Below are 288,358 nucleotides of genomic sequence, written 5' to 3'. Positions count from 1 at the left end.
TAGACAGCTTGAATGCCAGAAGAAAGAGCACATAAACTGACATTAGTCTCCTGACCAGTACCTCCCCTTTGCTTGTGCCCAGGTTGCTGTTTGAAGCATAAATCAGATCACATAGCTCCACTGTTGAAAGCCCTTCCAAGGCTTCCTGTCAGATGAGGACTCTTCGCCGTGACTTTTTATAAACGCCTGTGCTGGTTGGCCTCTTTCTACCTCTCCACTGCCATTTCTTGCCTCCCACCTCCTGGTTCATGACTCTCTAGCCACACTCGCCTCCTTCCTACCCTTTGAACACTTCAGACCTCAGGAACTTTGCACTTGCCATTCTCTTTGCCTAGAAGACCTCCCCCCAGGAGGTCATCTCACATTTTGTTACTTCTCGTTGTCATTCAGGTCTCAACTCACATGTCACCTCCTCTCTGACCACCATGTCTAATTTAGCCATCCCTATCTCTAACATTGCCTATCTCTTTGCACAGTATTCTCCACAACACTTACCTTTCCCCCAAAATTATCTTATTCATTTATTTGTATACCTAGGACTATGCCTGGTACATAGCTGTTGCTTGGTAAAGTTTTGTTTAATAAATGAATGAAGGAAATAATTAGTGAGAAATGTTTTTAATGTCTATAGGCATATTTTTAAAAAATAGTGTAAATTTTGCATCCCACTTCAAAATATTTACGTTAGCTTACTACCGTGTTTCCCCAGAAATAAGACCTAGGCAGACCATCAGCTCTAATGTGCCTTTTGGAGCAAAAGTTAATATAAGACCGAGTCTTATTTTAATATAAGACCAAGTATAATATAATAATATAATATAATATAATATAATATAATATAATGCCAGGTCTTATATTAATTTTTGCTCCAAAAGACACATTCAAGCTGATTGTCTGGCTAGGTCTTATTTTCAGGGAAACATGGTATAACACTATGGTTTAAATTTCCTATAGAATGAAATCACTTAATGTATGGCAAATTGAGTAAATTCATTGTTTAAAACAAATGAAAAAGTTCATTATTGAATAAATGAATGAATGAATAAAAGGTGCTGCTCCAGGAAAATGTACTCTTTTTATCCTGTGGCATCTGTACCTTCTGGCACGAGGCTGAGTCCACAGACCGAAGGAAAACACAATCCTGTGAACTTGAAGAGAACGTGCTGCTCTGTCAGTTTTTTTTCCTCCTTATGGAGATGGAAAAATTTCCCAAGCCACAGATTGTTCTTCAAAGCCAAAAGAAGCAAGACATTCAGGTCGCTTTCCTCTTGGGATTTCACACGTCTCTGTGAGTTCAGAGAGCTGAGAGCTGGGGTCCTGCTCATTGTCATCACCAGGCCACATTTCCCACAGAACAGGGAAGCTTCTTCCATCCCTGCAAGAGTATTTCATGGTCATCCCTCCCTCCCTTCCTGGTTTAGCAGGTTTGAAGGGGACCCCTTAATGGTCGCCGCCCCTTTGGGTTTATCATCCCCTGCACTAAACGAGCCATTTTTTAAAAATCATTTTCAAACAAATTACACCTTGTAGGCTTATTACACCCTTTGCCCAACATCCTTTGGGAGTGTGCTCAAGAAACATCTATGCAGATTGCTCGCGTAATGTTAAATAGAATCAGACAAGGAAAATGCTGAAAAAAAGTCACAGCTCGTGTCCTCAGCCAACTAGATATGTCCCCTATCCTTTTAGTTAAATGCAGTCTTCTTCAATTTATAACTTCTGGTTTATAGATTTTTAAAGCTTCTTGGGAGATCATTTTCCACGGGTCCCTTGCATTTCCATGTATCTTGTGGGCAGAGGCAATGATAGTCTTTGTTCTGGATGAGTTTTCAAGGATGTTCGTATAGCAAACAACCTGAATAGAGAGAAAAAGTGTCTCCCTCTGAGACACAAAACAAATTTGTTTCCTGATCAGTATGATGATGTCCCTCCCTACCCAAGGCGGAGATCGGGCATGTTTGCCATCAGCCCCCTCATAAGATTGGGGGCTTCCTGAAGCACAGAGCTCCTGAGCTGTGACAAAGGCCCACTGCATGCCTACCACCAACCCAGCTGTTCGCATCGCTTCTGAACTTGGGCGACAGGGTAACTGATGTGACTATGACACTCTTGCTTCTTGCTGTGCCATGAGTAATAAAGTCTTTTGTCTCTGACCCAACAATCCTGTCTTCTGCCAGCTTCCATGAAACTGTGGCCGCTAGCTTATTAGCTGGCAAGCAGGGTAAACTCTCAAAGCCTTTTTGACACTCCTCTGGCCTGTACCCTGCAACTCAACGGTCAGTATGTATCACTAGCGTGCATTATACAGTATGCTGTACTAAGTTTTAAGTAAATGTGTCTTGTCTCCTCAGGGGCAGGCAGGTTGCACACGCCACATTATCTAATAAATCTGCAGCCCATGGCAAGTGCCCGTAACTTGTTGCTGGCAGTTCCTCTTTGGAAACTCTGAACTGGGGGTGTGCCTCCATTCTGTCCACAGGGCCACCCCTGAATGCTCTCTCCATAGTGCTGGTGGTGGGTCTCCACGTTTAACCTTAGGCCATTTCCTCTATTACCTGGGCCATTCCCCACCATCCGGCGAGCCAGATGGTGCCAGGAAGGACGACAACAGGGAGCTGTTACCAGGAGCAGCCCCAGATGAATCCACGGGGAGGCTAGGGCGTGAGTCAGTGAGGTGAACGCTCAGACATGATGTGCTGGAGGGAAAACATCCAACCCCAGCGCCCCAGAAAGGGCTCAGTGTCCAGATGTCTGGGAGTCCACTCTGCCTGGGGAATACAAGCTCCTTGTCCCGGGCATTGAGAATAGGAGACCTGCTATCCAGGCCAAGTCTGGATCATTCCAGGCTCTCCCCAGCAGGAAACACAGGGCTGCAGTGAAACAGAAATGAACCAACACAAGGAAACCACCACACCCATCTCCGAGTCAGTATTTGGCAGCCGCTTGTTCCCCGTTCCCTGTGTTACACTCCATGATGCTGAGAGGTAGTGATCATGCTTTTATATAAAATACCAAACCAAACAACAAAACACCTCAACCTGATGCCAAAGGTAAGTCATGCAAACAGGGAGAACTAGGCTGACAAAGGATGGGCCTTGGGTCTGGAGCTAGAAGTTACTGAGCATGGCTCTTGGTTCTGCGACCAGAGGGGGCCCCATGTCCTCACCTATAGAAAGGGGGGGTCATAACAGTGACACTGGTCACTGCGTGTGTGAGAGCACTCAGACAACTGGGGTGCAGAAGCGGGCATACTGCAGGGGGCTCTGGGGAAGCAGAGGGCAGGAGCGTTACCCCTAAGGGGGCTGCCAGGGGACACTACTGAGGTCACTTCCTGAAAATCCTTCCCCCCAAATGACAGCTGTGCTTCCTGGCTCCGAGTCACCCTAATATTAACAGTAAAAGCCATGATTTAGTAGGCATGGATCATGAGTCAGACACTCTACACATATATGATATTATTTCTAATCTTAAATCATTATGACATTAATAAATATGTACAATTCTGAACTATTCTAATGTTTCAAATGAAGAAACTGGTTCTTAAGAAACTTGCAGTGCACGGCCAAGGTCATACCCTGACCTTAGAGGTGAGAGTCACACACGTATGTGTCTGAAGGTGACAGTGATGGCAGCTGGAGCAAGGGTGCCTTGGTGGGAGGACATGAGTCGTCTCCTTGGCACATGCACACCTAACAGCACCACAGTTCAGTAGAACGACTAGTCCTTTTCCGTACGTGTCTGTTTAATCCTCACCACTGACCTGCATGATGGTTTCATTATTCACACCTCCCAATAGACAACACGGTGGCTCATGCAGACAGAGTCTGCAGGCAGATGCGGAGGGCAGACGACAGCTCTGCCCGGGTGGGGACGCTGATGTTGCCAGGTGCTGAACGGCACTCTTGCTCCTCAGGGACTCCTCGTACGTGGGACTGTGGATGGCAGTGTGGTGGCCAGGGTCCCGGGAACAACTGGCCTTGTCCCTGTGGCCTAGCAATGGCGCTGTCTGGTGGAATGTGTCCTTGGGTCGGGCCTGGCCCGGCTGTGCCTCTCTCCCTGAACTTGGACCTGGCCGGTGGAGAAGGTGGCCCGTTGTTTGGGTCCCTCCTCATAGCACTCTTGGCAGTGGCAGTGGTCTCCCCCTCAGCGCCCAGACGGCTCCCAGGCCATGTTGTCTAGTCTTCCATTCCAGGAGCAGCCCAGAGGCAGAGAAGCCAACCAGCCTCCAGGCACCGAACACAAGTCAGGTGGAGCTGCCCTGGTCTGATGGATGTGGGCCTTCTCTGCTGGGTGTCTTTGAAACACTTCTGTTAGGAGCCAGCTGGGGGCAAAGGGTTTATGAGATGCAGTCTTTCTCCAAGTGGTGCCTCTGTTTTGCTGCAGAAAGTTAAGCCGCAGACCTAGAATAACATGAACTCTGAACGTCAGATCTTCCCTGTGGCTGGGTGTCCACGAGCAAGCCGGCAGGTTCCTGGGCACTGTTGGGGGCTCCCTCCTTCTTCACCCTGCCCTGAGAAGTGCAAAATGAGCCAATCACCTCGTAGGCCACGGGTTATGTCATGGGGCCCAGTAGGATACTTGCCCTCCGTGTAAAAGGAGCCTTCCAGAAGGGTGTGGCATCTCAGGCTCCAGACAGGAATGCATTGGATCCATTTCACGGGGCAGCTCTAAGTGATTGGTAGTGTCTGCTGGAGCGCTGAGGTCGCGAGGTCACCCCAGGATGGGGATAAATTAGTCTTATCTACAGTGGGCAGAGAAGGAAGGTGGGGTGGTCCAGGGCTGCTTGGTGGCCTACTCTCTGCACTGGCTAAGCTGCAGGCCTACTGGTGTGTGACAGAGACCCCAAAGTGCAGTGGCTTAAACAAGGAGAAGTGAATGGCTGCCTCTCAGAACAGCCCAAGCTGGTGTGATATCTGCTCTGCAGAGGTCCCTGGAGCCCAGTCATCACCAGCAATGCCACCATGCCTTCCCCCGGCCTTGCTCTTGACTTTATGGTCCAGGAGCACCACTGGGGGCTCACCGCCAGGTCCGTGCCCCCTGGGCCCATGCCAGGCACACCTCGTAAGCTATATGATGCCTTTGGTGGCAGGATGTGTCTCTGTAAAAACCTGAGGAGAGATGATAAGTTGGCATGAATAGTGTCAGAAAGACTTTGTTTAGTATTTAGTCGGAACCCCGCCCGGATGAAAGGTTTCATGACGTGAATCAGAATGTTTTCTGGTGCCTCAGGAAGCAGAGGAGTAAACGGCGGAACAGCAGCTGTGGATAAAATGCATTTTAATGCACTTTAGTTTCGCCCATCTGGGTCTGGAGACTGAATAGAGAGGAAACTCTCCTTATCTGGGATGCAAAAGTGTAACTGCAAAGTTCAGTCAGCCAGAATCTCAGTCTGTATTCTGCTCTCGATTTTCATAATTAAAAGGTAATGGAGAGGACAGGTGGTAGCTCACGGGCCTCACGTTAAATTCTGGGTGTGCAAATTGCTACCTGTTTGGACAAATGGGAAGTACTTTCTTTTAGCTCATATTCCCTGTAGATCTGGGAGAGAATTCAATGAAATGCAAGTGCCTGGTCTCACTTAGTGTAAAGTAAGTGTTCAACTAACAGCCACTGTTGTTTCAACAAAGGAAACCTCTGGGCTCGAGCTTTTATACTCTCTGCACATTCAGCAGCCTGCAGGGGAGTTCTGGGTCTCTAAAGAGAGATCCAAGAGCCTGTGGTAAATACTTTCTGACTCAAAGAAAACTGTACTCATGTTTAGTAATTTTGTAATCTGTATTTATTTTCATCATTTAAAAACTATCAGATTCACAAATAAGCACATACAAAGATGTCCAACATCAGTCAACATTTAGGGAAATGCAAATTAAAACCACAGTGAGCTATCACAACACACCTCTCAGAATGGCTAAAATAAAAAATAGTGATAACACCAAGTGCTGACAAAGATGCAGAGAAACTGGAACACTTATAATTGCTGGTGGGAGTATGAAATGGCACAGCCATCCTGGAAAACACCTTGGCAGTTTCTCTTAAAATTTAAAATGGACTCACCATATGACCCAGCAATTGCACTCTTGGGCATTTCTCTCAGAAAAATGAAAACTTATGTAACAAATAACTTATGCACATAAATGTTTGTGGCAGCTGTATTCATAATAGCTGAAAACTGGAAACTACCCATGTGTCTTTCAATGGGGGTGACTAAACTAACCATGGTTCAGCCATATCATGGAATACTATGCAGCAATCAAAAGGAAGAAGCTATTGGTACATGCAACGACCTGGGTGAATCTCAAGGGAATTATGCTGAGTGAAAACAGCCAATCTCAAATGTTACATATTGCCTGAGTCCGTTTATATAACATTCTTGAACTAACAAAGCTAACACAGATAGAGAACAGATTACTGGTTGGCGGGGATTAGAGATAGAAGGGGAAGGGAACTGATACAGAGGGGCGACACGCAGGAGCCTTGTGGTGATTGAATAGGTCTTTATTTTGATTGTGGTAGTGGTTGCATTAAGCTACACATGTGGGAGAATTACAGAGAATGACACACACACACACACACACACACACACACACACACACAAGTGCATGCATAGCTGGTAAAATCTGAATAAACACTGTGGATTGGACCATTGTCAATTCCTGCTTTTATCCTGTACTGTAGGTGTGCAAGAGGTTAACTTTGGGGGAGGCTGGTGGGGGAGGTATGTGGGACTTCCTTGTACATTTTTTTCAATTTCCTGTGAATCTCTGATTATTTCAAAATAAGTAAAAAGACATCTTGTGGGGTCACAAAGCAAGGAAGTGCTCTAACAAGTACATTGATGGAAGCATCTCAAAGGGACACCCAAGCCAACAGGAAGAGACCAGAGCGAGAACAATCCGAATAACAAAATAGCGTCAGATTATGACCCGAAGTATAAAATAAATATCCTTGAGATAATATTAATATAAATAAATGACTAAAAAATAAATGGAGAAGAAGAGACAAATCTCTCTTGCAGGAGAACTCTAATTTATGCAGATATAATACTTCACCCTGAAGGAGTTGGAGCTTAATTCTCCACTCTTTCTAAGTGTGGACTTTGCATAGTGATGTCCTTCCAAAGACGAAAATACGGAAAGGGAGAAAAAGAGTAACTTTGCAGGGGAGAAAAATGACCGACATTACCTCAGCCAGACAATCAAGGTCAATATAAATAAATCATGTCTGTGATGTGATGAGAATGCCACTTTACCTCTGTGTTCTTCATCCCCCAAACTCATAACTCCAGCCTAATCATGAGAAAAATCACAGATTCCAGCTGAGGGACACCTTACCAAATACTGACCAACACTCCAAATCTGTAAAGGAAACAAGGCAAAGTCTGAGGAACTGTCACAGCCGAGAGGGGCCTAGGGAGACCTGACAACTACATGTCATGTGGGAGTCTGGAACAGAAAAAGGCATTAGGTAAAAATTAAGGAAGTCTTAATGAATTATGAACTTTAGTTAATAATAATGTGTCTGCGTTGGTGCATTAATTACAACAGGTGTTCCACACCAATGCAAGATGTTAGAAATAGGGAAACCTGGTCCGGGGATAGGGGAATTCTCTGTACTAGCTTCTCAATTTTTTTGTAAATCTAAAACTGTTCTAAATCGGTAGTCACGAAATAGTCATGGAGATGTGAAGTGTAGTATGGGAAATATAATCGATAATGTTGTAAAAAAAATAAAATACAGCTGTTCTATAAAAATAAAGTCTATGACCAAATAAAAAGAAATTTGGGACTTGATATATACCATTTTTGAGCAACTCCTTGAAGCAGGCACTTTCATAAGGACTTTCTGGTTAAAACTATCCTGACCGTGGTTATGTTATTATTAACCGCATTTCATGGAATGAGACCCTGAAACTCAGCAAGGTTAGTTTTCCAGGGTCCCCCAATTGGGACGTGGCTGAGCTGGAATGTGTTCTCAGGTTTTCTGACTTTGATGCCCTGGCTCTTCCCATTATGCCACCCAAGAACCTGTGCGAAAGGTGGTTGTTCAGTTACGGTGGTGAGACCAGGTAACCAGAGCTCTCCCTTCCTGCGCCATCCATCCCTTTGTCCTCCCTGTAGGACTCAGCATAGTTGCCTGAGCCTTCCAGATACAAGTTCTAATTTTTACAACCACTCAGGATTGTAGGAATTGTCTGCTCTATGTCAGGGTGGAGAGACCAAGACTCAGAGAGGTAAAGTAACCTGCTCGAGGTCACTCAGCCGGCTGGTGTGTTTGCATTCCTCCAGTCAGTCCTGTGCCAGGACCCCAGCCCTTGATCTGGTTCAGCGTGCCAAGGACATTCGCAGGGGACGGCCACATCTCTCCCCTCCCCATTTGCTGGCCTGAGCGGGCATGCCACTTTCCCTAATAGCGTGTCTATCCACAGCCCACAGCACACAGGAGAAGGAAGCAACCACGTCTAAGTCAGGCGCTTCGGCAGAGAAGGGAAAGGTCGGGAGGGGAGCCAAGGCCAAACACATTTCAGAAGAACTGGTCTCTTTCTGCCACCAGCTCTTTCCTCTTGCACTATTTCTGCAGCTGGCACGTACAGACGCCCAGTGTGCGAACTTCAAATCTTTTCTGCACCGTCAGATCAAACCTGGAAGCCGACAGATGAAAGTGCTCTTTGAAGATCCAATGTCAGGCTGAAGAGGAGAGGCAGGGTCTCAGCTCACCAGGCGTGGGTCCTCTTCGCCAGAACCTCTGTAGCCAGACGTGTCCCCAGGCAAACGAGGAGCTTTGGGGCCCACTCCCTGCTGCGCTCGCTGGGCCCCATGTCTGTGAGCACACTTTGAAAAGCATGCTGCTCTCCAAAGATGAAAGCTGATGTCAACCATTTGTTTGAATGGCACTGAGTCCCAGGCAGGAGAGAGGACAGCTGGGGCTCTAAGGAGAAATGGGCAAAACCCACTCTGAGCAACGTAGACGGAGTGTTCAGGTCAGTGCCCCAGGTGACTGCAGCGACGCCACAGAGCAGGCCCGTGGTGGGCATCTTCTTCCCCTCTGGTCAGGTGGGCTCCGGAAGCTCTTACACTCATTGGATGGTGGTTGGGTTTGTACCACATTAGTGATGGGCACGAGGAAACTGCTCAAATGTGTACGTGAGGCCTCGCAGAGATGTAATTTTCTTTTGTACAAGGTGGCAAATGAACTTTGCACACTAAATTAAATACTCTTATTGTCCTGTGAGGCCACTTCCTGTGTTTGGTGACCATGTTCAAGGCACAGAGGACAATTCCCAGCTGCTGATGTGACAGCCTCAGAGATGTTTGAAAGCTGTTTCTTTCTTGTGCACTGACTCAGGGCCCCAGACTGCGTTTAAAATGTCTCCAGCTGAGCCCTCCCCCTCCCCCTAAACATGGAGGTCCATCCTCCACTTATTGTCACACGTCTGCAGGTATAAAACAGGACCGAGTCCCTCTCGGTATTAGAAAGGTCGCCTTGGCATGGTTTAGGAGGAGGGAGTACCCAGGTAGTAAATAAGGTCTTTCATCACAGATAATGAATAATGAATGTTATTCAGTGTGAAAATGATGGCAATTCTTCACTTGTCAGTTGAAAAGGGCACAGAAAAGAGGGCTTTAAAAATAGCGACAGTGCTCAGTGTGTGATGAGGACACTTGGCAGCCTGAGGGCCACTGCCTGGCAGGGAGGCGGTGGGGTGAACCGGCTGGGCACCTCAGAGATGCTCGGGAGCCCCTCGGTCAGGAGCACCTGGGGCTGGGCCTGAAGGAACAGGCGGGTGTTCTCCTTGGGACCATGATCTTGGGACGAGGGCTTGCTGTCTGACTTCTCTTTGGAACCTCAGCTTGCAGCGCATTTTCATTCACTCCCGCCCCGCCGATGCTCTTCCAGCCGCTGTCTCTCTCTGCACATAGGCGCTGTGTTCATTTCCATCTTTACCGCCTCTCTACCTTAGACAAAGCCAGCTCACAGGGCAGGGGCTGTTACTCTTACTTGCCACTGTTACCCAGGGACTGGAGTGGTAGCCAGTGCCTCGTAATTGCTCACTAATTATTGACTAATCTGGTCCTTCACATTAGTTTTATGAAAACAAAGGTGCAAATTAAAAAAGTAAAGTGTATTCGATCAATGCTCAGGTTCCTGGTTGGCAGCTGAAAGGACAGAATCAAAATTTCTACTTTAGTAGAATTTCAGTTATTCCCTTTTACTCATGCTCTTGCTTTCCACCCCTGATGGACAGCTGCCTGCCAACCCCTGCAAACTTCAGGGGGTCTGGACTTTCTCACAGGCCAATATTCCCTCCTTTGAAAGTGCCCTTGAGCTGCACGGGGAGAACTGAGGTGGCTGGGAGAAAGCCAGACCCTAAACTTCTGACCCTGAAACCTCCACGACCAGTCTAACCCTTCTTTCTAGATTCTGCTTTCAGAGAGGAAAAGAAAGTGATTCTCTTGTGTCACAGCAATCACTATGTTGGTAGTGTATCTGGTTGCTGTGATAGGTTAGAACATTTACAAATTCTTGAGAGGGTATTTGTGACTAGGTCCCAAATATTCAGCTCAAATCAAGACCCTGGAGGAGAACCAAGAATATGTGTCAGAGGTCCCAACCCTGCTCCCTGAAAGGCTCTGCTTCCTTCCTGAGTTACCCACCTCAGAGTCTTCTCAGAGCCTTCCAGGGGGGTTCAGTAGGTCTCAGGGGAGTCCTCTCTCCAACAGGAAGCATCACCACCAGGCCTACCTGGCTGAGGGAGGGGTGGACCGAAGGGCTCCCGGAGCAAAGCCCAGGTCAGAAGTTCCCAGTCTAAGAACTGCAATGTGGTTTACTTCGGGGAGGAGAGGTCTGCGACTGTGCAAGCTCACATCAGCCATTCCAAGACAAAAATCAACACCTCTTGACGGGGTTAGTAACTGTGACTTCTGCAAATTAAACCAAATTTGTGTTTCCTGTATCTCAGTCTTGTTTCATGAAGGGGCATGGAAGCACAGATGCCCGCTCCCTCTGCTGTGTGCCAGTCGCAACACCCCCGTCCCCCCCAGGGCTCACTCAAGCACAGTTATGAAATGGACTCAGGCTCTTAACCTCCACTGGAGTTTTTCGTCTCCTCCAGCACACTACCCATTTGTGTTCAGGGCCAACAAGTTTTCAGAGAAAACAATTTCCTCCTTGCAGCCACAAACATTGACCTGTAACAGACTAGTAACAAACACGACAATGTCTGGAAAAAAAAGTAAAACAGCCACATTTCCATCTTCACTATTGTCCTACCAGGGCGCCAGGGATTCTCTCCTCAACCACTGAGGACAGCCAGAGCACGTCCATCATAAACTGGCTTTGTGTAGCGACTAGCACCACACAGGCAAAGATGGGAACCAAAAACAAAACAAACAAACAAAAACCACCCAAAACTGATGAGTAAAAGGCTGACGGTTTTCAAATAATCTTCCTAAATTTCTTTTAAAAATTGAAGTACGATCTGCTTACTTCTCCCAGTGGCTCCTTTATTGCTTTCTCAGGGTTGCAACCTGAATTTAGACAAAAGAAAAATTGCAGCTTGGGGCTCTGTGTCCTTCCTTGAGGTAACTGGTGAGTGATGATAAATTGATGTATTAAATGAACCCATCAGAGCAGTGATGCTGAGATGTAATATTGTTAAAATGGTAATATTCTCCAAAATGATCTAGTAGAGTCAAAGTCCCAGCTGGGTTTTCTTGCAGAAATTGACAAGCTAATCCTAAAATTCATACGGGACCCTGAATAGCTGAAATAGTCGTGAAAGGAAGAACAAAGTTGGCTGACTTATACTTTCTGATTTCAAAACTTACTATAAAGCGGTAGTGATCAAGACTGTGTTGAACTGGCACAAGGCTATCAGTGGACCAGAGACAAGAGTCCAGAAATAAACCCTTACATTTATGGCCCATTTATTTTCGACAAAGATGTCAGGCCAATTTATTTGGGAGAAAGAATAGTCTTTTCCACAAGTAGTGCTGAAACAACATGCAAAAGAAGGAAGTTGGACCCTTACCGCACACCATACACAAAAATGAACTCACAACTGATTATAGACCTAAATATTAGAGATAAAACTATAAAACTTTTAGAAGATAGCACAAGACCAAGTCTTAATGACCCTGGGCTAGGCAATAGTTTCTTAAATATGACACCAAAGGGGCAAGCAACACAAGAAGAGGTAGAGAAACTGGACTTCCTCAACATTAAAAACATTTACACTTCAAACTATACCATCAAAAAAGTGAAAACACAACTAACAGACTAGGAGAAAATATTTGCAAGTCGTCTATCTGCGAAGGGACTTGTATCCAGAATAGGTAAAGAATGCCTACAACTCTATAACAAGAAGATTAATTTGAGTCTTTGAAGTCACGTGCCACTTTAAAAATGAGCAGAGGACATAAACAGACATTTCTCCAAAGAAGAAATGTGAAGGCCATTACGCCCATGAAACGATGACTAATATTGTTCATTATGGAAACTCTAATCAGAACCACAATAACATGCCGCTCCACACCCACTAGGATGGCTAGAATCAAGAAGAAACAATGACAAGGATGTGGGGAAAAGGGAACCCTCCTACGTTGCCGGCGGGAATGTGAAAGGGTGCAGCCACTTTCAAAAACAGCAGTTCCTCAACATGGTAAACAGTTACCCTGTGATGTCATTATGAGAATTTCTCATCTATCGAACTATTTTAAAATTACATCTTAGTAAGACTAAAGCTCATGTCCTTTTAGTATGCATTTTCAGAAACCATCTTTTCAAAGTGTCATTTTGGTATATTGTACATAATCTAACCGCAGTAAAAGGCGGGCTGATTGAGATGCTGATTTCCTGTCATTCCATTAATTAATTAATTCAGTAGGCTCAGTTCACTTGTCAAAAATTGACAAAGAGTAACTCCTAATAAAGATTGTTTTTTCTTATGCATCATCTTTCAAGAGGCTAAAAGTATGGATCTTGAGGTTGAAAGTTTTCTCTCAATTCCTGTGTTGAAATATTTTTCAACATATATTGAAAAATATTTTTCCTGCTTCATGCAATGCTGATGTTTACCCATCTCGGTGGCTTTCCTCATTCCTGCTGCCATCTCAGTTATCTGGTCAACAGGGACATGTAAGACTTCGGAATGCTGCAAGTTAAACTTCAGGACGATTATTATAACACAGTCGTCCTTTAGCTTAGCTGTTAGCAACCCAAGCATGTGCTCTCCGCACTGACTTATTATAAGTCCCAGAGCCTCCTGATGTTCCTCCAGGGATGTGTGAAGTTTTTTGCATTCTTACTGCAATTCTCTAGCTGATCTTTTGCTGTGTCTGGGCCAGTATCTTGAGTCTTCATGCGCTCTGGAGTTTCTTTCTAATACTGCTTCATCACTCCCACAACTCGTGGGAGCGTGGTTTGCTCATAAAGAGATTTTGCTGCTTTGTCATGGTCCCTTGATCTTTCTAAAAGAGTTTCAGCATAAGCAGGGGTTTTTGCTTTGCACAGCTCACATTCTGGCCTCCATTCTTTGCAGCTGAAATGGTTGGAGGCCAGCATGATCTCCTTCACCCACGATGGGGCAAGGACAGGCAGCAGCATCCTCCCCGTGAGGGCAAAGGAAGGTGCTTTCATGGGACTTGGCTACCCAACCCCCTCCGCTGAATCCCATCACCGTTGTTCTTTCCCCTCCTGTTAGCCCAGCTTACTTGTGCGCAGGGCCATGCCTGATATGTGCTCTCTTTTCAAATTTAGGGTTAAATGATTCCCCAGTGAAACATGAAATGAAATGCTAATCCCTAACTGAAAACAGGCAAACAGGGTGTATGAATCTTCCCTGAAGCAGCTCTGTCTCTGCTTTTACTTTGGCGTAGGCCTGCTTTTCTACTGCACGGCATGGAAGATGGACACACCCCACCGTTTACCAGCTTGGATACCGTGGCTGTGATGAGGGAGTATTTATGGAATACCCCAAATTAGGCAATGTCCCTCAGGCAGAACTTCTGAGCAGCCCTCCATCTTTGGGGCTTCCCTCTCGGGCAACAAGGGCCCCAGGTGAAGACTAGACAGGATGCCAGCGGCCCCACGCTCCCCAATCTCAGGTGGAAGTCTCTGGAAGGCTTTCAGCATTTCTGACATTGCTTCAGAGATGGGGCTGCTTTGAGCTGTGGAGTGTAAAATACTACGTGACAGGCTTGAGCCATGTATACATCAGTTAGCAATGTGTGAGGACGTACCTAATGGCATATCCTCCCCGCGAGGCTCTGCACACACACACACATTTAGACTGGAGCCCTAGGAATTGATTTTCCTCACTCAGGCTCCCATTAAACTGTAAATATTGTCACACCGATGCCAATAGGGTGGATTACAGTGCTCTTAAGAAAACCAAATATATTAAGCCTTCACCCCCAGTCCTTAAATCAGCATGTCTCAGTGTGGAGCCATAGATCGCCTTCCTCACGTAATTACTTGGGCAGTTGGTTAATTTGTTAGACACACCTTCTAGAGGCTCCACCTCAGACTTACTGCCTTCAAATCTTTAGGCACAGAAGTGGGGAGTTTGCATTTCAAACAAACTTACTTTGCACAGGGGTTTAAGACCAGGAAGTGCTGGACAGAAGTCTGATTCCACCATTCTAACCCCTGGGGAATTCAACTCTCCCTTTGTTTCTAAGGGTATGTGACAGTGAAAGAATGATTGATGAATGTAATCTCCCCATACTAAATAAGGAAATGAAGTAATTGTTCAGTTTTGTCCACCACAGGGCTGCTTTAAGATGTCCGTGGGCCATTTTAATAGCATTCAGTTCACAAAATCTGATTCATGTTTTAAGAACCCACAGATTGCCTCATTTAAGGTACTCCTTCCTTGCACCGCCATGGTCTACCTTTCACTTCCCTCTCTCAGCCCCCTGCCAGTCTATGAGCTCTGTAATTACCTCCCTCCTCTAAGCCAGCCCTTCTCACCCTCGGTTGCATGTCAGAACCACCAGAAGAGCTTTGAAAATACCAACACCCAGGTGACAATCCAGACCAACTGCTTATGAATTTCTGGGTGTGGGACCCAAGTACCAATATATTTTTTTAAAAAAGATTTTTATTGGGGAAGGGGAGCAGGACTTTATTGGGGAACAGTGTGTACTTCCAGGACTTTTTTTTCCCCAAGCCAAGTTGTTGTCCTTTCAGTCTTAGTTGTGGAGGGTGCAGCTCAGCTCCAGGTCCAGTTGCCGTTGTTAGTTGCAGGGGGCGCTGCCCACCATCCCTTGGGGGACTCGAGGAATCGAACTGGCAACCTTGTGGTTGAGAGCCCCCTGGCCCATGTGGGAATCGAACTGGCAGCCTTCGGAGTTAGGAGCACGGAGCTCTAACCGCCTGAGCCACCGGGCCGGCCCCCCAAGTACCAATATTTTTAAAGCTGTCAGATGAAAAATGTGCAGCTGAAGTTGAAGCCATGGATCTGAGGGGACACCTCACTCATGTCTGATAGCCTCCCAGCCCATCCACCTCTGGAGCTGCGCTTGTGCCTCCACGTCCTCCCCACCCGTTGGAATGCACTGTTCCAGGACTCCATCCAGCCCTGGGCTCCATCACCCCAAAATAGGCATTGTCCCACTGCCACCTTGCAGACAGACTCTCCACCGCCAGTAAAGTCGTGCCATTTGGCTCTTGGCTGGGTCAGCCTGTTCCGTTCCCCAGCCCACATAGACTCAAGCTTCCAGCTCGCTGCCTGGGCTGCCTGCCCTCCCTCACTCAGCCACGCTTTCTGCCCCGAGTCACACAGCTCCCCCCATCAGAATCACACTTTAAAACCCACCATGTCCTCATGTCCATGAACCATTTCAGTCACTTAAGGGTTAGGTGAGTTGGTGGCTCAGCTGACATTCTGTGTTAACAGTTAAGAAACCTGTGTGCATTCCGCCCAGATCCTCTGAAAACTGGCCATGTCCAGGGGCCCAGAGAAGCAAAAGAGCGGTTTTAGCTCCCTGGGGAGGCGGAGCTGGCAAGAGCCCTGCTAAGGACCAAGGATCAGCCAAGTCGGCAAAGAAACAGCGCCAAGCAAATTCACTCATCAGGGAACATACTGAGCACCTGCAGTGCACGTGAAGCCCAGGTTATTGGGGATACAAAAGGGCAGGGGGGTAAAAACAGATTATATTCCGGTCCTCAGAGCTTCCCTTTGGATAAGGAGGGCCCTCAGGGAAGCAGTCAGATGGATACATGTAAGATGCAAAGAGGATGTGATGTGGCAGAACTCAGCATAGTGAGATTTGGTAGAGACTGGGGAAGGTTGATAGGTAAATACAGTATGTGCAGCTAACTAGGTGGGGGGCTGAACAGCAGGTAGGCTGGAGGGTTCCAGGCAGAGGGGACAACTGTGCAAAGAATGCAGGGGAGGAGGTAGCACGCTGTGGTCTAAGGCTGGCAGGACCAGGCAGAGCTTCATAACCACGTCCCCAGAGCAACGGGAAGACGCACGTGCTCCCAGCAGATCTGCACTCTATTTCCTTGTTTATTTTTTAAATTTATTTTTAAATTATAGTTGACATGCAGTATTATAGTAGTTTCATGTGTACAACACAGTGATGAATTATTTAGATGCCTTGTGAAGTGATCACCACAATAAGTCTAGTACCAATCTGTCACTGTACATAGTTATGATATTATCGACTCTGTTTCCTATGCTGTACATTATGTCCCTGTGACTTATTTTATAACTGGGCTTTGTACTTCTTCCTCCCCTTCTTCTCTTTGCCCACCCCATCCCTCCTGTCTGGTTACCAGGCGTTTGTTCTCTACAAGCACACCTGCTGGAAAGGGCGGGTGGCCATGGACTGGAAACATGACAGTGGTTGAGAAAGGACCACCACGGGAGCACGTGGGCGGGGCAGAGGGGGATGAGGGGCAGGGACAGCAGGCCCCCCAAGCCCCTTTCCTGCTCCAGCCAGGCTGCCTCGGGGCACTTTCTGGGCTTCAGCTGGCTTATCTAGAAGCGAGGGTGGGCAGCTCCAAGCCCACCTCTCCATGGAGCCTTCTAGACCTCACTTCCCCCGAGCTGCTCCTGCTGGGATCCCCGAGCCCTGGGCTGTGACACTCCGCCAGAGCAGTGCTCGCCTGGTCCTAGCTCGTGTTCCGAGTAGCCTCATGTGTATATCTTGACTCCTCGAAGCTTTTGCTGTGGGCCTGCCAGCCTTGTTCTTGGCACTTTACAGACAGGAAGCTGAGATCAGCTAACCAGGAAGTGACCAAGTCCCTTCCACAGGCTGCAAAGCCAGGTCGTGTCCGGCTCCCATGCCCGCAGTCTAGCTGCTTCTCTCTATACATTAACACGTGCTGCTCACATGCCCCTCACATCTTGTCCCTTCTTCATGGGGACTGCCCGTCTACACGCCTCGCACGGCTCCCCATGATAAGCTCCAGGCATCAGGCACCACGGCTGCTGTGTTCCCACTGTTTATTCCAGGCTGGCACAGTGCCTGGCCAGAGCTGGCCTCCTGTGCCTTTGGAGAAGCCACAATGGTGTTCAGGGATTTTATTTTCTGAGATGGTGTCTCCTGTCAGAAGTACTGTAGGAACCCAAGGGGACCGTGGAGAGTTACTTCATCCACAGAAGACTGCTCCCTCCTGCTAGGGCAGAGTTCTGGACCCTTGTAACCAAGCACCCAATTTCTTCTGGTGTCTTCAATTCTCAAACCTGCTGGACCCGAATTTCTTTTGTCTCCCATCATGGCTCGTTGTAGGTGGAAGAATATGTTTCTGACTTTTCACCAAAATGATCTTTTAAATGCATTTCTAAGAAACCCTAGTTTCCAGCTCAGCTGACCTACTTCTGCCATCTTAGCATTTCATCTCAGGGCTCCTCAGGCAGAAAAGCTGTGGTCTGTCTTTCTTTCTTTCTCTTCATCTTCCCTCCTTCCCTCCCACCCTCTCTTCTTTTCCTTCCTTCCTTCCTTCCTTCCTTCCTTCCTTCCTTCCTTCCTTCCTTCCTTCTTTCCTTCCTTCCTTCCTTCCTTCCCAAAGTAGGCCATAAATATACTTAAAATAATTAAACGTGCAGGAGGGCATGAACAAGATAAAATGTGTATATCTCTGTCCTTACAATTCCGTCTCTGGACTCATTCTTGGGAAGCTGTGAGCCTTTCTTCCTCTTTCTTTTTTTAAAGCTGTTATGGGTGATTCCTTACAACCCTGTTTCTTATCTTTCTGAGCGGATTGTCCATAGACTGATAAGTAGTATCTGTGGACAATTCTGCTCTGAAAGACAGAGAAGCTCGCCTCCTACTGCCTCTCACCTCCCTCCCCCTCCTTTCCTTTCCAGATTTTTGTTATAGTATTATTTTTATTTCTTCTAAAAGTCACCTTTATGGCTTTAAATAGTTTGCATAAACCCCACTTTCATGATTCATTCACCTTGGGTTGTATCTATGGACGTCCAGTCTTAGAGCTGTAGTGTACATCGGTTACACCAATTTTACCTTGTCTGGGCTTGTAAACTTGACATCCAGTTTTGAGATGTCTAAATATGAAAGACTAAATATGTCTTTCCTACTTTACTTTTAAGTTGATTTTAAATGTTAAAATTGCACAAATAGATCTATACTATCAAAACTATTAAAAAAAATCATTGCATAAATGAGAGCATTATTGAATCTCTAGAGAAGAAAATAAATTTTTTCACCATCAAGATCTTGCTTCTGAAAGGAGAATTATTCAAGATTCAAGTTAGAATGCTTTTCTTTTATCCATATCTAACTCAGTGACTATTGCTTTTTTCCCTCATACCATTTTCCTTCTTTTGTTCCTTTTTCTGTTTTGCTAGTATGCATCCAGGAGCTTTGTTTGTATAAAGTTTGTGAAAATGCACACTTTTTCTGAATCTTTGTATACCCCCAAATGTCTTTCTTTTACTCTCGTTTGCTTGATATTTCTTTTGGCTTTTTACTTTTTTCTTGGTAACTATTGAGGCATGATTTGCTTACAGTAAAAGAACACAAATCTTAAGTGTATGGCAGGATGAATGTTTTTATGTAACCAGCACCCATATTGAGATACAGAACATTTCCATCACCCAGAAATTTCCTTTGGGGGTTAGAGCTACCGCCTCAGCAACTCGGGCAACTACAGTGGTTCTCTCACCACAGTTTAGCTTTGCCTGCTTTAGAACTTCATATGAGTTAAATCACCCCATTTCTACTCCATATTTGCCTTCTTTCATTCAACATATTAACAATAAGATTATTTATGTTGTTGTGTATATCTGTAGTTTGTGCTTTTAAGATCGCTGTGTAGTAAGTAGTTTATCCAGTCTCTTGTTGACAGACATTTGAGTTGTTTCCAAGATTTGGCTATTAGAAACAAGTCTGCTATGAACATTTTTGTAAATGGCTTTTTCTGTGACCATCTCTTGGTACACTATATATGTAGTACATACATGACGGCTGAGCCATTCACACTCCTTGTAGTCAATCTACTTCATCAACACTTGTTATTGTCAGTCCTTGCAATTTTCATCATCCTAGTGAGTATCTCACTGTGGGTTTAATTTGCATTTCTCTGATAAGTAATGATGCTGAATACCTATTGATATGTCTATTGGCCATTCAGGTATCCTTTGATTGATCATTTGGGAGATACAATTCCAGGTTCGAAATAACTTTCAGCCCATTGAATCAATTGCTTTGTTGCCATTGATGAGATGACTGTGGACAATTTTATTCTTGTTCTCACGTGAGCCACTGCTTTCATCCCTCTGGGAGTTTTCCAACCATCTCTCCATTGTTGCAGTCCTGTAGTTTTACCAGGATGAGGGTAGGGTTTTTTTGGTGTTTTTTCCATTAAAATTGCTGGCTTCTCAGGGTCCTTTCAATGTGAAAATTCCTGTATTTCTTCAGCGAAGGACATGTACTTCTTTGAGTTATTTACTTCTTTCCTCACCTCCATTTTCTTTAGACAGATATTAGGTTACCTGGATTTTTCCTCTACCTCTTTTAATTTTTCTCTCATTTTTTCTGCCTTAAGTCCTGGGAGACTTTCTTGACTTTATGTGTGACACAATCATCAAGTCAAAGGAACTTTTGTCTTCCAAGAGACCCTTAGAGCATTTGTTCCTTGTGGGACAAATGACCATGGGATTAAAAAGACTCATCACGCCCCACTTCCTTATTGTAGATGAGCAAAATGAACAATGACATTTAGACAAAGGGGTGAGCTACTTAGTGAAGGCCATCCAGTGTGAGGAGCAGAGTCAGGGCCAGATCACCCAATTGATTTCCCTTCACACCCTGAGGAATGACCCCAGAGGGGAGACAAATTAAGGGGGCCCTTCATGGTCTCACTAGGTCATGACCTATTTTGTATAGAAACTCTCTCCCAGCAGCTGGGGCCTCCGCTGTCTCCCTCTTCCCATGTCACCCTGGAGCACGTACCTGTTCCATATGCTCTAACACCTACATGAATTAACAGGCACATAAGGTGTTGTCTTATTCATAAACATTTGTGCCTTCTCTTCCCAGTGAAGCTCCTTGCAGGCAGGGACTCTCACATTCTCTTCTGGTTCCTCCATAGCATTGCACTGACTCCACTAAGGGAGTGCCAGATATATCTGGGACTCTCTGGGCTCCTGCAGGTGGGAACATATTTTATTCACCTCTGAAATACCAGCTAGCCCAGCAGAATGCCTGGGGCATAATGTGCACTCTATATATCTTTATTGATAGAGATAATTTTCCGTCAGTCTGAACTAGAAGATCATATACACACCGTTTTTCTTATTGGCTTTGGGGTTAGGAAGATCCTTCTCTTATTATCTCTGAATCTTCAAACAACTCACATAACTGTCTGACCCTCATACGAAGTAGGTCATTTCCATGGGACCTGGGGTGAGGAGAGTGGTAGGGAGAGATTCCTACTGTATATGGTTTTTGCGAGCATAAAATGAGTTCGAGATCTAGAATATCTGTCAATTGTAGGTCATAACAAAAAAAGCCCTGTTGCCTTCCCTTTCCTCCTTTCTTATCCACAGGAGCCATTAGCCATCAGCCCAGTTACTTTCTCCCTCAGCCCTTTGCACGTGGGTCATAAGGAAAGGCTTTGCAATCAATTAAATGGAAATGTCTTTAGTGATCAATCTACAGGGCTTTGTTGAAGGACAGGTTGTTAAAATTTAGAACCTTTCATTTTCTTCTTAATGAGCTATCTGGGACTGGAGGGAGTGATAAATATAGCCTTCCTCACACGTTTGAATCAACTAACTATGGAAAGATTTTTAGAAACTCACTCTAATTAAGCATTTACACAGGCTGTACTCAATTTTCATTCAGGCCTTTCTCTTTCTAATAAGCTACAACTTTCATTTCAGCAGGGTAGATGGCTTCAGGGACCCCATCATTCTATTTGAAAGCAGAAGCCGGTCTCTGCTCCACTCAGGACCGCGTGTTCACCCCCTGCCCCATGTCAAGAACCAGTACTGGCCTGTCCTCTGGCAAGCTTGGCCACCTAACCTGTCCACTCCCTGCCAGGGGACCCAAGGAGCCTGAAAGGAAACCCAGAAATGCAGGCCAGGGGTGCACAACCACCCATTTATATTTCTAACAAGAGCAGGAGCCCTGTTCATTGTAACTTTTGACGGAGGCTGGAGGGAGGTGGGAACGGGTGGTGACCAGGCCTTTTGTTTTTAATTCCTTCAGTTAAAATGCAGGTGAAAATTTCTACAATGACACATGGAGATTCAGTCAAGAAAGATTTTCAGAGCATCAGCAGAAATCCCTGTCACCTCACTCACATTCTCTACAGTGAATGTTTCAAGCTTCCTCAGCTTGCCTCCTGCCCTCCACCCTTTCTTCTTCCTTCCCCACCCCCAGCTGACGTCCTCACCTCCTGGTTCATGAAGAAGACAGTGTGGACTCTCAAAGCTTTCATCCCCAAGTCGAGGCAGCCTTCTTCCCTTTCTCCCCCTTCCAGAGGGGACATGGATTTTCTCCCTCGAAGGCTGGTTTCCCTTCCTGGCTCTGGTTTCCGGGCCCTTATGTTTTCTCAAGGACCTGGGGTCTTGCTTGTCACTGTCCCCCTCTTTGTTTTCCTCCCACTACATGTCAGTATCACCCAGATCTCCCTCCGGCCACCAGCCTCGCCCTGAGCCTGCCCTACCCAGGCAAACTTCTCAAAGGAAATGTCAACAGGCCCCCCAGCCCCTGTGTTCCAACTGCCCTCTGCTCAGTTCTAAGAGGTGACTTTACCGACAGCTTGAATAACATGATCAAATTCATAGCTAACTGGCTTACAGGCATTTAAAACTGAATCAGTTAAGATCTTTTGCTATCTCAAATTAGAATGCATTTTTAAATTAATTAAGTAATTAATTAATTTTTTTCTGCCTGTCTTTCCTTCAAGATGAACCTGAGCTCCATCACAATTGTTTCTGAGAGGTGATAAGTGGTACCCTCTTTTCCGAAGATAGAATTTTCCTACCACCACTTTCACCCAGGAATATATTTCTTAACTATTTCAAGTGTCCAAAGAGAACACTTCTGTGCAAAAGCTTGGAATTCTCATTTTGTTCCTTGAGTGAGAAAAGATTAGAGGGAACCCGGGACTCCTTGAACTTCCGGGACATGCAGCTCTCCAGGAATGGGGGCCCCGTTAAAACAGGCCCTTTATTAAAATCAGTCAGTTGCAGTGGAGTGTATTCGAGGGAAATGAGGGCAAGGGTTGAGAAAAAGAGAAAGAAGGATTTACAGGATTTGGGACAGGCATTCTCGGGCAGTGGTAGGCGCCACACATCAGAGCTATCCGTGAGTGTGATTTTCCAGGAGTCCTCCCTGCCTGAATTTTAACGTCAGAGGAGCCAGAGGAAACCATCCGTTCAAACCAACTGCCCATCTTTGTGGTTTCACCTGTGCATACTGGATTTGGAGGCTCTTATTTCCGCATCTCCATGACAACAGAGGATTAAAGAGATTCACTCAGTCAGAATTCTGGGCTGACAAGTGCCAGGCAAACATTTCATTTCTGTTTTTCTCACGCGTGGTGGGCAGTGTTGATTTCTGGGCCAAGAGCTGGATTTTGTTGTGAGCTGGAAGCAATGACAATTACATTAGACGAAAGTCACAGCCCATTACCCTGGGGAGAGCAGAGGGGCCCTCCTGGGAAGCTAAAGATCCAGAAAGCCCCTCTGTGTTGCCAGGCATAGCTCTCTGTGGGGGTGGAGGGGAGCTAATAGGGGAGAGAAACTCAGATCCATAAAGACAAATTTGCCCTCTAGGACCTCAGGGGGCGTCAGCCTGCTGACACCCCATGCACCCACATGCGCCCTCATCCTTTCCCTTTCTGCTCACCTCCCCCTGCAAAAGGGTGCCCTTCAAAACCCATCTTTCTTTTTGATATGCAGAGGTGAATCATTGCAAATAATGTCACCGAATGTTTTCTCCTGGGAGACGAAAGCTCTGAGCCCTGATTTTATGCACATGGAGTCACTGTGAGTCACATTTCAAAATGTTTCTGAGTAAGTCTAATTTCCTCAAGATAAAACAATAAAATCAAAATTTTATAGTGGGAAGAAGCCCATCGTTAAGGCCACCAAATGTTCCCAGGATCCAGGAAACTTGTCACTCGGTCCCCTAACCTCTGGCTACATCATGCCAGGAGAATAATTCCTTAGATGTCCCCTTTTTGTGAAAGAATACCACTTTTCCACCTAGTGCAGGTGGAACTGTGATTGCTGGACTGGAATTCACTTGCCAGAGGGTAGCTAATTCCACAGGCTTAGAATTAGGTCATTGGGAGAGCCGCAGAGTGATTTATGTAAAGGAACACAGAGCAATGTGCAGAAAGATGACAATACCTTTTCCCAAATTTCCTGAAATTGCACCTTTGATTTTGGCCCCTCCCACTGCGTAGAATACAATGTGTTTGTTTCTCCGCATGTGGCAAAACCTTCACCCATTTGGTTCACCGTGGGAGATGTGAACAATTAAAAATTTTCTCCAGAGTTCAGATGCTTTATGATCTCCCATTTTATGGATGAAAAAAGAGGCAAAAGTAAATCATCCAAGGCCACATAGCTAGAAAGTGGTAGAACCAGGCTTGTGAACTCAAGCAACTTGACCCCAGAGACAGTCTTTCCACCACTGCCGCATGTAGACACTGTACTTGGCCATTATAAATGCTCAAGCCTACTAGGAGGTGATCCCACAAAACTGAATAAAACTAAGGGAGCAATCATCATTGTGGCTTTTTTTGTTGTTTTTTTTAGTATTTTTAAAAACTGAAAAATAGAGGAAGTAATCCACAATCCCTACCATTCTAACAAAATATATAGTATTTTATTTCTGCATATATTTTATATAATTATATTTATGTTCTGTAACTTTCTATGTTCTGATTTTAAATATGATACAAGTATCACTAGCATTTCTTTGTATTGTCTTTGTCATAATATCATTCCAAATGTGCTATAGTTTTATTACAGATCCTTCTCTTTTTGGAACTTTTTGTTGCTCCCAATTTTATGCTGTTTGAAATAATTTGGGACTAAATACCTTGACACCTATAGCTGTTTCTTCTTTTAAATTTTTTCCTCTTGTGTAAATTTCCAGAGATAAAATTATTGGAACAAAAGTTAAATAACTTATGGCATTTGAGACTTCCTGCCGATTGAATTTCAAATGGATGGTATAATTTTATATTCTGTGATATTTTCACTATATCCTCTCAAGCATTGAGTGTCAACAAATATTTTCTTTCTCTTTTATATACAAAAATGTGAGGCTGGTTTCATTTCAATTAATTTTATTTCTGGTAAGTGGAATATGGAGGGGGGCTGTGATTCCGGCACCCGAGGGTCGGCGGCACTGGACCCCACTGACACACTCCCACACTCACCTGGAAAGGGAAGCTATCTATGCTCCACCCTGTTCATGCTGCCAACGCACACACAACAGCTCAGACGCATGGCAGCAGGCTCTGAGCACTCAGCAGATGCTGTGGGAAGAAAGAAGGAGCAGGAGGAAATGCAAGAGCACAAGAGCTGACTTTTCTTTCCTTAGGCTAAAGTCTTGCTCCTAGTAATGCAGCGGTAGCTATGCAAATAACTCTAGCCTCCGTGAATTTCTTAATCCTCTGTAACTGCTGTCTCTCAGTCTAAGAAAAATCTCTTTCAAGTTATTAGGGCTTGATTATATCTTTTGTTCTATTAAAAAACCCGCACAATTTTGTTCTAATTATAAATGTAATTGACATGCCAATTGTAGAAAATCTGTAAAACAGAAAAGTTTAAAAAAGGGAACAAAAGTAACTCATAATCCTACCACCTCAAAAAATCACTCTTTGATGTAATCCTTGTACTTTATTAGTATAAATGTGAAACAAAATTGCTATCGTACTAGTTGTATTCAATTTCGTAGCCTGATATGTTTTCATTCAGTGTTATGTTATGAGTATTCTAACTGGTGTTAGGTATTTTTCAAAAATAATTTTTAATGTTTATATAAATTATAGAACTATAATATGTAAACTATAATTTCAATTTTATAGTATTTAGATAATATCATCTAGGTATATCACCATTTATTTTATGATTTTCTTAATGTTGGCCATCTAGATTGTCTCCAGATTTTCACTGTTATAAATAAAACAGCAGTGAACATTCACGTCTATTTATGTATGAAAGTTTAATTCAAGTAGCAAGATAAGCAAATGTATTTTTAAGGATTTTATTTCCACAGTGAGGGAGTTGGGAGGCCTGGGTTCTGGTCCCACTTTGCCATTGTGTGACCCCAGCAAATAACATTGCACATCACCGAACCTCAGTTTCCTCATATATGAAAGGAGGGGTCTAAATAAATGATCTTCCCAGGTCCTTTCGATGCTAACATGTTATAAGTCTAAGTGAAAGCCACAACTCTCTCTGTACGAACACTATACATCCTCATAGCTTATGGAATTTTCATTATTTTTGCCTCCACACATGCCAAGTGATAAAACAGATGGGAACATTCAGAGATGATAATGGAAGAACGACTCCTCCAGATCTTTACATGTGGAACATCTAAGCTGTGCTCAGTAGCAAGCACATTACAGTTAGGTTGCTGCTAGCAACTAAGAGGAGAAAACAATAATTAAATAATTAAGCAAGCAGAATCACACGAGACGAGACACAGTCTGCACCATCCACGGAATACAAGCACCAGATACACAGAATATAGGGTAGGAGAGGGGGACATTTTTTGTGGCGAGTTTGAAATAGAAAATTTAAATTTCCCAGCTAAAAGTCTCTCTACATTCAAGGGTGACTAAAGATAATACAGGGCAAAGGAAAATGAGAACTACAGTAATTGAGGCTGCCAGGGGTCCCCTGAGGTCTAGTGCAAAGGCTGTTAGTAAACCTAGTTATTGTCAACACTCTCCAAAACTCTGCCACTGAGCTGCCCCCACTGGGTCACTGGTGGTTTATTCCACAAAGCCCAGAGAAAAGATCTAAGTGTCAATAATATTTTCTTCTTAATTATGGAAAGATTTAAATATAAGCAAAGAATGAAATAGTTCTATGTTCCCTTTCAATAACAGCACTTGCCCCAGCTCTGGTTCTGCTAGCTGACAATCACCTTGGAGTTTTCCCTAGGCTCATAAGAAGCAAAGGGGGTAGGGGATTCAGTAGTCACAGTGTCCTAGAGCCAAAGATGCCACCTCCCAAGGCCCCTCTCATCTAATCTAATGGAATAATCCATCCAAGGGAGGGAGGGGCCCTGTCACCCCACACCCCAGGCAGTTCATGCAAGTAGTGTAATTCAAAGCCTGGAGTCAATGGGTTGGCAGTGCACCAGGGACCAGGGGTCTGCCTTCTCTGGGCAAAGCTCAGAAGGACGACGTTAAAAAAAAAAGGACTGTACGTTATTCTTGTAGCATTGGGAAGACTGTCATTTCTTCTATTCTAAAACATTTTTGGGGCTATCAGAGTAAAAGGTGAGAGAGAGAGAGGCTGAGTTTGAGGAGGCATCTCCTCCTCTCTCTGTGACTTTTATTTCCCATTCTGAAGTCATAGTGCATATTTGCCAAATGCCTTAGTCCATTAAAATGATAACCACTGTCTGATGAAAATTGAGTTTTAAATAATTTGACCCTTTCTCATTAAAGACACAGTTGATTTGACCCAGAGAATTTCTCTTGTAGAAAAAGATTTCTGCCTAACATGATATTCCATAATAGGTTTGCTTTGGAGAGTCCCGGCTTTTAAGGTGAAATTGGGCAGCCCCCAGGGCTGACCCACAGGTCTTGAGCCAACGCTAGAGGGCGCCGTTTCCCCGGAGTTCCAGGAGCAAGGCCTGCGTAGGTGGGCGATTTCCGCTTCTCTCCCGACCCAGAGTTTGGTCTTGCGTAGGACATGGCTTTGTAGGAAAATGTTTTCAAGCTCAGCTAGGCAGGGAGCTGAGCATCCCCCAGACGAAAATAGAAGGTCAGAGCTGTTGGTGTCTTCCCACACACCTATGGATCCTAAGGAAGAACTAGAAGCCTGCACAGCTGTCAGTCATCTCCATGGCAAACGCAGGCCCACGGGTTAAAGAGGGAGCTGCGTGCCTAATGGCACCGGTGCAGAAGGAAACTGCATAATCAGGATATACTCATCTCAGTAACAAAACAGGCTCAGGGGTCAGAAACCACAGGTGTGATTTGTTTTTCTTCATCTCGGGCTACGTATGCTCCCTTCCACCTACCTGCCTGCAGAAGGCCTTCTGCTGTCCGCTTGAGAAGGTAAGGGAAGAGCTAAGAGGATTTGCTGATGGATTGAATATGGAGTTTGAGAGTAAGAAAAATCCAAGAATGAATGTAAGGTTCTGGGCCAGAGCAACTGGATGAATGGTGTACCACTTACTGAGATGGGAAACCACAGAGGAAGAAGCTTTGGGGGGAAAATCAAGAGCCACTATTGGGCACGATACGTTCGGGAAGCCTATTAGATGGTGCGGTAGGCAGCATAACGGCCCCCTACATATGTCTATGTCTTAATCTCTAGAACCCATGAATATGTTATGTTACGTGGCAAGGAGGAATTAAGGTTTCTAATCAGTTGACCTTAAAATAAAATTATCCTGGATTATATTGTAGGGCCCAGTGTAATCACAGGGGTCCCTAAATGTGGAGGAAAGAGGCCAACAGTCAGTGTCAGAGTGATGTGAGTTGAGAAAGATGGACCAACCATTGATAGTTTTGAGGATGGAAGGGGCCACAAGCCAAGGAATTCAGACAGCCTCTTGAAGCTGGAAAGGTCAAGAAACAGATTCTCCCCTGGAGCCTCCAGCAAAGAATGCAGCCCGCTGACACGCTTTTAGCCCAGTGAGACCCATTTTGGATTTTTGACCTCCACAACTGTAAAACAGTAAGTTTGTGTTGCTTTAAGCCACTTAGTTTGTGGTAATTTGTTACGGCAGCCATAGGAGATGAATACAGGTGGCCACATAATATATTGCTCAAACTGGCACATTTTTGAATGAAAGAAGTGCTATCAATACTTAAGCAGGACAACAATCATAAATAAGAACTATTCTGAGAAATCTGGGACGTGGGTCGTCCTTCCCTCTGTCACGAGTGGAGATGTCAAGGAGGCAACTTCCTCTGTGTCTTTTCTTTTGGAGACAGGTGGGGGCTAGAGAGTTAGATTAGAGAGGTGCCCTCTGTAGATTTAAAGCCATGGAATCGAATGCAATCACAAGAGAGTGAATGTAGATGGAGAAGGGAGAAAATCCAAAGAAGAGCCTACCTTTAGAGGTTTGGAGGAAGGGGAAGAACCAGTAGAGGAGACTAAGAAGGCCTACCTAGTGAGACAGAAAAAAAAAGAACAAATACACCCAAGTGAAGCAAGTGTTTCAAGGTGTCAGGACTGACTGATGGCATCAAATGAGGGGGTGAGAGATCAAGATAAAAACAGGAGTGAAAATCAATCATTGGATTTGCAATGTGGAGACCATCCATGATCTTACTTTAAAAAAAAAAAGTTATAGTTGACATGCAACATTATTTTATATTAGTTTATATTCGTTTCAGGTGTACAGCATAGTGGTCAGACATCATCCATATACTTTATGAAGTGATCCCCCTATGAGTCTAGTACCCACCTGGCACCACACATAGTTATTACAATATTATTAACTCTATTTCCTGTGCTGTACTTTACATCATTGTGACGATTTTGCAACGATCAATTTGTACCTCTTCATCCTTTCACCTTTTCACACATCTCCCCAACACCCCTCCCACCTGGCAACCATCAAAATGTTCTCTGTATCTATGAGTTTGTTTCTGTTTTGTTTATTCATTTATTTTGGTGTTTTAGATTCCACATATAAGTGAAATCATATGGTATTTGCCTTTTTCTGTTTGATTTACTTCACTTAGCATAATATCCTCTAGGTCCATCCATGTTGTCACAAATAATAAGATTTCATTGTGTTTTATGGCCAAGTAGTATTCCATTGTATATATGTGCCACCTCTTCTTCATCCAATTGTCTGTTGATGAGCACTTAGGTGGCTTTCATATCTTAGCTCTTGTAAATAACACTGCAATGAACATAGGGGTGCATATATCTTTGTGAATTAGTGTTTTGGATTTCTTCAGATAAATATCCAGAAGTGGAATTGCTGGGTCATAAGGTAGTTCTATTTTTAATATTTTGAGAAACTTACATATTATTTTCTATAGTGGCTGCACAAATTTGCAATCTTACTAACAGTGCACAAGGGTTCCCTTTTCTCCGCATCCTCACTAGCACTTGTTGTTTGTTGATTTATTGATGACAACCATCCTGACAGGTGTGAGGTAGTATCTCATTTTGATTTTAATTTGCATTTCTCTGATGATTAGACATTGAGCATCTTTTCATATGTCTATTGTCCATCTGTATGTCCTCTTTGAAGAAATGTCTATTCAGGGCCTCTGCCTATATTTTAACTATTGTTTAGTTTTCTGGTTTTGAGTTGTATGAGTTTTTATAAATTATGGATATTAACCTCTGGAGAATATGTTCTCCTGTTCAGTACAATGTCTTTTCGTTTTGTTGATAATTTTCTTTGCTGTGCAAGAACTTTTTAGTTTGATGCAGTCCCATTTTTTTTTCCTTTTGTTTCTCTTGCCCAAGGAGAAGATCAGAAAATATATCACTAAGAGCAATGTCAGAGAGTTTACTGCCTACGTTTTCTTCTAGGAGTTTTATAGTTTTGGATCTTACATTTAAGTCTTCAATCCATTTTGAGTTGGTTTTTGTAAGAAGGTGGTCTGGTTTCATGTTTTTGCATGCATTTGTCCAGTTTTCCCAACAGCATTTATTGAATAGATTGTCTTTACCCCATGGTATATTCTTGCCTCGTTTGTCATAGATTAACTGACCATATAGGTGTGGGTTTAATTCTGGGTGCTCTATTCTGTTCCATCTATCTGTTTTTAGGTCACTGCCATGCTGTTTTGATTACTATAACCTTGTAGAATAGTTTGATATCAAGTAGCAGGATACCTCCAACTTTATTCTTCTTTTTCAAGATTGCTATGGATATTCAGGGTCTTTTGTAGTTCTATATTTAAATTTTAGGATTATTTGTTCTAATTCTGTGAAAAATGTCATTGGTATTTTGATAGGGGTTGCATTGAATCTATGGATTTCATTTTTTAGTATGGACATTTTAACTATGTTAATTCTTGCTATCCATGAGCATCGTATATGCTTCCATTTAGTTGTATATTCTTCAATTTATTTCTTCAATGTCTTTTAATTTTCCAAGTACAGGTCTTTATTCCTAGGTATTTTATTTGTTTTGAATGCAATTGTAAATGGGATTTTTTTTCTTAATTTCTCTTTCTGATAGTTTGTTATTAGTTTATAAAAATGCAAGCACATTTTGAATATTAATTTGGTATCCTGCTACTTTACTCAATTTATTTATCAGTCATAATTGGTGTTTGATTGAATCTTTAGGGTTCTCTCTATATAGTATCGTGTCATCAGCAAATAATGACAGTTTTACTTGTTTTCTTTCCCCCAGTTTTGGTGCCTTTTATTTCTTTTTCTTGTCTGATTGCTGTGACTAGGACTTCTAATACTATGTTGAATAAAATTGGTGAAAGTTCATCCATGATCTTAAAAGACTGATATTAGTAAAGTGGTGGGGCAGCAGCCTGATAAGAATGGGTCAGATAGAGAATGGAGACAGAGAATAGAGAGCAGAGAAATGGGGCAGTAGCTACAGGAGGATCTAAGCTTGGTGAGGGTGCATTTTAAAAGATTGGAAATATTAGAGCACCTTTGTGTGCACAGGAAATGATTCAGGAAAAGGAAAATATTCAACTCAGAGAGAATGTAACTGCAAAGTCCTTGAATAGATGAGAGGAGATGGCTCCCGGAGCTTAAGTGAAGGATTGGGCTTTAGTAGTTATGTGGATGAATCTCCCACTGAGAAAAAGGAAGGATGCAAAGACATTTATATTGGTAACATTTTTTGGGGGGATAAGGAAGTTCTTTTCAATTTTTTAGTGAAAGAAGAAGTAAGGTCATCAGCTGAGAGTGATGGAGGAAGAAGAGGAGAAATGGTTTCGAAATGTTGAGACAATTTGAGAAAAAGGAAGAATAGCATCCCAGAGAGTAGGAGAAGGACTTGAATCTCATCAAATTATCTATCAATGACTTGATAAACTGCCAACAACAAACACCCATAGGAAATCAGGTATGCAAGGTATGAAACAAAGGACATAAATTCTAGTTTGTTTTGGGCAAAGAACAGATATTTTAAGAAGGACATAAAAACAAAGACAAACTATTAGCACTTAACAGTAGCTGAGAATGTCACTTCAGTTGCTCCATATCTGCCTAGCTGACATTGCCAGCCTGTGTGAATGTGTTAGTTCAAGTTGGCACTTGCCCACACAATCTTTACTTTCCATCAGGGGTTCACTAGTTCATCTTATTCTGGTTCTGGCTTTTTTCTTTTTTACACGAATGATTTGGATATAACAGCAAAATTTTATTTTCCTGGGGAGTGGCTATGCCATTGCCTCTCTCTATGTCTCTGTCTCTTTCTCTTTCTCATATCCTATATCTTATATACTCTCTCTTCTTACCATGATATATCCTGTAACCTCTATGATATTTAACTTTATGTGTCTACTTGGCTGGGCCATGATGTTCCGATATTTGGTCAGGCATTGTTCTGGATGTTTCATTTTTCAGATGAGATAAACATTTAAATTGGAAACTTTGAATAAAACAGATTACAGTCCATAACGTGGTAGGTCTCGCCCAGTCAGTTGAAGGCCATAATAGAACAAAAGACTGACCATCCCCAAGCAAGAAAGAATTCTACTAGCGGACTCTTTAGATTTAAACTGTAACTCTTGCCTGAGTCTTCAGCTTGGCAACTTACCTTGAAGATTCTGGACTCACCAAGCCTCCACAATCACCTGAAACAATTCATTACAACCAATATCTGTCTGTCTGTCTCTTTCTCTCTCCTATCATCTATATCTTATGTCCTCTCTCTTCTCCCCACAACATATCCCTTAACCTGTTTCTGCTTTGCCAGAGAGTTTGGACATAAAGTCGTCTGCGTGCTACCCAGCTATACTATTTCAGCACCATGGACAGCAGTCCCACTATTTTTTTTCTCTCCACTGCATCCCTACAGGAACATTTTGGTCATATTCAGCCCGTGTTACTATGTGCCAGGCAATGTGATAGATGTTCAAATAATAACCAGTCCTTGTCCTCAGGGAGACTTAAAATACATAGGGATAAATAGGCTACAAACACAAGTACAGTATAGAGAACTAGAGTGTATACCTATAGGATACTATGAAGTACTCAGGACGGAAGGGTCCTAATTTAGTCTTTTGATGAGAGATGGTATAAGGAAAAACTTCCTGGAATAAGAGACATGTAAGTTGAAATCTTAAGGTATTAGTTGGCCAGGGTACGGGGGGAGGGGTAGAGAGCTTTAGGCAGAGGCAACAGCACATGTCAAAGCCCAAAGACAAGAGAGCATATGTCAGCTGAAGAAATGCAGTTAATACTGTACAGCTACCGTGTGAGATGAGTTAGTCGCCAGGAAGGAAGGAAGAGAGGCCCTATGCTGTGTGATAGATTCAGGCATGTGTATAGTGCTAGGGAAACCCAGCTGAGAGAATAATTACGTTTCATGGGGTGAGGATGGAGTGACAGAAAGCTACAGGGAGGTGGTAACATTTAAATTTGTCCTTGTTGATATGTAGGAGTTTTCTGAATCTCCAGTATGGGTAAGGAGAGGAGAAAAGAACAGAGAACATTTTGGCTACAGCTATGCTGGCCAATATAATTATCTGCTCACCACATGTGACTGTTGAAATTTAAGTTGAAATATTTCATTAACATTAAGTAACATTAGAAATTCAGTTCCTCAGTCATACTGGTCACATTTCAAATGGTCAATACCCACATATGTCTAGTGGCTACCATACTGGACAGTGTACATGTAGGACACTTCTATCATTGCACAAAGTCCTATTGGACAGTGTTGGGTTGGAGGGAACAGCACATGCAAAGGCTCAGAAGCCTTTGGTGTGTTCAGGAAATATTGACCAGTCGGGGCTGGAAATATTGACCAGTCATAGCAAAAGGTAAGTGAATGGAAGTGGCTGGAGAGGACACTAGAGAGATTAGCTGGATCTGGGTGGGAAAAGGCAGTTTAAGTCATGCTAAAGGAGAGTGGGCTTATCCATTTTGGCACTGGGGAGCTGATGGGAGCCATGAGCAGATCTAGGTTTGTAAAGTTAATTCAAATATCAGTTACAAGGTCTGAAAGGAACGGGGCGCAAGCAGAAAGCAGGGAGAATTAGCCAATTGGCTTTTGCCAAATTAATTTTGATAAACAACACTTTTTATCATGTCACCTTACGTTTGCCAGTTTCCATTATTCCCAATTAAATTCAGTCTTCTCTGTCTGGTTTGGAAGGTCCTTACTTTGTTGGACATTACTATCCAACACATTAGCTCAACCCCCAGGATGACATAGTTTCACTCTCTCCCTCTCGTGAAAATTAATCCCCATCACCATTCTTTGCAGTCCCCGAGTGGACTGAAAACTCCTTGAGAACAGAACTATGTCTTACAGTAGGTAAACCCAGGGGAGAGGCTAATGTGCCCCATAGGATAGTTAGTATTCATAGCTGGGATGGCCCTTCCAGGCTGTGGTTCTCACGGGTCACATATAAGAGTCTGCATAGAGTGAACTAGTAAAATGCTCATTTATTGACTGGTCGTGAAGGTGCTATCTAGTAAGATAGCAATTCTCCCATTGGTCCCTGCCTCACTTGGTCTATCAGCCAAGGTCCTAGAAAGAAACAGAACTTTCCTGAAATATGTAACTAGAGAGAAATTAATAAAAGAGCTATTTATATAGGTGTGGGCATGATTAAGGGAATCCACAAAGGTTGCTGAGTGCTCCAGAGATGGGCAGTATAGAGAAGCCATTACTACCTCAGGTCTAAAGGGAAAAGAGGAAGAAATAGTGTTGCCAGAGCCAGGTGAGAACTGGAGAGAGGGAAGGAAGATCTCTTGGCAAGAACTGGAGAGAAAGAAGGAATAAACGGCCACATCAAAGCACTGGAGCATGAAGGAAGCAAGGAAGAAAAATATCCTTCTCTCTCTCTCAACTCTCACTCTCCATTCTCTTGCCAGTGCCTCCCGTTGGCTGGATGTAATCGAAAGCCAGAGGGCAAGGGAGACAAGTGATACAGACCCTAGGATCTGGGTGGAAACAGACATAAAACAACCATCACAATGAAGATTATGATTGGCTGCATTGACAGACAACCGGGACAATCATGGCTCACACAATGTAGAAGGGTGTCTCATGTAAATGAAGTCCAGGGTTGATAATCGGCGACCCAGTCTTTTTCTATCTAGCTACACACCCCCCTTTCCTCAGCCTATTAACTCATGGTCCAAGATGGCTGCTTGAGCACCAGATGTCATGCTGGCATTCCAACATGCAGGAAGATGAAAGAAAAGGGAAGAAGAAGGGCACACTTTCTTACTTTAGGGACACGTATTTGAAGTCATGCATGACACTTCTGTTTACATTTAATTGGTCAGAATTTAGTCATATGAGCACACCTAACGCCAAAGGGGGCTGGAAATGGGATATCAATGCCAAGAAGTTTGTGTCCAGCTAAAAATGAAGGGTTCTCTTCCTAAGTGAAAGGGGGAGATGGGATACTGCTGGACATCTGGCTTTTGGTTACAATCTCAGAGGAAAAATCCTGTCACCTGCTAGAGAAATTCCAAGATTGAGCCAGAGCCTTCTCAGTTTTCAATAACAAGCAGCGTGAACACATCTGTCATAGTGACAATGTGTATCATGACATGCCACGTGTCCTTTCACTACACGATAGTCTCTGACATGCCAACTTCTAAGGGAAAATCAGTGTTGCTGTGTAAGGACAATGCACATTCGAGGAAGAAATGCCAGTTACAGACATTTTCTGTGGAGATTTAAAGACTGGTTCCTGGAAAATATGCCATCTATAGGTATTATGTAGCCGATATGTCTGGTTTGATGCAGAAGCAACAGATTATATTTTCAGAGTTGAGGGATAAATCTACACTTAACAAGATAAGCTGAAATGTGATTCACTAATTCTTGGAGAAAAGACCCCAGTGGCCACAGTTACAGCGCACATGCCGACTGGCTGGGCTCCAGAGCCCTTCCTTGGGGGCACTCTTCTCCTTCTCGGGCACCCAAGCATGTCCCCAGCATGTGCAGCCTGCTCCGGCCCTCACAGGGGGCTGTCCCGTGAGGCGTGATGGCGGGGGCTGCCTCAGCTCACCTGTGAGCGCCCCCACCTCCTTCAGCTTAGGACAGCCCCAGCCTCCCCGCCACCCCGGGCTGCTGCCAAGGTGTTCAGGCAGATGTCTGTCTACTCCTACTTCCAGCAGTCTTTGGAGGTTTCGGTCAGCCTGTTCGGAGAAAGAAGGAAAGAAGTATCAGCCTTTCAATCATTCATTCAACCAACTTTCCAGAAACTGCTACTTTGTGACTCCGGTAGGCATATAGGGGACACAGAGAAATAAAATGTGGGGCTTGCAGTCTAGTTAGCATGGGCAGGGGTTTCACACGTGGGGTTACATCATCCATGGCAGCAATGCACAGGACGTCACGAGACTGCCGTGTCCGTGAATAGCAGAGGCTGTCAGTCCCAGAGGCCCGTGGATGGACGGAGTTGCTGTGAGTTGGAGGACCACAGACAAGGTAACCACTGGGTGGGGCCCTGGCACAGGGGTAGGAGTGGGCTTATCCAGAAGATTAGAGCTCAGTTTGAGCTCAGGGACAGCTAGGAGAGCAGTCTAGCTGGGAAGAAGGGTTGTGTCGCATGGTTCTGACAGGCAGGCAGGCTTGTGGAGGGTCTTGGCTGCCAGGCTGAGGAGGGAGGCATTCACAGAGGTTTCTGAGTGGAGGAAACGCATTTCGAAAACTGTGTTTGGAAATTGCTGTCTAGCAGTGGGTAGAATGAATGAATTATATAAGGAAGGAGCCGGCCCACGCATTTGAGGACGTACACAATTTTCTGAGTCAGACTGCAGTCATCCAGTTGACTATTTGGCTCGTGACCTCCAAAAATAGCCCCCAAAGGTGAATGACACCCTTTCACTCAGCAGATGTGTGCGGGGTGCTGCTACTCGGCAGGTACTGGGCTTCAGGGACTCAGTGACCTGCACAGGCCCCGCCCCTGCCCTCTGCTGGGAGGCCGTCCTTCACCCCAGCCCGAGCCCGAGGCCCCACTGGGAGTGGGGGTATGAGGCTGAGCTGGGAGGGTGTAGGAAGGAAGCACATTCTGGGGAGAGATTTATAGTCACAAATCAACCCCAAATGGTGCTCAGCAAAGCTGCAGTCAGGCTCTGAGCAGGAGCGAGATTCTGTGCTGGAGGGAGTGAGATGGGACAGCAGACCAGGGAGGAGGCTGGGGTACGGAGGCAGAGCTGGATTGTGTGTAGGAAGGCTGTTTGCGAGGAGGGGTGATAGAGGGGGCAGTGGGCCCAGCTCCTGGAAATGTGGAGATGTAGCTGGCTCGAGAGAAGTGGGAAATCCTGCCGCAGCCTAGAAGGTTGGATGCTCTCAGCATCCTTCACTCTTGAGCTTGAATCCTTCTGTAGCCCACACAGCCCGTGCTGTTACCTGTTCCATGCACACCACCCACACACTGCCTCGGTCCCTAGCTCACGCTCACCCTCCCTTCTCTCTTGTGAGCAAGCCTCCTTTCCTGGAGCATCCTCCCCGCCCCTGAGGACCATGCTGCAGCCTGGCGGGGGGTTTAGTTTGTGTCTGGAACACGGGCAGCAGCCGCTCTTTCAGGCAGAGGCTAAGGTGATATTTAAGCTTGTGATGGCTTACAGGGACAAGGGACAAAGGATGAAGAAGGGACAAACCCTCTTCAAACTGGCAGGTTAGGGATCAGGACCGTTTCTGCAGCCAAAGAAACCATTGATCTGTATGAGTAGTGAAACCACCAGTTGTTTGGTTTTTAAAAATACAGTTTTTCAATAGACAGACAAATCAGTCAATATCTCAAGCCCTGACACCTGTGAAGACGTAGCCTGCACACCCCTGGCAGCACAGTGGCCCCAAAGGGCTCTGCCATGGGTGCAGACAGCTCATGGAAACCTCCCTCCAGCTCAGTGGCTTCAAACAGAAGCCATGGTGGGCGGGGAGCGGGGGCTGAACTCGCCTCCACCCTGCAGGGGCCTCCCATCACCTCTGGACAGAGGTCAGTTGTTTCAGTTCTATTGCTTTTTATGTATTGTCATCGTTTTGGAAGTGAGGAGGCCACACTGAACTACCTAAGTGCAGACTTTCTTCAGGGTCACGTAATTCCAACCACCTGGAAAGGGACAGGGAAATGAAGTTCCATTTATTTCCCGTTGGAAAGTAAGAAATGATGCGAGCAGCGGGGCATCACGCACCATGCAGCCAGCGCAGGCACTCTCCTTTGCAGTGTGTTTGCCTTTTCCGGCAGCATCCTCATTCGGTGGCACTGAGCCACGGTCCCTGCCCCCAGAGGCCCTGTGACCCCAGGTCAGCAGCAGTGACAGAGACTCAGGAAGGGGAACACCAGCAAGATCCAGGCGTGTGTGTGAGTTGCAGTCACCTGGGGTGCTGATGGAGCGTGCCCACTTCTCATCGGTGCTGGCCCCAGGATTTTGGTGGCATGCTGGCTCCACCTACAGTGCCCAGCTCAGGGGACACGAGGCTGGGGTCTGGGAGCCATTGCAGGAGAAAGAGGCCTGCCAAGGACGGGCCAGTCCCCTCTGCCACCTCCCTGGGTCACACGGGGCCAGACTGCAGCCCCGAGGTTCCTTCCTGTCCTAGGAAGTAGAACTTCGGCCTCAGGCTAGCAGAGCTGTCTTCCACACTAAGTGTCCTTTTTCCCCACAGATAGTTGAGAGATGACTGTCAGTAGAAAGTAAAACTCACTTTATATGCATGAAAAGTGAGAAGAAGCAGAAGCTAGGAACCCATGAGCATTTCCTATCAAAAGTCTTAGAATGATGGTATTATAGAGCTGGAAGAAATTTTGAAAAATTATCTGATCCAACACCCTCATTCTACAGATAAAAACCCAGGTCCGGAGGAATTTGTCCATGGCCCCACAACTCGAACGTGGCAGAGCCAGAAGCCAAGCCTCGTTCTGATTCCGAGTTTTGTTCTCTTACGCTAGGCTGGAGTAAATAAACACTGGAAATTTGCCCTTTTATTTGAACAAGGATCTGGTGGGTAGAATAATCCATAAATGTATACATAGTAGTCAAAATTTAAGCCAGTCACTTAATCAATATTTCTTGGCAATATTCTGTGCCAGGCACTAAGCCTGTCTGTGCTACATTCTCAGTGCATAGGATTCTGCTGTCTGTTTTCTGCATTAGAAAGGCTGCTTAAGGAGCAGCTGTGAGGGGCCTGGGGAGACCCCTGGAATACGTTGTCCTTGGAGCTCCTTTCAGATGGGGTGAGACAGGACAAGACCTGCAAGCTCTCTGCCTTCAGGTTCCTCACCTGTAAAGTGGGGTCAACCCACTTACCTCAGGGGCCACTGCCAGAAAACAAGATCGGGTATAGGGCCTGTCTTGATAAGAGTCTAAGACCAAATAGACAATGAGATGTTACTATTTAGGGATCAGGTTCAAAAAGGGATCCAGATAAAAGAGCTTTCCAAGACTTGAAATTAGAAGTGATTACAAATAAATCCCTTAATTTTGAGGAAAGTAGCCTATGTCCTTTTCCAAGATACCCACAGAATCTATGTATTTTTTTTAAGATGAAAAACTATTGGTTTTTCATTAATCAAAATAAAGACAAAACGTTTTATTTTATTATTATGTTTTCAAATTAAATTTATCGGAGTGACAATGGTTTGCAAAATTACACAGGTTTCAAGTGTCCAATTTGTCCAATTCTATAATACTTCATGTATATATCACATTGTGTACTCACCACCCAGAGTTAGTTCTTCTTCCATCACCATGTATTTGACCCCCTTTAACAATGCGGTTTTTCAGTGAGGCGGACCAACCAGTCTATATGTCAAGCCTTGACACTTGTGAAGACATAACCTGCCATTCCCTCTCCCCCATTACCCTTTGGTAACCACTAAACTGTTGTCTGTATCTATGAGTTTTTGTTTCTTTGTCTTGTTCCTTTGTTGCTTTCAGTTTTATATCCCACATAGGAGTGAAATGACATGGTTCTTGGCTTTTTCTGTTTGACTTATTTCACTTGGCACAATAATCTCAAGATGTAGCCTAGCAATAGTGCAAATGGCACTATTTCATCTTTTCTTATGGCAGAATAGTATTCCATTGTGTGTATATACCACATCTTCTTTATCCAATCATCTGTCCAAGGGCACTTTGGTTGTTTCCATGTCTTGGCTGCTGTAAATAATGCTGCAATGTACATCGGAGTATATATGTATATATATATATTTACAGGTGAATGTTTTAAGATTTTTTTGGGTACATACCCAGGAGAGGGATTGCTGGGTCATATGGTAATTCTATTCTTAACTTTTTGAGGAACCTCCACACTGTTTTCCATAGTGGCTGCACCAATTTACATTCCCACCAACAGTGTATGAGGGTTCCTTTTTCTCCCCAGCCTCTCCAACACTAAGATAAAATATTTTAAAGGCATTGTTTTAGACTTCTAGGGCTGCCATAACAAAGCACAACAGACTGGGTGGCTCAAACTACAAAAGTTTATTTCTCACAGTTCTGGATGTTGGAAATCTAAAACCAGATGTCAGTAGGTTTGGTTTCTCCTGAGGCCTCTCTGTTTGGCTTGTGGATGGCGGTTTTCTCCCTGGGTCATTGCATGGTCTTTTCTCAGCGTGTGTCTGTGCCTGAATGTCCTCCTCTTATCAGGACACCAATCAGATTGGATTACGACCCACCCACGTGACCTCCTCTTTACTCCGTTACCTCTCTAAAGACCTTTTCCCCAAATACAGTCGCTTTCTGAGGCATTTGAATTTTGGAAGGGGACACAATTCAGCTCATAACAGGTATTAAATGAAGAGGCAAAAAGTAAAAAGTCACATGACTTGGAGCACTGGAACCGTTGTTGCACACCCTTCCTGAGAAGCCTGTTCTGCGAGCGACGAGTGAACCAGCCTCAGCATTAAGGACTGGATTCTTCTCGTTTGAGATGATTTTTTTGTTGTTGTTGTTACTTGTGAAATGGTTATGCATTCTGGGGTGACACTGACCCAAAGAAAGGCCACATGACAGGAAGGACGTGAGGAGCTAAGCGTTGGGCGTCCTCGCTGTGGGCACTGGAGTCGCAGAGAGCCCAGGAGGACGTGAGGACAGTGAGCCACATCTTCAGTGAGTGAAGGCATCTGAGGAGATGTCAGGTGACCGTGATGGGGGCAGGGATGGCCGGAGGCCTGGCGCGGAAGGTGCAGAGCCGGCCACACACTAGCATGCTGAGCTGAAGCACCCTTCCCCAGAGGGAGCCATGTGCGCGGAGAACGGCGTGGAGGATACCTTCCGTGGCAGAGTGAGAAGGAGTGGGATTTTGTTGGCTGTGGCCCAGGTGTTGGGAAGGTGGGGAGGAACGGTGTGGAGACCCTGGGAAGCTGAGGACCCAATGAGGTAGCACCAGCTTCCATCTTTTAAGGGCCTACTGTGGGCCAGGCCCAGTGTAGCCATTTTCTATACCACATCTCAGAGCCCCTCTGTGGGGAAGTTATTATCCCGATTCACATCTCAGTAAACTGAGAGACAGGGAAGTGAAGTAAAGAGGTAAGGAGAACGTACATGAAAATGCTTTGCAAATTCATACAGCACTGCGTAAATGTTAGGTATTCTTTTTCCTACTAACTGGCTTCCATAAAACAACCTCCAATACAGCCCAATGTCGCACATACTTGAGTTGACTGCCCATTAAACAATAAGAAGAGAAACAGAAAAGCCCAGAGGCCAGCAGGTGCCTGTGTTGGTTTACTAGTTTCAGGACGTCAGGACCAAGGCCTCTGCAATTCTCTTGGCCTTTCCCTCATGGTCATTGGAGGTTGCTTCATCTCCAGTAATCAAGTTCTTTTTCTAGGAAGGAAGAAGGAAGGAGTGCCTAGGACATACCTGCAGCTGAGCCCACCTCTCTTATGAGTCTTTTGCAGAAGCTCTGACAGCCCTGCTTATGTCTCATTGGCCAGTTTTTGTCACTTGACCATCCCTCTCTGCAAGGGAGACTGGGAAATGTTGTTCTTCAGCTAGGTACCTTCCTTCTGCAATCCAATCAGAGGATATTGGATGTTTTATAAGCAATGAACAACCTTTGCCTCTCAGACACATAATATTATCGGTTGTAAGACATATTGCTGAGGAAACTTTGTTTACTCTCCCCTTGGGTCTTTAGCTGTAAAACAGGGAGTAAAGTGTTTGATTAGTATTGACTGATTTACTGCTGTCGTTCTTGAAAAAAATGCTTCACACATTTGATACCCAAAAAGCTTTTTCTTGGACTAATCTATCAGTTCTTTAAGTCAATAAGAAAAACCACTGCTCTAAAGAAATGTAGAGTAAGCGAGTATGACTTCCCTTATCTCGCTCAACCAAGTTTGAAAATGGGAAAGGGAATATTTTCCTTTTATGGTGAAATAGCATGCTGCCAGAAGAAGTTTAATTACAGAATGATAAAATTAGACCGTTAGAATTAGATGGTCGGATGAATTATAATTAGTCTGAGGCGCTGGCTATAGAATGTCAAGTAGAACGCCTGAGAACAGCACTTGGTCCTGGAATAATGGAACCTCTAAAAATGGTGAAATGGAATTTCGGGCTGTAGCTCCATCATCATCTCTCCTTTTCAGTGCCCTGAGCAATCATGACTACTATCACAGCCTAATGAAATGGCGTTTTATCCGACGCAGAACTGCAGGTGAAAAAGGACTTCACTACGTGCTTTACCTCTGGCAAAGGACTTTAAGCCTGAAAATTCCCCTATCCATTGTGTACGGAGAGTGGACGTGGGGGATGATGCCAGGGAATAGAGGACATTTTTCCTTAAGCAAAGGATGACTCCTGTAACCCGCTACCTCTGACAGGTGTCTGTCACCTGTTGTCTGCCACCTGTTGTCTTTCACAGACTCTCTAGGATGAATTGCTTTGTTTCAGTCACATAATCATATAGAAGATCTAATTGGATCTGGGAGAATGCAATCATACCAAGAGGTCCCAAAGACTCTTTATAAACCTGAAACATTGTTGTGGGCCAAGTCTTCCCAGGGGACAATCAAGAGTCTACTTGGGGGATGATTTCCACGTGTGTGTGTGTGTGGGTGTGTGTGTGTGTGTTGGCAGGAGGAAAGTAGGAATTCTTGCCGTCTATCTTGGTATCTTTGAGAGCTAGAGATGGGCTAGAATTGTGACAAATGTCCACCACTAATTTGTAAGGGTCATCCAGCCTGAAGAACGACTAGAGTTTAAAGTTGTAGGAGTCTCAAATGACTAGTCCAACCCCTTCATTTTCCACGTAAGAGAACAGACACCCATGTATCCCACCAGTGGCTGGTGTCACTAGAGGAGGAAACCACAGCCTGGGAAAAGGTGAAAGTGCCTAACCTGGGGTCGGGAAGGGCGCTCTTGCCCCCCAGGGCTGGGCCTGCAGGACTGTTGAGGGATTAATGACAAGGCTGGTAAAACAAATGAACACCACCAACAACAATAACATTCTTCTAGCCTATTTGAAAAACTGATTACATTTGATTCAATGAGGATTCTAGTCAGTGAATAAACAGAGGACAGTGTTCTAGGCTAACTCTGCAAAGCACACAATACCAGGGAGCATTTGGAAAACAGTCTGTGCCTCAGGAGGTTGGAACAGGATGGGGTGGCGGGAGCGGAAGGGACATTCCAGCAGACAGGGCTCAAGGGGTCAGTTGAGGCCAGATCAATACACACTTGTTGAATTTCCTGCAAATTCTCATTGTTGAGATTCAGAGATGATTTTTGGAAGGGATTCAGTCTTTAATTTCCTCCATTTTGATTTTTTATTTACTACTTAAGGAATCCACTCATTCAACAAATCTTTGTTGGCTGTATTCAGCATAGACATGCATAATAATAGATGGTGCGCCTTTTTTTGAGAGCTTATTATAAGTCAGGTGCTGTGCTGGGTGCTTTCTTAATTCTTACGCGGCCCTATGACACAGGTACCATTAGAATCATCATTGTACGGATGAGGAAACGACCCCAAACAGTTAGATATCTTGCCCAAAGTCACACAGCCAAGAAGTGGTGGAACCAGAATACAAATGCAGAAGATACAGCCCTCCCTTCCTCTTCTCCATTTCCTGGGGCCAGAAGTCTCCCCATTCTTCCTGGTTCCTCTCACTCTACCCCTCACCTCTTACTTTCTTTAGGAATTTTTAAAAAAAAATCACCAAACACCACCCTGTCCAATTACCATATAAAAGTGTCAGTTGTAAAAGAGTAGGAAGCTAAAGTGCCACCTAGGAAACCCTGAGTATTCAGAGAAAAATGCCCCAGAATGGAAGGAGTAACAACAATGGAGACACAACACGCTGTGTTCATGGAAAGCCCCTGCTTTATCCTGTGTCCCTTCATGCAATCCTCTCTACCCCGCCGGTGGGGTATTCTACCCACTGCAGGTGGAGAAATGTTAAGTGACTTTTCCAAGTTCACACAAGTGACAGGCCCAGCCTGTCCCTGCCCGGGGAAGGTCTCAAGGGCCAGCTGGGACACAGCCTGGCTGGATCAGGACCAAGGACAGAGTTTCCTGCAGAGAAAATCGAAGCTTTAACCTCTTAAGGCAGGTGGCAGCTAGTCCCAGAACAGAGAAGAAAAACCAAACCCTGCTGTTTGCCAAAGAGACTGCTTTGCATTTTAAGCCTTTAAGGAAAACTCTATTTCATTCTTGAGTTCAGAGAAATGGTGAGATATAAAATTTCTGTATTTCTTAGAAGTTAACAAAAAACTGTATGGACTATTCCATGATTTTCTTGTTCCATACCTACTTTCAGTGTTTTTCAATAATTTTTTATCAGCGCTTCCCATAGAACCAAGCTTCACTAATCAGCTGCTGGTGCCCTGTGACTAAAACAGAGATTTAATTCCCTCTTTCTTTTGGAGTCAAGAAATCCTTTCTGCTTCTTCTCCAGGCAGGCTTGTCAACAGGCCTTTCTTCCCACTAGTACTTCTCTAGTACACAGAGAAGCTTCCCTGTTTCCTCTTGGTGAAAGCACACCGTAATCACAGCAAAAAGACGGAATCTATTTTGGGACCACGCATTAGGAAGAACTAAATGAGCAAATGAATGACGGACGTCATTCCCAGAGTAGAGGGCAGCCTGCCAAAAATGGAAGACAGAAAACACATCTCTGATAGATTCTATCACGCGGATATAATTCTTTATGTATCATCTCACTTTACTCCTCCATCGGAAAAAGTGAACAAACATAAATGATCTTTTCTGTGGGCACAGTTGGCAGATAAACACAGACTCAGCTGCAAAAACCTGATGACACAGGAGCTGCTCTCCATGAATTTTCTTTGAGCAATGAAGATAAACGACAAAGGGCAATGGGGACCGGGTTGTTTCACTGTGTTCGCTGCTCGGCGGATGGGTTGTCGTAATCAGTGGAGCAGACCTCAGTTCCGGTCTTTCTCTGAAATCCATGACCCAGTACCATTGGGAGCTGGATCATAAAGCACGCTATGCTTAGAGGCGGAAGAAGCTTGCAATTAAAAGCAAGGCCATCCAAGGCACTGTAATAAGTTATCCATCTGGAGGGAATTGAGAGCAACTTGCTTAAAGGAGAAAAGCAGACCGCTGGAGATTGGATTCAGTTCAAAGCCAGCTGACATGCGTTTGTCAGCAAAGGACAGAACTACTCAAAACAGGGGAAAATGTGCTTCAACCTGGAGCCTCTCCTAACCTGGAGCTAGTGCCTCACTGATGCAAGGCCTCGGGGTTGCCTTGCCTTGTTGCGAAAGGTGTGCTCGGACAATCAATGAGCAGGGGCAAACCAGTCACCCCACCAGCCACACCAAGGTGACCAGCAGATCATGCCAAACACCTTTCTCTACTTTTCCCCTCAAGTTACCTTGCTCAGGGCAAGTCTCAGGTGGGTTTCTGGGGGCTTCTGGGCTCCCTCCATCCTCTCCTCCACTTATCCCCTTAGCCACTTAGCCTGTTGCTGGACGCCCTCTGCCCCCTCCTCCCCTCCCAGGGCCCTAACCCCATCCTCGGGGGCTGCAGTGGATGCCCTCAGTTCTGGCGGAGACTTTGCTCAGTCCTTCCAGATTCTTCAGCATCGGGTCTCTCTATGGCGAATGGGCCTTTCTCATTCCCCACTGGGGTCTTCAGGCCCCAGGAGCATGACACTCTGTGCCGGAGAACCTAAGCCACCAGACAAACACCACACATGAAGCACCATGATTGGACTGGGTAGGATGGCAGGTTTGAGTTGTCAGGGTAGCAGGTTCATACAAAGCAGGGATGCCCGGGAAGAGGAAGCCCTTGTGCAGAAGGGGCTGTGGGCGGGAGGGCAGCACAGGGAGCCCCTTGACTTACTGAGCACCAGAGACAGCAGGTTGCTACAGTGGCCCCCAGGGCAGCCAGCACTGCTCTCGGCCTGCTGAGACTGCGGCAGGCTAGGCCAAGGTGCTGGGCCAAGTAGTCACAGCCTGCAGGGGACACAGACACAGACACCCCGGCGTGTCAGAAGAACAATCAGCAGTGCAGGGAGAGATGGATCAGCAGCTACAAGGGGTCTGTGCTCACTCAGAAGGGCTTTGTGGGGAGATGCTCCTGCAAGGAGAGCCTCTTTAACCGCGCTGCAGACGGACTCACCAGGAGAGCCTGCCAAATCCAGACGCCTGCACAAGGAGACCCAGAAGCCTGAGGATTTGGCTGTGGCAAGCCTCCCGTCTCCAGACACTGAATTGGGGTTGTAACAGAGAGAGGGAAATTGCCTTAATGCTCCGTAGTAGCTGCTGTTTCCAAAGCTGGAACGCTGACATCGTCAGCTACCTAGGAGCTGTGTGCTGTTCTTCGGGCCACGAGACCTTAATTGACAAACATTAGAATTGGAATAATATGCCAGTGCTCTTGATCTGTACCTGAAAATCAGAAATTCACTTCTGGAAATCTCCTAAGTGGACGCTGTCTGTACACACTGATTTATTTCAGAAGACAGCACATCTGCAAAGCACTGTCTCAGTGCTTGACGGGGGCGGTGCTGCGTCTCCTGGGGCATAGTCGCTGCTAGGTCATGGGGATGCACTTTGAGGAAACCCAGGGCTGGGGCGTGGGGGGTCTTTAGAACCTGCAGCTTCAACTGAAAAACACTGGGGCCTCCTCCCACGCCCCTCCCAGCCCAGACCCTTCTCAACACTCCAGCCCCACCCCCGCCCTCTTTTACAGCTTTTCTCCAGCGAACTATTTCCAATTTTAATTTTGTTTCCTCAGCAATTCCTGATGGATGTTATCTATTATTACCCTTAAACAAGAACAAGCTGCACTCTCCAGGGTTGGCAGCTCAAAGGAATTTTTAAAAAAGAAAACCAAAAAGGAGAAAGAAATGCCCCTCTCATGTTTCTGAAAGAGTCATTCTTTCCCGGGAACCGGGAAGGACTCCGCCCTCCTCTATGCAGCTGGACTCCGTTTTGTTATTAGGTGAGTGGCAGTTCATCAGTGCCTGCTGCTCCAGCCATAGCCTGATCGCTTGGCAATTACCTGATGAATTGTTATTTCTGGGACACAAGCCAACTATGTCCCTGTAGGAGAATCTGGGCCCAGGAAAAGCAGCAACAAAAAAGTAAACAATGTTAGATGGATGAGATGATATGCTAGAGGAAGTTTCCCCATCAGTAAGAATTTACTAAGCATTTAGGACAGGTAGAAAGCTCCCTACGTGTCCAGATGAAAATACCACTCTCTCCTTAAAAGAAAAGACACCATTGTTTCAGGGGCAAATTCTGGATGTTTTCCAGAATGTGCTCCATGAAGCACTAGTTTTATGAAGAGCTCAACTAAAACAGCAAAAAAACCTTTCTGTGTTCACATAAATTATGCAAACATTGAATACTTGATACCTTCTCTAGGACACTCATAGTCCACTTTAACCTCTGAGTTATCTGCAAGTGTGTTGTTTAATGTCTAGATATTAAGAGTTTCCCTACATGTCACATTGTGCTGATTTCCAATTGAATCCCGTTGTAAGAATTTACTAAGCATTTAGGACAGGTAGAAAGCTCCCTATGTGTCCAGATGAAAATACCACTCTCTCCTTAAAAGAAAAGACACCATTGTTTCAGGGGCAAATTCCCCTTTGTGTGATGTCAGGTTTCTTTTACATCTATTGGAATTTGTGTTATGGTCACTATACTATGTGTATTTGAAAAGAATGTTTATCCTGCAGTCGTCAGAGGATGCACACTGAAAATGTTAATGAGGTCAAGGTGATGAGTAGTGTTTAGGTATTCTATGTCATTACGGATTTTTTGGGGTCCAGTTCTGTCAATTGCTGAGATCATTTTAGAATGGTTTCTCTCTCTAATTTTGTCCATTTTGCTTCATGTATCTTGAGTCTCTGTTCTCAGTTGCGTACACCCTTAAATTGTTCTGTCTTCCTGATGAAATTTTCATTTCATCCTTATGGCATGCCCATATTTATCTCTGGTAATACTCTTTGGTTTGAAGTCTATTTTACATGATATTAAAATAGCCCTTCTTGCCTGTTTGCATGGTGTAGCTTTTATTTTCAACCTTTTTGGGCCTTTATATTTAAAGTGTGTGTCTTGTAGGCAGAAAATAGTAGAGTCTTGCTTTTTTAACCCACTCTGTTAATTTATCTTTTTTAACTGCAGAGTTTAGACCATTACTTTTTAGTCTGATTATTAATATGATTAGATTTAGGTCTACTATTTTAGCATTTGATTTCTTTTTGTCTCTCTTTCTTTTTTGTCCCCTCTTCATCTTTTGCTGCCTTTTTTGGGTTATTTGAATACTTTTCATATTGCATTTTAATTTATTTGTTCAGTTGTTTTGTTTGTTCTTTAGTGGTTGCTCTAGGTATTAAAAATATATATATCTACCTTTCAAAGTCTACTTAGAGTTAATATTGAAACAAATTAGAAACCTTGCAAGCTTTAATCTTCCTACACTGATCTTTATATTGTGTTGTCATATGTATTATTTCTGTACACGTTGTAAACTACAAAGATATTTTTATAATTTTTGCTTTCAACGGTCACACATCTATTACGGAATGCAAGAGGGGGAAATGGTCTTTTATCTTGGCCATTTTTGTTGCTCTTCTTTCATTCCAAGACCCAACTTTCTCTTTGTTGTCATTTTTGGAACAGCCAGAGAACCTCCTTCAACATTTCTTTTAGAGTATGTCTTCTGCTAGTGAATTTTTCTTAGCTTTTCTTCATCTGAGAATCTTTGGTTTTTTTGCCTTGATTCCGATGGATATTTTTGCTGGATTCAGAATGCTGAGTTGACAGTTCTTTTCTTTCATGTATCTTGAAGGTGTTATTCCATTAGTTTCCATGGTTTTTGAAGAGAGATGTACGATTATTTGAATTATTGTTCCCTATGCATAATGTATCATTTTTCTGTAGCTGCCTTCAAAATCTTTTCTTTATCTTTGGGTTTTAGCAGTTTGATTATGATGTGTCTAGGCATTTTAAGATAATTTATCTTGTTTAGGGTTCCATGAGCTTCTTAAATCTGTAAATTTATGTCTTTGTGACCAAATTTGGGAAATTTATGGCCATAAGTTTTTCAAATGTTTTTTGTTTCAATCATTCTTTTCCCTCTTTCTTGGACGTCAATGAAATGTATGTGAGCACTTTCGATATCGTCCCACAGAACCCTGAGTGTTCATTTATCTTCAGTTTTGTCTGTCTTCTTATTAGATAAGATTTCATTGACTCTTCCATTGAACCCCCAGTGAATTTTTCTATTTCACATATTAAATATTTCAATTATCCACTTGATTCCTTTTTATAGTTTCTATTTTCCTGATGAGAACGCCTATATTTTTATTTATTTCAAATCTGTATATATATATATTTTCACCTCATGGAGCATAGTTTTAATGCTGTTTGAAGTCTTTGTCTGATAATCCCAACGTCTGGGTCATCCTGGCTTTGGCATCTGTTGGTTGTCTTTTCCCTTGAGAATTCATCACATTTTCCTGGTTCTTTGTATATCGAGAAATTTTGGATTGTGTCCTGAACATGGTGAATGTTATGTCAAACACACTCTTGAGTCCTATTGTAATACTGCAGAGGATGGCAGTGGTTTTATTTTAGTTCTGTCTCACCTTCTGTCTGTCTTGTGCATGTGTATCACTCAGGGGTAATGCTGAGACTTGGGAAGGTTTGTATACAGAATTGGGAGACCCCCTCTTTCTGGCCGTCTCCATTCTGGGTGTCCCCCTCACTCTCCAGTCCTCAGGAGATATCTATTCTTAGTTTTCTGACCATAGAGATGTGATTTCTTTTGGAGTTTCAGCTACTTATGGGACCACGCTGCCACGTTCCTTAGTGACTAGAAGCCATTCTCAGAGCAACACCATGAGAGGGAGGGAGAGATGGAAGCTCACCTTGTGTGGTCCCTTCTCAAAGTTTTGAGTCCCCTCAACAATCCACCTGCTTTTATATACTTTCTGGAGTCAGATTCCTCAGGTATTATTATTATTATTTTGCATGGTTTCCATTCAGAATTTTGAGTTGTAATCTGTTGGGAGAGGCAGTTGTGTGCAGTCTGTGGACTTCCGCTCGGCTCTATAAGAATGGGCCTTGGGCCGGGAACATTGCCTTACTGAGAGATAAAGAGCCCTCACAGCCTAGGCTGGGCTCGTCTCCTTGTGAGGGGATACCGTTCCCGGTTTCAGACTCTATGTATGCTCCTCTGGTCTGCTTAAGTGCATGTGTCAATGGCCCTCAGGTACACCCCGGATTTCTGTATTTCAGAACCCACAGAGGAGGGGTTGCGTCCTTTCATTGCAGCACAAAGTGGGCTTCAGGAAATCACACTGCCCACAGCAGCTGTGGAATGGGTCCACTGGCCACGGGGGACCAATGCATTACAAGGGGCCGGATCTCATGCACTCTCTCTCCTCTTGGTATAAGGTAACACTGCACCATTGAGCCTGAGGTACACGTTCTCTATTTTCAGTCATCTCAAATCGTGCACTCGTTTCTTCCGTGAAAGGCACTTATGTTAACCCCAGCCACTCTTGTTATATTCTATCCGCAGCACAGCCTGGCCACCCGGTGAATGGTTAAACACAATCAGATGACAGAGTGGGCTCCGGTGGGTTTATGTTGCTTTTGTGAAACTGAAACCTCACAGAGCACTTTAGAATATGAAAGGCTCTGAAAAGTCATGACTGTTATCTTGGCAGAATACCACCTTTTCCAAGTTTACATATGTGAGTTTAAAACTTTCCCACATGTTTATTTATAGTAAATATTCAATACAGATGCCCTTCACTAACAATAGGCCTACGTACTGATAAACCATCCTAAGTTGAAAATATCGTTTAAATTGAAAATGCATTTACTATACCTCACCTACTGAACGTCATAGCCTCGCCTACCTTAAACGTGCTCAGGACACTTACATTAGCTGGCAGTTGGGCCATTATCTCGATTTTCATCTGAATATCATGCGTTCCTCTTCTTCTCACCAGAAGCAGGAGACATGGATGGATGTCTTGTAGACATGCTGGGATGGGAAAACAAAATACACAATATCCAAAGCACCCTGGCAACACAGGACACTGGGGTATTGGTTGTTGACCCTGGGGAGCGTGCGGCTGACTGGCAGCCGAGGCTCGATGTCACTGCCCGGTGTCACCAGAGAGTGTGGTACCAAACATGGCGGGTCTTGGAAATGATCGAAATTCAAAACTCAAAGTACGAAAGTTTCTGCTGAATGCGTATTGCTTTTGCATCATCATAAAGTCAAAAAATCATAAGTTGAACCATTCTAAGTGGAGTACCGTGTGTACAGATGTGTTGAATTTAATTTTTTTTAATTAAAGTTTATTGGGCTGACAATTGTTAGCAAAGTTACATAGGTTTCAGCTGTACAATTCTGTAATACATCATCTCTGTATCATATTGTGTGCTCACCACCCAGAGTCAGTTCTCCTTCCATCACCATGTATTTGATCCCCTTTACCCGCATCTACCACCCTCCTCCCCCTTGAATTGAATTTTACGAATTCATTGCTTTTAGGACCGTATCTTAAAATAAATAGAGACGGATATCTTAAACCAATAGCCAACAAAGAGAGAAGCATTCTCTTTTCCCTTCATATTCGTGCCCTGGCTCATAACACGGGAATATCCCCAACACTTCTTGGCTCCATGGGGAAGAATTAGGGCCCAAGTTTTTGTTTGTTTGTTTCCCTCTCACTCCCCATGCTCTCTTCCCCATGAGCGAATGGTGAACATCTGTCATTTTTTGGTCTCTGTTTTCCAAATGATGGTTTATAACAATCATTTGGTGAATATAACTGCCTATTCTTGGGCCCATGGCTTGGCTCTCTGAGTCTTACTTATCCGGCTCCATGGGATGGGAGGCAGGCTGCAGTTGTCCATGGCGGGCTGAGTGTAGGCCGACCCCACCCCCTCGGCATGCACGTCTCAGGCCTTCACTGCAAGGGAGAGGGAAGATAGAAAGAGAATCCATTCCAGTGGCAGGGTGCAAACTGCATTATCCAATATATCCCAATTCAACAGCAATTAAATGAATATTGTATGTTAATTTCATCTGGGATCTCTGTCTAGCTCTCCGTTAGCTTGAACTCTGGGGGTGGGGTTAGGCTCACACAGAACCCCCAACAGCCAAAATCATTTCTTTGTGTGAAATCTTGGAGGTTGTGGAAAAGGCAATGAAACAGAGAAGTATACTACAATGTCGTGTCCCGCGTGACACGAGTTGTGAGGAGCGAGGAGGGCGGCTCAGGGTTAAGAAAAGACAGTGGCCATGAATAGAGTTTAAGCAGGGATCCCCAATCTCAAGGACTGGAAGCCCCGAATTGGGCCTCGTATCAGCTTTTATTAGTTAGGTGGGGAAGTAAAGGAGATAAAGCTTGTCAATCTCAAGATCTGTGACTCCCATACACCATAATAGGAAACCGATTTAAGTCAATCACCCTTGCCTGCAGGCAGCTGGACCGTAAGTCTCAACTTCCCCAAGGGACAAAACCTATATGCATATGAATAGATGGAGAGCACCTCATTGAATCACTTCCCTTGCAAGTTTTGGGAAGGAATGCAGCCACAGAGGCTGAGGCTTTCCTTAGCCTGAGGAAGGTGGGGGGCTGTGCCCACCTCTGTGAACCCCGTGGGTTCTCCTGTTGGTCCCCATGTGACTGCGCGTGGCTTGAGTTGTTCCTTCCGTGAGGAATCTTACTCGTCATTGACTGTCCAGTCATCTTTCTGGGACCACACAGGGAGGCATAAGGTGCAAACACAAAGGTTTAGCAAAGTCCCTGAAAGGATCCATCTTACAGACTCTCCTTTCTTTGGGGGCAGGTAGAAGGAGACAGATGGTTAGGCTGTTGCGTGGCCACACTACAATCATCATAAAAATGACAGTTATTGCTGGTGTTAATGTCTCCCTCACTACCCACCAGATACTGTTGCTGTGTCCCAGGACACACCTGTAAGGAAACAACCTCACCCTCACTCTGCTCGGAGGAAATGGGCCCTGCGTGGTCATGTGACTAGGGAGGCTCAGAGCTGGGTCTTGAACTCAGGACTCAGGACTCAAAATCTTAGGCTCTGTCCACTGAGGTCCCCTCCTAGCACCTCTATTATTTAACTTCAGCTCCTCAGAGCTGCATATTATTAAACAAAATAATAGGTATACATATTAGAAAAGCAGAGGAAAAATATTTGTGGACAATTTAGCTGCATGATAGAAAATTCAAGACAATCAGGTGAAAAATGGTGAGAATTTTTTTTTTATCACGAGGGACAAAAAAAATCCTTTTTTTCCTTTCACCACGAGGGACAAAATGACAAGAAGTAATGGGTGTTACAAGGCTTTTCTGAATTTGCCCAGGTACTCTCAAGAATAAAAACATGTTCATCATAATCCTAACGAGTTTAACTCATATCCTCAGAGAATCATTCAACTTCCATCTCTTTAGGGAAGCATGCAGTCTTATATAAAGAGATGAACAATAAAAGATGCCAATTTACTCTTTTTTTTTTTTTATGAAGAAGGAAGAGCATCAGCATTTCATCTCAGATATCTACATTCAAGGTCTGGGTTTGTTGTATCACGTGTAATGTTCAGGAGATAATAAGAGGTGAGTAAATTATATTGCTGGAATCATATTTCATTGAACAAATCTCAGTCAGGGAAGAAAAGGATCATTTCTAGGACCCTTTGGTTCACATTTTGGAGATTGGCAGCCAGTTGCGTAAGTTATGATTCCAGCAGAATAGAGGGGAGATGCTGCTATTTATTTGTAAATGCTGGGTTTTCATTTCAGTCGATATTACCTCATTATGTTTGTGGCTCCATAAAGCAAGCCCAGGACATCAGGGTCAGACAAAATCTGACCACAGGAAAGAATGGGAAGAGAATGGTGGTGGGAGGTGGCTCTTTAGCTTGTCGAGCTCCCAGGGTTTTCATCATTTAGTCTTATCAGTACTAGTTTTCCATAGTGAGTCATCTGTATGGGTTTTTATTCCCATAAAAATTGGCAATTGAGGTCAGACTCTGAGTTCATGAAAGTTCATGGACACCACCCTGATATAGTCACCGCTTTTCCAGTGAAACTGGAAAAACAAAATCAAGCTGCACCAAAGCTCGTGGGAAGCTCAGGAATGGATGCTGCGTACTCTGGCTTGAAGTCTGTCTTGAAGTGAGATTTTGGGGGCTCTCTGCTGACCATTTTCTATGTGGAATGAGACCAGTAAGCTTTTCTGAGCCATGGATTTTCCATTTCAGAAGAGGGCTATAACCATCATCTTAGCAAATCATTTAACCCCAGGTGCTCCTTATTTTGCCTCTGAAAGCATAAAGTGCTCGCATGACACTAGGCCTGAAACCCAGTAGAACAGCCATCTGAGTGTTTGCTCTGTTCCGTCCAAAAGAACGCAAGGTTCCTTAGTAAACTGAGCTTAAAAGCATCTCAGTCTTCTCTAATGCTTTTCATTTAATCATTCGTTCATTTATTCCAGAAACATATACAGAGTGACAGCCCTGGGGACACAGAGGTGACAAGCAGATTGCTTGGGGTCCATGGTCCAGTGGGAGAGAGGGTCGAGCCAAGAGGTAAGGAGCCGGCAACATGCCAAGTGCTGCAACAAAAGGGAGCGGAAAATTCTGAGCACACGGCAGAGGGCCCCTCATCTCCTGGGAGAATCAGCTGGGCCTTCCAGTGATGCCTTCAGCAGGAGTGTCCCAGACAAAGAACAAAACCTCAGCAGGGGCTGATGTCTCAGAGGCCTCTCCATGTGCTTGCCCTTTCAGAAGCCTGGGACCTGCAACAAGCACTGGCACAGGAGACTCCTCCATGAATTCCACCCCTTGCCCCCATCCCTGCCTGGGCCACAAGCCCTCCCCGGTCCTACTCCCTTCCGTGGCTCCCTGACACTTGACTGTTATTCTCTGTTTATGCTTCTCCCTCTCCACCTAAACTATAAGCCCCTGAGGGTTTTGGACCCCAACTTGGCACAGTGTTGACATACAGAAAGCATCTAAGACATTTTTGCAGAACTACTCATTGAAGTGATAATAATATGTTAATAGTAGTATAAAATATTATATTAACATATCATTATTTCATTTTATATACCGGGGGAGCCAAAAAATGTATCTAAGTGGACACTTTGGTCAACGTTGCTCAAGCAGTAGTTCGCCGTAATCAGAAGTGTCTGGACGCTGATGGGAACCACTTTGAGCACCTCTTGTCATTGCAGAAGTCAAACGTGACTTGTATTCATCTTTTGTTATCGGTATATATTGAGTATTACAATTTCAATAGTTTTTTCCTTTCTTAAAATGTGTATACATTTTTTTGGCACCCTGTGTATTATAAACCATGTGTTATTTAATTAATGTATTAATAGGCTATTAGTACACTGCATTGTTATGATTATTATTCAGAGATCAGAGTCCTGAGAACTCTTACAAACCTTCACGCCTCCATCACATTCCTTGGCTTTGTAAGTAGAAGTTAACTCCTTTTCATCTCTTTTCTCTTTTGTTGGAACGTGTATTCACTTCCATCAGGAGAGGATGAGAAATGCCACCGGCTTTCTCGGACAACCACCAGCTACAGGGGAAGAGTGGATGGTGCCATCCCCCCAGAAAACCCACCCCCTCCGCCTGGAAGGGCCTGGGCTGACTCTCATCTTCCGGGATCTCCTGGTCGCCTCAGGGTCCCTGGGTCCAAGGAGGAGCACATTCATGAGAATGGTCGTTCTTAAGATGGGCTGACAGCTGTTTGCCTTCACCCCAAGGGTGTGTCACAGCTTGTCCCCTGTTTTGCTTTGTCAATATGGGAGACATCCAACACCTGCCATTTGCATAATGTGGGTGCTTTTGCAGCTTAGCGTTCTCTATTTCTACAAATGAATGCTTTTATGAGAAAACTGAAATGTCAGAAAAACAGAGACAACCTACTTTAAGGTTGCTGCTGCCTCCCAGCAAGGGTGTTTAAAAATAATTCCCAATCTGCCGTGTGCTCACAACTCTCAGCTCAATGGCAGGCCTAGTGCCAGCCGGGAAGGCAGCGTGGAAGGTTCCAGGCTGTGTGTGTATGACTGAGAAGGTGAGGGATGCTATTCTCAGCAGCAGTGCTGACATCTGGTTGTGTACCACCCTGTCCATCTCTGCCTAAGGACAAAGGGTCAGCCCTCTGATAGATGGTTCTAGTGTCTGTTTCCAGCTACAGTGAAATGGCTGTAGATCCAACTTGAAAATGTTCTGTAGGAAAGAAAACTGCGGGGCTGAGGTCACAGGGCCAGGATGGGTGTGACTGGCAGACACGGGTGGATCCCTCAGTGAGTACTGGAGCCATTACCTCCACAATCTGCGCCAGCAGCGCTGACAGGAGCTTAGATTTTGGCAATCGAATCTTAGAGATGGACTTTTCCAGTAATTTCCAAGCGGGACTCCACAAATCCCTAGCGGTGCTGGGCAGAGCTTCAGGCCTTCATTGATGCTGGTGGCTTGTGTCTGTTACTCCAAGTATAGACTTCCCCAAGGATTGCTGCATTTCACATGAGAGCACATTCGTAAATAGAGGAAGGGACTTCTGCTGTGGGCTCCCCACAAGCCAACAGGCAGGGGCGGATCTTTAAGGCCCCAGGGTTCGGCACCCTTGGAGCCTCCATTTGGACAGGGGGCCGCATGCATGTGGCCAGAGACCTGGGCAGCACTGTCTGTGCTACTCGTCTCAGGAGAGCTGGTGGACGACAGCAGTGGCAAATCAGATCTCTGTTTCCTGAGAGTTCCCTGAAAGACACCAGGGGATGAGGGCTGGAGTGTCACCATGCAGGGACAGCTAGTGCCTCATTTCCATCTCTTTCTGAGGGGCCAGTCTAAGGCCTAATGATGCGACCAGTGTCTCTCCAACCAGGCCCTCTAACCAGGAGCTCCTCCTCCTGCTAATGGTAACATACACAGAATGTGGGTCTCATTGCAACCGGGACCGTACCAAGGTACCCATATCTACATGCAAAAGAGGAGGAAAAACCTGCGGAGGTTTAGAGTTATAGGAGCAATTAAATCCTTAAAAGGTTAGGAATCTAATGTTTTCTTTCACTTACTATGCATCTACTATGTGCCAGGGACCATGCTAAGTGACTCAAGTACATATCTCACTTAATCTTGCCCTCGAGAGGTAGGTATCCCTATCCCCATTTTAGAGATGAGAAAACTAAGGCTCGAAAAGTTTAGGATCTTGCCCCAATCTAGGTTTTAACCTAGACCTTCCTGACTTCAAAATCTGTCCTCTTAATCTTGGAGTTTCCAGGGCAATGGACAAAATACAAAGCAGGTCACATGTGCTCTTAGCGGCCTCCCCACAGGCCTGTTCCGTGTGACATCCTCTTTCCCCTGGTGGTGATCACTGTTCTTCACACCCCTCCAATGCACATGTGTACACATGCACACACCCTCCATTATCTCAATGCCAAGGTCAACAGCCAGCCAACCACCAGTCATGCGAATGAAGTCATCCTGGACCAACGCCCCTGGCCGTCTGACCTCCAGCTAACCAAAGAGGCATGAAAGAGCCCAGCCAAGTTCGGCAAAGGTTGGCCCAGATTGGCAGAACCGCCCGGCTGACTCGCAAACTCAGGGACAATAATAAATGTTTCTATGTTTTAAGCCACTGAGTTTTGGGGAGGTTTGTTTTGCAGCAATAGCTAACTGGTACAGCTACGTACACAGCAAGTGTAGCCTATTCCACAGACATTGTACAAAACTTATTTCCTCGAATATTGGAAAAAATATTCTATTGGATATTGGGGAAAAAAGTGTGATCTCAGTTGTACCAAAACCAGGCATAAACTGGATTTGTAAGTGATCTTTTTACTGCCTAGTAAAACATAACTTGGATTTTGTGACAGCCAGAGTCATATTTTATATAATTTAGATCTTTTTAACTTGCATTTTACTTTTTAAAGAGAAAAAGAAACAAATCAAGAGTCAATCTGATGTGGCTGGCAACATAGACGCTCACTAAAAATTGATTTTACTTTCCAAGTAGTTGTTTTAAAATGTCAGGGTCAACTTTTAAAAAGGGGTTTCTTGAAAGTCCAGGTTACATTCTAGGAAAGCGTTTGCCCCCAGTTATGTGGAGAAAGCAACGTTTTGCTTTTTAATGAGGTGCAGTGAGTCAGGGCTCAGCTCTGCTGGATGAGTCTTGAAAATGTCATTTCCTACGAGGAACCATGCAGGATGAAATGCAACCATGCTGTCACATGTAATGTTTCGTTCCTGCTTTCAGCGACCAATCCCAGGTCCACTGCTGGCTCTGAGGATGGCCTCTGCCGCATAACTTCCATTTTCAACTTAAAAACGTTGTTCAAAATGTAATGATTGGTCACAAAAAATCAGGGGTTGTCCAGGGAGCAGTTTCAACCAAAACTAGAATCATGCTATGGTCTGAATATTTGTGTCTCCACCCACCCTCTGTCCCCCAAATATATGCTGAAATCCTGACGCCCAGTGTGGTGGCATGGGGGCCTTTGGGAGGAGATGAGGTCATGATGGTGGAGCCCTCATGAGTGGGATTCGTGCCCTAATAAAAGAGGTTCCAGAGACATTCCCGGCCTCTTCTACCATAGGAGGACACAGTGAGAGGCATTGGCCAATGAACCAGAAAGAGGGTCCTCACCAGAATACAACCATGCTGGCAACTTGATCCGGGACTTCCAGACTCCAGAACTGCGAGAAATAGATTTCTGTTGTTTATAAGCCACCCCATCTGTGGTATTCCGTTAGCGCAGCCTGACAGACGGAGACAGCTGGTTTAGTCAGGTTGCAGGCTGTTAAAGAGTTTCTAAGGGGAAAGTCACTGTGGAAAGAAAAACAAGCTGTTGGTCAGAAGTGAACACTCTCTACCCAGACATTTTGTCATATTTCCTTAGAATGAGTTCATTAATAAACTGGTACAGACATAGACAAAGTCTCCTGTGTATTTGTCCCTGATCTGGTCCACTCCCCTGAGGTAATCACTAGCCGTCAAAGCATAAAGATGTTACTAGAGATTTTGGTCGACATCGCCGCTAAAATCCTGACATACTATGGCTATAGCTATAATAACAGCAAAGTAAAAATGAATTTGGATAACATTCGAAGTGAACCCAAATTCATTCTTAATTATTCACCATACTGCATCACAAATTGTATATCCTGTATATAATACGTACTGTATTATACATTATAGCATATCTTATTACATATTTATTCTGTGCTGGACACTGTGCAAAACACTTTTCACATTTTCACTCAATTCTCACAATGACTCTTTGAGATACATGTTTTTTTCCTGGTCTACAGACAATAAAACCTAGCTTCAAAGAGTTATTCATGGAAAGAGAACCAAAAAGATTCACGTGTACCCTGTGCCATCTGACTTTAAAGCCTGTGCATTCGATGTCACTTAGCTCTGCACCCTTGTCTAGATTTTTAAATAAAGCTCAGTATTAGACTAACTGGCATATAGTTTTAAAACATGTTCTTTTAAAAATTGGAACAAGAATCTTTGCTATTTTAAATTCCTAACGTGTAGCATTCCTCCCCTTTGTCATGATTTCAGAGAGAGTGGCTCTTTGATCCAATCTAGGAGCTTTAACCAAAACAAACGGAAAACTTGCTCGTGCTGAAATGTCACCTGGGATCCATGTAGCTCTGGGCCCCTCCTCCCTGCCTGTCTCCTGCACCCGCAGAGCCTCTCTCTGCTTCTGCCCATCTTGTTTCCATACGTATGTCTCCTGGTACCCTGCACACCCCTGAGGGTAGCTATCACCTTCTCCAGGGTTTGAGAAGACGCACGATCATTCATGTTTTTAAGCCTGACGAATGAGTAGACATTGGCTTACCTGAAGCAGACAGATAAGCTGAAGAAGAACCACTGAGTGTAATGGTATTCTAAAAGTAGCGTTAAAAAAAAGCTCTGTCTTGAGTTTTGGGAAACAGGGTTCTAGCCTTGACTCTGCCACTAAGCAGCTTTGGGTAAGTCCAGCCTCGGTTTCCTCATCTATAAAAGATGTGCTTAGAAAATTGTAAATAATCCTTCTAGCTCCACTATTCTATGATTCTTAGTACTGGCACCCTATCTTGTTTTAGAGACTACTGTGGTTTGGGAACAATGCTGAGACTGTGGGGCTTCCGTTAGAATCCTGCTTGATGGAGTGAGTCAGGGAGACCGAGGGTGGAAGTGTGACATAAACATGGTGTCCGTGCACCCCCGAGCACCAGGCCAAAACCCCATCCTATGCCTATTGTCCTGGCCAACTCTGAACAGTGCCCCATTCACTCTCAGTGTGCCCAGGCTTGGGCAATAAGCTATATGGTCGCCCCAGACATAAAGCTATAAAGACTAGGGTGAGGGTGTGACGTCAGCCTTCTGTGCCAGCTGTGTTCAGAGAGGCATAAACAACTCCAAGTCATGGGCTAGACACTGAAGCTTCTAGAACTCTTGTCAAAAGCTCTTTGGGGGCGGGAAGTTTTGTGCACATGCAAAAGTCTGAAGGGTATCTGGGGAGAAGCACATATCTAGGCCTGCGAGGGATGCTGGGATGAACCGGAAGTCCTCATCCTTGAGGAGCTCAAGCCAAACACAAGGTAATAATAAAAATATCAGGAGCGTGAAAACAACCAGAGAAAACTTAAAAGTGCCACACAGGAGGTGCAGCAGACAAGCAAGGGCTCCTCACGGAGCAGTGATGAGGTCAGAGAGTAGATACAGGTGTCTGAGAGCTTCGAGCAGACTGCCTGGAGGCGGCAGCATCATGCAAGCAGCCCAGCCCAGTTTGGTGCTGACTTGCACTGCTTGCAGCTGGCAGCAGTTCCCTTGCAGGAGCCTAGGCCAGGGACCCTGCTTAACATTGCGGCCCCTCCCTGCAGCAGAATTCGGGAACCTCAGGCCCTTGGTGCAGAGCTCAGGGGACACAGGGCAGGAGGGTGGGGCATCCGGCCAGCTGGGAGTGGAGACACAGAGAGGGTGGGGAAACGGGTTGGAGAGACTCATTTTCCTTATGGTGAAATTGCTCCCAGACACTGTGTGTGGAGCACTCACCTGCACCAGGTGTTAGCATGTAACTAGCTCTTAGCTGCACTCACGTGCACAAATTTCATTTTTTCTCCATTTAACTTGAGCACAGACCTCACCATCCCCTGCCCACATTCCATCCACATATAACAGAGTAGTAGGAAAAGTTTGCTAAAGATTTCTTAGGACAGGCAGAGAAGGGAGTTACCTCAAGTGTCCTAAAACAAGCCACATAAAAATGCCCCCAAAGGCGTGCCCATCCCCTGGAGAACCTTCTGGGCTGCACCCGACCAGGCAAGCAGGGGGTGGGGGTAGTGAAGGGAGGTCTTGGGCTCTCTCCCAGCCAGACGGCCTATCTCCCCCACCCAAAAATATGTCTTGAGTATGATGTGACAAGACACTCCACGGAATAGCCGGGCTTCCGGTTAGCGAGACCCACTCTCTTCAGAAGGCAGTTTCCTTGGCTGGTGTTTTGAGGTTTCACACCTGACCACAATGTGTTTCTTCTGCACAAGTTCAGTGCGTTCTTTCCAAAAAGAATTTTGGTGAATATGATTTTCTCCATTTTTCCCGTGGGTCACCAGAGGCTCAGGGAGATTAAATACTTTCCCCAAGGGTTTACCAATCCAAATCGAAATCGGATTTGAGCTGAGGCCTGGTGTACACACACTGGGTTCTTATCATTCTACTTCCTGCTCACATCCGAAGGAAATGCAGATCCCGCGCTGGCCCAGGGGCCACTGGTCTCTGCAGTCACCCACGGCAATGGCAGATTTATTCTATGTCCTCCTGTGAAAGGGTCTAGAGGTGATGTGCCAAATCCATATCAGCAACGCATTTCTTGATCTCCGTTGAGCTCACAAGACCCTCCAAAGTGTTCCATTGTCCCCAGGCAGTCATGATAGCCTCACGGACTGATGGAATGAGGTAATATAGCATAGGCCTGTGTCCACATCCTCCAGTGCTCCTGTCGGCATCGAAAGCACATTCTAGCATTAAAGAGATTCAGGTACAAAGTGAGGACGTGGAAAGGCTTCTGCTGTCCAACCCAAGCTTTGACTCAGCCTTGGGAAAGCAAAGCTCAGGTCAGACACTGCCATGAGAGGAGCGGCGCTGGCTACATGCTTCCTGTGTTCTGTGTCACTTCCTCCAGGGCCTGTCAGGATTCCGCCAGATGTCCAGATTTCATGGCTCTGTCCAGGAGGCAATCCCAGACCCGCCACCCGCCCTCAGTAGGATCTTCTATCAGTGGGAATGACGTTATTATTGGCTTGACCACCAGACTTATGTTAATGAGAGCCAGTTCCTTTTCCAGACTAGAGCCCGGATGCAAAGGTCCTGGTCCTGTGTCTGGCCTTTTATCTGTGCCTCCCTGTTTGCTGGTCTGCAAAGGCTTGACTTTAAAACTGTTACTGTGTTTTAGTTTCTTCAGGACTAGTTGCGATAACGCCATCGCCACAATAAGCATAGGAGGAAATAATACATGCGAGGTGAAAGAAAAGACTCACCTTCCTCTGGGGTCATTTGTGGGTCTGAGCAAGCCCTCCTCCCTGGCACAAAGGTGACGCCGACCCTGCCTTCGTAACTACCCACAGCCTTGGACAAGAGGCAAAGGGCGGGATGTCTCCCAAGGACAGCAGGTGCCCCAGAGCCCGTTTCCCGAGTGCTGGGGCACCCTCAAAGTGACAGAGGTTTGCTTTGCCACCACCCCAGGGGGGAGACAGGGGCGGGGGAGCCCTGAGAATGATGAAGGAATGTACTTCATGCACCTCACGTCTCGGAACATTTATACCCACGACATTACTTCATGAGTCCCGGAAGGCCAGTGGCCTTGACTGAGACCCTGCACGTGCAACTGGATGAAAATACTTACTTGCTTATTTCTTTACTATCAAGATCTGAGCCTGAGCTCCCTTGTGTGGTGGAGGAGTTAGTCTCAGGGGAAAAAGATGAAAATAAACAAATAAATTAAATTAAAAATTAAATCAAAAGGCTCACGGGTTTCTGGACTTTTATAGGCATACAACAAGGAATATCATGAGAATTTTGCCCCAGTGGACAACAGGCAGACTCAGAGGTCAGAAGCACGGGTGTGAGGTCAGGCCCCCCACCTGCGGACCCCCTAGAAGCAGCCACAGCCATAGTTCCTGAGGCTGGAAGTTCGGATGGAGCCTTTAAAGGAACCTGGATACATGATGGATCTCTCAGAAGAGTAATTGAATCAGGCAGTGGGGAATATAGTTAGTAAATCAACCCTACAGCTCTGATTATTTTTATACCAAGCTAATTTAAAATGCTCTATTTCTATAGGAATCAGTGAGATTTCCACCCATCTGCGGCTCCAGCTTCTTATTTTTTTTTTCTCTCAGCCTGTTTAAAATTTTTTTATTTTTTTTTATAGTACCAACTAAAATCTCGGGAGCCACATTTACACCCCAGCTGCCTCGGGCAGCCATTTCTCATACACTGCAGCACAAGCTTATTTCTCTGAGGACATTCGTCACGATTATTATTTTTAAACATAAGCTTCAATGATGCTGTCGCCCTTCTCTGAATTTCCATTCATTTGCATACTGCCTCTTCCTAATAAAAATTGCACGTTTCATCTCACATAAAACCACAGGGGTTACTTGCAGAAGGGAGGCAGAGAGGAGGAAGGCCCCTGGAGGGGGTATGGAGAAGATGGAGGTTGGGTTACCAGGAGCAGGACGCTGGCCCACCCAGTCCTTCCTCCAGGCGGCTTTCATCGTGGAAGCATCTCTCTTTGATGAGAATAATATTTCCTTGTATGTCGCCTACCCTGATGCTTTGGATCACATCTGCCTTCTCCATGAGACTAAAAGCCCCAGGAAGCCAGGTTGTCCATCCGTCTTCACCTCCAGTCCTTTTCAGTGCCTGCCGCATCTCTAGCTGACGCTCAGTATATATTCCCTTCCCTTCAGGAGCAGGTGACTCCTCCTGCTGCCCAGGGGACTGCAAGCTTGTTGATGATTTTCAAGCAAATTTAAAAAGCATTATTAAAGTCTCTTTTGTGCAAGCCACTGTGCTGGGCACTTTGAGATTACGTTTCATTTCTTGTTCTTACTGATTGTGCTATTGGCTAAGTGATTCTGTAAATCTTGAATGGAAACTTGCTAAGAGAGAGGATCTGATGTGATGAGCTTGGCCTGGTGGCAAGTCCTGGGTTTAGAGCATGGAAATCTATGCCCACGGACACCCGTTGCCCAGGCGGGTTTGCTGACAAGAGTCCAGACGGCCCAGGACTGCCCCTTACATTTCTGGGGCCCTAATAGGAGTTGAAACAAAGGCCCACTTACATTTTCATTGTTTTGATTAGTAATTAAATCTTCATATGGTAGGGATAGGAAGCTTCAGAGATCTTATTTGACCTGTTCAAATTATTGACTTCATTGGAATAGTTTTCCTTCTTATTTCTATTGTTTCGATCAGCAATTGAATCTTCATTAAATAAAGAATTGGTTGCATCCTGTCTGTACGTGTTATGTGGGCCACGCTCATTAGAGGTCCGCTAAATTTCATTGTTTCTAGTTTCAAAAAATTTAAGCGGGCTGTCTCTTTGAAGACTTTCTATTAGTTTCATCATTTTTTTATTTTTTGAGCTCTATTTTTGCATTTCCTATACCTTTCACAATCTCAACTACACTCATGCTCAATGGCTCAAAGGATTGAATACATAAATACATACATATCAAATTGCATTTAAAGTGTATAATTTTTTGAATATATTTCCATCAAAAACGTAAATTAAAATTCATTTGTGTTTTCAAAACACTTGTTATCCTCCTAAAATTTACAAAATCATTTATGAAATTTTAAAAGTATGTAAGTAGGTTACTATTCATGAATATCAAGTATAAGTCAAAATTATTTAAATAAAACTGCCATTTTTATTCATATTTTTGAAAAAGTCATTAAATCATGAAATATTTTTATAAAAATAGAGCCATTTACAGTGCTAGCATTCGGCGTCCTTCTTGTCAGGGTTGACGCTTAGTGTCTTTGTCTGCACATGCTAAGTGTCCACCTACTCGTACACACACTGGAGAGCTCGACAGCGCAAAATTTCCCCAGCTTCTACTGTGAACCCCACACCAGGTAGCGTGTGCTCCGGAGCCAGGACTGGGAACCTGAGGAGAAGCAAGGAAATGGGCAGCAGGCAAGAATCGACTGCGTTTTTGCTAAGAGGAATGATTTGACAACTTCATTAAGTTGTCTTTCTCTTATCTAGAAGCTTCCAGACTCAAGCCCTCTTTGTACTCTGAAGTGTCTGTCTCTGGTGCACCATGCAGGTCCTGCAAATCTGCACAGTGTTTGAGCCACGGGGCAAGAGAGTGGAGAAGTGTGTCCGTGGGGCCTGTGTGGTGGTAGAGCTGGGGGAGCGCTGGGGCCTGTGTGACAGAGGGGCTTGTGTTCTGCAAGGCATTGATTTTCTGTATGTTGGTGACTTGCAGCATGGGTCCCGTGGCAGGAGCCCCCTAAAGCAGTACTGTATGGGCCTGCCCCACAGAAACATGGAGGGCAGGGTCCTTGCTCCCGCATGCTCGACTGAGGGAGCTTTCCGAGTCTGGGCAACCATCGCCTGCAGTACTTACTGTAAACCCGAGACCCTTTGCACGTGTGTGGGTGGCAGGCAAGTTCTGCCATGCTACTAGAGGCCCAGGGAAGGCCTCTCAGAAACGGCAGTGCCCTGAAATCCGAGCTGTCCCCCGACTGAGGGAAGACCAAGCAGCACCTGAGTGGGCAATGGCAGGGCTGTGAGCCCGAGATGTGTTTCCGAGGGATGCAGAGATTATCCATGGAACCCCGGGGAAGGTGGTGGTTAAAGGAACTTACACTTGCCCTGTTTGACTTGAGTGCTCGGTGGCCAGCACTCTAAAACCCGTCTTTAATTGGGTGTGTCATTTATTCACTTACCTGCTGATTACCTTCCTGGCTCCATCTCTCCAGACACCTCTCAGCCTGGGGAGAGGATGGAGCAGGGGGATATCCGTGTGCCCGGGACTCTCGCCTGCCTGTGGAGTTGCTCTGGGGAGACCCTGAGCTTGGCCATGCCTGTGCTCACGGCCCCAGGCACAGCGATGCTCAACAATGAATGTCGCCAGAACACATGACTGACAGCATGGGCATCTCGCCTTTTGGGTCAGCAAACACTTGCGGATTCTGGAAAATCTACCCCATCCAGTTCATTCCTCCTGCATTAATGATGGTGATTGTTTGCCCTTTACAGAGAACCTACTGTGTGCCGGCGGGGCCGGGGGTTGCCCTCAGCAAAACCTCGCAAGTGAGGCACTACTGTCTCCTATCTTACAGAGGAAGAAATGCAGGTCCCGGAACGATCAGGAATGGTGTCGGTCCCAGCTGCTCAGTGTAGACCCCGGAGTGGAGGCCAGACTCCATGGCTCTGAAGCCGTATTGGCCTCCCTCCCCTTTCCAGTTTTGTCTTGTGCCGGTTAAATCATGTCCTGCCTTTGGGACTTCTGGTCTTCAAAGGAAGCCCCAGCCCAGTGGACACACTGCCTGCACATCCCTCAGGTCCTGGGGTACCCGCTCTGCCCACAGCACCTCTCTGGTCCTGACGTCAAACTCTCACTCACCTCTGCTTAGTTGGGACCCCATCCACTGGGGAGATCGAGATCTCAGCGTCCTGACTTTGTGCTGCGGCTGTGGCACGATCCCACCGCAGACTCCAATGCACATGTCCTTGGCCTGCTCTCCAGGGCTCTCCACTCCTCTTTCTGCACCAGCCACTCAAAGGGACCCTTCACTGCTGGCCCGTGACAGCGCCCAGATAAATCCCTCTTTCTTTTCCTCTCTCTCCCTTCCTCAGCTTTGCTCCCCACACTTCTTAGGCAAAGTTGCTCTTCCACAAGCCACACTTTGAATGAAAAGCCAAAAAATAAACAGGAAATCCAAAATGTATATATATATATATATATATATATATATATATATATATATATATATATATTTAGACCGGTTCTCCTGGATAGCCACAGCTTCCTAGGGTCTTAGGGTAACAAACCAGAGTCAAACTGTTTCACTCAAGGAATCTTGGGAAAAAATCTTAGCATAGTGTCCACCGTATATACCCCACACCCCCACTGGTTTAGTTAGTGCAGGCTGCTATAACATGATACCACGGACTGGGTGGCTCAAACAACAATTTATTTCTCACAGTTCTGCAAGCTGGGAAGTCCAAAGTCAAAGCACCTGTAGATCCAGTGTCTGGTGAGAGCCGGCTTCCTGGTCTGCAGATGGCTGCTTTCTTGCCGTGTCCTCACGTGGTAGAGAAAGAAAGCACCACTTTCCTGTCTCTTTTTCTAAAGGCACTAATCCCATCATGAGGGCCCCACCCTCATGGCCTAATCACCCCCTAAAAGTCCCCCTTCCTAACACCGTCACGTTGGGGTTAGGACTTCAACATGTGAATTTGAGGGGAAGCAGACATTCACCCCATGGCTCCCACACACTGTGCTTGTGTTGCTTACCTAAGTTACATCCTTGCAACCAGCCTTAAGCAAAGATTTCATGCTCTCCTAAAGCAGTCCTAAGACTGCATTACACAAACGTGTGGCTGTTCAAAGCCAGTTCCCTACAGGAGAGGACCTTGAGCTTGGGGGGAGAATGAAGGAGGTGGCACGTGCAAAAGTCTTCTGTTGTGGTTCCTCTGATTTTGTTTGAATATTAGGTTTGCTTTGGATAAAAGGAGGTCTAGGTAGCATCCAGCTCCTGCATCCTTAACTTGCTAGCACTTGGAGCTCACAAGCTAAGCACCTAAATGCAGACAGAAGCAGACGGTGTTGCAAGCACTTTGTACACACAGGCAGCCTTTGCACGCTGTCTGACTTTTGAATTATCACGGCGCGCTGGGGTTCAGCAGACAGGAGACTATTTGTGGATTTGCAAGTTAGGAAGTGTGTGTCTGTTCAAGCAGGAAGAGTCCTGACTCCAAATTGACGTCTTCCAGGCTATCTCTGTGTCCGACATCTAATTTCTAGGACCTACAGCCAAACAGTGGGGAAATTGTCATCCTTGGCCCTGTTGAGATGCCCCCATTCGTCCTCTGCCTCTCGGTCCAGATGCAACACCCTTGCTCACACCCGAGCCACGTTAGCTGTGTGCCGGCAGGGGCAAACTCACCTGCACAGTGGAGGCTGACGAGTAGTCCAGTTTGGAACACATCTCAAAGCAGATTTTTGAAACTTAAATTAAAATGCAAAAGCTAGTTTTACTAAATTGCGAACAAAACACTAAGTCCAAATCAAACTAAGTTTTTTTTTAAAAAACGTCTTAATCTTTTCAATTCAATGAAAATATTTAAAAAGTTATTTCTATTTAATCTCTATTCAGTTGGCAAATCAACATGTTTCATTCCAAGGGACAGAAGCGTTAACACCAGCAGGTAGAATCTATTACCTGTAATAGTTTAGGACTGGTTATTAGCGCAGGTTATGAGACAGGTTATTAGACCAGCTGGATCTTCTGTTTCTTCCTGCTGATCACACACCTTATCTGTGGGGACAGAGTCCCAGAGAGCAGTTTCCAGGCTCTCGACCTCCCGTGGAAAGGTGCTGGCTCGGGTAGTAGATGGCCATCAGCTGTGGCTAGGTGGCCGTCAGCTGTAACCAGTTAGCCATTGGCCACGAATATAACTACTGTGGGTAAACTAACAGGCACGGATTGCAGTTAGCACGGTGGGTTGCAGTTAGCAAGTGAGGTTGGTTGGCAGAGGAGTGGACGGCAGGTTGGAGATCGTGTGGTTTCTGCTTCCTGTGTCTCCAACCCGGCCGCCAGCGAGAATATGGTGGTGTGACTCCCCTGTCTATGGCTCCGTGGGTGTTCCTTTTTGGCCTCACCATGTCCTGTGTTCTTGTGCGGGGAGTGGGAGCTGAGACAACGCATGACGCTATCCTTTCTGCTCCACTTTAAGCCCACAGGGCTACGACTGCATTGGCAGGGCTCCTTGTCCTCCAGTGGCCTGCTGGAGTTGGCTGATGGAGGCAGGGGTGGGAGAGGGGGCCCCGACGGGCAGTGGCTGCACTCTTCTACCAAAGGCCAGTTCTCCTCCCGCTATAGCGCTGAGGTTCTGTGACCTCCTCCTCTGCTTGTCCTGTCAGCCTTAGCAGGTGGTGGCTTCCTGCCGTCTTAGTCCCAGGGCAGGTGGTTAGTCCTCCCTTGTTAGAATCTCTTGACCATTTACACCTTTGTGAAAAAGCTCCTGTATTTCTCTGGTTTACTGAACTATCTGTTTCCTGCTGGAACCCTGACACAGGCAGGAAAAGCCTAGTGAGAGCTTCAGTGTAAATTATTTTAACATCACCTGCCAGTAGAGCCTATAGCTCCCCTGCCAGGTAGATTTATTCATTCAGCAAACACTTACTGAGTGCTACTGTATGCCATCCACTGTGTGCGGTGACTTCAAGCAACTTAGAGATTAGAGTGGACATCAGCTCAGTCTTGAGCTGGGTGCGTAGGCCTTCCTGGAAGAAGAAACGTGTTAATGATTAAGAGACTGAAAGATGAATAAAAGACACCAGAAAAGAAGACAAGGGTGTTCTAAGCATGGGGAACAGAATGTGCAAAGGCCCGGAGACCCCATGGAACTTGTAGGATGGAGGAACTGAGTTTCTTCAGCATAGTTGTCAGCAAGTCGAGCTGGTAGGATATGAGAGACCAGACTCAGCAGGTACTGTAAACCATGGGAGAAATGTGACCGTACACGGAAGGCAACTAACAGTCATGGAGGGCTTTAAGACCAGGTGGGTGAGCTTGGATTTTGCATCCTCACTGCTGAGGGGACGAGCAGATGGGCAGAAGGGAGAGGAGGCAGGGAGATGAGTTAGGAGAACCTTGACAGAGCTAAGGTACTCAGATCTCAGACAGTGGCGGTGGGGTTGATAGAAGTGTATGGATTCAAACGGTATTTGGGAAGTAGACACACCTGCCCTTCGCAGCCTCCCAGGTTTCATGGCCTTGCTCTCACACAGGTCGGCTGGTCCCTGACCCTGAGCTGCTCACTTGACGGTTCCTGGTGCCTCTGCTTCCCCGTTTCTGTCCCCGTCTTTGGCCAGTCCCATCCTGGGTCCCCAGGCCCACCCTACCAGTGTCCCAGGGGGCACCATTTTCTAGCTCTGGCTCCTCAAAACTCCTATGGACAGATGCAAGCCCAGGAAATGTTTTTATAAAACCCACTGTGTGCTGGGGTTGGGCTAGAGTCTTTCGTGTGCTATCTTGTCTAGTCCTCATCAAACTTCTAGAAATTTTTAATTACTTTTCCCATTGTGCCAACCAGAACCAAACGCTTGCACAAAGTGGCATAGTCGCAGAGTGATGGCAGGCAGGAGACAGGTATATTTGGCTTTAAAATCTATTCTTTTCCCGACGAAAATGCACTGTATTAAATTTAACTCTTTTTCGGAGACTATATTATATAAATATCTGCAAATTAATGATTGTCAATTCGAGTAACCTTGAGTAGAAGTGCTCTCTGTCTTGGATCTCAAGTGAGACATGAATTTGCTACCAGCTGCCATCAGCAGAGGCAATGTCTCAATAATGGAGACATTTCTTTAAATGTAAAGCCATGATCCATAGTCCCCTCTCTGTGGGGACCCGCCCCCACTACTTTTTTCCTATCAGCCCATTACTGTTTGTTTCAAAACCAACAGAAGGTCACAACTTTCGTTCTGCAGTTTTAGCACCCCGCTGATGGTTTCACCGCTTTTTAGCTTTCTGTCTAGCTCAAGACCAACGTGTGGTTAGAAAAGTAATGTAACTGTTTTTAAACTCTGTAAACACATTGGTATTTAACCATAAAACTGTGAGCTCTTGGCGGGGGCAGGGGAGGGCAGCGACAGTATGCGTGGCTCCCAGCACACAGCACGGGCTCAGGAAACGCAGGGTCAGGGACACTGAGCTGCAGGCACACGTCGAGATCCCCCGCACACTCAGGTTTCAGGAGCACTGCCCTGGACCCTTGGCTACCTCTCCCGCCTCTCACTGTGCCCTGCAGCCTGTGCCTGGGGGAGCCGTCCCCCAAGGCCTTCTGAAGTTTCCTGATTCCTGAACCACCTACCCGGACGCATTCAACTCACGCCCCACCTTTGGGCTCACAAATTGTTCTCCTCAGAGGTGGACTTTGACATGGGCTGAATGGTTCCCCAACCTGCTATGTTGAATTCCTAGTCCCCTGAATGGGATCTTACGTATTTGGGAATAAGGTCGTTACAGATGTTATTATTTAAGATGAGGCTGTACCGGAGTAGGGGGGGCCCCTAATCCAATGTGACCAGTGTCTTAATGAAAAGGGAAATTTGGACACAGGGACAGACACACACACACGTATGTGTGTATGGAGAATGCCATGTAAAGATGGAGTAATGCTGCCACCAGCCATGGAACTACCAGAAGCCGGGAGAGAAGCCTGGAGCAGACCTTTCCCTGTTGCTTTTAGAGGGAACACAGCCCTGTGGACACCTTGATCTCGGACTTCCTACCTATAGTCTGTGAGACAATAAATTTCTGTTGTTTAAGCCAGCCAGTCGGTGGCACTTGGTCACGGCAGCCTAGCAGACTAACAGGGTCTTGTAACTGACCTTGGTCTTTGCTTTCCTCTTTGTTCATGACTCCAGCCTTGCTTCTGGCTCCTCTGCCTCTGGTGGTTCTGGGGGATCGGCTGCATACCTGGCTGGGCTCCTGTATGGGCCACATGGGCCCCTTGAGCAGGAGACATAGATGCACAGAGATCTGAGTCCAGGGCTGCATTCCCGTTTGCACATCCTGGCTGGGCTCAGAGGTTCTCTCAGAGGTGACCTAGGCAGGGCGAGGAGCGCTCTTGGGTGGGGACTGAGGGCCCCACTCCCTGGTGCTCCACTGCTTGGGAGCCGCTGGCTTGAATAATGGGGATACCAGGGGGTGAAGAACCTGGGGGAAAACAACTGGATCTCAATATAAGCCTCCATCTTTTTCCCTAATGACAGCGACCAGGGAGGGTGTGGTGTTCACACCTCTCCTTCTTTCTCTGATCTACATTGGATTGTCCTGGACAGGGCAGGTGCCGGGGGAGACTCACGGCTTTCCCACTGGTCACTCGGAGGCCCTGACAGGTCCACCCGGGACTGATGGTGTCCACCCTAAGGCTGGGAGGATGACTTCCGCAGGGATGGAGAGCAGACAGGATTAAAACATCCAGTGTCCCAGGCTTCCGAAGGAGACAGCCCTGGGTCCACTTAGTAAAGGGAGCGTCTCACACTCCTCTGGGCTCTGATTTTGCTGTTGTTGACTCCAAAACTACAGTGCTGTGTTTGCCCTTCACCCCACACTGCCCTCTCGGAGATAAACTTGAGACCTAGCTGCAGGTGTTTATGAATCCTTGATGGAAGACCCCGGACGATGCCCGAGCAGTCATCCTCCAGACGGGCATTACAGGGCTGGACAGAGGGAGAAGGAACAGGCTATGCTGCGCCCGGCCTTGTCGGGAAATCCTTCTTCTACAGGTAAGAATTGCTGGAGAAGAGGACACCAAAGCCAGGCTCATACTGACTCACATTCCTTCGGTCTCTCCAGAGGCTCCTGACACCGCACGTCCAGGGTTCCAGCAGGACAGTGCTGAGGGCACCTGTCCGCCCGCCCAACTAATGGACATGAAAGGCTTGTGCACTTGCCTCTTTGTGAGGACCTACCTGAGAATAGCACACCTCAAGTTCATCTCCAGAAAGAGAAAACAAAACCTCAGGAAGGTGCTGAAGCAACTTTTGAAACAGAGGATAAGAATGTAGATAAAGTTAAAATTCGCCTCAGAAGCGCACAGCTGTCCTGAAGTGGGCCATCGGGCAGGAAAGCATAAGCAGGTGCCTGTGTGTCCTGACCCCCCAGAGTATGCCCAGAGTTCTCCTGCACAAAGCGCCTCTGTCCTCAGGAAGCTTCTAAGGTGGCTGAGAAGAAAGGCGGGCACAGAGCGAAGCCAGAAGGGCCATAAGAAGCCAAGGGAAGGCAAGAATTAGAACCAATCTTCCGTTTGGGCTGGAGCTGGGAAGGTACAGCAGGGTAGAAAGAAGGTGACTCCCAAAGGAACCCAGCCTCTAGAGCCCACGAGCTCCAGGAATAGGGACAAACAGCCAGCGGTCACCTGGGTATGGAGGTGAAAAGGACTCGAACCTGGGAACCAGCCAGACTTGCATGTGTGTTGTATGAACCTGGGCAGGTTACGTTGCCTCACTAAGCCTCAAATTGCTCTTCTAATTTGCTCTTCTAAAAGCAGTAAAAGTCAGGATAGTAGCTACCTTGGAGGAGGGTGGTTATAATACTGCAGACAAAAATCATACGTGATATGAAGAAGACCTAGAACCTAAGGAGACCTGCGTCAAGAACACCTATTAATGAGAGACGCAAACTCTGCTTATTTGCCAAAGAAAATATGAGAGTGGTCTAGGTCTGGATGTAACTTCCCACGCTCTCCTGTGCTTCCTTTTTTCTTTTTCTTAAATTAAACTTCATTGGGGTGACAATTGTTAGTAAAGTTTCATAGATTTCAGGGGTACAATTCTGTAATACATCATCTAAGTATCACATTGTGTGTTCACCGTCCAGAGTCAGTTCTCCTTCCGTCACCATATATTTAATCCCCTTTACTCTGTGCTTTCTAGAATGTGGCTTCAAGCATCCAGATGATGACTAGCTTCCAGATCGCAGGGAGCAGGGTTTTCTGGGACTGACGGCTTGTATCTCACACCACAGGATAAGTTATCACAGAGGGAGGGAGTGATGAATGACCGTACTCCCACCTGATTATTATGTAAAGTGAAATTTAGAAAGAGTTTGGAATCAGATAAAGCAGAGAAATTGACAAAGAAAATTGATTAGGTCCTGAAATGCTTAACCCAGCTGACACAGAGCTGGTTCCCTGCAAAGCTTCATTTATCAACAAGGAGGTAGCCAGGCTGAGCCACCTGGATTTGCCCAACCAGGTGACAGAACTTGCTGGAAGGAAGTCAAGGGACATATTCCTTTTCCTTACCAGAACCATGATAGAAATGACAAAATACTGCATATATTTGTTAAGAAATGGAAAACCCACAACTTTAAGTATTTTCTTAGTTCTACTTTTAAATATATACCCATTCATTTATTAATAGGGTACCATAAGCAAACATTCTAGTTTGTGAGTAATAAAGTTAATTACCCATTATGGCTCCTGACCTGAAATTGGTGACAGCTCTTTTGTTGAAAAGTGACATTCCATAAGATGCCAAGTATGAAAGCGGAACAAATGGTAAACAGGTTTTCTCCCTGTTCCAACGCATCACTATTATAGAAGGAATTGCGGAGTGTGATACTGGATTTACATCCAACACTGAACATTTAACATGTCAGTTATGTCTGTCCCACTATTAGTGGGTTGTTTTCCTCTCAAAATTATGCTTTATTTTGACATTTGTAAAGCTTGCAAATATAGACACAAAAATAGATAGGCAGCAGTCCTAAATCAAGAAATACAGCGCCATTTGGAATATAATCCACACTGACAGAGATGCTGGAGACGCCAGACCCCTTTGGCCATGGGCCGGTCGTGGCTCCATCAAGGACCAGCTTTGAGATTGTGGGGGAGTCATAACCACTCTGACCCTCAGTAAAGTCTCACCTGTAAATGGGAATAACAATAGTAATAATTATCTATTATAACATGTTGTCTACGGCGTATGATAAACCTCTTACCATGTGTGGTTAGAAAAACCAGACGCCATCTAAGGAGACAGCTCACCAGGGCCTCGCTCAGGCCCTGACAGGACATGGTTTGGCTTCAGTTTCAGGTTCAGTGTTTTTGGGACAATTCTCATCAACCAAGCTCAGGACAAACTGTAAGGAAGACCCTTGTGAGACAGGTTAGCTAGCATGTCCCTAGGTAGACAGGGAGGTCCCTGGTGGAATAAACAAAGACAGCCATATCCTAAAACTCCAGGTTTTGAAATCACTCTTTCGCTCCAGCACATAATGTAACAAGGCCTTGAGGTGAATCACAAAATTCCTCCTGGCCTGACAGATGGAGCAGATCTGATAGATAAGAGTGGGTTACTTTGCTAATCCCTCCAGGATGGGCAAGCAGAACAAACCTGGTAGACGAATTTCATTAGAAGGCGCCAGTTCCCTTCTTCAAACAAGTTCCCTTCTTCAAACAGCTCCCCTTCCCCAAACAGACAAGGGAAGGTATAAAAGTCAGAGCTTTTGCTTCAGTCAGGGGGCACCCCCCATTCAGGACCCACTCCTGCTCGGGAGCTCTGACCCTTTGCTTTCAATAAACTATGCTCTTTTTAAATCTCTTTGCCTCTCCTGGGTCTGTGTTTCCATTCTTTGGTCTCATGAGACACGATCCCGGCACTCACTCACTCTCTCCAAAGTCCCCTACTTCGTTTGGGGAAGCACAGAGACATATTCCTACTTCACTTGGGGGCTCGTCCGGGATTGAAGGAGAGGTAAATATTATCTGTGATTTCTACTTGCCCACCTTATGGGCCTTCATAATTTTTGTCTCTTTCTCTTGTCATACAAATAGTGGGCCTCCGTCAGCCACTTAAATATGAATAACGCTGGCCACCACTCTTAAGCCTCAGAGGTAAGCTCTTTGCGGAAGGGCTGGGGTCACTCCTAGCAGACAAGAAGAAGAACACGAGGAGGCCAGGATCCAGGAGAGGAGTCGGAGAAAGACCCTCTCTTCAGGATGCTGATGAAACTGGAGTTGGGGTTGACATTGGAAAGTTAATCCAAGGGAAGGCAGCGGTGGAGATGGAATGGACGGCTGCATTTGGCTTTTCTTTTCACTTACGTCTAGTCCGTCCAAGGTCTTCATCGTTTGCCTGAGGTACTGAAGCACAGAGCTAATTTTTGCCTTTGATTTCAGAAACTTACCCTAATATTCTACTTACCTACTTCCTGGAACAGTCTTTATTGTTATTATTTGTTTTTTGTTTTTTTGAAGTGTCCAGTTTTATGTGTGTTTTAAATTTTAAAATTGTCTCAAAATTATGTTGTGGGAGAGCAAGACAGCAAGATGTCAGGGACCAACAGCTAAACGTTCCTTTGATGGTTTTTAGAGGTGCTCTGCTGCCGTGTAGGATTTGGTAAAGAAGCTACACTGACCTCTTCTACGGGTGTTAGTAGACTGTATTTTAATTAGTTCATGTATCCAGCTAATGACTCTACTAAAATGTGTATTAAGCATCTACTCTGCCAGCACCATACTGGGTGTGAGGGACGCAAAGATGAACATAACATCATTCACATCCTGTGAGAGCGGAGTGTCTTGATCGATGCTTCTCAAAGTGTAATCCCCTGACCAGCATCACCTGGAAACCTATTAAAAATGTAAATTCTTGGGCCCCAGCCTAGACTTACTGAATCAGACACTCTGGGGGTTGGAGAGGAGGGTGGCAGTCATCTGTGTTTTAACAGACCCTTTAGGTGATTCTAATGTGTGCTAATTTTTTACTGGATGCTGTGCATTGGGTTTATAAATTTTCTGCTTACATCGTATTCCTTTGTACTTTGTTGGGGTTTGCTGTGGGGTGCAGTTTAATCCTTTCAAGGATTCCATCCTTCCTTGCTCCTGTGTTATATTAGATCTAGGGTTAATTTGGCCCCACAGAGGCAATATCCTCTCACGTCTCTCCTGGTACCACATGTATTAGGAGGTCTTTCCACCCTGAGTGATGGGAACACAAACTATTTCCAGTCCTGTGTGGTTGCCATCGATTTTCCCGCCGACTTCTTCACGGTGGTTCTTCTCCTGGCCAGGCAGTTTCCTTGCACACACACACACAGATCAGTCCCTACTGAACCCCCCACAGGACCCTTTTGCAGGCTTCTGGAGCATGCTCTCTCTCTCTAAAACTTGTTTTTCTCTGGTATCTCCCCCTGGAAATTCTAGCCAGTTTGGCCTCTCTAAACACTGACTCTGGCTACTCCAGTCAGCCAAACTGCCAAGTTCTATCTGGACTGCCCCTCTCTGAACACCAGCCTGGGAACTCTCTACCAGTAGAAAACTGAGGCAATTGTACGGCTCATTTATTTCCCTCCTCTCCGAGCCCTGTGCTGCCTGCTGTCCAATGAATGAGAACTCTTATATCGTGTGCTTTGCCCAGTTTGCTATGTATTACGGCTGGGGGAGATAATGTGACTCTGTCACGGGCAGCTGACCTGGAGGTCTCCCTGTCCTAATGCACGTGGGACTTTTAAGGACTGTGCACTGTAGTGTATCCAGAGTCTGAGAGAGAAAAATTAGATAACGACACGAGACCCTAGAGTACAAACACAAAGTTTTATGCCCTCTTTCTCTTGCTGGGGGTCCTCACTGTCTGTCATTGGTTGTGGGCTGCTGTCTTGACATAAGGGCAACAAGGAGATTATGGGCGATTTGAACTGTGCACTGGGTCGGATGCATGCTGCATTTGTAAGTATTATTACTATGAATTGGGCTGGAGATATCACATCATATTGTTTCCCCAGATGTATCAGGGGGTGCACACAGTGTCCTGGGAGTCTGCTGGGTAATTGGCTGTCTGTCTCTATGAGGTTTTTCTTGTGATGCTAGAAAAGTCACAGCTACTGGTTTGCTTACCATTTTCTGTGTGGGTACAGAGTGAAGTACGTGGGAGGGAATCTTGGAGAGGAAACGAAGGTGAGGCTTGATCATGAAAGGCCTGAATAAGAAGCCAGAGTTCCAGCTTCTCCCACATGGGTATTGGGAAGCCACCAAGGGGGACAGGCACTGAGAGGTATGTGAGCTGCTGCGCATTTAGAAACATGTTTGCAGCAGCTATTAGTGTAGCAAAAATAAGTACCAGATTTATATGCAATTCTCTAAAATCAAATATTCAACGGTGTCATTAATATGAACTCGGAGTGAACTATTTGCTCTGTACTTGATAAATGGGCTTTAAGTCTGATCGACTGAAGGAGGAAGAAAAGGAGAACAAAGGGTAAAGAGATGAGCTTACAAACACACAGCTCTTAGCAGGAGTAAGTCTGATCCTCAGCCACAAACTGGGTGAGAAGCTATGGATTCACAAACCTGTCAGCGGGATGAAAATGAGCAAACATGAGCAGAAAGTACCTTTTGGCTGATAGGGTAGCAACGCCCCCCAGAAATAGGTTAAAGGGCAGGTTAGCAAGGCAGGCAGGCTCAGTGGGGCTGCACTAAATGTAATGAGATGAAAAAAAAATTGCTTTCTAGAACCTCCTTCATGCACTAGATATAGTCAAAAGGAGTGTTTCTGATAAATCACTTTAGGGGGCTAAGACCCCCAAAAGGTATGGCCCCCACATCCTGAGATGTTTGGGAGGCTTCCTGGTGAGGAGGAAGGTCTGGTTTCCTGCAGAGGTTTTGTGCTCAGCAATGTCTGCTGGTGATTCTCTGCAAGGTGACACTGCCTCCCTGGGGACCTTAGGGGACATGAGACTAGGGGGTGCTACCAGCAGTTAGGGGACAGTGGCCAGGGATGCTGGGATACCTGCAATGTGCAGGAAAGTTGGCACGATGCAGAATTGTTCCACCCAAACGCTGACGGTAATGAAGGGACTCGGACCCTGACTAGCAGTGGTCTTTGCCTTTCTCTCTCCCAAATAAAGGGTGAACGTGTATTTAAAGGTGATTGACTGGAAAGAATGATGGATCATCCTGCCCAGGTATGCTAAATGATTGCCTGGCCTAGGGCTTCCACACCTCTTGGTCTTGCCCTCATTATCCCAGAATGGCTTACTATGGGAGATTCAATAGCCCCTTGGAGCTTAGTGTTGGGGGTGGAGGGGTTCTAGTCTTGCTTGGAGCCAGGGGAGAAAAGAATGTTCTTTCAGCCTGTGGATTTAGAGTACTGTAGCATGTGTCTTTCCCCTAGTCTGGAGTAAAATTCAAGATCACAATAAGAGTATAAATGGTACACTCCAGCTTCTCCCCTCACCCTTGCCACTTTTTTTTTCCTCAGGGGAGGTCCCTGCTGTGGCTGTGCTGAGGCCCCTGATGCTACATATGGGCCAAACAGCCGACGAGAGCCCCTCCAAGGTCATGGAAAGCCATCTCCCATCATAGCCAAAGCTGCTACTTCCAGCTCCTGCTGGCGCTCCAGTCCTTGGTCAGCGCCAGGCTGCCCACTAAGCTTCCACCGTGAGCCTGAAACGTCTGATAGTGCAAACGCTGCTGCATAGAATGTTCTGGAGTCTTCAGTGCATCACATCAGACTGGGATCTTTGCCAGGTCAGGGAGACTCCTCCTCTCTGTGTTGGTAACCCCCATTCACCATGATTTGGGGAACGGCTGTTCTTTTTGGTTTTTCCCACACCCCTTCCCCCGGGCTCAGAGTGGGACAAGGCCCTGGGGCCAGGCAGGAAGACACAGTGGGGCTGGGACCCGGCTGTGCTCCCCACAGCTTACCAGCTATCATCATCCTTGTGCCCAGAACCTCTTCCCTCGAGTTGACTCTCTCCCAGGGGGAGCCTTGTCCTGTCACACACAGAGGCACCTGGCAGCCTGTGCTGTAAATGGCCACACAAGCCCAGACGTGCCTGAGACTCCTGGTAAACACCGGCCGTGTCAGGCCCGACCCCTCGTCTCCCAGCTAAGGAGGGATTGGATGGTACTTAATGGCATTCTCCCTGGGACTGCAATTGTTCTGAGATAGGAAAGGAGACTGTTAGGGAGAGGTAATACCTTCGAGGCCTTGGAGTGGGCATCTGTTTCTCCCTCCTGGCCTGGAGTTGTCACTGTGACTGACCTGGAGCCTTCAGGCGCCCACAGAATGATCCTGTGTGGGACAGTGAGTGGAGGCCTCAGGCCCAGTTGAATGGAAACTACTTCTGACTGTGAAAGTCTTAAGGGTCTCTTCAGGGGTGGGGCACGGGGGCAAACAACTTTAATTGGAACCAAAGTCTGTACTCTAAAATAATGTGAATTGTTCGTACCATTATTTGGGGCCATCATGTGGGAAAAGCTACGACTGAAATTCACCAGGCCAAAACCTTGACTCCTGTTCATGCCCGGCTTCTCCATCCACAGCCCACGCTGTAACATGCCTACAAGGCCTTGTATCCCACTTCGCTGACCAAGAGAGCGAAACGATTCATTGAGGCCGGCTGAGCCACAGTCTTTAGAAAGTTTACGTCATATCCAAATGTGCTCCAGCCTTAGGGCAGGTTGGGTAGCCTCTGTCTGCCTCAGTTGAGAATAAAAATAGTACCTACCGGTACCTCATAAATTGTGAGAATTAAGGGAGTTTTAATGTAAAAAGCACTTACAGTGCATTGTAAATGCTCAATAAATTTCAGTTTCCGTCTCTCTGATCCTCAGCTATCTCTGTGGCTAAAGAAATAGGCGTGGTCTACACTGGATTCCTTATTTTGTATCTTTAGGTGCTCCAGTGGCCAGATACCTGTCCTAGGATGTCTGCTTCTGGATTCTGAGCTCTGATTACTAAACTGTAGTATTTGCTCATATAGGTGTTTACAGGTTAGTCTCAAACCTCTGGCCCCAGAGCAATAGCCTGGCTTTATCCTGTCCTGTATCTCAGAGAGCTGTATTCCCAGGAATGGTGAAATGGGAGGGATCCTGAACCTGTTCATCTGACAGTCAACAAATAGTTATTAAGTCCTTACCGCATGCCAGGTATTCTTTTAGGTCCTGGGAACTTGGCAGTCGCTAAGACACAGGCCCTGCCCTCACTCAACCTTCAGTCTAATGGGGGATAGAAGTAAGTAAGGATAGTGTGTTGAACCCACAGGGTGCTGGGAGCTTAGAGGAGTAGCACCTCACTTAGGCTTAGAGGGTGTGAGAAGTCTTCTGGAAGGAAGTACAGTCTAAGCTGAAAAGTCAAGGATGAACTGAGCTTATTTAGGCAGGGGGCTACGAGAGAGGGTGTTCCAGGTAGGAGGAACAGGCGGGAGCAAAGGCCTAGAATATGGCTCATTTAGGGAACCGGAAGTTAACAGAGGAATCCTGGCGATTGCCTATGTGCCCTACCAAATATCCGCTCTATGAATCTGTAAATGCAGATCCTTTCCTCTGGGTCTCTGAGTAACAAGTTGATAAACAAAACTCAATTGAAACTCTTTTAAAGAACCATCCAGAAAACAATCACAGACATTTCTCAACAAAATGGACCAAACTGAGTTGAGATAAACCCTTTCAATAAATACACATATTTTTACAGAGACAGAGCATGTATCTTCTGAAGCGTCTATGTGTTTCTATCTTGAAGTAGCCAGACTTTAGGCAAGACTGGAGCTGAGCTGATGGGAGCAGGAAGTGCTGGTGGTGGGAGTAGGGAGGAGGCCACCAGGCAGAGGGTGCAGGAGAGTGAGTCAGACAGATGGCTAATAGACATAGGAAAAGATGCTCAACCTCACTAATCATAGAGAAAAGCAAATGAAAACCACAATGAGACACCACCTCACTCCTGTCAGAATGGCTACCATCAATAAATTAACAAACAACAAGTGTTGGTGAAGGTGTGGAGAAAAGGGAACCCTCGTGCACTGTTGGTGGGATTGCAAATTGGTACAGCCACTATGGAAAACACTATGGAGGTTACTCAAAATATTAAAAATAGAACTACCTTATGACCCAGCAATTCCACTCCTGGAAATCGAAGAGAAATCCAAAACACTAATTCAAAAAAATATATGCACCCCTATGTTTATTACAGCACTGTTCACAATAGCTAAGATATGGAAACAACTAAAATGCCCATCAATAGACAACTGGATAAAGGAATTGTGGTACATTTATATGATGGAATATTACTCTGCTATAAAAAAGAATGAAATTTTACCATTTGCAGCAACATGGATGGACTTAAAGAATGTTACGCTAAGTGAAATAAGTCAGACTAAGAAAGATAAATACCGTATGATCTCACTTATGTGTAGAATCTAAAGAACAGAATCAATGAGCAAGCAAAACAGAAATAGACTAAGAGAGACAGATAAAAAGACTGATGGTTGCTAGATGGGAGGGGGTGGGGATGGGGGAGAAGGTGAAGGGATTAGAAAGTACAAATTGGTCATCACAAAATAGTCACGGGGATGTGAAATACAGTATGGGGGACATAGTCATAATGTTGTAAAGACTACGTAGGGTGCCAGATGGGTACTGGACTTACCAGGGGGATCACTTCATAGATTGTGTAGATGCCTGATACCTGAAGCTGAAGTAGAATAGTATTGAATGTCAACTATAATTAAATGTGTGTGTGTGTGTGTGTGTGTGTGTGTAGTCACAGGATGTAAAGTACAGCATATGGAATATAGTCAATGTAACCGCTACATGTGATGTCAGAAGGGTAATAGACTGGGGTGGGGTTATCACTTTGTGAGGGGTATAAATGTCTAATCATTATGTTGTTTTGTAAACCTGAAGCTAATATAAAAAACTAAAAGTTAAAACAATAAAAAAAAATTAAAAAAATAAAATAAAATACAGCAGGAAAAAAAAAAGAGCCGGTGCACGATCATCACCTGCCCAGGACTGTGCAAAACCACCCCGCCTGCCAAACAGGGCAGGCAAGCTTCCTGACCCGTTATCACAAACCCTTTTGAGCCACTGCACTCAATTACACAGCAGAGGCCGAGAGGTTAATATAAACACATGGATTGCTGAACAGTTAATGAAATCACAAGAAAAGAATTCAATGATCACAATCAATTATTAATGTAAAATTTGATTTGATCATGGAGAATAATGCCACTGTGTTCATATCTTTCTAGGTGATGTATTGCTCTCTCCACCCAACAAGCATTTATTGATTACTTCCTATGGCTGCACGCAAGATGCCGAACACTGGGGATATAAAGATGACTAAGACGCGCTCCTCCACCTCAGTGGATAAGGCAGAACCCACCACCATCAGCTTGGGAAGAAAGAATACCTTTTAGCCATGTTTTCTGTTTTCTTTCCTTCTGATAGCCTATTTTCTCTGTGTTCCTTTTTGTATCAGTCATTTGCCTAGAAATCCTCTCTCATTGTCATACAATTTTATAGCCCGCCAGGTCCTTAGAGATCAGATAGCCCTTTTGTTTTCAGATTGTTTGGATCCTAAAGTTTCTTGGCCTATAGGCCATCTGTTGATAAATGCAATGGTTCTATGCCGTTCAGGCATTGAGGATATGGCAGTGAGCCAAAAATGGAGGTTCAAATGCTCGCTGTGGTCCCTGCCCACGGGGTGGTTAGCATCTGAGGGGAAGGGCATTAATGAAATCATATTGCAAATGTAATCTTATGTCTGTGAAACTTGCATGAAGAAGGGGTATGTCTCCCATGAGAGGGTTGAGTAAATATGGAGACTGATCCAGACAGAAAGTTCTGGAAAGCCTGCGGTAGGGAAGTGAGGGTTGACAAAAGACCTGAAGAACAAATGCGCATTATTAGATTGGGGTGGGGGAGGCATTCACACAGAGGGCTGGTGTGTGGCAATGACTCAAGATGGGAGAGATTTGGGTCTTTTCAAGAGAAAGGGAGAAAGAAAGTAAGGGGATGGAGTTCAGAGAGCTCGGATGTGGAGTGAAATGAAGCCGCTTTTGCAGGATTTGCAAACCCATTCTACCTGCCAAAACTGAGGGCATGGGACCTTTATACTCAGAGCAATGGGAAGCCATTGAAGAGGGTTTTAATGATCACATTTGAAGTTGAAAAGCTCTCTCTTGCTGCAGTGTGGAGAATGGACTGCAGGGCACTGCTGTTGGTGTCAGGCCTAGCATGGCAGCACCCGATTTTGCTGAGTGTCAGAGGAGCATAATTTGACAAGGCACAGAGAGCCCTTTCCGGACCATGCCCCACTTGGTGCGGACCCTGCCTCACAGGACCCCGCATACCTGTGAGGTTTGTAAGGTGGGCTGATCCCAGGGAGGCAGCCAGCGAACACCTATCTTCCTAAAGCTTTTGCCCCAGCAGGAGCTGTGCCTGTGGAGTCGGAGGGCGCACCATGAGGTATGAGACAGACACAAAGTGCAGAGAACATCTGCCTGAAAAACAAATGCTCTGGACAGCCAGCCTTTGGTTGCCTGCCTAGGCTGTGGACTCCTGCTGCCTTCACCTTTGACGTTCCTGGTTCCTCAGCCTACGTGACCCCTGAAGCATACCCTGTGCCCTCCCTATCCTGTACAACTCCCTGACTCTCTGGGGCTCTGCTTTTGGTCCTGGCTCCTGATCCAGCCCTGCTAGCACCCTGACCCCGGGCAACTCTGAGCAGGGGGTGTGACCGGGCAGCAGGGACAGCTCAGCACAGGTGACAGAGAGTGCAGCCAGGTATAACGGCTTCCAGACCCTCCTCAGTGACATTCCCACCCCACCCGTCTTCAGACTCATGTCCCACCTCCCTCAAGCTCTGCTCCTTGCTCTATTAGACTAAACTTCACATAGTTTTTAAGCAAGTCATGTTTCCACACCTCCGTGCTTTGATGTAAGCTATTCCGTTTGCTGCAAAGTCCTGCCCCTCCATTTTCACTTTCTCACACTTTGGTTCTTCCAGGAAATGTTTCTTCTCTTACTCCCAATGCTGGTTGAGTGCACCTATTGTGAATCCCCACAATACCTGTGCTTATCTCTGTTATCACATTTATTACATTCTGGTGTAATTGTGGACATCTCTCACTACATTGAACGCTTGCAAAATGCATTCTCTGTGCCTGGCACTTAACAAGGGTTCAAAAATCTTCTTGAATGAATGAACAAATGATCAACATCTGCAGACAACACACACACACGCACACACGCGTGTGCGGTGCTGCTGGGAGGACCGCAATTTTCTCCTGCTGGCCACACACAGAACTCGTAGGCCAGTTCCGTTTTGCTAACCTAAAATAAAAAGGCCTTTCAAAGTGAGGGACAACAGGCATTTATTAAGATCAATAAGAATAGCTCCTCGAGAAGCATTGATTCTGGCAGAAGCCCAAGTAGTGTTCCAACTAGGACACAAAGGCAAGGGGTATTTATGAGGAAGGGAAGGGGAACAATTACATCTCCAGAAGGAACGCGTTTCTATGGGTGCAGATAAACTAGCATAGTGATGTTAATGCTAAACAATGTCTTTAATTTTTCAGTCCAGGAGTCATAATAACTGCTTTCTTGTTATTTTTGCCAAGAGTTCTTTTGCAAGGCATAAGGGTGCTAGGCCCAGTGCAGAGGTCCTTTGGCCCGGTTCTGACATTCCGAAGACCTGAGGCATAAGACGTGCAAGGTGGTCGCTCTGGGATGGCAGCCCCAGCTCCGGCTCCAGCTCTCTTGCAAAGTGGCTCCATTTATACTATTGTTTACAGTCTCCTTTATCATTCACTACGTTCAACACTCTTGCTCAGAGCTCAGTTCCACAGGGAAATAATGCACATGTGAAGCCTTTTCATCCAGAAAGCAAGTGCAGAAGTGTGTCTAATTATCACTAGGTTATTCATTTCCCAAAGAGAGAACCAGACAGATAAAACAGCACGCCGGAAGCAGTCAGAATGCCTCCTTGACTGCCATTTTGGTCTTTATTTTTCTGTCACATTTTTCTTCACCTTTTGAGGATGCTGAACAGACCCACAACTCCTTATTCAAAACCTTTGGGGCCAAATGTGTTTCAGATTTCAGAGAGTTCCAGATTTCAGGAAGGTAGTAGTGTGCAAACACCGTGTTTTATGTAACAGTCCCAGGGCCTGGGACGGTGCCTCATAATTAAGCTCATTAGCATTTCGGTAGCTCAGGGTATGGACCCTAAGTGCATTGTTTTATGTTGGGTTTTTCCATCAAATGAGAAAGACAAAGAAACCTCTTTTTTTTTTTTTTTTGACATTGGCATTGTGGATAATGGATTATGGGTCTGTATTCCTAATTTTTTGATTCACCCCATAAAAATTAATTATCACACCTTCTTCCTTCTTCCCGCTTATGTCTTCCTTCCTTTGTTTCTGCTAGTGGTCTGATGTTGGAGCTTTTTACTTGTCCTTCCTCAATCTTATCTTTCTTAAATATCTCAGGTAAAACTGTCAAACTAGTTTTTACTTTCAAATCCTGTAGCTGCAACCCCCTTTGTGCACAGAGGGAAGTGGACGAGGCTTGGATTTTAGGCTTCTGATTACAGGTTTTTGTCTTTCACAGCTTTGTAGGCTCCACAACCTGGCCACTGACAAAAAAATATAGGACCTCCAGTGTTCGATGAGCTTACACTAAAAAGGACATTTCAGGCAGTGAGCAACTCCCTCATCCCTCATTCATTGGTTAATCAGTGAGGATTATCAAATGGTTCCTAAGCAACCGTTCTCACAAGACTCGGAGAGAACCGCTTTCCGCCTGTCTGAAGCAGCTCGGAGTTATACACGACTGTTCATGCCAGGATATAAAATCTTCAAAGCACAGTCCAGCAGAATGTAATCAGATGTTCCAAACAGGAATATGAAATTGTTTTACCCACCGGCAAATGCTGGTTTTACATCTCTCGGGTGGCCTCAGTTGTGGGCCGTGGCTCCACGTCTCATACAATTCACTTAAGAAATACTAATTTTATTTGTGCAACCAAGTAAGCAGCATTATTCACAGTAGCCAAAATGTGGAAGCCACCCAAGTGTCCATTGACGGATAAACAAAAAGTGGTCTATACAAGCAATGAGATATCATTCAGCCTTAAAAAGGAAGGCAATTCTGACACATGCTACAACATGGATGAACCTTGAGGACACGATGCTAAATGAAACAAGCCAGTCACATAAAGAGACAAATGCTGTGTGATTTCCTTTATATGCGATATCTAGAGCAGTCAAATCCACAGAGATGAAGAATAGCCTGGTGGTTGCCAGGGGCTGGGTAGAGGGGGAAACGGGGTGTTGCTATTTAGTAGGTACAGGGCCTGGGAAATTTCAGTTTCGTAAGATGAAAAGATTCTAGAGACCTGTTGCACAACAGTGAGAATGTTCTTAGTACCACTGAATGGTGTGCTTGACAAGGGTTTAGATGGTCAATTTTGTTATGTGGATTTTACCAAAACTGACAATAAAAACTTTTAAAAAGCTACTAAAAAAAGGGAAGAAAAAATCTGACACATGTTACAATATGGACAAACCTTGAGGACGTTATGATGTTGAGTGAAATAAGCCAGACACACAAGAACAAATACTGCGTGATTCCACTTACGTGAGGTCCCTAGAGGAATCAGGTTCACAGAGACAGGAAGTAGAAGGGTGGGGGCTAGGGCTGGGTGGGTGGGGGGAGCTCGTGTTTAATGGGTGTGGGGCTTCTGTTTGGGAAGATGAAGAGGTTTTGGAAATGGATGTTGGTGACAGTTACACCACAGTGTGAATGTGCAGAATGCCGCTGAACTGTACCCTTAGCAATTATTTAAATGGTGCATTTTGTGTTATGTATTTTACCACAATTAAAAAAGAACTGCTAATGCAAAGATAACAGTGAGAATATACTTACTCCCACTGAATTGTACTCTTGTTTTGTAGAAATGTTTTGTGCTTCAGGTACTGACCTGAGCGTGAAACGATAGAACAAGGAAGGCCCTGACATAGAGAAAATGGAACTGATTGTCTCCACGAAGAAAATCTTCCATATGGTCTTGTACAATTTGCTTGTGTGTGTGAACATTTTGAATTTACGGCAGTAATGACTTTGAGAAAGGGGAACCAAGTGACTCTCAGCTTGAAGAAAACTAGGCCGCAGTGTCATTTATAGAAACAGGTGCAACTGGTTTTATTTGGAATTTTTTCTCAACTACCTTCATGATAAATAAAAGCAGGCACCATGTCAAATGAACCAGGGAACTTTGCTCACGGCTGTTGGCAAATTGCTGAGTTCCGTGAAGATGACTTTTACCTCAGATGCCCGTAGCCTGACGTCCTGGCTCTATCGACACAGCTGGCTCCGGCCTCTGTGTCTACTCTGTGATCAAACTGAGGAGCAATTCTTCACAATGTACACGATTATTTTCCAGGTGGATCTCCACGGACTCAAATGCCATTGTCGCATCTTGGTCACACATAGAATCACCTGGGAGACTTTTAAAAACCCCAGTGCCCAGCCCGTATTGCCAGCCCAACAAAATCACAATCGGTGAGGCTGAAACCCGCGATGTCGACCTCTGTTTGAAAGTAACTCTATAATCCTCTATACGATATCTCTCTGCAAGAGTAATAAAAACTATATGTGTTTTCTTCTTAAAAATATATCCTCTATTTTCTGTCCTCTCTTGTGCTTCTTGCCTTAAAAATCCCACCAGTAATCCTGTGAGAGTTTCGTATCTTCACTCATATCCTACCTCACTGCTCAAAATAATTGGTTGAATTATAATCTAATAATTAGTTTCCAGTGAACAAATATTTATCAGGCATCTACTATTCTAGACACTGAAGAACACTTGCTCACTGTTGGTGAGCAAGACAACTGGCCAGCCCTCCTGGCCAGCCTTCTAGAAGAGGCAGACAGATCCCCTTTGGGGCCAGACACTCATCCTTCCAGCTGGAGGGACCACTGGCCCAGGATGCATAGCTGAGCCCCTCTGGAGGAGCTGCCTCGCCCAGATGCAACCCCAGCCAGTGACAGGTCCAAGTCTTCTTGCCTTGATTTGGGGCCATCCCAAGCCATCCCAGAACTCCCCATGGGATTGGCAGAGGCTTCTCGAAACCTCAATTCCTCTCCCTCTGCCCAGCCCTGCTTTCCTTGACCCAACCTGTCCCAGTGACGTTGCTGCACACAAACCTTCATTTTAGACAGTTTCCTGGGGAACTTGCCCCAAGTCTGCGATGGATACGAAGGTGACAAGTGTGAGATGACGAGGTGGAGAGGTTGAAGATGCGTGTTGGCGGCAGAGCTATAGGACCTGCTGATAGAGTAAATGTGAAATGTGAGGGAAAGCAAGGAATTGAGGATGCCTTCTAGATTTAGGGCCTGGAGAACTGGGTGGGCGATGCTGTCTGCTGAGATTCTGTGGGGAGAAACACTGGCCACAGAAATCGTGGTGTGATCCAAAACGAGGGCTTCCAAACACAGTTTGGAAATTATTCAACACTCCCCTAATAATAGCTATTATTTTTTTGTGGTCTAAGCTCCTCATCTACATTAGATACCTTGTTTCATGTTCACAGCAGCCTGCAGGGCAGGTGTTATTTTCCTACTCCTGGAATCCCTCAGACACTCATGTTGTACCATTCTCTTCTCCACTTCCGGTCAGCAGTCTGCACTGACCTTCTCGCCCTTTTGTGCACACACAAAACACCCTGTAACCACAGGCTCTTTGCACGTGCTGTCCTCCACCTGGCGTGTTCTTCCTTACCACCACCACCTCCACTCTTCTGGCTGTACCTTCTTCAGGTATCACCTCAAAAATCATCTCCTCAAAGTGGCTTCTCTAGTGCTCCCAGTGTAAATCAGGTTAGGTTCTCCTGCTCTGACAGTACCCTAAATACTCCTTTATCGATTAATTCTGTAGTATTCTTTTACTGAAGAACCCTATGACAGTTAATATTTCTTTTTTGATTAACCCTATATTTCTTTGGTGATTTGCTACCATTATAATTAAACAACCATTTCTGAGATGAAGGTGATGAAGCTCTTCCCTGCTGGGTTTTAAGCTCCATGAGAACAGGCACCTCTGGCGCCTAGCTCAGCGCCTGGCACACTGAGGCTCTCAAGAAGTGTTTGTTGAATGAATGATGGAAACATTGAGGCTGAATGAGATTACAGAACTTCCCAACATAACTAGTTAGTTTGTTGTAGAGCTGGGCTGTGAACCCAGGTCTGTTTGACTCCTAAGATCAAAACACATCATAACTTGCTGACCAAAGTTGGGGGAGCTGCTCAATCACATCTGGACAATCACATCTGGACTAAGCCAATATACACCAGAGCTTAAGAATGCTTCCCCAGACTAGATTACAGTTACATACATTTTAACCCTCACGGTAAATCTTTCTAAAAGGGTTAGTTAGTCCATTCCCTGCAATAATAAACACTATTTGCTAAACAAAGTAATTTTTTGAGTGATGCTAGAACCTCATGGGGACCCAAGGTGACAATCCCATGCTATAATGGGGAGATGGAGAAAACCAGGCACGCAGAAGAGAACTTCAGAGCTTAGAATGAATCCTGCTTCGTCCTCGCACTCAGCTGATGATTGGGAGCGGGGCAATTCACCTGTGGGGACCTGTGTGTCTGCATCTGCAAAGACGGGATGGACCACATCAGTGTTTGTCCCCTTATTCTGACCACACCCGACAGCCAAGCAGGTTGCTACTCAGTGTTCATATACACATATATGTATGTTTATATAGAATCGAAACAAAGGTTTGATGAAAAATCCTCTTTTGTGAGGCATTCTTTTATTGTATTGTCCATTTTATTTTCTAAGAAACTGCTCACTGGTCTTATGACCTGCTAATGGATGCCAAGGGCAATTAGAAAATGACCACGCCCACCCCAGGTTTGTCGTTCCCAACAAAGCACTGGCTGCGTTGCAATAAACCTTTAGCATGCACTGGGATACATCTGTTGTTCTGAAAATTCAACGTCACATCATCTTTGTTATTTGCCTCATTCTTGTTAAAGTTCAGCGGCGGGGGGAAAAAACCACTTTCTGCTTAAGAGAGAATTCTGGAATGGTGGTAAATCTGGTTGACTGAGGTTAATTTAAAACTCCCCCTCCGCCTGAGTTCCCACAGGATTTACATCAAGGGGAGTAAGAGCTTGGTCCTCAGTGATACACAATCAAGGCCGAAGGCTGGGCAGTGAAGAGAACAGAGGGGAGTCCTTTTCTCAGGTCCTTGTCACCACAGCTGTAACTTAAAGGGGTTGAGGTGGTAGCAGCCACGGTCCCTTCCTGTTGTAGAGTTCCATGTCTACCACCCTTAGGTTTGCAGATCCCCGAGACTGGTATTGTTAAAGAGTTGGGAACCTCATTGGCGTCAACGGAGACAGGTGAGAATGTTGTACTCACCCAGTGGGACCGCCTGACCCCTTTAAGCCCACCCTGTCAGCACAGGTGGGTAGCTCAGAGACCAGGTGACCCACAGAAAGACAACGTGGACCTTACCTTTGAGACCTCCAAGCAGTGGCCTGATAACAACAGCCTACTAACTCGTTTTCCTTATATCCTGGGGGCCTAAACAAGCTTCATGGTGCTGGGATTGGAAAACCCAGGCCCACAGGGGGCGGCACAGCTGCTGTGATTCATCTTCCAACCTGGAACAGTGTGGCCGCCTTTGTGGATCAGAAAATTAAGACTCAGAGAAAAGGACAAGACCTAGCTCACCCTCAAGTTAGGGACCACGCTGGGACTTGAATCTCGGTCTCTGGGCTCCCAGTCGAATCCTCTACTGCTTATCACTTGTGCCTGAATAACAGGAGACTCTCAGGACTGATAACCGCATCTTACTACTAGCACTTCATGAGCACCTACTGGTGCCACGCCTTGTTCCAAGTGCCTCACGTGCATTAATTATTTCATCTCAAACCACCACCCCTGTGAAACTGGTACCATTTTAACCTGTTTCCCAGCTAAGGAGACTCAGGGTGGCAGGTGGGGTGTTTCCACTTCCTCCAGGCCCAGGGGTACCTTCAAAGTCCAAATTAGGGAGCAAAGCCAAATGCATCTTATTGAACAAAACCAAGATGGCCTTCACCCAGTCTCCTCTGAGTCATGGATAAATACATTAGAGAAGGAAATGAATTCAATTGAGCTAATTCAAATTTCATGCCATTTAATTTTAATAGGAAGACTATTAGCCCACAAATAACACTTTTAAATAGTTGGAATATGAATATGTGCAATTTGATGTTGAACTGGAGATATTATTTCAACATCATTTAATCTGACTCATCTCAGGGGAAACGAAGGAGGCATTTTAGTGGCCATAGAAATAGTTGGCTGAAATTCTAATAAATCTGGGAGCGAATGAATAAAACCTTGTCCCACAACTGACGACCAGCGCGTAAGCATCCCCGAGGCATCCGGGGACTCAGCCCAAGGCAGGTGTGTGCCCCCTTCCCTTTTCCATCATTAGTGTCCGCAGGAGCCAGGCTCAGAGCAAGTGTGATGCCGGTCACAGCACAGCTTGCTGCCCTGTAACTGCTGCTCCGTCCTCTTTCTCCCTCACTGCGCCGTCCACCCATGAGTGCAGGGCCTGGTGTCGGGAGCCTCTAGCCCAGTGCGTTTGGGTGAATTGTAACTGCTGTTGGTCAGTTCTGCCAAGTGCAGACCTTTGCCCTCACGCACGTTCGCCCACCTAAGGCTTCAGCAGCCTGCAGGTCCATGAGGACCAAACCCCACTCGCTCAGCAACCATCATAAAATAAGCCACCCACATGCACGTCGAACTTTCACCAACCCTAGAGCAGCACTTCCTGATAAATCCTGGGAAATATTCAAGGACATTCTAAGGGGGCCAAGCAACGGTTCCCTGGCTAAGAAAGTTTGAGAAGCCCTGGGTTAAATTCAGTGACGTGATTCTTTATGGAAAGACTTCTTGGAGCCTTTAACAGACTGCTGTGATAAGTGCTGTGATATTCCTGGAAGGACATCCTGGAAGCTTTTCTGTCTTGGTTTGGGTTCCCCCAGAACACTTTGACTCTGAGACAAAGATTTAGCATAAGTAATTTATTTTGGATGTGATCCCAGGAAACACTGGTAGGCATAGAGAAGTGAGACAGGAAAGAGAAGACAGGGGATAAGTACGTTTTTAAAAGCAAGTTACCTGTTATGGACCGAATGCGTGTATTCCCTCAAAATTTATATTTTGAAGCCCTAACCCCCCAGAGTGGCTGTATTTGAACACAGCCTTTGCAGAAGGAATTAAGGTTAACTGAACGCATAAGAATGGGCCCTGCTCTGACTGATTACTGTCCTTATAAGAAGAAACACCAGGGACTTGTAAGGACTTAGTAAGCAGGTAGCCATCTGCAAGACAAGAAGAGGATTCTCACCAGAAACTGAACTCTGCCAGAATCTTGATCTTGGACTTTTAGCCTCCGGAACTGAGAAAATAAATTTCTATTGTTTCAGCCACCTGGTCAGCCGGAGCTGACTAAGACATTTCACTGTGAGTAACGAGTAAGAGGAAAACACACCAGGGGCTTGTTTAACCACAAGGAAACAAACTGGAGGGCTTGACTTGGAAATCTCCAAACAATAATAGAATATGCCGGAGAGCTTGGCATACCTGGAACTGAGTGGGCAGCCCAACCAGGCCAATTTCCATGTCATCAGAGCAATTTACATGTCAAGTGGGCTCAGTGGCTTCTTCAATCTGAAAAGATTACGCCAATTTGTTAGTCCAGTTAACTGTGATCTAAAAAGGACGGTGGGAGCTGGGGTATTTATACACAAATGCCCATGAGTCACTGGCCGACAGCTGCTCCAGTGGCATACAGTTTCTGGCACTTCCAACCTGCAGTACATGTGGCAGAGTAGGCTCTACACCAGAGAAAGTCCTCGGGCAAGAGATGCATGTGCTGCTTGCTGGAAGCTGCCTGGTGTAGCCAGAGGGTCGTGGGGGCAAACCCTAGGCATGGACAGTACATAGTACACTTCTCAAGCGTGTCTTAGCCGCTGACAGAACAGCAACGTTCCTTCCACCAGTTTAGAAAACTCTGTTCTAGACCAATTTCAGACCCTCCAGAAGAACTCGGCTTCCTGTCAGAATTCTGTCCGTCTGCTCCCACTTGGTCGTATTCATCTGCAAGGGCTGTCATCACAAAGTACCCCAGATTGGGTGGCTGAAACAACAGAAAAGTATTTTTCTTACAATCCTGGAGGCTGTACATCTAAGATCAATTCAGCAGCAGAGTTGGGTCCTTCTAAGCCCCTTCCCTTGCCTTCACTTGTCTGCCTTCTTTCCGTTTGTGTCTGGGTCCTCATCTCCTTTCCCTCTACGCATGCCAGATTAGATTAACGCGCCACCCCAATGACCTCATTTTAACTTAATTGTCTCTTTAAAGGCCCTATCTCCAAATGCAGTCACATTCTGAGGTCCTGGGGGGGAGGACTTGCATACGCATTTTGGAGAGACACGATTCAGGCCATAATACCCATCTGGAATTCCGCAGACATCAAGGCAGTCACCTGAGAAAGACAAAAGGGCTCTGCATTGAGCAGGATTTGTCTCAGGTCTGATCTCACTGATTAGTGTGTCTGCAAGAACATATTGCTCTGAGGGGAGCTCTTCAGTCACGGCGGAAAAGGTCTGAGGCTCCCCCAGCCTTGCCCAGGGATTCTCTAGGCCACTGGACACCGTGTCCCAGGCTCACTGGGAAGATCGGCCCAGTGGTCAGAGGCATGCTGCGGGCGATCTCGGCCCAGAAACATTCAATTCTCCTTACTTCCCCTCTAGTTCTGTTATCCATTCGTAGGAAATCAGGCCATTGTATGCACCGGGCAGCATTCTAGGCGCTGGACATGCAGCAATGGAGCAAAGAGAGCTAGTGTTGTGGGATGGTGACAGATGAACAGCAAGGTAAAGAGACAGTCACCCAGCATGTCAGTGGTGGTAAGTGCTAGGAGAGAAATAAAGCGGGAAGAGCGCTCGTGCATGTTGGGGGTGTAGTGTAGAAAAGGTAAGGCCTCCCTGAAAATGTGACATTTGAGGAAAGACCCGAGGGAGGCAGGGCAGTCAGGGGACATCTAGGGAAGAGCCCGGGGCTGCAGACGGGCAGGATGCCTGGATGGTTAGGGACGGCGTGAGGACTGGGCTGTACTCGGGGTGAGACGAGATGGCATTGAGGGCTTTGGGGGAGGAGCGGGGTCTCACTGGGGTGCCCTAAGGACAGGCTGAAGGGGGGTGAGAGCACATGGGGGAAGCCAGCGGGGAGGCTCCTGAGGTGATCCAGGTGAGGGATGACGACCATTTGGATCCAGGTGGTGGCAGGGAAGGCGGTGGGAAGTGGTATCCTTTTCCTTTCTGAGATTTTTATTTCATTACCTAATCGTTGCTTCATTGAATTTATCTCCTACAATATTCTCTTTTTGAAAAATAGATTTTGCCTTTTAGAGCAGTTTTAGGTTCACAGCAAAACTGAGCAGCAAGTACAGAGTTCCCACACAGCCTCTGGCCCCACACACGCAGGCCTCCCCCACTGTCCACACTCGCCCCCCCCCCCACCAGAGGGTGCATTTATTACAAACTATGAACCTACATCACACATCATGATCATCCAGAGTCCATGGTTTACACTAAGGTCCACGCCTGGTCTTGTACATTCTATGGGTTTGGACAAGTGTATAATGACGTGTATCCACCATTACAGCACCGCACAGAGACGTTGCACTGCCCTGAAAATCCCTGCGCTCCACCCATCACCCATTCATCTCTTCCTCCCCCTGACCCCTGACCCCTGGCAACCACTGACCTTTTTATTATTTCCATATTTCTGCCTTTTCCTGAATGTGATACGGTTGGCAGTAACCTTTTCACACTGGCTTCTTTCACTTAGTAATATGCATTTAAGTTTCCTTCATGTCTTGTCGTGGCTTGCAAGGTTATTTCTTTTTAGTGCTGAATAATAGTCCACTGTCTGGATGTACCAGTGTTTATCTATCCATCACCTACTGAAGGGCATCTTGTTTGCTTCCAAGTTGGGGCCATTATAAATTCTGTATGTATTTTGATGGCAGAGTCAACAGAACTTCCTGACAGGTTGGGTGTTTTGTGAGCAAACACTTCGGGAGGAGGCCAAAGTATTCACGGGATCCCATTTGCACAAAGAGGCAGGGAGATGATGCACTAACAGTGGACACAAAAATAATCGTAACTATTATTGACGACCCTTGGCTCTGTGCCAGGCTGGGACATGTGTGCTGTGTGTTCTATCCTGTGACACACACACACCAGCCCTAGGAGGTACATGCTATTAACATTCTCATTTTACCAATAGAGAACAGAAGCGAGGTGTTGACTTCCTCAAGGTCACACAGGTGTGCTCACATCTGGCTCCTGAGACACTAAATATCTATATGATAGCGGCAGGTTGATGGGAACGTATCAGCCAGTTCATATAAATCTCCCAAATTGGAGTAAATTTGCAGAGAAATTCATGTCACTACACGAGGCTTCACGTTGGCAGCCGGCTGGCCATTTCTCCTGACAACGCCCAACATGCTGATGGCACCTGAGTGTTAGAATTCTAACTCCCAGAAAGTGAAGAGCTCGGGGCTCGGGGCTAGGGGCTCGGCACGCTGCGGGCTCCACAAACACAGCCTCGCGGTGTGGAGAGGCGAAGAATGTGCCGCATGCCAAGGAGAAAACAGAGTAGTCTGAAACGTGACCTGTACATTTTCCCTATTGATTCGACAAAAAGTATTAAAATTCTGCTCTGACTTCTGTAAGTGGATGCAAGTTCATCCCATCCATCAGTGATTCTCAAGAGCCATCCCTGAGCAAGCTGGGCTGTTACAGGTCCTACCCATCTGGAAAATGGGTGAGAAAAGTCAGAACAATGTAGTGAGATTTCATAAAACCAGACGTATTTCATTTAAAGCACTCTGCTTTTGTTTGGGATATGTCTCTGTGTGTGTGTGTGTGTGTGTGTGTGTGTGTGTGCGCGCGCTAAAAATGTCCTTCCTACTATAAAATAATAATGAAAATATTTAGGTTTGCTTGCTTAAATGAACTTATTTAGCAAAATAAAAGTTTGGAAACCCCATGTCAGTCTCTCTGTTTTGTTGTTGCTGATACTGCTGAAATTTACCAACCCAAGAAATCCAAATTTCTGGGTATCACTGATCATATTTGCTTCAGTTGACTAAAGCAATCAGACGTGTGAGCCTCAAATGTAGAATGATCAAGCGTCAGGACTGCTGAACTTTGTTACTAAGCAAACCACGAGTTAAATACCTACCCACATGATACTCTGGGGTAGGTGGGCATCATCCAGAAATAAAACCCAGAGCTAAGCTTTCTTCATTGTCAAGGAGACCACTGCCAGAGCTCTAGTCACACGTCATCCTGTGTACACACACCTTGCAGAATTTTGGGTATAAATTCAGTGTCCCCAAATTCTTTGTGTTGCTGAAGGAGTTGAACAGAGGGGACAATACATATGTCCCACACAAGCCAAGGACAGGGCACGAAGCCAGCACCCCGGAACCTGGTTATTCCTTCCTTTCTTCTCCTCCCTTCTCCCGTTTCACTCACCAGCATTTCAAGTCAGGATTCTAAGAGCCAAGGGACAGGGAACACACCAAATAATAATGTTTTGGTTAAAATTGATTGATTACAGTTGCTGCCTATGCCACCTGATAGAGTAAAAGAAAATTTGGGTGTAAAGTAGCACATGAGCAAAATACACAGTTTTCCTACTTCTAGCCACTCTCGGACTATCCGTCTATTTCTTCTTTGAAAGAAAGCTCGTCCATGGGAGGGCATCACGAATGTAACACCACGTTAGAAGAAAAGGCCGTCTCTTTGCTCACAGTACACATTTCCTCCAAACCACACAGGGAAGTCCATCAGGTACAACGAAATGTAAGTCACAAGAAAAGAGGGATCACAAACACACGCCTCCCGGGGCATCAAGTGACAGATCCCCTGGAACGTTTCTTTGCAAAGAAAGTGTGTTTTGTCGAGCTGGCCTGCAAAGCCTGTTAACTCTTCATCTTGAATCCAAAGCCTTTAGGTTGTGTGAACAGTGCTCACTCCTTAGTGATACACAGAAGCAGGGGAAGCCTGATCACTCTGCTTCTCTCCTTGAGCTCTTGTGCAAACATAGCAAGAGTGTTAAGCCCATGAACATGACTTTCCAAGGTCTCAGACCAATGGTGTATAGCAACCTTGAGCTGGCAGCACTCTACTGGTTGTCCTTGTTCCAAGGCCACACCAAAGCAGGTTCTCTTCTGCTTACAACCTGACTGAAACCCTAGGTGAATACTTCCTTTTTAGACCCAAATGAGAGCAGCCCAAGCCTCCACTGGCTTGACTGCTAAAACTTAGATGCCCTGAGAGTATCCTCTAGCGATCTGGGCAGTCCCCAAAGAGGTGTCGGAAGGTCAGCCTCCCTCATCTTCACACGGCCATTTCTTCCTTCCCTGATCCCATCTAGCTCAGGTGGAAATGCTGGCCCTGCCCGGGGGTCGGGGGGGAGCCTGACACGGACACTGGGGCCTGTCTCCTGCTGCTCCCTGCCTCTGATGGTCAGGGTCACAGAAGGACTCAGGATTCCATCAAGAGGCTTCTCCACACCCTGTGGCAAGTGCCTGTGCCCGTGTTACTCAGTGACAGAAGCCAGTCTGGAAAGGCTCCATTACTGTAGGACTCCAAATATAGGGCGTTCTGGAAAAGGCAAACTATGGAGACAGTAAAAAGTTCAGTGGTTGCCAGGGGTTGGGGGTGGGGGGAGGAGGGATGAGTGGGCAGAGCACAGAGGATTTTTAGGGCAGTGAAAATTCTCTGTATGATACTGTAATGGTGGGGACATGACATTATGAATGTGCCAAAACCATAGAATGTATAACGCTAGGAGTTGGGAACAATGATTTTTACTTAATAATAGTGTATTCATTTTTTTAAACTCCACATATTTATTCCAGAGGTAAGAAGTCAAAAATGGGTTCCCAGAGGTATAGTCCTTCTAGAGGCCCCAGGGAGAATAGTTTCCTTGCCCTCTGCAGTTTCCAGAGGCATCCACGACCTTTGGCTCTTGGCGTCCTTCATGTGTCTTCAAAGCCACAGCATAGCATCTTCAAATCTCCTTGTCTTTCTCTCCCTGCTTCTGTCCCCACATCTCCTACTACTGACTCTAAGTATTTTGCCTCCCTTTTATAAGGACCGCTGTGATTATATTTAGGGTTCATCTGGATTAATCTCCCACCTGGAGAGTCTTAACTTAAACACTTATGCAAAGGCCCTTTGCCATGTAAGCTGGCATTCACAGGTTCCTGGAATTAGGACATGATTACTCAGCAGACCACAAAGACCTGCAGGCACTGGGAGGAGCTGGAAGAAAGGCCAGAGCAGGGGATGGAGAAGAGCAAGAGGCAGGTGAACAGGTAAAGTTGACCAGAACTGTCCCTGCCTAGCCGTCTGCGTCATACGACATAGAGACCAGACTAATGAGTAGCTCAAATCCAAAGAAAAACTGCTGTTCCTCGCAACAATGAGAATGAAATATTTCTGAAAGTAATTCCTCAAGTTACATTGCCAAAAATAAAATCCCAAAGAAATGCATTAAAAATATTTATTAGCAGACGTTCACAGTGGCTATCTCTGGAAGTGAGAGTACAGGCAATTTTACTTTTTAATTTTAGTTGCAGGACCCCAAATTTTTGTAATGAACATGTATTACTTTATGATCATAAAAAGACAGTTTTTAAAATTTAATACCATTTTAAAAACACAAAAATATATAGAGAAATGAGGCAATGTTAGCACTGACATCAGAGCTCTCCTTTCTCATACCAAATCTCAGACTAAATATTTTCAGTGGTGTTTCCTTCCTTTCTTTATCTCTTTGATTTTCCCATGAAATATAGTCTTTCTCCATTCAAATGGGAAGTTTACAGGGACTTATGAAAGGGGAAAGGAGGGATTTTTTCACGGGCCCCCCAACTGTCCTTAAATTGCAGACAGGTTTTGTTTAAATGGAGGATTAAATATTAAAGTGTACTTTGATGAAGCAATTCTTCATCCTTCGGGACATACCGAATAGAAACACATGCATAGGGGCATTGCATGACATGTACAAGGATTCATTCTGTGTTTGTTCTTTTTTTCTGTCTCCTTTTTTTAATTATTATTAGTTTCAGGTGTACAAAACAACATGATGATTAGACGTTTACACGCCTCACAAAGTGATAACCCCAACAAGTCTACTACCCATCTGACATCGTATGTAGCTGTTAAATACCATTGACTCTTCCTTACGCTGTACTTTACATCCAGCATCCGGTGACTATATATATATATATATATATATATGTATGTATATATATATATATATATACATATATATCCATATATATAATATATATGGATCCATATATATCCATATATATCTATATAATAGATTTATGTATGTGTATATATATTATATATAACATGTATATGTTATATATGTATATATGTACCAGGGATGCCACAAAAATGTATACAAGTGGACACTTTGGTTAACATTGCTCAAGCCGTAGTTCACTGTAACCAGAAGTGTCTGGACGCTGGTGGTAACCACTTTGAGCACCTCTTGTAATTGCAGAAGTCAAATGTGATTTGTATTCATCTTGTGTTATCGGTATATATTGAGTATTACAATTTTAATAGTTTTTTTCCTTAAAATGTGTATCCTTTTTTTGGCATCCTCTGTATTTATTATATATTAAAAAACTGTGGCATATGAATATATATATATATACACACACACACACACACACAGATATATATATATTGTATGCCACAGTTTGAAATACGACATATATATATTGCGTATGACATATACATAAATGTCATATGCCACAATTTTTTTAATCCATCCTTTTATTGATCAACATTGAGTTGTCCTCTGGTTTGGCTATTGTGAATAAAACCATGATGAAATCTACACCTGAAACTAATATAATATAATAATATAACTAATATAAAATAATATTGATGTCAACTATAATTAATATATTAATATGTTAATTATTACTACATTAATTATCAATATATTAATATCGCTATATTAATATATTAATATCGATACATTAATTATAGTTGACAGTCAATATTATTTCATACACTTTCAGGTGTAGATTTTATCCTGGTTTTATTCACAATAGCCAAACCAGAGGATAACCCAAAGTTGATCAATAAGAGGATGGATTAAAAAAACTGCATATTCTACAATAGACTACTACACAGCAATGAAAAAGGTGATACCAGTGCTCCATGCAGCACCTAAATAAATCTCACAGAAATAATAGTGAGTGAAAGAAGCTAGGCACAGAAGCACATGTGGTTCCGTCTGTGTATAGTTCAAAAACAGGCAAACCTAATCTATGGTGTTGGGGTCTAAACCGGTGGTTCCCTTCTCCCTGTGGGGACAGTAACTGGGAGGGAGCAAGAGGAAGGTGTTGGTGTGCCAGTAACATTCTATTTCTTAGGGGCGTTAGATTCACTTGGTATCTCTTCATCACACTGTACACGTGTGGATTAGGCATTTCCTGTATGTTGGTTATTCTGCAATAAAATTAACTGTAAGACAAAGAAATAAATAAAGTTAAACTTGGAGTCACGCTTTATTCTCAGGTGTGATATAGACACTTGGCTAAGCAGAAGAAAGCATGGTTAATCTGGTCTGGATTAGTGCACCAGTTCACCAAATATAGAAAAATGGAGCAGTAATCTTCAACAACAATCAACAGTAATCAACAAGCAGGAAAGAAGCAGACTAGTGACATTTCCACATAGACACCGTGGATTCCCTACAGCACAGGCTTGGGTTCGGACTTGGTCCAGTTGGTGATCTGGGACAACCCCACGAGCTACAAATTCAGTTATGAAGAAGCCTTAGTAGATGCAGATACAGGGTGAAGTTGGCAAAGACACCGTGTGTACATTAAGATGGGCACACAGACTTTCTGTCACCAAGCAGTAATTGTTAGCCTAGGCTGTACAAATGCCAGGCCATGCTCGAATATTTACAATTTCTTGCCAAAGTTTTATATATATAAAGCGACAAAAATGGTAAGTGATGAGAAGGCAGTAAATATCACTTACTGAGGGCATCTGCTACAGTGTCCTGTAATGGGTGGCGAGTAAACCGAGAAGCGCCTTGCAGACATGTACTTCATGACCCACGTTACAGAAGGCCGTGCAAACGTTCCTTTCTGACTACTGCATTTTAAGCTGCAGAGGACATCTGGTACCTCACTGCCTGGCGTTCCACCGCACTTTCCTTCTGGGAAATGCCCATTCGGTGAAGTTCATAGGGAAACGCCACTGAGGGACCCTACACACGACCCAGGCCTGGCCAACCAGTTCATCCCATCCCATTAGCCCCATGGTTGGTTCAGAGATGGGAGCACACCCGGCTGGCCAGTTTTTTGTGGAAATTCCTTTTACCAGCTAGGAAGATGGTCTCAGCGTGAGAGGCAGGGGCTGCCTGCGGTCACCTTCGCAGCTACATGGGAAATGTTTGTCTAGGAGACGACAGTTTGAGGCTGGCAAACCCAGAGAAGCAAAGACAAGAAATAAGTCAAGGGTTGGGACTGACCAGGAGCCTCGGCACTCAGGTAGAATCCTGTTCCTGCAGCTTCTCCTCCATGAATCACTCCAGAATCTTTCCCAGCCATGCTAGACAATAACAACCATTTTTGCTTAAGCTATTTTGAACCGGATTTCTGCCCTTTGGCAACGGAAGTACGAACAAATACACCAATGAACACAGAATTAGGAGTACAGTAACGATGAAATTCTTTTTTTTTTGTTACCAGTAATCATTGAAGGGGAAAGGGTAACTGAACAGAACTGCGAGTGCACAGCTAGCTGATTTCCTGTCTCTTCTTTGAAGCCTTTCCAGATTTCACTGTAGAAACCTCTGCCACCCACCTCATTACCTTCCCTCTTTCCCAACCCTCAGCTCTTTCTTTCTTCTTATTTCCCAAACATATCAGAGAGGGAATAAATCCCACCACTGGAAGCTCTGAGGTCAGGGCATGTGTCAGTATTATCGACTAGGAGAGTGTCTGGCTGGAGCTGTGCCTTCGCTTTCCCTAAACTGCCCTGTCAATGTTGGCTCCTAAAATTTTGGCAGGTAGTTTGAACTGCAGCATGCTGAAACAGCTGCGTGCATTTTAAACAATTATTTTTCACCGCTCCATTCTAAAAATGCTTTGATTCATCACATAGCAATTGAGAGGAAGATGCACATCCCTTTATCACAGCACTTGCTGGTGTTATTGTGGCTTTCTGTGTCTGTCACCACCAGACCGTACCTGACTGAACAGAGAGACCACGTCTTACAGAATTGGTATGCCCAGCTCTTAGCATGGTTCTCGGCAAGTATACAGGTGTCTGATGACTCTCCACCAGATATAAGTGGTTCTTAAAACTCTGTAGAACCTTGCTTCTCAAAGTGTGGCCCACTGACCAGCTGCATTATGATTGCTGGGAGAGAGGGTTGCAAATGCAGAATCTGGGCCCTATCCTAGAATGACTGATTTGTGGTTGAGAACTGGCAGAGATCTTGCAGAGGCTGGAGGTGACTGATGGGAGAAGGGGAGGAGAAGGGAGAAGGGGACTTTGTCAAGGGTGGATGAGCCTGCAAGGCTGGGTTAAGGAATAATAGTGAGCACCACGGGGAGGCAGAATGGGCCAGAGGGTAATGGGAGGGGCTGGTGATCTGCAGACCATCTCTGTTCCTACAGGAGTCCCTCACCGAGGGCGAAGATAGGTAGTTGGGAAAACCTTCATTGCTGACAGGGACTTTTTCCTTCTCCCATCTTTAAAGTGCGAGGTCATCTTTAAACTTAGGATCTGCTAGCTGCTCTGATTTTTGTATCTGGAGCTGACATAGACGCCTAACAGCTATCAGGTTCTTAATCTTTGAACCTCTTGATGTGTTAAAATGGAAAAAAAAATTAACACTGCCATTTCAGTACCTAAATGAATTGGGTTTTGGTCAGCATCTGCAGGAAGCTTCTGCAGGAACTCGGTAAATGATTTCCATTTGAAAACTCTGCCCAAGGAACACTGAGTAAGTGCGATGTGACGAGCCTAAGGGTGATTCACACAGCAGCACCGTGTATCCGCTTAAGCACATGTGCTGTGGGAGCAGTAATAATGAACCAGGTCCAGGACACACCTGAGGAAGGGGCCTTCTGGGATTGGGATGCCAGGTGGTTAGAAGAGCTGGCAGGGCATGTTGCTGCTTTAAAGCTCCACCTCCCTAACCTGCTCACCCCACATCCGTGCGGCTAATCCTGAGTATCCGCTGAAGTAATTCTTTTGACCGTGAATGTAGCAGTTTAGGGAGAGGCGGGGAGAAGCGGCCTTTGGAGACTGGGACACCCCCGGGAGACCTCAGGAACGAAATAGGTCACGGGACTCCCAGGCAGCGCCCCCCGCCCCCGCCCGGGTGCAAGCCCAGGACCGCCAACTGCGGAGGGAGGGTGGGCGGCAGGCGGGGAGGGTGACTGCGCGCTTCTCAGCCTCCGGGTTCTCTCTCCCTCACCCAGGGCTGCGTGGGGATCTCGCTGCGCCCCGGCGAACCCCGGCTGCCCGGGCCCTGCGCAGCCGCGACCCGTGGGGGCGCGCGCCGGCCTCCCCGGGCTCCCGTGTGCGAGCGCGCGCGGGGCGGGCGCGGGCCCGGGCGCGCGCGTGCGGGGAGCGTGCGAGCCCGGAGGGCGGGAGGGTAGAGCCGGGCGCGCAAGCCCAGCCCGCCGCTCACCTGGCGCCCGCCGCTCACCTGGCGCCCAGCGCGCCCCCGTCCTCCCGGCCCCGCCCGCGCGGCCGCCGCCCCTCGCCGCGCGGGTCCCCGCGCGCACCTGCGACACGAAGAGCCACGCGCTTCGGACGCACCGGAGGAGCCCCCTCGGCCTGCGCGCGCCAAGGTGACCCCCCTCGATGACCCCCGCCCCCGAGGGCTGCCGGTCCCGGCGTCCTGCCTGCCCCCCTCCTTCCGCTGCCGGTCCTCGCCGCCAGGGGAGCGGTGGCAGTGCCTGAGCATCAGTCTGTCTGTCTGTCCGCCTCCACACCTCCATTCACACACCCGCCTTTCGCGGCCCTGCCCCGACTCCCCGTGCACACGGGGCAAGTCCGGAGCCCTCTTTGTTCTGGCTAGGGGTGTGCACGCGCGTCGGGGATTTTTTGAAGGGTGGGAGCTGGGTGGAAACGCGCGATTTAAATATTCCAACCGGGATGGCTGCCCGGCTCGCGACTTGCGGCTGGCGCGTGGTGTGCTCGCGGCAGCCAGATGTCAAACAGCTGTCCGTTCTCGGAACGCAAGATGAGATGTTGGAGCGTGTCTTGCCCGCACTTGAGCAGGCAGCCCGTGCTGCTCCCCGTGTGCCTGCCTCCCTCGCGGCCAGGGTTTGAAGTCCTTTCCTGTACTTTCCCCAGCGCCACATGACATGTTTTGTGGCGGGTTTTAAACCACGGAGACTTTTGGCTTTTGCTGTATTTCATAACAGTTTATAATTCCCGAAGCTTGTGGCAGTTGATCGCAGTATCTTTGTAGGGGCTGGCTTGCTGTTTATGTGGTCTTGCATGATTTTGGATTGTCTCCCTGCCGTATCTAACCGTTAAAAAGCCTGTCTTTTCATTGAAGAGGACGGGGGTTAAAATGAATGAAGACCTGAAGGTCAATTTAAGCGGCTCGCCTCGGGACTCCTTAGAGGCCGGTGCTGTTGTGGAGAACGTCTCGGCTGCTGTCTCCTCCCAGGTTCCTGGTGCCGAGCCAGACCCAGAGCTGGTTGTCAACCCCTGGGACATTGTCCTGTGTACCTCAGGAACCCTCATCTCCTGTGAAAATGCCATCGTGGTCCTTATCATCTTCCATAACCCCAGCCTGCGAGCGCCCATGTTCCTGCTGATAGGCAGCCTGGCTCTTGCAGACCTGCTGGCCGGCATTGGACTCATCATCAATTTTGTTTTTGCCTACCTGCTTCAGTCAGAAGCCACCAAGCTGGTCACAATAGGACTCATTGTCGCCTCTTTCTCTGCCTCTGTCTGCAGCTTGCTGGCCATCACGGTTGACCGCTACCTCTCCCTGTATTACGCTCTGACCTACCATTCCGAGAGGACGGTCACGTTTACCTATGCCATGCTTAGCATGCTCTGGGGGACCTCCATCTGCCTGGGACTGCTGCCCGTCCTGGGCTGGAACTGCCTCAGGGACGAGTCCACCTGCAGTGTGGTCAGACCTCTCACCAAGAACAATGCGGCCATCCTTTCCATCTCCTTCCTTTTCATGTTTGCACTCATGCTTCAGCTCTACATCCAGATCTGTAAGATTGTGATGAGGCACGCCCACCAGATTGCCCTGCAGCACCACTTCCTGGCCACCTCGCACTACGTGACCACCCAGAAAGGGGTCTCGACCCTGGCCATCATCCTGGGGACTTTTGCTGCTTGCTGGATGCCTTTCACCCTCTATTCCTTGATAGCTGATTACACCTATCCCTCCATCTACACCTACGCCACCCTCCTGCCCGCCACCTACAATTCCATCATCAACCCTGTTATATATGCTTTCAGAAACCAAGAAATCCAGAAAGCCCTCTGCCTCATTTGCTGTGGCTGCATCCCCTCCAGTCTCTCCCAGAGAGCGCGGTCACCCAGCGATGTGTAGCAGCACCCCACTTACAGGATACGCACACTCGATGCTGCATTTACCAAGCACTTCCACTGCCTGGCCAATGGTTGAGATGCTTTCCGTGACTTCTTTATATTGGATTCTCTCTGGAGCCACAGGAGCACTTAGCATTCGTGAAGCATTCATTTAGATGAGTTAAGTGATTGAAGTGAAAATAATGTTACCAGTGTTTTCACCCTTTGAAAACAATTGTTGAGTTCTTTGCTCAATATTATTTTGTTTTGTTTAGGGGCAGAGGGGTTTGTTTTATATTTTATTTGGAGGCAGGGTTTTTGTTTTATATTTTGTTTGGAGGGTTGGTGGTGGGTGGGAAAGGAAGGGCTATGACATGGCCGTGATGTTATTAAAAAGTAAACTGGTCCCAGAAGTTTTACCTGGATTTTAAAATACAACTGAGTTATTGAGGAAAATGGAGAAGTTACTTTTTCCAGACTTCTTAAATGTCAAAGTAGATTTTCAATGCTGCATGTATCTAACAGAATACAGTCTCTTTCAAGCCAATGAAACTATTTTACATGATTACATTTGAAGGGGACCAGATTTTGTTAACATGAACTCAGTAATAAGTTACCAACACTGAAACCACGAACCATTCTTATTCATTCTTGCTTTACTTTCAACAATTACTGTTCACAAGAATTACTCTGGTATTTCTATAAATGTTGTAACTCTTTCTGCATGATTGCCTGTGTTAGCTAGACCACTAGTTTCAAATGTTGCCTATAAATCCACAATCAAATGAGTCATTTTTCAATGTAGGTTTTCAATATGTCCATCTAAAGTGAATTATGACATTTTTAAAAATTTACATATGAAGTAGGGTTGAGTAGATCCACCATTGTCATTTCTTAAGATACAGTCTGTCTGTTTTCAGGAAAAAAAAAATCTTTTGAAAATAGATTAAATTTACTTTAGTATATGCTGAAAAATAAATCAATGTAAAACATTCATGAACAATGAAAAACATCACTTTCCCTATCTCTCTATATCCAACATTGTATTAATAGTTATTCCTGATTGAGACAAATAGAAGTAAATATTGTAGACCAAATATTTCTGGTTCATATTGTCTGTGGTGTAAACACATTTGAAACGGGTGGTCTCCTATTTTAATGATTAAGTTTGTGAGTGTGTAACACACATATCTGACTGTGATGTATCATGTAAGTTCAAACGTGGAGTAACCACGTGGCTGTTCATAAAAAGTTAAGTTTGAATTCCTTTTCTTTCCTTTCACACAAAAACCTTAAATGCAATAAAAACTGTATTGCCTGTTTTTAGAGAGCAAGGATTTAGTGAGGAAATAACACAGAAGAGTTTGTTTTAAACATATTGTAAAATCGTTGTGTCTGAGCATCTTTTCTGTTAGCGCAGACAGATGTTTTAGGCACAGACATCTTCCCCCCATGGGCAGTGGGTTTATAGCTGTCTGTATAACCAGTGAAGAATGTCTGTACAGCCCCATTCAGATGGTGGCAAGACTAGTATTTCAGGGTCCCTGAGGAATCATTTGTGATAAATTAGCCTCGCTGGTTTGTCTCCAATGTATTATGCCTATGTTGGTGTCGGGACCATTGTGGCAGCCCACCTGCTAGTGTCATCTCTCCAAAGCCCCTTCTAATGTGACACAAGTATGAGTAAGTCCTCTACTCAAACCTATGTCTCCTCCCTTAGGTTACTTATTGAAGCAGGAGACGGATTAAAATATTTCAGAAGTGGGAGAGGATTTTCAGTGCATATTATCTTACGATCGATCTAATAAAGCAGATGCCTTGAAAGAATTTCATCAACATGTGATGGAGTTGGTAGATTGAATATGATGAACCAGTTTGTTTTTAATCACTTAAAGTCAATAGCATTCCATGGAAGAAATGACAGAGGTAAGTTGGTTTTGTCATGGGCTGGGAAATATCCATCACGAGGTTGGAAAGCAATAAATGATGTATTTGTAGAAATGGTGGTTCCTCTTGCATATCTCTCATAGTAAAAAGTATAATAATAATGTGTGCTTTTTTCCACCACGTTTTGTGTGTCATTTCCCCATGTTGGGTGCTTTACCTGCTCTGTGTTTTTTCCCCACAAAAACACGCTTTTATAGGTGAGACAACTAAGGCTAAAGGAGGCTGAGAAATGGGTCTGAGGCCACAGAGCTTCAAGAGTAGAGCCAGGGAGTGCACCCAGGGTTTGCACAGGTGATGCTTCTCTGCTGCCATGCACCGGCTGCCTTGATCCCTCTCTGTCGGAGAGGGTGGAGGGAAATGATTTATAACATGTAACTGTCACTGCATTTTCCTTCTACAATTAAGACATGAAGTTTGCCATTTAAAATTACATGTGACGTGACTATCAATGCTTGGTGAAGAAGAGGATGCTAAAAACAGACTTTTTAAATGTCAAAGTAGATTTTTGGTGCTGCGTGTATCTAACAGAATACAGTCTCTTTCAAGCCAGTGCAACTATTTTACATGGTTACGTTGGAAGGGGACCTGATTTTGTTAACATGAACTCAGTAATAAGTTACCAACACGGAAACCACGAACCCATTCTTTCTTTACTTTCATCCACTTTAGGTCTGTTTTTCACGTCCTCTTCTTCACTAAACATTTCCTCCTTTTGGAACTAAGGCCAATCCCTGGAGGCACTGTGCAATCTTTTAGTGCAAAGCGGCGAGGGCACGCTTACTACACAGAGATTTGTCCTTCATTTATTATTTTAAACTTCATATTACACACTTGTATCACTACGCAGTGGGCTTATAAATACTAGTGAAATGGTTGCTTTTGACTCCAGGTTTTAAAACATCTGATTTCAGCTAAGATTTTTCAATTCCACTATAACGTGTCCTTACTGTTTGCTTTACTTTTGTGAAGATTTTTGGATGTCTATGTGGTTTCCCTAAAAGCTTCTTTGTTTCTATGGGGTTAAATGTTAAGAAATGTGCACGTCTTGATTTATGTGTCTATGTTTATATATGTGTCTACATATATATGCATATATAGATTCAATAACATTAACTTTGCAGCAGGACTAAATATATCATGGAAAACAGTGGTATTTTCAACAGACTTGAGGTAGCAGGCAGTCTTTTACTCCATGTGATTAAAAATTTTAGCTACCGAGGAATTTGTATCATTTCCAGTAAAGCAGTTAACCTTGTAACTAGGACAATTCAATTACTGTGACAGAACCTTAGTGGAAGCTAATTATCTAGGTTGTGGCTATCTAGAATTTGGTTTCCTTTTATCTCTATAACTCGATTTCTTTGTATGAGTCGTAGTAAAGGGGGCCATCTTCCCTCCCGGTACCTGGAGGCAGAGCATCTGCTTCCCTGCAAGCCTCGATCCAAAAGCCAGCTTCAGGAAGGGAGACATCCTCGGTGACTTGACATGCAGGAATAGTCTAAGAGTCCCCCACAATTTAAAGCAGGATTTAAACAAGTTTCAATGAGAAGACGAATGAGAAATAAGGATATTTAATGCCAATAAAAGTATCTTGGAGACTTCTTAAACTTTTTTTAAAGAAATGCTCAATCCTGATTGACTTATTATTGGATATATATATGGTTATATATCATATAATATTAGGATGACTTACCATTTCAAATTTAAAATACATATTAAATAAGTTAAAAATACATATAACTACTATGGTGTTATACTGAATAATGTTTATGTTTCCCATTTGACTCTATGTCTGGTATAATAAAGGAACAGATAGCCTTCTTGTCCCCTTTAAAAATTTTAATGATTATTGGATAGTTTGATATCTGATTGGAATCTTAAAATTTGGTTAGAACTTTTAGAATCATCAAATGTAGTTTATATACACTAAGGGTGGAAAAACATTGTTCGAATTAGCAGACAGATTTACTGTCCTCTGGCAAACAATGCGGAAAAAAATATTGGTGATTTTGACTAAGGATCCTCACATTTTAAATATTTAAAAGGCACACAAATCACCTAAGAATCTTATTAAAATGCAGATTGTGTTTCAATAGGTCTGGGGCATCAGTGCATTTCTAACAAGCTCTCAGGGTGTTCTGATGGTGGTGGTCTGTAGACGGAGTGTTCAGCCATTCTAAATAAAACTTATATCTATAATGTATTAACCTCTGACAAAAATAAACACTTCAAAATATATGTTTTACATACATAAATATATAATATATATTTTACACATATAAATACATAAATATATATTTTACTTATATAAATATAAATAAATATATATATATATAGTTTATTCTTGTCAGAAGTTAATAGATAACTACTCTGTGTTCAATGGGAATGAACTTTCAACTTTTCCTAGAATTTCTCATTATATAGCAAAGATCTATAAATATATTCTTCCATGTTAATGTTCTCACTTTTTAAAATTCTAATTACCATTATCTTAAGGTAATTGTTTCAGAAACTATACATATACATTGCATATATAGTATATCTATATAGATGTTTCTATATGTGTGTATGAATGTATCTAGCAACAAAGTTTTCACCTTCATTTTTTCAAGGACAATTTTTTCTATGACACATGTGGTTTGTATTTGGGGGAGCAGTACATGCTTGCATGAATTCATCTTGGGACAATTGAGATGAAAACTTTTGTTCTCTGTGTTCTAAAATTCAATTGAACTCATCCTAAAGCAACCTTTTTCTAGTCAGACACATCAGAGAAATTTAAAAATATCTCACCTTGATTTCGACATTTATCTGTAATCTTTTGTGATGTTTTTCAGCAGCAAAAATACTAATAGTTACAATGGGCATTACATCTACCGTGCTGCTTTTCTGCCCAAGGAGGTGAGAACATTTTTTTATTCAATAGAAATATGTTAAAATCCATAGTTGAAGTAGATTTTAACATATAACTTGAATATCTCCATAGAGTAAAATATACAGAAGAAATTACAGAAGAAGTCCAGGACATTTTTAATCATAAAAATTCAAATAGCAGTATTAAGCACCAGTGAACAAATTTTTCAATTGAAAATAAGTTTGGAGCAGAAATGAAAACATTTACTAGGGAACAGATTTCCCCGGTAGTTGACTTTTTGAATATTTAAAAAAATAAAAGAACATCGTATTGGCATTCTCTAAAGGCTTAAATTTGTATTTCTCACTACACAGCATACTTTGAATCTATGGTGAAAATATCATAAAGCTTTCAGAAGAGGAGGGAGGATGGCCTGTCTTTCCCAGATATCAGGGCTAAAACCTCAGGAAAAATTGGTTCTGATTTAACTACATGCTCACTTCTTCCAGGATCCTTTGGAACTCTGAGCAAGTTTATTCTTAGACACTATAGAATCTAACAATTGGAAGCAAACTTATGGAGTGGAATTTTCTATATCAAATCTAAATCATCTAAGTCAATATATCTTTGAAATGAAAGTTCTGCACCTTCCCTCCATGCTCAGCAGTGTTTTAATATTCCTAACCCCAGTCTTTCTTATTACACTCTGATTCTATTTATCTTGAGCCAGCCCCTGGAGATACAGAGAATGCCCTAGTCACAGGCAACATTTATGTCTTGCGAATATTGATTAAACAATATCGTTGTTCTCTTTCAAATAAGATTATCCCAATTACTGAAATTATATTTTTCTGATTTATTTTATTTTATATCCTTGTGATCATTTTCCTGAACCTTTCCCCCATATCATCTATCATTTCTCTGCAACCTCTTCAAATCTACTAATAGAGACTGGGATACAATAACACGCTAGATGTAGCACCACCCAAAGCAGAATGATTGAGTGTCCTTTGCCTCTGCTTGCCGTGTAGCAATGGGCTTTGCACTTGTTGCTGTTTTTGAGGTTATTTCCTAATTCGCCAAGCTCAATTGAACTTCTGTCCCTCTATTAGGACTATACCAGTGTCATCCACCATATGTCAAGGTAGATGACAGTGAGATGACACATGACAGTTTGACATAAAGACAATTCAGTTAGAAGGGAAAAGTCCAATTAGACTTCTCATCACAGAGAGATGATGTTCATTTTCCTAGTCTGTTCCTTTTCCTGTGTGTGAGCTATCTGTGAACTTTCCAGAATATTCTAGTCAAGTCAGCCATCCAAACATGCATCATCAGTCTAGCTACACCCACCATCTTGTCATGTGATTTGCACACACACACACGTGCACACGCACATGTGCATGCTTACATAACTGTCACACTCTTCCCTCCTTTCTTACCATACGTACTTGCATTTTTATCTTCCAATACCCAGATCTGAAGTCTTCAGTGAGGAAGTCCGGAAAACTAGGGCCTCACTGGCCCTAGTGGATTGAGTGGCTGACCTTCAGGCTAGTTCTGTGGTGTCCCATAGGCAAGGCTGAGCGAGCCCAGGTCAGGACAAAAACACGTGATTCCAGACTGAGTGCACTTCCTAGGATACAGGTGGGTTGACGACTCACCGCACGCTTCCACTAACTTCAGGATATTGTGACTTATGGTCCAGAAAGATCAGGAAATAAGAGCAATAGTCAGATTTTCAGCAGGACTTTTCTGAATCCTAGGGACTGACTTGAGGTTAGAACTGAGTTGTGTATGTTGACACTTGTCAGAGAAGGATGAGGGCTCTTTATCCTTTCAGATCACTAAATTCATCTGGTTACTTTTATTTAGGGAAGGTGGAAACTAAGAGACCATAACCTATTTCAAATGTGCAAAAATGCTCATTATTCAAGACATAGGATCCAGTGTAAGAATCCACAAATCCCACCATAAAAGGCACAGAGGGTCCCTTTGAATAGGCTTTGGGACGGAGGCAGCTGCTCTCCCAGCCCAGTAAGCAAATATTTTCAGATGTGGCTGCATTTTCACTTGGTGATGTGGGACGTCTTCAAGTGAAAATCTGGATATTTCTGAAACGTGAATCCAGAGGTTATGACTACAGTAGCTGAGAAGATTGGTCTTGCCACTTTGACTCCAAACCCAGCAGCCATGGCAGAAAGCCTCAACACGCGTCCAGCGGACCTCGCTCCCTCTGAATGCTTTTATCCCACACAGGGACGAGCTTCCTTTCCCACCCTCCACCCCCAGAGAATTTAACGCAAACAAACCACGCCCAGGGTAGATAGCTGAGCTGGCCTGGGCTTTGGGGCTGCTTCAGGCTCTTCTCATTCAAAAGTCCTCTCTGCATAAAGTACTTGTCTTAGTCCTGGAAAAGTTGACGAGTCCTGACGAATATTTTTACATGGTATATTTCAAAGCTTATTTCACTCTCCCCCACGTTACTGATAGTGTGAAGATCCTTTCATCTGCTTTTCTGACTTTGTTTTTCATCTAGTTGCAAGCTGGCTCTTACTGACTTATTTCAGGAGGCTCTCCTGGAAGTTGAAGAGGTTTGGAACAGGAAACCAATCGCGTCAGGGTCCCCACCTTTGCCTGCAGACCTGACAGAGTGACACAGCTTGAATAAACAACACCGACCATAGGTGCCGTTTCTATGGGAGTACAAATATAATTTTATTTTTTATAATTTTAAGAGGAAAAGATGTAAACCGAAAGCTATATAGTCTTCCTTAATAAAGCAATTAAGGACTATGTACACAGACCGTGGCCATCGTCTACCTGGGTTCATGTCCCTTCTCTGTCATTTCCTGTTGGTGGGCTTTGGGAACATTACTTACCCTCCCTGAGCCTCCACATGCTGGTTCTAGAAAATGAACCTGATAGGAGAACCTACCTCGCAGTGCTGGGTGAGATGTGACACATAAAGGGTGTCCATGGTAGTGCTTGGCACATACCTACTGGGATGTTACTTTTCATTAGTATTCTTATTACCGCTACTACTAATATGACTTCCACTAGTTAGTGAGCTAGCTCCCTAGATAGAAGCTTTCCATATTTTTACATGGTATATCGTGTCATCTTTTCAGCAATGCTATGGGCATGTATTGATTTTCTCCATTACAAGGAAGGAAACTGGGGCACAGAGAGGTCAAGTGACTTGCCTAAAATCACACAGCCTTTGCATAGGCCACTTTGCTAGGCACAGTGGACACTTAGAAACAAGCAGTGTCTGCTAAGAAATGCCCAGTCAAATGGCTGGATGAATCGGCCACACTGTGAATGAGACGTTCAGATGACTCTGAAGGTAGCCTGGGCTTAGTGTCGCAGCAGTGTCACAGATACACTGCTGGCACTCACAGCTAGACAGTGTGCCCTGGAGTGGAGACAAGCTTCATGGAGATGGTGGGATGCCGAGTCTTTTTAAAAAATTCTGAAATCTGCATTTAAATGAACCAGCATCATTGTCACTGAAAGCCCACATTTAGGGGCTTTGTACATGTAAGTTTTTAAGAAATGTGTTCATGTTTATTGAAATCTACCAAAGTATATGTTCAAAAACAGAGTTTAGCAATCCAAAGCTAACACTTGTATAGACATGTAGTCACATGAGTAAAAAATTTCTTTAGAAACATTAATTTTTAAAAAACCAGCTAATTTATGTGCAGACTTTTCAAACATAAAACATAGCTCAGATTTTTTTTTTTTAAATGGATTCTTTACATGTCTCGGTAGTCACAGAGCCCACGTTCTCTGCTGGAAAGGACCTTGCAAGCACCTCACTTCACTGACAGGGAAACTCCGGCCCAGGCTGACCTTCCCAAGGTCATTGGCTTAGAAGTGGCAGACGCAGAATGTGAACACAGAATTGTGATTCCTCATCCAGAACTTCATTCTGGGCCAGATTTTTATTGATGAGGAAAAGCTTGAAATGATAGCTTTGCCTAGTGTTTCCTCCCAAGACTGAATAGCGTGCTGTGACTACAACTAGAAATTATTACGATAATTTCAATGGTAATTATTGCTATAAGGGCCATCACTTTCTGGGCACTCACTCTGTTCTAGACACCATTCTAAGGGCTTTACATGTGTTACTTACCTACTCTTCACATCCTGAAGATAGATTTGAAAGCATAATTTCCAGCCTTAAAGCGGGGTTGTTTACACATGCAAATTGAGTGAAGGCCCACGCCCCATCTTCCATACCTGTTGATCCTGTGCTCTCTACTTCCTGGAATTTAACATGCTTCTGGGCCAGAATTCTCCAATGATGTATTGGCTTAATCAGCGATGCTGCCTTTCCAAAGTAATTGCATTTTAATTACAGATTGTATGATGCCCGACATCAGTACAAAATTTGACTAACATGCTAGTCACTGTGATTCTTTGTCACACCAGGGTTGGCAATCTTTAAAGAGGGACATGCAAAAGTCCGGAATCTGTTTCTGTCCTGCCAGAAAGTGTGCAGCAGACATTACAAGTGTGCTTTTCTAGGCTTTTTGTTAGGGAGCAGGGAAATCTTGCAGGTGGCAGGGTGACAAGCTTGTAGGAATAATCACGGTACACCTGTTATTAGAAGTGACAACAAATAGCAAAAGTTATTGTGTGATTGTTGTCCCAGGCACCTTACATAAATTAGCTCTTTCAGTCTTTACAATGACCCAGTGACGCTTGGGCACTTTCATTACCTCCATTTTATGGGTGAGCAGTTTAAGGATCGAAAGACTAAGTAATGTGCCCAAGATCTTGCATCTGTGAAGTGGCAGGTCTGTCCAATGCCACCAGCCCTTCTTTGCCACTGGACACTCTTCCTTCCCATCTGTCTTGAGGATTAATCTGGGTGTCTGTCTTTGACAGACATGTATCATGTCTACATGATACCAAGGTAATTGCTGGAAGACAGGGACTCTCAGAATGTCTGCTATAAATACAAGACTATGTTCTATCACATGCTGGAGGGAGGCTCTTTGCCTCTGAGTACAAGTTAAGTGAACTGCATTAAATGTTTGAACAGAGGGTGAGTCCACCTTCCCACTCTTCTGGGCCTGTGGGACTTTGGTCCTTTAAATGCAAGATTATTTCATGAGTCTCAATACTTTAAAAAAAACAAATATGGAAGACATTTGAAATGACAGTAGTTAACCTGAAGAAACTTACAAAACAAGATAACCAACAAACACAGGACTTTTTTTTAAGTAGGACAGTTGCTTTCTTAGTTCAACTGAGGGAGAAAAGCATAGCTTGCTATTTCCTAGTCTGCCAGGTTTACAAGTATTTTTAAAAAATGGTCTATAGTTTACAGTTGATAAAAGATTTCAGTGAAAATGAAATTTAGCTGTCCATTTCAGGACAGCAGTCAGCTGACTCATAAACTTGAGACCCAAGAATAGTAATCATAATAATCCTTACTGCAAGTAACATCTAGTAAAAGTATACTTCAGTGGTGTGTGTGTGTGTGTGTGTGTGTGTGTGTGTGTAGATGCATTAATACAGACATATAATCTATGTATTCTCGTTTAGGTTTTGGCAATGAAAACCTGTTGAGGATATATAAAATCAAGGTTGCTATTTCTGCAAGAGATATAAAATAAAATAGTGGGAAGAGGACAAAACTGAAGATGTCAAGAATGCATATGCTATGTTTCCAAACATGAGTTTTAAAAAAACAAAACAATAATTAGTGAGTTAGTTTTAATGCCAGTGTTTCATGTTGATGTTACATATTTTGGATTGTATAATTTTAGTGTGTAAATATTTAGTATAGAACTAGCAAATCTAAATGGTTACTTATTTTAAAAGCTGTATCGACAGTTACATCTTTTAAAAGCTGTATCAGCTGTATTTTTCTATCTATTTTGACCACCTAGAAAAACTCTAGGGTAGAGCTGTCTTATGGAACTTTTTGTGTTGATGGAAATGTTCTATGGGTGTGCTATCCAGTACAGTAACTACTGGCTTCATGTAACTATTGAGTCTGAAATGTGGCTAGTGAGACTGAGGGACTGATTTTTAAATTTTCTTTAATTTTAATCAACTTAAATTTTAACAACCACATGTGGCTAGTAGCTACTGTATAGGTCAGCACATTTCTGGATATACACTAAATTTCTCCTAAAGACGACTATAAGAAAGATTACTTTAAAAATAACTACGGGTGTTATTTTTAGAAATCAAGTTTCTGCCTGTCAGTCCTATTCACTATCCAACCAGATTTAAATTATAAACTATACCCTTTTTTAAGAATTCTAGGAGGAGAGATCTAAGATGGCAGAGTAGATAAACAACTTTGCCTGCTGCTTTCCATGAACACATTACAATTACAACAAAATTATAGAATAATCAACCTGGAGAACAACCTGAAGTCCGACTGAACAAAAGTTTTATAACTAAGGATATAGAGAAGAAGCCACTTTGAGACTAGTAGGATGGGAGGAGATGCGAACTGGGCTGGTCCCAAACCTCTGTGTAGTGGTTAAAAATAGGGAGGGATCTCAGCTGCAGAGGTCCCCCATGGAGGAGCACAGGACCCCAGCCCCACTCCAGGCTCCCCATTCTGGAGTACTGGTGCTGGGAAGAGGAGCCCCGATGACCCAGACAGGCCCACACCAAGGCACATTATAATTAAAACGCCAAAGTTAAAGACACAGAAAGAATCTTAAGAGCAGCAAGAGAAAGGCAGTTAGTTACCTACAAGGGAGCTCCCATAAGACTGTCAGTTGATTTCTCAACAGACACTTTGCAGGCCAGAAGGGAGTGGTAGGAAATATTCAACATGATGAAAAGCAAGGACGTACAACCAAAACTACTCTACCCAGCAAGCCTATCATTTAACATCGAAGGACAGATAAAGAGCTTCCCAGACAAGAAAAAGTGAAGGGAATTCATCACCACCAAACCAATATTACAAGGAATGTTAGAGGGACTTTTTTAAGATGGGGGGGAAAAAAGATCAAAGTGATGAATAATAAAATGGCAATAGCTACATATCTATCAACAATTACACCCAATGTAAATGGATTAAATGCTCCAATCAAAAGACACAGGGTGGATAAGAAAACAAAACCCTTACATGTGCTGCCTATAAAAGAATCACTTCAGTTTGAAACACACACACAGATGGAAAGAAAAGAGATGGAAAAAGATGTTTCATGAAAATGGAAACTAACAAACATAGAAGGGGTAGCCATACTTATACCAGACAAAATAGACTTTAAAACAAAGGCTATAACAAGAGACAAAGAAGGACACAGTAATCCCACTTCAGGGTATTTACTTGAAGAGAGCTAAAACACTACTTCGAGGGGACATGTGCATCCATATGTTCATTGCAGTATTGTTTACAATGGCCAAGATGTGGAGGCAGCCTGGGTGTCCACTGATGAAAGAATGGATAAAGAGGAGGCAGTACATATATACAATGGAATATTGCTTGGTTACGGAAGGGAATGGGTTCTTGCCATCTGCGGTGGCATTGATGAACCTGGAGGGTGTTATACTGAGTGGAGTGTGTCAGACAAAGAAAGACAGATGCAATGTGATTTCGCTTACATGTGGAATCTGAAAAACAAAATAAACAAACAAATCAGAAAAATACTCATAGATACAGAGAATGTTTTGGTGGTTGCCAATTGGGAGGGGGGTTAGGGGTTTGGGAGTGTGGGTGTAAAAAGGGGAAGGGGTCAAGAAGTACAAATTGGTTGTTACAAAGTAGCCATGGGGATGTAGGGTATAGCATAAGGAATATAGTCAATAATATTTTATTAACTATGTATGGAGTCAGATGGGTGCTGGACTTGTTGGGGTTATAGATGGGAAGGATTGGGAGGCAGGGTGAAGAAGGTGAGGGGATTAAGAAATACCAATTCGAGGTTACAAAACTGTCATGGGGATATAAAGTAAAGCATAAGGAATATAGTCAATAATATGGTAATATCTATGTATTAGGTTGGGGCAAAAGTAATTGCAGTTTAGATTAAAATATTAGTAATTGCAAAAACTGCAATTACTTTTGCACCAACCTAATATAGTGCCATGTGGGTACTAGACTAGTCAGGGGGAATCACTTCTCAAATTATACAAATGTCTAACCACTATGCTGTACACCTGAAACTAATATAAAATAATACTGAATGTCAATTGTAATTGAAAAAATTAAAAAAAGGGAGAGGTGAAGGGCAATAAGAGGTCCAAATTTCCAGGTATAAAACAAACGCGCCTTGGGGACATAATGTACAGCACAGGGAACATTGTCAATAATATTGTGATGGTGTGGTACAGGGTCAGATGGTTGCTGGCCTTATGGTAATCACTTCTTTAGGTATATAAATGTTGAAAAACTATAGTGTACCCCTGAAACTCATGTAAAATTGTATGTTAGCTATATTTTTAATAAAAAAATCTTTAAAAAGAATTCTAATGTGTGGAGATTGATTTTATCGTCATTTTTCATTTTTCTTTTTAAAAGTTTTTTATTTTTTAATTACAGTTGACATACAATATTATAGTAGTTTCAGGTGTACAAAATAGTGCTCAGACATTTATATAACTTAAGTGATCACCCCGATAAGTCTAGTACCCATCTGACCCCATACATAGTTATTACAATATTATTGACTATTTTCCCTAGGCTGTACTTTACATCCCTGTGACTGTTTTTGTCACAAATACAAAATGGCAATTTGTATTTCTTAATCCTGTCCACTTTTTCTAATGTGTGAAGATTTTAAATTGATGAAACTAAAATATTAGGAGTGGTTATCACTTTGGACAAGAATTTTACTTCTTAAGATTCACAATGGATTTTTTTCTTCCCCCTGCTTTTAAAATTTAATTCATTTAATTAGCCAAAGGGTACACAGTTCCAGTTGTACAGAATGAATAAGTGCTACAGATATACTGGACAGCTTGGAGGCTGTAGTTAACAATACTGTATCGTGTACCTAAGCATTTGCTAAGAGGGTAGATCTTATGTTACATGCTATAATAATAATCAGAGGGTGGGAGGAAACTTTTGGAGGTAGTGGATATGTTTATGGAATAGATTATGGTGATGATTTCACAGATGTATACTTATCTCCAAACTCATCAAGTTGTATACATTAATTTTGTACAGCTTTTTCTATGTTAATCATAGCTCAGTAAAGTAGTTTTTTAAAAAAAAAACCGTATTGCACCAATTCTAACAAAGTTTAAAAAACATAAATATATGTAAATTCATTTATATGTGAATTATCCTCCCTCCCTGCCCTGCCTTAAGAGCAGGCAAGGGAGGAGGGATGGCAGAAAGTGAAGATGGGTTTTAGAGGTGTTACCTGTGGCTTCAAAAGCAACAAACTGGTCGCTTTTCATGTGGTTGGGTTAGAATAGAAACAGTGCGTTTGTTCATGAAGTATCTGTGTTCCAGGACCACTGGGTGAGCTGGGGCAGAGTTGGGGGACCTAAATAAAAGTGGGGTAGTCAGGTTTCTCTCTGTTGGGGGAGACGGGGCTCCGACACTCAACAGACTCAAGAACGACCATCATCACGAATACAGTCATCTTCAGGTTTGCTTGTCAGGTCGCCTGCAATGAGGAAGCATTTTCTTGATTCTAATAAAATAGTTTTATCTTTGAAATTCTGCGTTCCTTACATTTCCCTCCACCCCACTGATTTTTTTTTTTTAATTGGGGAAGGGGAACAGGACTTTTATTGGGGAACAGTGTGTACTTCCAGGCCTTTTTTTTTCCCAAGTCAAGTTGTTGTCCTTTCAGTCTTAGTTGTGGAGGGCGCAGCTCAGCTCCAGGTCCAGTAGCCGTTTTTCTAGTTGCAGGGGACACAGCCCACGATCCCTTGCAGGAGTCGAGGAATTGAACTGGCAATCTTGTGGTTAAGAGCCCACTGGCCCATGTGGAAATCGAACCGGCAGCCTTCGGAGTTAGGAGCATGGAGCTCTAACCGCCTGAGCCACCGGGCCGGCCCACACCACTGATTTTTGAGGGCTAATAAGGTGGAAAACGCAAAATACTTTATGGGAGTCTTTTATATAATTTTTCAGCTATAGCTTTCCCTAGAGATTTAATTTGCTTTAATCTGAGCCGGTGACTGCAGCCTGAGGTCCACTCAGCACATGAGCCCTGCCTCCTCTCAGGAAAGCACACAGCCTAACCTCCTCCGTGTGACAGCTGCTTTGTCACAGTAATGCTAACTACGGGTTGATTATGTGAAGGTTCTGTAATTAACTTTCATAGTATCTCTTAAAAAATTGTTGTGACACTTTGAAATTTAATCTTTAAAATGTCAAATACTAAAAATGCATTAAATTCTCTTTTCAATGCCCTCAGGTTGCAAATGTGGGTTAAAATCAGCTTCATGTAATTCGCATGATAATGAATTAACTTTATTTTAAGTTTTTAAATGGCACAAGTAATTCTTTCTCAAATGTCACAATGGGACTATGCGGTAACTCTCTTGATAAACTGAAAATGTACTGTTTTCTAGCTCATGTTGCAATAGCTTAGTTAAAAACAAAACACTTGTCTATGAAGTTCATGTCATTTTATATGTGGTTTGTGTGACAAATTTTGCTTTGCAAAAAGTTGTGTCTCTTCCTGTTGAATAGGTACATTTGTTGATTGTTTTCAATTAATCTAAGTGTGCCCTTTAAAAACAGGAAGTCACCTGCGTCTAGAATGCAGAGGGTGGCTCTAGAAGTTGAGGTTTCAGAAAAACAAAACCTTTTCAAAGGGTAACAAAATTTCATTTAATTATGATTCTACAGAATCCTGATTAGATTTTTGCATAAATTAAACAATTTGAGAATGTATAAGATCTGAAACCAACAGAGTTTGAGCCAGAGATTAAGCAGCAAATAAATAAAATTTACCTGTGTCCCAGAAAATGAATTCTGATTTTTGTTTTTGCAGATTTAGCTTGTTTTAGGAACGTTTTAATGGTGGCTACCTATTGCACGCTTTCCTTGTGGGCTGGGGAGAGCCTGTGGCCTGCCTGTAGGTTCCAGGATAAAGGATCCCAGCCTTCCTCATCTCTGCAGCCCGTCCTAGGGGTGCTCCTGGATTTCAGCAGCAGCTCAGCCCAGGGAGGGTGGGTGTGGAGAAAGACCAAGTCCACATGTCTGTGTGTTGGAATTTGCTGTCCCGCGTCCCTCTCCCAGCAACCACCTGTCAGTGCATAGAGTGATTCAAGGTCAGCGTCTCCCTCCCCGTGGTGGTTCCGGCCAGCTCTCCTGTCTCCAGGGCAGGGGACCAAGTCAAATGAAAGAAGGCAGACAATGAGTTCAAACTTGGGCTGAGATGGGTATGTGGGCCAGCACGGTGCCTCATCACCCATTACAGATCTTTCAGTAACCGTTTTGTGACCTGCAAGAGTCAGATTTTAGAGCAGTTAGTCCACACCTCCTTCCTCTTACAGATGAGGAAAGGTTTCAGGGCAACAGGAATGGAGCAGGAGCCCGCTTTCTTGAGCCTGGTGAATTTGGGGGAGACAGAAAGGTGAGCCCTGGAAGAGGCTCTCTCCCAGTGGTCAGTGCGCACTTGTCTGGCCGGGGCTCGAGGCCTGGCCCTTCCTGGCGAACACGTCTTCGGTGGCCACTGGGGCCCAGCCCCACCGCGGGTTGTCTCGCACCACAGGGGTAGGGGAAAAAGAAACAGCAGAGAAATCTACTGATCTCTGTTTTGGAACATTTCGCACAAGTGTGGGGTAGAATTATTCGGGTGGTTGTAAAATTGTATGCAGAGTGAAGGCGGCCCTGATCACATGACAGGTCTCCCTTTTGTCAGTCAAATAAGTCTCTTCGTCCACCAGCCACAGACAGAGGAGCAAGGCCTTTTCCCAAAACAGACCCTGTGCCTGCGAGAGTGGCCCTCACACCACGGGGTATCCACCTCCTTTGGGCTTTGGATTGAGGATGAAACTAGCTTAGGTAATATCCTAGATACCGGGTAAGGAACAGTCACCCAGAAAACATCCTACAGCAAGCAATCCCCTGGGGCTGAAAGCACCTCACAGGGCCATGGGAGGCGTGGAAATATGAACACCACACCATCCCCAGACAACCAAGTCAGGCCTCGCAACTTCCCAATCCTCATGATCCAGCTGCTGTATGTGGTGGTGTTTCCTCCCACAGCCTGGCAGTGTGGACCTCTCCCTGGAGGTCGAAACTCCCCACAGGGCCACCCTCCCAGCTCACCTCCTTCTCCCCGCACGTGGACACTGAGGTCTGGGTCAGACCCATGTCACCAGGTTTGCTCAGTGCCATACTACCTCAGGCCCCCTTCTTGCCAATGGGCCACAGCCCAGACACATCACTTTGCCCCATCCCGTGCTTTTCTTTTTAGACCATCATAGGTAGAAGCCATGTTCTTGAACTGGTTGTAAGATAAATCACCTGGGCCAGTTGGAGAGACCTCTCTGAATCCTTGAGCTCTCACTTTCTGTCTCTGTCACCTCAGGTAAATAGTTTCAAGTGTCTATGCTCGAATGTCCTCATCTTTAGTAAGATGCTACTAAAATCACAGGTATACAGCCACATCTGGTATGAGCTCAAGATGTGGAGTTATTTTTATTATTGCCAGTGAAAACTCTGGGGAGTGTCAGCATAAGCAAGTATCCCCTAACCTAAAAAAGTCAGCTGTTATTCCCCAAATGGGTAAACAAACCTAGAGAAGTAAAGGGAACTATTTAGAATCATAGCTCGTGGAAACGCGGTGGGGTGGGAGGGTCTCCTGCCGCCTACTTCAAGGCTCTTTGTCTAAGATGGTTCTACAGGGAGATGTGACAACTGAGCAGATTTCAGCAAGACTCTTTGTAACACTAAAGTAAAAGTCCAGCAAAGCATAGAGGAAGACACACAAGTCTGTACTTCTACCCCCTGATAACCACTTGAAGTTGTAATGTGTTTTCTTCCATTATTTATAAATGCTCCTCTAACACCTCAGGTCATACTGTTAACAATGGTGGCAGTTAACACTTGCAGGGCCAGGCAAAGGGCTAAGTCTTTACCTGCGTTCTGTCTTATAACATAATTTTGTCAGCATGCAGTTTGGTCACTCAATGTCCAGTGAACACGGCTCTAAATGGATGGCATCGTCCTTCTTTAACCACATGCTTTGTAATCACTCTGTAGAATCATAGCAAATGGAAATGCTGCTGTTTCTTTAACCACCTCTCTTTTTACCGACTATCCAGAGCACTCCCAATTTTATTACTGAAAACATACTTCAAGGAATAGTCCTACGCACACGTTTGCCCACACCCACGACTTTTCTTTAAAAATCCTAGGAGTTATTGTAGCAAAGTTCCAAACTGCTCTCCAGACCACCATTTACAGTCCTACCAGCAAGGCCTGCAAATGTCCTCGATAGATTTTTGATTCTATTCTAGACACATTTGCACAGACAAGCCAAGGCAGCATGGCTCTGAGGTTCCTGTTGAGTGAGTGGCTTGCCTTGCAGGTCATATCCCAACGGTGGCTATCGGTGGCTTCGTTTCAACCTCGAGCATAGGAAGAGAAGAGACTAGTGACGTACGAGGCTGCAAGCAAACTCGGCCGGAGGACTGAGAACTGTCTTTCCTCTCACCTGGGCACCAGTCACATTTCTATAGTCCATTGTGTCCATTGGAAAATGGTTATTGAAAAATGGGAATAAAGTCAGTGTTAAAGGTGATTAAAGGTCAGGAAATAATCAGTACAGAATGATGAAAGGAATTGGGTTATTTGTCCTGAAGGAAAGGAGGCCAACTAGTGACCTAATTACTATCTTAAAGTTGTAAAGAAATTGAAAGAGTGTTTTTTTTCCTCAGTATTAATGCAATAGTGAATAAGAAGGATAGATCATATTAAAACAGGACTTTTCCAGGTGGAGACAATGAAAATGCTTTAAATGCATGATCTCATTTAATCCTGATGACAACATTTTGATGCAGGTATCATCTTCAGTTTACCTCAGAGCACTTGAAGAAGTTACTTAACTTGCTGAGGGCCCTACAGCTAACATTCCAATCACCGCTGTGTACCCGAAGGCTCAGCACTACGCCTGGAAAAGAGTTTGTGTCCATATATTTATTGAGTGTTGATGAAAGGAGGTAGAAGTATGACTTGCCCCCAGATCTGCTGGACTCCAAAGCCCTGCTCCTAGCCCCCGGGGGGCACTGTGCCCCGTGCAGTCAGCACGTGATGCATTGCAAGGCTGCCATGTCGCACAGGTACCGGCCGTTCCCTTGGCCTTGTTGTCAGCTTCATCCTGGGCACATTGTGTAAATGTTGGTTTCCCCCATATTTGTGGGGTCAAGAGAAGAATCCGCGGCACGGTGTGTCCTCTTGCCCTCAATTCCCCTTGGGCTTGCCTTGCCTCCAAATCTGATCTCTGCCCTCCCTTGTCCCAGCACAGAGGCGTTGCGTGTCCCTCTTCCACGTGGCAGTGAGTACAGATGGCTCCTCCCGGCTCTGCCAACTTGTCTTGTCATGGGCAGCAGCTGGCCCAGGCCTCTGTGTCCCATCCTGAGGGGATGTTGGAATCTCTCACCTCCCACAGCAGGTCTCATCCAGGGGAGAGTCACACAGCAGCCGCTGAGAAAATGAAGTTTCCCCCAGTCACCTGATTTAATAACATGTGTTAGCTGGTACGAAGATATACACACAGTTCCTCCAGCTCTAACCACCAGCCCCAGTAGGTCCCTTGAACTGCCACTATGGGGGACCCGCCTGGGCCTCCAGCTTCCGAAATCCTGAAGGTCAGTGGATTCATCGAAGAAGACGCTTGCCTGGAGCTGGGAGAGCCATCCAAGCAGAGCTCGGGAACCCCCTCCTTGGTTAGAAATGGCTGGTGGGGTACCCACGTTATAGGAGGAAAGGAAGGATTGGTTTGTGGACAGGTGGAAGGTCACGCCAAAACTTGTCTTCTATCAGAAAGGATAAACAGTTTTATTTTCGAAAGCATCCTTTTTGGCTGAAATTCAGCTGCAAGTGTGGGCTTAGCATTTGCGTGGGCAGAGTGCACACGTGTAATGTTGGGCAGTGTGGACCCCCTAAAATGTCAAAGCTGAGCTGCCCTCACACGGGCCTCTGGTTGGTGTTCCACTTGCGAGAGCAATACCCATCGGTGGCCTCCCACCACCGTGTCACGTAAGACGTGGGGCACACAGGGCCGCAGACCGTTCTCGGGCCACACTTGCTACGATTTTTTCTGTCTCGGTTAGTTGAGGAGTATTTTCTACGCGGAGAGCACCGTACGAGACCGTGTCTGGAGGACAGAAAGAACTAGAGGGTCGCCTCAGCTCCCGTGGTGGCTGAGGTCCCGGTGAGACCCACCCCCGTCACTCGCGCAGCGGCTGTGACTCCTCCCCTTTCGGTTTCACTCAAGAAAACATACTGGGAAGTGAGTTAGGAGGATAGTCACGCTGGAGATAACCTTGGATCTGTTTTAAATGGGCTGGAAAGAGTAAATAGTTCAAGCTGTAGCTTTTTCTAGTCAGTAACAAAGTGCTCGGGGCACACAGGGGGATGCTACACTGTTGTTAAGAACATCTGAAACACGAGATAGGAGTCTCAACCCTCTGGAGGGACAGAGTTCACAGTTTGGGGAAAACAGGACCCTGGGCACAAAAGTTGGGCAGGCAGAGTGTCGTGCTGAGGGCAGAGGGCTCTGTCGTTGCTGCTGGAGGGGTGGGCCCTCATGGGCGGGGTGGCTGACCGGAACCTGAGGAAAGGTGGGGCTCATCCTGGTCACGACACTCAGGCGCTGTCTCAGACACCACATCCAGAAGGTAGAAATTAATGCCTCGGACTAACGCACTGTCTGTGAAACCCTGTGCATGTGCAAGAGAGGAAGTTTTTTGTGCCTTTCCCATCTCACGTCTGGCCCAGCCTGCTGCGGACTCGATGTCCACTCCCCCGCGCCTGCAACTTCCAGCCCGGGAGAGTGCTCTTGGCAGAGGATGGAAGGACTGGAGAGATAGGAGGTAGGGGAAGAAACAAATGGAAAAGCCCATGGCTGGGAGCGATGGGTCAGAGTTAGGTGGGGGTTGGGGCTGGAAAGCCCTGGAGTAGCTGGGGATGTGTGATGCATCTTTCCTGGGGTTTTGCTGTGGGTTCATGAATTGGGTCTGCTTTAATGTTCTCCAAATGATGCAAATAGATATTGAATCGCTCCCTCCTTCTGTTACTATCATATCCAAATTTTAGTTGGGTGTGTGCCTACGCAGAATAAAAACTACTTACTCACCTTCCTTGTACCTAAGGTGGCTGTTGGGATATAATAAGCAAGCCTGGTGTCTATAACTACCTAGGAAGAAACACACCTGTTCCCGTTTTCTAGCTGACTGGAATGCTTATGTGATGGCTGGAGCTACAGCAGTTATCTTAGCAATGACATGAAATTCACGTGCTGAGAATTAGGGCTGGGGATCTGGGTCGCTGACAGTGCAGCGTACCACACCAGTCTGTGCTGGTTGTACCGATGCAACTGACTCCTCTGGTTATTGACAAATTGCCCTTCAGACACCAATGTACAGTTCTGTCAGCCATGTATGCACAGCCCTCAAATGACTTTTGCTTCTGACTAGTCTTCAAATAACTATAATAATGGAAGGGGATTTTCCCCCCTCTGTTTAAACCACTAGTATTTGGGATTACATCCCTCACATATCACCTTAATTTTAGTTAATATTGACTCCATCCAATGTGTGAGAGAGAATCCAGCATATTGCTAAGCAAAAGAAGTCAATTTGAGAAGTCTGCATACTGTATGATTCTAACTCTATGACATTCTGAAAAAAATACAACTCTAGAGACAGCGAAAAGCTCAGTGGGTGCCAGAGGTTAGGGGCAGGCAGGGATGACTAGCAGAGCACAGAAGACGTTTAGGGCAGTCAAACTATTCTGTGTGATACTATAATGTTAGATAACATGTCTTTATATATGAAGCCTGACAATTAATTTTGCGAACTCATCCTAGAAAAACTGCTACAAGTACATACCGACTGCAAGTCCCAGAGCAAGACGGGGCTGGGCCCAGCACAGCGTCTGGTCCATGCTGGCTCCTCAGCCAGTGTGTCAGCAGTTTGTCTACCACTGACGGCCAAGAGCGGGGTGCTGGTCCTCTCCTGGCCACATGGCAGGGACCTTGGGATGGGGACCACGGGAGGGCCAGGCCTCGTGAGTCATCTCAAACAGCTTCCAGCCCTAGGTCTGTGCGTGTCTCTAGTGAGGATGAGTTACCCAGAGGACACAGGTCAAAGCCCACTGTCCCTTACAACCACCTGTACTAATTGCTATCAGGATAAAACAATGAGTATGTGACCATTCCCAGCTGGAAATTCCACAAGGCAGTTTCCTGCCTGCTGATAACACGTCCCTGTCCACCAGTGCCTCCCAATGTTTTTCACTCCCAGCATGTGTGCGAACACACTCACACACTCACACACACACACACACACACACACACACACACACAGACAATCGCAGGGCCTGGGCACTGTGGATGCCCCAGGCCCAGCCCTCTGCCCCGAGGGCTGAGGGAGGAAGGGCTCAGGCCTGAGCCTCCCCTGACACACCGTGGGGAAACCCTGGTGTGGCATCACACTGGCAAAAGCAGGAGCCAGGAGACAGAAGGAGCGGCGGCTGAACCCCTCGCTCTCACCAGCATGCATCTTCGCAAAGTCCTGTCCGCCTGAGTCTCAGTGTCCTCAGATCTCAGTGGAGACCACGTGTGACCATCTGAAATCAAACACACCATAAATTTTGGTTGTTTTTCCTTCCTGTCTCTATTTTCAAAGAATGATTAAGCTGATGTGACCTGACAGCAGACATTTTCTCTAACTGTCCCAGCACTTCTGGGTGACACTCAGACCTTCCCCTGCCCCCTTCCCTGCTGTGTCAGGCTGGGAGGCGGTGGGGAGGCGCATGCCTGGTGCTACGTGCCCTCAGCCCTTCCGAAGGCCTTTCTTTGTTTCAGGCAGAAATGGCCATTGCATTACCCAGAAAGAAGTTTTGGGTGGCACAAGTGGATTTTCTGGAACTGAAACAAAAATGTAAGGCTTTTAAAATACTGGGTAAAAAATGTCAATAGTCCCCTTGAGAACTGTGTACTTGCTAGTGTTAAAAAGAAGCAACAGGCTCCAAATGGAGTCACTGTTGCAAATGGTAAGATTTCTTTCTTCTTTATGGCTGCGTAATACTCCATTGTATAAATGTACCACAGTTTCTTAATCCACTCATCCACCGATGGGCATTTCGGTTGTTTCCATGTCTTAGCTATTGTGTATAGTGCTGCAATAAACATAGGAGTGCATAAAGATTTTTGAATTGGAGTTTTGGATTTCTCCGGATAGATACCTAGGAGTGGAATTGCTGGATCATAGGGTAGTTCCATTTTCAGATTTTTGAGATACCTCCATACTGTTTTCCATAGTGGCTGCACCAATCTGCAATCCCACCAACAGTGCACAAGCGTTCCCTTTTCTCCACAAATCTTACCATTTGTAACAACATGGATGGACCTAGAGAACATTATGTTAAGTGAAATAAGTCAGACAGAGAAAGATAAGTACCATATGATCTCACTTATATGCGGAATCTAAAGAAAAGAATAAGTGAATGAACTAATCAGAAACAGTTTTGGAGACAAAGAGGAAAAACTGAGGGTTGCTAGATGGGCGGGGTGGGGGTGGGGGTGGGGGGGAGGGGGAGGGGATTGGAGGGCAGTCGGTGACCACAGGATGGCCACGGGGTTTGAAAATTAATCTGGGGAACGTAATTTAGTGGTTACCGGAGGGTAAGGGGGGGGGGGGGCTGGGAGATGAGGGTAAGGGGGATCAAATATATGATGATGGAAGGAGAACTGACTCTGGGTGGTGAACACACAATGTAATTTATAGATGATGTGATACAGAATTGCACACCTGAAATCTATGTAATTTTACTAACAATTGTCACCTCAACAAATTAAATAAATAAATAAATAATTAACATCCTAAAAAAAAAAAAGAAAAAGATAGAGATAACATTGATTTTCTAAAAAAAAAAAAAAAATGGAATCACTGGTGCTGTAAGCCCCACATCAGCTAACCAGGATGAATACCTCCCCTCATCGCAGTGTCAGCCACCCAGGAATGGAACATGGGGCTCCCTGGTCAGCACTAGAGACGTAATTGGCTGACGGGCCCCTCCTGGGCCCCTTAGGAGGGCAACCTCACCTGAAGCAACGCGTTCTTTCCTAATAATTTCCTTTTTCCACCTCATTTCTGTCTTTAAAACCTTCCCTGTTGTACAACCCTTTGGAGCACTTTTCTATTTGCTAGGTGGTTTGCTGCCTGGTTCATGAATCATTCAGTGAAGCCAATTAGATCTTTACATTTACTCAGGTGGATGCTTGTTATTTAACACTAGCATTGAGAACGGATTCTGAATAATGATACAGTCCAGCCTCCCTACCCTGCTGTCAAGGAAAAGACCAAGTATCTTTTGGGGAAAGAGACCTTTGGAAAAAACTATCTTCCTAGGTCAGGTGCCTGAGGGAGAAGATGGAGCTCTTGAATTCAGAGTGCCAACATACCTCTGGCTTGAAAGTAAAGTAAATCCAATTTGATATTTTTGGTTTTCTCCTAATTCACAACTGAATTCAATCTTACTAGCACAGATCCACAAAGCTCTGCCCTCACATGCAGCATTCGCCCAACCTGCAAGAGGAAATGACCTAAGAATGGGAGGCCTTGAATCTAGTACTTAAATAAACTACAACTGTGGAGTGGCGGGGGAGGGGGGGAAGCAGGTGGGGACCCTTCTCACCCTGTGCTTGTTCACACAACGAGGACAGCTATGAGGTGAACTGACTGCTCCTTAGAAGACATTTGCATAATGCCTTTTAATTAAATTTGTAGGCTTATTTTACCCAGCTTGGGCAAGGAATACTGACAGCTGCCAGGCCTTTTGGGGATCCATCCGGCCCTAGAAAACTTGAGTACATTGGCAATCTTTTAGTTTGCTAGGTCTGCCATATAAATGACCACAAACTGGGGGGTTTAAATGACAGACATGTATTCTCTCACCGCGCTGGAAGCCAATATTCCAAAACCAAGGTGTCGGCAGGCTCTGGGGAAGGACCCTTCCTCGCTGATTCCAGCGTCTGATGGCTCCTGGCATTCCCTGGCTGTGGCAGCGTCACTACAGTCTTTGCCTCTGTGTCTGTGTCCTCTCCTCTGGGCAGTGGTGCCTCTCACTGGCCCAGATCCTGGGGTGATCTGCCCAGGAAGATAGGTTTTCATTGGCCCTAAACGCACATAGCTAACAAGCGAATGCCAGGCTCTTCCCGGTTTCCCGCCTCTGTTCTTTTCTTGCCTGACCTTCAGTCTCCACTACGATGCCTTAACACCCAGCCCAGGCTACCCTGGCGACAATCCAGGCCCAGGCCTGGCAATGGGACTCGTGTTTCTGCACTCAGCCCGCATCTTTGTCTTAGTAACTTCCTCTCAGTCAAGTTCCATCATATTTGCAAAAATAGAAGCCCAATTCTGACCAGTTTCAGAAGAAAGGAGATTTTAAAAAAAAAGGATATTAGGAAGCTCCCAGAGGGCCAGAGAACCAGGACTGGATGCTACACACCAGGAGTAATATCTAAAGACTTTCAAAATCTCCCCAGGTTATTTTTATGTGCAGCCAACATCGGTGACCACAATCCTGGGGCACCGAGGACACCCCTTTCCTATTCACCAAGGCCCGATGAACAGGGAAAAAAAACCACAGACAGCTTTAAATGATCATAATATCAGGTTTGCATCATGCGAAGAGAATTCAGCTATCTTGCTATTATGCCTAACAGAATCATCATAAAACTGTACTGCCTGGCCTCGTGTGGAATTTTAATGAGAATTGCTTTCTTGATTTTAATTGGATTCCAAGTTACAGTAATCCTTTCTAAAAATCTCTCAATATATTATGCTTACTATGCCAAAAATATTGTGTTAGCACTGCATTTTAAACATGAGAGAGGGAGAGAAAAAAAAGGACAGAGCAGATAGCTCATTTTAAAATGCACTAAAAGGCACAAGCACACGCCAGCATTGCAGACGTGGGTATAGCCCAAGCTCGATTTGTAGGAACAAGATTTCTGCTTGCAGGAAACAGAACACGCAGGCCCAGAAAGCAGCATGACTCAGGATGCGAACCTGCCATGGCCGCCTAACCCCAGGAAGCCTCCATTCCCTCGGGGTGGGAAAGAGAAAGAAGCTCACTGGCTCTCGCTACCTGACACGTGTCGGGCACAGGGCCAGGTGCCTCACAGTCCTCCCAGCAACACTAGCAGGTAAATATTCTAAGACTTGCTTCGGTTCTGGGGAAACTGAGGCCCAGGCATATAAGTAAATAGTACAAAATCATACAACTGGGAAAGGCAGAGACAGGACTCAAAGCTGGGTCCCTCTGAGTCCAAAGCCAGTGCTCTATTCGAGCTACATCATTCTGGTTTATAACAGTTCTGACTGAGATCAAAAACCAGTTCAGACTTGAAGATATTATGCTAAGTGAAATAAGCCAGACAAAAAGACAAACAGTGTAGGATTCCACTTACCTGAGGTCCCTAGAAGAGTCAAATTCATAGAGACAGGAAGTAGGATGGTGACTGCCAGGGCTTGGGGGCGGGGGGGAATGAGGGAATAGTATTTAATGGGAACAGGATTTCAGTTTGGGAAGAAAAAGTTCTGGAGATGGATGGTGGCGAGGGTCGCATAACAGTGTGAATAAATAATGCCACTAAACTGCACACCTACAATATGATGGTAAATTCAAAACTAGAGTTGAAGATTTTACCATTCCTTTGAAAATAACTGATATAATCGTTTTTTGGTTATTTATCACACAGAACATACTACTGAGGTCTTCTGACACTTAATGCAGCATTCTTCTCATTATGTACTTTCTCTCTGAAGGAAAAAAATATTAGATCACTTAGGTTTGGGAAGGCCTTTATACATATACAGATGCAAAAAATTTTTAGCATATTTTACATTTGAAAAATGTGCCACCTCAGATAATTCCCTTAAGAAGATGGAAATGTAAGCTACCATTGGGGAAAAAAATATTCACAAAATTTTAGTTCATCAATAGCTAATGTCCATGATAGATAGAGTTATCACAGACCAGTAAGATTTAAAAAACAAAAACAAAAACAAAAAAACCAAACACCCCAAACATATACAAGTCAAGAAAGAAGGAATACAGTCAATTCTTGAAAAAAAATGTTAACTGCATCAGAACTCAAGGAATGCAAATTAAAATATTCAATACCATTTTTCACTTGCCATATTGACATGTACTAGCAGAGTCATAAAGTACAATATTGTTAACAGTTTTCAGAATGACGTTCTTACACATTGCTTATGGGAAAGTTAGTTGACATGGTCTCTATGAATGACACTTTGGCAGTCTACGTACATCAAAAGCCTCGGCAGTGAAAGTTGTGTTTTACCCAGCAATGTACTTCCTAGAATTTATCCTGAGTGAACCGTATGCCTATGGTCTAAACAGAAGAGCTATACAAGGACATACATGAAGGTGCATTGTAACAACGAAAAATTAGAAAACAACATAAATGTCCTACAATATATCCACATGGTGCTATAGAGCAATTTAAAATAATTTTTTAGACTAATATGATCATGAGAAAAAAATGCACAAACATCTAAGGTGATAAAAGAAAAGTATGAAACAGCATGTAATATGTTGATTTCAATTATCTTAAAATGCATAATCAGGTACAGAAATATGGGAATAATACATATAAAAATATTAAGAGATAGAGATGGTTTTATTTTTAATTACTGGTATTTTACAAGTCTTCTAAAATAATATTATTTTTGTGTCCAGAACAAATTATTATCTAACTCTCTCACTCCAAAGGGAGTAAAAATGGATTATGACAGAATCCGTGTTTGTTTCCTCGGCAGTGGGAAGAAGTGAAGGTGTGGGGGCAGGGAGAGAGGGAGGCAGGACACCTTGATGGCCTCCACTTCCGCTCTGACTCCATCTCTGACCCAGTGGTGATCTGTCAGAAGGCTGTCTCCATTATAAGGCTGTACTGCTCAGAGCTCAGTTGCAAACAACCAGAACCCACTCTGGCTACCTTAAGCAGAGGGGTTCTCTGCTTTAAGACTTATTGCTAGCTGTCATAAAATCACGCAAGAGGCTGGAGAAGCCGGCTGGAGGCTGTGCTTTCAGGACCGTTTCACAACTGACAAAGCTATTGCCTCTGCCCCTTACAGGAAGCTGGGGTCAGTAAAATGCCACCGCCACTGCTGGTTCCACACAGTCTCTGCTGTGACAGGACGGCACACTGCCTGCAAACGTGGAGCTGGGGACCGGAGGCTGGGGCCTCTGCTGCCACATCTGAGCAAACTAAATGCCTCCACCACCTGCTGGGACGTGGGAAGAGCAGAACAGCGGCCTCTGTCTCGACGTGCTCACTTTTTCTTACAAAATCTTGCACTTCTAGATGGTACAGGCTGAAGCCCCATGTGAAATCTGAGCTGTGACAGAGTTTGAGGGCTGCAATCTTCAGCAGTCCAGCTGCTGGCCGCAGTGAGGCCCACGACTGACCGGGGACAGGAAATGGAGATGACTGAGTCAATCTGCGCTGTCTTCCAAAATGCACTTGCTTGCGTTAAAGAGATTACCCAAATGGAAGTGGCTTAAGTTGTAAGGACATTGGTTGTTATGTGTAATAAGTAGTCCAGAGGGAGGCAATTGCAGGATTAAAGGATTCAGTGTCTCGGGTGAATACAAGAGCGTGAATACATGGCTCTTGTCAAGAACTGGGAAGGGTCCGATATTTTATCTGACTTGCAAACTCATCAGCCTGTCACAGTTTCATGGACACTGGCTGCCACAGCTCCTTCACACAATGGTATCAAAAGGTCCAAGGTCTCTTCATGCTGATTATGAGACAGGGCTGGAGAGCTGATGTAGTCCTGAGTGAAGAAAGCACAAGTGAGTTACTAACTTCTTAGGTAACGCCTTCCTTTTATCAGATAGTCAAGCTACGCCCGTGAGCGCCAAGCTGGCTTCTCCCGGGCTTCCATGCTAAACCATAGCTCCGTCACTAACACCATTCCTCCAACGCTAAACCATTCCTCTGACACTAAACCATTCCTCCAATACTAAACCAATCCTCCAAGGCTGTAGTGGTTCTCTCTCTGGAGAAGCCTGACCATCAGGGGACATGAAGAGACCAGCAATGATTCTGGACAGGCTCACGCTGTGTTCCATACCTACCTCTCTGGGTGGTGGGAAGGTGCCCATGTCACATAGCAGCCACCAAAGTCCGAGTAGACACAGGACTCAGGAGACCTGCTCCAGGGAGCTCCAGGGGGCCCTTCCTTCTGAAAGATCGCTCCTCTCACACTACAAACATTCACTTGGTTGGCTAGTGATCACGGACCCACTGCTTCAGTTCTGTTGGGTGGGCCGGTGCTGCTGCCGTGTGACAGAAGGAGGGAGCAGATGTGTCTGCAGCGAAGGTCCTCATTGACCTGGAGCTCCCAGAAACCCCCACTCCCAATCCTGCTTTTCCTGGGCTGGCCAAGGTCAGGTCTCACAAGGGACCACGACACAGGCCCCTGGCTCCTGCCTTTACTGCCTGAGCTGTCTTCCTGAGCACAGACTTCTCACGACACCAGACGGCCCCAGCTCCGGCCCTGAAGAGCTGCTTCGGTTGGAAGACATCACTGCTGGGAGTGAATGAGTCCGGGCTCTCAGGAGGCAGAGCTGACACGGGCCATCAGGAGTGTCCTCAGCCAGGGAGGGTGCCTGTGGCGAGTTGATGAGATCACGTTCAAGAGCAAAACTGAAATGTCAGCTTCTAGAACCAAGCCGTGAGAAATGCTCGGAACTGATGGGTGCAGGGCAACCGCCTGTGGATGTTTGCTGACGTCCACAGGTGGGTTAGCTGCAAAGGAGACTAGAACTTGAAACAATTATGCTAATCTCGGTTGACCTTGCCTTTAGATAGAGCTGTGTTACTACTGAAGCAGCTCAGTTGAGAATTCCACACTGTCACATATTGAGAATCAAACCCATCGGTTCAGAAACAAAAAATCCTCCAAAACCTTAAATGGAAGTACCCTGCCTGCTGCATTGGTTTACAGAAATACGGCTTGCCTCCACCATCAGATTGCCTAGGAGTACATACATGCTTAATTCTCTTTCTGGGAGGAAAAAGGGATACCCCAAATCTTCAAGAAGTTGAAGCACAAAACTAGGGAACCCCAGTGAAACAGCTGACAGGAAGATTATATCGTATACAGAGCGATTTCTTAGGCCCAAGTCAGTAACACACAAAGGTGGGAGCCGATTTATTTTTTTTACTTTAACTGTTTTTGGCCATTTAACTAGTTGGGGTCTAGGAGGCAGCAAATGATGTAACCACGCCTAGAACCTTCTCGCTTCCATCTGTAAACTGGTCTCCCCTCCTCCTGTCAGGCCCAGGAGTGCGAATGGTGTACAGGGGACAGAGGAGGTGAGGAAGTGGCAGGGATGGTGCAGGGATACCACAGCTGGATCCTCCCATCACCATCTGCTCAGGAGGGAAAGGAGCCACCCCTGCCTTCCTCCCTCCTCCTCTCCCAGCCCCCCAAGAGCGCCTTCTGGGTCCCAAAGCACAGCTGCAGGTCTGTGACTTTTCACCTTCACCCGGTCCCAATCCCCACCCAGCCATGGGGCCCGGTGGCCTCCATTTCTCTTTTACAAGAGGCCGGCAGCCCCGAGCCCTGGCCTTACTTCCATGCTTCTCAGGACTTCTTTTTCTGAGTCAGCAGCTCTTCCCCAGCTTCTTGGAACTGAGAGGGTGCTGTGGGGAGAAGCTCCCAGCTGGGAGGGGCTGCTCCACAAGCCTGGCCGCTTATTCCTAAGTGACAGCCACCTGGCTGAACACGTTTGTCCACAGAGTCCTGCATTCCTTCCAGGTCTCATCTCCAGGACTCATCTCGCTGCAGTGTCCTTCATGCCTCATTGCCAGCATGCCATGGAGACACAACACCCTGCGTCGGACTGCGCTGGCTCCTACCCGATACACCTGTGCGCCAGGCACAAATGTGAGCATTTGAAATGTGTCAACTCCCGTGAGTCTCACAACAACCCTCACACCAACTGAGGTCACGCGCGTTCTGCAGGAACTAAGGCAAAGGGGTGGCGTCACTTGTCCAAGCGCACCCAGCAGTGAGTGGCAGGGCGGGGGCCCAGCCCACAGGTGCTCCTGGCGCACTGCCGTCTCAGCATCGCCCTGCTCTGACCCAGGGAGACATAATCCTGCCCTAGGGCAGAGGGAGGTGCCCACAAGGCAAGGAGGAAACGCAGAGTGCTTAGGGGGTCTAACCAGGAGAAGCTCCATCCAGGGGCCAGAGGTCAAGGTGGAAATGGCAGAATCATGGCTGTATTAGCAGTAACGGCCAATATCTCTTCAGCGCTCGGTAAATGCCAGGCCTGTGCCAGGCGCGTTGCGTGTATTAACTCTTTCATCCCCCAGGTTCACCCTGAGTAGGTCACTCCATTCCACCTACGAGGAGACGGGCAGCCCGGCTCCGATCCAAGTTGGGTGATGTTTGCTGAGAACATGACATCGCCAGGGTGGGACTCAGCTCACAGCCATTGGCAAAAGCTACAAATCAGGACTTTTTGTGAGTCTCCGTTTTTATGGAACCTGGTCATTGGACATTTACCAGCACCCCTTGGAGGCTGTCTTGTCCAGCCAGAGTGACCAGTAAGCACACAGCATCCGCCTCCAGAGTGGGTTCCTCACGAAGTCAAGGGCGTCTGAGCCCAGTAAGATGCTCGTCTGTATCCAGAACTAACGCCGTTCACATGTACGGGACAACTGTTAGATACCTGCTCTTCTCAGGTAGGCATGGGGACCCAGGTAGACTAGGTAAAGAGAACCCAAAATCTTCGCCCTTCCCCCAGCACACACAATCTCTCTCTCCCAAGTTCCACCAAGTAGACATTTGCATTGGGTGGGAAGAGCCTATATCAAGCGGAAATAGCATTGGGAAACAGAAGTTTAGGATGGGTCACCCTAATTTCATGCCCTCCAGTTTAAAAGGCTCAGCTGGCTGGGAGGCCGGGCGGGCTGTGACTGGGAGGCCAGGACCAGTGGTGGTACCCACCTGGGGACGGGCGGCCAGGCAACTGAGAGCAGGTGGAAAGGCCACAGGCAGCACTCCGGGCCCTGCAGGGTGCTGAGGGACCCTGGGCTCTGGTGACAAGGCATCCTAGTCCTCTCCAAGGCATTCAGACAGGAGGCGCTGAGCTACCACTGACACCGGGTGGAAAGTCTCTGAATGTCTCGTCCATCACCTTCCCAGAAAGGGTGGCGGTGACCTCAGCTCATAGTCCCAAGCACAGCGGCTGCTAAAACTACGCTTATACCTCTAGCACAGCAGCGCCCTCGGTTGTCACTGAAGTTAGGTTCCCCGGTGCTCCCAGCCACCCTATGGGGTAGGTGTCATTCTCACAACTTTACAGATGAGAAAACCGAGGCTCAGAAATACTTAACAACTAGGGCTGAGCAATCAGTGAAGGGCTACCAGCGACTGGTCCAAGATCAGGGCCCTTCGCTTTCCATCATGCTGCCTCCACTCTCCCTGCACCCCAAGTGCAAGCGGGTCACCTCTGTGCCTATATCTTCCCCAATACCACACTCTTGATGACTGTAGCTTTATAATAAGTCTGAAGTCGGGGAGTCAGTCTCTGTCTTGGTTCTCCTTCAATACCGCGCTCGCTGGCTGTCCTGGGTCTGTTGCTTCTTCACCTCCGCAGACCAGCACCGGCCATCCACACTTTCTACCAATACGGGCTGCAGCTGGGGGCCAGCCTTTCCACATCCGCACCCTCTAGCTGGGTCAGCCCGGGGCTGCACGTCCGCTCCAGGAATGGTGGGCTGCTTCTACAGACCAGCGCCAGCGCACACTCTCTGACCACACTTTGTTTTGTTTTGGTTTGTTTTGCCACCAGCAACCTGCCTGAGGCTGTGGCAGCCATCCCCTCTTTGAAAAGGCCTCCACCGTGTGTGGGGGGAGTCCCTCTCTTGAGTCCTTAGCTCCTATTGTGCACTCCGGCTCTGCCTAGAAGTAGTCGCTGCTCTTCCACACCTCCTACCTCTGGACTCCCCGAGATCCTCTCAAACCTCTGTAGTGATTAGCCACCTTGTCTTATTCTACGTGATAATTCTTTATATTAAAATATCCCTGTTCGAATAACTGGTATCGTTTCTGTCTCCTGACTGGAGCCTGCCAGCAGAGCCAAACAAGGAGATGCTGGCAAAGCCGAGAGTGTTGCTGGCAGAGTCTGGGCTCCAGGGCACAGAGCAGAGTGTGTGTGTGTTGGGGGGGGCGGGGGGGGGGGTAGGGTAGAGTTGGGGGGTGCAGTTAGAGATAAGAGATAGTTACTCAATGACTGAATCAAAGGGTAAAATAAAGATATTTGCAGATGAACATAAAGGACACAGGAAGTCTTTTTAAAAAAGTTATTGAACACATCCTAGGCAAATATAAACCAAAAAAAAATAATGTGGCAATTTTAGTAGCAAATATTAAAAATCAGGAAGAAAAAGAAAGGCTATAATAAATAAAAAGATAACCAACAATTGAGTTAGAGATGTTTAAATATTCTTTCTGAAATTGACAGAACAAGCAGACAAATCATAATGAAAGGTGTGGAAGATTTGATTCATGTGTCTACTACACTTGATCAATTAGGTATTAGAGAAAGAATATACATTGCCTTCAATTGCACACAGAACCTTCACACATGCAGACAACATAAGGCCACAGAGGAAGAAGCCTCAAGGCACTGAATCAGCATCATTCAGACGGTCTTCTCTGACCTTATATAAAACAAAATAAATCAATGTCAAAGGACCAATTTATAAAATCCCATATAAATAAAAACAAAACACAGTGTGACTGAATAATATTTGGAATAAGAAGAAATAAAGGAAATTATTAAATATTTGAAATTGAATGACTCATCACACATCAAATGTATAGAACCAAGAAGCTAAAGTGATGTGTAAAGGTAAAATTAGTTTTAAATACATTCATTAGAAACAACAAATGAGTTAAGTTCTGATTCATAAAGCTCCAGAAAGATTAAGAGTAAACCCAAGCAAGCAAGCAAGCAACCAACAAAAACCCAAAGAGAAGGTAGAAATAAATGAAATAGGGACTAACACTACAATAGAGAAAATGAATAAATCAAATAATCGGTTCTTGAAAAGACTCCCATATAGACAAGCCAGTAGTAAAACTAATCAAGAAAAAGAGAGAGGAGATTCAAATGAGCAAAAATATAAAAACAGAAGATGAAACAGACACACTCCTGTAAAACTTTAAAATGCTTAAATTGCCACAAGAAGCAGAAAATCTGCAGAGCTCAAGAGCGAATTGTCCAAAGCTCAACAACCCCTTGAGATTAACCCTATTACTCCCCCACTGTGCAGCGGAGGAAACTAAAGAATTGGTCATTTGAGTAACTTTGCCCAAGGACACAGAGCAGGGCCCTGATGTGAACACCAGCGGCTAATTCTAGAGGTTTCACTCTACACCCTCCTGCTTTGCTGTTTTGCCTGGAGAGTAGAGTGGTAAGATACATTTTATAATGGTGAGCAGGAGCTGTGTCTTTCATCTCTGTACCATCATGTCTAGCATATCAAAAGGCCTCACACATTTAAAACTAGTCAATTTTTAAGATAGGTAAACATTCACTTGGTTTTGAAATTTGCAGGTACTGAAAGGGTATGAAATAGAGGACCGCCCCCCCTCCCACCTGCCCCCCACCCATACACCCTGAGAAACCCAGGGGCCCTCCCCCGAGGTAATGCTATCCCTTTCTTGTGGATCCTTTCACAAATATTTTACACACATACAAATAAAGACATACATTATTTTTCTCATGTATGCACATTTTTCAGCTCCTTATTTTTTTTTTTCACTTTAACGATATATCTTGAAGATCATATTGATTCATTTTAAACATCCTTCTTGGAAAGTTTGCCAGAGTATTTCATGGTGTCTATACTATAATTTAATCAATATTATGTTGATAGAACAGTAGGATGTTTCTAATGATTTATTTCAATGCTGGTGACTATATCACATGTGCACCCATATTATTTGCACATAATTTGTGCAAATAAATCTGAAATATACGCCTGTCCCAGTTACTAAACTCTATCTATTGATTATGAAAGCTGTATAACAAATCACCCCAAATCTGAGAAACCGCCAATGACGATGACACTTCGTTTTGCTCACAAACCTGCAATTTCAGCAGGCAGGGCTGGGTGGGATGGGATGGCGTCTGCTGCCCGGGCTGGGCTCTGGCCGCTCAGTGTGGGGCTGGAGTCGGGCAAGTCTGTCCACTCAGGGCTGGCAGTGATGCTGGCTGTTGGCTGAGACCTTGGCTGGAACCAGACCCTGGCATGTGGCTCTCCAGGGGACCTGGGCTTCCTCATCACAGTGGCTGGGCCCCAGAAGTGGCATTTTAAGAGAGAGCCAGGCCCACTACCTTTTAAGACCTAGCCTCGGAATTAAGGCATACAGCCAGGCATCCAGCTTCAAGGGGAGAGAAATATTGTCTTGACGTGGAGTGGCAGCCTTCTGGAGCAGAATGTGGGCCCAGTAATACTGTTGTCACACTTTTGAAAAAGCCAGTCTAACACAGATATGTTTCTAGATATGGACTTGCTCTATAATCATGGGTATGTACGGTTTAAATTTTGATTGATGTTTACTAATTTCCCTTTCTAGTATGGGTACAAATTCACTCTCAGTAGCAGTGCATGAGAACACATATTTGTGAAAGGAAGGAATGAAAGGACTGAAGGAAAGAAGAACGAGTGAGTGAATGAGGGAGCTGAATGAACGCACTGAGGCTGGCGTGCAGATAAGTACTTAATCATTGCGCCACTAGAGGGCGGTGTGCTCCCACAGAAGCAAAGGGCGGCCCCTCTGAAAAAGGTTTGCTAGCACTTCCGTGACATTTGCTGGAGGCGGGGGAGGCCCACGAGTCTCCCTAGGTCAGGTCCCCTGTGTTATGGTATTGTACCTCATTGGATGCCCTCGATAAACTGGAAGAGGAAGACAGGATCACAGCTTTCCATCTCTTTTGGTCTTTACAGTACAGGGGGCCTCGGATCTTTGTGTAGAGGCCACCCAGAACCACAGGCCCAGAACCACAGGCCCAGAACTCAGAACAGAGCTGTCTTCTTTAGGGGCTTCACCGGGGTTGCAGCAGTTCTTTCAAAGGCAGATTTCCAAAAGGTTTGTAAGAGACTGTTAGCATGTAAGAGACTTTAGCATGAGAAACTGCTATCTTCAGGTCAGGGTTAACAGCCCCTAGCCTGAAACAACATAATTATAAATTCCAGGATGTGGCAGTTGCAGCATGGCGACTAGAAGTCCTGTAGCTTATCTTATACTCCTGGTCTCCTTGTCCTGCAGTAAATCTTATACTCTTTGAAGCTATGCAAGTCCTGTAGCTTATCTTATACTCCTGGTCTCCTTGTCCTGTAGTAAATCTTATACTCTTTGAAACTATGTAAGTCCTGTAAGTTTATCTTGTACTCTCAGAAGCTATGGAAGGCCTTGAAATGCTATATAACCCCTTGGCTTTAAGTGTTTGGGGTCCTGTTAAAAACCCGCTGCGTCGGGCAGAGACGGGGACCCCAGCCGGCTGGTAATAAATCTCGCTGTGTGACTTGCATTATTGTGCGGGTTCTCTGTCTGTCTGAGGGGGACAATTCCGGATCTTAACATTTGGGGGCTCGTCCGGGATGCCCCCCCTCAGGGGAACAGACAACTCCCGATACCGAGGTTTACATAGGGAACCGCGGAAGGAGGTTTGGCCACCTCCAATAGGGGAGGACTGAAACAGGTCCTCGACCGGAGAGACTGAAACAGGTCTCTGCCCGGTCCCAAACAGGGGAGGACTGAAACAGGTCCTCGACCGGAGAGACTGAAACAGGTCTCTGCCCGGTCCCAGTTGAGAATTCTCACGGGAAGGAAAGTGCGGGTTACGACCCTGGAGACTTCGTTACTTGAAGTCGTGGGAGACGTCCCCGACGAGAAGGTGGCCCAGCGACGTCCACAGTGGACGCCGTTTGGACGGGCCCTAGGTAAGGATCTTGAGCGTGGTGAGACTGGTGTGATTGAAACGGCGCCTGTGGATGTGGTGTGGTTGACCGGCCGGTGGGTGTTGAAGAGTCCTGTGCGAAGTTGTGTATTTGCTGGCACTGTGTCTTTTGTCCTTTCTTTTGCCTTTTCTTGGTTTCTCTTTGTGACAATTATGGGACAGGTTCAGGTAACACCTAAGACCCTGCTCCTGAACCACTTTCCTGAAATCCGCGCCAAGGCTCGTAATCATGGTGTGGAAGTGAAGAAGGTAAGTTTGATACATTCTGCTCTGCAGAATGGCCTACTTTTAATGTGGGCTGGCCCCCCCAGGGAACTTTTTCCCTAGACATTATTAAGAAGGTCCGAGATATTATTAATCGGCGCATCCGGACCAATATCCCTATATTTTGATGTGGCAAGCCTTAGTAGAGAGTCCTCCCTCCTGGCTTAAGCCCTTTATCCCCGACAAGCCAGAAGATCCCCCCCTCCCCCTTAAAGTCCTGACCGTCTCGGGACCCTCCCGCCAGTCGGCAGTGCCCACGGCCGGCCCGAAACCCCCGGAGAAGCCGACCCAGGGACCCATCCTTCAGGAGGGGTCAGACATATACCCCTCCCTGATAGACCTAGATCTGGAAGAGACCCCCCCTCCTTACACTCCGGTGGCGCCGCTCCAGCCGCGGCGCGCGCCCAGCCCGATGGCGCCGCTCCCGCCTGAGGCTGCCGCTCCTTCCGAGCTGCCTCACTCTACCGCCTCCCCAATGGCTCCCCCTCCCCCGGGTTCCCCTGCCCCAGCTCAAGGGCCGGCGAGGGGATTGAGGCCTCGCAGACGCCGGGAAGAGACCCCAGAGGAGGAACCGTCCTCCTCCACCTCCGCTGGGGCGCCGATTCTCCCCGTGCGAGCACTAGGAGGAACTGGTCCAGATGGGGAGCGAGCATACCAGTACTGGCCTTTTTCTAGCAGTGATCTGTACAACTGGAAGGCTCAAAACCCTCCTTTTTCTGAGGACCCGAAAGGCCTAACTGACCTGTTCGAGTCTGTCATGCACACACACAGTCCCACTTGGGATGATTGCCAGCAGCTTCTTAAGACCTTATTCACCACCGAGGAGCGCGAGCGAATCCTCACCGAGGCCAGAAAAAATGTCCCCGGCGACAACGGAAGACCGACGACCTTGCCGAACCTGATAGACGAGCGCTTTCCCCTGAATAGACCGGATTGGGACTTTGGGAACGCAGAAGGTAGGGAGCGTCTCCGAGTCTACCGCCAGACTCTTATGGCAGGTCTCCGAGCGGCGGCACGCCGCCCCACCAATTTGGCCAAGGTAAAAGCTATAATGCAAGGGGATAATGAAAGCCCGGCCGTGTTTTTAGAACGCCTCTATGATGCTTACAGACAGTACACCCCGTTGGACCCCCTGGCAGAGGAAAAACCAGTCGGCTGTAATTATGTCCTTTATAAACCAGGCTGCCCCAGATATTAGGAAGAAATTGTACAAACAGGAGGGACTGGAGAAATGTCTATCCGGGATTAATGAAAGTAGCGGAGAGAGTCTTCAACACTCGAGAGGACTCCCGAAGAAAGGGAGGATAGAATTAGAAAAGAAAATCAGGAATTACAGGAACGAATCAGGAAGGAAGACAGAGAGCATCAGAGTAGGGAGAACAGGAGGCAGCAGAGGGAGATGGCCAAGATCTTGTTGGCAGGCGTGCAAAGCACAGTCAGGGTGGGACCGAGTCCGGCCGGACCAGCCCGACCGTGGAGACCGCGGCCCCGACTGGATAGGGGACAGTGTGCAAACTGCAAAGAGTATGGACATTGGAAGAGGGAGTGCCCCAAGCGCCAGGGCCAAACAGGGCAAGACGCACGGGTCCTGCTGGCGGGATGGAGAGTGACTAGGGGAGACGGGACTCGGATCCCCTCCCGAGTCTTGGGTAACTGCGTATGTGGAGGGGAAGCCAGTAGGATTCCTGGTAGACACAGGAGCCCAGTACTCAGTTTTGAATAAGCCCACAGAGCCCTTATCTCAGAAACCAGTTTGGTGCAAGGGGCAACTGGGTCCAAGGCTTATCGGTGGACTAGTAGGCGCCAAGTAGACTTAGGCCGCCACCAAGTGACCCACTCCTTCCTAGTTATCCCTGAATGCCCTGCCCCCTTACTGGGGCGCGATCTCCTGACTAAGATCAGGGCTCAGATCCATTTTGAGCCGGATGGCATTAAGCTATTGGATGGCCAAGGACAGCCCCTCCACATTTTGACCCTGTCTCTTGTGGATGAACATCGCCTGTTCGCCCTGCAGGACAACCCCTACAACCCTCCCTCTACAGAATGGCCCCGTGATATGGATTATTGGCTTAAAACATACCCTCAGGCGTGGGCGGAAATAGCGGGTGTGGGCCGGGCGGCCCGCCGAGCACCAGTAGTGGTGGAACTTAAAGCCTCAGCCCAGCCTATCCGGATCCGCCAGTACCCCATGTCTGCAGAGGCGCGGAAAGGGATTGCCCCGCACATTAACCGTTTACTGGAAGCTGGAATACTGAAACCTTGCCATTCTGCCTGGAACACCCCACTTCTCCCCGTTAAGAAACCGGGGGGAAAAGATTAGAGGCCAGTCCAGGACTTGAGGGAAGTAAATAAGAGGGTTGAAGACATCCATCCCACGGTCCCCAACCCTTATACTTTACTAAGTCACTTGCCCCCTTCACATGTCTGGTATACTACCTTAGACCTAAAGGATGCGTTTTTTTAGCATAGCCCTGGCACCCAGCAGCCAACACATTTTTGCCTTCGAATGGAATGATGGCAATACGGGAACCCCCGGGCAGCTGACCTGGACTAGACTACCGCAAGGCTTCAAAAACTCTCCAACTCTGTTTAATGAAGCCCTAAATCAGGATTTGGACTCGTTTCGCCAGAGCCATAATTCAGTTACGCTCCTGCAGTACGTAGATGACTTGCTTCTGGCAGCCCCCTCCGAAGCTGAATGCCGACAGGCCACTGGAGACCTCCTCCAGGAGCTGGGGCAGTTGGGCTATCGGGCCAGTGCAAAGAAGGCTCAAATATGCAGGCAAACAGTCACCTACCTGGGGTATAAACTAAAAGAAGGAGCCAGATGGCTGACAGAGGCCATGAAAGAGACTATTCTTAGACTTCCAGTCCCGACCTCAGCACGAGAGGTCCGTGAGTTTTTAGGGACGACAGGCTACTGCCGGCTGTGGATTTTGGGGTATGCTGAAATAGCAAAACCTCTGTATGAGGCAACCAAGGATAAGGTCCCTTGGGCCTGGGGGTCAGACCAACAGAAGGCCTACGATGAACTCAAGGTCGCTCTCCTAAGAGCCCCGGCTCTGGCATTGCCAGACCCCCTGAAGCCCTTCACTCTCTTTGTTGATGAGAGGAGGGGAATAGCGAAAGGGGTGCTAATGCAGCGTCTGGGGCCCTGGAAACGCCCGGTTGCCTATTTATCCAAGAAGCTAGATCCAGTTGCAGCAGGATGGCCCCCGTGCTTAAGGATCATTGCGGCAGTAGCCCTAATGGTGAAGGATGCTGATAAACTCACTTTTGGGCAACATCTGAAGGTAGTAACCCCCCATGCGATCGAGGGGGTCCTGAAATATCCCCCTGGTAGGTGGATGACTAATGCCCGCCTAACCCATTACCAAGGACTCTTGCTAGATGCACCCCGGATCATCTTCGCTGAACCCACCGCTCTGAATCCAGCCACCCTGCTGCCGACCCCGGATCTGAGAGCTCCCCTGCATGACTGCCAAGAGATCATGGCAGAAGTCACCCAGGTGCGCCCCGACCTCCAGGACACCGCACTACCCAACAGTGAGTTGGTATGGTACACTGATGGAAGCAGCTTCGTTATAGATGGTGTGCGGAGGGCAGGCGCAGCGGTGGTAGACCAAGGGGGAAACATCATTTGGAATGCCTCGCTTTCCCCGGGGACATCAGCACAGAAGGCCGAACTGATCGCGCTGGCGGAGGCGCTGGAACGGGCCAAAGGGAGACGGGTGACTGTCTACACCGATAGCCGCTACGCCTTTGGCACTGTCCATGTGCATGGCGCTATCTACCGGGAAAGAGGCTTTGTTACAGCGGAAGGAAAGGCTCTGCGCAATCTTCCTGAGGTACGAAGACTGCTGATGGCTGTGCAAATGCCCCGGGCAGTCGCAGTTGTCCACATCCCTGGGCACCAGTCTGCCCAGACCCCGGAAGCTGAAGGAAACCGGCGAGCGGATGAAGCCGCCAAGGCAGCGGCAGTAGCTTCATCAGCTTTAGCACTCACCCTGCCCACACCTGAGCTCCCTCGCCTGCCCCCGCGACCTGACTACACTCCGGAAGACCTGCGATGGATCCAGAACCACCACTGCCCGGAATCTGATCAGCAGGGGTGGCATCGGGATACAGAAGGAAGATTGATACTGCCGGCACAGCTAGGACTGTTTCTTCTCTCCAACCTGCATCAAGCCACCCACTTAGGAAAAAAGAAGTTGCTGACAATTCTCGAGTCCGCCCGCCTCCGGTTTCCCCGACAAGCGGCTCAGATTCAAGAGATTGTAGATCAGTGCATTGGGTGCCAGGCTATGAGACCCAGTAGGAAAGGACCCCAACATACAGGTACGAGGGTACGGGGAAGAGCGCCGGGACGGAGTTGGGAAGTGGATTTTACTGAGGTAAAGCCTGGGAGGTATGGGTATAAGTACTTGCTAGTAATGGTTGACACATTTTCGGGCTGGGTGGAAGCCTTCCCCACGAAACGGGAGACTGCCCAAGTGGTTGCTAAGGCATTACTAGAAGAAATTATTCCCAGATATGGGGTTCCTGAGGTTTTAGGCTCCGATAACGGCCCAGCTTTCATCAGTAACGTCCTACAGGGACTAGCCCGAGCGATAGGGATCAATTGGAAGTTACATTGTGAATATAATCCCCAGAGCTCAGGGCAGGTAGAGAGAATGAATCGGACTCTAAAGGAGACCTTGTCCAAACTAGCCATCGAGACTGGCGGGGACTGGGTGACCCTCTTACCCTATGCCATCTTCCGGGTCCGGAACTCACCATATGTACATGGTTTGACACCTTTCGAAATTCTGTATGGGGCACCACCCCCCATTATTGTTCGTACTCTACCAGATCATGACCCCAATGTGGCCCCAAGTTATCTGGCCAGTTTAAAGGCCCTACAAGGGGTCCAACATGAGATATGGCCCCTAGTGAGTTCCCTGTATGAAATTAAGGACGCCCCGAACCCGGAACATGGCATCGTTCCAGGGGATTGGGTATGGGTAAGGAGACACAGGTCCCGGACACTGGAGGAAAGATGGAAAGGTCCTTATGTGGTTATTCTGGTTACCCCCACTGCCTTAAAGGTTGACGGCATTGGGCCTTGGGTCCATCACTCTCACGTGCGCCGAGCCAGCCAGCTGGAGAAGACGCGAGCTGAGGAGTGGATCGTACGGCGACACCCTGATAACCCTCTGAAGCTGCAGCTCTCCTGACCTCGGGGAAGCGTCAAGCCCCCTGCCTCAGCTAACGATGGAATGGCTGCTAGCCCTAACTCTGCTCAACATCTGGGAGAAGAGCCACGCGGGGATCAACCCACACCAACCCCATAAGCTAACATGGACCCTAACAGATGGACAGACCCAAACAACCCTTAATAGCACCACACATACTGCCCCCATCAATACGTGGTGGCCAGACTTGTTTTTCGACCTGCGTGACATTTTCGGCACTAAACGTGGACGGCAGTATGACTACTCAGTCAGGTCCAAGCGGGCTGTAATTGACACCTCTCAAGGACATAGTGCACAAGGGTTTTGGGCCTGCCCAGGGAACCTAAGAAACAATTGGAAAACCTGTGGCGGCCCAGACCGCTACTATTGTGGTAGTTGGAGTTGTGTCACCTCCTATGACGGGCCCCGACAGTGGGACGTTGGGAACAGGGATCTAGTTAAATTCTCCTTTAGGGACCCCCACAACCGGGTGCCCCAGGTACGTGTCCAGTTTAACCAAGACGTGGCGCGAAGAGAGCGTGGTTGGTTATCAGGATTAACTTGGGGGTTCCAATTAGATATAGGCCGTTGGGCATGGATAGGTCCCCACCCCGGCGGTCTCCTAACTATTCGACTATCGGTGGAAATGATCAGCACTCAGGTGGGTCCAAATAAGGTGCTGGCCCCTCTCGTCCCTACCAAGAACCCAGGTATATCAAGGGATAAAAACACCGCAGGAGGGACTGCGGGAACCCAGCCAAAGACCTCTGTAACTCCTTTGACGCCTGCTACGCAGCCAACCAAAGACTCATTGCGGAAACTGGTGCGCACTGTATACGAGACCCTTAATGCCACCAGTCCTAACCTCACAACCTCCTGTTGGCTGTGCTATGATATAAAGCCCCCGTTCTATGAGGCAATAGGACTTAATGCCACTTACAACGCCTCTAACGGTAAGAACCCTTCTCAGTGTTCATGGGGAAATCGTAAAATTGGCTTAACCATGCAACTAGTGAGCGGCAATGGGACCTGTCTAGGGAAGGTGCCCCAGGCTAAACAAAGTTTATGTGCCTCCATAGACAGCTCCCCTAGTTGGAAAAGTGACACTAAGTGGTTAATCCCCAGAACTGATGGATGGTGGATATGTTCAAAGACTGGCCTCACCCCGTGCTTATCTACCTCGGTCTTTAATGCCGCCAATGAATTCTGTGTCCTAGTAACAGTGCTGCCCCGCATCCTCTATCACCCTGAGGAGAGTATGTATTCGCATTGGGATAGTGACACAAGTATGAGAAGTAAAAGAGAGCCCATCACCGCACTAACCATTGCCACCCTGTTCAGTTTGGGAATAGACGGAGCCGGGACCGGCATAGCTTCCCTGGCTACTCAACAATCAGGAATGACCTCCCTAAGGGCGGCCATAGATGAGGACATAGAAAGGTTGGAAACCTCGATTAGTCATTTAGAGAAGTCGCTCACCTCTCTATCCGAGGTAGTACTCCAGAATAGAAGAGGACTTGATTTGTTGTTCCTCCAACAAGGGGGACTGTGTGCCGCGCTGGGGGAGGAATGTTGTTTTTATGCTGACCATACTGGTGTGGTAAAAGAATCCATGGCAAAGGTGAGAGAAGGGTTAGCTAAGAGAAAACGGGAAAGGGAAGCTCAGGAGAACTGGTTTGAGGCTTGGTTTAACAGATCTCCTTGGCTCACCACCTTAGTATCTACCTTAGTGGGCCCAATTATCTTGCTTGTGCTTATTCTAACCTTGGGCCCTTGCATATTAAACAAGCTTATTAATTTTGTAAAAGATCGTGTTAATACTGTCCAGCTCATGGTCCTAAGACAACAGTATGAGACAGTGCCCACCCGTGAGGACCTCTACGGCTGGCCCGTACATGAGCAAGATTCCTCATTATGAACAACACACAGGGGGGAAATGTAAGAGACTGTTAGCATGTAAGAGACTGTTAGCATGAGAACTGCTATCTTCAGGTCAGGGTTAACAGCCCCTAGCCTGAAACAACATAATTATAAAATTCCAGGATGTGGGCAGTTGCAGCATGGAGACTAGAAGTTCTGTAGCTTATCTTATACTCCTGGTCTCCTTGTCCTGCAGTAAATCTTATACTCTTTGAAACTATGTAAGTCCTGTAAGTTTATCTTGTACTCTCAGAAGCTATGGAAGGCCTTGAAAATGCTATATAACCCCTTGGCTTTAAGTGTTTGGGGTCCTTGTTAAAAACCCGCTGCGTCGGGCAGAGACGGGGACCCCAGCCGGCTGGTAATAAACCTCGCTGTGTGACTTGCATTATTGTGCGGGTTCTCTGTCTGTCTGAGGGGGACAATTCCGGATCTTAACAGGTTTTAGTTTTAAGGCTACAAGTGCTGGAGCCTGCACAGCCCGGGACAACTGGAGTTGGTCTGCAGAGACCATGGAGAGGCTGAATCCCACCCTCCAGCACCTCCCCAGAACGATTCCAGCAGTTTCTCCTTCCCCACACCCTCCTTCACGTCCTTGGTCACCTCCAGGGACAGCTCGAAGTTACCAAGACTCGCGTCTTGCTTGCCTTGTCTCCCCTGCCCAGGGAGGGCCAATGGCACCTGGAGACATCAAGCAAAATTTTGCCGTCCCAGGTCTCCCATCGTGCAGACCCCACCCTGCTTCTCTATCTGTCCACATGGTTTGTCTGCAGAATACATCCTGAGACCCCCCCAGGGAGGCTCAGGTCATCCATTCACATGGCTGCCCATTTCCTGACTGCGTCCCCGCCTCCCGACCCCCTCCAGTCCAGAGCTGACTCCCTCTCCAGGACATCCACCTTCCTGTTTCCCTCCCTCCCTGTGCCACGGCAGACAGCCAGTGCCCCCCAGCACAAAGGTGGCCTGTGCACAGGCTGTGAGTGGCACGCATTTCACATGGGGACCCCACCCACAGAGGGGCCGGGGGAGCAGCCAGCTCGCCTTTCCCAGGCGGGCCCGCGGTCCACGTCCAGCTTCCTGCCTGCCGCGCACTGCTTCTCACCCACGGCAGGACACGAAGGAAGAAGGACATTTGGACAAGGTAGCTTGGATGTCAGAATGATTCCACTGGATGTGAGCTTTCTAAAAACGTTGAGTGAGATGGCAGATGGCAGATGTCCCCCTACCCATCTCCGATGTTACCGCAGCCACTGAGGTCCAGGGCGAAGCTCAGGGAGGAGGTGGGGCTTCGGGGACAGTTCCCAGGAAGCAGTGGAAGGTCCTTGCATGTTCACCAATTTGCTTTTAGACCAAATTAAGGGACCAGTAGGTCTCTTCGGCCAGCCCTGCAGCCTGCCAGTAAGAGGTCGTGTTGTCACTTGCATTAAGCTCCTCGATGCGTGGAAGTCCATTTGGGCCCCAAACCCATCACTTTCCATGTCACGGTCCTGCCTCAGCTTGGAGGCACAGCAGTGGGGAAGGTCTGCAAGCTGCCACTGGCGTCCCCTGTGCGGTGGCCCTCTGTGGCCTGGGAGGGGCCGAGGCACATGAAGAAGGCCTGGCTTTTGAACCTCAGTTCTGTGATCCTGGCTGGATGACTACGCCTCAGTTTCCTCACCTAGGAAACGGATCACGGTTGCTGCTTCATAGAGTCACTTTGTGAAGTAAATGAGAGTGCAAATGCAGCCATCCCAGCACGATGCCTGGCGCAGAGGGGTACCATGGGCAGCTCCTGCCACGCCTGCCCTTCCCTGCCCTTGCAGCCCAGACACGGTTTCCAAACAGGAAATGCAGGCATGTTGGTCATATTCACAGCAGAGAGGTCGAGCTGAGACTCAGCACCCCTGACCCTGACGGGCAGTCATGGGCCCCTCCAGCTGCCCAGTTACACTTCTCTGCAGCGATACGGACGGGGGTGGTGAGGGGGAATGCAGTGATGGCTCGCTATGTGTCACCTGTCCCTCAGGGCAGCAGTCCGCGTATCAGGCACTGAGTGCTGTCTCCAATTAGGGCCAATCACTGGGTGACTCCTGATTACATGGGACGCTGGCTTCACCCTGGCCAGAGGCGTGGCCTTCTCTCTCTTTCCTCCGCCTGGCTGACCTTGCACTGTTCCCTAGTTAACACCCACTAAGGAATTTAAACACAGGGAGCCCCACCTCCTGGCCTCAGAGTCCCAGGGGAGACATTGGCGCTAACCTACTTTCAAAATCTCTTTCTTGCAAGGGCCTCGGAATAGACAGCGCTGCTCTCTGGTTCAGTGCGTGGCTGGAAATGAGTCCAGCAGGTCAGAAGGGGGGTGTGGTGGGCAGGCTCCAGCTTCAGGCCGCTCGGCCACAAGCTCCCTGTGCCGTCCCGGGGTCACCAGGCGCACACAGATGTGAGTCTTTTTCATGGGAGGCTGAGGGCCCACCAGGGTATAAATCAGTCTCTTCGGCCATTTATCTTAGCAGAGGGTAGATAACCATGATTACCAGGTGTGGGGTCAATCCAAGAAGGTTTATTGTTTCCCAGTTAACTACATGGGAAAGGGAACCCCTAGGGAACCCCTCCAGGGAACTGGCAGCTCCACAGACTGCACGTGAGGGAGAGGAGCCGTCCTTCTCCCCTTCACTGCCCAGCGTGACAGCCCACTGCCAGCCCGCAACCAAGGCACATTTGTAAAGTGCATGACCCCCCAAAAATCAATGAAGTGCTTTGCTTTCTTTCATGCCTCTTTTGATGCCGCCTGTCCCAATAGGGGCCAAGGGTCAGAGTTCCTGCCACTGTTATTTATTGTCTCATACATCTCAGCTGCCTGGGGAGGAGGAACCGTGCAGCCAGGAGCAGCTAGATTGGGAGAAACACCCATTAAGCAAACAGAGCAGGGAAGACGTCAGGGAAAGGAAATAAGGGCCAAGGAAGACAGGCAAGTTTTGAGAGTGCGTGTTGTGACATCCACAAGAAAAGGCCTGGCGATCCCCAGCTGCCGGGGGTCACAGCAGGCCCTCTTCCTGCCCCAAGGACCCCACAGAAGTAGAATCAGGCACATCTCCCACTCCAGCCAGGGAGCAGTAAAGGCCTGTCCAGTGAGTGACATCGATGGGGACAGCCCACTTTGGGGACAGCCAAGATCAGGTCCCAACATTTCTCGTCCCTGGAACTGAAAACAAGAGCTGAAAGGAGTTTGTAAACCATCTGGTCCAGGACCATAGTCTCTCAGGTCCTTTGTGTCACCGAGACCCATGGATAGAAGCCAGCGAGAGGCTTGGGGAGGTGGACAGTCTGGAAACGAAGGGATAGCTGCTGTCAGGAACCTGGACTTGGACCACCAGATGTGAAATGAAGGGTGGCAATTCGGCATGCCGGCACCTGAGGTCCAAAGATGGAAAGGACCAGGATACAGACCAGCTCACCTCTGTGAGCAGCAGGGCTGCTCGACTGCCACCAACCAGGCACGAGAGATGGACAGCCGCAGACTGGGGGGGTGGTGGTCTGGGGCCCAGTGTCCAGTCCTTTTGGTGCTCAGCTGGCTGATGGCAGCAGGTGGCATCTCTGGGCTTATAGCGGCAATGCAGAGTCAGGCACTGAGCTGGCATTTCTTAAACTTTGGTGTTCCCAAACACGCTGGGTGGTAGGAAAATAGTGTGTTCCAGGGCCCCACGCTCAAGGTTTCAGTCAGCAGGTTTGGGAGGGAGCCCGGAGATCTGAACTGCAACGTGCACCTCTGACGTGGGTGGTGTCTCACCTGGTGAGGCAATGTGGGGGACGCCGGACCTCGCTCCTTTCCTGGCATTCAGGGACAGCTCAACTCAGACGTATTTTATAGCCATTGCTGACAGGGCTCACCCCTCTGTTAACTTCCTTGGGCTTCCGCACCCCGTGTTGCCTCCAACCCAGTGTGGCAGGGTCTGGCCGGGCAGGAAACGGAGGCCATGGGCGGAGGAAAGGAGCCATAAGCTAGCAGCTAGGGGTGCAAATGGGGGACATAAAGCTGAATGATGACGGGTGGGGGTGTGAGGGCTCATGGATGGACAGCCACGGCGAGGACAGAGCCTGGCTGACAGGAGCGTGGTGCAGGGGGAGGACGACTTACAACAGAGTGACATGGGAGCCACCACAAACGGGGAAGGAAAGGGCGCAGGACTGGTTGGAGCTGCACCAGTGCTGCCCCCAGTCCCAGTGGAAATGTCGCCAAACACCCAGGTCGGCCTGTGACAGAGCAGCTGCCACGTGGGCGCTCGTGGGTGGGAGTGACCCAGGGGCTCTCGATGGGGAATTACCCACGGTGACCCACTCCCTGTGCTGCTCTTTTGGCCCGAGATGTGGAGCCACATGTCCTTGCAACTCTCTAACTTGCAAATCAAACGAATGCCTAAGCCTCTGAAATATTAAAAGACATTTCAAAGGAGCGGAAAGTTGACACCCGAACTTAATTATCAAGATCGAGTTTTGATTTCAGAAGGGCAGAAGGTACATTTCAAGTACACACACGAAAGGCAACGTCTTACCCACATAAACCTGAGTTACTCACATTTGCAGGATATGTAAGCCACGTGCTCTCAAATTGCTTGATTTCTGTTTAAACTGATTTTAGGCCAGAAGAGCTGGAGCACATCCTAGAATATTAAATGATTTTAAATATCACTTCATGGCAAGTACCACTTGGTAGGTTTTAAATGACTCTCAATGGGCATATTTTAGATTTTCTTCATGGTAAACCATCTACCCATTCACCACCTCTAACGAATCATGGTGTTATATCTGAAGCTAATTACTCAGAACACAAGTGCAAGGATGAAGGCAGTGGGGGATTTAGAAAGCTGACATATGCAAATATCCACAATAGCGAGCTATTGTATTTTGGCAAATAAATGTCCGGGTTCAGCAATGTGAAGATCACATACCTTGAAAGCAAGTCTCTTTAGTATCTAAGCCCCTGTCAAGATACTTCTACAAGTTATTCACACCTCCAAATTAAATATGTAAGTCTTCGCAAGCTTTTGACACACCTCTGTGTTAGTGGCGTCTTCCCAGAATACAAAACTAGATCCAGTGTCAGTGCTGTATCTGTATCTTAGTCTAAACATGAGAAAATCAGGGAGTGATGAAAATCAGCGAGAGATGACATCAAGCAGTGGTTTTCAAACTTTTAGGTAGTGGGACTCTTTTTTCAAACGAACCCCAATAATACAATAGAAGTATCATTTTATTTGTACAGATTTATTCCTAAATTTAAACTGATAACACTCTGTGCAAACACTGTTATTTGGTGGACCTGAAAACTTATGACTAGGATTAAGGCTGGCTATTGTTAAAGTAGTGTCAACCTGCAGGTTATTCACCTACGGTGTTTTGCCTGCATTTTAAGAGAATATTCTGATTCGTGAACACAAGGCAATGTAAAGGGCAGGTGGTGCAAAGCACACCATGGAATCCCTGGGCACCACTTAGTGAAGAAAAGATGTCACAGGTTTTATTGCAGGGTCCCTGCAAAAACAAATTCGCTTGGCAGAAAAACTGAAATGTTGGTCATCTGTTGTAATTTGGTATTCAACAACAGCCTGCATTTTCTAAAATTACATTTAAAATCGTTTTAAAATTACATTTAAAATCGTTTTAAAAATAAACATTGCAGTAAATATTTATAGAACGACACTATTGGGAATGAAGGACTAGCCCCATTCCAGACCAACTCTTTACAGATAATTATCAACTGAACAAAAACACCACACAACTACTGAAGGCAAAGGAGAGAAATGAAAAAACAGAAAGACACTACAGGCGAGTTGATACTCGGAAGGAAAAAATTTGGGGGTGCATTTCCTGTTTTCTAATGGCTTTTTGCCTGAGGACAGATTCTGTACTGCCAAGCAGGGCAGCTAAACTTGAAGAGAAAACCCACCATCTTGCTGGATTACCTCACAGTCTGACTTAAAAAAAAAAAAAAAAAGGAGGACTAAGTACAGAGTGACCAGAGCAAATAGAAAGTAAAGGGGGATCCTAGAAAGGAGAGCCATAGAGGGGGATCCAAATATTCTGTGTAAAACTGCCCAAATCTCTGGTTGATCCTGTAACCAGACATGAGCAAGGCAAACTCAGAGCAGCACGGCAAGACCGTAGGTGATTTCTACTGCTGTCCATAGTGGGGGTGGGGGTGGGGAGCTTAATTCTAGCCATGTTAACTGTCTCCCTTATGAAAAAGGCAGTACTTTTCAGAGGAACACAACACAATCCACAATCTGTCCAATGTGTGATTCACCATGTTTATGACACAATCCAAAACTACTAGGCACGCACTCGAGAGAAAAGGTAGGCAAGAGATTAATCCTGAAAAGATCCAGATGTTGGAATTAACAGGCAAGGATTTTAAAGAGCGATTGTACTTATGCTCAAAGATGTAAAGGAAAATAAGCTTGTAATAAAATGAACAAGTAGGACATTCTGGCAGAGAGAGACAAAACTATATATATATAGTTTTATATAGTAACTCCAAAATGGAAAAAAAAACAATATCTGAATAAAAGATTTCCTAGATGGGCTTTAAGAACAAATTATAGATGATAGAATAAAGAGTCAGTGAACCTAAAGATTGATAAATAAAAATCACCCAATCTGCAGAACAGAGAGAAAAAGAAATTTGAAATGCAAAGAGCCCCCAATTGTAGGCCAACTTCAAAAGGTCTAATATGTGCGTAATAGGAGTATAAAAAGGAGAGGACAGAACCAAAGGGGTAGAAAATACATTTTAAAAACATACCCCCCTCAAAAAATATTTCCCAAATATGATGAAAGACATAAATTTACAGAGTCCAGCTCAGTGAATCCCAAGCAGGATAAATACAAAGGAAATAAAATCTAAGGATGTGAAGCAACATTGCTGCTGAGTGTGAAATAGCACAGGCACTTTGCACAAGTCTGGCAGGTTCTTATAAAACTAAACATACAGCGACCCACGACATAGCAATTTCATTCCTGGGTGTTTATCCAAGATAGGACGAACACACATGTCCAGAAAGGACTTAGTATTAAGTCTCATCCAAGAGAACGGACAGACCCACTGTGGTATATTATACTGCAATGGACCACTACTCAGCAACAAAAAGGAATAAAGGATTGATATATGCAATGATATAAATGAATTTCAAAAAGTATGCTAAAAGAAGCCTGATGTAAAAGGATACATACCGTTTTATTACACATATATGAAGTTCCTGAACAGGCTAAACTAATCTGTAGTAAAAAAAAAACAAAACAAAAAACTCAGAGCAGTGGTTGCCCAGGGACCAGGAGAGAAGTGACTCTGACAGGACATTCTGAGGTCACAGTGATGTCCACCTTGATGGGGTTTGTTACACGAGAATCACATTGTTAAAACTCATTGAATGGCACACTAAAGATGTACTTCACTCTAAGTATCTTTTACCTTAAAAACATTAAATGCAAATATTAAACTCTTATTTATGATATGTACTGAAGTGTTCAGGGGTGAAGTATACCAGAAGTACTTTGAAATGCATAAAGTAAGGTGGATTGATGTATGGACGGACAGATATGGCTATATGGGCATTTACAGAACTATTTTCTTGTAGGTTTCAATTTTTTCCATAATAAAATGTTGGGGCAGAAGGAGATTTACCTAAGTCTTGAAGGTCTACTGTGACACAGGGAGACTATAGTTTGAAAATTCAACAGTTAAAGAGAACAAGCTTTGAGAGCCAATCAATGCAAACGATGGCCAGTAACTCTTATGTTTAACACTAGGGAGCTGGTCTAGCTGAACAGTAAGATGCCTTCTAAATAGAATATTAGTGCCGTCCAGGGCATGGAGCTGTCATGAATAACCAATGAGTAACCAACAGGCTGCAAATATGGAGAGATTTTCTGTACGTTTGTAGCTGCAGCTACGGCGGTGGCTGCTGGCTCAGTGAGCTCCCTCCATCCTGAGAGCTGGGCAGGGGAAGGGTTCCACCATCCTGTATCCCATCTCATGACACTTCCTCTTCCTCTTCCTCCTGCCATTTTATTGATCCTTTGGTTCCATTATCCCCCATACTGTCCTTCTTACCTTAGGAGGTTCAAATGTGGCTGCTGCTGTTAAGAAACTCCTTTCCCTGCCCTTGTTCCCCGGCTCCTTCTCAGCCCTCAGCTGCCCTTGGCCCATGGATAGATTGGGCCGCTCCCACCCTACCCCCAACTAAAGCACGGGACCTCAGTTCCTTACCTGACAACATTTACCGTCTCTCCGTCTCTTTAGAGGACAGAGACCGGCTTACCTCATCTCCGGCATGTGACGTGCAGACGACAGCAATGGCTTACACTCACAACGCTGTTATAAAGAAGCAAAACTTTTAGGGGTAAAAGTGTAATTTTATTTAGATGTTACTTGTACATAATCTATAGTAAGATATACAAACAGATAAAAATTGTTTAACAGGTGTTTTAATACCACTTTAAATTCAATTTACAACAGCATTGGTAATACTGCAAGATGACAGATACTCTGATTTAGAAAACAAAAGGTACTTGCTACTCTGGCTGATACATTCCCACTAGTCTTTAATGGATTAGGATGTGTCAGGTGTTTCAGTTGCAAATTATTACAAAACTTTCACAACCTAGCCACTTGGTGCTCTGAAGAGATCTGGATATTCTAAAAATTTACTGAAATGAAAATGTTAATTCTCTTAACAGTATACTTTTACTAAAGAAAACAATGTAAGTACCAAATCTCATGGTTTGGATTGGGGCTAACAATAGAAAATCAACCACATCATGCTTGGGTTGCTAATGTGTGGTATGACCTTCTCATCCCCTCTGCTCACCTATGATGTGAGAAAAAGACTTATAAGAAATTAAACTAAAATACACACAGGGGAGAAGACTGAGGATAATTTAAAATAACCTTGCAATATATAAGTATTTTAAAAGGTAAAATTCATAGATATGAAATATGCTTTTAAATGTTTTACTCCATTTGTTTTGGTAAATACTTTTGAAAATGAAAACTGAAAATTTAAAATACTCACATTTTCCTTTTTATATAATACCATATTAGAAAAAGTCGATTAAAATTTTTGAATAAATCAAATTTGCCGAGAAAAATACTGCAAAAATAATCTAAATTGGATTTTAGTCCTTTTTCTACTCTTTTACAGGCTACATAACGCATCAGGGCAAAAGCTTTTTCACTAGTCAGAAAATCAAGTTGAAAATAACTTGTTGATTAAACTACAGGAAGACAACTAATAACTAATAGGCTTATGAATATTTATGAATAAAGTGCCACTGATTTTATGGTAATAAGATATAAATAGAAGAAATCCTGACATGGATAGTAGCTTTATGTGTTCTCTCCATCCTGAGAACAGAAGGGACATAAGAAACAATGAAGCATCACCAAAAATGTTCTAGAATTATACAGTAACTCCTAACCCAAAAGTAACAATAAAGACAAAATATTGTAATAAAGACAAAATACTGTTATCAAGACAAAATAAGACTGAAAAATGGTAAAAGTCCCAAGAATAATGCCAACAGAGTAGGCTTCTACATTGGGAAAACAAAAAGAGAGAGAGAAATTAAAGTTTAAAAGTTCATTAATAACTGTTACTTATATTGAACAAAATTATGGTGACAGCCAAATGGTGACTGGTTCCAAGAAACAGATACCCAAGAAGCACACGCCAAAACAGCCAGAAGAGCTGAAAAGACGTGACAACCTGCTATAAGCATGGTCCTGGAACTGGGATGCAGACAGGAGGCTTTTCAGAGTTTCAGCATCGATGGGACTAAAACCCAATATACAGGCTTTATCCGAACCAAGCAAGTGGCCACTCAGGGACACACGGACGTGATGTTGAGGGCCGGCTGATTTCCTCAGGTGAACTCATGAACAAAACTCCAGTAAGTCCTGTTTACATTCCCACCATCAAACCAAACAACTCTGTCTTTAGCTAAAGGTGATTTAATGTGTGATTCTTGCATCATGACTGAGCGTCACTAGTACCTGCCATCTGTTTGAAATGCTGGACCTACGTACAAACTCCTTAGTAAGTAAAGTGTCTTAGTGTATCTGCGAAGTCCTATCTATAAGCAAAGCCTGGGTTGTTTGTTCATTCCATATAAGCAGTTATCCTTCATCCCCAATTACAAAACAGAAGCTCTCATTCACGAGATTCCCCACGGTTTGCCTTCACCAGGAATATGACCCCTGGGGTATCTCATGTTGCCATGTGGGAAGGACAACAGGAAGGGCAGAGGTGAGGGAACACAATCTGCTATAGCTACAGGTCTGATCTCATCTGAGGTGCTTTTTAAAATTTAATGTGCTGACGACAATGTGAGAAGAGAACTGTGTGCTTCTAGGATAGAGCGAAGGCCCTCCTCAGTGATGGGTCCCTAATCTGGCCACAGCACCAGGAAAAGCAAACAGCTGGCAGCGTCCACACACGTGTATACCAGGCTGCTGGAGTTCGGACCAGCTGGAGTGGGCGCCATCGGGGGCACTTTCTGTGGGACGCCGGGGACCTAAGACCCCCCCCACCGGCCTTGCTCAGGACATGGCTCCCGGGAAACCAACGCACAGGCCTCCTTCCCTCGAGGGCTGACACTCGGCAGGTCTGCCCAGCCCGGCCCTGCAGCTCCCAGACTGCGCATGTCTGTTCTGCCTGGCTGGTGCCCAAGCTGAAGGGCTGGCGAGTGTTTGGGGGGTCATCCCCAATGGCCCCGAAAGGGAAAAGGACCCTGGTCTTCATTTTCATTACTGCTGAGCTGCTTACCTCCTACAAAAGTCATCAGCAAGCACTGACTAAGTGAACGCCTGCTGCGAATTCTGCCTGAAAAGGGCCCTTTCAATTTCACATTTCACAAGAGCGTGCAAAGGCAATGAAATTATTCAACAGGACATTCAGATTCACAGAGGCAACCACGCCAAGAAAATGAAAGCAGAAGCGCGATTCTCCTTACTCGTTAAAGCGGTCTGTTTAGAACCAACTTCTGAAACACACACAAAAGAAGTTGAAACAGTATCACTTACTTACTGATTGGAAGACATCACTCTGACACACAGTCATTAATCTTGCAAAGGCCTAAAACCAAGCCGCTTACACAAACACACGGCAAATCTGCAGAATTATAAGGATCGGTACGAACGAGTAAACCCAGACTGCACTAAACACTTTCATGGCCAAGAAAAAGGAAGCAAAATGCTGTTTTAGGACAATGCAATAGATACAGCATATTCCCCATGTGCAGCTATGTTTAGTGGCACTTAAGTATTACACAGGAAATACTGAAAAAACCCAGAATTTTTGGATGTGCAAAAGCAATGTCACATTATTAATACAAAAGTTGCTAAGCTACAGGATTATAATACGACTATTTGGGTGTCGAGACCACTTAAAATTTTCCATACACTTTCAACACACGGCTCCTGGTGGGCCACCGGCCCTGTCACCTCAGTCAGACCAGTCATTTTCATCAAACTCCGAGTCATCGTCAGAATCACTGTACTCCACGGCAATGCGTCTGGAGAGGATGGTGGCCACGTCGTTCCCAACTGGCTCACGCTTGGCCTCTTGTTCACGCTGCTCTTGTACCTTTTTCAGCTGAATTCCTGGAGACACAATATATGGTTTAGAATTCAATCCCTTTGCTTCCTTCAAATTAAAGAAAAACAAACTAATAAGTCTACTTGACGTTTTTGTTTCCCTACCGACACTAAGGATAAATACACAGTTTTGGAAATTTGAGAGGAGAAAAACTTGGGAAATAGAAGTTTCATGTTTCATGGAACAAAAAAAAAAAGAATGGTCACTCCAAGTTGTAACATTCTTTACAGCAAAGTAATACGTTAAAATAGGGAAATGTTCGTTATAATTTCAGTGCATATGAACATCATTGAAGAAAATTCTAGAGCTGCACTGCATTAGCCACTTGTGGTATTTAAAGGTAAATTGATTGCAGGAGTGGCTTCTACAAGGGACTGTGTAAATACATAACATTTTCTGGACAGCACTGTAATCAAAAGGCTGGGACAGCTCGTGGCTAACCTGGGGAGGTAACTGAGAAACCTGTTTAAATAATTATTGTTGAAAATGGATATAAAATATAACCACCTGCTCTCTTAACCTAGTAAGAAACAAAATGGGATGTGATGATTTAATGTGTAAGTTTTTGAACTTTTGAAATAATTTCAGAGTAGCTGTAAGACTAGTATAAAAACATTCCCATATAACCTATACCCACATTCCCCAACTGGTAACATTTGATCACATTTATTTCAGCAGTCTTTCTCTATCATTGTCGTTGATACACAGACACTTTTTTCCTGGACCATTTGAGAATAAGTGGCATAGAATTTGCCACTTTGCTCTTTGCCCCTGAACTACTTCATTTATAATTCCTAACAAAAAATTTATCAAAATCAGACTATTAGCACATCTACTATACAAATTTTATTTAAATTTTGCCAAGAGACTTAATATAGCAAATAAAAAAAGGTTTCCGCTGGGTTTGGGATCCAACACGGATCACCCGTTACGTTAGCTGTCGTGTTTCACTGACATCCCTCACAGCTGTTCAGCCTCAATGTTTTTTATGACCTTCATGTTTTTCTAGAACATCCTCGATGTGGGCTCCTCAGAGGTTTCCTCATGATTAGATATTTGTACATGTTACTGGACAGGGTTCACGGGTGTCAAAAAGCTAAACACTGTCCACCTATGACCCCACATTTTTTTCTCGGCAAAAATCAAAGAATGCCATTGACGTTCAGGAGAGACAAGAACCCAGGAATCTGTAGGAGGGTATGTGTGCCACACTTAGGCTTGATCTGTGGGAGCTCAAGTGGAAAGCAGAGGCTGTGACGTCCCAGCTGTCCTGTGACGGACGTCACTGATGCTGCAGCCAGACTCCCTCAGTCACCTCCAGACTGAAACCACTCAGTTGGGACCCAGAGCCTGTGCAGCTCCCCACTGTCTGAGAGAGAAGCTCTTGGAATATTTCCCAATCCTGGGCTGTGACCTGGTGTGAAGAATACATGGTGTGGAGCAGACAGATGTTGAATGTGGGAGAGAGGAGGCAACTGTGGGTGACGGTCCAGGCATCCTCACCCTGATTTGACCAGAGATGCTCTACTTTGGTGTCTCATGTTCTGGGTGGAGTGTGGGATTTTCATTTCATAAAAGTTTTGTTGTTACTGAATGGTGAAAACTACTGGCTTAGCACATCAATACTGGCTTAGCACATAAAGCTAAAAATATGAAAAGTCTAGGACATATCCCAGATTAAAAAAAAAAAACAGTATCGTTGATATGAGATCATTTCCTTTCATTTATACTTTTACCCTTAGAGTAGAATGCAGAGAAAAGAGTCAATTAATCATTTATGTTATCTATTTGTAGTCAAGTAAAGCTTTCCCAAATTCTCAATTCTTTATCATTATGCGTTTACTTCACACTGGCAGAAACACATCTATTATTTAAAAAAACAATCAAATAAGCCTCCTTCAACCGTACTCCAGAAAACAATTTAGTGCAGCGAGCAGTCATTTGAAGACCAGGCTGTAGCTGGTTGGACACAGAACTCTCCTTTTGAGCGGAAGATGGTGAATTTGGGGGGGTCACTTACCCATTCGAATAGCAGCAAGGAGGTCACTCCGAGCATCGCTTATGGGTGGTTGTGCAGTTTCTTGTCGCTTTGCCTCAGCGACTGGGGGGCCATGCATGGGGGAGGATGAGAGAGAAGAGCCTGGGCCAGGAGGGCCTGGAGGGGGAGGTGGGGGGCCCGGAGGAGGAGGGGCTGTGACCACCAGCCCAGTGGGGGTGGGGTGAGGGGGGCCCGTGTGGGAGGAGCCAGCTGGTGCTGGGAAAGCGGGCTGCATGGGGATCTGGAGGGGACTAACGAAAGCGGTTTGTGCTGAAGGAATCATGGGGGGTGGGGGGGGAGGAGGCGGTCCTGAGGGGTTGTAATAGTCCATGGTCTGGGTGGGGAGCATCCTAAGGAGAGAGGAAACAGAGTCATGAAAACAGCAACAGAGGGACACAGCCGAAGTTCCGACACGCCAAACAGAGAGGGCTCCCCCAAACACAACACATATCGCCATCTGTGTTACGTGCCGTTATGTGGGTCTAGGCAATACGTGCTGCCTAAGCGAGCACGTCACTGGGATTCAAAACATTGCAGGACGCAAATATGCACACTTTGGGTCAGTTACTGTCATAGGTCTGCATAAGCCACTACGATGGAATTCAAGATCATCTAGTTGAATCCCAAAGGCGCCCAAAGGAGAACCACTCAAAAAAGTAACTTTCTGTGAAATGCTCGCGTAAAACAAATGATTGCAGAGGTAAGAATAGCTACACAAACGCATTCTTTATATCGAGAATCTGAAAAGCAGGTGGCTTTACAAATTTGTCTTGCAAGGGTTCTGTGTCCAATCAGATTTGGAAACTTCTGTTTTATATCCCATCCTCATGGGATAATTCCCATAATGCCCATTAGAATATCTATGGAAAGCTTTGAAAGTCCTACAGCCAAGAAATCTGCTAAATTCTATTTAGCCAAGTGTTTTCCAAAGCTCCTGGACCCCAGGCCCTCTCTGTGCCCAACACTTAGAGCCTCAGAACAAACTCTGGGATTCCTGACTTAAAGAGAACCGACAGATGGGAAATACCCAGGACCCGGTCCTGTGGTCAGGAAGAAGACCTCTGAAAGCCGAGGGAGACATATTTAGAAAGTGACACGAGCTGCTCCAGAATGAAGAGTGCACTTGTCAAACGGACTCACATATGAGTGCTCAACTTTCCTGGGCACTGTCTCTGAGGCACCCAACTCTTCAACAAAAAAGAGAGCCAGGGCAGCCCAGCAAAACAAAGGCGGTGCTCAAATTAACCACTTGAACACGAGGGTCTTTTCTAGGGGTGTTTGAATTTTACCCACATGACACAAAACAAGGTGGTAGAATGACGCCTGGGCACCGAGGTGGAGTCAGGGGGTCACTCAGCCACGTGTAAGAAGGGCTGCGATGTACAGCTTTCTCATTTGTGACACGAATTATCTGTGGTTCCCCCAGGACACATGGAGCAAACTGAAGATTTGGGACAGGTTCACAAAACTGGCGTCCCACCCTTTATGAATGTGCTAGCTTACCGATCCACTGCAACGTACAGTGTAAAGGGGGTGTACGTGTGTAAAGGGGGTGTGTGCACATGAACACACACACGCCCTGACACTTATCTGTAATAAAAAAGGGGAATCGCATGACACCGCATTTTTCTAACACAGGATTTGTCATAACCCATAATCTGCCTGTCATTGTGGCCTCGGTGACTACTCGCTTCACATCCCTAGCCCGCACGCACATCCCAAGACTCCACTGCAATACTAAGCGGCGGTCAGGCCGCCGAGTTACCCGTAGTCCGCGGGAGCCATGGGCGCAGAAGCCTGGGCCCCCTCCGCGGCCTGCGGCGGGGGCGGCGGGGGCGGCTGCTGCGGTCGGTTCAGCGCCATGTGCCTCGCCGAGGCGGCGGCCGCTCGGTACTCATGCTCCGGGGCCTGGTTCGCGGGCCCGAGAGGCGCCGTGTCGCCCACCGCGTACGAAGGGGCGGCGGGCTGCGGGTGCACAGAATGGTTGGGAGTGGCCGGGTAGGAGTAATCTGTGACGTCCGACGCGTGAGACCTGCCGTTCAAGCGAAGGGGGGAGAAATAAATGTAAGTTAAAAAGACGTCCCTTACGCATCTCATTGAACAACAACATTGCCAACGCACACAGGCCACACATTTATTCCCTTTACTGTCATCCAGGTCGAGCCCCGTGGGAGCCTTAGGCAACATCACTACTTTAGCAGCGAGCCCCAGTGTTACATGGATTCAGATTCACAGCTCTGAGGTGAGTAAGTCAGACAGACGCGCAAGCAGGACACAGCAGAGCCATCTCACAGTGTCAGCGGACTTTTCTCCAAGAGAGGAGGCTATGAGACCGATTGCATTTGATTTATAAACACCATCGAAGACAGAGGGCTTCAGTGGCGATGAAACTGACAGCATGAAATTAGACATTGTAAGATGGCAGGTGAACTGGATCCACATGAACAGTTAGAACAGTAAAACAAGACTGCAAAACTGCATCAAAGTTGTCTGGAACACAAGAAATGCACTTAGCCGCAAAAGAAAGAAAGAATGTGGGGCCGTATGGAAAGGCCTTCCTGTTTCCTTTGCGCAGCTGCGGGTGAAACTCTGAAGGGAATAAACCGTGTATTAGTTGACAGAGTTCAGAGAAACGCCAGCGAGGCCCTGGTGAGGGGGCGCAGGGGCTCGTGAACGTCACAGCTGCACACGGCGTTAGTAACAGACAGCGCGCTCCTGGCCGGGTTACAGAACACACGGTCAGCAAGGGGCTGCGCATCCTCTCATGAGGGCCGAAGCGGTGGGCAGCCCGAGGCTGGCAATCCAAGAAAGCAAAATGACAAACCCTCTGGGCATTCTGTCCTCTTTCGTGCTCCCTGCCTGCTCCAGTGTCTTTGCGTCACTCATAAACTCAATGCCCATTTTCCTCCTCTCCCACTCTTCTTTTCTTGTTCTGACTTTTCGCACGTTTATCTGCTGGTTTCGGTTAGGATTCAGCTTGTGCTTCTCTCTCTGAAGGAAACAGGCAGACACACATGGGGACGTGCACGGGCAGGGCAGGCACCAACCAAACGTCCTTCTTGGAATTCAGGAGCTGTTCTTAACCGGAACGTCGTAGGGCACAGCAAAACCCTCTGCCTAAGGAGACTGCTGCTGCTTTCTTTTTTCGTCCCTAATTGCAGTATAATAATAACTCACTTTTTTCTTCCCTAATTGCAGTATAAATTCTAGATTATGGTGCACACGTGATTATGTCTTTTGAACTATGCAAACTGCTGGCAAGTGAGTTGAAAATATTTTTAAAGGGCGAGGAACCTGACCTGTATTTAGAATTAGCATATTTTTACAATGTAAATACCTAAAACTCTGGAGTAACTGGTGACACGTGCTCAACTGTGTGTGCGGTGACTATGTCATGGGCAGTGTGTAAAACTTGCTAAAGGAAAGTTATCTAGCAAAGTATGGAGTGCTTCTGATGAGACGAAGAGCCTGAAATTGAAAATATTCTGGTATCATTTGGAGTGCTGTCCTTATAAAGTAGCTTTGTGACTCAGAGCCAAAAGGAGCCAATAAAAAAGGGGTAACCAGATGGACAAAGGTGTAAAGGAACATCTGAATTCGAGAATGACAGCAGGAGGGCAGGACTGTGAGGAAGGATGGGCAGGAGAGAGGACTGGTCAGTAGAAGAGTGAAGGCCCATCTAACAGGAACCCCAGTGGCCGGAGGAGAGGAGAGGAGTCAGGTGATGCTGGGAGACAAAGACCCCCCACAGGAAGGGAGAAATCAGCCACAGAAGACACTACCAATGTGGAGGTGAGTGGGGCGGTCCTGCAATGATCTGTTACAGAAAAGAGAACTGGTAGGAGTGAAGACGATATGGAAACAGGAGGAAGTATAAACAGTGGACCCTCAGTGGGAGAACCCAATGACTTCCAGAGTTTGGTGGGTAGACAGGCAGGCAGTTGGAGAGCTGTAACACAGAGCCCAGGATGGGATGAGAAAAAGCACTAGGACAGCTGGGCATGGAGGTACCACACTCCTGAATGGTGGTGAAAGAGAACAGGGGTAAGCATTTCATCAGTTCTCATCCTAAATTTACACTTATCAGCAAACCATTCCTGATGATCTATAGAGAGAGCAACAATTTATGAGTAGCTTATGTGAAGTAGGTGAAATATATTACGTGTATGAACAGCTTATATTCATGCCATGAAACTTGATATTCAAATTTCCCTCAGCTATCGTGAATACATCCATTAAAAACCATGTTTCTAAATAATACTTAAAACATGCATATAAAAAATAAAATTGTCACCAGATTGAAAACATAGAGCATGATTTCAATTTCTGTAAAAGAAAAACATAGACCTGTACAAAAAAAGACCAAAGAAGAAATACACTAAAATGAACAGTGGTTTCTTTGGATAATAGGCTTACGAATAATACATTAATATTTTTTCTGTAATTTCCAAATACAGAAAAATTTATCTTATTTTATCATTAAAAAAAGTGATATACTTTAGTAAAATAAAAATTTCTGAATTAAGGGAGATAAGCCAAGTACAATGGTAAATTACAATGTATTAAATATTTATCTGGTGCATACATATAGTGAGAAGCCATGGGAAACAGTATGAGACAAAAGGAAATGCTGAAGAAACAAAAGTTATAATTCCATTTGCTTTTTGAAAAATAAAAGAAATGAAGATATATCTAAATAACGCAAATCCAAAGGCAGAACACTAAATCACCTTAATGACCACCAATTTTATACCCAGCATGGAGCAATCTAATCTCAGATGCTAGAATGAGTATCAGTCATTTAACTGAGGTATTAAAAAAATCACCTTTCCATCCGTACGTAATGAGACAGACGCATACATATGGAGTATTATAAAATAAAGTATATGTTTCGCCTGAGTGAACCATCACAACTAAATTAGCTGGAAAAAAACAAAAAGCACACTGACATCCTGAGAGCTATCCAGTTTTAGTACTCCCTCCTCCCCACCCAAAGGACTACGGGCAGAACTGTACCACCATGCTTATTCTCTATAGAAATAAACTGACATAAAGATTCAATGTTGAGACGAGAGCTCATTAACGCTTCAATAATTCTCTAATATTTAACAGATAACATCCTGTACAGAAAATTACCTAGAACTTGCCTCATCTCCAACCAATGCCTTACAGCCCTTCTGAGGTGGGAATATTTACAGGCAGTATTACCAAATATAAAGCATCTTCCGCAAGCAGTTTCTGTGCTAAACACCGAGATTATAAAGATAAAAATAAATTTAAAAAGGACATAGATGTAAGGAAAGGTCCAGGTTGTTGCCCCTTTTGAAACATTCTTTTATCATATAAAGGTTCTTTATTCAAATTATTTAAATGCTGATGGGAGACATTGAAAGTTTATGAAAACGGAAGATAACAACTTTACAAAAGTAGAAATAGGGAATGAAACCATAAGTTAAAATTGACTAGTCAGTTCCTGTTGCTCAGTGAATCCATTCTGAAACATGTGACTTAAATGCCACAACATTCACACCTGCAAGAAATATTTTTACTGAATTGGTAACACATTTTAAAGTAAACTCCAACAGGATTCTTCTCCTGAAATTAGATCACAGAAGATAGTGCACTGAAGAAATAAGTATCTCTTGGTCATCACTTTTTGAAAAGGTCGTCAAAAAGAACGATGAAGTTATCCTTGATCACATCAGTTACCACCAACCAATCATTTTTTAATACCAAATGGCAAAGGAAATTCAGTAATGGTAAGCAAAAGAGGAAGAGAAAGAATTAAATGATTACTGAAATAAAAACTTAAGTCACTGGCAGTTATCCAGTTATTAAGCCCAAATTTAGAATTGATGTTTAAACACTACATCTAGATTAATTGAAAATAAACTTAAGTCAGAGATATGGAAAATCATACAGCGTAACCAATGTAAAATAAAACTGCTTTAAAGTATTATTTCAAAATCCGAAACAAAATATATACAATTAATTTTTCAGGAAAGATTTGAGACATACTATGGGATACATAAACACCAAAGCAACTAGTCATATTCAGTGTATAAGATAACCCAGCTCTACTCAGAGGCTTTGCTACACACACACACACACACACACCTAGTGTCTGGGGACAGAGATCCCTCGGAAGACGCTCCGTGGTACACACTCTGAGACAACCTGTTGTCGGGTCTAAGCTCTTTGTCATATGCCATCATATTCCACTCCTGGCGCCTGTTTCTGGCTTTTCTAACCTTTTTCACCTCACGGGTTGTGCCATCTATACGCTTTTGCTCCTGAGGTCCAGGAAAAGAGAGCAAGCATGCCGAGACAGAAGGGAAAGGAAAACAGGTTAAATGCAGTCATAATGCTCAGGAAACAAGCCTGATGTGCAGACAAGAGACATTCCCCTTCCATCATTCGAATGTTAAGAAAATTCTAACACAGCATATACTCTTACCCAACAGACCCAACAAAAGTAACTGATACTCAACGATTTAACCTAAATAAATAAAAGTTACTCTACTGTAACTACCAGAATTGGTTACCATCATTTTTAGTGAAGAATTCTCACATTACTAGGCTTTCAGCTCATGTTAAATGCACCATATACCTTTTAGATCTATACTATACAGATGAAATATCTGACAACACCATATCATTTCCCACCCCTACACAATTTTGACTGGCTTGTTAACAAGCAAATCAACACTCAAAAAATAATTTAAAAGTTCTATCTCCAGTTTCTAAAAGATTATTACAGAATATTTAAGCTAATCCTGCAACAATTTTAACCCCAAACAAAAGCAAGATTAAGAACTTACCTTCCCATACAAAGACTCATTCTTGCTCCAGCCCTGCTTTGCCAGCAAAACTGTGTCCAAAAAAACTTGGGTCCCACATACATGCTTCTTTGAAGGCGAGGACAGTTATTTCTTTGTGTGTTTATGTATTTCCTGCTTCCCTAATAATGTTTTATGATCTCTAAGGACAAGAACTGTGTGCCTCTAAGTCCTATACCCTCTTACACTCCCTCCACACACGGTTTTACATAGAGTGCATGCACATGCAATCAGTGATCAAACCCAGGTGAGCTTACCAGGTCCCAGCCTATTCCTGGCTTTGATGATACAAATGGCAAACCAACAAAAAAAAAAGACAGGTGTCTGCCCTCATGGAGCTTGCAGTCTAGTGAGGGAAGCCTCCCAAACCACACAAATAAATGTGTAATTATGCAATGTGGTCACAACATTAAGGTATTGTCTGGAAGTCAGGGACAGCGTCCTAGAGTGAGGAAGAGACAAGATCTGTAGTGTGAGTGGCATGCATTTTGCACAGGAGTCCGAGTCAGAGGCATGCCGGAGGGAAAAGGGTGCGCAAGGGCTCTGAGGAGCGACAGCATCACGTTAAGAGAAATGAAAGCTGCTGTGGGAGGAATGAGGGTGAATGACTCCCGAGCTCTGAATGGCTACATTAAAAACATTGTTCTAAGAGCAATGGGAAACCACTGAGAAGTGAGAAGGGAGGGGACTACTGAAAAGGAAGAAGCATTTGAAAAGATCCCTCCATGTTGTGGAGAACAGACTACAAGGGGAAAGGTAGGGACACCAGTTAGAGAGCTATGCAGGGGCTACGTGAAAGGATGGTAGACTCACGGGTCTACCCGTGGTAGTGAAGCTCACGGGTGGTAGTGAAGACAGACGACTAGACTGTTTTCAGAGGTATTAACAAGGCAGAGGTAATGTATTGGCCAAGAATGAGAACGTGGAATTCACAGAACATGTATAAATGGTTAATAAAGATATGAAAAGATGTGTAATGCAAATTAGATTTTGGGAGGAGGGAGGCTCATCAAAAAAAAAAATAATAGTAATGATAATATCCAGGACTGTTACGAGTATAAACTGGGCCAGCGTTTTAAAGAGTCGGGGAATGGTGTCTTTCAAAATTTAAAACTCACACTTGACTTCTAGGAATTTACCCCAAAGAAATATCTGCATGTGAGTACGGGGATACCCACTGCAGTATTGTAATAGCAACAGTTTAGAAACAACCTAGATACTGATTAACACGGTAACGGGCAAATTGTTTATGAAGCATCCACATGTCGGAACACTATACAACTTTTAAAAAGAAGTACATCTTCAATTATGTCTGTGTATGTGTGTGTATGTGTAAGTTGTGTAGTACAATCCTATGTATATAAAAATACTTTGTGAAATGTGTTTGCATATATTTATGAATGCTCAAAAATAAAAAAGCTAAATCTAAAAATATGCACACCCAACTGTTAAATGTTAACAGTGGTTAGTTATACCGGGCAAGGGAGAAACATCCCAAATTTTCTAAACTTTAGTATTTATTTCAGTGTCATTTGAACATTTTACAACCAACATGTATTGTTTGCATACTTTTAAAAACCAAAAGAAAATAACGGAGAGGGATTTCAGTGGATTCCAATACACATCCTGATTAAGAACCACTGTGTTACACTAGACTATCCCCCTTACTTTTCAGAGATGTATGTTGACACACTTAATGATTAAGTGTTATAATAATAACTCTTTACAATGGTTCAGCCTCCAAATCTACCCACCAACATGCACACTACACACACACACACACACACACACACGCACGCACACTGGAACTACCTATGACAAAATGGTAACGTAATGCATCCATACTCCAAGTACACTGGCTTACAGTAACATCCCAAGAAAATGCCAAACTGTTTCCGAGCCCAGAATGATCTTAACTACTTCCACTCAGAAGGCTCCCCAATTCTGAAGCACCCCCACTCCTCCAGCACCCCTCTCACCTACACACGTGCACACACACGCACCCACATGCTGACCTGAGCTAACTTCCACTGCCCATGGTTGGATCTCAGTGAGTGACACCCTGAGAGGCCACCCTTGACACCCCACTTCACTTTCACTGTCACCCCATTTTGTCATCTCACCCCCAGCACACCATACTTCTCCTTCAGAACACTTACCAGCATGGTAACTACAGACTTACATGTTTATTTGTGTAATTTAAAAAATGTTTTTAAACTCTCACATTAAGGAATCAAAGTTCAGAAACAATGGATTTCTCATCCCCAAATTTTCTAACTTAATTTTTCCTTCAGATAGACGTGTCAGTTCCAAATTCAAAGCAACTTGCGTTTCTGCAATCCTGAAGGATTTCCAGAGTGAAGGAGATCTTGCCTCCTTTTCTCTTCCTACACAAAGCAGATTTGTAGCACAATTTCCAAATTTCTTTCCCTCCTTATGAGTTCCAGAAGGCTGCATGACTATTTAATGCTTGTTTCTCCCACTATATTACAATCACCATGAGGGTGAGAATCCTATCATTTCCACCAGTTTATCCAGCATTTAAAGGCATTTAAAAAGAATCGTTATATAAATGAATAAGAAATTCTTATCAGAATTTTATGTGTTCGAGGAAAGTGGAAGGAGACAAAACAGCCAAGGAAATGACAAATAATTTTGAAGACACAAGAATCATATGTAGATTAAGATTGTTTTCCCCTGAAGAACACTGGCGAAAAATTAAGTATTTTTTCAAAGTACCACAGAGAAGGGAATCCTAGAAGGTAATTTAAAAGGACAGGCATGTTTTAAAGGAAATTACTCTTAAGAGCCTGGAGTTTTGCCCCATTACTACTAAGAGCTGTGGGGATTAAGACCCTACAAGCCTTAATTAAATATGTTTCTTTTCTGTTTAAGAGAATAGCATCGTCCTTTTCTTCACTTGAATACTTCGCAGTTTCTTTACTTGAATGCTTCTCCACTTGAACACTCAGCAACTCGTCCAAGATTTCCCAGTTAATCTCCCCAACCCACCAGCACAAGAAGGGAGAATGACTAACCAAGCCTTCGGAATTCCTTCCTAGAACTCAGGGGTAACATCTTACATGTGCAGTCTGCAAACTGTTTCCATGTTCCCTTTTTTAAACCCTGTTTCCAAATTTCAAATTCTCTTCCACCCAAAACTGTCACTCCTACTGGGCCAATATACCGAAATGCCTCAAAACTTTAAGGCCACTGGCCTACAAAAAGCTAAGCATTTCTCTTAACTAAAGCACTCTAATATTCGCCAAGCAAACCAGGTGGTGCTTTTTTAAAACACAGCTTACATGCAGAAGTCTTTGGGGCATTCACTCTTCTCAGTGGCTTCAGTCTAATTTCTGGGCCCCAAAGGGACAATTTTCAAAATGTGAGCAGAGCAGGCTTATCTGTCCCAGAGTGCTTATCGTGCAGGTCCCTTAACCTTCAGGCCTGCAGTGATCTCACCTACTGCCACCTACCAAAGCATCTCATTTCTAGAAAATACCATCCTCTGAACTTGCAGATCATGCACGCTTTTCAATCCCATATGAACATTTCACCAAATCATTAATTACTACTAGGGGGCAACCCAACAACTAAGAAAGCTTTAGAAAGACAAAAGCAGGTAATGATTTCTGGTATGGAATGTTGACTGCTTTATGAAATTTAAAAGAGCAGTAGGAGAGAAGTTCTAAAACATGGTTACAGACAAAATTGAAATTTTAGCCACTACTTTTGTGAAAGCAAAGCAAGGGTCACAGAACAAATCAAGAATATTTATTGAAAAATAGTATTCCTATGCTACACTGACTTATCAGTATCTTCATGTAAAAAATACAATCTCTGAAGAACTGCAGCACTAAATCTAACCTCTCAACCATTTAACTAAAGAACTTACTGATTTATTTATAAACTATTTTATTTATAAAAAGAATCCTATTTACATATTTACATGCACATTTCCCCTATTGGAATTGGAATTATTTACCTTTTGACGCCTTTTCTCTTTCCTCTTATCTTCCGTGTCCTGTAGCATTTTTTCTTTCCAGAGGTCAAAGAAATAGGAAGGATCAGTATAGAACTTCAGCCCGTCCTTTTTATCATCTCTATAAATCAAGGTATTGTAAGTTATGGGGGGCAGAAAACGTTGTTAGATATTTTCATAATGGGTTAATATTAATTTCAACTCATGAGATTATAACATCTATACGGGGCATTTTAACTGTCCTGTACATTATTAAGTTTCTCAGATTTCCTTATTTGAAATAAAGCAAAACACTAAAGAATAGTAACCTTTTCTAGAATAATTAGGTAAAAAGTACTCTTGCAAATTTAGATTTAAGTATAGAAAAGCATTACTAAAAATCACAGTATGGCTCATACACAGCAAAATTTTAATACGTTATTTCAAGAAATGTTTTGCTTATTCCAACAGGGGCCATACACAGAAATGCATGGGTTCTTTATAGACATTCACTTCTACTCTGGAGTGTCAGTGTTATTAGGATAAGGATTTGTACGTATTCTGTCCCTTTTCTTCAATCAGGTTTGCCCAGTATCTAAAAATGCAGTTATAAAGGAAGTAAAACATTCATGGTGTGTAAGTGACTAAGACAAAATGTGATGAGTTATTTTTAATGTGGAAGTAACCCACAAAGAAAATTCACTTGTATCCATTCCATTTTCAAGCACCATTACAATTACTGTGGTCTAGGGAATATTGCAAGTCTTTATATAAGACTTGCATTTATCATAAACCAATGTTACTCATTTATCATAAACCAGTAACAACACAGACAACATGAATCCAAAGTTGTAGTATTATTAATCAATAGTAAACCTTAAAATAATTATGATATGAAGAAAACACTCTATTCTACTAATGCTTTAGAAAGTATTTGGCCTGTAGATTACCTGCAAGAGGAAGCAGAAAACTGACATTTCAAATTAGTATTTCAGTAAGTCATTTAAGGTACATAGTGGAAGCAAAACCAGTGAAATGAGTGTAGGGACGATTTATGCCCAAATAGTCAAAGAAAGCTATATGACGTGTTCCAGCAGGTAAACCTGTCTGTCCCGGAAGCTTCTGCTAAGCCATGTGCTGTAAGCATCTCCTCATCAGATAGTAAGCCCAGTGCCTATGAGGGCTACTCTGCTTGCTCTCTGGAAAGCACTAACAAACCAGCGCCATGCACTCTGTGCTTTAACCTTCGATGACATAAAGTCCTTCCTTTCTTTTCCAAATTTCCCGATAAGCAACCTGCACTAGTGATTTTATTAATCACATTATTGTGAAAAATATAATTTGTTTCCTGAAAATACCAGGCCTTCAATATAGATGAAGCTATAGAAAATCTGAGCATGAACTTGCTGCAAAATTTAAGATAAAATGTACATTAAAAAAAAATGGAGCTAATATTTAAATGAGGGCCGAAACTCAGATAAACAAATGTGAACCTTGATATAAAAACATAAGCAGAAATGTCCTGTTTATAGCAACTAAACACTTGATTTTTCAGTCACACTGTACTTCTTGTATATTGACTGTTGTGAGTGTCATACTTAAGCTCAAATGCAAAAGTTTGTGCTTTATATACCCCAAATATTACTGTAGTAACAAAAAGTAGATTTAAATCGGCACTGCTATTCTTAAACACACTATTAAAAAGTCAAAGACATTTTTTATTTTCCATAATATATATGAAAGTCAACTCATTTTTTATGTAATTAAAATTTTAAATTATCACAAACAAGTAATTCATCTTGATTTATCAAATATACCATGTTTCCCTGAAAATACGGTATTTCAGGGAAATAGTTCTAATGTGTATTTTGGAGCAAAAATTAATATAAGACCCGATCTTATTTTACTATAAGACCCGGTCTAATATAATATAATATAATGTAATATAATATAACATAACATAATATAATACCAGGTCTTATTTTACTGTAATATAAGACCGGGTCTTATTTTACTATAAGACCCGGTCTTATATAATATAGGACCCGGTCTTATATTAATTTTTGCTCCAAAAGATGCATTAGAACTGACTGTCTGGCTAGGTCTTATTTTCGGGGAAACACGGTAATTGGTTAACTGATTTTTCTGGGTTCTTTCCCTGTAGAACGAATATTTAGTGAAGTTTCTTAGGAAAATTTTAGTAAGCAAGTCCTCATGACTCCCAGTGCTAAATAAAACTGAAATTGCCACAGAAAAATGCCTATTGAACAAGCAAAATCACAAGCTAAAACATGAGGCTTAAAATACCACTATTCATATACAGCATTAATCCTAAATGAGTGCTGAAACCTCCAGAAAAGCATACCTGTTCATAGAAAAATGGGGCATCTTGGTCTTCCCCCATCAGTTTCTACTGGTTCTCAATTACATTTTTTTTGAGAGAACCTCCCTTTCTGTCCATGCTGAAAGGGATGTAGGTTGAACTGCTGCTTTACTAGCAGAGCTGTAGGCCCAAACATTGACTTTTGGACCCTGGGAAGGGATAGGAATTCAGAGCAAGAAAAATTATGGGCCAAGGGGCCCCAGAGGCAGGAACGGAAGCAAACACACTGGATTCTAAAAGGCCTTTGGGGGGGGGGGACAGCAGGCGGGGCTCACCCTGGGGGCCATGAGGACCGCTCCCCACCACGGTTTGTGCTCAGCAGAGGCTGAAGGAAGGAGTGCCACTGAAGGGTACAGAGATGCAAGAGGAACTCAACGTGCGGTGAGAAAGTATATGAAAAAGGGAGACACGAAAGACGGTGACAGAGAATATAGAAAGCACTGATGTGCTAAGAGGTGGGACAGGTGTTTTTTAAAAAGCATTTTTAGTTTCTTAATATTAATTTTTTGTACTATGTATTTTTCATTCTTTTTCTTGGAAGTCTGGTCCTCATAATGTGTTCTACTATTTTACGATAACAGAAGGTTAATTTGTTGACTGTATTTTCACTCTTAAAAACTCCTAACACTGCAGAATACGGTTTTCTGAATTAAGTAACAAATGTCTCTGTAGTGCTGAAATGCTGAGAGAGGCATTTTGCTGCATTATAACTGAATTACGCAACTCCTTTTAAAATTGACTTTGAATATGAGGAACAGTATAACCACACACAATATCATTATCCAATGTGCTCACTTTTACTTAAGATGTCTACATTTTTAAAAGCTGAAGTTGAAGCTCACCCTTTTCTTGGTAAGTTTATCTGTATTTTGAAATACTAAAACTGTGACAATTCTGCAGCAATGATTACTCTCATTATGTATGAGATACTGCAGTTCTTATTTTCCAAGTTAGAAAGATACTTTCACAGCACTGCCCACCTCTCTCAACTCACCGATACTGACCAGGCTCTGGGAACACGAGAGGCCGTACCTGTACGGTGTGAGAATATTCAGGGGAGGTGGTTTATCACTCTGGTTGTAGATGTCAGCAACCGGGTTTGGAATACTGTTCTTTGAAACCACCTGCTGGTCTTGGACTGTGGAACTTTTGAAAGCTTTTTTCATGTTGATGTCCTGTAGTGACACTATTTAGAGAAAAGTCCCCCACGGTGAGTTATATGGAAAGATTTTCACTGTTTAGAAATAAGTATAATCTGAATCACAGTCATAAACATCTCCTAGAATAACCGAATAATATTTTTTTTGTTTTTCATTTAAAACCATGCTGAAGTAGCACGTGCATTCCTTCCTTCTTATAAGTAACAATTATCTCTGAAATGATGTCTTTTTTTTGCAGTGACCTAATTACTTCACTGAACTTAATATTAGAGCATCAGTCTTTATTTAAGTAGCATTTCTCAGAAACCACATAGGAATAGTTATGAGTGTAACAGGCATGGAAACACATACATTTGGGTATCCTGGGGGGAGGATAATACCAGTTTAATGATAACACATGTAAGAAAGACTTCAGCAAAACATACAAAAAACTGTAAAAAAAAAAAAGGCATTAAGTTTTTCTGATACAAATATTAAAGACAGCAAAGCTTTTCAACATATAGTCCGAGAAATTAAGTAGCACGATATGAAACTATACTGAGGAGTGAGAAACTCAGGGCTGATGATGCTTATTTCTTGTGTTTGTACAAACTTCACATCTCATGTATTAACCCACTGTCTCTGACAGACTTTCTGAGGTGGGCCCACTGGTTCGTTGTCCTACTTGACCAATGCAATCAGAGATGTTAAGTGACTTTTCCAACATCACCCAGCAAAAAAGTGGCAGGCCCCAAGTAGAACAGAGATTTCCTACCTTAGTCAAGTGCGTTGTTTTTTTTTTTTTTTTTTTTTTACCTGTAACATCCATGCCAAGGAAAGTAGAGATGATCGCCAACTTACAATGGTGTGACTTACGATTTTATGATGATGCAAAAGTGATACTTATAATAAATTATACGAGATGGTCAACAATATTCAACACTTTATTATGAAATAGGCTTTGTGCTAGACGATTTTGCCCAAATGTAGGCTAATGTAAGTGTTCTCAGCACGTTTAAGGTAGTCTAGGCTAAGCTTATGGTGTTCGGTAGTTTAGGTGTATTAAATGCTTTTCAACTTAACGATATTTTCAATGTGATTGTCGGGATGTAACCCCATTGTAAATCAAAGGGCATCTGTAATAAGGTAAAATCTTGATTGGAAAGGGATTTTAAGGATATGAACTGTACTGTAAAATCCATGAAATTTAATCTACAGATTGACCTTTTCCAGTGTAAGGTTTATCACAAGTATTTCAATTGCAAAAAAATTGAAGGAAGATAAATACTTAAAAATCACTTGTGATACAAATTTGAAAAGTGAATGACTGATTTAAGATGTTACAGATTCTTTTTCTGAATAGACCAAGTAGCTATTAAGATTTTAATTTTTAAAAATAAAACATAATTTAAAACATCACATTAAAAAGAGCATGTCTTTCGCTCCCCAATTACTGGTGGAAAAGTCAGTGAGAATGTTTATAATGAATGTTAAAATTTCAGTGTTATACATTTTTGTTAAATTTCTAATTCACTAATTTAATTTTGAGCTTTGAAAAAGTCCTGAACATAAGCAGACATTTTTTAGAAGAAAGGATGAATTCCATAAATAACCACATTAAAAAAAAATAAAACCTTTATTTTCTTTTACTAATATTATTATAGACGGAAAAATCAGATGCTAGGATTATTTTAATTCAGTAAGAGAAGCTGTAACTAACATGTAAAAGAAAAAATAATTTTAAATCTGAACATTTTTCTTAAAGTAAATATGAAATGGCATTTCTTGTACTTTTTTCCAGATTTTTTCCCCCCATCTAATCTCAAGCCTTTATTCAAAAGATACAGAAAGTGAAACTTAAAACGGAATTGTGGAGTTTTAACTTTGTTGAAATGGCCACAATTTCAGGGTTTATCATCAAAATGATTACAGTTAACTACACAGTGCTTGCTGATATTAACATTATTTTAAGACTCCGAAGTCTAAAGGCTTTCAGTAAATGCTATTTCTGAGAAGTTAAGTCAGCAGTATCTCCACGATTATTCACAGGCATTAACCCTAACAAGAATAGGGGTGGAAGCCTCCATTCCCTTGCTCTCTATGCAAAACCCTCCCTTTTAGTTGGACTCTTGGGAGTGATTCTGTTATTTTTAGGGTAAAAAAAAAAATCTTTAAAATAACTACTAATAACCTACATTATGTCTTCTAATACTGAATGCATTCAAAGAATTCTTTAAAACAAACACTATATGTGTTATTTTTTTTTAAAAGAGAGTATGAGATAGACAAGATATGACTCTTTTAATCACTAATTAACCCAATGTTGTGGGTGCCCCCACCCCCCACTATTCTTCTAGCAAAAGACTAGATAAAATATCAGCATATTACCCCTAGGAAAAAGCAGTAATTACCCTGCCATTAATTACTACTGTCCTGTCAACATCAAGTCTAACTCATTGCTTTCCTGCAATTACCTACCCTCTTCCACTGTTGAATCCAGCTGGGTAACTTTGACAGCAAGGCGATCAATTCTGTCTTGAAGAGAATTGGCTCTGATGTAAAAGTTGTTAGCCTCATTGAACAACTCACCAAATATGTCTTCGGCATGTTTGCCTATATAAGAAAATGAATGGAGAAAGCCATGCGTTAACTGCTGAAACGGCCTTCACACCTTCTCACTAAAGCTGATTACTGGCAACACATGGGATGTTGTCAAATGATTATAAAAATAGTGTCACAGTCAACGGCCTTTAGAAATTTTTGAAAATTTATTAGGGATGTTCATACATACCCGAAATGGACTTGAAGTTGCAGAATTTAAAAATACCCCAAACAGTATAGAAATTTTAGTTAATTGCTACATGCGCTATCACCCGAGTTGTTTTCCATTAAATTGAACTTCTTTGGGAAAAAAAAAGTGACTCTCATTTTGCATGCTTTATGTATAACGAGGATCTCAGGTCCTAAACTTTCCTTTCTCTTCCCAAGATAATTCAATAAATCATGTTAGTTTCTAACTTTAGTGTTTTTATCTCACAGTTGGAAACATCAGATGTCTTACATTGTGCCTAACACTTTCCAATGGCATTAAATTGTTCTAATTCATATTCGGAAATCTAGGCATACAGCACTGACTCTGGCACTCTGTGAAAATCAGTATTTTGAATGCTGAGTTAAATTTTTCTGTATGGATCACCTCTACATTCTTGTGAGTGCTAGACACAATCACTTTTCCTAAAGTGTAATTTATAACATTTCTGAAAATCTGACAGCAAGATAGGCATCAATCATATCTGCTCATGTTGACTTTCCAGATTCCAACACCATTCCTTTGTTCATTCAACAAACATTTAATAACTGCCTACTCTGAGTGTGCCAGGCACCTCTGCATCCTATCTCCTCTGACAGAGCGACCACTTTTTAAAATAAACTTTATTTTTAAGAACAGTTTTAGGTTCATAGCAAAACTCAGCAAAGAGCGCAGCGAGTTCCATATACCTCCGGTACCACCCTTCAGCCTCCCCCAATGTCAACGTCCCCAACAGAGTGGTGCATTTATTACAACTGATGAGCCCACACTGACCCATAATTATCACCCAAAGTCCAGCTTCCACTAGGGTTCACTCTTGGTGTCGTACATTCTATGGGTCTGGACATATGCAGAATGGTGTGATCCCACCTTTACAAGGTCTGACAATTAAGTTTGCGAACTTGTTGCAACATTGTTGCTAACCCTTTTTTGACAGCAGAGGGATTATTCATTATGTATTTGTACCAATTGGACAAACAGTTAACCAAGTTTACTATTTGGAAGTGCTGAAAGGCTGCGTGAAAAAGTTAAATGAAAACGACCTGAACTTTTCACCAACAATTCATGGCTCTTGCATCACAACAATGCACCAGCTCACACGGCACTGTCTGTGAGGGAGTTTTTAGCCAGTAAACAAATAACTGTATTGGGACAACCTCCCTACTTACCAGATCTGGTCCCCAATGACTTCTTTCTTTATCCGAAGATAAAGGAAATATTGAAAGGAAGACACTTTGATGACATTCAGGACATCAAGGGTAATATGACGACAGCTCTGATGGCCATTCCAGAAAAAGAGTTCCAAAACTGCTTTGAAGGGTGGACTAGGTGCTGGTGTCAGTGCATAGCTTTCCAAGGGGAGTACTTCGAAGGTGACCATAGTGATATTCAGTAATGAGGTATGTAGCACTTTTTCTAGGATGAGTTCGCAAACTTAACTGTCTGATTTTACATAGTGTCACTCAGAGCAGTTTCACTAAACATCCCCAATGCTCCACCTCCTCATCCCCACTCAGCCCCTGGCACCCACTGATGTTGTTATTGTCTCCATAGCTTTGCGTTTCCCAGAATGTCATATAATTCAAATCACATAGTATTGAGCCTCTCGGATTGGCTTCTTTCACTTAACATGAATTTAAGCTTCTTACATGTCTTTTCATGGCTGATAGCTCATTCCTTTTTCTTACTGAATAATGGCCCATTGTCTGGATGGACCACCATTCATTTATTGATTTACCTACTGAAGGACATCTTGGTTGCTTCCAGTATTTACTAATCGTGAATAAACATTTGGGGGCAGATGTTTGTGTGGGTAAATAACAAGAAGCACAAGTGCTGGATCATATGGTACAAGTATGTTTCATTTTATAAGAAGCAGCCCAACTGTCTTCCAAAGTGGCCGTACCAGTGTGCATTTCTACCAGCAATGAATGGGAGTTCCTGTTTCTCCACACGCTCACCAGCATTTGGTGTTGTCAGTGTTCTCTTTTAAATTAGCATTTCCCCACTGACATATGAGGGGGAGCATCTTTTCTTATGTTTTTTTGCCATCTGCACATCTTCTTTGGTGGGGTGTCTACTCAGGTCTTTTCCCCATTATTTAATCATGTTGTTAGTTTTCTTATTGTTTAATTTTATTATTGTTGAATTTTAAGAGTTCTTTCTATGTTTGGATAGCCCTTCATCAGATTATGTCCTTTGCAAATATTTCTCCTAGTCTGTGGATGTCTTTTTATTCTCTTAACAGTATCTTTTTTAGAGCAGAAGTTTTTAATTTTAATGAAGTCCAGCTTATTAATTATTTCTTTCATTTGTCACACCTTTGGTATTATATCTAAAAAGTCATCACTACAAGTCATCCAGGTCTTCTCCTATGTTCTCTTCTAAGAGTTTTATAGTTTTATATTTAGGTCTGTGGTCCATTTTGAGTTAACTCTTGTGAAGGGTGTAGGTCTGTGTGTAGATCTAGCATTTCCTTTTATTTGCATATTCTAGCAATTTATCTCTCAAATGAGAAGAGAACCTGAACCTTCTAGGAAGAAAACTTCCTTGGAGCCAGAATAACTGTAATACTTTTTCACAGTTTATACAGTACTCTCATCTCCACTTTCCAGACTCTGCTGTACTCCACATACCACACCCTCTGTGAGAGTAAGAACCATGTCTGTCTGTCCCAGCTGTAGCCCAGCCCCAGAACAATGCCTCCTGGCACACCCCTGTTCAAGGACTGAGTGAGCTCATGAGGTAAACAGGGAATTACTGCTTTCATTTTCCAGGTGACTAAACTGAGCACCAGAAAGGTGCCCTGTCCAAACCTCATGACTAGTAAGTGGGAGAAACAGAAGAAACAAAAACTTGGTCTTCTAACTTCTCATTCCCTGCTTTTATCATATATTTCCGTGAACTTCCTTGGCTAGAAATTAGCAACTTCCAGGAATTATTTCAGGCCACAAGACACTTGGTAATTTCCTGTTTACTTAATAAAATGAACTACAATATTTTGCTGCTTAAGTGGTCTTACAGACAGTAAATAAGCATTTCTTATGAATTTAAAATTAGCATGACTTTATAAATTCTAATAGTGTAACTGTGTTAACAAACGGAACTTTCTCTTAAAAAAATAAGAGCAACAAAGAAATACACCAATAAAAACACCAACCCATTCCATCCTCTGCCTAAAATAGGGGGAAAATCCCAGACTCCTGATTTCAGCTGTTTCCTTAAAGCTATGTATCTATAGTATGGTCCCCTGTAGTCATTTAAAATTCTGCCAACACTTCCCACTCCTACAATATACAAAATAGTTCCAAAAAGGCAAAGAAATAAAGTCTTCATTCAAATTATATGTTTTTAAACACTAGAGCTAGATGTGATGTTTGCTGCCTTATAAACTCTTCCCTGAGCCCTGGACCTGCGTATCTAATTAGCTAATGGACGTCTCCCATGTTATGTCCATGTACAATCCTGGACAAGCTCTAATACGAATTCACTTTCACACTGACTCCAACCTGCATGGCCCATGTTGAAAGGTATCAACCATCCAAAATGAAGCCCAAGCAAAAAACGGCGCCATGTGTCACTGCTCCCTCCCTGCACAGCTCCCAGAACACCGAATCTCCTCACTCCTATCCCCGCCACCCCCTTAGCTCACACTCTCCTTGTTTCTCTCCTGAATTACATCAGCAGCTTTGTTTTCTCTGCTTTCAGGTTCGCCTCTCACCCTCATACTGCTGCTAACTGTTCTTTCTAAAAGCAAGATTACTGGGTCCTTTCTATTTAAATCCCTCATTGTCCCTCATCATCTCAAGGTAAAAATCTAAGCCTCTCGGTGGGATACAGAAGGCCATGGGCACCTCATCTCTGCCCTTTGTGCTCCAATCAGAAAAATAACTTGCAGTCCCTAAACCCTCCCCACTTTCTCAAAAATCCTGACACGCCTTTGTGTGATCAAGTTTTCCATGCCTGTCATCTCACTCAGCATAAAAGCCAAGGGCCAGGTAGCAGCTTGTAATGTCCTAGGTGCTGTGCTCTAACTCCATGTACCTTGCTGGCCTCGTCAACCATCACCCTCTCCCTCGCATATTCCACTCCAGTGACACTGGCTCCTCCTGTTTCTCAGACATGCCAATCATATGCCCTTTCCTCAGGCTTCTGCAGTTCCTATTCCTGCTGCCTGGACCATTTTAATCCCAGAGAGTCACATGGTTTGCTGCCTCACCTCATCCAGGTCTACCCAAATGTCACCTTCTAAATGAGACTTTCTCTAGCAACCCTAGCTAAATGGCAGTCACCTTAAAACACACACACACACACACACACACACACACACACACACACACACACACCTTTATCTCCTCCCTGCTGCATTTTTATCCTTGGTACTTACTACCATGTAATAAATTATACACTTGTACTTATTCATCTTATTTCCAGTCTCCTTCCACGAGAATGCATGATCCAAAAGAACAAGGACTCTCTTCGGTGCTGTGCATTGTTGTATCAATCCCCAAGGTCTAGGGAATGCCTGGCGTATACATAATAAATGCTCAAAAAGATTTTGGAATAAATAAATAAAAATGCACTAACTTGAAAATCAATCCTTCAGGATGCGGACTGACTTCTGTAAGGTCAGGTGCCCCTCTCTGTGTTCCCACAATACCCTGCGCATACCCCAATCACAGACCTCATCATATAACTCTAATCCTAAGCTCTCTGAACGTATGAGCTCTGCCTTTTAGCTCTGCACTGTGCTGAGCCAGTGCTTGGTGAGTATCTCCTCACTGAAACACACTGTATATTTCAGCGTTTTCCTGTTAACAGGTAACACAACCAACAGAGGCTCCTTGTTCAAGTAAGTCTGGGAAATGCTGGGCTAAAAAGATTAAATGTGTTTCTATGCCTTGGGGCATCACAATATCTCTACTGTGCTACTGTGCATTAGGAATGCCAGGGAAGCATCTAGCATACCATGTTTTCAAACTGAGAGGGCCTGGAAACACCTACTAACTACTGTCTTATGAAGCCCATTTGGGGGAAAGCCTGCCCCGTCAACTGGATGATCTGTAGACAAACCCCGCGTTCCAAATGCTTTAAATCCAAGTCCATCAGTGGTTGATTTTGAATGTCAGACACAGCCAAATGTAACCCACTAAATTAGGTTTTTCTACTTGACCATTCATAGTTAAAAAAAAAAAAAATCCAGTGCCACTCCAAAAAAAAGTCCCATTCTTTGCCCTTCAGCTATGCAGAAATCTAGTTAATAAGGACAGTATATACCACCAAGCCTATGGGAGTAAATAACAGTCTCTTACAAAAATCACTCCAGCATTCTCAAAGCACAGAAACTATTGTTAAGAACCACACTCGATTAGCTCAGCTGGTAAGAGCACAGTGCTACTAACACTAAGGTTGCCAGTTTGATCCCCGCATGGGCCACTGTGAGCTGCGCCCTCCTTAAAATTAATCAATCAAAACAAACAAACAAAAAAAAAAACTGCCCTCTGGGATATGCTATATAAGTTATAAAGGATAAATAGTATGTGCACTCTACCTTCAGGGCTTAACCCTACTTGAAAAAAAATGCAATTGATACTATACTCCCATTGGAAGTTCTCGATTTATAAAAAGAAACAGAAATTAAGGACTTGCATACTAAATCTTTTGCCAGCTGCTGAAAGCTGACAAGTGACTAAAGAGAAGAAAGTAGAAGGAACTATATTTACTGATGAACAAGAATAAAATGTTGCAATTACAGTATTCGTTTTTGCAAACAGCAACTTATTTGCAAAGCTTGATTTTACTCACTTTCAATGGCAAGTCTATTTATAACTAAATTACAATAATTCTGAATTGAATTAAGGACCATATTCAGGTAAGTGCAATTTATTCATTCTTTAGTGAAAAGAATCCTGTGTGGATTTATTAGGACCATCTGAACTTGTGTCCAAGTATGTCAGGTCGAGAAGTATGACTCCACACTACCAAAGCATAAAATTACGCATGGATTTTCAATTGTATTTAAGATTCAGTAGAAACAACCAGTGTGTCTGTTATGAGTCCCTTCCTGTGGAACAAGAAACCAGTCAAAACAAGGTCCTTCAGAAATTTTAACACACACATCTAGCACCTAGATCTCGGTTTGTCAAGATTCTGGCTTTTCATTCTCCACTAAAAGGAAATGTGTCTTCTTGGAAAATGACTAGTTCTAGGGCTGAGGGTGGAAAAGTACATGATGAGCTTAGAATGTCTTGCGGTGCTTTTCTAAAAAAAAAAAAAAAAAAAAGTAAAGAAATACTCAGAGAGTGGTGAGGACATATCAAAAGGACACAGGAGCCAGCCTGAAAGGGCTCCACCTGGCCAAACCTGGGAAAATGTGAGCATGAAAATATCTAATCAAGACAACGGATTATAACCTATACAATAAAATAAGAATCTAAGAGTCCATATGGATAGAAATGAATGAATGAATGAATAATCAGGAAAGAAGTGAAAGCACTTACAGCAGAATTCCAAGTAGTAAATGTAGAAGAAATTAGGGAACGACGAAAATCACCATTCTGCCACTACAACAATAATGTGTTTCACGCAAGAGTCATCAATGGATGCTCAGACTAGTGGGTAGAGGTGGGATGGGAACAGGTTATATTATACAGTCTCCGTGTGTCTCCCCAGAGATACTTAGTAATTAATTACCCTGGGGCGGGGGTGCGGTGGGGAAAGGACTGGACGACGGGACTTCACATTAGCAAAACCTACAGACAAAACATTAACCAAGTGATCCAAGTTAACACAGGCATTTGTGGGACAAGCAGACAATTTGTGTCGTCACCCTGATAGTCCTCCCATATCCTAAATCTGATTTAATCATGAGGAAACATCAGAAGATACAGACAAAGGGACATTCCACAAAATAAATGGCTGACTCCCTTCAAAAATATCAAGTCACAAAAGTCAAAGACTGAGGAACTGTTCCAGATTAAAAGATATATATGTACGTGTACGTACACACACACACACACACACACAAACACACACAGACACACACAACATGCACGCACACACGCGCACGCACACACATTGGAGAAGAGGCAGGAGGAGAAAGGAGGGTAGGGGGAAAAGAGGAGTCTCTGAGAAAAAGAAAAAATGTGGTAAAATAATATATGGGTGAAAGTTTATGAAAATTCTTTGTACTGTTTTTGAGCTTTCTGTAAGACTGAAATCATTTCAAAATAAAAAGTTAAAAAAGAAACTTTATTATAATACTTGTAATAAAATCCAGGTGCTACTGAATTCCACAAAATAACAAGCCATAATTAGTGGGCCTTAAGTTTGGTTTTTCCTTTTTAAAGTTTTGTTTTTTTCTACTATGAAAGCAATTCATACTTATACATATAGAAAATATGGAAAAGTAAACAATAGGAAAAATGGCCCAAAGTCCAATCTAGGACATGTGCTGCTAACATTTTGATTTCTTTTGTCGTTGCTGTGTTTATAAGCCTGTATAAAAGTCAGAAAACACAGTATTACACCCTAATTCTTTGAAATGTCTTTCTGAATATAAATGTAATACATGCTCATGGTAGTTTTGGAAAACTCAGAAAAATAAAAAGTAAAAATTGTGACCCATAGTTACCTACAGTGAACTTTTTAATATACTTCTTTATAATACTCTAAGCATTTTATAAGATCTAAAATAAAAGATGTTGATTATTAAATATTTGCTGTCAGTTTATTCAGCAAATATTTATTAAGCACCCACTGTGTACCAGGCACTTAAAGATACAGCAATGAATGTGGCCACAAAGCTTGCATCATACACAGACAATAAACAGACAAGACGATATGGCACGTGATGATAAGCCTTATGAAGAGAATACGACAGGAAGGGAAGAGAGAGTGGTAGGAAGCGGTTGGTACTTGGTCAGTAAAGGCCACTAAGTGATACAGGAACCATGTGGGTACCTGGGGAGACACCGTCGAGGCAGACGGCAGGAGCACACTTGGGTGGAGAGCAGCATCAAGGAGCCCAGCTCGGCTGAGCCCAGTGAGTGGAGGGACAGGTGAGAGAAGAGGACAGAGAAATAAATGTCCTCCCCTTCAGGGGTGGGTGACTAGAGCGAAGCGGGGCGTCAGACAGGGGCTCCTGCAGAGCAGTGGGAGACCTCGTGGCTTGGGTTAGAAGAGCAGCAGGGTGGGGGGTGCTAACAGGTGTACAGACTTGGTACATATTTTGAAAATATCTGGAATGAGAGAAAGGAAAGACAAATCAACAGCAAGTGGAAGAGTAGCGTTCCCATTTGCTAATAGAGAGAGAAGAGGGGTGGGAAAGAGAGGAAAGAAATCATTGATTCACTATCAGACATGTTGCGTTTGAGGTGACCATTAGAAACCCAAGTGAAGACAGCCAGCAGGCAGTTGTATATGCAAGTTTGAAGTCTCGAGGACGGGTCTGAACTGAGGACACAAATTTGGAAGTCTCGGCGTAAGATGGTATTTTAAGCCCTGGGACCGGATGAGACGGCCTAGGGGGTGGGAGTGGGCAGAGAAGTGCCAGTGACCCGGCCAGGAGCCCTCCTGCCTGTAGCGGCTAGGCGACCATCAAAGGAGACTGAGAGAGGAAAGCTTGGGAGGCAAGAGAAACCCACGTGTGCTGGCCCAGAAGCCAGGGAAAGCAAGTTTCTCCAGAAAAACTAAGTTATCAACTGAGTCAAATGCCGCTAATGGATCAAATAACAAGACTGAGACTGAGCACTGGATTTGACAACACGGAAGTCACTGGTGTAGTTGACAAGCAGTTTCAACAGTGGATGGGACAAAACCTTAATGGGGACAGGAGACAATGAGGGAAGTAAAGGCAGCGGAGATATGAATGGTCTCATCAAGGAATCTTGCTACAAAGGGGAGCAAGAAATGCGGCTGTAAGTAAAGGACGATCTCAGGTTTAAGCTGGAAGACTTCTCAGTATATTCATGTTTAGTAGGACTGATGCAGACAGAGGGGGAAAAGATGATGCAGGGGTGAGAGAAGGTAAACAGACGAGCATGAAGGTGTGGGTGCAGTGCTTTACACAGAAACAGCAACAGACACCATTTTAAGGGAGGGTGAGCAGGGCACGCGGGCAGAGGCACATCAGAGAAGGGATGTTTTGTCCTCCTCTGACTACTCTTCTTTTCCCAGTGAAACGAGAAGCAAGGTCATCAGCTCAGTGGGGAAGTTTGAGGTGGAAGGAGATGATATGAAATAGGCACTATAAGAGCAGGAAAACTAATTCTGTAACAGGAATTATAGCAGGACTGCTGAGCAACAGAAAGCTCACCTGAGACTTCCAAATTTGTGTCCTCAGTTCAGACCCGTCCCTGAGATTTCAAACTTGCATATACAACTGCCTGCTGGCTGTCTTCACTTGGGTTTCTAATGGTCACCTCAAACGCAACATGTCTGATAGTGAATCAATGATTTCTTTCCCCTTTCCCACCCCTCTTCTCTCTCTATTAGCAAATGGGAACGCTACTCTTCCACTTGCTGTTGATTTGTCTTTCCTTTCTCTCATTCCAGATATTTTCAAGATATGTACCAAGTCTGTACACCTGTTAGCACCCCCCTTGCTGCTCTTCTAATCCAAGCCACGAGGTCTCCCACTGCTCTGCAGGAGCCCCTGTCTGACCCCCCGCTTCGCTCTAGTCACCCACCCCTGAAGGGGAGGACATTTATTTCTCTGTCCTCTTCTCTCACCTGTCCCTCCACTCACTGGGCTCAGCCGAGCTGGGCTCCTTGATGCTGCTCTCCGCCCAAGCGTGCTCCTGCCGTCTGCCTCGACGGTGTCTCCCCAGGTACCCACATGGTTCCTGTATCACTTAGTGGCCTTTACTGACCAAGTACCAATCGCTTCCTACCACTCTCTCTTCCCTTCCTGTCGTATTCTCTTCATAAGGCTTATCATCACGTGCCATATCGTGTCTGTTTATTGTCTGTGTATGATGCAAGCTTTGTATGTACTCTTTTCAACAAATATATATAAATATATAATTTTTAATCATCTTTCTGATGTCATTTATTCCTTTTTGGAGATCCAAGCTACCATCTGATATCATTGCTTTTCAGCATAAAAAATTTCTTTTTTTAGCATTATTTTGTACCGCAGGTCTGCCAAAGACTAATTCTCAGATTTTGTCTGATAAAATCTGAGAATTTTATTTCACTTTCATTTTTGAAGTATATTTTCATTGGTTATAGAATTAAGGAATGACAATGTTTTCTTTTTTCTTTTATTATTTATTTATCGGGGTGACAATTGTTAGTAAAATTATGTAGATTTCAGGTATACAGTTCTTTAATACATCATCTATAAATCCCATTGTGTGTTCACCACCCAGAGTCAGTTCTCCTTCCATCACCATATATTTGATCCCTCTTACCCTCATCTCCCACCCCCCCACCCCCCTTACCCTCTGGTAACCACTAAACTATTGTCTGTGTCTATGAATTTTTCTTTCTCATTTGTTTGTCTTGTTCTTTTGTTGTTTTTGGTTTATATATCACATATCAGTGAAATCATATGGTTCTCTTCTTTTTCTGTCTGACTTATTTCGCTTAGCATCATACTCTCAAGATCCATCCATGTTGTCACAAATGTTCCTATATCATCTTTTCTTACCGCCGAATAGTATTCCACTGTGTATATATACCACAACTTCTATATCCATTCATCTATCGAAGGACATTTTGGTTGTTTCCATGTCTTGGCCACCGAAGGACATTTTGGTTGTTTCCATATCTTGGCCACCGTAAACAAAGCTGCAATGAACATTGGAGCACACGTGTCTTTATGTATAAATGTTTTCAGATTTTTTGGGTAGATACCCAGGAGAGGGATTGCTGGGTCATATGGTAATTCTATTCGTAATTTTTTGAGGAACCTCCACACTGCCTTCCATAGCGGCTGCACCAGTCTGCATTCCCACCAACTGGGAATGAGGGTTCCTTTTTCTCCACAGTCTCTCCAACGCTTGTTACTATTTGTCTTGTTGATGATAGCCATTCTAACTGGGGTGAGGTGATATCTCATTGTGGTTTTTATTTGCATTTCTCTGATGATTAGTGATGTTGAGCATTTTTTCATATGTTTTTTGCCATTTGTATGTCCTCTTTGGAGAAATGTCTCTTCAGGTCCTCTGCCCATTTTTCAATTGGCTTGTTTGTTTTTTTGCTGTTGAGTTGCATGAGTTCCTTGTATATTTTGGATATTAGCCCCTTATCGGAGGCACTGTTTGCAAAAATGTTCTCCCATTCAGTTGGTTACCTCTTTATTTTGTCGATGGTTTCTTTTGCTGTGCAGAAGATTTTAAGTTTCATATAGTCCCATTCGTTTATTTTAGCTTTTACTTCCCTTGCCTTTGGAGTCAAATTCATAAAAAGCTCTTTGAACCCAAGGTCCATAAGTTTAGTACCTATGTTTTCTTCTATGCAGTTTATTGTTTCAGGTCTTATGCTTAAGTCTTTGATCCATTTTGAATTAATTCTGGTACATGGTGACAGATAGCAGTCCAGTTTCATTCTTTTGCACGTGGTTATCCAATTCTCCCAGCACCATTTATTGAAGAGGCTGTCTTTCCTCCATTGTATGTTTTTAGCTTCGTTGTCAAAAATTATCTGTCCATATTTATGTGGTTTTATTTCTGGGTTCTCAATTCTATTCCATTGGTCTATGTGTCTGTTTTTCTGCCAATACCATGCTGTTTTGATTATTGTAGCCCCGTACTACAAGCTAAAATCAGGGAGTGTGATATCTCCAATATTGTTCTTTTTTCTTAAGATTGCTTTGGCTATTCGGGGTCTTTTGTGGTTCCAAACAAATCTGATGATTTTTTGTTCTATTTCTTTAAAAAATGCCATTGGGATTTTGATGGGGATTGCATTAAATATATATATTGCTTTGGGTAATATGGCCATTTTAACTATGTTGATTCTTCCAATCCATGAGGACGGAATGTTTTTCCATTTCTTTGTGTCTTCTTCAATTTCTTTCAAAAATGTCTTATAGTTTTCAGCATATAGGTCCTTCACCTCCTTGGTTAAGTTTATTCCTAGGTATTTTATTCTTTATGCTGCAATTGCAAAAGGAATTGTTTTTTTGTATTTCTTTTTCTGAGATTTCATTGTTAGTATATAGGAATGCAATGGACTTTTGTAGGTTGATTTTGTAGCGAGCAACTTTACTGTATTTGTTGATTGTTTCTAATAGCTTTTTGGTGGAGTCTTTAGGGTTTTCTATATATAACATCATGTCATCTGCAAAGAGTGATAATTTAACTTCTTCATTCCTAATTTGTATGCCTTTTATTTCTTTCTCTTGCCTGATTGCTCTGGCAAGGACTTCCAACACTATGTTGAAAAGCAGAGGTGATAGGGGACAGCCCTGTCGTGTTCCTGAACGTAGAGCAAAGGGCTTCAGTTTTTCACCATTAATTATGAGATTAGCTGAGGGTTTGTCATATGTGGCCTTTATTATGTTAAGGTATTTTCCTTCTATACCTATTTTATTAAGTGTTTTAATCATAAATGGATGTTGTATCTTATCAAACGCTTTTTCTGCATCAATTGATATAATCACATGATTTTTGTCCTTTATTTTGTTTATGTGCTGTATCACATTGATGGATTTGCATATGTTGAACCATTCTTGTGCCCCTGGGATGAACCCCACTTGGTCGTGATGAATAATCTTTTTAATGCATTGTTGTATTCGATTTGCTAGAAGTATGTTTAGGATTTTTGCATCTGTATTCATCAGAGATATTGGTCTGTAGTTTTCTTTTTTGTGTTGTCCTTACCAGGTTTTGGTATCAGGGTAATGTTGGCCTCATAAAATGAGTTAGGGAATACTGTCTCTTCTTCAATTTTTTGGAAGAGTTTGAGCAGGATTCGTATTAGATCCTCTTTAAAGGTTTGGTAGAATTCATTAGTGAAGCCATCTGGTCCCAGACTTTTGCTTTTGGGAAGGTTTTGGATGACTGATTCAATCGTTACTGGTGATCGGTCTGTTTAGATTTTCCAGTTCTTCATGGTTAAGCCTTGGAAGGCTATATGTTTCTAAGAACTTGTCCATTTCTTCTAGGTTATTGAATTTGGTGGCATATAGTCACTTCATAGTATTCATGGATGATCCTTTGTATTTCTGTGGTGTCCGTGATAACTTCCCCTTTTTCATTTCTGATTTTGTTAATTAGTGTCTTCTCTCTTTTTATCTTAGTGAGTCTAGCCAAGGGTTTGTCAATTTTGTTATTCTTTTCAAAGAACCAGCTCTTTGTCACATTAATTTTTTCTATTGTCTTTTTGTTCTCTATTTCATTTAGTTCTTCTCTGATTTTTGTTATTTCCTTTCTTCTGCTGACCTTGGGTTTCACTTGTTCTTCTTTTCCTAGTTCTTTAAGGTGTAACATGAGGTTATTTATTTGGGATTTTTCTTGTTTCTTGAGATAGGCCTGTAATGATAAAAAATTTCCCTCTTAAAACTGCTTTCGCTGCATCCCAAAAATTTTGGTAGGATGTATTTTTCTTTTGATCTCTCCTCTAATTTCTTCTTTGACCCAGTCGTTCTTTAAAAGTATGTTGTTTAATCTCCATGTGTTTGTGATTTTTCCTGCTTTCTTTTTGTAGTTGATATCAAATTTCAAAGCCTTGAGATCAGAGAATATGCTTGGTAGGATTTCAATCTTCTTAAATTTGCTGAGGCTGATTTTATGTCCCAATATATGGTCTATCCTTGAGAATGTTCCATGTACACTAGAAAAGAATGTATAGTCTGATGTTTTAGAATGAAGTGCTCTATATATGTCAATTATGTCCATTTCATCTAATGTGTCATTTAGGGCTGCTATTTCGTTATTTATTTTCTGCTTGGATGATCTATCCATAGCTGTCAATGATGTATTTAAGTCCCATAGTGTAATTGTGTTTTGGTCAATTTCTCTCTTTAGCTCTGTTAGTAGTTGCATGTTATATTTCGGTGCTCCTTGATTGGGGGCATAAACATTGACGACTATTATGTCTTCTTGTTGTATAGTCAGTACTCTTTACCATTATGAAATGTCCATCTTTGTCTCTTGTTATCTTTTTCACCCTGAAGTCTGTTTCATCTGATATCATTATGGCTACACCTGATTTTCTCTAGGTACCATTTGCTTGGAGTGTCAATTTCCACCCTTTCACTTTGAGGATATGCTTGTCCTTGTAGCTGAGATGTGTCTCTTGGAGACAGCATATGGTTGGGTTTAGTTTTTTGATCCAATCTGCTACTCTGTGCCTTTTTATGGGTGAGTTCAGTCCATTTACATTTAGGGTGATTATTGATATGTGACGATTTCCTGTCATTCTATCTTTAGTTTTCTGGTAAGGCTGTGTCTCCATTGTTTCTTTGCCTTTTTGTTGTTGTCTATTATTTATGTGTGGTGGTATTCTATGATGTTTCCCTCTGTTTCTTCTTTTGTTACAGTATATATTTCAATTCTGGATTTTTTTTTGAGTGGTGACCCTTAAGTTTATGTAAAAGAAAGTTGATATTTAGAGTATTCCATTTTCTTCAGCATGCTTACTTTCTCCATTCCCATAATCCGGTTCAGGCCTTTACTCTCCCCCTTTTTATGTTTTGGTTGCCACAAATTGTCCCTGTTGATGGTGGTCGAATAGCCTCCTTTAGTATTTCTTGTAGTGCAGGTCATGTATTAGAAAATTCCCTCAGCTTCTGTATGTCTGGAAAGGTCTTTATTCCTCCTTCATATCTAAAGGATATCTTTGCTGGATATATTTTTTTTGGCTCATAATTTCTCTCTTTCAATAGTTTGAATATTTGGTTCCACTCCCGCCAGGCTTGTAGAGTTTCTGCTGAAAAATCTGATGATAATCTAATGGGCTTTCCTTTGTAGGTTACCGTCTTCTTTTCCCTGGCTCCCTTGAGGATTCTTTCTTTGTCGTTGATTTTAGACAGCTTCAATACAATGTGCCTTGGAGAAGGCCTGTTGGGACTGAGGTAATTAGGTGTTCTATTTGCTTCTTGGATTCGAGGATCCAGTTCTGTCCACAAATTTGGGATGTTCTCATCGACAATTTGTTTGAATATATTCTCTGTTCCCTTCTCTCTTTCTTCTCCTTCTGGTATGTCCATTATTCTTATATTGCTCTTTCTGATGGAGTCAGAAAGTTCTCGTAGAGTTCTTTCATTTCTTTTAAGTCTTAAGTCTCTTTCTTCTTCCATCCATGTAATTTCCAGGTTTCTATCTTCGATGTCACTGATTCTTTCCTCCATCTGGTCAACTTTACTACCTAAGCTGGATATTTCATTCTTAATTTCTTCTATTGAGTTCTTAATCTCCAGAAATTCTATTTGGTTCTTTTTTAAAATTTCAATCTCTTTCGTAAAATGCTCATGTTGTTCTTTGATTGCGTTTCTGAGTTCATTAAACTGCCTTTCTGTGTTTTCTTGCATCTCGCTGAGTTTTTTCAGAACTGCAATCTTGAATTCTCTGTCGTTTAAGTCACATATTTCCATATTTTTAAGTTCCTTTTCTGGTGACTTTTCACTTTCTTTCTGAGCTGTCTTGTTGCCTTGGTTTTCATGGCAATTACTGATTTATTATTTCTCTTTCTAGACATCTACAGGAGTGGCCTCTGCAACAGGTTGATAGGAAGAGGTCTTTCTTTTGTTTTCCAGTACTTGTTGATAGAATGTTTTATTTTCTGTCGGACTACAGCCTTTTATTTCTCTCACATGGTAGTGCTATGTTTTCTCTGCACTATTCCAGCTTCTCACACAATGGGGGGATTCCCTGGGAGACGGGCTTCTTCTCTGTTAATATTTCGCTTGGGTCACAGGGTGCAGTGTCCGTATGGGTATGCAGAGAGCTTTTGAAGTTCCAAAGCTCTTCCTGCATCAGATTCAGAGCCCATATGTTTCAGCAGTTCTGTTTACTCCTGCAGGGATCCGCCCAGATAGGTGGGGCCAGGGGCAGGGTGAGTTGTAAGAGGTGGCCCAGAGCAATGGCAGCGACCAGCACCACAGCCGGTCCTGTTTCCACAGCTCCCTCTCCTGTGCCGGAACTAGTTGGGCTGCGAATCTGTGTCTGCGGTCCACAGTTCTCAGAACAGCAAATATTCTGTTCTTTTGATCTGACACTGCTACTGTTCCACTTCTAGCACCAGGGAGGTGGGGGCGGGCGAGCTCTGGGAGGGTAAGGAGGGGGCGGCTAGTCTCAGTGCCTAAGCCTTCCGTTCTCTGCTTGGCAGTGAGGGCTTAAACCACCGTTTTCAGCCTTCTTCCCTCAGTCTTTTCTCCAAGGTCTCTGCCGTGAGCGTTGGGTTCAGCTGTGTTATATGCTGTCCCCTCAGCCCTGTGGGTTATAAATGGAGCCCTAGCAGTCCGAGTTCTTCCCTCTCCTGCAGCTGTGGTAGTTCCAGGATGCAGCGCGCTCGGAGCACTGAGCTAGGTCTGCGTCCTGTGCCTGCGTGGCTCCGTCTCCACACTTCCTTCCCTCCTCCCCACTTGCGCGATTCGCCCACCTTTAGGTGAATTCAGTAGTGGGCCTCTTCGTCTTGCCTGTCTGCTGTGCAGCGAGTCCTTTGTGGAGTTATAGTTGTTCGATTAGTTGTAAATTCCAGGAGAGATTTACAGAGGCTCACCTCACACTGCCATTTTGATGACGTCTATCCAATTTTTTTCTTTTGACATTTTACTTACTGTTTTCTGGTTTCCACTGTTTCTAATGATTAAGTCAGCTGTCAGTCCTAAAATTGCTCCTGCCCTATTTTGTCCTCTTGCTTCTTTTAGGATTTTATCTTTATCTTTCTTCTTTTAGAAATATTATGATGTGACTTGATGTGGTTTTTGTTAATTTATACTTCCTGAAATTTGCTGAGCTTCTTGGATCTGCTTGTTGATATCTACCATCAATATTAAAAAATTGTCATCCATATTTCTTCTGCCTTATTCTCCTTCTCTCCTCTTCTTCTGGAACTCCAATTACATATGTATTAGACCATTTGATATTGTCCTGTATTTTGAATGTTCTGTTACTTTCTTTTCCTTATTCATTTTCTCTTGTGAATCAGTTTGGATAATTCCTATTGATTTGTCTCCAAGCTCACTGATCTCTTCTGCTTATGCTCAGTCTGGTATTAGGCCATCAAGTGACTTTTTTATATCTAATACTATATTTTTCAGTTGTAGTATTTTCTTCTTTTTCTTAATAGTTTCCAATTTCTTTGTTGAAATTCCTTATTTCTTCATGCATGTTGTTCACCTTGTTCATGCTTTCCTTCAATGTATTTTTTTGTTCTTTCTTAGAATTTCCACATCTCTGTTCACATTACCCATCAATTCTTGAAAGTTCTCTGGTTTTCCATTAGAGCCCTTAACATATTAATCATATTTATTTTAAATTCATGATCTGATAATTCCAACATCCCTGATACATCTCAATTTGGTTCTGATGCTTACTCTGTCGCTTAAAACTGTTTTGTTTTTTTGCCCTGTAATATGCTTTTTAATTTTTTTTTTTAATTGAAAGCCAATCATCACATGGGTAAAAGAACCTGGAGTATGCAGGCCTTTAGTGATGTGTTGGTAAGGTGTGGGGAATGGAAGGTGTTCTACCGTCATATGACTTTTTTCCAGCTTTACTAAGGTATAATTGACAAATAAAATTGTATGTATTTAAAATGTACAATGTGATAATTTGATATGCATACACTATGACATGATTACCGTTATTAGGTTAATTAACACATCATCACCAGTAAGAACACTTAAGATCCACTCCGTTAGCAAATTTCAAATATACAATACAGTATTTTAAACTATAATTACCTTGCTGTACATTAGATCCCCAGAACTTATTCATATCATAGCTGAAGACATCTACCCTTGACCAGCATCTCCCATTTCCCCCACCTCCCTCAGCTCCTCTCTTGGTAATAACCATTGTACTCTGTTTCCATGAGTTCAACTTATTTTTAGATTCCACATATAAATGAGATCACAGAGTATTAGTCTTTTTCTGTCTCAATTATTTCACTTAGCATAATGTCTTCTACGTTCATCCATGTCACAAATGGTGGAATTTCCTACTTTCCCATTGCTGAATATTCCATTGTGTCTGTGTGTGCGTGTGTGTATGCGTGCATATACAGAGGATGCCAAAAAAATGTACACACATTTTAAGAAAGGAAAATAATTGTATTAAAATTGTAATACTCAATATATACCAAGAACAAAAGATGAATACTAGTCACGTTTGACTTTTGCATTACAAGAGGTGCTCAAAGTGGTTACCATCAGTGTCCAGACTTTTCTGATTACGGTGAACACTGCTTGAGCAATGCTGACCAAAGTGTCCACTTGTATCACTGAACATGCTGTTTTAATTTTTTCCTGAAGTACCAGCAATGTAGCCGGTTTTCTACAGTACACCACATCCTTTAAAGTCCCCCATAGGTAGAAGTCAAGGGGTGTTAAGTTGGAGGTTCTGTTGCATACTCAAGCCTCCACTATTGTTGTACTCCTCCAACGTTCTCGAATTTCAAATAGCACTTCAAAATGGTCTTGCACTCCTCAAATGACAACCGTGCTTCTGCCATTTTCTTTCACTGTCCTGCCTGTCGCATTGTGACACTAGCATTCATTTGATTAAAGCCATCTTTTAAGCGAACGTCATACTACACATTGTTACCGTAATTCAATTCAACTTCAAAAAGTAATACACAGATAACATCTCTTAAAATGTGTACCCATTTTTTTTGGCATCCCTGGTATATATATACAGGTAGTTCCCCACCTTACCTATGGTTTCACTTTACACAGTTTCAGACTGAAGTAGAGAATGTTTATTCCCATAAAAGAGCATGCTTTACGGAAGACTACTACTTTAGGCTGCTGATAATCACAATTGTGTACCTGATATGAGAATGATCAGAGTACATTTCTAGAAAAAATATTTAAAAACTTTAAAATCTTCCTTCAAAGTTTTTAGATGGTCTGCTTTAATAACAGTGTAAATGAAACAAGCAGGAAAAAATCTATAAATCACTTAAGACACTTTACCGTTAAGGTAGGACTGAACATTCTCCAACCTGTGCTCTTAAGAATTATTCTATGTTTACATCCTGCTATGTTGAAACCCATCGAGGGAAGGGAGGAATGAAAAACAACTTAACTCATAATTACTCCTACAGAGCCTATAAGGAAGTATTTCTGATATTCTAGGTCAATCAATGTCTTGGGAAGTGCTTGCATTACCAACAATTCTGCCTTTGGTGGGGAGGGCACTCTTATGACATTTGTCTCCAACTCTCCTGCTGACAGAACTTTTATAGTTTCCTACGTATACATCACTTCTTACCCCCCTTTACTGGCATTCTATTTTTGTCCATGAGAAATACAAGTATCTCAGTTTGAAGCATTAAAATTTTAAAAATTCCTGCTGTTTCTTCCAGTAAACTTCTGTCTAGATACATCTATACATTTCCTCTTAACATACCCCTAACCTTAGCCTTAACCTGCATGGGAACATACTTGTGATCTATTTCTTTGAATCTCCCCTCTCCACCTCCCCCAAATCTCATTGGGCTAAAAACATCCATAAAATCTATTCAGTGCATGCCTTAAAAATATTTAAATCTCTATTCTGAGTAGAACTGTACTCAGTACAATCAATTCATACAACTCCCAATTACATAAAGCAAATGTATTACAGTGCAGTCTGTTAAGGAAGCATTTTTATGTTGCTTCAGCATTTGATTTGATATGAAACATAATGTGCACCAGAAGGAGTATTAGTTAAAATATTAATCACTTATTAAAATCTGTGAGAAGAAAACAGACTTCCTTTCTCTTACACAATTACTTCAAACATGAAAATTAATGGAAAAATCAAATTTGTAATAATTTTTTTCAATAAAGAGGCATAGTTAAAATTAATGGAGTCTCAAAATTTTGGACCATTTATAAGAACTACCTTTGCTCTTTATGAGGAAGGTTGATGACTTGTAAGATATAAGAAATCTTAAAAATAAAACATGCCAGAAAGAACCAGAGGTATCTGTCTATGCCAATTTTCTACAAGAATTTAAGATAGTGTCCCCCACCAAATAAAGAAACAACGTACATGTCCAACAATAGGAAAATGGTAAATAATTAGGGCATATCAATATAATACTATACACTCACAATTTTATATACTATTAAAAAGTGTGTCTTAGAAGAATCAACAAACATGTCTACTACATATTGAGTATAGGCTACAAAGTGTATATATAATGAAATACCAATTTTATAAAAATATATACAAAGCATTATCAATGATTTTCTCTGATTAATGAAACTTTCATAATTTGTTTCCTTTGTGTTTCCCTGTGCTCTGTAAGTTCTCTATATGCTCTTATTAGTACCATCAAATATAACCAAAAACCTTGGGATGCACTAAAGTTCCAACTCCTTCCTTTGTGACATCTTGGGGGACTTCAGAGGGGAAAAGGAAGGCAGTTATTATCACAAGAACTAAGAGAAGGGTGAAAAACAATCTATGACGTATTAAGAAGAACTTGTGTGAACCTTGGCGCAAATGCCCTATGTTCTCATTTCCTTTTTTAAACAAATTTACATTAAAACTACATTATAGTATCAGTAGGAATGTGATTGCAAGATACCATAATTTTAACTGAGCAACTAGCTGATAGGAATGAGAGCATTCAGATTATTAATCAAGAAAATGATGAAAAAGCACTCCTGATTTAATGTTAATTGCTATGTTAAACTGTCATTATTTGAAGAAAAAAAAATAGCAACATTCCATTGCTATAAAATCAAGGATTTTTTAAATACACTATTAATCAAAACTGTTTTTAAAAAAAGGCTTTCCTTCTCCCTCCGAGTCCCTGAAAATCACTCATATTAGGAGTTAGTAACACTCAAAGAAGAAAAAAATCTGAAAATTACTGAAGACTAATTTTTTTCCCATCGGATCAAGCTTTGAAAGCTTTTGATCCTTTTTCTTTAACTGTAAGGCTATTAAAACTTACAAATTTTCTCCTTTATTTCAACGACTGTTCCTAAACTCATTACCAACAAACAATATTTTCTCATTGAAAAGATTTAAATTCCCTGAAAAGCTGGGTAAAAATCTAATGCTGACAAAATTTCTGGCCCTTTAAAATCAAACATCTAACTTGGATGTAATGTGAACATGGTAACTGGTAAAAAAAAAAAAAAAAAACCCTATAGATTCCCCCAACGCTAAGTAGAGTCGTAGGGGCGTCAGAGGTCTATTTGGTATCTAGGCCCAGATTCTTCTCTGGCTTTATGCCTCATTTCCATCCTCACCACCCTGAACTGCCCCTAGATGAGACAGAAAATGATCTGGGAATCCAGGGCCTCAACTGTTAGTCTTCCTTTTTGAAAAAGACCAAAGAAATTCCTTCTGGCCTCCTGGTCTGTTTTCCTTCCCTAGACCCACCAGAGAATCAGTTACTCTGGATTCCACAGAAGGTCTCCCAGGGCAAGTCTTAGCTGCTCAGGCAAGTATGACCAGTCTTGGGGCATATCCTTAATGTTCTAGATACTCAACGGAATGAAAAAATAGATTCTGTTTTGATATTATCTTAGGGATTAATACTCAGTAAAATACTTTTAATATGACAGAGTCATGCATTCCTACAAGTTCACTTTAAAATTACCTGATAATTATAAAATTAGAAAATAACAAAAACATTATTTTAAATTCTTAATCTCCCTAACAATTTTAGATCATAAAAAAATTTTTGCACATAACTTACCTCGTCTCTTGTAATATATTTCTACTCAGTGGAAACACCCCCCTCTCCCCCCACACACAAACAAAACGCAGGTGTCATTTATTATGTGCCATGTTGTAGCAGGTCATAATAATTTCATACATTTCCTATTTTATGACCATATTCATGTCAAATTATATATGCTTTTTTAACTTCTAACTAGGCACCAAATTGATTTTATTTGCTGTATGTTGCACCTAGAGGGGTGTTGAGTAAACACTAACAAATGAATCCCTGGTGACCAGTAATTTGCTATTCTACCACCAATGAATAACTTAGTATCCTAGCTGTCTAAAACATGTCACCACACTCTCCTTTCTGAAAGGCTCTCTGGGTTAGGTGCACAGATGCACTTGAGGAACGTGAAGGAAGGGGGTTTGCTCTGAAGACACCCAAGCACCGTCCCTTGAACGGGAGCTGGAAAGGTGTCCCTTGCAGCAGGACAGGTGCTCTCCACCTCGCTGGGCCGTGGGGTCTCTCTCCTGCTCAGGTCCCGTTTCTCTCCGCACGTTCCTCACCAAGCGGCTTCCTCTGCCTACTGTAAGCTCTGCCTCCTCCACAACTCCGGCTTGCAGGTGCCATCACGCGTTCTTCATTCCTGGATAACACTGCAGCAGGAGGGCCAGGATAAACTAGCAAGTTCACTGTGTTTCTTAGTTCAAACCTCCTGAAAGAATATGACCAATCCAGCTCCCCTTCAATCCAGATGCACGGTATCTAATTTCTGAGGCCACATCTCTGGGGCACACTCCAGTCACAATCTCTGGAGGGATTCCCAGCATCTCATTTTAAAGCTGCCAAGTGATTCTAGTGGAGACAGGGGCGGGACCCACTGAGGCAGCCTAGTGGAGGCTGACTGACCTAGAAGCCAGCCTCACGTGAGGGAGGCTACAGTGGACAATGTGGAGAAAACACAACCAAGGCTTGAGTGGTGCATTAGATTCCTAGTGCTGCTGCATCAAATCACCACAAATTTGGTGGCTTAAAATAACACCAATGTATTATCTTACAGTTCTAGCGGTCAGAAGCCTGAAATGGGTTTCCCTGGGCCTAACTCGAGATGTTGGCAGAGCTGTGTTCCTTCTGGAGGCTCCGGGGAGAATCCAGTTTCCAGAGGCTGCCTGCATGCCTTGGCTCATAGCCAAAACCGGCAACGGCCCACTGAGTCTGTCACATCACAACTCTGACACTGATTCTTTTACCTGCTTCTTCCACATTTAAAGGACCCCTGTGATGATACTGGCCCAGCAGGAGAATTCAGTATAATCTCCTTTCTTAAGGTTAGCTGACTAGCAACCTTAATTCCCTTGCCATGTATATCCGCATATCTGAAGGTTCTAGGATTAAGACGTGGACATGTCTGGAGGGGCTGTTATTATCCTGCCTACAAGTGTAGTATGGAGGAACAAATATACTGTGTGGGTTGTTTCACTTACAAGTGACAGTGGCCAAGCAGGCACCATAAACACGACCCACATAACACAATGCTGGGTATTTCAGTATGAGCCACAGCTCGATCATTAAAACTTGAACAGTTTGTGTGGGTTTTCATCACTTATATTCTATGCCAATAGATATTTCAGCCATAAAAACAGGATACTAAAGCATTCTTACAAAAATACATGAGTGCAAACAGAAACATTTTACTCTTCAATAATTTGCAAGGTATCTTCCTGTAATTATACGAATTTACACATTTTATCAACAACCACTACCAAAAATCAATTGTAATTAGTTTAGATTCCAGAAGAAATCTATTTTAAAATACACTAATGTAATTTCCAAGTTATTTGTGCCTTAGCCAATGATTATAGATATATTAAAAATTAATGAGTAATGATGTACTACAATTCTTTTAAGAAACACTTATCTATCTAGAGTGTTTCTTCTTAAAAATGAAGTACTTGAGTTTTTTAAGGAAACGTTCTACTGTCGTTGAGACTACCAGTATGTGAAATTTCATGGAGGATTTTCTAGTTATTAACAGAGTTGCTGAAAAATTTAACTGTGAAAACCTGTCACCCAGAATGCAGTGTAAACCATCTAAACCAAAAAGGAGTGGGATGAAGTGAGAAAACCAGATGACGGTATAAATGGAAAAGTTAGGGGAAAAAACACTGCAACTTCAAAGAGCTTTAGTGGAAAAACCATTTTCACACATATCTGAGTCTTAAAACATGAAATATTCCTTGGGTATTTCATATTAATGCCCAAAATCAGAATAACAGAAAAGTCTTTCCTTCCTTAAGTTTGATTTGCTTTTATTTACATAATCTATGTATATAATACATACACAGACGATACTGTATGTTTGTCACAATCACATATGACTTCAATTTGGAAGTCAGTACCTCCATTTTTACTTTTAGGAGGTTAAAATCAGCAAATCTCACTACTTTCTGGCTTTATTCTTTGATTCATTTGGAATAGTATGATTCATTTAGAATAAACAAATATTTATTGAGCATCTTTTCTGCCAGCTGTATTATATGTATGAATTCGTTTTCATTATTACATTTTATTTTATTTTTTTATCTAAACTGTTCAATTTATTAGAGAAAAAGTTGTTTATAATATACACTTCCTAACTTTGAAAAATTGTTTTATTTTTCAATTACAGTTGACATTCACTATAATTATGTTTTAAATAAAAGTCCTGTCCAAGTTTAACAAAATAGTTCACTAGTTTTTTAAAAAAACTAATTATTTTATCCACATTTAAGATTTGTGTGACACTGTAAATGCACACATTTGGTCTCATCTAATAATGTGCGAATTGGTCAATTCTAACTACGTTTTCATCACATAAAGTTGGTGTCACAAGACCAGAGAGGGTGCCAGTTCATTCATATTGGGACACGCAGGAGGGGGAAAGGCGGTTTTTCCCCTCAAAGTTGCAGTTTTGTCTTTGGACAATCACATAACTACTGAAGTGAAATCAATGCGCTAATATTAAAACTAATAAAATGCCATTGGTAATCAGAAGAAAGTTGTTCCTAGAAATGAGAGGACTTACTCAGACTGCTTAGCTGGCGAATGATAGCAGCAAGGGTACTATTGGTGACACATTCAAGTTCACTGGTAATGCCTTCGGGCAGGGCGCCCCGGCACAGGTGCCGGGGTTCGATGTTCCTCTTCACTAAAGGCATGGCTCACAATCTGAAAATTAAACGGACATATTTTGAAAAAGGCTCTTTTCACATTTTAACAAATCTAGAGCCTTCCTTCCCTTGAAAACTGATTCCCTTTCCGAGAAATTTTCATTATCCTATCATTTTTACATGAGAGAACCAGCTAAATATGCAACAGATGTTAAATTACTTAAATGAATCTTATAGAGATTAAAGACAGATGTACAGTACAACCCTAGTTTGTAGAAAAATAATATATGCAACGTTTCCAGTTAAGCAGGAGCGAATGAATACATGCATTCTTACCTTCCCTCCCTCTCACTGAAATGGCAAGACAGAAAAGGCATAAACCCAGAAACACTAAGAGCAGGACACAAGGGCGCTAAAACTGTGGGCAGAGCTTAATCACATCACGACACAGAAGAAGCCATACCTAGGCGACAGGAAGTGGAAGGAGGCAGGAAGTAAGCCCACCCGTGCCACAGAACCTCGCCCACCCTCCTCCACAAAGCTCGGGAACAGGAGTTGCCAGGTACCTATGAAACGGGGGCTGAGGGGTATGAAAACAGGAGGACTGGCTTTTAAAAATCCATCTGTGGATCCTTTCTCCCTTCCCGGGCTGCCCCTCCTCCACCTCACCCTGCACATTTTACTCCCGGAAAAAGTAAATTTGAAGATCTGGACTTGAGGCACTAGGCGTAGCTGAAGGTTGGGGTAGGAAATGTGCCGAAAGCAGGAGTATTAAATCTAAGTCGACTCTGAATGGTAAGACAGATCTGCTCCCCACCGCTACGCCCAGCACCCTTCTCCACTTGGCTCCCAGAACACTGGTGGCCTGGTTTTTACTCCCCACCCAAATAGACCAGAACATTCTTCTCTGGAAAATGTTTGAAGAGACAAGATCTATAAACACCGACATTAAGGCAGGGCATCCACCTGCTGAAACTGCCAACCAGGTCACCTTACAGTAACACCTGTCAATAATCTCTCCCAACAGTTTCCTATCAGCTTTAATACCTTAGACTTAAATGAAAACAGTGAAGGATCACCAGACACTTCAGGAAAATCTTCCCCATTATCCTGGGAATTCATTTCACTTCTTTCCTCAAAGAGTACATTGTAAATGAAATAAAACTTTTTGTTTAAGGAGGTACAAAACTTCAAACCTACTACTTAAATACAACAATCTACTGCTCATACCACAGTTGGAAATCCAGTGACTGTCATTTTGACAAGACTGTCATATTGCTCAACTTGCGGGAGCAGAAACCCAAAAAAGCCTAGATCTTGGTGACATCTGTTAGCAGTCAAACCAGCCCTGAAATGCCAACCTGGAGTTCTTGTTGTGTGAGACAAATCGTATTGTATGTGTCTAAGCTGCTGTAGCTGGGCTGTCTGTAACATGAAGAAAAACCAACTCCTCCCTGGTACAATCACTGTAGCCTGTACCTGAGGTATACCTGTACCTGAAAGAGCTAGGATGTGGTCAGCATATGATAAATCGTGGCTTGTCTTCCTCCTTCCTTTGTAACTTTTGTTCATGCATCCAAGAAGCACTTTCTGAGCACCTGCCACATAGCCGGCAGCATGCGAGGTGATGAGGGCCCAGTGGAGCTTTATTCTAGTGGGGAAGGGAGGCCCTGACCCAGCCACACAGGTTAATGGGTGTGGGGTTCTGAAGCCACGTGTGTGCTGGGGGGCGGCCCCGCAGTGGACGTGACGGACTGAAATCTGAAGGCTGACTAAGGGCTAACACAACGGGCCCTGTGGCAGAGGCAGTGTGGAGAAGGAAGCAGAGAAGGGCAAAAGTGGGTGACAGCTGTAAAGCTCTGTTCAATTATCCTTATTTTCATTAACTATTTCTGCCTCATGTCCATTAAGGTGGGGGCTGAACATATTGACCATATTTTCAGATTCAAATCCTCCTTCATCCATTGCTGAGGGCACATCATTTCACCTCTCTGTGCCTTCGCTTCCTCCCTGTGAAATGGGGATAATAACAGTACCTACCTCACAGAGTGAGGAGTTAATCAGTTATCACATCCATAATCACTTAAACAGTGCCTGGCATAAAGTAACACTCAAAAATTGTGACTGATATTAATTTTAATATATCTTATATATTGTTATAATGTTAATTTTTCTGACTGTAACAATAGAAAAGGAATGGTTCACTTGGTTGAGGATAAAGCTGAACATGGAAAATATCTAACAATATTTACATTAAAATTACGGAAAAGAAGAGGTGCACACCAAGGGAGGAGCGGTACAACATGGAAATTCTAGATACGCAAGTCTCTAGGTGGAAGTGCAAGACTTACTGTGAGCTGTCACTTCTTTCGGGGAGAATCAATTAGAATAATAGGGTGGTAACTAATCACAATACAACAAACCAGGATGCCTCACACAAAAAAGAAAAGCCATTAATTAGCTTAAAGCATAAAGTGTGGGAAAGAAAAATACTGAGACCTGATCAGCAGGAACTCACTCCATGAGGACTAGAAGGAAATTAAGCCACAAAACCATGATGTCCATAAAGCAGCACAGAGCAGTATGGGGGTGGGGCATCTAAAGATGGCACAAGAAGCTAATGAAGCGGACTGATCACAAGGCTCTGAATTCATCAGCAGTCAGCTTGTAACGCTGGTTTGTGAGACTGGCTCAAGCATGAATTAGCTTCTAAGTAATTTCTCAAAAGAGGGCTTTGCAAAGGTTTGGGATACACATGAGATTTAGAAGCTGAATGCTGACTGTATATAATATTCTTCTCCCTCCATGTTCATTTTGTATTTATTCAGGATGAAATGTCACCCTTTCCCCTTATTTTTAAACCTGTGACTTGCCCAGAAACATGCCAGCACAGCATCTCCCCAGCCCTATATCAAACCTATAATTGCTCGAATGCACAGAATCCTAATTATACACATATCACACAGAGGCCCCACTAGCATGTCGCTAGTTAAATAACTTCCTTCCCTCTTTCCCAAATATCAGACATGGCGTCATTAAGGCACATCTGGGGCTAGAATAGGCTGTTTCCCACACGGGGAATCTTGAAAACGCTCACAGAACTTTCCTGCTGTTCTCAGGTAGAAGTGCCCACACCCTGCTCTGACACCCACCTGCTCCCCTGCCCAAAGGCCCTCACCTGTCTATTTAAGACATCCCCTTCCCGTGCCCCAGTGAACCACTGAATAACATGCGAGGCACTGGGAGGTTCCATGCACACCTGGCACCCTTGCTTAAAGTGCTCACGTGGAGACTTGCGATGGCATTGGAACACGAGAGAGAAAGCTGAACTCCGCACGGGTGTATGAACCCTGTCTTACTTTCCGAATTCTGATGCTTTGACTTTCCGGGCCTTACTGACCCTGCAGGACTGCCCCTGCCAGGAGTAGCCAATTCCGTGAGCTAGTGAACAAGTCACCCAGGAGCATGCCTTTCACATGCAAACCTACACCTGACCTCGGTCAGAGCTCTCACACGCAGGGCCACCATCCCCCTGCCTCCCACAGCCAGGTACTGACAACTAGGAACAGCGCACCTGCTGAAATGAGTCAAGCCAGCCTACCCTAACCTGCTTACCACGCCTCACCTGTTCCTTCAGGCCCTAGTCCCCCCTCGCTCCCTCTGCCATCTGATGCTCCCGGACGTGGCCTATGTCCGTATTTCATTCGGCCTTCACCTCGGCACTCGGCCTGTTGTTGCAGTGTTTCAGCGATGACTACACTGCTCACTGTCGTGACATCTTTATTTGGAACTCCCACACTTGTCTACATACAAAACACAACAGAGAGAAGACAGGCTACTGTCTTTACAGTTTTACAAAGAGTTTCATAGCTCCTTTTTAAAGTTCTAATCACCTAGCAATGACTTTTATGGCTTTCCCATTCAGAGTGAAGTACTCTAACAGATGTACTTTTTCCCCAGACAGCCTTTCTTTTATGTGACGCTAATCTGCGTTTGAATAAACTGAACAGAAAGGAAGAGGTAAAGGAGAAAATGCTGGGCAGGTCATTACTCTTGAAAATGCTGTACCATTACAAAAACAAACATGCAGTGAACTAACCCAATTAGTCACTGATGAACTGCTTTAAGTATGCCTTTGGATCCCTCACTGGGACAACTGTGACCCATCTGAATCATTCTTCAGTCATTCCGTATGCTTAAAAAAAAAAAAAAATCAAAGAATTGCTAATCAAATGTTTAAGGATTATTAGAGGTTACATAAGGTACTACTGTTAAACCTGTGGTTTGCCCAACTTTTCTGGGAAATGTTTCAATTTAGAGAGAGACAACCATGAACTACCGTGTTTCCCCAAAAATAAGCGGGACAATCAGCTCTAATGTGTCTTTTTTGCTCTAATGGAGCAAAAATTAGTATAAGACCCGGTATTATATTATATTACATTATATTATATTATATATTATATTATATTAGACCAGGTCTTATAGTAAAATAAGACCGGGTCTTATATTAATTTTTGCTCCAAAAGACACATTTGAGTTGATTGTCCAGGTAGGTCTTATTTTCAGGGAAACACGGTAAATTCCACACACTGCTGGAACCAGGCCAGTCCTTCCCTAGGAATCTGGAAGTGCGACCACAATATCCAGATATCCAGATTAGTCGTTGCTCTCCTGAACAGCAGAGATGGGAACTCTTCTGTCACATGAAGTGGACATTAACCAAGTTAGTCAGCAGCAAGAAATTAGAATGAAATAACTGAGACGCTCTGGCAAAGACGAGAGAAAGTCAAGGACTCCCCAACGGCTTAACCCTAAGACTGAACAGCCAACTAAGAGGGAACCTTCTCCCCTCTCCCTTGCACTAAGTGTCAGACTCACATTGTGGATGGATGTCTCTTCCAGCCTTTTCTAGCTTCCTCTCTATTTCCTTTCACACGGCACTTCCCCTAATCAAATCCTTGCAGGTGTGTTCCCATTTTGGTGTCTGTTTCTCAAAGGACCCAGATTAACACAAGTGGCACCGAGTAGTCTGAGAAAACAAGTAGTGAGATGGCATTCGGGACTTGCTCTACACACTCTGCAGGTGACCAGGATGCCATCGTCACTGGTAGGTGGGGCCCGGACAGTCCTGGCTCAAGGTCGTGGTTCAACTGCGAAAGATTTCACTGGTAAATGACCTGGAAACTGCCCTGGTGGAGGGAAACGCCGTGACAGGCTTAATAATGCACACACGTGGAAGACACAGAAGGAAAAGCACCTACAGAAACAGCAGAGTCGGCTCGTTACTGCCAGGTTGTACTGATGCCTGCATAAGGATAATGAGATACCGGAAGCTGTTAACAAGCAGTCAGTAGTTAAGTGTGAGAAGCTGAGAGCCTTCCTGGTGGGCATAAAGTGGTCTCATCATGACCTGCAAGCAACTGCAGGCTGAAGACCCAAGTATGAGACAGAGCACTCAACACGTGTGAATGGTCAGTCAGACAGGCCCGTTATGCAGGTCGGGGCTGTGGCAGGTAGAGAAAACCTGGGATCGTGGGGCTTCTGGTGGATGCACATGGTGATGTTGACCCAGGCACCTCCCCACCGCCCCGCCAGGCCCCTCCGGAGTGGTCAGCACACCAATGAGCCGGAGGACGCTGCAGGAGCCTCTCCCCCACAAGTCAGCATCAGCGGCACCCATCTCTTCCTGGAAACCACGTTGATAACTAGTGCCGTCCCTGATGAGGGAGGCAAGAGGCTGACATCATACTGCCTGCACAGAAGGAACAAGTGGTGGGCAGCTAACACACGGGAGTCCTGGGTAAGACACGTGCTCCTCCTGGGGGAGATAAACCCTGGGAAGACGCAGGGTATGGCGACGACAGTGAAGCTTCTAGGGGCCCAGGGGTCAGAGGCATGCTGGGATAGCCCCTAAGTAAAAGCCACATTTTGCATTCCTCACCATGAAGAAGGAAGCAGAGTGCCTGTTAGGTGGAGTCCTGGAAACACAACTGGGAAGTGCTCTGACCCACACACTGGGAGACACGGCAGCTGCCAGCTTTGAGAGGTCTGGAGCAAGGAAGGACTGCAGTGGAGCCAGGCGGTGGGGCAAGTAGCCTGGCTGCTTTGGCTGTGGACCCTGCATGGTGCAGAGGTGGCAGTGCTGGGAAAAGGTGCAAGATGGGCCCATGGCAAGCTCCATGGGGAGAATCAAATGCATGCCCCGGGGATTCTGAGCAAGGCCATGCCATCGCAGCAGAGAACGTGACGCCCTTTGAAAAAGCTCTTGGTAGAGACCAGGGAACACAAGGGACCAGGCATCCAAGGCTCCCCATAATGAGTGGAGTTGTCAGCCAAGTTATTGACAGGCAGCATCCACCCTGAGATGGAACGGTCCATCCCAGATGGAACCAGCATGGAAGGAGCAGCGAGTGGCACGAGCAGGAAGCTCAGACTTCCGAGTCACCCACCGTGCTGCTGTGCCCTCCATGCCTCGTACCGCCAGTGACAAGCTGCCTCATACATCCAGCTGAGCGTGGTTTACAGACAGGTCAGCTTGACATACGGCCCAGAGCTTGTTACAGCAGCATTCAGGGGTGGCCCTCGACGACAACGCAGAGGAAAGTCTGCCCCATGGGTGGAGCTGTGAGCAGTCCACCCGTTCACCCCCCTTTGTGCAGACAGAGAAGCAGCCGGAGCTGAAGATACCTGGGCAGCCGTCAACAGCCTGGTGGTGTGGACAGGAGACTGACGGGAAGGAACTGGAGTATCAGTGACAAGGAGGGCTGGGAAGTGACATGTGAGTGGAAACTTGCAAGTGGGCATAGTGTAAAGACTTTTGGATCATATGCTAATAACACTGCTAAGTATCCCACCATGGAAACGGCACTGGACACAGAGGAAGATTCGCCCGCCTACAGCACCGGTCCCCCCAGAACTGGCTGACGGGATCCCATACGTCACTGCACCTGACCAGGGGCCCATTACACAGTGGGGGGTTCAGAAGTGGGCCCATCACCGCAGGGGGTCACATACCATGCCACCAAGAGATAAACGGCGTTCTCAAGGGACACTGAAGCACCTGCTCGAGAGAATGAAAGGACAGGTGCCACACTCCGTGATCCAGTCTGCTTATGAAGTTAGAGACCTCTGTATGGCACTATCCCCAAGGAGGACATCTGGGTTAGGAGCCAAGTGGTGGATGCAGAAACAGTGCCACTATCACTGCCAAGAGCGCCGAGGGGCCTGTGCTTCCCTCCATGCCCACCAGGCTCTGCAGGGCTGGGCATCCTCGTCCCAAAGGGGACCCCTGCCAGGGGCACAGCCAAGGTCCCACTGATCTGCAAGTTCGGCTCTGGACGGTTCTCTGGACTCATTCTGCCAGGGAGCAGAAAGTGAAGAGGGGTCGCCATGCTTTCAGAGGACGCTGTGACCAGCAGGAGGCCACCCAGGGGCCCGGGAGAGGTGTGCGTGGACACCAGCTGGCCCACTGGGCTCCACGCCTGTACGATCCCGTCTTAGCATCTGCTCCAGATAAGGATCGGCCCCCTTACTGATCTGCAGCACTCCGTGTGCTAGCTGTGTGTCCCATGTGCGTGCGTGTGCTGCACCCGCTGATACTCCCCAGGGGGTCCTACATAGTCCTGGAAACTTAGTATTTCTTACAGCGGGGTTGGTTCTCTGCACCGTTGCATGAAAATGTATGCTGGGCAAAAAAAAAAAAAAAAATCTAAAGATACGAATGATACCGCTTTTAATACTGCTATCACACATAGAGCAATTCTGGGTTTGCTTCTACTGAGACCCTGGCACAGGATTGGGGTTCCAATTTCTCACTGAAGAGTTTGGTTTTCTTCATTACACCTGGAGCCCCAGGCAGATGACAAGCTATCATTTCGCAGGGTTTTCTGTTTCACTTTTAAGGACCTACCAGCCCTCTGAAAATGGCAGCATTCACTCTGAGGACTCAGTTCCAGCTCCCGCCTCAGGCTGGCGCAAGGCACATTCCCATGTCACAGCAGCAGGAAAACGGAGCCTCCTGTGCCCGGTTCAGAAGCCAGCCCCTCTCAGCTCCCTTAGCTTCTAACACCCATGGAGGGGGTACCAATTCCTTCTTCTTAGCTCGGTGGTGTTTTTAAAAAGATATAAATGCACACACTTGTTATACTTTATCCGGCACCTGTACGCGTTCACAGCAACTAGAGGAGCTATTTTCACCTCATAATGGCGCTTGTGAGGAATCTCTTAAGAATCCCGAGCCTCTGCTCTGATTCTCCCTTCATTACTGTCACACGTCATGTTTCACTGTCCCCGTGACCCTCCCCAACGTAGTCCTCAAATGTATCTTGAATGATGAACAGTGACACATATCAACTGTTGATTAGGTGCAGTGAAAAACTGATAAAGGACAACAGGTGACCAGTGGAGAATGACATAAAGTGGATATTACAGAAAAAAGAGCAAAAACGTACACTCAATTCTGACTTATGTACCACCTTATCAAATTAACCCCATGATACTAATGACACCTTCCCTGCCTTCTTTACAGGTTTCTGAGACGGTCACATGAAAATGTGTGCTGGGCAAAAAAAATCTAAAGATATTTAATGATATTATTACTTTAAATATTAATATCACATTCATTACAAAAACGGGATACTTAATATATTCCCTCTAATTTTATTTATTGTACAAATAAACTAAACCTGAATTTTTCCTGGAATTTTATTTATTATGCAACTAAATGCCTAAACACTGGCATTTAACTTCTCCAAGCAGTAGTCTTCAAATTAAAGTCAAATGATTAAAGAATTTCAAAATCATATCTATGTGCTTTCTACTTTAAGGCAACTTTCCTATCTTCCAATAATTTATTTAATCTCTCTCTTTTTAATTCCATATACTGAAACTCTTAAGTTTTCCTGTAGCATGATTAATTGGAATTTTTTTCTAAAAAAGTTATAGAATTCAACGAACGTTGAAAATAGGATGTTGTTCTCCGAATGTCCCTTTCCATATTTATGCCTGTCCATAATGAATCATCTAGAAGATATCTCTGAGATGAGCAATCATTTTAGCAATCCAAATAACTGATGGATTTTTCCAGATCTCTTCCTGATTTCCAGTTTAATTTCAGTATGTTCAGAGGACATGCTCCATCTGATTTTAATTTTTTTTGAAAAATTTGTTGAAATTTGTTTTATGGCCCAGAAAATGGTTTGTCTTGGTGAATGTTCCACATGCGGTTCAAAAGAATGTATGTTCACCTGCAATGACTGACAATGTGGCTGTGATTGTACCCTGAACTGCTTTTTTGTATAGCTGTTCTATGAGTTATTGAGAGGAATGCTGAAGCCGCCGGCTGTGGATTTGTCAATTTCTCCCCTGAGTTCTATCCGTTTTAGTTTATGTATTTTGAAGGTCTGTTGTTGAAAGTATACACACATTTAAGATTGTATCTTCTTGGTGAAATGACCCTATCATTACGTGATGTTCCATCTGCTGTTGGTAATAATTGCTGTCCCAAAGTCTACTTTGCTATTAATTCAGTCGTTCCTTCTTTTGATCTGTGTTTACATAGTGTAACTTTTTTTCCTTTTAACTTTAACCTTTGTGTGTCTTTATATTTAAAATAGGTTTATTTGAGACAGTATATGGTTGGGTCTTGCTTTTTTAATCCAATCTGACAATCTCTGACTTTTAATTAGTGTTTAGATGATTAACATTCAATGTAACTGTTGATATGGTAGAATCTAAACCTGTCATCTTACAGGTGGCCAGTTAGCTCAGGTGGTTAAAGTGTGGTGCTACTAATACCAAGGTTGCTAGTTCGATCCCAGCAGTGGAAACTGTGAGCTGCGCCCTCCTTAAAAAAGAAATAAATAAACCTTTCATCTTACTAGTGATGTTCTATTTGTCTCATCTGTTCTTTGTTCCTTTTTGCCTCTTTTTCTGCCTTCTTTTGATTACTTTTATGTTATTATATAATCTTCATAACTAGATTTTATTTACTTTTTGTTTAAACTTTTTTCCAGTGGTTGCCCAGGTCATATGCATATATATTTATATATTTATATATAAATATACACATACATATATATGTACATATACATATATGTACCTATATATACATTTAACCACATCACAGTCTACTTTCAAAAACTACTAAAGTACTTCAAGCATAGTGTGCAAACACTAACTTTAGAACAGTATATGTTTTCTCCCTCCCATGCTTTGTCCTATGGTGTCATATATTTTACTTCTTGTGTTATAAACCCCACAATGCATTGTTATTGCTTTTACTTTGGACAACTATTGTTTAAAGCAATTAAAAATGAGGGAAAATACGACATTTATATTTACCCTCATTTTTACCATATTAGGGTCTCTTTATTTCTTCGTGTATATGCCAAATTGCTATCAGTACTCCTGCCTAAAGAACTTCCTTTAACATTTCTTATACTGCAGATATCCTAGCAATAAATTCCCTCAGCTTCTGTTTGTCTGAAAAAGCCTTTATTTTTAAAAGATATTTTTGCTGGGTATAGAATTCTGGATTGACAGGATTTTGTCTTTTTTTTTTTTTTTTTTTTTTGGTCTTTTGGTACTTTAAAGATGTTATTTCACTGTTTTTCTTATCTTTGTTCCTCTGCTTGTAATGTTTCTCTTTGCTATGGCTGCCTTTAAGACTTTTCCTCTTTATCTTTAGTATTTCAGCAACTTGGTTCTAGTGTTTCTAGAATTGGGGGCAGCAGGATTCCCATTTTTTAAATCCTGCTTGGAGTTCAAGATTCTTGGATCTGTTCATATTTCATTAATTGTTTTTTCCTTCCATTATTTTGGATGATTCTCAGCAATGTTTCTTCAAGTATTTCTTCTGGACAGTACTTGCTCTTTTCTTTTTGGGTTTCCAATGACATATATATTAGACTACTGATATTGTTCCAAAGCTATTAGATATTCTGTTCTGCCTTCCCTTCCTTCCTTTTTCTGTTTGTGAAATAATAGAAATACATACATCTGCCCATTTCTTTGTACAGAGTTCTTAAAACCCTTGTAATTTCCTAAGTGATAAGAGCACCAGGAGCATCTTTTGTTCTAATATTTGATCTCTGACCCCAGTTCCTAACACCAAGCTCCTAAATTCTTTAGAAATTCCTGGGTGATAGGAATGTCATTTGGTCTAATGAAATGATTTTTGGTGGGCTCCTAAATTGGGGCTAGGCACCAGAAAGACTAAACCATGATTAGAACCTTGGAATTTTCAGCCCTACCCACTACTGCCTGGAGAGGGCAGAAAGGCTGGAAACTGAGTTAATGATCAATCATGCCTTTATGATGAGGCCTCCACAGAAATCCCCAAAGTATGGGATTTGGAAAGCTTCCAGGTTGATGAACACATACAGGGAAGCTGGCATTCCCCAAACCACAGGGACAGAAGCTCCTGTACTAAGGGCCCTTCCAGACCTCATCCTATGTATTTCATCCGGCTGTTCATCTGTATATCCTTTATGACATCCTTTATTATATAATAAACTGGTAAACATAAGCAAATGTTTCTCTGAGTTCGTTCTGTGAACTGTCCTAGTAAATGACCAAGCCCAAGGAGGGGATTGTGAGAAACATGATTTATACCGTTCAGGTGGCAACCTGGGACTTACAACTGGAGGACTGAGCCCTTAATCTGTGGGGTCTGTACAAACTCCAATGAGAGTCAGAATTGAACTGAATTATAGGACACCCAACTGGTGTCACAGAGACTTGATGTGTAGAAAACACACACACGTGCTGTCAGAAGTGATATGTGTGCAGTAAAAAAATGAGAGTAGAGGGGAAACACAGGAGGAATGTAATTTTTTCCTATACACATTCCTTTTCTCTCTCCCTGCCTCTTTGTTTCTTTTTATGTTGTTGACTTAAGCTTCAATTAGCTGACTCTTTCCTCAGCTATGTCCAGTTTGCTAACAAACCCAACTTACCTGTTTTGTTTCTAGCAGTTTCCATCTGTTAATGTTCTCCATGGGTGCACGCACATTGTCCGCCTTTTGCACAACATCCTTGAATACACTAATCACAGTTACATTCAAGCCCCTGTCTGAAACGTCCTACGTCTGGGTTATCTCTGAGTCTGTTCCTGTTGATTGCCTTATCTCCTTAACAATGAGTTTTTCCTTCTGTGTTTTCTTGTGCCATAATACTTTTGCTGAAGGCTAGAATAGTAGCAACTGAGGCAAACAGTATTTCCTCCAGGAAATCGTCTTCTGGCATGCCATTCCTACCAGCTATTGAGTCAACCTACTCAGTGGAACAGATGTGTTGTTGTGATGAAAATCCCCTAGCATGGGCTATTAAAATCCCCTAGCCATGTGTGGGGTCTGGAATGCTAGATGTTTCTTAGCGTGCCTGCAGTTCCTTCATATTTCTGTCACAAAGGTAACCCTTCCCCACACTCGTCTCCCAGCAGAGGACTGCTGTTGCTTTGTTTCTATGTGCAAGGCTCACGGTGAGGGCAGGGGAAGTTCTCAGTTCTTCTGGTCCAGCCTGAATCTTAGGAAGGCCCTATGAACCTGGACCTCCGAGTGAGGCTTCTTCAGCATCTGTGCCTCTCCCCACTATGGAAGCTAAACCCTGCCTTGTCATTGTCCCTGTCTCAGGCACGAGAAAGTGTCCTGCCCCTCATCAGAAGAAGCAGAACTGTTTTGTATCAGTGAAAGATCGTGGGCCTGAGAGCTTGTCCTTCTCTTGTACCATGCTTTGACCCAGAAGCAGAGGATCTTTGTTGGCTACTAAAGGCAGGGAGAAGGGTCTCCCAGCCCTCCACCAAAAGCAGTAAATATCTGCCTGGGTCCTGGGGCCTAGAGGCTTTGCTGCCTTCCCAGCAACATCTGTGTCATAGGAAGAAGAATCTGGGGAAGCAGATGTTGTATCGTGCATGTCCCCCAGTACAATCACCTCCTGTGCGGCTGTACCAATAAACGGGGTTCTGTCTAGTCTCCAGGGTTGGACTAAGTAGACTCTTTCTTATGAGGACCTAGCAGAGGCCTGTAGAAAACAACTGTGAGTGAGTGTGAACTCCCCTTGTATCTGGGCTCCTGGTTATTCTAAACTGATGTGTTGACTCACATTCACCCTTAAGAACTCATTTTACCTACTCCTGTGGTGGTCACCTGCTGAACAGAAAACAGCTGGAATCCTGTCCCTCTTCAGGAGGGCGTGTCCCTCTTTAGAAGTCAAGAAAAGTTACTGCTTTTCGATGATCTGTCTTCTTCTCTTTACGGATGGAAGCAATGTTCTCTTGCAATTTTTACATCCTAATTGGAAGAGAAACTCCGCCATCATAGTCATAACAAGATGAACAGATCAGCTTCTTGTTAAGACTCTGAACTGCTAAGAGTGGTCACAAAGGAGAAAAGAAAGTAAACTGACATTCTTGATGAGTGAACATTTGAGTATTTGTGTGTGCAGACCCCAAAGTGAACAAACTATTTGGAAAGAAAAGAATACTACTACTAATATTAGTACAGGTAATAATAGCGTATAGAATATACTTCAATGGGCAGTATAAACTGAAACCCACAACTGTGATTGTTTCCCAGTTTATACTGCGATTGTAAAAGGGTTGATGGGATGCAGAAAAACTTATATTAACTACAACAAGTCCTTATTACATAGTTTAAAACTGTATTATTGATAGAGCTAGTGGAGTGTACAAAAATGACTGAATAGGCATCGTGATGGATTTCTTTCTTTACTCTGCAGCCATAAAGAGTATCCAGAGTTTTGAGAACATGCACAGTTTGCAGAACCTGACAGGGTTAACGATTCTGTCTTTTCTCTTCTTGATGTGCTGGCAACCTTTGCTCTGATTGCTGTATGCTGGGCAATTAGAGTGCAGTGCGTGGCAGAACTAAATCACACGACACTATATTACATACACCAAACTAAATGTGTGCCGACTGCAGATGGTTGGCGTTTTAATCACGTTGATTTGTATGTACCAGTTTTGTAGCGAGAATGCAAGTGGTCCAAGCAGAAGTGGTCCTATCCCCATGCCCATACAGAGCTGAGAGACACAATATTGCCTGAGCCTCTTCCTCTGACCGCCCACTGTGCCCTTTTGATCTTGCAGAGCAAGGGCCATGTCTGCTTAACCCAGTCTTGTGGCACCCGCCTGCCTCCTGACATTCCCCAGGAGTTCCTCACCAACAATGCCCTGTTCCCACAGCCAAAGAAGAGCCTGGGCTTCCTCAACTCCCACCTGTTACACTACCTTCCAGAGGGACACTGCCTCATCCCCTCTTATAGTTAAGCCTTAGATGAAACCTGTGATGCATCTGGGGGGAAAAGACTGCCTAAAATTTAATCACTAGCATGTCATTGAGATCAACGCTTACATTTTGCTGTTTAGAATATGGCCCATACATCTTTGCATGATGAAAGACAGAAAGGTGGAGTGAAACAAGGCTGGATTAGGAGCTGGGGCCCTAAGTCTAGTCCCCGTCCTTCACTAACACTGCTCAACCCTTGCAAGTTTCGTAGTCAAGATGGGCCTCAGTTTCCTCTCCCTCAGTTTCCCTGCAGCTCTGATATGGTTTGCTTCCTTTCAGTTAGGTATTCATCTGGCTTTCAGAAACGACCATACTGAATTTACCTGCTCTCCAAACATTTCGCACTTTTTTATTATGCTTCAGCTGGTAGAAATACAAAATAAAACAAAATCCCTTTCCATCAAGGAATTAATGGTTTCCTGAGGCAGACAGACATGTAAATAAAGTTACAATCCAGTGTGACGAGCACTACGTTAAAGGTACTTCTCATACCTGGGAAATTAAAACACAACCAGAAAGACCCCGTTGGGAGTGTGGATGCGTCGTCGCAGACAGGAGCAGCAGGTCTGGCAATGGAAGGTACGCAATAAACATCAGAGATGGAAGAACAGGGTTCCTACTGAAGGCTAAGAAGTAGTACTCCATTATTTTTAAAAAATCATCTGGTCTTTGCTAAACAGCCCCAACGACTAAAGAATAACTATCCTGGGGGTGGGGGGGGCACAGATTTATGTCTATGGAATAAACCTCTGTTAAGTACCTAACCTATTTTTGGAGGACACTGAGAGATAAGTGACAACTCATCTTTTGTGGGCTACAAGATGGCACCTCAAGACACTGCGGGTGGAAGCTAATATCTGGTTCTAACGGAAAAGGCAGATTAGATGGAGGTTGAGATTTCTCTACACCAAGCTTTTCACCCTTGGCTCCTGTCTTGTAATTTCCCTGCTGGGAGAGGAAACCTCAAAACCAGTGCATGTGAAGAAAAATAATCTATCCTGAGAGGGAATACAAACAAGCAAAGTGGGAGCTTGCTAAAGAACAATCCTTGGGTGTCTCTCTCTCTCTCTCTGTCCTTCTCTCTTGGTATTATGGGGGAGGAAGATGGAGGCTCAAAAAAAAGCTGCTATTCTAGAACCTTCCATCATTTATTTCTATTTACTTATACTTAAATTGATTTTTATGCTGCTATGTTCTTCTTTACTTTGGACTTTTTAAATTTAAATAAATTACTGAGCTCCTATTAGATGTAAAATATTTTTAAAATATATTCATATTTTATTTCCAAGTCCCTTTATGGCCCTGATAGCCACATAACCAGATATTCAGCACATTTGGGACTGTAGATTTTATATTTCAGCCTACATCTACTTTATATTCCTTTGTTACACATAAAAGTTTATTCTGATGCATTTACTAGTCCAGGAATTTCGGAGATGTTTTTACCAGGAACTATTTGTCCTTCCCTGTTTTGACCACCCATATAAAACCCACTATTTAATAAAATAATAAACTGTTTTAGATAAATGGAACTGGAGAGATCTAGACTAACTTCTGCATTTTACAGTCAGAGTGAGACAAAGAAATATCAACCCTCCCAGATTATGGGGACTTGCCAAGGATGAATAAACACTAGAATCTCAATCTCTGACTTCCACTCATGCTCTACCCATCACATTCCCATTTGTAAATGTCCCCTCTCCAAGTCCCATTTGTAACTATACCAACAAGCCAAGGCTACTTCATTTCGGTGTCTTCTCAGGATATAAAGGCAGCCAAGGTAGCACAAATTGTCTGCCTCGGGATCCAAGTAATCCTTGACTTACAAAACCATGCTTCTATTCCCTCTACACTCCCTATATTGAACTGTCTAAGCACTTCACCATCTGCCACGAGTGGTCGACTCTGTAAAATGTCTACATTCCCAAGGTTCTGTCTATAGAAGATATTTTACTATTTTATTAAAGAGATGGTTTTGTCTGGCCCCTCAACTCCTGATGCTCCTTGTTGCTGTGTGCATAAGCTTTGGCCTCCCTCATCTTATTCTGGTTTGTACTTTTGATATACATGACTTTTGTGTCACAGCTGGCCTTTGCTTAACCATTGTAGAATTCCAGATGTGTATGTCCTGTCCTACTTCCCAGGCCAGGGAAGCATTCTGCTGACCATGATTCAGCACGACACCTGGTAACTAAAATCCCACTTGATGTCTATCTGGAAGTTGTGTGTTGTGTGTGTAAGACTATGAGTATATACCCAGTCTCTAAAGAAACTTAGAGAAATGCTGTTGTGTATGAGTAAGGTAAGGAAAATTACAGTTTAACATGATCTTTGGGCTAAGAGAAAAGGAACTGTCTCCTTTTCCTTCAACTTGGGATTATAGGTTATTTACTGTTCTTTTTAGGCCCTGGCAATGCTAAGCATATTTCTCAGTTAAAATGAGACATTTATAAGAACTAGGGTGTGTGTCTATATGTGTGATGTTAGTGCATTTATAGAAAATCATTTCAAAAGCTATATAATTTAAACAGCAGAACTAAAGAAACAAGTCTAGATAAGGAGAATAAACAGAACGTGGTCTAGGCTTCTCCTTAATTTTCAAATCCCCTACAAATGACAAAAAGATCTATATTTAAAATATCTGCAATAATATTAGAGAAGTAAAAATGACAGATGATCTCCAAAAGCTAAAAGGCAATAGGATCAGAAAAGTTGTTTAAAAATGGCCGTGAATTAGTGAACAGAAAAAGTCAACAAGTCTTCCGGTCAAGTTGGCAGAGTGGATAAACGCTATGCTCAGCCTCCTCCCATGGCCACATCAAAATTACAACTAAATTACAGTACAACGGTCATTGAAAAACCTCCTGAAGACTAGCTGAACAAAACGCCTAAAACTAAAGATATACAGAAGAAGCCACACTGAGACGGGCAGGAGAGGCTGGGAGGAGAAACGGGCTGGTCCCACAACCACGGTGTAGGAGTTAAGAAATGGAAGGGATTCCCAGACAAGAAAAGCTAAAGGAGGTCATCACCACCAAACAAGTATTACAAGAAATGCTAAAGGGAATCCTTGAAGAAGAGGAGGAAGAGGAGGATGATGATGAGGAGGAGGAGGAGGAAAGATAAAAAATTTGAATAATAAAATGGCAATAATTACATACCTATAAATAATTACTTTACATGTAAATAGATTAACCAAAAAACATAGGGTTGTTGAATGGATAAGAAAACAAGACCCTTACATGTGGTGCCTACAAGAGACACACTTCAAATCAAAGACACACAGACTGAAAATAAAGGGATGGAAAAAGATATTTCATGAAAATGGAAGTGAAAAAAAAAGCTGGGGTAGCAATACTCATGCCAGACAAAATGGACTTTAAAACAAAGGCTGTAACAAGAGAAAAAGAAGGACATTTCATATATAGTAGCCAAGATATGGAAGCAACCTAAGTGTTCATCAATAGATGATTAGGTAAAGAAAATGTGGTACAAATATACAATGGAATAATACCTGGCCATAAAAAAGAATGAAATCTTACCATTTGCAACAACATGGATGGACCTAGAGGATATTATGCTAAGTGAAATAAGTCAGACAGAAAGACAAATATTGTATGATTTCACATATGTGTAATCTAAAACACAAAATAAACAAATAATTGCCAGATGGGAGGGGTGTTGGGGGATGGGTGAAAAGGTGAAGGGATTAAGGCATATAAATTGATAGTTACAAAATAGTCATGGGGATATAAAATACAGCACAGGGATAGAGTCAGTAATATTGTAATAACTGTATGGTGTCAGATGGGTACTAGATTTATCACGATGATAAGATGGGAGGTGATCACTTCGTAAATTGTATAAATGTCTAATCACTATGTTATACACCTGAAACTAATATGATATTATATGATAACTGTAATTGAAAAGTTAAAAAATTATTTTAAAAAAGGCAACCAATTCCAAAAAGTTGAAATTACACAGTAAGTACAATGCAATTGAATTAGAAATGAACAACATTTAATTAAAAAGGGGATGTTGGTTAAGTTCTGTCTCCAGCGTTTTCACCATTGATTCTAGACCCCTGCTCTGTCTTCTGACAAGGACCTCGGGGTACTTCGGGCCAAGCCTAGGCTGCTTTGATGTTGCCCTAGAGACGCCAAGTCAATACTGATCAAAACTGGAATGGCAGCACTCCAGACTCAAGAAACAATGCACTGAGCATCCCATAGACAACAAACACATTCACTAATTTAGGGATCATTTCTGCTCAAAGAGGTGGCAACAACCCTGAAAGGGATTAACTCTGGTACAGCTAGCTGAGAAACTGGCCCTAATCAAAGAGAAAATAAATCAAAAAAGTTGACATAAAGGGGAAGAAAAGGTAGGAAAAAAGTGAAGAGGATGTCGGGAAGTAACAACTTCTTTTGGGGGGAGGTTGGAGAAAATGCCAAAAATAAAAACAGAAAAAATCCTACATCACTCCCCAAAATTTCATTCTGGGGTAAAAGGGGAAAAAAAGCTAATAAAATGGATAAAAGTACAAATCATGTATCTAATAAAGGTCTTATATGCAGAATATATAAACCCTCAAAACTCAAAAAAAACAAACAAACTTATGAGCAAAGGATTTGAACAGACACTTCACGGAAAACAGATGGCAAATAAGCACCTGAAAGAAGCTCAACACCATCAGTCGTTAGTCACTAAGGAGATGCAAACCAAAAATACAATGAGGTAGCACTACGTACCTACTTGAATGGCTAAATGTAAAAAGACTGACCATGCCAAGTGTTGGTAAGGATGTGGAGAAACTCATACCCTGCTGGAGAGAATGTAAAATAACTCAATCACCTTGGGAAACAGTTTGGCAGTTTCTTATCCAGTCGATCCAGCGATTCCACTCCTAGGTATTTATTCAAAAGATATAAAAGCATATGCCCACATAAAGACATGTACACGACCGTTCATACAGTTTCACTTGTAAAAGCCAAAAACAACCCCAAAATTCCACCCAGAGGTGATTGGATAAACCAACGGTACTACTCAACAATACCACGGAATGAAGTGTTATACGTGCAGCAACATGGATGAATCTCAAGATAGTCATGCTGAATGAAAGCCAGACCAAAAAAAAAAAAAAAAAGAGTGTATACGGTATGATTCCATTTACATTACTATGATATTGTGATTTATAATAAGAAATATATATTTGGTCTTCATCCCCGTTTTGACACAGAGCTCCTAAAACCCTTGGAATTTCTTATTTCAAACTTGGAATAGTGATAAGAACGGTAATTTTGGTATTCACAATAATCCCTGTTCGATCTCACCTAAGTATGTTAATGAGGTGACTTTTGGAAGGTCCCCAAGGATGGTGGCTGGTTGCCAGTGGAAGCAGTCATGTGATTAGAGGGTTGGAACGGTCAGTCCTACCCCCCACCTTGGGGAAGGGGAGAGGCCCTGGAGATTGAATTTAGTCACCAAAGGCCAACTGTTTAATCAATCAAGCCTATGGAGGGAGCCTTTAACCAGTGAAGTCTTTTATGGAGGCTTCATTACAAGCATCCATCAAAATCCAGCAGGGTTCGGAGAGCTTCCGGGTTGGTGAACCAGAACACATCCTCATACCGGGAGAGTGGTGTACCCCATACCCCACGAGGACAGAAGCTGCTCCTGTGTTAGGGACCCTGTCAGACCTGGCCCTAGTATTTCTCCATCTGGCTGTTCATTCGTAACATTTAATATCCTTTGTCATACACAGGTAATCTAGTAAGTAAACTGCTTTCCTGGGTTTTGTGAGCCGCTGAAAGTAATTAATCAAACCAGGAGGGGTCATGGGAACCTCTAATTTGTAGCCAGTCGGTCAGAAGCCCAGGTAACAACCCAGACTTGCAATGGAAGTTGGGTGGGGCAGGGAGCAGACTTAGGGGAAAACACCTGGGATCAGATGTTATCCCCAGGTAGATAAATGTCAGAATTGAGGGAAACTGCAGGACACCCAGCTGGTGTCGCCAAATTGCTTGATGTGCAGAAAACCCACACACCTGGATTTGAAGTAACACAGTGTTGCAGTGAAGCACTGCGAATACACGAGACACAAGTGTGTTTTTCCTTTACAATAACATTCCATTCTAGGAAATGCAAACTCATCTATAGTGACAGAGAGAAGATCAGTGGGTGCCTGGAGGTGGGGGAGAGACTTGGGGTGGGATGACAAAGAGCGATGAGGAGACTTGTCTGGGTAATGGTATGTTTACTATCTTATTTGTGACCATGGTCTCATGGGTATACGCATACATGTCAGAATTTAGACCGTGCATTTTAAATATGCAGAGTTTACTGCATGTCCACTTATGCCTTAATAAAGCTATTGAAAAATGGATCTGTGGAGGTGGGTAAGAGGTAAGAGCAGAAGATAAATTGGGATATTATTTTATCAATAAATGATAAAACATTTATTGACTATTTAGAGTCTAACATGACGGCCAAGTAGAAAAACTCTATTGTTAGCCTCAGACACAGAACTAAATATCGTAACAGAAGAAACAGAAATAAAAAATAAATTTAGTAGTTATCCAGGCACAGCTCCAAAAGAATACTTATGAAACGCCAGTTAATGGCATACTCAAACTGGCAAACAGAAATGCTAACTCAGTCCCTAAGAAAAGGGTTTCCTCCTACAGAGTTCCCTCATCTGAAGGGAATGTGGCCCCCCACCAACTTAATCAGAGAGGGTACCACCTAAAACAGCCTGAACAACTTCTTCAGGGGCCTGGCACCCTGGCCCAGCAGCCCGACAAGTCGCACAGGGATGGGACAGAGCAGCAAGTGGGCGCCCCAAGTTCTTCAAGAGCTGAGACCTGGGGGCGTGGGTGGGGGAGGCCCTTCAATCCCACTACACCCAGGACCCTACTTAAAATACGGAAGCAATAATATCTGTGTGCTGCCCTCAAAGGGCTGTGACGAGATGATACACCTGAAAACCCACTGGAAACCCTAAATTGGAACTCAAACATTTGCCAGTATTCCTATGAAAAAATAAATGCGTACCTGAAGAGGTAAAAACAATTAACTATTACCTTTTCACTTTAATTGGATAAGAAGCCAGTTATCAGCACCCCAAATAGCCAATATTCACACTGCGATCAATATGAAAAGTTCATAAGCTGTTTACTATATTATAATTATTTATAATCCACACTAAAAATGTGTTGTTAATGCCCTTTTAAATGAAACTAAAACTCTTAGCTCCTTACTCAAAGTACAATAAACATATGACCTACAAACATTTCACAAACAGAACCTTAAAATTAAGCTAACACTGCATCTTTTTGTAATATAAAATACATTAATATAGCACTCGGAAGCTAAAACCTCAACAGCATTTTAACATCTGCTAGGGAGATGGGACTTTCTGAAAAACACTGATCTCAAAGAATTTGAAAAATTCAAAACGAATTTTTAGGTACTCAGAAGTACCTGTTGTGCGCTATGACCCGCAAGATTTCATTCTCAAAAAGCACTAGTTTTTGTTTCTCATTACCTAGTTAACCATAAATTAAGTCTTCTCAAAAGTTAGTTAGCTTCTTTTCTTTTTGTTAAGAAAGTCATAGCAAATATTGTTTCCTATTTTATTCTTTTGCCTCAATTATCTGAGAATGACATTCACCAAAAAAATTAACAAGGAAAGTCCAAAATGCATTAAAAATAAATGTAAGTTCCTAGAAGAAACAAACTATAAGACACAAAATTAGATGATTGGCCAAGTGTGTAAAGAAAACAGTCACTGTACCCTGAAATATCAAACTGAGACATATGAAATTACAGCTTCTGTTGGTCAAAAATCGCCAAATCTTTTCAATTTCATATGAATGAACAAAACAAGATAAAGTCAAAACAGCAATAAAGCTGTGGAATCTACCAACTGTTCTGTAGCACACATGCTACCAAACTTGAGTAGCTGTGTTTTTAGAAACAAAAAGCATCTTGATGCCAGGATTTTGGGCAACTTGAAAACGTGCTCATGAAAACAAGTTAAGATAAATTAAATGGTTATTTTAGGTAACTATTCCCAATTTTTTGAGCCATGAAAGCAGGAAGAGAACTACTAAATAGTAAAATAACTCAGATTTGCAACCTGTGAACTTGATCTCCAAACGTCAAGTCTGGCATCCTATCAGCTCCTTTCTTCTGAACACATTCCAACAACAAACTATGATCACCCACAAAAAGGATCAGTCAGCATTTCTAGGTAACTTTATAGAAAAATCACCAAAGAAACAAAATCATACAGCTAATGGTGGTACACTGGTTAAAGAGGATAAATGGAAACATTTTACAAACATAAGCATTTTATATATATTACATCACTTACGTCCCATTACAACTTTATAGGTTAGTATTGCCCCCACTTAACAGATAAAGAAATCAGGGCTCAAAAATAACTTACCCAAAATGACTTCACCAGTAAGTATAAGAACTTAAATTCAAAACCCACTCAGTCAGATGTCAGTCTTTTTGTCTGTTTGTTTGTTTGAGGTATCCGTGACATATAACATTATGTTCGTTTCAAGTGTACAACATAATGATTTGGTATCTGTATGTACAGTTGACTCTTGAACAGGACGGGGTAAGGTAGCGACACCGCTGTTGTCAAAAATACTCATAAAACTTAAGTTGGCCCTCGGCATACCCGGATTCACAACCTCGGATGGAAAATACATTTGACCCTTGAACAACCTGGGTTCCTGTGTGTAAGTGGACCTGCACAGTTCAGACCGCATTGTTCAAGGGTCAGCTGTACCGTGAAATGATAACCACATAAGTCTAGTTAACACCTGTCATCATACGTAGTTACACACAAAAAAATTATTCTTGTAATGAGGACTTTATATCTATTCTTAGCAACTTTCAAATATGAAATGCACTGTTGCCTTTGCTTTGGAGTCAGATCCACAAACTCATCAAGACTGATGTCAAAAAGCTTACTACCTATGTTTTCTTCTGGGAGCTTTATGGTTTCAGGTCTTACATTCAAGTCTTTAATCAATTTTGAACTAATTTTTGTGTATGGTGTTAAGACAGCTGTTTAGTGTCACTCTTGCACGTGGCTGTCCAGTTTTCCCAACACCATTTGCTGAAGAGACTATCCTTTCCCCATTGTGTAATCATGGCTCCTTTGCTATAAAGTAATTGACCATATATGTGTGGGTTTATTTCTGGGCTCTCTATTCTGTTCCATTGATCTTTGTGTCTGTTTTTATGCCAGTACCATACTGTTTTGATTACTATTTGCAGTATCGTTCTAGTTCTTTCTCAGGATTACTTTGGCTATTTGGGGTCTTTTGTGGTTCCATACAAATTTCATTAATTTTTTTGTTCTATATCTGTGAAAAATGCCATATTTTTAATAGGGATTGCACTGAATTTGTAGATTGCTTTGGGTAATATGGGCATTTTAACAATATTAATTCTTCCAAGCCAACTCAAAACCAGTTCTCTCAGATGCCAAAGTCTTACAATGTTTCTCCAAAGAAGATCTTCTATTAGTGTTACCATTTGAATACCCTCTTTCTGCTCGATGCTCTGAGTATTATGTTTTCAGCAGCTCATCAAGATTATCCTTGAAAGGCACAAACTTCAGTTATGAGATAAGTAAGTACGAGGATGTAATGTACAACATGGTGACTATAGCTAACTTTGCTGTATGATATACATAGGAAAGTTGTTAAGAGAGTAAATCCTAACAATTCACATGAAAAGTAGAAAAATTTTTCCTTTTTTTCTTTTCTTCTTTCTTTTATTTTTATTTTATCTATATGAGGAAATGGATATTAGCTGAACCTACTGTGGTAATCATTTCACAATACATGTACATCAAACCATCATGCTGTACACCTTAAACTTATACAGTGATGGATGTCAATTATTTCTCAATAAAACTGGAAACAAAAAGATTATTATCTTCCTTTTACAGACGAGGGAAATGAGGATCAAGGATTTAAGTAGATTTTGCTCAATAGCTGAAGCTTGTATGTTTTCAGCATTTGAACTCAAGATTGCCTATTAACTCCTAAATTTACACTCCCTCTACTACACCACTCTGCCATACCAAGTACTCAGCACTAATGGACATGGTAACTAATATGTAATTAAAGTAGCAATGCATAGTTATTAAGTTATATATTTGCGTAAATTTGTAAGCATTCTACTTAGGCCGAAAAACTGTTTTATTCTAAGAGACTTAGAAATGATTCTAGCAAAACCATCCAGAGACACTGTCTTGTCAAATAACTATCCCAGGCAATTGGGACTAGAACACAAGATCTCCTCCATTCTACACTGCCAACCATGGTAAAAATAAGCCAGAATTTGGAAATTATTTAACAGAAACCAATGAGCATAATACGTGGCTTATATTATTATACAGAACATATCGATGCATTCTAAGATACAAACAGCAAGTATACAAAACAATTTGAACTCATCCAAAACTAAATGATGGTTGACAGATTTAACAAATAATTCTGTTTGCCCTCTTCGGATTTAAGAGGACACCCTGACGTTGTTTCAGATAGCCTTTTTTCTTTAAATTAAAAAAACAAGAGCTATTTAATGAAGTTTAAATCAGTACATAACTTTGAAGTACTACATACAACTTTCTGGATATATCAGTAGAAACAAGAAAATGCTGAAATAAAACTATCCCAACAGATTATGCTGACTTTAAACTTTAAAGAAAACAGTAACTTAAAACCCCAAGTTATATAAACATTGCTTTGCTTTTTATGATTTTCAGATCACACTCACAGAAACCAAAATATAGTAGACATTGTCTACTGGCATTCAACATCTACTCCCATCTCCTGTCCTTTCCCCTATATCACAGAGCTAAAATATATCACAAAGCTAAAATCTACGTTTCTCAGGTTTCCTGTCATGGGAATTCTGAATATGACTTTTCTTCTTGTCTTATCTACGTGCCTTTTATTTGTTTTTCTTACATTACTGCACTGACTAGGGCAATTTTAAATAGGAATTGCCTTGCTCCTAATATTAGGCAAAAGCATTTAGTCTTTCACCAATAGGATTAGCTATAACATTGTCATAAATACCTCTTAGCAAGTTGAGGAACTCCCTCCTTTTCCTACTTTCCTGAGTTTTTATCATGAATGATAATGAATATTGCCAAATGTTTTCTTCTACATCTATGGAGATGTTCATGTGGGTTTTAAAAACTCCATTGTTTAGTTTGCTGATACTGATACTGATTGATTTTCAAGTGATGAACCAACCAATCTTGCATTTCTGGAATGAATGGTACTTTGGCATGATGTATTATCTTTTTTACATAAACTATTCAATTTACTAATATTTTTTTGAGAAACATCTTAGCTTTTTTGTATCAGAGTAATACTGGCCTCATAAAATAAATGAGTGTGCCCTTCCTCCTATTTTCTGAAGTTTGTATGTAATTGGTATTATTTCTTTCCTAATAGGTTGGTAAAATTCACCAGTGAGTCCATCAGTGCATAGCACTTCCTTTCGGGGAGGGTTTTTAACTACAAATTCAATTTCTGTAATAAAGAGCTATACAGGTTATCCATTTCTTCTTGAGTAAGGTGTGGTAGATGTGTCTTTGATGAAATTTGTCCAAGTTATCAAATGTATTAAGTGGCTCATAATATTCCCTTATCTTCCTTTTAGTATCTGTAGGATCTACACTGATGGTCTCTCTTTTCTGATATTACAAATTTTTGCTCCCCCTCTTTTCTGATATTAGCAATTTCATTTTCTCTCTCCCTTCCCTCCTTCTCCCTCTTCGTCTCTCTCTTTCCTAATTAGTGTGACTACAGGTTTATCAATTTTATGGATCTCATCAAAGAACCACCTTTTGGTTTCACTGATTTTTTTTTCTATTGTTTTTCTGTTTTCTATTTCATTGATTTCTGTTCTTTATTATTTTCTTCTGCTTTTGAAGGGTTTGATTTGCTCTTTGTCTTCTAATTTCTTAAGGAAATTGCTAATATGAAAGTTTATTCTTTCAAAACTTCTGTTTTCTAATGTTAAGCATTTAACACTGTAAATTTCCCCTTGAAGTACTGATTTAGGTGAATCCCATACATTTTGATATGTTGTATTTTAATTTTCATTCAATTCAAAATATTTTCTAATTTCCCTTGTGACTTCCTCTTTGACCCATGGGATTTTCAGAATGTGGTATTTAGTTTCAAAATATTTGGAGATTTCCCAGATATCTGATACTGATTTCTACCGTAATTCCACTGTGGTCAAAGAAGAGAGATATACCCCTGAAAAAGTACTTGCAAAGGGAAAGTATGGGAATCAAAATCCATTTTCTGATAGTAAATTAATATAATATGCCCAAGATCAAGGTGAGATAGGATTAGATATCAAGTCTTCCAACAGCCTTTCCTCTAAACATATTTAGAGCAATATGTTCTCACTCAGTACTCTTCTCAAAACCAAAAAGGCTTTTGTTATTCTCCCTCTATTCTGAAAGAAAGAAAAAGAAAGAAAGAAAGAAAGAAAGAAAGAAAGAAAGAAAGAAAGAAAGAAAGAAAGAAAGAAAGAAAAGGACAATTTCATATACATCATGTCATTTGATTTTTGCAGCTCTATAAAACATGTAAGATAAATGATGGCATTTTGTACATGAGGAAAGTGAAGCTCAAAGGAATAACTTGTCTTACTAGTCAGCTGCGTCTCATTACTCCTGAATCATCCCTCAAAGATAGAAGAATATAGATAATTTAAATCTTTAAATAATGAAAAACCTCATATTAGCCACTGTTGGAATCACCACCACTTCAGTTCAGAGTAAGTTATAGTAAAAACCGACCAGGCCTGAGTTTTATCATCTTGACTTTTCATACCCATTCATTATTTAGCAAGGTTCAGATAATAAGGACTGGTTAAACCCCAGGAAATAAAAAGAAAATGGGAAAATATACGGTGAGGAAAACGAGACCCCAGTTTCCTAAGAAATACATTATATAGCCATATTTGTTGTTCATACCAAAAATTAGGATGAAATGCACACACCGAATTAAATTTTTTTCTCTTTCAAATTCTTACTGTTAATTAGGATCAAATACTCTATAACATTATGTCTTAATAGTTATATATTAAAATACATTAATATTTTGAAATATTAAAATAGTTTATCCTATTCTATTTCAAATTAAAATTCTAAAGTATAACGTTATAGAAATTACATGGCTTTAAGAGTAAAAGGTGCACACACACACTTACAGGTAAGTGGTGACTTATGGGTTGCCAAAATTTCCTTCAGGTAGCATCACTGCTTTGGCTCAGGTATCAGGAGTAACAGCATCAAAATTAGAGCTAAAAAGAAAAAAAGCATTAAATACTGGTGAGCAAAATGCATTCAAGTCTTCAAGAAAGTCTTAAATTCAAATTTCACATTTCAACAACTTCATCAAGGGAGCTCTAATCCCAGTAGTAGTTCTTTTTAAATTAGTTTGAGCAAGAAGCTAGTAAGGTATGTGAATTCCTGTATTAATTCCAACTCCCTATCCTGGAATAAGCTCTAAATTAACTTCAAGGAATCATAGTAAATAATAGCTAACGGGCAGAAAAACAAAAAGCCAAGTATATTATAGGTTTATTCCACTGGCCTGCTCAATTCAACTACCCAACAACAACACATACATTTTAGGTTTTGTTACTGTCCACAAGGAATTCACTACTGATCACTCACATAAGAACTCTATCAGACATGAGCATTTGTATTAATCTTTTCACACAAAAATACTTAAATTCAGTAAAACTCTTGGTGATCACATCATACACATTTTAATAGTACACATAGGGATAAAATAGTAACAAAGATTTAACGCCTGCCTGATTGACCCTATGAAGTGTTTGCAGGGAAACTGTTATTAACAGCAAGTGCACAGAACAAGCTGACATCGTGTACCGGTGTGCTGGAGGGACCAAAAAGTATGATACGGTTTCCTACCCAAACAGAGCTGCGGTTTACTGAGGAAGAACACATACAAGAAAAATTTAGTGAATAAAGCATTCATTCAGTCAGCAAAACTTTACCAAGCACCTTGTAGGAGTGAGCCCTCCCCTTTAAAGACTGCAGACACAAAAATGAGTAAGGAAATGCCGGCTTGTCAAAGAACTCACCGTCTAGTGAAGGTGACTAGTTATAACGTCAGCAAGTACAGGCTCAAAAGCAAGAGCACGGCACCCAGAAGTGGGGTGGGGTTTATCAAACAGCTCCGGCGGAGGTCGACAGGGATGAAGAGTGCGATTAGGGAAAGGCCAGGCCGGCAGAGGAAGGGGGAAGGGTGCCATTTCCACGGGGAAGAAAAGCAACTTTAAGGCTACTACAGAGAACTACGCGGGTACGCGTGAGTTATGTGCAGGCTAGTAGATAATGAGTCAAGGCTGTCAGTATCTTTTTAAAAGTATGGGGGGGGAACTAAAAGGATCATTCAATGGTACTCCAATTTACAGACATCCTACGAGGTGGCTTATGTAAAATGAAAAGCGGCACATGATTTCCTTCCCCGTCCGTAGAAGCTGTACAGCAAGCTCCTGATTACATAGAGTGAAAGGAAAAAAAGTGAGTTTTTCCTAAGGAATTTGCATATGTGTTCACCTTATTTCCAAATACAGAGAATTATCCCTGGGTTTTAGATTATCCAGGGCAAATCTGACTTCTACCGGATCATCTTATTTGCACAATTTTGAAAGTAATCAGCACTACACACTTCACTCTAGAGATGGTTCTATCGAGCTGACTGTGCAGAAGGGCCAGAAAAGTGTGTGATATATGTGTTTTCTGCATGACCAGTTGTGTTTAGCAATCACGTTAACTCCTCCTTTGGGAGGCACAACTGTGACCGTTCCCGTTTTGTGAAAGGCTGTGTAACCCTTACTATGTTACTAGCTAACTCAGGACTAAGCATAGTGCTAATATGTGACATATCTTTAACTTAAACATGAGGAAATGAAGGACCGGAAGGTGACTTTCCCAGGATGACACAGCTGGAAGAGGTGGGGTCAGGATAGAACTGTCCACAGTCACACTTCATTATTGTGTTCGACCACTTCCTTTTGGACACAGTACACATGCATTTTTCTTTCCTATTGCGCTGCTAACATGTCTGACATAAGCCACAAACATGTTTACATAGTTTATAGTTATAACTATAACCATAAAGATCTTGAAGAATTAACTAGAGTCTGTGAGAGTGTTGCCTAATTTACAGGGGAAAGTTATTTTTCACTCCTCTGAAGGTACAGATTAAGGTTACTAAGTTGAAACCCAGCACCCCAGCACGTCTACTAGGTGGTGTAATGTTAGCAAGCCCAGGGAAACACATTTATATGCAACACTGGAATTCAAGTTCTGTTCATGTGCCGTGGTGAAGAAAACGCTCCCCTGTGGCTTCAGTCTAGGAGCAGAGTTGCCCTGCTATTTCCAACCACTCGGCTTGCGTCCAGGATGCTCCCCACTCCTCCGTCAATGTCCTCTTCTCTCCTGGTCTCCAAGCACCAAATTGTCCCTCACCTTCTTCAGAATGCAACCTAGGTCAGCCTCCTTCACCCACCTGCTCAATACACACGTAATTACTGCGGTAACGTGTTAGGCACTGTGTGTGGCCGTACCCTGGGAAACCAAAGCCCAGTCGTGCACCCTCAAGAACCTCTTGGTCCACCAGAAGACAAGGGATTAGCATTCAGTGAGGTCCAAGATGTGTACATCGTGTCAAGAGAGCACAGGTGAGGGAGCAGCTACCACTGGAGAGCCGGAAGGCAGGGAAGGCTGTAGCACTGCGAACCCGAGGGCCTTTGTTCCGATGGCAGAAGAGGAAGGGAACAAAGTTGAGATGAAGGTGTTGGGCGATGGAGGGGGTGGGAAGCTGAGATGTGTCAGAGGGTGGAGTCAAGAACACCGAGGCAGGACGTCTGGCTGAACCCCCTGCAGTGATGCACAGGTCCACGGTGGACACCGTCCTCCGTCCAGTATGGCAGCCTCCAGCCACACGGAGCCTGTGACATGGGGCTAGTGTGACTCAGGAACGCAGTTTTTTGTTTTATTTCATTTTAATTAGTGTTAATTTAAATAGCAACCTGTGGCTGGACAGTGCAGCTCTTAAGATTTCAGGCTTGGGAGGATGAGCTGAAGGGGTTGTTACCAGTACCCGAGAAAATGAAGAGCATATAGACACCCAAATAATTGTTGGAAAAAAATGAATGACCAAGTCAGTTAACAGAGGAACAAACTGGGTGATCTTTAAGGACTCCTCCCTTTAAAATCTCATCAAAGGGGTACCTATCCTTGCTCAGTCGGGTTTCGAATATGGCCCGCAGTACGGTAGCACTAAAATGTACTCATGCTGTCTCCAGATCTCAATCCAATTCTTAAAATAGTACTACTAAATTAAAATTCCTTATGCTACTCAGTGAAAAAAAAAAAAACATGTGAAAACGCTATCATGAAACCATAGCAAGTTGTAATTTAGGAACTAATCATAAACCAATGATAATAAATCAAGCCAGGATAAGTCACTGTGTAGGTATGTCTTTTTTTTAGAGAGAGAGAGAGAGAGAGAGAGAGAGAGAAGGGGAGGGAAAGGGATGGGAGGGGAAGGAAGGGGAGAGGTGGGGAGGGGAGGGCAGGGGAGGGGAGGGCAGGGAAAGGGACCAGACAGCTTTATGATGACGTCAAATACACTACAGACCATTTACCGCCTATGCAGCTCAGTTTACATTCAGTTTACATTGCTCTGTACTCTAGTAAGAAAAATGACTAAATTTATCTCATGAAATACCTTTTGTTCTATAGAGCATTTTAAAAGGTCAACGAAAATTTCCCTAGTAATATGCCCTTTAATCTTAGTTATCCACAACATGCAGAGTCAGTATGAAATAAAAAATTGCGATATGAAACAACTTAGCCTGAGAACCAGTTGTCTAAATGACTCATTGCTAATCTGCCAATATTACCCTAATCTGATTGTATTGGGATTTGCTTCCTATTTTGGGCCTTGTCGTATCTCTTAAGCTCCCAGATTCCAGTTTTCCAGAAATGAGAAGCTGGCACTCACACATATTCCAGATGCCTGTTTCCCCATTTTTTCCAGTGCTACCTTCTTAACAGACTCAGATTCTAAGTTCCTCTCTACCCATGAGATTGTGCCACTAATGTTCTTAGCTATTCACCTATAAAGCTCTATTTACAACACTGTTAGACACTTTAGAACATGCAGCCTCTATTAGCTTCAGAGAAACATCCCATCGCAACGTCTAACATGAATGTTTTTAGCAAAAAGTGTACGTCTAACACCAGGATAAAACAGCAACCCTTGTGCTTCCCTCCTCGGCCTCTCAGGTGGTTATTTGAGCTTCAATTCCCATTGTGTTCAGAGCCATATGAACACACTTAGCTGGCCCCACAATTCAATTAACCTACAAGTGAGTTCTCACATAGGTGAGGGGAAAAACAATGGTAAGTAATAAGACATAGTCTTGGCTCCCAGAAAGCTTTAGCTGGTGGGGAAGAGGAAACAAACCCAAGAAAGCCACAGCCAGCAGCGGGCACTGCTGTGAGTACCTCAGCGAGCCGATAGTCACTGCACGCAGCGGGTGCCCGTCTGCCGGGTCCACTTTCAGTTAGTCATTGAGAAAATCACACTATTCTGGGGGAGTGCCGGGGAAGACAAAGTCTCCCAGTTTTGAGTAATTTGTTCATTTAAAAATTATTTATCACAGACTTAAATACAAGGGTCATAAAACATGTTCTTCCCCTTCACTTAATGAACAATAACTGCTCAGTAAACTATGGAGAAAGCATGATCCATTCTTGACATAATATGACTTTACCCCATCCAGGGATGGCCAATACCTCTGGGCAAACAGTCGCTGGCCAGAGAATCTGACAGCCCAGTTACAACCACTCATTGATCCATCCGAACACTTACTGTCTTCCTCCTATGCGTAAGAGAGATGACCATGAATCAGACAGTTAGAAAATGCTCAGGGACAACGGAGACACATGCAAAGTGCCATGGAGAAGAGCAGGCTACGCAGCCCCGTGCAATACACAAGACAGGTTAAAACTTGCATGTGGAACGAGGGGACACCAAGAGGGTCATCACTGTCCTTTAGATGCACAGAGTATGCAAAGTTATTACAAAGATAAATGCTAGATCACCCCCTGAATGTTAGGACATCACGACGAAGGACGTTCCCAGATCCAGGGCCTGCTCATGAACCGAGAGTATGTACCTGCCCGCCTGTCTCCAGGGAACTGTCGGGCCCACATGCCTGAGGCGCAGGGGGGACCAGAGCGGGAGGGGTTCGAGCCCCGCCCCACTTAGTGCCGGCCTCTCCACCACTTCCCTGCACACTCTGCTGGGAGAGGGAATTCAGGAGTTCGCACTCCCACTTGTCGAGAAACACTGTTTGAAGTGAGGCTTTCTGGGTATTCAGGTAAAGCCTACATCTTCAGGACTTTAAACCAATGCACTCTGCTCTACCCATTCAAATCAGTCTACCAAACCCTCCAACTCTACAAGCTTCCAGGTGTGTGACGGTGGGGCGCACGTTGCGTCCCTCCGGCCTTTCCCAGGCGCCCCCCAGGTTGTGCTTTCCGAGACCCAGAGCTGGGAACGCACACGTCAGATGCGGCTGGGAGAAGCGGCACACCTTCCCAGGAACGCAGCCAGCCTGCCGGTGCCCCTGCTTTGGTCTTTCGGTCCCTGACACGGCCAGCACGCTGGGCACACTCGGCTTAGAAAGACGCCTCTCTGCACTCCTGCGGGGCAGCCAAGGCCAATTCCTGGGGACAGGATACCAGACTTGCCCTCCTGGCGCCAGCTGCCACTGCAGGGTGGGTTCCACCACTTCTCACGCTGCAATCACACCCAGACTGCCCCCCACACCTGCATTTCCCTCCACCTGCCATTCCCCGCTGGCTAGGCCTCCAGGCCCCTTCTGACTAGTGAGTAGACTCCAAGGTCACTTCGGCTGCAGAGCACTGCTCAGCTGCTTGGCAGGGTCCATGTCCCCCTTCTCTGTGCCCACCGAACCAGAGGGCCAAAACAAAACGCCACAGTGCTGGGAGCTCTAGAGCCAGACTGCAGGTCAAACTGCCCTTTGACCCAGACAGGTCATTTCAGTATAAATTTCCCCAAACTACAAAAATTAACTGAGCTAATCCATGGGTAGAAGCTGGCCTCAACCACTGCTGCTATTACCTACCACTCTACCACCAGCATTCCAACTTGTCCCCACCACGACACCCATGAAGGTGGGCCAGTGTCACCCGCGTCTTTAGCTCCCCAAGGCTTTGCACAGAAAGGGGTTCACAGTGAATGTTCCATCGATGCTGGGCCCAGACAAAACAGAGTAAACAAATAATGAGATGAGCACACAACAAACTAAAACCAAGGTGACTGAAGAAGTTCAGATTTACTTCTGGTCTTAAATTTGCCCAGTTATTCATCCACAACAAAGTTCTGACCTGCTAAGCGATCAAAGAATTTAGAGGTTGAAAATGTTCAGAAATTTGTGGCAAACAGGATCGATTATCAAAGGAAAAATGGATTACCTAGTTATATGATGTTACACGTGACTGTTTTTTTTCCTTTTTCCTTTTTTTTTTTAAATGTTTTTAACGTTTGTGGTACAGAGATTTGGCTCTGGGCAGCCCCCTAGGAATCCTATTATTTTTGACCCCTAACTTCTCTCTCTTCACTATGAAATACATTTTTCATTTTCCTTTTTAATTCCTAGTACCTGGCTCAATGCCAAACACAAAAAACTGTCAAATAACTTTCTTGACTGGCGAGGATTGAAAATTGAAAAAACATCACACTGCATCGTCCTGACCTACTTCAACTGTAAAAGTTGGACCTGCTTTGTGGCCGGCGGCCTCATGGCCGCCCCACGGTCACCACTTTAAGTGCTGGGCTCCACCCGGGCAACGAGCAGGAGAATATGGGTCAACAAAACACTCATTTCCATTCAACCAACCAGTTAATAAGCGTTTGTGCAATGGGCATGAAAGGACAAGCTAATAATAACTTGTTCAAGATAAAATGAGGCTTCCAGCTTGGGGAAAGATTGCTGACTAGGAGCAAGCTTTTAAAACGCGGTTTAGCAACATTATGGAACAAGCTACAATGTTCCAGACAAATGTGGAAGCCACTGTCATCCTCCCTGCAGTTTCTTATGCAATGCTCAAGAGGCAGCCTGAGGGTGGAGAACAGAAAGGAGCAGGACAGACGAAGGTCCTGATGGGGGGTGAACTGACCCACAGGAAGGGCTCGGGGACTGGAAAACAAGGGCAGGCCCAGAGAGCCTCCAAAGAATGTGTTCCAGAATTCTGCAGATTATACAGATGCAACAAGCTGAGCTGGTAAGAAATCCCAGAATTTTCTCAACTTCCCTTCTTCAGAAGTGGGACGCTGTGTCCCTGGCTAACGTTCTGACGCTTTTCCTGTAGTTTTGAGACCCCACAGAGATGACAGACCAATGATTCCAGGGGGGCCCCTGAAGACAACAGTGTAAACCCTGAAACACATCCAACTCAAGGAAAAAGGTTCTCTTGTCTAAACGATGTTATATTTTTCTCTGCTTTAATTACTGAATCCTGCAACTAGAATTCATCACTGATTCAAAGAGATGCTAAAAATAGTCTGAATAGAGAATGAAAAAACATCATGTAATTTTGCTAACTAAATGGACTCCCAGTTTTTTCACAGCTCAGTAACTTACTCTTCAAATATATTTCCTCTTTGTATTAACCAAAAATGTAAAACTTCAGATACATATTAAACATTAATTTTCAATACTAATTATGTATTTATTAGTGAAATCTCAGACATAGAACAACCTTACTTAAAAAGTCTCTTGACTCTTTCCCTCTAACATCTAATCATGACCTTCATTAAACACCTTTGATTGCAAGAGGACGATTCCATTTACATATGATGAATTAATTAAAACAAAGCTGTTACCCAACAGGCTCTCCACTGCAAACAGCAAATTATTAACAACAACTTACATTTGAATCCATGATGCCATTTACAAAGGGCTTTCACATAAATCATCTCATTTAGTCTCCACAACAGCTCCGACACAAACGAGAAAGGTAAAAATTTATTTTACAAATTAGGAAACAGGCGGAAAGAGTGAAACAGCAAGGAAAGGTGGGAGAGGCACACACCTACATCCTCTCACCTTAAGTCCCACCTTGTATTCCAAACTCAGCTCCTTCCATGACGCACTCTGTCTTCTCCAGCACCTTTTCTGGACCTGCCTGCCCCGCCATCACTCACCCCTGCCCTCCCTCTCCAGCGGAACTCAAGGTGAGTGTCATCTCTGCGACTGCCAACACATCTCCTTTCCACTGTGCTTTATCTTTGGATGGACATGCTCTGTCTTCTGAACCCATGAGAAGCCCCTTGAGGGTAAAAATGTAATTTTATATTTCTTAATGTTTAGAATAATACCATGTACACGACAGCCATACACTAAATTACTGCTTATGATGCCACCTATCCAGGCATCATCAAGTAGGCAAATGTCTCTTTTCCAAATGTCAGCATCCCGACTGTGGCTTTGCTCCTAGCTTTGGCCCCACCTTCCAGCCGCAAGTAGGTTAGGAAACCCTGGAAGTCGTCCCCAAGCCATTAGAAGTAACTGTAAAAGATGTCTTTTTAACAATGATTTGAGTCTCTGCTGTTCTCCCATTCCACTGTCCATGGTTTCCAACGGTTGGTCCGCGAGAACGTGATCCACTGTTCTCTAGGTTCTACTTCCTTGGTGTGACCTGCCTTACTTCTGATGTTCACCTGGGTTCTGTTCATGTCAGGACCCTCTCCTGGAACTTCCAGCCCCACCTCGGTGCTCTTGACCCTGACGTTCTGAGCCGCCCTCACAGCCCCGCAGTCCAACGCCTGCCACAGGGACCATCCAGGCCCCTTCCGAGCCTGTGTGACTGGCCGCATGAGGGTGCTACCTTCTTCCTCACCTTCGGCTCAAATAGCATTTCCAAAGCGATTTCGAGAGAAAGACAAATGTAACACAGGGACCAGCTGCAGTCACTCGTACTTCCCCGGGACCCCATATCCTTCCTCTTCAAAGCCACACTAAACAGTCAACAATCCAGACTAAAATGCCACACACTCAGCAATCGACCCCTGTGGGATAGCAAACGGATCAGAACCAAATCAGGGTTACCATTTGGCTTCATTACAGACGCTGAATCTGAAGTTTGGACAAAGAAAATTATGATATAAATGAACAAAAATACTTAGGAATCTGCACTTTACCAGATGGAAACAGCAGATGTAAATGCTGCGTTGCAGAGGTTTCTTTTTTTCATTACCATGACAATTTTTACATATCCCAGAATCAAAATACATTTCAAAGCTAGCTATGTAATACAAAGCCTGACATAAAGATTTCATGTGCAATTTGACAAGCCACTCAGTTATTTGTTTCCTCCTCGGGTAAAGTATAACAGCAACCACTTTAACAAATGGGTCCATAAACCTCCACCCACAGGGGACCCCGTGTGTTCAAGCAAGACTAACAAACAGAGCAGTAACATTTTACGACATGTCTACATTCAATTCTCCTGGGCCTCTGGTCAAACCCTAAGGTACACTATATCTAAAGTAATCAGGGACGGTGGCTCACCACCGCGTCGCGAGACGGGAAGACAGAAACAGTGGGAAAATGTCACCAACCGGAAATGAGTGTCGCATTTCAGTCACCGAGAAAGTAACTACAACATTTCTAACATGAAATTCCGTCTCTTAGTGATTAAGGGATAATCATTTAATTAGTGGCATCCACTATGATCTTGTAGGAAACATTTTCCGGGGGCAGGGGCTGCATGGGAAAGGACAAAGAACAGGGGTGTGCATCAGACACCTGAGTTCCACACCTGGGTCTACCCCAAAAGCTTTGGACTCTGCGCAAGTTAGTCCCTCAACCTCCCGACTTGTGAAACAGGCCTCAGGCCTCCCCTCAGAGTATAACGAGAAAGGGAGGATGAGCGATTATGGGCAAGGAACCCAGTGAGCTGGCAGAGGCTTAGTAAATGGTAGCTGCTAACCCTCTGCTACCACAGCTAAGCACGCACCTGCCCTCAAACAAGGAGGTGAGAAGCACACTTGCCACCACCAGGCAGTGTCACCTGGGCCACTGTAGCCACAGGGAAGTCCTGATACATCGCATTTGTGTATATAGAAGACATGTGTCTTCTCATTCTCGAGTTATGGTCGTCGCATTCAGCTGTCTCCAAATGACAAGCAGATGCAGTGGCGAGTGGCCAACGTAGTGGATGAGCCTGACCCAGTTTTCTGTGATTTCTACAGGTCAAGAGAATGATGGCCCATTCACCACCGAAAGGGCAGAAACGTGCTGAACAGTAGGTATTTTAATACTTGAAATCCTCATGTTAACTAGGGAAAGCTGCTTTTACTTTCACAGTTTTTTAATAGCTTGAATTCTGCATTAAATGCTAGCTAAACCTGTCACCCCAGAAGGCGTGAAGGTATCAAAGGTCCAGATTCTGCCTCTATTCTCTCCTTCACCCACCACAATCCCCAGTACCATTCGGCTCTCTAAGTCGAGAAGCGCCCACTCTCCCAAAGGTCAGCCTCACCACTCTAGAGCCCTTCAGCACACAGGTCACAAGGAAATAACTGAATGATTCCACATACCAAGTAAACTGAGGAAATTAAAGTGGCACCAGCCTATACACAGGGATAGTCTAGACTTGAAATAAAAACGCACTCTAGCAAGTTTTATATCCAATTTTATCTTCTCCCCTCACAACCACTGAGGACATTTAATAAAATAAATACCATATAGTTCAGATGTCGAAGATGTATAATTGTATCGATTTGGATGTATTGCAAATGTAGAAATTAAATACCATTTGTATCAATCTCAATGCTTAAAATTAATGACCCTTTAAATCTTTTTTACAAAAAGTAGTCAGCAATTTAAAAATTCCCTTTGAAAGCAAGTGAATAAGTGATTGCACCTAAAAATACTGAAAAGGCTTTATAATTAAACTACCAAAATCATGTCATTTCAACATACTATGGCCCTCTCTACCTCATAACATATAAACTGAAGCATTGTCAGCCTCAAAGAACTACTATATATTGATGGTCTCTACCCTGCTGCCAAGAAAGAACTCACCGCCACCAGAGAGCCTGCTCCTGTAACAATTAAGGAAAGGGAGGAAGACAGAAGTGAGAAGGTGGGGAGAGGACCTGAAGAGGGGAAACCACCTTCAGATTCACCTGACCTGTGGACCGCTCCTTCTGGGAGGTAACAGGTGATGGAAACAAGAACAGGGCGGATACTCCTGCTCTCGTTTGCTGATGACGCCAACGCAAGGAGATTCGAGGCATCAAAAGAGGAGCCCAACACATCTGGCCTCCAAAACTAACGACCCAACAAAAGGAAAAGCATCCCAACTCCTGTGAACATTGTGAGGTTTCTTATTTAAAACACCCTTTTTAGTTGGGATTTGTAGCATGTATTCTCTGCTGGGCTGAAATCTGCCCACACAGAAAGGCATTTAAAAGAGAAGAACGTGAGAAGCACAGTAGCTAACACTTATGGAGCCTGCCATAGCGAGCCTGGTGCTCTGCTTAAGTGCTTGATGTGCTTTCGTCTCTCACTTAATCTTCGCCACAACCCTGTTGAGGGAGACGCTATTATTATCTCCATTTTAAAATATAAGCGGAAACTAGGGAACAGAGAAGTTAAGTGATTCACCCAAGGTCCCACAGTACATAATCAAGTTGAGATTCAAACCTAGAAAACCTGCTTCCGGAGACTGGAAGCAGTCTATCCCATCTCCCTTCATTTGAAATTAAATAATAATCACTGTTAAAGGCAACTCGGGAAATGGAAAGCTATCAGGTATCCACTCCACTCACCTTCCTGTGCACTCCGCCACGACAGGTAAATTCCAGAATCTCTCTCTACAGTAACCTAGATGAGCCATTCAAGCCCTGGGAAGTCCACTGCGTACCTCTGCATGGAGTACATCATTTAATCCTCCGAGGAGGATGGAGGTGGGAATTATAACCCCCAATTAACAAATGAGTACTTTTCAAGGAGCCGGTAACTGAATATTACCACACGCTTCTAAGTGGCAAAGGCAAGGTTTGAAGTCCTCAGTCCATTTATTGTAGATGGTACCTTTGGAAATATTTTGTCTCCATTGTCTAAATAAATCAAATCCTATAAGATGACTGTAATGTCCATTCTATAACATTACACAGATGGATCCTTCCAGAAGGATCCCTAGACGGGGCCCTTCAAGATCCCAGGGAACAACTATTCTATCAGTGTTAATAAAAGAGTTGCCTGAACAAAGGCAATGATATCTCTCCAAGAATGTGAAAAGAGGAGTTGCTCTCAACTGGCTCTAGTTCTCTAGGGCAACCGTCTAGAGAGTGCAGGGCACCAGTGGGGGTGGGGTGGGGGTGAGGGTGGATGGGGACACAATGACTGAATGGGAGGAGACAAAGAAGTGAAGTTTTACTCATAGTTAATATATGTAAGACATCATGTCTTCACATGGGCCATAGGTCAGCAGTCACATATTACACAAGGTAAACAACTACCCTGTCAGGAAATAGAGTTCCAGTTCCAAAAGTTGTCAGCAGGTTATGACATTCTGCAGGGTTGCAGGCAAGTGGAATTACAAATTTAACCAGTTTTAATGAAACTAAGCGTCACAAAGTGGAGGAGGAGTTAAAAAAAATAAAAAAGAAAAGATTCCTAGAACAACAACAACTACAAAAGGATCAAAAACAATACTGATAATACAAGAATAAGCTAACAGGAAAATGGCAAGGTTGACACTTGTCCATATATGATCTCTTCCTGTCAGCCAGATGCATTAAAAACAATCATGATCTAAGAGGATCTACAAAAAATCAATTTAACATTTTTTTCAAAATCATCAAAACAATGAACTGAAATATTTATATCCATTATCATCAACAGTATCACATGAAAACAAAATAATTTAAAAAAATTTTTATCAATATTATAATGCATGTCTTAAATGTGAAAATACAGTTCAATAAGCTAACGTATGTAATTTGTAGGATATACATACATTGGGGGTCTGTGCTCATTTTTAACATTACTTTTTCATTAAATTTGTTGGGGTAACATTGGTTAACAATGTGCTCATATTCTTTATGATGAGGCACATAATCAAAAGGTTTTGAAGACCACTGCTTCAGACAACGGGTTACCTAAGGATGAGAAATTAATACAGATACCATCAATGCTTCAGTAACAAAATGTTAAGCATATTTATAGTTAAGAAAAAAAATTAATAAAGAAAATTTCCCTAACAATGAGTATACGCTGAATAAAGCCATAAAACCAAAGACTTAAGGGAAAAAAAAAACCCATAAGAAAACTCAGAACACAAAGAAACCTTAGTGAAGTAAATACCAAATAATGACATGGCCTACCTAGGAAAGAAGTGATTCATAGTTGTTTTCATCCCTGGCAGAGTGACAGGAAGAAGAATCTGCCATAGGAAAGGGTAAGAAAATACCAACTGAACTGTTAAACTTTCAACGTCTACATGTGAGCTAAAAATGATGAGTTAGAATCTCAAGGAGCCCCCGAAGCACAGCAAGTCTGCACCTACCTGCCAACTCTTTCCCGATGGTCTTTACCAAGTACACATGGGTAGTGCACACGGAGAAAGAACAGACGAGCAGAAGAGCTGAGAGACTTACCATCTCAGGCACCTGTGAACTTCCCCGGATGCAGAGCAGCAGACCTACAGCAGGAGGACGGCAAGAGCACTGAGAGAAACCCCTCTAAAGAACAGTACAGTAAAGAGAGATCCCCTGAGGAACCGAAAACCACAGACCGGAGAGAGCAGAGAATTCATCAGTGTCCAAAAAGAACTAGCAGCCAAGCTATAAAACAAAGAGAGATCTCCCATTGCTCAGAAAGTTGGCAGCTTGTGTAAAGCATAAAGAGATCTCCAAGGTCTGGCTGGGGCTCATTCTGAAGCTCTGCTGAAAATAAAGTCCTGACCCCACTCTCAAAATATCTGAAGTTAATGATGAACTGAATTTACAGCTGCTACAAAGTCCAGACCCAGCTCAGTGCCCCACATTAGCAGTGTGACAGGCCGTTTTCTGGGGGTAGATATTCCCCAGTCTTTCCTGTTTTCTATATACAACGTCCAGCACGCAATAAAAAATTCTGAGACATGAAGAACATAATTCATAGACAAGAGAAAAAAACAGTCAACAGAGACAGACCCATATATAACCGTGATACTGCAATCAGCAAACATAACTAGGATAAATGTACTAAAGGATTTTGTGGGAAAGGTGGGCAGGTGACCATGAACAGTGAAGAAGTTCCGCAGAATGAAATCAGAAGTAAATAGCTAAATATATTTGCTTAAATGCAAATGAAGTAACAATGACATCTCATTTCATAGCCATTAGATTAGCAAAAATTAAAAGTGAAAATACCTGCTGCTCAAGATATTTTGGGAGAAAGGTACTCTCATACATGTGGGAATTTTTTTAAATAAATAAATAGAAAAGCTAGAAATAAACATCACATCTTTAGAAATAAAGAACTCCTTCAATGCGCTTAATGGCAAACTGGACACAGGAGGAGGTTCTGCAAATTTTAAGAAAGAAAAGCAATTAAAAACAAATAATGAAACTTCCCAAGATCTGTGGAACAGTATTAAACGGCTTGAATACATGTGTAATTGGAGTCCCATATGGTAAAGAAGGAGAGAATAGGACAGAAGAAACACCTGAAGAAATAATGTCTGATCCAAATGTCTTGAAGGATTTCAACCCACAGATCCAGGAAGCTCGCTCAAATCCAAGGAGGATTGATACAAAGAAAACCCCACCTGGGCACATCAAAGCCAAACTGCTGAAAACCAAAGATAAAGAGAAAATAAAATAGTCAAAGCAAACAGAGGGGAAAAAAAATCATATTGGATATAGGGAATAGCAATAAGGACCACATTTAAGAAGGCTATATTTTGTCAAAAATCATGAAAGTCAGAATAGACTGACAAGTTTAGAATGCTAAGAAAGAAAACCCTGTCACACACAATCTTTTATCCAGCAAAAATACTTTCAAAAACAAAAGCATCACAATTTATAATTCTTGAGCTGTGCAAGGCTGTGAAGAGGATGAAAAGCAAGCTAACAAACTGGGAGCGAATATCTGGAAACAACGAGGCAACACAGGCCTCCCACCTAGAATACATGGATGCCGATCATCACCTTTCACAGACCACATCGTTAGTCAACATCATTAGCTATAGAGAAAAGCAAATTAAAACTGCAATGAGATATCACTAGATACCTATTAGAAGAGTTAAAATAAAAAATAGTAGCGATTAATACCAAATTCTGTTGAGGATACAGAGAAACAGGATCACTCATCTATTGCTGGTAGGGATGTAAAATGGTACAGCTACTCCAGAAAATGGTGTGGCAAGTTCTTACAAAACCAAATATGCACTTGCCATTCAACCTTGTAATTATACTCATGGTATGTATCATCCCAGGGAAATAAAAACTTACATTCATACAAAAACCTATACACAAACGTTCATAGCACTTTTATTCATAATATGAAAATACTGGAAACAGTTCAACTGTTGTTTGGGTGGATGGCTGAACAAACTCTCGTACATCCACAAAATGATGTACAGCTCAGCAATGAAAAGCAATGAACTACTGACACAAACAACCACCTGAATGGGCCTTATGGGCATTTAGCCTAATGAGAAAGCTAAATTTCAAAAGGTCACACGCGGCCCATGTATGTAACATTCTCAAAATGACACAGCTATCGAGCTGGAGAACAGGGTACAGGGACTAGGGCTAGGGTGGATGAGATTACAAAGAAACAGCACAAGGGGGATCTTGTACAATGATGGAATAGCACTGCATCTCAACTGTGGCAGTGGTTACACAAATCTACACGTGATAAAACTGCAGAACCACACACACACACACACACACACACACACACACACACACCAATGCAATCTAAACTACAGTGAACAGCAAATAAGGTCTGTAGCTTGGTTAATAACAGTAATACACTAATGTCAGTTTCCTGGTTTTGCTATTGTACTACCAGCTATATATAAAATGTCCCCACTGGGCAAGCTGGGTAAAGGGTACATGGGACTCTAAGTTTTTGGCAATTTCCAGTGAGACTTTAATAATTTAAAAATAAAAGGTTTGATTCCTTTTTAATTGAAAGCTATTTTCCAAAAAAAAAAAAAAAAAAGAAAGCTATTTTCCAACAAACCAAAGCAGAGCAGGTCTACACGACAAAAATGTTGACGTTCTTCAGATTGAGTGGAAATGATACCAGACAGAAGCAGGAAGAAAAGAAGAACACCAAAAAGACATCAACTCAAAGTATGTTTCTGCTGAGATATTCATTCATTCAACTAGTATTTGTTAAGTATCTTTTCTACAATAGTCTCTACAGTAAGTGCCATGAAATCACAGATAAATAATAATCATACAGCCTGGCATACAAACTTCTAAATAAATATTGCCAACAGGTGATACTGAAGATCCTGTCCTAGCAGTACTTAAACAGAGAAGAAAGCTGTCACTGGAAAACGGTCTGCAGGGAAAGCCTTCCTGGAGTTGAATTTGCAGATGAATGTCAAGTGTACAGTGTGGGCAGTTCTAGGCAGAATCCAGCCAGAGGCCACAGAAGTCACGAGAGTTAAGACAAGACTCTCTGGAGCACCAAGGGCCCAGCCAGCCGAAGAATACGCAGAAGGGAAACAAAGCCCAAGGAAATGATGAAGGGCAGACTGCAGGGAGGGCAGGCAGAGCAGTTTCCGGAAGTGGGACAATCTGAAGGAACTTCATTGAGGGAGTGACAGAAGAGAGGCATTTGAGGGAGATAACTTTGGCAGGGAGAGTGACGTACTGAAGAAAAGTGATAAAGGAGGTAGGTGAGGGCAATAATAGTCCAGGAAATAAGCTGAGACTGAGGTGTAGAAATAAAGATGGAGAAATAAAGATGGAGAAATGAAGGGACATACAGAAACTAGCTAAAGACAAAGAGGAAAAGGAAAGAACTGAGACTCACACCTGCACGTCCAACTTGGATGCAGAAAAGACTTTACCCTCACTTACCTCAAAAGGGAACAGAGCAGTAGGGAGTGGATGGTTATGGAAAGATAATGATTACCTTCTTGGGAATGGTGAACCTGAGGTGCAGGGGCACCTCCAGATACCTGGTAAATACAAAGTGAAAGCCTGGAGTGAGAGGCCACAAACCATCAACTGGTTTGTAACTGAAGGAAAGGAACAGGGCAGCAACAGATGGCACTGCCACAGGGAGTGAATACAAAATGGGAAGAAATCAGCATTACAGATCAAATTCTAGGAGAAAGGGCCTCTGTTCAAATGTCAGTGGGAGGATAAATCGTTATACTTTTGCTGTCAATACACGTTAAGAGACTTAAATTATTAAATTATTTCTATTAAAAATTCTTTTAGTTATGTATCATCCTAAAGGAATAAACAGAAATGTGGGCAAACATTTATACACAAAGATATTCCCTTCAGTGTTACTTATAATATTAAAACACAGCAGAAACTAAATATGCCAAACAAAAGAATTTATTCAAAGCAAATTATGCCCGATGGATAAAATAAATTGTTAAACAACATTTATGTACCATTTTAAAAAACTTTTTAATTATGTGATAAAATTCTTATGACATTAAATGGAAAAGCACACAAAATATTATCTACAGTATTTATTTATGTACGCTTATTTATTGAATACTGTATACTAGTACTTAGGTACTAGGAATAAAATGCAGTAAAAGACTGTTCCAAAAAGCTAGTCTTTGTGGAGTTTAGATTCTACTGGAAAGTGAAACAGAAAGGGGCAATAAATAAATCTACAAGAGAATCTCATATGAAATAAATACTAGTAAGACAAACATAACAGGTGACGTAACAAAAGAATATTATCGATTGTGTAAAAGTATCTCAAATTGACTTAAAAGAAATGAACTGCAAGGCTAACAGTAAAAAATTATGTAAAATAAAAATTAAAAACAAAGCAAATTGCAAGTGGCTTAGTAAATGATCTAGAAAAATAAAGGTGTAATTATAAATGGAAAGTTCTTGGGCTCTTTAGAATTTGTCTTTCAGCATACTCAGGACACAAAATTTTGACGACCTCTTATCTTTTTCACCCTCAACCCAAAAACTCAGAAAGCAACATGTGTCAGGAGGCCCATGCTGCTTCTGAGTTGCTTTGAACCAAAATGAACTCCTCATTAATACCAAGAGTAGAAAATTTCACAAGATAAGTGATCCTTCCATATATAAGCTAAGGTGGTATTGTTTACATTTCCATTTTCATTACAGTACAACCCTCTGCCCCAGTCACTCACTCACTCACTTAAGGCCATTCATTCATTGAACCAATATTATACGGCAGGGACTCCCTTAAAAATCACAACATCCCCTAGAAATAATACTCAAAACGCTATGAAACTTAAGGACTTTCCCAGTTCCCATAATGCAAAACATTAGCTTGCTAAAGCAATTTGTGAAAAGACTAAACTGGAGGAAAAGCACTGAAAATACTAACCCAAATTGTACAACATACTACCAAAACACACTGTGAAAATAATTTATCTATATCTAAAACACATACATACATACACAGCTAAATATTCTCAAAATATTACCTTACAGATAACTGATAAGAATGTCCTCATACCAGAGATAAATTCAGAAACCATTGTAAAGTAAAAGTACAATTCTATGAAGAAAACTACTGGGATTCACATCCCCCCCAAACCTGCCCACCAAAAAAAAAAAAAAAAAAAAAAAGCCTACAAAAATATTCCTAGTATTCTGGAATATTTCGTGAAAAGTAAATATAATTTAAATTAATTACTTACTTTTTAAAAAAATCAATTGTCAGAATGCGATACTGTGTTATTAGAAGATGATTAAGTAAAGTAGTTTGCAGTGATTGGTGACATCATAAACTTGATTGAAGCCATAATACAGCAAAGCTTACCAGTATGGAGATCAAGCAGAACTCAGAAAAACCTAGAATCACTCTGACACAGCTAGCGAAAGAGAAAAACAACTTCCTCTTTCCCTCTCAGTCCCTCAGAACTACTACCTAACACCCTTCAGTCAGAAGTCCATCCTGAAGTAACAGCTGAGTACTCGGGGGTTAAAATGTCACAATGAACCAGGCAGAGAAGCAAGTACATCAAGGACTAACCAAGAGCTAAAGTCACCAATGCCCCACTGCTCCTAAAACGTCCCCAATCTGAAGCACCACAACTCAGTCCTTGGACCTTTCCTCGCCTCTACCCACACTCCCTCCCTCCAGGATCTCAACCAGTCTCCTGGTGTTGACTACAAGTGTACACTGACAACTCCCAAATTTCCATCTCCAGCCGAGACCACGCCCCTGAACTTCCAAACAGTGTGTGTGGACCCAACAACTAACACAACGTCTTCACGGGAAGGTCTGACACACACCTCAAATTTAACATGCCCAGGAGAGAACCCTTCATCTCCACCTGCAATCTGGCCTTCAGTCTTCCCCAGCTCAGGTAATGGCAACTCCACATTTGCAGCTGCTCAGGTCAAAACCCCTGGGACAGCCTTACCTTCTGTCCCTCACATGCCTCCCCACCGGCGAATCCTACTGGCTGTTCTACCTTCTAAATATGTCAAAGTGAGACCTCCCACCCCAACAGCTTCCACCTTAGCCCCGGCCACCGTCAGCTCTCACCTGATGAGTAAGGTTCCACTAGCCTCCCACCTGGTCTCCTGCCTCTTCTCTGTGTTCCCAACAGCCTCTTCTCCTCCACAGGGACGCCAGAGCAATTCTGTCCAAAAGGAAGCCGGATCACGTCTCTCCTCCACTTGAAACCCTCCAATGGCTGTTTAGCTCCCTCAGGTAAAAGCCAAAACCTTTACAATGACCAAAAAGAGCTACATGACCCACGTCCTTCCCTTCTCTTACCCCTCTGTCCTCATTTCTTGCTCTCAATCTCTCTCCTTCATTCTACTTCAGGTCTCCTCCCTGTTCTCCCTACCCCCCAGGGAGCACCCCACAGTAAGACCTTGGCACTCGCCATGCCCTCTCCTGGAATGTTCCTCCCCACACAGCCCCACACCCCAAGGCTCTGTCCCTCACCCCTCCTTCAAATCTCTGCTCAAATACTATCTTCTCCAACTCCACCTCAATATAACTGTAACTCCTCTACCCCTTGCCCTTCTTCAATGACTTCTTTGTCTTCATAACACTTATCATCTTCTGATATGCTGTGTGTGTGTGTGTGTGTGTGTGTGTGTGTCACTAAAACGTCTCTCTTTCACTGCCTAGTTCTCCCATTAAAATGTCAGCTGTGAAGGTAGGGCAGGGATGTTTTAATATTTGGTTCACTGATGTAGCCACAGACTCCACAATAGTACGTGACACATAGGTGTTCAATAACTAGTTGCTGAAAGAATGAAGTTTCTGTGGCATTTCATTTCTACTTTTTATATAGCAGAAACTAGAGAATTATGAGGTTACCAGATTCTAGATATATTTATATATTTGGCCCTTTTCCTTGGTGATCTCATCTGGTGCTCTCATCTAGATCTGTCTTGCACTTAAATCTCATCCAGATTACTTGCTATGAGTAGATATTTAGGGGATATTTCTGGTTTAGGACCTACAGATAACATCTGCAGAAGAAAAGACATTTGGAAAGAATAATCAACAATTTCCCACCTTTCTTTAGGTTTTTTTCCTCCAAAAGGTCAAAATTCAAAAAACTCACTGAAGCAAAAGCGAATACTGTATTACCTCTTTATATAGAGATAGAAATCTTATTAGTCCAGAAACAATTAGAAACAGGTATCAGAAGTCAAACCTCTTTTTCTGCATGTGATTAAGTAAGGGGAACTAAACCTTCTCAATAGAGGGTCATGGGTAAGAAACGAGCAGGACAGAAATTAAAGCATCCAGGCTTCAAACCAAGAACATCCTGACAAATTCTTGCAAAGTGAGGACTGACAAAGCATATTAATGAGAAAAACTGTTAGAATGCTATTCAGATATGAGTCTTCAGTTTCAGCTTTCCCGAAGGAACTGGTTGGGAAAGGTCAAAGGGGAGGGGGAGAGTTACACACACAAGAGCAAAAGCATGTTTATGTTTTCCACTCACTCCTGTACAGAGCTCAGGAGGTAAACTTTCATTTGAACTGGCAGAAATCCAAAAGGGAGGGTGGCCAAAGAACTCACGCAAAACAAAGGAGAAAATGCCTCCGACAGCACGACTCTGGCTTTCATTCAACGTAAGAAGCGTGACAACAGTGCGGCTCACTAATATCAAAAATCTAAAGAAACATCGAGCCAAACTGAGTACATTTAACTGTGTTCAAGACAACCGACCCAAAGCACGAGATCAACATTCTCTCGGAGGAAGAGGTACATACATCATACATCACATTCCAACCTACACTAACGGGATTGTTCTCAACTGAATTTCAAGAGAAGTATGCACATAAATCTGTCCAGCTATGTTGTGCTCTGAAGAAACAACAGCAGGAAAGATTTAAATATTAGATAATGCAAAATCACTCCACCAATTGCAAAATCATGGTACCAATTTTATTCTTGATATTCAACTGATGCTAAATAAACAGCAAGACCTCTCATACAAATGCATCTGTTGACAACACCACACCAGGCGAACTCTCTAAGCCTCCATAGGACTCTGCCTCCTGCCTACATAAGTAACTTTCTAAGCCAGACAGTGATGGATCCCCGCTGAGCTAAGTTTGCAGCACCAGTTTGCCGTCTACCAATCAACAGTTCCCACCAGGATATGGGGGAGGGGAGCAGGCTTTGTCATCACTTCCCTTTAATGCTTTGCTGGCAGCTGCCCACCCCACTCCACCTAAGCCAGTCCTGAGATGAACCATTTTCCGTGCTAAATTTGATGCCTGATAAAATAAGCTGAAACTTTTCCAAACTAATACTCCTCACAAAACATAAGACTCCCTGTAGCCCAGCAATTTGGCTGAACAAAAACAGAAAGGAACTAAGTAACGATCCATGCAGTGATGAATATAAAAGTAGACGTGAAAAAATGCCCAACCTCACACACTGGTGAATAAATGCAATTTGAAGCCACCACACGTTATATACCATTTTCACTTATGAGAAGAACAAAGAGTAAAACATAGGAAAAATCCCAGTGCTGGTCAGGATGGGGGTACACAGGCACTCTTACACTTCACCGGTGGAAGTCTAAACTGTAAATTGAGCTTTTTAAGACTGCAAAGGGTCCGCTAGATCAAACTGGACTCGAAGGAAAAACCATGTATTTCCCAAAATGTACTCTGTGATGACAACTGAAATGGAAGTTAATTAGGGGGTAGTTTGACTTTTTTAGAAACAGAAGGTGTTAATGACCCCTGTAAGCCCTAGACTTAGTGACCCCCACCCCCACCTGTTGGCCAGAACAGACACTACTGGAAACAGGCCAGTCACCAACCACCCCAACCCCCAGCCCAGAACTGGGAACTGGGACTCCGATTCTCGATTCTGATTCCCGTTTACTCTAGGTGCATGTGCCTGTGAACAAAACGTCCGCTCCCACCAAGAGCTTTACCTTAAGAAGACCCACATCCTGGCCTAGGACTTCCCTATCTTCGCAGACAAACAGCACGTGAGAACTCAGTACACTGACTTTCACTTTGAAGTTTTCAAATTTACACTGTAGGACTATTTTCTGCTTATGTTTTCATTTTTCCTAAATTCCCTTCTCTAATCTTTCTAATTTCAATAATGGTAATTTTATCAGTTTATCTGATTATCATATTTCCTCTTGCTTAAGAACATTATTTCCATTTCTTAAACAGATTGAGTCTGGAATAACTAGACTCAACAAATCTCAAACCTCACCCTCTATGTCAGAATATTATCTTTGACAGGACTATAGGATTTCTGGTAAATTGTCTTAGGATTTTTTTAAAGCCCTGTAGCAATTTTAAATCAATGAATCCTGGAAGTAATTTTCCAAAAGGGGCAAAAAACAACAACAACAAAAAACTCTATTCACTTTAAAAACTCATTTTAATTTAATGGTGATTGCCATTCACCAACAGACGAAGGCCAATTTTCTCTCATCATTTGTTCCCTTATTTTCCAATCTGTTATGGAATTGTACAAACTAGAGACCTGATTTGCCCTTCAAAACGTAAAGTTTGACTTTTGAGAATTATCACAGCCTTGAGAGTCCTTACCCATAAACCAATCACTCTGTTCGGTGTCCTTGCTCAACCCAACAAAGAACACTCAGAAAGGGAAGAAGACACATACATACTTATTTCAATCACAGTAGTCAACTATGACAACACAAAGAATTCAAGCTTTCAAAGCACTTAATTCTGCTGAAGATGCAATCACGTTACATGCTTCGAAAATAACACATTCCCCCATCCTGTTTTTAGAGAACTTTGAAAATCTAGACAATATGCTTCCTTTCAAAACACCAACTGCTTACAGAGGAAAAGAAAGAAACAGACAGATGATCTTGCCAAGAATCATTTCTGTAGTTTCTCTGAGTAGAGTAGCCCTTTTAGTGGCTACAAAGATTTAAATTCAATCCCTGATTGCATTGATGATATACCTTTTATTTATTTAGAAGTGAGTTTTAGAACAAAAAAGAGCTTAGAGAACTCTAATTCAGTTGTTTCCAACTTTTGCAAGTATCAGGACCCCACTGAAATGCTAAAAGTATTTGAGGATTCTTATAATAGTTATATCTGGTGACTGAAATGGGAAAGAAAAAAACTGCAAGTACACAGTAATTCTTTAAAAGCACCTGCAAACGTGTAAAATATGAATCCAGTATTTTATTATGAAGCCAGTTAATGTCAGACCTAGGTCTAAAACTAAGTCTCTCCAGATTTATAATACAGGTGGGGCTCTAAGAACCAAGTGTGATTCATCATAGAGGAAGGTTTTGTTCAGTATCCCCAACGATTCTCTTAGGAACTAGACAAGCTAATTTTAAAGTTCTTATGGAAAAACAAGCAAAAATAGACAATTCTGAAAAAGACTAAAGCGCATCCCGATGAGATACTGCAATACCTCACAGCTACAATAACTAAAATAGTGTGGTGACTCCTAAGTAAATAAATCTATAATGGGACAGATTAGAAAATGTGGAAACTAATACCTATCTAGGAACTCAGTATAAAATGAATGTGCATTGAAATCTCTGGGGTAAGGATTATTCATTAAATGCCACTGTAACAACTGCATATCCATTGGGGGGAAGAAATCAAATTGAGTACTTACCTCACTCCTTATACCAAAACAAGTTCCAAATGAAGCAAAAAATGTACAAAATGAAACCACCAAGGAACTTGAAGAAACATAGAATTTTTTTTCATAATCTTGTGGTGGAGAAAGTCTTTCAAAGTATGATTGCAAAACAATAGAAGCCAAACATTAAATTACTTGAAAAAAAATCAAATACTACTTCATTAGAAATTCCTATAAAGTCGAGGTTTTACATTAAATGAAGTCCCTTCAGAGCATTCATTACATTCTAGCCCAGGTTCTATGCCATCCAAAAACCACGGCACTCTATGTATTCCGTACAATCCCAAATCGCTCAGAAGAAAGTTTTAAAACAATAAGAAATCAAATCTTAGAGAATCTGCTTCAAACCTTTCTTTCTTGCCTAGGCCTACGCAGTGCGATTTCTATAGCACCACCCTCAGCTATTACGTCCACTCGCAGGTAACAGCACCCACTGGCCACACATTCTGGCCATGTCTTTCATTGTGCATTGGGAAAGCACCACATACGCGGAGGAAAGTAATAAGGCTCAATAGCTTTATTCCAGGTAAGCTTGCTCTGGTTGTTTGGTCTGACCACAAACATGCAGCTTCAACCAAGTTCATAAGATCAACAGAGATCACTGAGCACCTACTGTCTGCAGGGGATTGCACCTGACTCTCAGATGAAGAAGAACCAGTCTTCTGCTTTCCAGAAACTTACAATCTAACTTCCTAATTGGTCAAATAAAACATGAGGCTAGGATATCTGCTTATCAACAGCAGCAACAAACGTTAAGCCTCAATCTTCACATCTCCCCACGTGACTAAGCAAATAAAGCAAAATTACAGTTATCTAATTACTATAAGCAAATCATACCATATCTAACCATGTGATGTTTTAAAACTAGATTATGATGTGTTACAGAATTGTACACTTGAAACCTATGTAACTTTACTAACCATTGTCACCCCAATAAACTTTAAGAAAAAACTAGTTTACAGGTCTAGGTAAGAGACTCAGCCCGAAAGCCGAAGGCACTTCTGTACAAGCATATAAGCTGCGTGAGGGGTGGCACCCCCAGGGTAATGTAAACAGCCGCTCTTTACATTCACATCGTTAGTTCAGCACCATCTTGATCCCGAAACCATGTGATTCGTATTCCCATGGACTTTCTCCTCTTTTACCCCTATCTGGCATTTCTCCAGCTTCTTATCAAGTCATTGTTTCTTTTGGATATGAAAATATTATTTACTGTAATTACGTACTGGCTCCCTTTGGTCAACGTTTAGAAAGTTTCTCTTCCTTTTTTGCATTCCACACTACTGCCTTGGGAGAATTCCGCATATTACGTATTTCATGACAGAAGCTCTGCTTCAGAGGGAATTTGCCATCCCACTGCTCTCTTTGCCCAGAGGATGGAATGGTAGTATTCCTCTACTCCCTTGGCCACTAAGCACGAGCTATCAGAACTATGGAAGGAATATCAACCATTTTCATTGTTTTCATTTACAAAGACTTTGCAACAGTTACGACTTTCTGTAAGGTCAGTGTGACAGGGCCATGCTGACTAGGCAAGAGATTCGAAAACCTCTTGTCTTATAGGCAGCTTCAATACAAACACTAGCAACTGAAATTCCTGAATAATGATCTCACGTGTTTCTTTGCTGCCTGTGAATGCTCTTTACAAGTTCCTTATTTGAAGGAAATGACTTAACTCAAGACAAAGTCAACCTTATTGAGAATTGAATGAAACGGTAAGTCAACTCCAATTACCCATCCTTAATAAATGTCTGTGAAAAAGAATTCCACTGGTTAACAACCAGAACTCTTAGTACACTGCACTGACATGTATCAAATGCAGATTAGATTAACAAAGGCCATATAATCTTAATTCCAGATCCTATGACTACTGCTTCATAAAAATAATGTTCACTGCATAGGACTGCAAATTAAAGTTACACATTTACTCTAAAAAATAAGCACTCTAGAGAAGTACTCTTAGCAAGTATTTCCAAGGAAATAATAAGAAACACTCCTTTGCCACAATCAAGGATTTTCACAGTAAAGATCTTTAAAATCCTGAGATGTTTCATTTGTATTCCAGCAGAAACCATTTGGCCCTCAAGAAAAAGCAGTTAAGAAAAGGCTCCACCATTCAGGTAACATACTGGTTCTCTGTAACTAAGTGACGAATCTACGATAGAAAAAGGCACCTACAGGAAGTGCTTTGGTTATAATGCTTGCTGGACCTCCATAATCCAGCAAAACCAAGTGTGTCTTTTTTGGGGGGAAACATAGAGGGGTGCACCGGGAGTACCACTTAAAAGTTAGGGGTTTAAGTGAACATTAGGCAAAAATGCAGTATCTTACAGGAGGTCACAGATTCAGGGAGTGAGGCCAAATGTACTTACTTCACTGACTCGCGTTTTGGGGCCCTTTGGTTGCAGAGCACTCCTGCGGGAAGCCTTCTGACTTGTGTACACCAAGGCTTTCTGGCCTACTTAGGTGGCAGCCATGACCCTACTCCTGTTACTATCTGCTGTGCCTATCTGAGGAGACTGAAACGCTCTTCACACAGCCTCCCAGTCACAAAAGCAGACAACAACAAAGCTAGAGTAGCTTCAGAAGACTGTCCAGGCTTTAAGAAGGGGAAAAAGGACTCTCTGTGAGTGTAATACAGAAGGGCAGTTTCAAGAAAGTCCAAACCCCACAGAACAGTGTGTTCAGGGCTACTTCTCTGAAAAACTGTCCAAAGAAACAACAAATACAAGGAACATATCAAATTCATAATTTTAAAACCAAATAATTTTCAACGGAATAAGCAATTTTCAACAAAACCACCACCTAGCAGAAAGGAACTCTTGCTTGGGTTTGAGGCTCCCTGGGGTCTGGCTTCACCGTCACCTCTGCCTACTCTAACTGTGAACTAGTCTGCGTCTTCGAATATTCCTATTTGGGGCACAGCCAGGATAACCAACGTGCTTTGGAGAAAGGGCCCTACACTCCAGGCAGAAATGCTAGAACCAGTTCTATGCATTCATTCCCTGGCTGTGTGTGACCATGTCAACCTTTCTGTGTCTCACCCATCAGGGAAAATAATTCTATTTCAGACCCTTGCTTGCTCCCGTTGCCTTTGGAACTTGCCCCCGCTGCAAACCAGGGCCATCTGAATAATAAGCTTCCCAAAGGATTGCTGTAAACATCAAATGTGATCATGCAATTAAGACACTTAACACCATCACTCATGACACAAATATGCACTCTTCTGGAACCTGATGCACGTTATCCACACTTTCCCATAGTGGTGATTCGCTTGCACTTAGACTCCAGGCTTCGAATTCCCAATTTCGCATTAATTTCTTTCCCAATTTTGCATTAATTTCTTTCGGCCTCATTTTTAAAACCTAGAGGTACCTATCATCATCTTTCTTACTGATTAATTATGTCCTCAGAGTATCTACAAAAGCAGATATGTTGATGGCTAAAAGAGACATCTAAGTCGTTTTTGCCCCTCTCTTCCAAGGCGAGGTCTCAACACATACACACAGATCTGAAGCTTTCTTAGGAATTTTCTTGCTATTGTTCTTTATTCGGCCAATTACTGGCCAATTTTCTATTTTCGGCCCAGTGCTCAACCCCTTCTTATTTACATGGTCTCCATTGCTCCTTACTACTCTGGGGAGTAGACATGGTATTTTTAGATGAGGAAATCAAGGCTCAAAGAAGTTTAGAAATGCCCCAGCCCCACGCCCACCCCAAACCACATAGCCAATAAATGGCAAAGCCAATATTTGAACACAAGTCAGTCTGGACCCAAAGCCCCTGCTCTAGACGGGGTTGCAGTTATGTCTCAGTGAGTCCTGGGGGAAATCAATCACCTAGCCCTGAACCTGAAACCCACACAGGGGTAGGTTTAGTCAGGACCATCCACATATGACTGCATTTACATACATCCCTCTGAGTTCTAAAAAGCCAGATAGCATTTTAATGGAAGTAGGTGGGGGAAAAAAATAGAAGCATTAAATGAGCTAGAAATGAGATACGTGCAAAAAGGACCCCTTAAATCACGTGACTCCTCTGCTTCAAGTGAATCACAAATCTGGTTCAAGAACTTGTAAAGGAGAATCTGGGGTATTACAGAATTCAGTGTCTGCAAGCCAGAAATCTACCAACTCCCCAAAGAAAAGTGCCTTTATTCCTGATACTAGGACCCAAAAGCAATTTCAGCAATTTCAGTCCACACTTGCTAACAGATTATCTCAAAGCAAAGGGTGAATAATCACCACTACATACTACTCTTTCTTCAATGTTGCAATCCCCCTTATCCACGGTTTCCCTCTCTGTGGTGTCAGTTACCTACAGTCAACTATGGTCCGCAAATGTTGGTAGGGAAGATGTTAAGGAAAATTTGCCTTCATTGGCTGGTGTGAGCTTTTGTCTGTTAGTTTTTGTTCCTTTGTTTCCCCACATGAGACACTGCCTTTGGGGTTTCCTCACATGAGAGACTGCACGTGACGTACTGGTTAGCTTAGCATTAAGAAAATTTCTCCCTCATCTCATTCACAGCAAGAGAGATATGGGAGGATGTTGCTTTCTGTCTGTTTTGCCTGCATCAGCAGATGAGGTGGAGAAGTAACTAAGTTATATCAGAATGACGTGACAGGCACGTTGCCAGGCTTTGGAAGGCCTTGGGCCGATGGTCCCAGGCGAGAACAGCAGGTGTTGTTTGTCCGAATGCACTGGCCCTTCATCCAGATAAGCAATATTCTTATCACAGTAACTGCCGGACCCTCCTGGAACTGGCCATTCCCCGAGTGGGAGGCAGGAACAAGGAGCTGGGCTCTAAGGTACATCTGAAAAAATATATACGACAGACCTGCTGGCAGTGTAATTTTTTTTGCAATTTTGTCACTTGTCATTGGTGATTCTTCATCATTCTAACATTTTGGAAACTCCAGCAACATGCAGCTTACAACACCAGATGCCCTGACTTCCAGCCACGGACCTGGTGAGGTCGGGCTGGTTCCCGACCTCTTCAGTGTTGTTCCCCACGGTTAGTTCTCTGGAGAACTGTCAGCATTTTAGAAACTTGCATACGGCTTGCAGCTTGCAGCATCGAGATGCCCTAACTTCCAGCAACAACAAAAACAACAGCAATGGCAACAGCAGCAGCATTCTGGGGAACTAGCAAGCAGCAGCAGGAGACGCCTCAGCTTTCCACGCTGCAGAGCTGGCAAGGTTTTGATTCCTGACCTTGCCACTTGGGTTGTTTTTCCTAGGGTTTGGTGAGCTTTTGGCAGCTACAGTAATAGTTGCTATCCTATAGAGTTTATTAGTGCTTTTGGATACTCCTTATTGATGTTGTGTATTTAGCCAAGTAATTTTTGATCAATAGTAAACATATGTTGAGATCTCTTAAACTTATATGTATGTGTACTCCTTTGACTTGGCATTGTTATCAATGTATATAGTTTAGTCTTAACCACCTTTACTTTCTGTCATTAGCACATTCTTTTAAGTGCCTTTGTGTTTTGCTATTGCATGTCGCTAAATAAATTGATTATGTATTGCTAAATAAATTCATTAGTCCCACTCTAATGTGTCCCTCCCCTTTCTTTCCAGAAATAAACAATTCGTAAGTTTTAAATCCCATGCCATTCTGAGAAGCACGATAAAATCTCATGTCATCCCATTCCACCCCGCCCGGGGCGTGAATGATCCCTTTATCCTGCATCTCCACACGGTATATGCTCCCCACAGAGCTCCATCGTCGTATCAACTGTCATGGTATCACTTGCTTGTATTCAAGTAACTTTTACTTAATAATGGTCCCAAAGCTCAAGACTAGGGAGGCAGGCAATAAGGATGTGCCAAAGAGAAGCCATAAAGTGTTGCGTATGGTACAATAAGATACTTGGAGAGGGAGACCACATTCACATAATTTTTGTTACAGTATATTGTTATAACTGTTCTATTTTATTACTATTTATTGTTGTTAATCATTTACTGTGCCTAACTTATAAATTAAACTTTACCACAGATATGTTTGTATAGAAAAACACATAGTATACACAGGGTTCAGTACTATCTGCGGTTTCAGACATCCACTGGGGGTCTCAGAACATATTCCCATGCATAAGGGGGGACTACTGTATTCCAGAAGCCCCTTCTGCTCTTCTGATAGCAAAGCCTACTTTATAGCAAATGATTGTTAAAGAAAGACTCTCTAGTAGATGCTAATTAAAACAAAAAGTGAAAAGGTTCTGCTTGTTTTTCATTGATAACAAGGTAACCCGGAACCCCAAAAGCAGTGGTTGTGTAACCTTATTTTATTTTTTGAAGACTTTTATTAAAATATAACTAACATACAATATTACCGTGTTTCCCCGAAAATAAGACCTAGCCAGACAATCAGCTCTAACGTGTCTTTTGAAGCAAAAGTTAATATAAGACCTGGTGTATTTACTGTATTGTACTGTACTGTACCGCATCATAATGTATTATACTGTATTATATCATATTATATTATATTATATTATATTATATTGTATTATAGACTGCATCTTGTATTAAATTTTGCTCCAAAAGACACATTAGAGCTGGTTGTCCGGCTGGGTCTTATTTTCGGGGAAACATGGTAGTTTCAAGTATACATCATAGTTATTCAATTGTACCCACCTGGCACTACACAGTTATTACACATTACTGATTATATTTCGTATGCTAAAGAAGTGATCACCATGATGAGTCCAGCAACCATGTGACACCATACCACACTACCTCAATATTATTGACTATATTTCCTATGCTGTCTATTACATCCCCAAGACTTACTTGTTTTATACCTGGAAATTTGAGCCTCTTATTCCCCTTTAACTTTTCCTTGCTTTTTAAATTTTTCAATTATAGCTTACATTCAATATTATTTTACATTAATCTCAGGTGTATAGCACACTGGTTAGACATTTATATAATTTACGAAGTGATCCCCCCAACTACCCACCAGGCACTATACAGAGTTATTACCGTATTATTGATTATAGTCCCTATGTTTTCCTCTACATCCCCATAACTGTTTTATAACTAATAATTTGTACTTCTTAATCCCTTCACCCTGCCCCCAATGCTCTTCCATCTATCACCCTAACAAATCTAGTACCCATCTGACACCACAGAGTTATTAAAGTATTGACTATATTCCTTATGCTATACCCTACATCCCCATGACTACTGTGTAACAGACAATTTGTACTCTTAATTCCTTCCCCTTTTTCACCCACCCCCTACGCACCCTCCTCTCTGGCAACTATCAAAATATTCTCTGTATCTATAAGTTGTTTCTGTTTCATTTGTTTATTTTGTTCTTTAGATTCCACTTAAAAGTGAAATCATGACATTTGTTTGTTTACTGTCTGACTTACTACACTCAGCACAATACCCTCTAGGTCCATCCATGTTATCGCAGCTGGCAAGGTTTCATTCTTTTCTTACAGCTGAGTAATATTCCATTGTATATATGTACCACCTCTTCTTTATCCACTCATCCATTCAGGGATGCCCAGCTTGCCTTCATATCTTGGTTATTGTAAATAATGCTGCAACAAACATATGGAATCACACATCCCCTCAAAGGAATGTTTTGGGTTTCTTCAGATAAATACCCAGAAGTATAATCACTAGGTCCTTCTTTGTCTCTTATTATAGCCTGCTTTAAAGTCTATTTTGTCTGGTATAAATACTACTACCCCAGCTTTTTTTGTTTCCATTTTCATGAAGTATCTTTCTCCATCCCTTTACTTTCAGTCTGTGTGTGTCTTTTAATCTGAAGTCTCTTGTAGGTAGCATATGTAAGGGTCTTGTTTTCTTACCCATTCAGCCCCCCTATCTTTTGATTGGAGCATTTAATGCAAATGGTTGCATTTTGAGTAATTGTTTATAGGTATGCAGTTGTTGCCATTTTATTATTCGTATTTTTTATTTTTTCCCCCCCGTCTTAAAGAACTCCAAGATACTTGTAATACTGGTTTGGTGGTGAAGAACTCCTTAAGCTTTTTCTTGTTTGGAAAGCTATTGTCTGGATCTGCTGAGCAGGGCTCTGGTACCTGCCCAATCCGCCCCTTAGATGTCCTTGGAGGGAGATGAATGATGCTCCAGCCGTTTTTGAAGCTGGCCACTGGGTGCACCAGCCCCAGGGCCACCTGGGAGGGGACCCGCTGCAAGTCAAGTTCAGCAGCCACAGCCCGTGCCCCACCCAGAGCCACCTGGCAAGAGCCAAAACAATCCACTGATGGCCACTGCCCAAGCTGCGGTTGGAAGTGCCTCAAAAGGCCAAACTACAAAGCAAGGCCAGCTGCCACTAGTGCTGGGCTTAGGGCTGTTGAGCCAGAGGAACGGGACATGCTCAAGCTAGATGCTGCTTGTCTGGGTTCTGCAAACCTTTGAGAACCTAGGAAAGTCTGCAGCATGAGCTAAGACAGGTGATTTGTACAAAAAAGCCACTGGAAGCAGCTCGAGTGTGCTTGAAAGTTGGGTGGGGCGGGGTCTCAGAATCACCAGGACATGGCCAACAAATGGTATCAGCCAGCTTGATGGAGACTCGGATATGGTGACAGCCTATGTCTGCACATGGAGAGGGGAGGGCTCAACAAACAAACAATGGCTTCTGCCAGCTCCTCCCTCTGGGAGAAAGCTGCCCTCCAGCCCTCGTCCTGAAGCCAGACAACTCATTATTGCTTGCCCTATGTCCCTGTCTCCTCTCCAGCTGCTGCTCCAGGGCTGGAGCTCAGAGCCAGTGATTCCGTTGGTAAGTCTGTGCCCGGTCCCTTTATGAGGAGCAACTGGGACTCTAGCGACCCTACACCTCATTTAGCCACAATCTCTGCTGGTTTCACAACCAGCAATTATGGAGACTTCTCTCCCTAGCACTGGAACCCTGAGCTGGGGAACCTGGTGTGGCCATGGGACCCCTTGCTCCTTTGCAGGGGGCGGGGAGGTGTACCTCCACAACTGAGATATCCTTCCTGATTTTTAATGGTCACATGTGGCTGTGGGACCAGCCTGTTCCACATATCTGCCCCTCTTACCAGTCTCGAGGTGCCTTCTTCTATATGTCCTTAGTTATAGGACTTTGGTTGAGCAAAATTTCAGAAGATTCTCAACGATGGTTGTTTTGTACTTTAGTTGAAATTTTGATGTGGTCATGAAAGAAGGTAAGCTCAGTGTTTACCCACTCCGGAACTCCCCTGTAACTTTATTTTAAAGGCAGAACTTTAATTTTTTTTTTAATAAAATTTTCATCAGAACTCCAAGCTAGAAGGGAGTGGTTCTGGTTGGAACAGAGTGGAAGGGCTTCCAAGTGATTCTCTAACTTGACTTATCTGAAACTTGACAAATCACTCATGACTATTCCCTGTCCTCTGACATTTACAACTAACCCATATTCTATTGCTGCTTCCTTGTACCGTAACAGGAATTTGTGAAGTTTATCTCTTATTTTCCTTCCAAAAGCAATCATCAAAAATTAAACTCAGAATAACAAGCGTATTAAATATATACATGGGTATACATACATACAAGAAATCTCATCAGAAAGGAAAAATAGCAAATTTAAAAAATTGAAGCAAATCGAAGTAACTTATGTACAACAGCAAAATATTAGGGACTAAAAAAAGTTTATTAAACTACACTAGATTTAACTTCAATACTCTATAACCACAAAGACAGCATTAAAACACAACCTTAGGAGATATAGCATTTATCATTTCTGCTTCTGGGAGGGAGAAAGAAGGGAATAGATCAAACAGCTTTGGTCAACTCAAATCTCTCTGGGTTTCTATTTATTCAGCTTTTAAAAAGTGTTGCTTAACTAGTTAATCATTCATATCCCTGCCACTTCGGAAATTCTTGGAACTTTAAATGAAATTTGTTAAAACTTATCATGTATTTCAGTACTTTAATGAGAAGCCCAAAAAAAATCAAATTCTATTCAATTTAGGAACAGAAATCACATTTCATCCATCCAGATATGGGTTAAGCGTTCCTCATTTCAACAACCAAGGCCTGTAAAACAAACATGATTACTTTTAAAATAAAAAAAATGAAATTCAAAAATTATCAGAAATAATTTAAGGCTGACACTAGAATTGAGGGGTGGGGGGTCGGGGGAAAGAGAGTCAACAAGCACCAAGATATAATATATGAAATCCAACACTTCAGAAATTGAAAACTTGAATGTTCACTGGACCTACAAAAAACTATGAATCTAATGCTTGGATGGTGCTATACAAACCCCACAGAATGTGTCATACCATTCATTAAGATTCTTTCAGACATTCCTGATAGAGATGGATAACTACACAAATTTTTAAACTACATTATGCTACAGCACTTCTGAGAAGGAAAAAAGCCCATGAAAGCCAACTTTTGAACACATTCATATTAATAAGAGTCTATCCTAATACTCTCCTGAAAGGAAAAGTTTAAGGGGTTATTTTTAAATGAAATCATATATACTGGAAAAGTAAAAATTACTGAAAATGCAGGCATCTCCAATTTTCAACATCTGAGGTTTCAGAAATACAGTTATTCTAGAAATCATCTGTTTTTCAGCATGATTCAGTTTCATTTTTTTCTGGGCTCATTCATTTATTTCCTTTGCCAGTTCACCCATTTCTGATGCCCATGCATGATCAGTGTTCACAACTCCCATTAGGAATGCCATTTCCAGATGGGAAAGGATCATCATAAGGGTATATATCATGCCTCCAGATCACTGAGGGGTTGGGGGTTTAGGGGATGCCAACAAAATCATGTTTTGCCTTTCCTTTTTTTTTTTTTCAGGCATTCAGAGACAAAAAAAAAAAAGGTAAAAATAGGCAAGGTGACAATGTATGTAAGATTTTGTTGTATCTGCAGAACAACTCAGAATAGAAATGTCTCCTCAGTAAAGGAGCACTATTATTTTTAATCTCATTTCCTATCCTTGGCACTTCAATTTAACATTGGTCTAGAACCAGACTATTCACCTGTATAATCCATGGAATATTAAAATATTTGAATTTTATTTATCTACCACCCAAAATTACTCAATAAAAAATTATTACTATCATTAAATAATTTGCTTATAACAGATTATTACGTTTCCCCTTCTCTAGCTTGGATACGTTATTTACTTTTATATTTTAATCTAGTTTCTCTTCTTGTTTTTACATAACTATTAGTTTCACATTCAAAAGACAGTCACAATCATCATTCTAAAACTCTGTAGTCTACAATGCAGTCACAGACATTAAATAATGATCACTTTTTAACATTTTTGACATTAAATCCTATCTAGAGTGTAAGATATTTACAAAACTGACATACCTTTAGACTGACTAAGAATAAAGAGAGAAAGAACAAATTGGCAAAATCTTCAAAAAAAGGGAAGACATCAATCACTACCAACCATACAAAAGTTTACAAGAATTAATTATAAGCAAATACGCTGAACAAATTTATGTCACCGAAGTAGACAACTTAGATAAAAAAGAAAATTCCTGGAAACATATAAATTAACAAAACTGACTAAAAATGAGAAAAGTTGGATAAATGTACAACAAATTAAGAGACCAGATTAGTAATTTGAAATCTTCCTGCAAAGAAAAGCTTAGGCCCAAATGGTTTCACAGGAATCTAAGCAATGTCTAAGGAAGAAATACCAATTCTTCACAAATTCTTCTAGAAAATAAGAGGAAATATTTCTCAGCATGCACATGCTGCCATATCTGAGTCTCCATCAACCTGGCTATTACTGTTTGCCCCACCCTACTGATTCCTTGAGACCCCACCCCACCCAACTTTTAGGCCCACCCAAGCAGTTTCCAGGAGCTTTTCCATACAAACAGCCTGTCTTGGTTCATGCTGTGGATGTTCCTAAAATCTCTCAAAGGTTCACAAACCCCAAACAAGCAGCATATGACCTCAGTGTGTCTTGTACTTCTGCTAAGCAGCCCTAAGCCTGGCCCTAACAGCAGACACCCTCAGTTCGCAACTTAGCCTTTCTCAGGCACCTCCAAGCCCAACACAAGTGGCTGCCATCTGAAGATCACTTTGTAGCTCATACCAAGTGGCTCTGTGCAGGGCACAGGAAGCAGCTGAACTTGGCCTGCACCAGAGCCCCTCCCAAGAGGCCCCAGAACCAGCACACCTGGTGGCCAGCTTCAGACGACATGAGAGCACCACTCAACCACCTCCACAAATGATACACCCCGAAGGCAGACTGGGCAGGCACCAGAGCTCTGTTAAACGGAATCCTGCTCTATAGGGGGTCAGCTCCTGCACAACAGCTGCTCCACTAGTCACACCCCTAGTCCTCACAACCAATCAATCTCTGTGCAAATAGGAACCAAGGCTCAACTACAACAGCAGGGCACACACAACTCACACAAGGGAAACACCGGGAACACACAGCACAGGTGACCAGGGAGACTGTGCCGCTGGGCCCCACAGGACACCTACAGCCAAAATGGGGAGACAAAAAAACATGTCACAAATGAAAGATCAGAACAAAGCTCCAGAAAAAGAACTAAACAAAAGGGAGACAAGCAATCTAGATGTAGAGTTCAAGACACTGGTTATAAAAATGTTCAAAGATCTCAGGGAGAACTAAAACAAAGAGACAGGAAACATAAAAATGAAGTTAGAAAAAATAAGAAAAAGCTAGTCAGAAATGAAGAATACAATAACTGAAATGAATATATTGGAGGAAATCAACATATTAGATGAAGCAGAGGACTGAATCAGCGATTTGGAAGATAAGATAGTAGAAAACACCCAATCAGAAGAGTGAAAAAAAAAAAACAAGAATCCAAAAATGTGAGGACAGTTTAAGGGGCCTCTGGGAGACTAGCGAGTGTACCAACGTTCACATCACAGAGGTACCAGGAAAGACAGTAAGCAAGGAACTGGAAACCTATTTGAAGAAATAATGATGGAAAACTTCCCTAACCTGGTGAAGGAAATAGACCTACAAGCCCAGAAAGCGCAGAGTCCCAAACAAGATGAACCCAAACAGGCCCACACCAGATACATCATAATTAAAATGCCACAGGTTAAAGACAAAGAGAGAATCTTAAAAGTAGCAAGAGAAAAGCAGTTAGTTGCCTACAAGGAAGTTCCCATAAGACTGCTAATTTCTCAACAGAAACTTGACAGGCCAGAAGGGATTGGCAGGAAATACTTAAAGTGATGAAAAGCAAGGACCTACAACCAAGATGACTTTACCCAGCAAAGCTATCATTTAGAATCAAAGAACAGATGAAGAGCTTCCCAGAGAAGAAAAGCTGAAAGAGTTCATCACCACCAAACCAATCAGGGAAAAGAAAACTAGAAATGTAATACAAAAAAGTATTTCCACCTAAAAATTGAAACAACATTTGTATGAAAGGAAATATACACACAAATCACGGAACTTCTGAAACATGGTGATAATGAAAATGGTACACGTCAGAATCCACGTGGTAATTTAATGATCAGAAAAAAAAATTCAGGGCCTTAAACACCTGTATCAACTTTTAATTAAATAAGTAAATTACATTCCTAACTCAAAACTCTAGAAAGAAAACAAGGTAAACCAAAAGCAAGGACAAAGATAGTAACTATAAAGATACAAGCAGAAATTAATGTTGTAGCGAACTGATCAAATTAATAAAAATCCTGGTTCTTAAAAACACTGAATCCATTTACATGAGGGAGCCAGAGTAGTCAATTCACAGAGACAGAAAGGAGGACAGTGGTTCTCGGGGCTTGGGGGAGGAGTACTGGGAGTTAGTATTCATTGGTACAGAATTTTGGTATGGGAAGATGGAAAAGCTCCAGAGATGGATGTGATGATGGTTGCACAACAATGTAAACGTACTTAATGCCACAGAACAGTACCCTTAAAATGGTCAATTTTATGTTATACATATGTTTTTACCACAATAAAAAAACTGAAATAAACAAAGCACACACTAATTTTATCAAAGGAAAAAGAAGCAAACACACAAATGCCCTAGAAGAATTAGAAAAAGTTACCAAAGAACTACCTCACCGAAAGAAAGAAAAGAAAAACAAATGAACCAAACAACCCAGGTGATATCACAGAGGAATTCTATCAAACCTTTAGAAGCCAGATAGTCCCAATATTACATAAATTGTTTTAAAACATGAAAAATGAAGGGTAACTTCCAAATTTTTTTTGTAAGTCAAGTATAACACTAATACATACATCTGATTAGGATAACACAAAAAAAGGAAAATTACAAACCAATACCACTTATGAACATTGACACAAGATCTGAAATAAAATATTAATGAACAAACTTCAACACTATATTGAGTTTATACCAGGAATGCAACAATGGTTCAGTATTAGGAAATCTAGTAATATGATTCACCATACTAAGTATAATGAGCAAATTCATAAAATTACCACCAAAGAGGCTGAAAAAGCCCTTAACAAAATTCAACATCCATTCCTAATTTTAAAAATCTCAATATGACTTGAGAGAGAGAGAGAGAGAGAGAGAGAGAGAGAGAGAGAGAGAGAGAACACAAGTGAACCCACAAAGGTGAGCATGAGCACCACTATTTTAGTGGGCAAAAAGTGAGGTTTTCCCAGAGAACCAAGAACCAAGGCCAAGAACCAAGAATCAAGAACCAAGCGAGGATGCCCACCATATCTTCTATTTAACATTGTTCTGGAGGTATTCACCAATGCAGTTAGACAAGAGAAAGCAAGTCAAGGCACAAACACTGGAAAAGAAGAAATAAAACTCTCGATTGGCTGATCACATGATAGTAAACCTGGAAAACCAAAAGAATCAATGATAAACCTAACTCAAAAAATAAAAGAATTCAGCAAGGTAGAAAAATACAAAATTAACAAACACAAACAACAGCCTTCACATATACAAATAATAACCAGTTAGAGTATGTAATGTAAGAGAAAACTCCATTCACAACAGCAACAGAAAAGAAGAAACTTAACAAGAAATGTTCAAAACCTGTAAGAAGAAATCTATAGGTTTACATATTCCTAAAAAGCACACAAATTACACCTGAGCATCCACTGTTCTTGATTAAGACATCACTACTTCATCAGGTTGTTAGTTCTCCCCAGATAAATTCATAAATAGAACACAATTCTAACAAAATTTACTCCGAAGCTTTTTTATGGAATGAAACAAATTGATACTAAAGCTCACATAGAAAAATACATGCACAAAATAGCTTAGAAATGACTGAAAAGGAGGACCTATAAGGGAGAACGAGCCTTTCATGATTAAAATTGTGGAGTAGCACATGAATAGGCAGACAGACCAATGAAATGGAACAGAAAACCCAAAAATTAACCCAACCTACATAGAGAAACCTAATATGAGGTATGACAATTAAGTTCGCAAACTTGTTGCAACAATGTTGCTAACCTTTTTTTGAGATCAAAGGGATTATTCATTATGAATGTGTACCAAGTAGACAAACAGGTAACCAAGTTTACTGTTTGGAAGTGCTGAAAAAGCTGCATGAAAAAGTTAGACGATCTGAACTTTTCACCAATAATTCATGGCTCTTGCATCATGACAATGCACCAGCTCACACGGCACTGTCTGTGAGGGTTTTCAGCCAGTAAACAAATAACTGCTTTGGAACACCCTCCCTACTCACCTGATCTGGTCCCCAGTGACTTCTTTCTTTACCCAAAGATGAAGGAAATGTTGAAAGGAAGACATTTTGATGATATTCAGGACACAAGGGTAATACAATGACAGCTCCGATGGCCATTCCAGAAAAAGAGTTCCAAAATTGCTTTGAAGGGTAGACGAGGCACTGGCGTCAGTGCATAGCTTCCCAGGGGGAGTACTTCGAAGGTGACCATAGTGATATTCAGTAATGAGGTATGTAGCACTTTTTCTAGGATGAGATTGTGAACTTGTCAGACTTTGTATATAATAATGGTGGTATCTCAAATGACTTGGGCAAAGATGGACTTTATAGTGTTGGGACAACTGAATAGCCATTTGGAAGAAGATAAAATTAAATCTATTCCTCACACTACATAGTACCAGAATGAAAACCAAGTGTATCAGAAATCTAAGTGAAAACTAAAGTAAATCAGAAATCTAAGTGAAAAATGAAAACTACTCAAGTTCTTGAAGACGTCATGGGTGAAACCTCTGTAACCTGGATGTAGGAAAAGGTTTTCTGACCCTGACTTCAAATCCATACCCAATAAAAGAAAGCTTGGTAAGTTTGACAATGTGAAGATAAAATCTTTTGCATGGCAAAAACCATAATCAAAACGGTCCAAAGACAGGAAAAGTAGCTGTGGTATATATCACATATAAAGGGTTATTATTTCTAAGACAAAAAATACTTTTAAAAACTAAACTGCAAAAAGAGCAGAAATCCTATAGAAAAATGGGCAAAAGACCTGAATAGACAAACTCACAAAAAAATATAAAATTTTCCTTAAACATATGAAAAGATGCTCAACTTCTGTAATAGGAAAATGCAGATATTAGATTGGCAAAAGTTCAAAAGCCTGTGAAGAAACAGGCATTCACATTGCTGGGAGCACTGCGACATGGTGCAAGGTCGATGGAGAGGAAGCTGGCAGTACCTAACAAACTTATGTATGTGTTTATCCTTCAATCCAGGACTTTACTCTGCATACAAACCTTTAAGCCTCCAATACAAAAATACATATACTCAAGCTTTATTCACAGCAACATTATCTGTCAACTACATAAGATTGGAAGCTACCAAAATGTCCAAACAGAAGCCACAGTGACCAAACCACGTTATAGACACACAATGTGCACACCATAATGCAGCTATAAAATAAACACATAAATAAAATAATGACGACCTCTAGGACCCAATATGGAGTACTTTCCAGGATACATTTTTGAGTGAAAAAAAGAAAAGTACAACAGTACATACATAGTATACTACCTTCCTTGTATGAAAGGGAACTAAGGAAACATACACATATCTTCTTACCTTCACAAAAAGAAACTAGTGAACTAGTGAATTATCTACACGGGGGCCGGTGGGCAGGATCAGTTCAAAGGGACATTGGAAGAAGTGACATTTCCCTGAGTGCACCTTTTTGCATGGTTTTTTGACTTAGGGAAGCAAGCTGAATAATGTTGAAATCAACATCAAATCAACACGGAGGTGGCGGACCAAACAAACTGAAACAAATGAACTCAGGTGTTATTTAAATAAATAAAACCACACCAAAAGGAGAAATTTGACCATTTAACCCCAAGTTAAAATTTAGCAGCACATCTTGTCAAAAAAACCTTTTATATTGGCAGGGCCTTATGTGATGTTCCCTTTTTCATTCCTGATATTGGTTACTTGTCTTTTTTGAAACTGATTAATCTCACCACGTGTATTGATGTCATCAGTATTTTAAAAGAACAGCTCGCATTGTAGATGTCCTCTTATGTATATTTGCTTTCTATTTTATTAACTTCTTTCGTAATGTCTGTCTACTTCTTTAGGGTTTGGTTTGCTGTTCTTTTTCTAACTTAGATGGATGCTTTTTTCAGCTTTTCTTCTTTCCTAACATGCATTTAAACCTATAAATTTTCCTCTAAGTATGACTTTATCTGCACTGCACAAAATTTCAAATATATTTTTATATGAACTCTGATCAAACTATTTTCTCAATTTTTCTAATTCCCATTGTAATATACCTACGACCTATATGTTATTCAGAAAAGACTCACTAGTTTCATTTTGCTATTGATTTTAATGTAATTTAGAGAATGCTATTCTGTTTGATTTCAACCCCCTGAAATATACCGAGACTTGCTTTTGCCCTACAAGCTGACAGCTTGGCTGAATGTCCACCTATGCTGCTAAAGAATGCGTATTCTGCAGTTGTTACAGTGTCTAGATGCAAGGCAAGTTTATTAATTGTGTTGTTCCAATCTTCCATATCCTTACTGAATTTTGTTCCATCAGTTGCAAAGATAATGCAAAAAAATCTTCCTCTATGATTGTGAATGTATCTACTTCTTTTAAAGCTTGTATTAGTGACTAAAATTCTTTCTCGATGATCTAGACTCTCTATTATAGACAATAGAAAGGTAAATAACCAATAAAACAACTTCTATGCCAGTAAAAAATGGCAGCCTTTTTTTTCCAGCTAATTATTATCCAAAATCATCTTCTCTCTCAAAAATAAAAACCATTTTACAGACATCCTCCAAACTTTAACTGGGTCATATCCCAGTAATTCAAGACAGCAGCTCAATTTGTTTAATTCCTCAGAGGTACATTTTACAACTAATTCCTGCTGCTGGGCTCCTGGGGAGAATCAGCAGTGCTCTACATTCTATAGACAAATTACTGAGACTTTCATCCACACCACAGTTACTTTGGTCCTCCTCTCTGGCCAGATGGCAGATGTCGTCCCCCTCCTCCCTTTCAGTGCTCCTTGGATTGTACCCCACTGGGTCTCGACACCGTCTTAGAACCACCCTCCCAGAGAGCCCCTGTTATGATCTGCAGCCCACTGCCACCTCTGCTCTACAGCAGAGTCTCTGATGATCTGGCTGAGTGTCTGTCTACGTGGTCCTTCCAAGAATCTCGGCGCTAAGGTACAGAAGGACCACCTATTCAAATCAGTCTCGATGAGCGTCCTCCATTTTTCTCAGAGCAGGCATCATCTCCCAGTTTGGATCAAGCACCCTCCTGTGCAATCCCAGGACACCTTCTCCTTTCCCATCTGAAGTGATGCACCACAGAGACTTTTCACTTTCTCAGCTAGTACACTATTGGCCCCTCAAGCACAGATACCATTTCTTTCATGCCGATATTCTCAGCATCTCGCACTGTCTAGCATATACACACACTCTTTCACGCTTGCCCCTCCAATCTAGTCCCCACACAACACTCCCAGTGGTCCTTTTGAAATCTAAGTCAAAGGATATATCATTTTTCTTTAAAGATTTTAATTAAAATATAGCTAACACACAATGTTATATTAGTTTCAGTTGTACACGATAGTTATTCCACATTTAGATACCTAAAGAAGTGATCGCCATAAGTCCAGCCACCACCTGACACTGTACCATGCTACCACAATATTACTTACTATATTCCCCATGCTGTACATGACATCCCATGACTTAACTTTATACCTGGAAATGTGGACCTCTTATTCCCCTTAAACTTCCCCCCCCCTTTTTAATTTTTCAATTACAGTTGACATTCAATATTATTTTATATTAATTTCAGGTGTACAGCCTAATGCTTAGACATGTATATAATTTAAGAAGTGAATCCCCCTGACTAGTCTAGTACCCACCTGGCACTACACATAGTTATTACCTACCATTTTATTGACTGTATTCCCTGTGCTTTACTTTACATCCCCACGATTATTTTGTAACTTCCAATTTGTATTTCTTATTCCATTCACCTTTTCACCCTGCCCCAACCTCCCTCCCATCTAGCACCCCAACAAATCTAGTCCCCATCTGGCACCATACCTAGTTATTACCATATTATTGACTATATTCCTTATGCTGTACCCTACATCCCCATGACTACTGTGTAACAACCAATTTGTACTTCTTAATCTCTTCCCCTTTTCACCCATCCTCAACACCCCCTCCCGTCTGGCAACCATCAAAATGTTCTCTGTATGTATGAGCTTGTTTCTGTTTTTCTGTTGTTGTTCTTTAGATTCCATATATAAGCGAAATCACATTGCGTCTGTCTTTCTCTGTCAGACATACTCCACTCAGCACAATACCTTCCAGGTCCATCCATGCCGTCGCAGATGGCAAGAACCCAGCAATATTCCATTGTTTATATGTACCGCCTCCTCTTTATCCATTAATCCATCCACGGACACCCAGGCTGCCTCCACATCTTGGCCATTGTAAACAATGCTGCAATGAACATATGGCTGCACAGGTCCGATTTCTTTGGATAAACACCCAGAAGTGAGAATACCGTCCTTCTTTGTGTCCTGTTATATAGCCTTTGTTGTAAAAAAGGCTATTATCATTTCTATGCTCACAACCTTCAATGGCTTTCCATCTCACTCTGACTACAATGCAAAGTCCCACCACCATCTGCCGGCCCCTTATTACCTGTGTGGCCATACACCCCACTGACTCATCCGGCCCTCCTTGACCACAAGGGCCTTTGCACTTGCTGTTCCTTCCCCCACACGACTCTTTCCCAAAATATCTGTCTGACCGGCTCACTCCTTCATCTTAATTCACACCTCTGCTCGAACGTCACCTCCACCTCCGAGACGCCTTCCTGACTACACTCTGACTACACAATCCAGACACTCTCCTCCCTTGCTTACTTTCTTTTCTTCACAGCCATTATACGACGCATATTAATGTTGTTTCGTTATTACCTTTCACCCCCACTAGAATGTGATCTCGGTAAGAAAGGGCAGAAATTCATCCTCTAGAACTGTGACGGGTCAGATAGTAAATAGTTTACACTTGGCAGGTGAGCGGTCCCTGTCCCAACTACTTACCTGTCTTGGAACAGGAGGCAGCCACAGACAATACACAAAAGAATGGGCGTGTCTGTGTTCCAACACAATTTTCTTTACAAAATCAGGCAAAAGGCCAGGCTGTAGCTCACCAACTCTTGTTCTAGAACAAGCCTGGCATACAGTACATTGACTCTGAATTAATCAGAGGCCTCTAAAGCTACCTTTAATTGACGACATAAAATAGCAGCACTCCAAGCTCATCAGAAAAGAAAATGTCAAACTAGCTTCTACACATCTTTCACCAAAAAGTCCACTTGAGATGAATTATATTCCTGAAGGGCTGTTTGAAGGATATGCAATGTATTCATTCTTGCGACTGGAAAGTATATAAACGGTGTTAGTTTGAACCTCTGCAGAAATGTTTTTAAGTTGCATTTTAACTTCCTGTAAAGACATGACAATGAAAAGCACTGTTCTAAGCGCTGTAAGCATGTCACTGAGCACATCAGCCATTACAACTTTCAGTGTAACCTACACAGCCCAAGTGCGAAGTCGGGAAACATATTAAGGAAAGGAATCTGGTATGTTGGCCATGGATGGTGAGCTGAGGATGTTTCCCTTTCATTGTGGCTATCAGGATGCTCGGCCGAGCTCCTAGCCGGCCTGTGGCAGACTGGTCATGTCACCATTATCCATGTCCTCTCTTCTCCAGGGTTCCTAGGGAGGCTACGTTTTTTAGCCTGAAGTAAGTTAAAAGAGGCTGTGTCTGAATACAGCAAGTGGGTCCTTAAAACCTCCCACAGGACTGCGCTCTGCTCTGTCCCCACCCACCAGCTGACTGAGCAGATTCCCACTTCCTACTGGAGGCTGAGTCACCAGGTGGAAAAAGCCTGATTACCTGAACAGCCCTGTGGAAGACCACCCCAACGGTGAACCCTAGTGTGGGTGAGAAACAGATGCTTTTTGTGGTAAGTCACTGAAATCCTGCAGTTATTAGAGTCAGCCCACTATATGTAAAACACTCACCTGGGATGCTTGACCCTCACTGAAAGTGTAGGTTTTACTGTTTTAATTCCTGATGCTCAAATAATTTTGATTCTCATTATTTATATTCAGCTTTATTATTATGAGTATTTCCTATAAACTAATTCAAATCTCCATTGTTCATGTTCAATAAAATAATAAGCAACTCAAACAATAAAAATTTGGATAATACATATGTGTGTGTATATATGTATACATGTATATAATATATATATTTAAACAAAACTCTATTCCTAACTTTCACTTGTACACAGTTGATCTAAGTTATATCACTGCCCAAAAAGAGAAAGCAGAAGAGAAATAAATAATAAGCCCTACAGTGCAAAGCAATATATTTCATCTCAAATGAAATTTGACAATCATTTGAAACCAAATAGCCTAAGAAATGAAACCACAAACTTCTAAACGCCTGTCTACCAAGAGGAAGTACCCATAAATGTAGCTTAAAAGAAAAATTCTGTTTTAAAGCCTGTAGTGCTTAATCCCTATCTAATTCTTTCAAATGAAGTTCTGAGGTTTTGTTGTTTGCATAATTTTTTGAAGGGTAATATGGAGGGAACTGGACATATCAGAAATGGAAGAAGCGTTTAATTAGCCTGTGGGACACAATGAACAAACAGCACAAAAACTATGAAAATTTTAATTACGGCTCAGGCATGAACTTCATTATCATTGATAAGCCTTGTAACCATTCAAAATTACAATGCCAATTTTTTAAAAGGAGTAACATTTTAATAAACTTCCTCCCTGAAAACAATCTCAAAGAACAGTTCACATTTTAGTAAAGCCTTTAGAAACAATGTTGTTTGCTGTGTGCAATTAAAATCTGAAGAGCGGTGACTGAGGAATTTGAGGGCTTCTGTGTATTTCTGGGTTTTAAGTCAAACCCAGGATAATTAATTCTAAACGATGTACAAAAATGGGACACAAATATTATGAAGAACCAAGATATGCTTTAAATTCTATAGGATTGGTTATAACAAAATGTGTTCTATTTCTCTTGAAAATGGACCTGTATCCTGGATTGGAAAATAACAATCCCTCCCCCAAATTAAGACCTCACTTTTGCAGAGACGGAAACGTCTGTTCACTCTTAGCTGTGCAGCAGCCCCGCTCAGAATGGGACAACATAAGCATACATTGCTCCCTCGCTCTGCTTCAACCTTTCTGGTTAACGTCATCCTTCAATTTGGACTCCATACTTTTCTCCCTAAGTGTTTAGACACTTCCTTTCCTGCACCACAGCGAGCAATTTAAATTCATGAGCCTCTCTATAAGCACTAATTCTCAATTGAGGCAAGAATACGGCCCAGCAAAGAGTTACAAAGCCAATTCAGAGCTGAAACTTGCCTAACACGAGACTACATAACAAAACAGGCAAAACAAAAACAAACAAACAAACAAAACCCAAAAGCAAATGTGTCACGTACAGATTTGGGGGAAGCTGAAAAAATAACGATGATATTAGTAGCGCAAGAGGACTCAGACCATTTTTTCAATTCCGTAGTAGTGACAGTGTTAGGCTGATTACATGGTCATGAATCAAAACACATGACATTCGCGGTCAGTGAAAAAATATTTGTTGAGGATCTAGTATGTGCAAAGAACACACACCATGTCATCCATCTCACTGATAAAACACAGCCCCACGGATTCCAGTTCAGTCAGTGACACCCACTCGTTTATAATGCAGTGTAATTTCACGGGACTGTTGACGTCCACAGGATGGGTGACGGCGCTCAGCGAGAGGCTGCTGTGACAGGAAGTACAACGGAACTGCTGCAGCATGCCAATAAAATCTTCAGCGTGCATGAGCACAACTTCTAAAAATCCCACAGAGCTTTCAGGTGCTAGAAAAAAGGACTCAAAGACCAAAGATGACGAAGTCCACGGGAGCGTGGCCAGCAGGCGCAGAGACGACGTGGACGGCTATCGCGAGGGCTAAGGCCGTGACCTAATGACAGTGCTTACAGGACACACGTAAGAGGTTGAGCCACAGCTGGGACACACCTGTGAGCACTGCATGGCTACACAGCACATGCTCTATGGCCCCGGGCACAACAAGGAGTTCACCGTCAGTTCGCAGACAGCGGACTCTGGTTTACCTCTCCAGCTCTGTGACAACAGGAGCGTGGTCCTACCAACAGTCATCACCAGTAACTGCAATTATGCAGAGTAAGGCAGTCAAACATTTGTGGACCAACTGAAAAGAAACACACACTGAAAATTAAAATGAAGAAAAAATTAAAATACATAAAACAGAGAAAAAGTTCCAGAATACATCATACACACCGAAAGCCATCTTTAGATCGATTTCACTGCTGCAGGAGGTCAGAGGGCGTCCTAAGAACTGGCCCATGGGAACATTTCACAAGGAAAAAGTTGAGAAATGATCCCGGAGGCTGAGCTCCGAGTCAAGGCCTAGAAGCTGTAGCAGACCTGAAAGATGAGCAAATGCCTTGGGATATTTGGGATGTTTAAAATTAAAAAACAAAAAACCAGTCACCAGAAGAAAAGAGCTGACCCAAAGAGACAGAGGAACGGGTCCAGGGAAGAAGAAACAGAACAAGGCTGGCTCCAGAGATTAAGAGTGAAATCTGAGTGTGGAAAAATATTCTAATCTGAGGACATCTATGAAGATAGGAGGATAGGCTCTGACACAAAACAAACAGAACTGGCCTTGAGATGAGTAGCAGAGGAGAACAGAGAACAGGACAGCCACAGAGGACAGAACACACAGATACAAGCTCCAGAGGACACCAGGACCTAGAAAAAGGCAAGGCCGTGACTGGAGGCAGGACCCCACTCTCAGAAGGACCAAGCAGTCCTAAGAAAAGCATGCCTTAAGAAAGGGGGGAAAAAGCATCTTAAAAAAACTTTTTTAATAAGAAAATAAAGTCACTGTCGAAAAAACAAATTTACCCTGCACCAACCACGTGTCCCTCTCTAGTGTATACTTTCTCTCCTCTTCAAAGTCAGGTTTTAGAAAGAACAGCCTACCCTCACTGACCACACACACACACACACACACACACACACACACACCCCAGCGCCTTAATCCACAGCAATAAGGCTTCTCTGAGACTCCTCTGGCCAAAATCAGTAAATTATATCCAAGGGCTAAATCCAATGGAAACTTTGAAACCACTATCCAACTGGATCTCTCTCCAGTACCCTCCTCCTGTAGGTTCTTTAAAGGGATGCGCAAATCCCTCCACTGAAAAAGCTCCCTCTTTACCCAACCTCCTACACCCACCACCACCACCACCACCACCACCCTTCTGAAGAGGTATCCACACACACTGGCGCCACTTCCTGGCTCCCAACTCACTATCAAACGCTCTTACAAACTGGCCATCGTGCTTCTTTCCCCAGCACTGTGTTGCCATTGCCGTGATCTACATTCTAATGACCTCCTTGCTGTTAACATCCCTGCTTACTGCCGTTCTCTTGGACCGTGGCTTCCAAGACACCATTCATGTCCCCAGCACCCATCCTTCTCAGTCTCAATGTGGGCGCCTATTCTCCTATCTTCCCAACACAGGAGTTCCTTAGATCTCATTCCACACCATTCCTTTTCTCACTCTACACATGCTTCCTGAACAATCTCATACACTCCAACGGCTCCCGTTAACAAACACAGGCAAAGGCAGAGATGCTAGAACTTTCTCTGTCCACCACACTCTTAGTGTCTCAAGCCAAAAGAAATGGCTATTTAGTGATGGACTCATAAGTGCAAAAACCTTAAGTATTTATGTCCTAACAACTTAGTTGGGGGTGGGGAAGCTAGCATACTTTGAGAGGAAAAAAAGAGTATTTTTATTTCATTTTTAATACACCACAAGTATTTGCTAATGGTGTGTGCACATACTGAGCACCTCAGTTTCTCAAACCCTGGAGTCAGACTGGATATTACCGCTCTCATTTCCTGTTCCATACAGATTTTTCCACACATGGAACAGCAACCACCGCAAACCCAGCTTTACAAAGATGACATCACCGAAAGGAATGTAGTGCAGCTGATTGTAGAAACCGCTCACTACTTTGAACCAGCAGTTCCCACAGGGTTGCCCAGATGTTACACAGGGCTGGGTTTCATTCAACCATTTAATAGCCTGCAGTCTCCCTATGACTTCACTGCAGCACCTCAGCGAAGAGTTTAGGGACCATGGTGCTAAGACTGCTCAAAATTGTCTCCAATCCAGACATCTCCCGATATGCAGGTCCCTAATGCAGCCAACAGTACACTATGTCCCACAGGCACCTGAAACTTAGAAAGGCCAAGGGTAACCCACCTTTTGCCCCAAATGGTTGCTGCTCCCCCTCCTGTTCCATGGCAGCGTCATCTACTCAACTGTCCAGCCAGAATTCAGCAGTGCCCTGAACTCCTGCCTCTCCCAACTCCCACACCACACACACACACACACACACACACACACACACAACCACCACCAAGTCCCAGCAGTTCTACCTCCTCGAGTATCCCTCCTCCCAGTCTTGCCCCTTCTCTCTGTTCTCCAAGGGCAAATCTGACCATGTCCTTCAGCTCAGAATTCTTCAATTGCTTCCTACTGCCCATGAGGGGTCCGAACGCCTTATCACAAGAATACATGGCATGGCCCCTAGTTACTTCTCCCGTCTCACTTTCTGCCACTTCCCCGCCTCGCACTCTCCACCACTGCCACACCAAACTTTGTTCTCAGCTGCTCCAATGCACCATTCTCCCCCAAACAAGCTTCTGTACATTCTCTCCTCCTCCCAGCCTTTGACCAATTCCTTCTCTCCTACTTCTCCGGGAGGGTTTCCTTATCTCTCTGAATAGTCCCTAAGCTTGGGTTTGGAGTTATCCTCTGGGGTCCTGTCCCTGGCCCTTTGCAAAGCACTTAGCATACACTGCACTGCAGCCAATGGTTAATACGGTCTGAACACCACTCCGAACGGTAAGCTCATCTGGGCCTGACAGAGGTATCTGCCTTATTTATCGTCGTATCCCCAGAACACATGATGAAGTCTGAAGTGTCCCAATGAACAAAGCGAAGGAGGAATGGATCAGGTCCCTCAGGTGACGCTCCAGCCCCTCCCCGCTTACTCATCACAGCACTCACTGCACAGAAACTGCGGCTCGGTAAACTGTGAACATCTTAAAAGCTCTTATCTCTTATTTCTGCAACCCCAGTAGGAAAACAGTGCCTGGTACTTAGCAGGCATTCACTAAATAGCTCTGAATAAAAAAGGATACTGAAAAAATTCCGGAAGGCTACACCCCATACTATTACGTGTGGCTACCTCTGGAGAAAGAAAGAGGACGAGGGCAGCAATAAGACGAAAAGGGAACTGACATTTTTTACTCCACGTATCGCTATAGTGATATGAAACTTATTCTACAACATGCATTACTTATGTATATCTTGTAGACAGTATTCTTCTATTACCAGCATAAAATTAAGTCATAGGTAAAGAACCAGCCCAGAAGAAGAATGCACGGACTAAAGGCAGCATTTGGTTGCAAATGCCCAAGAGCAGGTCCCAAGAAAACCTGACCTTAAAGAGGAACACGAGGCACTAAAGAAAAAAAAGACTGGAAAAGAAGCTGAGCAGTTAAGGTCTGTACAGCAATGCAGAGGCACTCCCAAGAACATACAAGGAATGAAAACAGCATATGACTGGAAAACATAATCTGATGGTATTCTTCGAAGAAAGTTCCTGGAACTCTAAAAGAAGACAGCTCATACTGGGCCACTAGTACAGACAGTTCTTTTAATACTTATAATGGCAATTGTTTCAATCGAAACACTCCAATAACCAAAAGGATACCAGCCACGTGCAGCTTTCTGTGGGAAGTGTAAAGTATGCCAAGGAAGACACAATGAGGATATAGAGGAGGCTACAATGTTGGCATGACCACTTAGCAAAGTGTATTCCACTTCTAGTTCTAGAATTTAAAAAATAATGTGGCACATCATTGACTCTTAGATCATAAACAGTAAGCAAACAGATAAAACGCCGTAAAGCAACTTCATGTCAGCAACTGTAAGTGCAAGAGCAATTTTTATATGTAGATAGTTCTAGAACAAGCGTCTTCTCACTGTTTTCAGAAAACAGGGAATACAGGTCAGACGGTAAATATATAAAGTCAATCAAACTTTCCAATACAGTGAGCTTTCAACATCTGAAAAGACAAAACTTTCGTGAATATAAAATAAGATCTTTAAAAATGAGTACTACTGGACACTATTAGAAAGGAGACCAGACACACAATAAGAAAGGCCTATGGGAAAGGTCAAACCCAGCTTTCTTTTGTTTAACCTCTCAAGTAGATAAAAGAACTAGCTTTAAAGAATCATTGCACTGTTTTATGGCTAGAAAAGTAAAGGGACAAAAGAATTTGCCCTAGAGGCAATAGAAAAATAAGTTAATAATACTTTGAACTTAGTTTTGATAAAGATATTTTAAGTTTTAGACAAACCAAATTTTTAAAATGCAAAATATTTCAAATGGCCAGCCCCTCCCTTTAAAAACGTGGATTCCGAATCTCACGTTAAGATTTCATGCCCCATTACGTATTTGGTTGGCATAACTTCAAAGCAAAAACTGGCTTGATTAATTTTCAGTTTCTAAAAACTCACAAATTAATGCTGGCAGTAACTGCGAATTTTAAATTAATCCTCAAGTGAGAAAGAATTCCTATGCCGCCCAATGACATCTAAGAAAATGAGATGATCCTTCATCTTTAAACCCATCGCTTAGTTTCTTAATAATTAAGAACTCTGCTCTCCCCTGGGGAACTATCCCTTGCAGAGAGGCTAAATCAAGAAGAAATCGCCATTGTCTGTAAGTATCATAGACGGAGAGGAAAAGGTTTTCCACTCGCAGAAGCTCTGACGCGGAGGAGGCGCGAGAGCCAGGCGCCGCGGCCCCCGCGGCCGCGCGCAGGAAAGTCTCCCGGGGACGATCCATCCAGGCAAAGCGGCTCCCAGGCGCGCAGCCGTGTCTCCAGTCCTGCGGCGCGTCCCTCGCCGGTGCCCGACCCCCTTCCCTGCACTCGGAGAGCCGAGCCTGTCTGCCGAGGCCGGGAGCCTCGCGGGCCCGCAGCCCGGGAGGAGGGGGCACGAGGCGCGGGGGGCCCTGGGGCGCAGAGGCGCGGGGAGGGCGAAGCCAAGGATGGAGAGGGCCGGACCCCAGGGCGGCGGGCACGCGGGGCTGGAGAAATGCGGGAGAGGAGCGCGAAGCGGGAGGGATGTGAAGGTGCCGGACGCGGGGCAGCCCCGGGCGTCGTGCGTGGGGCGGGTGCAGAGGCCCCGGCGCCACCTGCAGCCGGGATGGCGGGCGCTTGCCCCGCAGCGGGGCAGCGTGCAACCGGCAGCGCCGCGGCCGGAGGGCCAGGAGACCGCGCGGGTGAGAACGGCCGCCGGGCCGCGACGGCGGGAAGCCGCGGTCGGCTGGGGAGCCAGCAAGAAGGATGCAGCCGGGCTGTAAGGCAAGACGCGGGGCGGCGCCGCGGCCCGCAGTGGGCCCCGCCGCCCGCCCGAGCGCACCAGGCGCGATGCAGCAACTTCACTTCGCCACGGGGCTGCGGGGGCCCGGCCCGCGCCTGCCCTCCCCCAGGGCAGCCGCGCGGCCCGGAGCCGAGCAGGGAAGGGGCCGGGACCGGGGAGCCCGGGCGGCCGCAGCCCGCACTCACCGGTCCGCGGTGCCGCCGCCGACGCCGGGGCTGCGCTCCGAGCTCCATGGTCCGGCCGCGGCGCGGCCACCCGGTGCCCCCGCCCCGCACCACACCGCACGCAGCGGCGCCAACGACGCCGCCTCCGGCCCGGCCGCGACCGCAGCCACGCCCCCTCCCGGCTGGGGGCCGGGCCGGAGCAGGAGGGGGTCCCAGGGCCGGCTTCACCAACCAAGGCCCGCTCACCGGGCCGCTTCACTAGGATTGGCGAGTGCCTCATCCAATAGGAAAACGGCAGGGGCGCGGAGCGTCGGCGCCGAGGGGCGGGGGATTGCGGAGGAGGCAGCTTTCACCCTTCGTCCTCCGCGTGGGCTCTGGCTGGGGATTTGGCGGAGGTCCCTTACGGAGTGCAAAGGTAGGGCTACTTTGAACCGAGTTTATCGTAGCTTTTGTATCGCCTCTGCTTACGATGTACCACCCACTGCAATCCCTTTGAATTTCCACCCAAACCCTAACCTCACCTAGCTAGGTTTTGAGGGTCTCCTGGAAACAGCCTTATCTACCTATATGTTGTCAGATGTCCTGCAGCGTTTAGGGTGCAGGCAACCCTGAGAGGATTATAGCCCTGTCATCGGTTGGGTTTATGCCCTTCTCAAGTCCGTTAACATTCTGCCTACAAAATCTCATCTC

The 288,358-nt window shown here is 43.5% G+C and overlaps 2 protein-coding genes across 5 annotated transcripts; one reads left to right on the top strand and one right to left on the bottom strand.

The window, feature by feature from the left end:
* Positions 1-104,645: 104,645 nt before the first annotated feature.
* GPR12 (G protein-coupled receptor 12) lies at positions 104,646-106,856 on the top strand. The gene is made up of 2 exons (XM_033103839.1): positions 104,646-104,836; positions 105,553-106,856. Exon 2 carries the CDS (start codon positions 105,568-105,570, stop codon positions 106,573-106,575), a length of 1,008 nt encoding a protein of 335 aa, XP_032959730.1. The 5' UTR covers positions 104,646-104,836; positions 105,553-105,567; the 3' UTR covers positions 106,576-106,856.
* A 52,480-nt stretch (positions 106,857-159,336) lies between these two features.
* Positions 159,337-287,815, bottom strand: WASF3 (WASP family member 3). Of its 4 annotated transcripts, none has more exons than XM_033104525.1 (10): positions 287,690-287,815; positions 234,285-234,377; positions 206,613-206,755; positions 181,429-181,563; positions 178,844-178,997; positions 175,453-175,570; positions 170,746-170,921; positions 166,394-166,660; positions 164,611-164,978; positions 159,337-162,595 (listed from the first exon to the last, which is right to left on the bottom strand). In XM_033104525.1, the coding sequence occupies exons 3-10, from the start codon at positions 206,743-206,745 to the stop codon at positions 162,438-162,440; spliced, it is 1,509 nt and encodes a 502-aa protein (XP_032960416.1). In that variant the 5' UTR covers positions 206,746-206,755; positions 234,285-234,377; positions 287,690-287,815; the 3' UTR covers positions 159,337-162,437. The 4 variants fall into 4 exon arrangements, with proteins under 4 accessions (XP_032960416.1, XP_032960419.1, XP_032960417.1 ...); XM_033104528.1 differs by lacking the exon at positions 170,746-170,921 and adding an exon at positions 167,453-167,619; XM_033104526.1 differs by lacking the exon at positions 287,690-287,815 and adding an exon at positions 247,823-247,960.
* Positions 287,816-288,358: the final 543 nt, after the last annotated feature.

Source organism: Rhinolophus ferrumequinum, chromosome 4 (genome assembly GCF_004115265.2).
Source record: "Rhinolophus ferrumequinum isolate MPI-CBG mRhiFer1 chromosome 4, mRhiFer1_v1.p, whole genome shotgun sequence".
In the NCBI taxonomy this organism is placed as follows: domain Eukaryota; kingdom Metazoa; phylum Chordata; class Mammalia; order Chiroptera; family Rhinolophidae; genus Rhinolophus; species Rhinolophus ferrumequinum.
The sequence above is the reverse complement of the archived record's forward strand: the minus strand, read 5'-3'. Positions and strand labels throughout refer to the sequence as shown.

Excerpts from the sequence above, each read along its gene's own strand:
- GPR12 (XM_033103839.1), top strand. The coding sequence starts at position 105,568 with ATGAATGAAGACCTGAAGGTCAATTTAAGCGGCTCGCCTCGGGACTCC.
- WASF3 (XM_033104525.1), bottom strand. The coding sequence starts at position 206,745 with ATGCCTTTAGTGAAGAGGAACATCGAACCCCGGCACCTGTGCCGGGGC. Across the intron at positions 181,564-206,612 it reads TCGCCAGCTAAGCAGTCTGA|GCAAACATGCCGAAGACATA; the intron begins GTAAGTCCTCTC and ends TTTCTTATATAG. Across the intron at positions 170,922-175,452 it reads AAGAGAAAAGGCGTCAAAAG|GAGCAAAAGCGTATAGATGG; the intron begins GTAAATAATTCC and ends CCTGGACCTCAG.